Source organism: Phyllostomus hastatus, unplaced genomic scaffold (genome assembly GCF_019186645.2).
Source record: "Phyllostomus hastatus isolate PE091 unplaced genomic scaffold, TTU_PhHast_1.1 phas_contig_16, whole genome shotgun sequence".
Lineage (NCBI taxonomy): Eukaryota > Metazoa > Chordata > Mammalia > Chiroptera > Phyllostomidae > Phyllostomus > Phyllostomus hastatus.
Window position 1 is genome coordinate 9,515,303 of NW_025333643.1, and position 243,793 is coordinate 9,759,095.

At 48.0% G+C, this 243,793-nt stretch overlaps 7 protein-coding genes and 1 pseudogene across 16 annotated transcripts; 4 read left to right on the forward strand and 4 right to left on the reverse strand.

Annotated features, from left to right (window-relative positions):
* The first annotated feature begins 25,363 nt into the window (after positions 1–25,363).
* On the forward strand, positions 25,364–30,189 carry PPM1M (protein phosphatase, Mg2+/Mn2+ dependent 1M). 2 transcript variants are annotated; one of them, XM_045832554.1, is made up of 10 exons: positions 25,364–25,668; positions 26,467–26,584; positions 26,713–26,967; positions 27,443–27,555; positions 27,881–27,965; positions 28,058–28,176; positions 28,343–28,406; positions 28,617–28,724; positions 28,834–28,982; positions 29,330–30,189. In XM_045832554.1, the coding sequence occupies exons 1-10, from the start codon at positions 25,445–25,447 to the stop codon at positions 29,472–29,474; spliced, it is 1,380 nt and encodes a 459-aa protein (XP_045688510.1). In that variant the 5' UTR covers positions 25,364–25,444; the 3' UTR covers positions 29,475–30,189. The 2 variants fall into 2 exon arrangements, with proteins under 2 accessions (XP_045688510.1, XP_045688511.1); XM_045832555.1 differs by lacking the exons at positions 28,058–28,176; positions 28,343–28,406.
* Positions 30,190–31,977: 1,788 nt separating this feature from the next.
* WDR82 (WD repeat domain 82) lies at positions 31,978–53,004 on the reverse strand. The gene is made up of 9 exons (XM_045832222.1): positions 52,527–53,004; positions 48,235–48,332; positions 45,673–45,739; positions 38,446–38,545; positions 37,842–37,958; positions 37,440–37,595; positions 36,944–37,013; positions 35,999–36,141; positions 31,978–35,023 (listed from the first exon to the last, which is right to left on the reverse strand). The coding sequence occupies exons 1-9, from the start codon at positions 52,685–52,687 to the stop codon at positions 34,994–34,996; spliced, it is 942 nt and encodes a 313-aa protein (XP_045688178.1). The 5' UTR covers positions 52,688–53,004; the 3' UTR covers positions 31,978–34,993.
* Positions 53,005–74,700: 21,696 nt separating this feature from the next.
* Positions 74,701–76,033, reverse strand: LOC123814541 (annotated as a pseudogene).
* A 1,008-nt stretch (positions 76,034–77,041) lies between these two features.
* GLYCTK (glycerate kinase) lies at positions 77,042–82,611 on the forward strand. 3 transcript variants are annotated; one of them, XM_045832528.1, is made up of 5 exons: positions 77,042–77,389; positions 79,527–79,942; positions 80,180–80,331; positions 80,927–81,102; positions 81,387–82,611. In XM_045832528.1, exons 2-5 carry the CDS (start codon positions 79,566–79,568, stop codon positions 82,251–82,253), a joined length of 1,572 nt encoding a protein of 523 aa, XP_045688484.1. In that variant the 5' UTR covers positions 77,042–77,389; positions 79,527–79,565; the 3' UTR covers positions 82,254–82,611. The 3 variants fall into 3 exon arrangements, with proteins under 3 accessions (XP_045688484.1, XP_045688485.1, XP_045688483.1); XM_045832527.1 differs by lacking the exon at positions 77,042–77,389 and having other exon boundaries at positions 79,286–79,942; XM_045832529.1 differs by lacking the exons at positions 77,042–77,389; positions 80,927–81,102 and having other exon boundaries at positions 79,277–79,942; positions 81,387–81,556.
* A 24,294-nt stretch (positions 82,612–106,905) lies between these two features.
* On the forward strand, positions 106,906–195,483 carry DNAH1 (dynein axonemal heavy chain 1). Its single transcript, XM_045832124.1, has 77 exons — positions 106,906–107,187; positions 108,227–108,299; positions 110,391–110,565; positions 111,227–111,383; positions 112,314–112,446; positions 116,569–116,730; positions 117,311–117,563; positions 144,489–144,646; positions 145,444–145,655; positions 146,296–146,594; positions 147,992–148,142; positions 148,917–149,112; positions 149,213–149,436; positions 150,005–150,124; positions 150,571–150,653; positions 151,701–151,842; positions 152,223–152,378; positions 152,784–152,982; positions 153,062–153,315; positions 153,888–154,100; positions 155,608–155,772; positions 156,295–156,416; positions 156,577–156,682; positions 157,294–157,473; positions 158,132–158,272; positions 158,829–158,992; positions 159,233–159,346; positions 160,079–160,267; positions 160,556–160,661; positions 161,342–161,455; positions 162,154–162,303; positions 163,791–163,877; positions 163,988–164,174; positions 166,224–166,315; positions 166,509–166,663; positions 167,770–167,947; positions 168,795–168,989; positions 169,078–169,197; positions 169,458–169,616; positions 169,770–169,874; positions 170,978–171,118; positions 171,238–171,398; positions 171,842–171,999; positions 172,351–172,524; positions 173,332–173,370; positions 175,972–176,150; positions 177,262–177,492; positions 178,186–178,382; positions 178,850–178,985; positions 179,886–180,094; positions 180,314–180,485; positions 181,459–181,650; positions 182,008–182,118; positions 182,849–183,034; positions 183,452–183,643; positions 184,854–185,021; positions 185,112–185,303; positions 185,487–185,618; positions 186,400–186,525; positions 187,147–187,266; positions 187,385–187,534; positions 187,661–187,821; positions 188,625–188,850; positions 188,972–189,167; positions 189,493–189,644; positions 190,070–190,266; positions 190,475–190,619; positions 190,831–190,989; positions 191,064–191,195; positions 191,538–191,708; positions 191,789–191,968; positions 192,037–192,213; positions 192,726–192,896; positions 193,045–193,175; positions 193,524–193,875; positions 194,188–194,422; positions 194,919–195,483. Exons 1-77 carry the CDS (start codon positions 106,906–106,908, stop codon positions 195,038–195,040), a joined length of 12,744 nt encoding a protein of 4,247 aa, XP_045688080.1. The 3' UTR covers positions 195,041–195,483.
* A 147-nt stretch (positions 195,484–195,630) lies between these two features.
* BAP1 (BRCA1 associated protein 1) lies at positions 195,631–204,420 on the reverse strand. 3 transcript variants are annotated; one of them, XM_045832126.1, is made up of 17 exons: positions 204,275–204,419; positions 204,149–204,178; positions 203,987–204,041; positions 202,893–203,025; positions 202,409–202,528; positions 201,874–201,935; positions 201,657–201,799; positions 201,308–201,386; positions 200,758–200,827; positions 200,328–200,475; positions 199,670–199,860; positions 199,053–199,186; positions 198,014–198,492; positions 197,735–197,895; positions 197,409–197,501; positions 197,208–197,280; positions 195,631–196,995 (listed from the first exon to the last, which is right to left on the reverse strand). In XM_045832126.1, exons 1-17 carry the CDS (start codon positions 204,309–204,311, stop codon positions 196,862–196,864), a joined length of 2,142 nt encoding a protein of 713 aa, XP_045688082.1. In that variant the 5' UTR covers positions 204,312–204,419; the 3' UTR covers positions 195,631–196,861. The 3 variants fall into 3 exon arrangements, with proteins under 3 accessions (XP_045688082.1, XP_045688081.1, XP_045688083.1); XM_045832125.1 differs by having other exon boundaries at positions 200,758–200,881; positions 204,275–204,418; XM_045832127.1 differs by lacking the exon at positions 202,409–202,528 and having other exon boundaries at positions 200,758–200,881; positions 204,275–204,420.
* A 157-nt stretch (positions 204,421–204,577) lies between these two features.
* PHF7 (PHD finger protein 7) lies at positions 204,578–216,618 on the forward strand. 2 transcript variants are annotated; one of them, XM_045832273.1, is made up of 11 exons: positions 204,578–205,353; positions 206,767–206,879; positions 207,592–207,644; positions 208,045–208,136; positions 212,883–212,984; positions 213,354–213,478; positions 213,948–214,107; positions 214,670–214,776; positions 215,204–215,320; positions 215,745–215,869; positions 216,080–216,618. In XM_045832273.1, the coding sequence occupies exons 2-11, from the start codon at positions 206,836–206,838 to the stop codon at positions 216,082–216,084; spliced, it is 930 nt and encodes a 309-aa protein (XP_045688229.1). In that variant the 5' UTR covers positions 204,578–205,353; positions 206,767–206,835; the 3' UTR covers positions 216,085–216,618. The 2 variants fall into 2 exon arrangements, with proteins under 2 accessions (XP_045688229.1, XP_045688230.1); XM_045832274.1 differs by lacking the exons at positions 206,767–206,879; positions 207,592–207,644.
* An 11,696-nt stretch (positions 216,619–228,314) lies between these two features.
* Positions 228,315–243,463, reverse strand: SEMA3G (semaphorin 3G). Of its 4 annotated transcripts, XM_045832315.1 has the most exons (18): positions 243,292–243,463; positions 241,452–241,612; positions 241,271–241,333; positions 240,915–241,034; positions 240,557–240,647; positions 240,335–240,451; positions 239,970–240,115; positions 239,645–239,759; positions 239,480–239,549; positions 239,038–239,182; positions 238,523–238,754; positions 238,337–238,428; positions 237,611–237,652; positions 236,636–236,864; positions 236,208–236,347; positions 234,738–234,875; positions 233,620–233,714; positions 228,315–229,670 (listed from the first exon to the last, which is right to left on the reverse strand). In XM_045832315.1, exons 1-17 carry the CDS (start codon positions 243,398–243,400, stop codon positions 233,667–233,669), a joined length of 2,058 nt encoding a protein of 685 aa, XP_045688271.1. In that variant the 5' UTR covers positions 243,401–243,463; the 3' UTR covers positions 228,315–229,670; positions 233,620–233,666. The 4 variants fall into 4 exon arrangements, with proteins under 4 accessions (XP_045688271.1, XP_045688272.1, XP_045688270.1 ...); XM_045832316.1 differs by lacking the exon at positions 233,620–233,714 and having other exon boundaries at positions 228,316–229,670; XM_045832314.1 differs by lacking the exon at positions 228,315–229,670 and having other exon boundaries at positions 231,924–233,714.
* Positions 243,464–243,793: the final 330 nt, after the last annotated feature.

Consider the following 243,793-nt stretch of genomic DNA (forward strand, 5'->3'; position numbering starts at 1 on the left):
CTTTTCTCTCCTGAGATACACCATAAAAATTAAAGTTATGCTGATCACCTTGCCCTACTTTTCCTTACTGAGAAAGGCTATGTAATGGTTTTTATATCTCCATCATTTTGAGCCATATATAGAATCCCAGGAATTAAAATTTCAGTAAGTGAACCACTAGGAGTACATTACAACACAGGTCAGCCCTGAAATTGCAGGTGTGTAATTTTAGGGCCACTGTATACTAACAGACAAGGCCTATTTGTTTTCCTTTTCCTGAAATATTGAGTTTTGAAATTGCTTCCTTGGTTCAAAAAGTTCTGATGTCATTTGTGTTGTATCAGTTGCAAAACAAACGCATGTAATCCTAAAGAGTCTAATAACGCCCTGGCTGGCATAGCTCAGTGGATTGAGCGCGGGCTGTGAACCAAAGTGCTGCAGGTTCAATTCCCAGTCAGAGTACATGCCCGGGTTGCAGGCCATGACCTTCAGCAACCTCACATTGATGTTTCTCTCTCTCTCTCTCTCCCTCTCTTCCCTCTCTAAAAATAAATAAATAAAATATTTAAATATATATATAGAGAGAGAGAGAGAGAGTCTAATAATTATGTGCCAACCAAAGATGAGGGCTGTGCTTTTTCATTCTATATCTAATGCATTTTTAATGAAACCATCTTACTTCTCAAGTTTGAAAACTATAGCCTAAGTGTTCCTTCCTATCACATTATTTTGTTTAAGGTAGTCATTTGCCTGCCTGTGCTGGCAACTCCAAGATACAGGGAAGAAAGAAATCAAGTACATAGACATGAACATTCAGGGTCATTCAGTATTGACTTGCCATCAGAGAAAACTTTCTTACCCTAAAGCATTGGATTCACACTTGGAACAATCCATTTGCTTTCCCTCCTAAAATATACAATTTCCCATCTGTTGCAGGAGTTGGCTCCCATCAATGTCTGGCATGGAATAAAAAGCTCAAAAAATCAAATGAAGCCTTGCCTCAGCAATCCTGTCAAATTCTCTAGCAGAACTTCTAAAATGGCCCACTTTTCAAAGTGACATAACAATCAATGAGCCATTTAGTGATTCAGCTAGAAATACAAAGCCCAAGCTGTGTATCCATAAACCTTTCCACAAGTTTAAAAAAAAAAAAAAACCTCAGCAAGAAAACACAAGAAAGGTAACTTTGTCTTATGAGCTACATCAGGGATGGCAAAAGGCTTCATCTCACATGACAACTCCAATCAGGTGGCAGTTCTGCCTGAAGCACAGTGTTGAAAACAATTTTGAGGTCATGTCTGAAGATGATGGGAAATGTGCAGTAATCAATTAGTAATGTCTGCTCAGTAGTACCATTAGGAGTGGCAGCCTGTGTGCCATCCTGCTTCATTCTTCCAAAAGTCACAGTTGTTTAAAAGTTTAATCATCTAGAGTTACCTACTATGTTTTATTATATATAGCCAATAAAAAGTTATCTTTTGATGCCCAGGATAACTGCTGGCATTAAAGAAATTATAGTCGATATTAGTGTCCTTCCACAATGGGCCACTAATCAGAAAAGTGATCTAGTATTTTTGTGTAAGAAACCTATAACATGCTTGCATATTTATTGCTCATATCCAAGTTCTATAAAATTGCCTTTACCCAATTTTATTTCTCTTTAAAAATGAATCATTGGGTCTACAGCCATACTACCCTGAACCCAATCTCATCTGATCTCAGAAGCTAAGCAGGGTCAGGCCTGGTTAGTATTTGGACAGGAGACTGCCTAGGAATACTGGGTCCTGTAGGCTTAAAACAAATATTGGGAAATTTCCATGCTTATGTGAATTAACTGTGCATACATATTAAAATTTTGATTTTTCTCCTGTTAAAAATAATAATAAATAGGGAACTTCCGGCAAGATGGAAGCATATGTGGACACACCGTACCTCCACGCACAACCAAAATTGGAACAACAATTTAGAGGCAGAATAACACCCAGAACTGACAGAAAATTTATATGAATGGAAGTCAGATAGCCAAGAAGTTGAAATAGAACCATTCATCCAGACCGGTAGGAGGGGTGGAGACAAGCAGCCGGGCGCAGGTCGCAGTGCAGAGAACAGGGGGAATTCGGCGCATAAGGCAACCAGGAGCGTGTAAGGCATCTGGGGCACGCAAGATTGCAGCGGGTGGACCCTGAGTATGCAAGCGGCAGCTAAGTACTCTAAGTGAGTACTTGCGCCTCTAAGTGAGGTGGCGATTGTGGAGCAGGGCAGAGCGCGCAACCAAGGATCCCAGGGAAGGGACTGAGGTCCCACAGAAAATGGAGCTACCGCCATCGTTCCCTCTCGACCCCGCCCTCACATACAATGTCACAATCTAGTGACTGGGGTGCCCAGACCTAGTGAACACCCAAGGCTCCGCCCCTCACCCTAACAGGCGCAACCAGACCAAAAAAAAAAAGAGAGAGAGAGAAAGAGAGGGCTCAAACAGAACAACAAATCAGTGCCCCAGAACTCATCCTTTTGAGCAACCAAGAGATAGCTAACCTATCAAATGCACAGTTCAAAACACTGGCAATCAAGAAGCTCACAGAATTGGTTGATTTTGGTCTCAAATTACATGAACAAATGCAGGTTACCATAAAAGAAATGAAGGAAAATGCACAGAGAACCAATAGTGATAGGAAGGAAATTGGGACTCAAAACAATAGAGTGGACCAAAAGGAAGAAAGAAACAACCAAACAGGAAAAAATAGAGAAATAAGAATTTAAAAAAAAAAAAAAAAAAAACAAGAAGAAGCTTAGGAACCTCCAGGACATCTTTAAATGTTCCAACATCCGAATTATAGGGGTACCAGAAGGGGAAGAGGTAGAGCAACAGATTGAAAACGTATTTGAACAAATAATAAAGGAGAACTTCCCCATTCTGGCAAAGGAAATAGACTTCCAGGAAGTCCAGGAAGCTCAGAGAATCCCAAAGAAGTTGGACCCAAGAAGAAGCACACCAAGGCACATCATCATTACATTAGCCAAGATGAAAATGAAGAAGAGAATCCTAGAAGCAGCAAGAGATAAGGGGACAGTAACTTACAAAGAAGTTCCCATCAGACTGTCAGTTGATTTCTCAAAAGAGACCTTACAGGCAAGAAGGGGCTGGAAAGAAATATCCCAAGTCATGAAAGGCAAGAACCTACATCCCAGACTACTCTATCCAGCAAAGCTTTCATTTAGAATGAAAGGGCAGATAAAATGCTTCTCAGATAGAGTCAAGTTAAAGGAGTTCATCATCCCCAAGCCCTTATTTTATGAAATGTTAAAGGGACTTATCTAAGAAAAGAAGATTTAAAAAAAAACATGTATAGTAAAAGGACAGCAAACTCACAATTATTAACAACCACACCTAAAGCAAAACCAAAAGAAACTAAGTAAACAAGTAGAACAGGAACAGAACCACAGAAATGGAGATCACATGGAGGGTTAGCAACAGGGGAGTGGGAGGAGGAGAGAGGGGGAAAAAGTACAGAGAATAAGCAGCATAGATTGTAGGTAGGAAATAGACAGGGGGAGGGTAAGAATAGTATGAGAAATGTAGAAACTGAAGAACTTATAAGTATGACACATGGACATGAACTAAAGTGGGGGAAATGGGTGGGAGAAGGTGTACAGGGTGGAGGGGAGTGAAGGGGGGAAATGGGACAACTGTAATAGCATAATCAATAAAATATATTTTTAAAAAAATAAAATAAAATTTTGAAAAAAATAATAATAAATAAGTAAATTATTGTGTTTTTCCTATTCTTTTCCCATAGTTTAGAAATTGAGTGCTACAAAATGACTATGTAACCATGTCTTTCTGCAGCCCAGAATCAAGGCAGTGTCTTTTCTCTGGGCACATGGCCAGACAACACCAACAGCCTTGTTCAGTAAAAGCATGACTCCAAGGACCACACAGGTTGCTAGGTAGAAATCCACTGTCTTTCTTGTCTGGTACCTCATTAAAGTTTAAAAATAATAGCTGTTCTGACTCATTAGCACTTATTGTACATCTTCCCTTTTTACCCTGAAGAACGTGGTAAAAGAGACAACCTTACTGACTGATGTCAGTGTTGACCTGGGAACTAAAGGTTGGAGGAGTACAGCTGCAATTCAAAGACAAAATATAAAAAATAAAGTAAAACAGCTGCTTTTTTCTCCTTTTCCTTATCCTTTGGTGCCACCTCAAGGATTTTCTAAGAACAGCTCAAATAAAGTCAAGACCTTCAACAAAAACATGGAGGTTCAGAATTCCAAGCACAAATTCACCCAATGCAAAGAGGGGAGCCACTGGGGCACAAGGTCCCTGCTGGCACCTAGCAGGGTTGTTGTCTTGGGTAGGCTTCTTTGGAGTCCATAGTTGCCACAATAAATGTGCATGAAAGAAATTTCAAACCTGAAGAAAGGTTTAAAAGTGTATTATGAGGCAGGGATTTGGGGGCTAGTCCCCGAAACAAAATCTCAAAGAATTGAGATAACATTCTGGGGAATAGCAGTTTTGCAGGGTTTTTTATACATTAATATCAAAGGAGAAGATGTAAAACAAGTTACATGAAATCCATTGGTGGCAGATTAAGGATGTGGGAGAAAACAAAGTGGGAAAAGTAAAATAGAAATACATGTTTCTTTCATATTGGTGGATGCAGGAGAGTTAACATCTAACACACATACTTTACAGGGCTGTGCGGGTAAAAGATAACAATGAGGAACGCTGGAGTTGTCTTGCCTTATTATTTTTGGAGGTCTGAAGAAGAGATCATTCAGCATTGTAAGTATGTTATTCTAGATGCACACAAATAATGAACGGGAACTTCTGGTCAAGATGACAGCTAGGTAAACACAGCTCACCCCCTCACACAACCACACCAAAATTACAACTAAACTACCAAACAACCATCATTCAGAACCATCAGAAATCAAACGGAATGGAAGTCCTACAACTACAGATTAAAATGGAAACCACATTGAGGTTGGAAGATGGCGGCAAGGTAGGTGGAAGCTGAACTCACTTGCTCATGCACCCAGCTGGGACACCTAGCTGATCTTCTGAAGAACAGAGTGAACAGCAAATGGAATTCCAGGTTATATGAAGTTTGGAAGTCAAAGATTGCAGAGGACAATAAAAATGGACAGTAAGGAAATTTTGTAGGCAGACGGGAAGGTCACCAGGCCCTGTGCCTGGGGCCACAGCACAGCAGCTGCAGCCCTAGTCCCTGCTGCAGGAGGACCTTTGGAGGAGAGCCAGGGCAGCGATTCTAACTTCACAGCTCCCTCCCCTCCCAGAGCAGAGAAGCCAGTCCTGCCTAGGAGAGATCTGGATGCTTGAAGTTGTTGGGGGGATAAAGATGCAGTGGGAGACACACAGCAGGAGGCATTCCCCACCTTGGACTGTGGTGGCTGACTGGGACAGTACCAGAGAAATCAGGGAGCAGGGAGACACCTGAAGATGGGAGAAAAGTTGGGCTGTGACTGACAGTGACCCAGAAAGTCTTGGGGCTGGTCAGAGTCAGGCTGTGTAAAAAGCCAAGCCCTTGTTAAGAAAGGCAGCCTGCAACCAAGGGAAATTCACAACCCCTGCCCCCCCAAGAAAAGTGCACAGCCATTGTACAAGGACCTCTACCACAAAGTAGCCAGGCCAGCAAAAAGGGAGGGGCCGAGGGGTGCCCCACAGACTGATTAGAAGAGGGCAGCAGGGGTTCAGAGAGATAGCAGTCCCCAGAGAGACTTAATTTAATAGGGGAAGAGACTTTGAGAGTCCACAGCACCCAGGCCAGCAAAGAGGGAGAAGGAGGGGTGCGAGTTGCTCCTAATCAGTGTACCTCACACGCAGCACAATTTGCTGGATTAAAGGTGCTGGCCTAGCTCAGATGGACAGTGTGGGCAGCGCTGTGCTCTGAGGGCTTGGGCTGGAAGCCGAGCACCTGTGAATATTGCAGCCCAGACTAGCCAAAACCACAGGAAAGGAAAAAAGCAAAGCCCAGCCCCCCTCTGCCTGCAGCATCCAGGAAGACCAACTGAACTCACTTGGCAGGTTTAAAGTCAGCAGGTGGGTTTTTTTTTCTCCCAAACATGAAACAATAAGACCCAGAGCTGTGAAAGGACCAAAGACTGATCCAGAGATCAGAAACCTAATGCCAACTGAGAAACTAAGACAAATTTCACTTTTCATAAGTTGCATTTTATTTTTTATTTTTATTATTATTTCTTTCATCATTTTTATTTCTTTTGTTTTATTATTTTTTTATTTCTCTTCTTTGTTTAGTTTTCTTTGTTTTGTTGGTTTGTTTGATTACATTGTTTGACTGGTCTTTGTTCTCCCTTTCACATTACATTTTAATTTTTCTTCTCTCACAATAACACACTACTCTTGGTCTTTTACTTTCCATTCTTTTTATTCAGATCATATATTTCTTGTGATATTATTGTTGTCCCAGTATTGTTATAAATAATTGTTGTTCCATATTATTATAAATACTACACAGCACCCCTTCCTGTTCTTAGCCCATTTCACTATCTTCCTGAGCTTTATTACTGTTGTAGTTAACTCTATTCTCTCGCACACTACGCCTAGTTTCTGTCCCACACTGTCACTATATCTCACCATCTAACCTTGCACAAGCCCTATGTTTTCTGGATGCAGCTCACATTCTTTCTCCTCTCTAATAAGAGTCTTACCTCTTTTTCACCTTTTATAAAAAGTGGATAGTTGGGTGATAGTTATGTCAGGGTTATCACTATACTTCTCCAAAGGATCTCCCACCTGTTCTCTACTTGTTGGTACTATAAATCCCATAGAATACTCTCCCGCTGTCTTATTCCATTTTGCCTTTATCCTGTCACAGATCACATACAAGATGAGAGTGGTAAACACCAGCAAACCCACTGGAAGAGAGAACCCACCAACAAAGGAACCACCAACAGGTAAAGCCCAAGTACAAGAGAGCCCACACAAATGGAAAAAAGGGCAACCCTGGAGCATCCATATAAGGAGATCAAAGAGACCACACCACTGAATCCCATAGAATTTCTACCATAGAAGTTCACCCTACAAAGACAGCTAGCAAAGAAAAGCATCAGGAAATGCAGAAACAAAAAGACAAAAATCACAAGATTAGATGTGGGAAAAGCATTTAATAAGGTACAGCACCCATTTATGATAAAAACACTCAGCAAAGTGGGAGTAGAGGGAGCATTCCTAAATATAATAAAGGCCATAAATGAGAAACCTACAGACAACACCATACTCAGTGGGCAAAAACTAAAAGTTTTCCCACTAAGATCAGGAACAAGAAAAGGATGTCTGCTTTCACCACTTCTTTCAATATAGTTTTGGAAGTCTTAGCCACAACAAGAAATAAAAGGCATCCAAATTGGAAAGGAGTAAGCAAAACTGTCACTGTTTGCAGATAATTTGACAGTATACATAGAAAACTCTGTAGACTCCACCAAAAAACTACTCAACCTAATAATTGAATTTGGCAAAACAGTGGGGTTCAAAATCAATATTGAGAAATCAAAGGCATTTTTATACACCAACAATGAAAGATCAGAATCAGAAATCAGAAAAAAATCCCATTTGCTATAGCAACAAGAAAAATAAAGTACCTAGGAATAAACTTTACTAAGTAGGTGAAAGACCTGTACTCACAAAACTACACAACACTGAAGAAAGAAATTAAAGAAGACACAGATAAATGGAAGTATCCACCATGTTCATGGATTGGAAGAATTAACATTATCAAAATGTCCATATTACCCAAAGCAATTTATAGATTCAACGCAATCCCTATTAAAATACCAATAACATATTTCACAGATATAGAACAAACATTTCAAAAATTTATATGGAACCACAAACAACCTCAAACAGCCACAGCAATTTTGAGAAAGAAGAGCAAAGTAAGGGGGATCACAATACCTGTTATTGAACTGTATTACAAGGCCACTGTAATCAAAACAGTCTGGTTCTGGCATAAGAACAGACATACGGACCAATGGAACAGAATAGAGAGCCCAGAAATAAACCCAAGTCTCTATGGTCAATTAATATTCAACAAAGGGGGGCATAAGCATAAAACGGAGTAAAAATAGCCTCTTCAACAAATTGGGAGATCTGGAGAGCTACATGCAAAAAAATGAAACTTAATCACCAACTCACACCATACACAAAAATAAATTCAAGGTGGATAAAAGACTTAAATATAAGTTGTGACACCATCAAACTCCTAGAAGAGAACACAGACAGGAAAATATTAGATATTCCACACAGCAATATCTTTACCAATATGTCCCCCAGATCAATGGACATAAAGGAAAGAATAAACAAATGGGACTTCATCCAAATAAAAAGCTTCTACACTGCTGAAGAAAAAAGCATTAAAATGAAAAGAGACCAAATGTATTGGGAAACATTTGCAAATCGTACCTCAGACAAGGGTTTGATCTCCAAAATATATAAAGAACTCACATGATTCCACTCCAGGAAGACAAACAACCCAATTTAAAAAATGGTTAAAGGACCTGAACAGACACTTCTCCAAGGAGGACATACAGAGGGTCCAGAGACATATGAAAAGATGCTCAGCATTACTGGCCATCAGAGAGATGCAAATTAAAACCACAATGAGATACCACTTCACACCAGTCAGAATGGCCATCATAACCAAATCAACAAACAATGAGTGCTGGCAAAGTTGTAGAGAAAAGGGAAGCCTAGAGCACTGTTTGTGGGAACACAACTGGTACAGCCACTGTGAAAAACAGTATGGAATTACCTCAGAAAACTAAAAATGGAATGCCTTTTGGCCCAGCAATTCCACTGCTGGGATTATTCCCTAAGAATCCTGAAACACCAGTTCAAAAGAGCCTATGTACCCCAATGTTCATAGCAGCACAATTTACGATATCCAAGTTCTGGAAACAACCTAAGTGCCCATCAGTAAATGAGTGGGTAAAAAATACTGTGGTACATTTGCACAATGGGATGCTATGCAGCAGAGAGAAAGAAGGCGTTCCTATCCTTCATGACAACATGGATGGAACTGGAGAGTATTATGCTAGTGAAATAAGCCCGGCAGTGAAAAAAGACAAATACCATATGATCCACCTATAAGTGGAACCTAATCAACAAAACAAACAAACAAGGAAAATATAACCACAGACATTGAAATAAAGAACAAGCTGGCAGTAACCAGAGAGGAGGTGTGAGAGGGATAATGGGGGATAATAGGGGAAGAACCATCAAGGAACATGTATAGAGGATACATGGACAAAGCCCAAGGGGTTAGGTTCGAGGGTGGGAGGCAGGGATGGGTGGGGGGGGGGGGAGCATGGTGTGATGAAAATAAAGACAGCTGTACTTGAGCAACAATAGAAGAAGAAGAGGGAGGAGGAGGAAGAGGAAGAGGAGGAAGGGGGGAGGAGGAGGAGGAAGAGGAGGGAGGGGGGAAGAAAAGGGAAGGGGGGAGGGGAGGAGAAGGAGGAGGAGGAGAGGAAGAAAGAAGGAGGAGGAGGAGGAGGAGGAGGAGGAAAAGAAGAAACCACATCGAGACTGCTAGGAGGGGTGAAGATTCAGATAGGGCTGGTCCCATACCCATGTGTGGCAAATAAAAAATCAGAAGGGATATTTCAGGAATAAAGAGTCCCAGTCCCACACCAGCACCCCCAGCCCAGGGTTCCAGTGCCAGAAAAAGAAGTTGCCATACCTTCTGGCTATAAAAATCAACAGGGATAGAGGCTGTGGAAGACAGGAACTCCTTGGCAGTTAAAGGGCCACACACAGACTTAAACTCAGAATCACTCCCTCTGAGCTCCAGTGTTGGGGAGCAGATTAAAAGGCACCAGACATATAGGGAGGAACTGAGTTGTCTGGCATCAGAGTGAGAGCTGGGGGGTCAGCTTTCTCCCAGACAGAAGTGCTGGCAGAGGCCACTGTTCCTATTCTCAGCCCTTCCCCACAGAGCCACAGAGCCACAGAGCCAGCAGGTGGGCGCCATATCTGAGACTACATCTCACATTGAGTGCTCAACCCGACTCACACTGTGTGCCCTGCCTTGGTGATTCCCTGAGGCCCAGCCCCACCAAACTTTCAGGTCCACTCAAGCTGTTTCCAGTGGCTTTTCCATACAAATGGTTTGTCTTGGCTCATGCTCCAGATTTTTCTAAATTCTTTCAAAAAGCAGCATCTGGCTTCAGCAAGCCCCATACTTCTCAATAAGAGTCCCCAGGCCTAAAACTAGCAGCAGTCAGCCTAGGTTCACAGTTTGGCCTCACCTGAGCACCTCCAAGCCCAGCACAAGTAGTAGCCATCTGCAGATTACTTTGTAGCTTATGCTGTGTGGCCCCAGACAAAACACAGGTGGTGGCTGACCTTGGATGTGCCAACAGCAGTCAAGTCTCAACTACAGAAGGAAAGTGTACACAGCCCACACAGTAAATGCACCTCAAGTACCCAGCTTGGGTGTAGGAGAGGCTGTGCCACTGGACCCTGTAGGACACCTACTACATTAGGCCATACTACTAAGCTTGGGAAACATAGCAGCTCTACCTATACATAGAAACAAACACAGGAGGCAGCCAAAATAAGTAGACATAGAAACATGGTCCAAATGAAAGAACAGATCAAAACTCCAGAAAAAGAACTAAAGAAAATGGAGACAAGCAAGCTACTAGATGCAGAGTTCAAAACACTGGTTATAAGGATGCTCAAAGAACTTAGTGAGAATCTCAACAGCATAAAAAATGATCCAATCAGAAATGAAAAATACCCTAATTAAAATAAAGAACAATTACAGGGAATGAGCAGTAGAGTGAATGAAGCCAAGAATCAAATCAGCAATCTGGAATGTAAGGAAGTAAAAACAATCAATCAGAACAGCAAGAATAAAAAAGAATCCAAAACAATAAGGATAGAGTAAGGAGCCTCTGGGACAACTTCAAGCACACCAACATTTGCATCATGGTGGTGCCAGAAGAAGGAGAGAGAGAGCAAGAAATGGGAAACCTATTTGAGAAAATAATGGCAAAACTTCCCTAACTTGGTGAAAAGAATATACATGCAAGTCCAAGAAGCACAGAGAGTTCCAAACAAGTTGGGCCCAGAGGCCCAACTCTAAGACATATCATAAGTAAAATGCCAAAGGTTAAAGACAAAGAGAGAATCTTAAAAGCAGCAAGAGAAAAGAAGCTAGTTACTTACAGGTGAATTCCCATAATACTGTCAGGTGATTTCTCAAAAGAAACTTTGTAGGCCACAAGAGATAGGCAAGAAATACTCAAATTGATGAAAAACAAGGGCGTACAACCAAGATTACTCTACCCAGCAAAGCTATCATTTAGAATAGAAGGATAGATAAAGAGCTTCCCAGTCAAGCAAAAGCTAAAGGAGTTCATCACCACCAAACCATTATTATATGAAATGTTACAGGGCCTTCCATAAAAAGAAGATCAAAAATATGAACAACAAAATAGCAATAAATATATATCTATCAATAATGGAATCTAAAAAACAAAATAAACAAACAAGCAGACCAGAAACAGAATCATAGATACAGAGGATGTTTTGATGGTTGCTAGATGGGAGGGGGGTCAGAAGAATGAGCAAAAAAGGTGAAGAAATAAGAACTACAAATTGGTAGTTACAGAAGAGTCATGGGGATGTAAAGTACAGCATAGAAAACAGAGTAGCCAAAGAACATATATGCATGACTCATTGAGAGGGGGCTCTGCCCACAGGGCCCCCCCGGCCACCATGGATGAAAATAAGTCTACCAAGACATGATATGCTTGGGGAAGAAAGGTGGCCAATCTATCAAAGGAGAAGAGCCAAGAGCCTTTTCATCAATGAGCTTTTATTGAGTTCGTTTTGCACAGGAATACAGGTAAAAGCTCATTAATCATTGTCAGGCAGTAAGGATCAAACAACAGATAATATACAAAGAACTCTGAGGGCCTATTTTGAGTCAGAGTCAGATAGCTAAAGGGCTACAAAACTTTGGGGGACAAACTCATTTTCTGCTCAGACCTTTATCATTTAATTGACAGCATTCTAAACAAAGCAGGTTTCACAGGATTTTACATATTCTTTCTTAGTCCTGATCACCCTAGGGAACCCACCCTTTCCAGCACAGGGCTGCATCGCCCTCTGTCATTATTTCAGGCATTAGTCAGGCAGGGGAAGTAAGGCAGCCAAGAGATTAGGAGACTTCTTACAGACAGAATGAGGACTTAGGCTATGTCAAAGCCAAGGGGTGAGGGTCCATCACCCCCTTTTGCTATAGCCCCCCAAGTCCCTCCCTGGGGCCTCTCCATGATCATGCCTGTCTTAGGTCGTTCCTCCCTTGAGGAATCTTACCCATCATTGGCTAACCGATCAAGCATTGGGGGCCAGGCAGGGTGAAGTAAAAGGAGCAGAGGCTGTGCTCCTGCCAGGGAGATAAGCTTTGTCTCCTTAGTGGCTTATGGTCCAAAGGTCGCTCACTTAGCCTTAGCCATGGGGAGGTTACAGCTTCTGAAACCAGGCAGGGTGTTTCCCAACAAACCATGGACATGGACAACGGTGTGGGGATTGCCTAAGGGAGTAGGGGGGTTGGGTGGATGAAGGGAAAGGGGGAAAAATCAGGACAACTGTAATAGGATAATCAATAAAATTTAATTAAAAAAAATAATAATAATGTGCCACGCCCTCTTCCAACCATGTTTTTTGACAAGGTCTGAACATGGAAAGAGGTCATTCAAGGAATCCATCTTCCTGGAAGAGAGCATGGCATACAAAGGGGGGCGGTAATTTTTCTGGGGATTGCTTTTAATAATTTCCTTGCTAATATTAACATGGTCTTACTTTGTACCCTGATTCCCATAAGAACAGGACATGAGAAGAAAGAGGCTCAAAAAGAGTTAATGATTGATTTTGAGGGAAATTCTGAAGGGACAACTAGTTCTCCCTAGATTATTGAATCATGCCCAAATTGTTTTAAACAAGGAGTTTATAAACCTGAGTAAAAAATTATCCCCGATTGTTCCCATAAAAGAATTCATAAATCAGTTACAATAGGTTGAATTATTGGCGGACTTTCCCATGCCTGTTCCTTACCCATAGATACAAAGAGTCTTTCTAGAAAACAAGAAAAAAACTATATAGACCCTTACCCACAGCCCAGGGATACCCCTGGGTAGCATATTAGATTATTGGCAAATTATGGTATCCCCCAAAAGGAGCTAATGGTCTCCAGAGGGTTCCAGATCTCCCATTGCCTTATACAGGGGCATATAATGAGGGTGGCATTAGAATGGTCAATAAGGATGAAGTTCAAGTGCCTTATAATAGTCTAAATTTCATGGAAAGGCTAGCTCAAAGCAGACCTCCCTGGTGTTTATTAACTAAGAAATAAAAAGAGTTTACTGTAGCTGAATTTCCTGTTTATCTCTCCTTACCTGTTTGTTTTGGAGATTAAAAGGTGGTGGGATTGTTAAATATCTGTATCTCAGGTTTATTGATTTGCATAATTCCTATGAAGTTGTATAAAATAATTTCTTGACCAAAGAATAAAATCCCCTCTAATGAAATAGCCCCTGAGTGTCTAAAAGTTGTTGGAGTAACAGCCCCGCCTTTACCTTGAATAGGAATATATATCAAGTAGAATTAGACAGGCAAAGAAATAAGAAAAGCTGGTTTACTATTATAAATTAAGCACGCAGAAACAGTTACCAGGGAGTTAAAGTCCATGGTACATAGAGAAATATTTTAGACAGAAAAGGTAAATAGGTAAGTTAAACATCACAAAGGCCTTATAAATTTCCTATAACTTCTTTTCAATTTAGCGTATCCTTTTGCCCCATGACAAATTCTGAGAATTTTAATAAACAATAAGACATTCAAACTCTGTATGTACAGCTATTTCTAATTGTCTGATTTATGGCTCTCCTGGTTAAAATAATCTTTCTTTATTATAATTGAATCTATGGGAATTTTTGTATTTTTCCTGGTTACCTTTGTATTAATTTTTTTCTGCTTTACCTAATCGCAAATGTCAATCACTGCTAAAAATGAAAGTATAAAAACCTGCTTGTACTTGCAATAAACGGAACAGAGCATCACTGTCCTCTGAGGCGTGTTGTCGTCTGTCTCCCATCGCCGACGCCTTACCCACCTTTCAGGAAACCCTGGACCTAGCTGCTGCTGGACCGCGGCAGGTGGCGCCCGAACACAGGGACCTGAAGGTAAGTCCCCCAAATATATTTTCAGTAAGGATAAGGCTCTCGCCGTCTGGGTGCTGCAGACCCCTTAGCAGGACAGGCTAAGTACGAAAAGGGCGAGTAATCATGGGACATACGGAGTCCAAGGAAAGAGGATTATTTATTGATATTACTAAGCATATGCTCCATAAAAGAGGCATTAATATATCAGGAAAGCAACTTAAGGAATTTTTTTATTTTGTACAAGAATGTGCCCCGTGGTTCCCGGAGGAAGGAACTTTAAATTTTGACACCTGGCAACGGCTAGGGAAAGATATGAAGACCTATTATACACTACATGGACCAGAGAAGGTCCCAATAAATGCATTCTCTCTGGAATGTTTTAAAAGACAGCTTTAACCCCACCCATGAAGCTGTTTGTTTAGCAAAACAAGTTACAGAGGAATCTATGCTTCCGCTCCTCCACAGACAGCGGAGAACAAAGAGGATTCTGAGGAATCCGAGGAGGAGAAAAAAGAGGATAAAAAGAATGATGTTCTGCCTCCTGACTATCAGGCTGAACTAGATGAGGTGGCGGCACAATATCATAATGATGATTTTAGTCCTTTTAACTTTGCTGTAAGAGCTTCCGCCCCACTAAGGAAAGATAGTAGAAGAAAGATTAGAAGAGTACCAATTAAAGTAGGTTTTCTAGGAGCCATAAAGCAGGCTAGAGAACAGGGAGAAAATTTAGGATGTTTCCCAGTGATTTGGGGATCCTCTTCTAAGGAAGCTCCTGTATGGGAACCACTGCCATTCAAGTTAGTGAAGGAATTGAAAATGGCTGTCAAAGACTTTGGCCCTACCTCTCCTTACACCATACAATTAGTAGATTCTATTGCTAGTGAATGGATGACACCTTTTGATTGGAAGCAAACAGCTAAATCATGTTTATCCACTGGCCATTATTTATTATGGAAAGCTGATTATGAAGATAAAGCCAAACAGGTCGCACAAAGAGATTTATTTAATAAATCACAAGACAAAATAACATTTTATATGCTGACAGACTCTGATGAATTTTACTCACCACAGGCTCAGCTACACCTGCCAAGAGTGGCCTTAGAAGAGGTTTCAAAATTAGCAGTTACGGCTTGGCGGCAGCTTCCGGCTTCAGATATCAAAACAACTTTCTTAAGCAACGTAAAGCAAGGCCCAGAAGAGCCTTATGAGGAATTTTTAGCTAAATTAGAGGACAATGTATCTAAAGCCATTACTAACCCTGAGGCTGCTGAATTAATTTTAAAACAATTAGCCTTTGAAAATGCTAACCCTACATGCCAAGCCTTATTGAGGCCTGTTAGAAGAACTGGTACTATTGGAGAATTTATAAAAACCTGCTTAGAGGCCTCGCCAGACTACATACAGGAAATAGCCATAGCAGCTGCTTTAAAAAGAAAATCCTATACCCAGTTTCTCAAAGAAATGAACAACTCTAACAATAAGGGACAGAAACCAGGAAATGCCTGTTTCGGTTGCAGCCAAACAGGACACTTTAGACGAGAATGCCCCAACGGCCAACAGGGAAATAACCCAGTGCAGATGCCGAGTCTGTTCCAGCCTGGTCAGAATCAACAACTTAGTCAGCCCAGGCCAAAATCCATTTGCCCCAGATGCCAGAAAGGATTTCATTGGGCCAATGACTGTAGATCAAAATACCACAAAAATGGTCAGTTTATAGGGCAAAACCAAGGATGGCCTCAACAAGTTTCCCCACAACCGGTCCCTCCACAACAAATTTTCCCTCAACAAGGACAAGGGCCTAACCCAGGACAAGGAGAGCCACCAAAAAATGGCTACTGGGGGCAGCCCCAGGCCCCAACCATCAACTGGGGCCCCCAGTTCTCCAACGGTCCACAATCCATGATTTGGCCAGAGCCTCCCCAGGGAGTGCAGGATTAGATTTACCAGCCTCTGGTCACGTAATTATTACTCCTGAGGCTGAGGTCACTCTCGTGCCCACCGACCGGGGTCCATGGGCCCCTACCCCAGGGGTATACTGGTCTAATCATAGGAAGAAGTTCTAGCTCCAGGGCTGGAATACAGGTTTTACCAGGAGTAGTAGATGCAGATTATACTGGGGAAATAAAAATTATGATCCATTCTCCTAAGAAAACAGTCCAGATATACCCAGGCCAAAGAATTGCAGAATTATTATTATTGCCTTATCTTACCCTGCCTAATAATATTTTAAAAGAAAAACGAGGAAATGAAGGTTTTGCCTCCACTGACATAGTAGCTTGGGTACAGAAAATCAGGAAAGTGAGGCCAATGAAAAAGCTAAAAGTAGAAGGCACAGAAATTGAAGGTCTAATAGACACAGGTGCTGATGTTTCCTGCATAGCAGGGAGAGATTGGCCTAATGCATGGCCCACCTCTAGAAGCTCTACTACCTTGATTGGATTAGGCTTAGCATCTAATATAGCAAAAAGTACCAGTATTCTACACTGGGCAGACACCAATTTAGAAGGGACCTTCCAACCATATGTAATTCCTTCCCTTCCATTTTCCCTTTGGGGACATGATATACTTTCCCAAATGGGCATGACAATAGAGATTCCTGAACCAGTGGAGCCTGATTTTTTATAGCAACGGCCACTGTTGTACGCCATGCAGATCCAATCCAATGGCACTCTGAGGAGCCTGTATGGGTAGAGCAGTGGCCTTTAACTAAAGAAAAAATAGAAGCAGCTACGCAGCTAGTTGAAGAACAACTCAGTAAAGGACATATTGAACCCTCTAATAGCCCTTGGAATACTCCTATTTTTGTCATAAAAAAGAAACTGATTGAACTCCAGTGCATTTCAAAGAAGAGCCATGTTCAAATTACAGATTTCAGTTAATGAGATTTATGAAAAATTAACAGAAGCCAACTGGCTAATATTTCTCATACCTAGCCACCCCTGCCCCTACCCACCAAGTTCAAATGAGCAGCATCTGATAAATTGAGTGCAGATAACAAAAGAAAGACAATAATGAACAACTTACCATCTCTTCACTACTGATGCTGTCTTAAAAATCTAGCTTTTAGTATTTTGTATAGTACCATTCATCTTGTTGCCTTTTTAAAAATTTTATAATGTACTTCAATTACAAAACCTTCCTAAGAAAGTCTGCAAGATGAATTGCCCTAAGATTTATCATCTGACTGTTAATTTCCCAGGAAAGTGACTTGGTTCTCAGAAAGCTTAGTGCTTATATAATTTGGGCCTTTCAAAATTTTATTTATTTGTAACAGCTTTGTTGAGATATAATTCACATGCCATACAATTCACCCAAAGTATATAATTCAATGGTTTTTACTATATTCACAGAGTTAACTTTCTTATAAGTAACCACAATTGTGTTGTTTTGAATTGGTCTTTTTGAAGGGTAAGCCATGGAGAAAAATCTACAAGAACTTCTAACCTCAAGAACTTTGAACTCAAAGAATCAAAGGCTACTTTTCTTCCACCCCATGGTTGCTTTCTCCATAAATTTTTATTTTTACTCTTGGAAGAATTCATTTCACCAATTACAACTCCCAGTGTCATTAGGCAAAAGCTGCATGTTCCCTCCTCCCACCCTTCCTGTCTGCCTGTCTGTCTCACACACCCCTCTACTCTACATTCATACAGGGCGACCATATTGCTAAAAATCCCCATAGGTAAAGACAGTTCTGAGTCACTATCTTTTTTCACCTTTCTATATCGCCAGCTTGAATTTTATAACACATATGCATTACATTTGAAGTTAGAAGTTTAAAAACTGTTCAGAAATATTTTAAATGCGTATTTAGTCCTGCTAAGCCATCAGCATTCCTGGCAATGTACCTCTCGTCACCAAATTCATGAGAGCATCATGTTTCTTGAAAAAAGTGGGAGCTTTAGAAAAGGAAAGAACATGGGTCCAGTGAACAGGGCACTTAGGAATGGACCCTGGCGAAGGCAACCAGGAGGGCCCTAGGCATGAGAACTCCTAAATGCTTTGATTTTTTTTTAATGGTAAAACTAATTACAACCAATAAGTTACTAGGACTGCTACATTTCATTGTGCAATATGTGCCCTGAAAAAGGGACTCATCCAAGCAGGGAGGGGCTGCCTTCTGCTTGCCACTCCCTCATACCCACAGGGCATCTATATCTAACTTATATAAAAGTCCTCCACATGCTACAACTGCCTCAGAGGGTTGGCATTTAGGGGGAAAATGTTACATGCTAACAAGTATGCCACATGACTTAAGACTCAAAACTACCTGTGGAGAGCTCCCTGTGACAGAAAGAACACCACTCCAGGAAATTCAGAGCACTGGCAGATGTCATGGGCACTTGTCTAGTGCATAGCCTGGAAGCTGGCACCCCTTCTTTAGCTTGGCCTTTCTCACACTGAACTCCTGAGAGAGGCAGAGTACTGTGTTTGCCAAAAATGTCTGCCATAGGCTCTACTACTACATGATTCTCCAACCTAGAAACCAGGCAGGGTTGCAGGTGCTTCAGCCAGTTGGAAGGGCAGAGTTGATGCAAATGGCTTTGGAGGCTGGGTTATAACAGGTGAGGCAGCTTCTACCTCAAGTCTAACTACCCCAAGGTGGCCCTGCTGTGGGGTAACCCTGCTGAATGGAAAGGCCAAATGACTCTGGGTCTTCGTAGTCCAGGTACCAGATATGTGTAGGAATAAACCTTCAAGAGATTCCAGCTCCCTGCTATTGCATCACCACCAAACTTTGAGTCTTCCCACTTGAGACCCTGACATCCTAGAACACTGACATGCAATCCCCACTATGCTCTGATTGATTTCCTTACCCACAGAATCCATGGGCATAACTCATTCTGTGTTACAGTAATTTGTGACACGGCCATTATACCTGGAACAAGAGAACAGAATGCCACCTGACCTATGAAACTGGTGAGAGCCCAATAATTTCTGTCAAGGCCTGGAGAATGAAATGGTGTAAACAAGGCCAACTGCACTGTCCTGAAATCAACCAGACTTGGGCTGCTTCTCTCTCTGGTCTAAACAGTAATTCAACCCCATCTGATCACACCAAGACAGAAATTGCAGACACAAAGAACCAGCAACCAGCAAAAATGACTTTCCTCCCTCATTATGGCCTACTAGCACCCATGCTAAGCCATATCCAGGTTTTCCCACACTGCTTCTATCCTCTGGGAAAGTCTTGTTTCTTCAATAGTCTGAACATCCCTGGGTCTCGGAAAAATTGGGCCATTATTCCCCAAAAAGAAGGGTAGGCTAATTCCTTGTAGTGCTTTCTCCCAGAAAGAAATTGAGAGGCTGTGGTGCTATCCTAAACCCTGTTTTCTTGGGTCATTTTTGAAATACAAAATAAAAGCCTCTGCCCCGCTAATATGAATGAGAGCATGTCTAAGAATAAGCATAACAAGAAAGGGTAATTTTTAAATGAAGGAGTGTTCAGCAGAGGGTTTGAAAACACTAAAAATTCTCTTACTTTAAGCAAATAGATAAGGAGTCCATTTTGAAAAAAAGACTCAGAAAACTTACAGGACCCCACAAAATGAATAATAGAAACTAGCTACAGTTCATTATTTTGATCAATTGCCCAATAAATGAAAAATCCATTACACAGTGTTTTCAGGAGTCTTGTGGTCTAGGTAAGGGACTTTTCTGAGGGGCTTCTACAACACTTGCATATATTAATAGTTTAAATAAGCATCTGCAACAATTTTATTAGGTCCAAGAGGATGTCCCAAAACACCTCTGTGCCTTCATGGAACTCACAATTTAAGACACTCCTTATCACCAAGAAGGAGAATAGCCAGGATCCATGGAAAAGTTTTGGATCAATTGAAGAGTTTGTGCACTGTTATTTAGAAACAAAAACAATGGTGCTCCTTTTCCATAGTGACACTAGCAAGGACAACAAAGACCTCTCACCTGGAGCCTCTGTTGGTGATGACCATGAACCAAACAGACCTAGGGGCATGTTCCTGAGACTTGGCTTCAGCCAGTGCTACTTATTACACACTAAATAGTCTGCCCGGAAGGGACAGCATTAACCCAGGATCTCTTGTGAAAGGAAGACCTGCAAGGTACTCCCAGTTCCCCAGTAAGTGACCTGATATAGAGGCCCAAGCACTGGCCTCAGACAAGTTTGAATCCCAGCCTAACCACCTTCCTACAAGACCTTGAGAAAGTTATGCTAACCTCTTTGGGACTCATTTCTTGTCACCTACAAAATGAAGAGTTTGGACCAGCATTGTATTTCCCAAAGTGTTTCCTAGAATACTAATTTTGCAAGACATTTCATACATTAAAAAAGAAAAAGGAAAAATATCCTGTGATCAAATAAGTTTGAAACACATACTATATTAAATGACCCTTTTGGAGAATCACAAAATATACTGTCATACAGAGAAGTCCTGCATTAAAGAAGCTTGTTTAAACCCAGCATTTCCAAAGCATGGTTGACCATGAAACCCTTTTAACCCACAATTTCTGCTAACACTTGGAGAAGGGTTCCATGGAGCCTATTTTAGGGAATACCAGGCTATGTTCATTTATTCATTCACTAACACACGTTCTCTTGATTTCCCCAAGTTCCAGAACTCCTTCATTCCACTTCAGTCAGTTCATCTGTCTGAGGAAGACACCTGCGAAGTGGTGTACAAGAAGGCCAATGAAGCCAGAGCCAGATCTGAGACACAATGTGCTTCTGTCCAATTTGGCTCAGGGGCAGCCCCAGGTCTCATCAGTCGGACCAAAAAAAAAAGCCTGATATATGCGCTGAAAAATATTTTCATTATCGTGCTGAGGGTTCCTATTATCACTGTGATGCTACATCTACCATCTAGCCACTGCCACATTGACTAGGTAAACCATTTCTCCTTAACAGCCCCAAAATAGCAAGAATGTTCTCCTTTTTCCCAGAAGTAGACAGCTCTGAACAATTTTCTATGGCTGTTCTGAGAACTGAGCTGTATCTTGCTCCACTTCAGATAGAATGCCTGTCCCTAATCCAAGGATAGCAACTAGGTTTATAACCTATTCTCTCCTTGACTTGGCCTACTGGGCAGAGAAGAATCCTAAGGCCACATCTGGAGTTGCAGGAGAGAGTTCGGTAACTGATGACGGCATCTGCAAGGGAGAAGGTGAAAACTGGTGCACAGACTTGCTGTCCCGGCTCTGGACTTGGGCGAGGTGGAAGCCACTATCTGAAACAACAGGACTGGAGTCACCACAAAAATAACAAATTAGCAGGAGAAATGTGAACAAGTGTTTGTTTTATAAAAAAAAAATTTGTAGTGGAAAAATTATGAAAAATGAGTCCATTTTATTACACTCTCAGGTCCTGCTCCTAATTCTAGTGGGATTCAAGCCAATAAACCTCTGATATGGAAGACTGAGTTGTAGTTGCTGCAATCCCCACTTTACTTCATTACAGATAATATATACTCACCAAAAGTGACTATTATTCTTCTGGTATCTAATTCAGAAATGTGTGATTCTGGCTATGAAGTGTCCATGCTGTGGGCCAATATTTTCAGAAGCCGGGTGAGTCCCTGAGTGTCCCATGCAGTCGCACATGGAGAAGGGTCTGCATTTGGTCCCTGAGTCTCCAGGCAGTCCTGGTAGCCCTGTGATCAAATTCACATGAACACATTAGTGACGGCTGCTTTCTACTTCTCAGTCACTACCTTGTATTGCAATAAAGGGGCAGGAATAATTCTGCTGCTCTGGACTCAGCTCTTTTTTAAGGACTGGGGAGCACCTAGAGGTCAAGCACAATCTAGAGCTGCTGACCTCAGCCCTGAAACACTCAGAGACTCCAAACTGAGCAGGGAATCTGCCTGAGCCTTAGGAAGGAACTTCAGGAGACCCAGATTCTAAGTGAGTGCTGTCCAACTGCACTTTCTGTGACAGTGGAAATGTTACATAATCAGCCTGCTCAATAAGGTAGCTATAGGTGCCTACTGAGCACTCGTAATGTGGCTGATGCCAGTGGAAAGCGAAATGTTTAATTTTATGTCATTTTAATAAATATAAATTTAAGCAGTCACTATATGACTTTGGTCAAATTAGTTAATTTCTCCAGCCCTCAGTTTCACTTCCTACAGCCCTCCCAAATCCAGCCATTTCTTCCCATCTCTCTGCTAGCACTCTAATCCCCTTACTTTTTTCAGGAATCTCCATCCTGCTTTCCACAGTGATTGCACTGATTTACAATCCCATCAACAGTGCACAACAGTTTCCACAACAGTGCACAACTCCACATCCTCGCCAGCACTTGTTATTTCTTGTCTTATGTGTAATGCAATTTTTTACTTGAATTTCCACAGAATACCCCGACATCTCTAAGATGGAGATGTCCCTCCATCTCAGTGGAACCCTATCCACAAGAAAGTAGTAATATTGGATGCCTCCAGGGAGGGAAACTGGGTGGCCAGGGGATGGGGTTGTGAAGGACTGTTGTTAAATACACTATTACACCCTTTTCATTTGGAATTTCATGAAAGTATTAAATTTTAAAAATTAAATTTTGTTAAGGACAGATGTGGGACTCAACAAAAGCCATTTTCATTGAGTGAAAAAAAATGTAGCATAAAAACTTTCCTCTTTTTTTCTAAGCGTATTCCTCTCCCACCCTCCATCCTTCACATTGCTGGCTGTTAGCTGAGAAGAGGCCTCCTACCAGGAGAGGGCGCACTTGATTTGAGTTCATTCAAGCAGTTGGAAAGGGGTGTGACTGGGGAGTGCTGAATTGAATGACCTGGAGGGAGAGCCAGCCCAGGAATGAGACAGACCCACCCCCTCACCTACAGTTTCAGACACCAGAGACAGGAGAACCAGGAAGTTTCTGAAGAGAGAAAAAGGAAATGACAAGCCAATCCAAAGGCCTGGAAATAAGATGGTCACTGGATTTCAGCAGCAGCAGCAGCAGCAGCAGAAGTTAATAAACAGAGCAGTCAGAATTCTGAGCCAAAATATCAATCCAGAGCAAAGGCACAGCCCTGACCTGGTAGCTCAATTTGTTAAGCATTGTCACATGCACCAAAACGTTGTGGGCTAGATGCCTGGTCAGAGCACACACTTGGGCTGCAGGTTCAAGCCTCAGTAGTGGCACATACAAGAAGCAACTGATCAATGTTTCTTTCTCACATCAATGTGTGTGTGTGTGTCTTTCTCTCCCTCCCTCTCTGTCTAAAATCAGTAAGCATGTCCTCGGGTGAGGATTTTAAAAAAAGAAGAAGAAGCAAAGGCAGAATACAAACTTTTTCAGACTTGCAAGGACCCAGGAAATTATCCTCCAGTCATCCTTTCTTGGAAAGTTGTTAGAGGATGTGCTTCATCAAAATGAGGGAATAAACCAAGAGAGCCAGGCTTGGGATCCAAGCAAGAATAGGAGCCTAGGGTTCCAGAGGATCCTGCGTATCACTGAAGGAACACTCAGGACACGTTGGAACAGGGAGAATGGGGTTGTCGTAGGGCTCCACATGCCTTTGAAGACTTAAAATGTCTTAGCTGGTCAACAAACCACCTGTGACATCTGGCCAACTTCTCTGAATACACCTTAAAGAATAGGAGCTTCAACCCACCAAGGAGAGTCCAGACAGTGGGCTGGAGGAATAAACTGTGTCTGTGTTATTTCCTCTAATTTTAGACTTTAAAAATCTCTGGGCCATTGGCTGGTTGGGGATGAGGTAACCCCAAAGACTGAATTAGGTCTGCCCAACTCTGGGTCCCTGGTCCAATTCTGTCCAATGACAGGCTCAGATATCCTTTGGGAAGCTTTCTCCTACCACTACCCCTTGCCAGCTGCAACAAGCACCATCCACCAGGACTTCACCAACACTGCAGGGGACCTCCTGTCCTCTAATGCCATCTACACTCCTGCACCCAGCTTGGGGCCTAGTGTACACAGTGGGTCAGTAAATTAGCTCCTAGGCTCTCTGGAACTGAATCATCAGAGGAAGGAGGTATTGGGCACAGCTCCCTGCCCCAAGAATCTTCCTTTTGGGGTAGGAGGAGCTCCCAATGGGGCAGGGCTGGCCAACCTGGAGGAAGTAAGACCTAGTGAGTATGTGCTGGGTTTAGGAGCAGAAGTAGAGACTCTTCCTGTAGTCCTGCCTGGAGGCCCTGGGCTGTGGGCCTCACAGCTTTCAGTTCGCTAGCCTGCCTTCCTGGAGGAGGAAAGAGGAAGAGAAATCCCCTGGGGAGTGGGTTTTTAGTCAATCGCACTGTCATAATGGAAACAGCACAGCATTGGACATCAGGATACTTCCTCTGCATAGGCCTCAGAGTTCCCCTTATGAGATGGAAATAACAGACCTGCACAGGGAGTTGAGCTTAAGTGACAGAGGGTGACAAAGCACTCTGTTAACATGCAGATGTGAACAGGGATACTGTCACAGACCCTACAATGACAGCTAGCCAGGGGCTCAGACTGCAACATCTTGCCTCCAACCCAGATGAAATTCTTTCACTTACTTTAGTCCCAGGCCTGAACTCTAACCAGTTGGAGCTTTTTGGGGACCATGGATTCCTACTGCCTGTCAGCCACTCACACTCTAGTGAGGATCCTGCTTTCTGCCAAGAGAGGAGAGACTGGCCTAAGGATAGGAGCGGCGTGTCAGGATGAATAAAGCCATCCTAAGGTGGAGGATTGCCGGGCTGAATGGGTGAGGAATTGAGGCCACCTGAGGGGAACACGGGGCTCTGAGACTCTTACTCAATGGCCAGTCCCACAACTCTAAGAACATCCTGTTTCCATCTTACCCTTGCGTAAGGTCCGGGCCCAGCGGGAGAGGGCCTGATGCTCTGCTGTAGACACTGACCCATCCAGGAGGCCCAGGGTGTGCTCTGACCCCTACTGGGCCTCCTTGGGTGGGGAGGGGGGACATTTCCCTCTCAGAGGCTAGTGCCCCACACATGTGGGTGAACGATCAGCCTGCTCAGGATACTGAGTGACACGGGCAGGCGACTTCCCTCTCTAGGCTACAATTTTCTGGCCTGTAAAGTGGGACTGGTAACAGCGTTTGCTTCTTACGGTTGTTATGAGGCTGGACAAGCCCGACGGCACCAGGCCGCGCGTGCGCACATACACTCAGCAGAGAGGCTGGGGTTTCGGGGAGCCATCGCCCCGCCCCTGTCCGCCCCGCCCCTGTCCGCCCCGCCCCGTGGCTCGCTTCCTGCCCGGGGTCTAGCGGTCTGGCGGTGTACGGTCCAGCTCTCCCACCCAGCCCCTTGCGACCGCACCATGTCCGCCGGCTGGTTCCGGCGCCGCTTCCTGCCAGGAGGTCCACTCCCCGCACCGCGGCCCCCCAGGCCGCGCGCCAGCCCCGTGCCCTACCGGCGGCCCCGCTTCCTGCGCGGCTCGGTCTCCTGCCCTGGCACAACCGACACCCCACGCCGCCCGGAAGCCCGACCCGTGCGCTGCCCAGCACGGGGCCGTGAGCTGCCCTGGAACGCAGGCTACGCAGAGTGAGTGTCCGCCCCCCACCCCCCACCCCCCACAGCGACCCTCATCCAACACTCCCCACTCCCGCGACCCTTGTACCGGGACTCCAGACCCCGGACCCTTGTGGATCCAGCCTGGGGAACTGCGCTGAGCTAGAAAACGGGTTAAACTGAGTGAGTGACCACTGCCCCCAACCTCGTGGATAACTCTTTGTTGTCAACTCTGAATTCTTGACCGAGTTCCCCTATCCCACCTCTGACTTTTCTTTGGGACTTAAGCCTCCCTTAGAGAGAATTGCAAGTTGGGAAGGACCTACACCCCAAGAGCTTCCAGCGTGAGACCGAGACAATGGGTAGAGTGCCAGATAACACCACATCCCCCACTCCACTACCCACCCCCCACGCCACCATACACACACATACACACACTCCACCCGTTTTCCCTCTCCGTGTGGCAATGCCTATGCAGTATAGGATAGCGATTCTTGAGGAACAGGCAAGGCAGCCTCAGATCTCCCCAGGCAGCCCCACCCTTACTTCCCAGTCCAAGTCAGCAGGCAGGCTCCAGAGGGGCTGAGCCCTGAGTTTTGCCATGAGAGAAAGGCAAAAATAGGAAATAACAGATCCCACTGCTTCAAGGCCCAGAAAGCCAGGAGGTCACTGATCAGTTAAGAAACTTCACCATCTTTGTCCAGGTATAAGGAGTGTGGAGGCTATTGCTCCAGAAGGAGGGCTCCTCCTTCTGTGTACCAGCTCTGGTCTCTGTGCCCACAGGGACATGGGTGTGTCCCTGAAGGGTCACTGATCACTTCCTGGCCTCAGGATCATCAATGCAGAAAAATCTGAGTTCAATGAGGATCAGGCTGCCTGTGGGAAGCTGTGCATCCGTCGATGTGAGACTGAAGAGGACCAGGAGTGGGTGACCTTGTGCCCAGAAGAGGTGAGTGCAACTGGGTCTCAGCCACTCTTACAGGCCAGAACTGGAGCCAGGACTTCAGTGCCCCATGCTGAGCCAGTGGTCAACTGGGGAAGCCAGGACTAAACTGACGCCAACCCTTTCCTGTACAGTTCCTGACAGGTCATTATTGGGCACTGTTCGATGGGCACGGTGGTCCAGCTGCAGCCATCCTAGCTGCCAACACCCTGCACTCCTGCCTGCGGCGGCAGTTGGAGGCCATAGCAGAGGGCTTGGTGGCCACTCAGCCCCCCATGCACCTCAGTGGCCACTGTGTCTGTCCCAGTGATCCCCAATTTGTGGAGGAAAAGGGCATTAGGACAGAAGACTTGGTGATTGGGGCTCTGGAGAGCGCCTTCCAGGAATGTGTAAGTTAAGTGTGGCCTTTGACTGGGGAAGGAGTGAAGGGTTATGTCCCCAGGGACCTGAGGGACTCCGGGCTATGGGGCATTCCGGTACACAGTGGTGGTCACCCTTGATGTTTGAAATGGCAAAACAAGATTGGGTTGGTTCGTTCTTTACTAACAACCATCATTGTCATCATAAACCCTCTCATTCAGTGCCTACTATGTGCTATGTGCTTTTACCTGCATTATGTCATTGCACACCCTATTGTTCCTTGGTGCAGGGGCTGGTTCCCCTTCCTCACTGTTTTGAAAAGGACTTCCCTCCCTCCTAAGGGATACATCCAGATCTGACCATTGGGTCCTGGAGTCATAACTAGACTTTGGGCTGGGACTGCCAGGCTTGTTGGTGGGGAAATGAACTACAGGGTGGGGATCAGGGATAGAGTGATATTGTGGCAGCAAAAGCAGCTGCTAAAGTGACCTCGGTTTGCCCCAGGATGAGATGATCGGGCGGGAGCTGGAGGCCTCAGGCCAGGTGGGCGGCTGCACAGCCCTGGTGGCTGTGTCCCTGCAGGGAAAGCTGTATGTGGCCAATGCCGGAGATAGCAGGTGAGTGAGCTTTGGAGAGTGGGGCAGGTGGGCAGGCAGGCACCAGAGGCAGTGGGGACATTGAAAGGGGCTATAAGTGGAAGGATGGAAATGGGGAGGCTTGACTGGCTGAGTTATTTGTATACCTGGCGTGTATGGAGTATGAGTGGACAGCAGATGCCAGGGAGGGCACAAGCTGAAGGGACTGAGCCTTTACCCTGCAGACAATAATGGAGGGTTTTGAACAAGGGATTGGTATGGGCAGAGCTAGCACCTGGTGGTTGGAGGCGGGGCCAGTAGGAGGCCACACCACAGACCTCTCCCTCCCCTCCGCAATTCCATCCAGGGCCATCTTGGTGCAGAGAGATGAGGTACGGCCTCTAAGCTCTGAGTTCACCCCAGAGACTGAGCGACAGCGGATCCAGCAGCTGGTAAGTGCCCTTGGCAGAGGCTGTGGAGCCCCAACTCCTTGGTCCAGAGCTACCAGAGAGAACCTGATCTGAGTATGGCATCCCTACCCCAGGCCTTTGTCTACCCTGAGCTTCTGGGTGGTGAATTCACCCGACTGGAGTTCCCTCGGCGACTGAAGGGGGATGACTTGGGGCAGAAGGTTTTGTTCAGGGATCACCACATGAGCGGCTGGTGAGCAAGGTGGGGGTGGAGGGATACAGTGGGGAGAACCATGGGGCACAAGCCCATCCGTGTGGCCCAGGACAGTCCCCTTCCACCGGAGCAGGGTGGGCCCTGTGTTGAGGGGAAATGAGGTGGGAAGTAGGGCCTGAGTTGATGCTGCGTCTGCTTGTGGTAGGAGCTACAAGTGTGTGGAGAAGTCGGATCTCAAGTACCCCCTGATCCATGGACAGGGCAGGCAGGTCAGTGAGTGGCCCCCCTTTGAGAATCTCTCTTCACTCTTCAGTTGCCCCCTGCAGAGGTAGGAGCTCCTTTGTGTCTTGCGGCTATGGCTGGCGTCCTGGGGACTGCTCCAAGGCCCAGAGTGCTTGAGGGCCACAGTCCGCCTCTATGCTTTACTTGTCCATTTGCTGGGTTTTTTTGCTGTCACCTCACATCTCCCTTGTCCCCAGGCTCGGTTATTGGGAACACTGGCCGTCTCCCGGGGCCTGGGAGACCATCAGCTCAGAGTCTTGGACACAAACATTCAGCTCAAGCCCTTCTTGCTCTCTGTCCCACAGGTGAGAGGGCAACAGCCCACCCCAGCTTCCATCTGCCCAGAAAGGCAGACAGTGAGGCTGGTGGGAGCTGGGAAGAGAACACTGAGGGATCCTCAAACTTAACTTGCAGGTGACAGTGCTGGATATGGACCAGTTGGAGCTGCAGGAGGAAGATGTGGTTGTCATGGCAACTGATGGGCTCTGGGATGTCTTGTCCAATGAGCAGGTGGCACGAATAGTGCGGAGCTTCCTCCCTGGCAATCGAGAGGATCCACATAGGTACTATAACTTCTGGGGACCTGTCTGGGCCTGGGTGCCAGCAGCAACACCAAGTCAATAGTTATGGCTGAGAAGACAGTGCTGACGATGAGCTCATCTAAGAGCAGGTGGTCAAGATTAGTGTGCTTTCAAGATTCCTAGGGTGGGCGTGATTATGGGTCCCATAAATCTCTGGGTCCAGACTCCTGTGATACACTCTGTGGCCCTCCCAGGCTTGCAGTTTGCCTGGCCCCAAGTTGAACTGCTTGGGTCCCCAAATGTCTAGCCCAGTGCTGAGTTCTCCCTGAGGGCTGGCCTTGCCTCTTTGCTTTGACCCTTGGAGTACATCTGCAGGATGGTCCCCACAGGTTCTCAGAGCTGGCCCGAATGCTGATACACAGCACACAAGGGAAGGACAACAGTCTCACAGCGGAAGGGCAGGTGTCCTACGACGACATTTCTGTGTTCGTGATTCCCCTGAACAGCCAGGGCCAAAGTAACAGTCGCCACTGAGGATTCTGACACCGCATCCCTGAACCACTCAGGACCAGGTGCAGTCTGGGCATCTCTCAACTGTGAACAACAGGTCTGCCTGCCCTACCGCCAGACATAGCCCAGAGCTCTTGTTCTCCCTCCCAACCCATTTCAAGGGGAACATTTATACCAGGCAGTCAGAGCTGACCAGTGCAGAGAACCCAGCTCCCCAGGTCCCTCCTCTGGCAGGCAGAGAAAGTGCTTATGTCAATGATAATGTCCCTCTGACAGGCAGTTTATAACTTAGAACACCCACAGGAGGCTCTTCAGAGAGAATCCTTAACAGTCCAGTATATTATTCCCAAGTGGGGACAGCCAGACTAAAGGAATTCGCCAAGAATGCTGGGAGGGTCAGATAGCCTACGTTTAGATCCAAGTCTCCATTCCATGAATGTCAGGGTATCTACTTAACAATGCCAAAACTCATCCAGGGAAACTTATGGGAAGTCATGGGCAGCCTCATCTGCTGAACAGCCATCCTGAAGCAGGCCCTGAGGCTAAAGTTGGAGAAAAGGGGCAAGAGGAGCCCCAGTTGGCTGAGTGGGGAATTCCCTCCAATTGGTACCCCTGCCTCTGGACTTGCATCCCAATTGCTCCCTCCAGGCCCTAGGCCCACCCTAGGTTGATGCCCTAATAATGCCTTTGTTCTATTGCTCCCCATCTCCTCCCCGATTAAATGTTTGTGTGCAGAAAAGCCCTTGTGAATTGTGAGTTGCTATATAGCTTGGCATTACAGTATACTTTCTGCTCTTCTCTGCCTTGCAAAGAATGTCTTAGTTCCACCTTGGAAGCTTATAGTCGGCACCATGTTTTTTCTCTGGGACCTCCCTAGTTCCTAGCTTGGGGTGAGCCCCAGTGAGAAGATTGTTGCCTGTCGAACAGAAAGGTCTCCACAGCCCTCTGTGAGTTCTGGGCTTGAGGTGTCCAAAGAACTGCCCTTTAACTTGTTTTTGAATGCAAAGCTCCAGGGCTTGCATTTTGATGAACAGCTCAGTTCCTCACCTTCTCCACAAGACTGTTTTACCATCTAGCACTTGCCAAGGCTCAAGTGCTTAGAAAGTGTTTATTCATTTACAAAGCAATCACTTTCATGACCTCAGCCTTACTCAACTTCTCCCTGATTCACTACTTTGGTTTATTTACAGTTGAGATAAGTTCTTACCAGGCAACCGACAGTCCTAGATTGCAGCTAGGAAGGACAAGGGCCAATAGGGCCCAGAATTGATGGTAAATTCATTGAGAAGACTCAGGTGTCCTTTCCTACCTTTAATTCATTTTATTCTGTACATTCTTTAGGAAGGAAATTGAAAAAAACTACAGTTTCTCCTTTTGCAGTCATATTCCACAGCCCAGCACTAGTGCACCTACACCTGTCCACAGCTGGGTCCTGACAAACTATGGTCAGCCCCAGCAGCCCTGGACAGCCTACACAGGACTCCTCTGGTTAGGCAACTGGCAAATGCAGTATGCTCAAGTAGCCTGCAGGAGTTTCACTTCCTCTTTCCTCAGCAGTCTCCCCGACCCTCCCCCAAAAGCATGGGCAGCATCCTGTACCTGCACCTCACCCACATTAACAGCTGAGCCAGTTCATCTCCAGAGAGTTTGCTCCTCATAACAGGCTGAAGCCCAGTGAGTGGGTGCAGTGGGTCTCTCAACTGCAAGCAAGCCAAGCTGGCAGGAATGACTGCAGCAGGGGTGGCTATACTCACCTATGTGTTCATGTCTTAGCAGAGCCAAGTGTTGTGGCAGCCCTGCCACCAGGCTGTGAGGTCTCTTCCTCCTTGAGCAATGTCTCAGAAGAGCCTATGCATGGTCTACCACTCACAAGCTGGCATGTTCCCTCTGCTGCCCTTCAGAGCCCTTGGCCAACCTCCAATGATAGTGGACAAAGTGATGGGCCCAAAGCCAGGAATGAGGCAGACATCAGGTCCTTGTAGCTTTGAAGACAGAGCTAGATCATAGGCTTTAGTAGTTATCAACTCACAAGCCAGGCAATGGGCAACCGAACAACTGGCTGGACCTTCTGCCAGAACTGGCATAGGAGCCTAAGAGAGGTACCACTATTCTTGCCCCCGCAGAAGCCAGGGCCTAGGACAACTCTTACTTATTCCAGCTAGAGGCTGCCAATCTGATCAAGGGCTGAGGTAACAGTGGGGATGAAATGCGGCCTGAAGTACATGCCAGGTGCCATCTTTGACAATCAAGGTTGGCTCAGGCTGGCCTTTCCCGGTCACTCATTTCTGACTATATGGTTGCTTATTAGAGGTCAGGGTTTGAGGCATGAGTCTAGATGTTTCTCCCACCAGCCCATAAGCCTTAGTCACCAGCCAGTCAGGAACAGTCCCAGGGATCCCAACATCCATCCACACAGCATTACAGCAAGTCCCAGGTTGAGCCATGAAACAACCCATCCTTCCCTCCAACTCCTGGAACCAAGAAACAATGCTACAGAAACTCAATGGAAGAGGCTGCAGCCATAAAATTCTGTTTAAGACAGATAACATGGAAAAAAATGTTTATGTTAAGTACAAAAGGAACATAAAATTGTATATACAGTAGAATAACAACTATGTAAACACACCAGAAATCTACACACAGAAGTGTCTAGAGGAACATTTAACACCAAAAGATTAACAGTGGTAGCATTTGGGTGGCAAACTGATTCTTTTTAAAATTCTCAAATTTTCTTTTAATAAGCATTAATTATAATTGCAACAGGGAAGTTTTTCCTTAAAAAAATAACCCACTGGCTGATGGCTGAGTAGTGCAGTGTTACTGTCACATACAAGTCGGTGGCTTTGGCCCTGACTGGAGTGGTGAGTTCCTTCCCACCGAGCACTCAAGCACCTCTGGCTCCCACTGAGAGCATCCTTGCAGCCCCAGCCCTCAGCCTCTCTGGCCCACAGCCTTTTTTCTCCCTTTATTCTGACATTCCCACCACACATCATCTCCAGTCACTTCCAGCTGCATCTTTTCCCTTTCCTTCCCAACTCTGCAGCCACGGGTCCCCATAAACAGAGGTCGTGCAGTGCACATTTTTAAAGGACGTGGTATCTCAGCTTTGGACAAACAGCTAAATACAAATCATTTTCTTGCTAACAGACAAGTCATGCTTGGTGGCTGCCCTCATTATAGATGTTAATTAAGCAGGTTTTCTTGTTAACTCAGTTCCAAGTACTCTAAACAGTTTTCCTACCATGAATTTTCTACCCTGGAAAGCCAGGAGTGCGAGTTAACAGCTCAGACTAGTTGGTTTCTACAAGTCCCCCTACTCTGAGATGGCAGAGCTATAAACAGTGGATATCACAGAAGCTACAGGTTCTAGTCATGTTGGGAAAGATGCATACATGCCCCTTGACCTTCAAGTTTGAGGAAGAAGTCAAAAAATAATGGCTGCCTTTGCCAGGTGGCTCAGTTGGTTGGAGCATCATCCCATACACCAAAAGGTTGTAGGTTCAATCCCTGGTCAGATTGTGGGTTTGATCCTCAGTCAGGGCACCTACAGGCAACAAATCAATGTTTCTCTTTCTCCTTTCCTCTCTCTAAAATCAATAAACATATCCTTGGATGAGGATTAAAAATAAAAAGTAATTACTAAAACAAAACAGTAATTGCTTGCAATCAATGGCCTATTCCTGCTGCTGAACAGAGGCAGTAATGGCTTGCTTTCCCCCTAGCAGCTATGCACTTGGGCAAGTCCTCTTAGACAAGTTATAACCTTGTTTAGGCTGTTTCTGGATGTGCAGGGAACCTGCTTAAACGTTTGGGAATTTAGTGAAAAGACATGCAATTCATCCTGCTCTAAGAAGGCCATGCAGGGGAGGAAAAAGCCATAAGCCAGCCATAGCTCAACTCAACCCTGATCAGGACCCACCCCTCTCCCAGGAGAAGGCAAAGAAAAGAAGAAAGCAGACATAAGAGGTAAACAGAAGTGACCTATAATTGGTAAAGAAGCCTCAGACAAACTGAAAATGGCCTGGTTCCAGCATTCTGTCCCCAAATACTGTAAGCCAGACACAGAAGGCATGCAAAAGTGACTGTCACACATATATAGGTGCAGACAGAGCATCACCAAGCAAAAGAGGGGCTAATACTGCACAGAGGGCCCCAAAGTGCGGCTTAAGGAACACGAGAGTCATCCCAAGACCCTCACTTAGCTGCCGTGGGATTAGCAAACACTTGAAGCTTTGCTTCATTCAGTCTCCTGAAGGAAAAAAAGAAATGTAATAGGGAAGACTTACTAACACTTGTGGCAAACACTATTAGCAAGAACACAGTCTTTCCCCCGGGCTGCAGAACTCCATGTCCTTCAGCTAATCTCTGAAAACAACAGGTATTTTATATATATATATATATATGCATATTATAAATGCATATATATATATATGTGCATACACACATATATATGTATGCACATACACAGATATATTTAAATGATGGCGTACACACTGTGCTAAAATACAAACAACAGAAATCCCAGGTCGTATATAAAAATACTAAACATAACATATAACACAGGCCTAGAGCCAGCTCATGGTTGGGGGCTGGGGAAGGGGGTGGTATCATCAGGGGACTATGTACACAATTTGTGGTGGGCAGGGAAGGCATCAGTGTAAACAACTCAGACTCACTCCACAATACTGGCCCACAGGAAAGTGTGATGTATCTTGTACAAAAATAGACTCCCACCTTGCTTTTGTACACCACCACACCGGGTAGGCACCCAGGACCACTATCGATTTGTCTTGATGAAAAGAGACCACACTAGGTTACTGCTAAACACCCCAGCCCTAGGAGCTCATCTGCTACCTGTCCCTCCCTTTCAAACTCTTGAGCCTTTTCCCACCCAAAACCCAGAGCCTGAGGCATGTCTAGATCACCCACACTCAAATGACTAACTTGCAAGGCTTCCTGGCAAGCAAGATCTTTCTGCATCTGTCCCTTTTTGACCCCAAGATACATGAAGACTTACTTCTGTAAATGTTTGGCACCTAAGTAACATGATGGTTGTGGGTTATACCACAATGACACAGAGAAACCCAAGAACAAGACATGCAGAGTAAGGGCAAGGGGCACTGAGCTGCTCTAGCATTTCAAAAACAGAACTGTGGCTTCCCATGCATTTACAGGGGTGGGAGAAGGGATGTGCAGAATTAATAACTTTACCGGCTCCTCAGCAGCAAATACATTCAAAACTGAAGGTGCCTTAAAGGCCTCACTATACCCTAATCATGAGTCTGGTCATTCCTCTGGAGGAGCTCGGTGCAGTTGACAACTAGAAAATCTGTCCCAATTAAAAATGCTGCACCAAGAATCCTTTTGAAGAAGCTTGGCAAAGTATTTTTTCTTTTGAGCAGAGGTACAGCACATCCATGGGAAGGCCATGTCGAAGGATGCTCTCCAGCCCAGTGAAATGATCCAACAGCACTATTATCTCAGTCTGGTTCTTTTCCTGCTGGCCACCCTCACTGTACAGGAACAGCAGAACAGCATCAGGGTCAGTCATCAATGGTGGGCAACCAGAAGGCCTGGAAAAAGAACAAGACAAGTCAATTTAGCCAAGCCTCTCTCTTAACTGCTGAGGGTTCTTTATTCCTTCCCACAACATCAAGTTGCCCAACCCCAATGGTAGAACAGTTATAGCTGGTGGCCCTCCCTGCCAACCAACCAACAGACTGACTGACTCAGGCAATCTATAGAGAAACACTGCTTCATGTAAAAGCAAACTAGTTCTGTTTTCCTCCAACACTGTCTACTTTCTACCATAGGGCCCAGTGGCAAGGGAAAAAAGGAGTGCTGTCCAGGAGATGGGGGTGTGGGCAACCTGGCCCCACTGGTAATACACCAGGAGACCTCAAACAGGCCCTCACCTTCCTAAGTCGTAAAAAGAATGGTTTTGCTGCATTTTTTTTTCTGACACTGTTTTCTTAGTTAAAGGTAGAAGGGGAAGGAGAGATGTGTTCTGGGTAGACTAGTTGTAAAGTGCCTCATCTCTAAATACCCATGCAGGTTTAGAAGATTCCAAGAGGAAATTGGAAGCTGAGACTCATGATGCTTTGTTCTCCTAGCGCTATCTGAAAGAGACCAGGCCTAGAGAAAATTCTAAGTGGTGAGTTATGATCAACTGTGAAAAATTCTGAGGAATTCAGCAGAAACTGACAAAATGGAAAACTGAAAGGTTGCAGCCACAAAAGGCCTATTCAAAGTATTTTAAGAAGCCAAAAAGCTGTCAACCATAGCCCATGTAGTTTGGGCATAAAACCAGAAGCTAGAGCTAAAATTGGCCTATGATCTCCCAGAAGCTCAGAGGTGATCTCAGATTTAAGAGTAAAAGTGAAAGGCCAGCCCAACCGGAGATGAGAGAGTAAGAGGTGAAACACTGAAGCAACCAGTTGAGAAACATGAACTTGGGTGCTTATAACGTACCTATTTAGAACATAGCTTGCTGTGCTCACTGAAACACCCACGACCCAAATGAAAGACATCTCCCATTGTTCACATACCATGTTGGAACATGCACTGGCGAAGGTCATGAACTTGGGGTTGAACTGTAAACAGGTAATGGGGCCTGTATGTTTGCCATCCAACACAGCTACTTTTATACCACTCTCTCCATTCCAGACATGGATCTTGCCATCCTCTGAACCTGAAGAGAATGATCAAGGAACACACAACAGCTCAAGGCACAATACAAAGACAAGAGGGAAAAAAACAAAGAAAAACTGACACCTGTAAAGAGGCTATGTTTCAGAACCCAGTCATTAGCAGAAATTGAGAGGAAGGAAAGAAAGGCAGTGAAAAAAAGACACTTTGGAGAATGATCTTGACCCTAGTTATTTGTTCCTGGGCAAGTCACCTCCCCTCTGACTCCAGTTTTCTCATTGAAAATGAGAACTGAATATCATTACACTACCAACATGCAGCCTTTAAGATGACTGAAAGCAGGATTATATCAGGAAGTTAGTATTAATAGTAAGATAGTGCTTACAGAGTTTTAACTCTAAAGCTAGTCCAGGAAAGACCAACATTAATGCCAGTTCCCAGTAAAGAACTGCAAAGTCAGAACAGTTTAGACACTATACTTTTAGCATATTGTGCTACACAGAAATCTAAGAACATCTAACAAAAGGATAGTAAATAATAGCTTGGTTAAAACTAACAAAAATAGACCCAGCTGGTGTGACTCAGTGGACTGAGTGCCGGCCTGCAATTCAAAAGGTTGCAGGTTCAATTCCCCATCTAGGGCACATGCCTGGGTTGCAGGCCAGGTCCCCAGTAGGGGGTGCACGGGATGCAACCACACACTAATGTTTCTCTCCCTCTCTTTCTCCCTCCATTCCCCTCTCTAAAAAATAAATAAATAATGGGGGGGGGGACCTAACAAAAATAATATAAATGAAATCTCAGTAGCAGAAAAATAACCCCCAAAGGAGATAAAGGACACTTACCGATCATAATAAACTGGGAGTCTGGCGTAAATGAGGCCTCCAATGTGACAGCTTTGCTGTTGGCATAACCCTAAAAAAATCAGAACAGTTCCCTGGTCAAAGTGTCATTAACAAAAAGTAACTGCCTAGAAACAGTGACCCAACAGACTCATCACCCCCATTTTGGTGAAGCCCTCTCCTCATGCACAGTGCTACCAAGGTTCTAGACTTTGCCACTACCCTATACAATTCACTGCACATCCCCAACTCCATATTCAAGAGGGCAAGAAAACATTTATGGTCAGGAATTATTTTACATCTAAAAACTTGGGTCACTGGGTAAGAAGTGAATGTCTTAGAATCCAAGAGAAATACATTCACGAGCAGGAAGAAAATGCAAGCCCATGTCTTGATCAGTGAGTCAAGGATAACACTGCTCATCTCCACTAACCAGCTAATGCAATTCTCAGCACATGAGGAACATGGGAACAGCCATGCTGAAAGGTTGTCAGCTCACCCCAAACGTGTGCATCACCACTCCCTTAAATGCATCGATGAGACGGATAAAGCTGCCGTTGGTGGAGATGAGGATGAGTTTGCCATCATTGCTGAATTTAAGTCCTGTCCACTCACAAGTCCGATCATACTGCATCTTAAACGTTGCAAATGGCCCCTGCAAAAGATAAACGTAGCAACCCCAGGCCCAAGGCACATCAATAATTCCTTCTACCAGAGCCAATTCTTATTCCATCCCTTTAGATTCCTTTTTTCACTAGAGAAAACAGAGGATTAATTACTGATAGGACCCTTTCCAATATCTACCACATATCTCTTCTACCATAGAAAAGGTTCTTAAATGTTCATCTTATCCTTCAAAACTTCCATAATACCAAGATAGCTTAAAAATTCAAAAATGTACCTTATCAAAAGAGCGAAGGTCATAAAGTTTGACCATTTCAGAATTGACACCTGCAGCAAAAATTAACCCTTCTGGATCAAAAGAACAAACTGGTTTGCCTTGTAAATGCATGAGGCCCTAAGAAAAAAGAAATAAGAAAAAAAGTTAATGAACCTAGGATCCTACACCTACAAAATTTACTTTTCCCAGAGAAAACTAAGGGACACAGACACCAGCCTACCTACAAGTCTGAAAAAGTAAAACTAAAATGAGGCTTTTGAAAAACATCTCCATACAACTGATTTCAGATCAACCCCAACTGTACAATTTTATAGATAATGAATTCTAAGTAAAAAATTCCTTGAGGCTAAAAGGCTCTTGGAAAACTTTTTTAAAGCAATAAGCCACAGAGCAAAATGAAATATGCAATGGATTAAGGGCATTTGCTTAATTACCAGCTACCTACCAGGAAATCTGATTTTCTCCAAAGTTTTAAAAGACTGGGATTCTACTGGTTGAGGCAGTGCTGGAAAGCAATGGAACCACTGCTTTCTCCCTTCCTTGAGAGGGACTTGATGATAGTGCCTATCATAGAAAACACTGTGTAACTGTGAAGTACCATTACCTGGCAGTTAGGAGATCGGAGATCCCAGAGTCGAATGGTCTTATCAAGAGACCCAGAAATGAAAGTGTCATCCACAGGTGACATGGACAAGGCCACCACCCTGAAATGCACAGAGATAAACACAAGTTGAAGCAAAATATTTGCAAAAACTGGATGTGGCCCTGGCCGGGTGGATCAGTTGGTTGGAGCACCGTCCCCTGCACCAAAAGGTTGCAGGTTTCACCTGCAGTCAGGGCACATACCTAGGACACGGATTCAATCCCTGGTTGGGGCACGCATGGGAGGCAACCGATTGATATTTCTCTATCTCCCTTTCCTCTCTCTCTAAAATCAATAAACAAATCCTCAGGCAAGGATTAAAGAAAAAATGATGCAAACTCTAAACCACTCTACCGACCTACCTATACCTGTCCTCCCCAAACTTCCACTTTAAGGAATACACTACATAAGCAATCTAGAATAATCAAAGGCAACTAGTGTATATAATGAAAAAAGCAACTTAAAGCTATAGCACAAAAATGTATGATTCCAATGCAAATCAAACCACAATGAGATACCACTTCACAACCACTAGCAAAGCTATAATCTAAAACCAGAGATGAGAAAGAGAGAGAGAGATGACAAGTGTTGGTAAGAATGTGGAAAAGTTGGAATCTTCACACACTGCTGATAGGAATGAAAAATGGCACAGTTCCTTTGGAACAGTTTTCTAGTTCCTCAAAAAATTAGGGTTGCTATATGACCCAGAAATTACAAGAAAAATTAAAATATGTGTCCACACAAAAAAACTACACATACACTAACAGCCACATTATTCATAATAGCCGAAAACTGGAAACCCAAATGTCCATCAACTAATGAATGGATGGGTATGCAAAATGTGGTGTATTACATACAATGCCATATCATTCAACATTAAAAAGTAAAGTACTGATTCACATTACAGTATGTATGAACCTTGGAAACGTAGTGACAAACGCAAAAGGCCAAACATTGTCTGATTCCATTTATACAAAATGCCTATAACAGGCAAAGCTATGGAGACAGAAAGTAGATTAGTGGTTGCAAGGGACTGGTAATTGACTGCTAATGGGTAAAAGGTTTCTCTTTGGGGTGATGAAAATGTTCTAGAATGAGACAATAGTGATGGTTGCCCAACTTTGTAAATAATAAAAACCACTGAACTATATACTTTAAAAGGGTACTTACCCTGTTGGTACTGACCTATTATGTCATTTTTTTTAAAAAGCATGATAACTTAACTACAGGTTTGTGGACTAAATATTCTAAACCTGAGTGGTATCAGCATCACCTGGAGGATGGGTTAAAACAAAAGATTACTGGGATCCTCTCCCAGAACTAATCCAATAGGGCACAGGTGGCAAACACAAGGCCCGAGGGCCACATCCAGCCCTCCACCTTGTTTTATCCAGCGCAGAGCCCAACTCTCACTTAACTGTCAAGGAGGAGTTGCATTTATACAGTCCTAAAATTACATTTGGCCCTTTGAAGGCAACCTCGAGGCTGATGTGGCCCCTAGTGAAAATGAGTTTGACATCCCTGCAATAGGGTCTGCATTTCTAACAAGCTCCTAGGTGATGGCAAAACTGCTGGTTTGGGCATTAAAATTACAAAACCACAGGCGTATGCTAACAGCAACTATATTTCTGACATGGGTCCCTTTCTATGGTTTTACCATTAAGAATCACTATAAAAACATTTCTTCCAAGTGCTCATCCTGAGCTATCTTGTCCCCTCTGCTGAAGTCCTCCCTCTGCCATGCCCTGCTCTGAAGATACCCTCCACTATTCCAGCATTTGGGCCTGGCCTACAGAGAAGGACCACAGAGCACACCATGGCCCTGACCATAGGGTCCTTGAAGAGCAAGGTACGACCTATATAGTGCCTGTGACTCCACAGTACCACCTATAGAGAAAGCCCTTGTGAAACGGACATTCAGATGGCTCTTCCTTCTGGGTGTTATGGACGAGTAGTTCCACGCTCTGGCTTGGTAGCAAAACATTTCATAAATATGACAGCTGGTATCGCAGATCAAGAGTATAGAGGAGCCCTGGCCAGGTAGCTCAGCTGGTTAGAGCTTCATCCCACAATGCCAAGGTTTCGAGTTCACTCTCCGTTCAGGGCACATATCAGAAGCAACCAATGAATGCATACACATAAATAAGTGGAACAACAAAATGTCTGTCTCTCTCTAAAAATAAATAATTTTTAAAAATAAGATTACAGAAGAAATGTGCGTGTTATACTATTTCACTTTGACAAAAAAAGTTTGAAGTAAAAAAAGTGACTAAATTACAAAACTCATTTGTGAATGGATTTCTTTTTTAAATATAGAAATAGAGGAAGTTCGAGTTTTGCAAGGTACTGAAAGGGGTTCAGGAGGTTTTGGTTCCACTAGAAAGAATTAAATCTATGCTGTGAATAGAGAATGAGAAAATTTACTTTTCTTCAAATTTACTTTATTTTTTTTAAAGAATCATTTCTCTTTCCAAAAATAACAATTCTTCCCATATAACTCAACTAATATTTACACTAGCTCCTCAACCTGAAAATTTAAAATATACTGTAAGCCAAATTTCCTGGGAATGCTGAGGTGATATTAAAACACAGTGAGCAAAATGCATATACACATGTAATTTTATACCATGGTATTCAGGTTAATAGCTCGGGGTAAGTCTATCTTTGCACAAGACTCTACGCTGAGAGGAACAGGGAACACAATTATTCCTCCACAAAGAGGAATAATACCTCAACTCTATGGAAGCTTAACTATCTAATCCAGACGACTCCAAGAGTGGCAGAGGAGGCTTTCTGGAAAAAAGCAAGTGCCTGTGGTAAACAGGGTTTCAATGGGAGATGCTTTTCCAGGAGGTTACAACTAGGGAGGCATGAGGCACATGTTCAGTTCACCTCAACTGGGAGATAATGCTGGAAAACAGGTCAGAACCAGATAGAGGAGAACCTGACTCCAAGGGAAAGGAGTAGGCAGATATGGAGAACCCAAGGCTTCCTAAGGGAGCTGTGAAGTGTTCAAAACTGTAATATAGGGTGCGGAAGCAGGAAGATGAGGCATGGGGAGGTAACTTAGGATGACAATAATTCACCCTGACAAGGCACACGCCAGGAAAAAAAGCAAAGAAGGGAGTTGGGAGGAGAGTGACACAGGAGATTAAAGCTCGGAAGAATCAATAGGATTTAATGTCTCACTGGATGTGAAGGGAGAAGAAAGGGAGTGAAGAGACAACAGAGGCTGTGAGTCCAGAGAATTGAAAGGCACACAGATGAAGAAATATCGGGTAGACAGGAGATGGCCCAAGAAATAGAACAATGATGGATAGCGTGTTAGACCTGTCAGGTGGGGGCATAGAAGACACATCTGTGTAGATGTGTATAAAACCTATAGGTGGAAGTCAAGTCTGGAAATTATGACAAACATGAGCTAAAAATACTGATTTGGGAAGCCACCGGAGTAGAAATTAATGAAATCAGTGGCATTATTTGCAAAAACACCAAAAAGAAGGAGAAAAGGTTAGAATAAAATCTTGTTTATTTCAGAGTCAAAAGGAGAGCAAGAAGCCAAGAATAGCAAGAACAGAACCAAGATGGGAAAAGTCAGGGGCCAAAGGAAAAAAAAGCAATGTTTTGCTGAGAGGATGAGCACCCCCTAAGAAAATGAAAAAGGGAAAGGGACGTAAAACAACTTGAAAAAAGCCCCAAAGATGACTTTGGGACTAGACTGAGAGCAATTTAAACAGTGAATAACTGTGAAAGGGTGAAGATGGGAGTATTCAGATTAACTTGAGTAAAACAAGAGCGGGTGATAGGCTCAAAAAATAGATTTAGGATGACAACAACCAAGTAAGTTTGTAGACAGCATGGAAAAGTTCAACTGACATGAAAGCAAACAGAAAGGTTGGTTTTGTCAAGGAAGTAAGGTTACTTCTTTCTCAAGAAAAGGGTTCCAAGGGAAAGAGAAACTTAGGTGGAAGAGAATTTGAAAAGAACTCATTTGGATGGCCTTAATTTTGTCAAAAAAAAAAAAAAAGCAAAAGCCCTGGCTGGTGTGGCTCAGTGGATTCGGCACCGGCCTGCAAACCAAAGGGTCACTGGTTTCATTCCCAGTCAGGGCACATGCCTGAGTTGCAGGCCAGGTCCCCAGTGTGGGGTGCACAAGAGGCAACCACACATTGATATTTCTCTCCCTCTTTCTCCCTCCCTTCCCCTCTCTATAAAATAAATAAATAAGACCTTAAAAAAAAAAAAAGAGGGGTAAAGTCATCTACTAAGAATCAGGAAGTCAAGAGGTTGGATAATTGGGAAGACTGGCAAGAATTCTGACTGTAGTCAACTCAAGTAGAGACAGTACATTTGTGAACATTAATTTAATTACAAACAAGCAAAAACATCTACCTGTCACATGCCATTCTTTGTCTGAAAATACAGTAACCAATCAATAGCTGCCACCTCTTACCTTTAGCAACATAAAAAGACCCTGACCAATCAGAAATACAGCCTGGCTCTCGGCCCACCTCCTGTCAGGGCTCTCTACCATCTCAAGCCTTACTCGGTTTCTGTACATTTGCAAATAAAAGCAGGAAGAAATACCCACCTCCCAGTAATTAAAATATCATCCAAGAGAAAATGTGTTTAACTTTCAAACAAAAGTTGAAAAACTACAGAGAAAAAATAATGTGGAAATTGGAGTAAGAGACAGAGAGAAGCAACCTACATACAAAATAGAGTAAGGAAACAAGCTTCTTGACTTTCAAAAGTCATAAAGGACAATTATTAGTTTTTTTCACATCATCATTATGATCCTCACATAGAATGTTTGTGCAGAGCAGGAACATGATGAAATGGGGGCCACCTATACCAGAAGACCTCACATATGTACAAGAGCCTTTCATTAAGAGATATCTGATATTTACGGTTCCTAAATGCTAACTGTATTTTTTACTACACAGGTTTCCATTGAATATCTCTTTAAATATACTTTACTGATCACACTATTACAGTTGGCCCATTTTCCCTTTACTCCCCTTCACCCTGCACACCCTCTCCCACCCACATTCCCCACCTTCAGTTCATGTCCATGTGTCATAAGTTCTTTAGCTTCTACATTTCCCATACTATTCTTACCTTTCCTCTATTTCCTACCTGCCATCTATGCTACTTATTCTCTGTACCTTTTCCCCCTCTCTCCTCCTCCCATTCCCATTGATAACCCTCCATGTGATCTCCATTTCTGTGGTTCTATTCCTGTTCCAGTTGTTTGCTTAGTTTTTTTTTTTATGTGTGGTTGTTAATAATTGTGAGTTTGCTGTCATTTTACTGTACTTGTTTATTATCTTTTTTTGTCTTAGATAAGTCCCTTTAACATTTCATAAAATAAGGGCTTGGGGATGATGAACTCCTTTAACTTTACCTTGCCTGAGAAGCACTTTATCTGCTCTTCCATTCTAAAAGATAGCCTTGCTGTATAGAATGATCTTGGATGTAGGTCCTTGCCTTTCATGACTTGGAATACTTCATTCCAGCCTCTTCTTGCCTGTAAGGTCTCTTTTGAAAAATCAGTTGACAGTCTGATGGGCACTACTTTGTAGGTAACTGTCTCCTTATCTCTTGCTGCCTCTAGGATTCTCTCCTTAATTTCAGTCTTGGCTAATGTAATGATGATGTGCTTTGGTGTGTTCCTCCTTGGGTCCAACTTCTTTGAGACTCTCTGAGCTTCCTGGACTTCTTGAAAATCTATTTCCTTTGCCAAAATGGGGAAGTTCTCCTTTATTATTTGTTCAAATAACCTTTCCACTTGTTGCTCTTCCTCTTCTCCTTCTGGTGCCCCTATTAATTCGGATGTTGGAACGTTTAAAGATGTCCTGAAGGTTCCTAAGCTTCTCCTCGCTTTTTTGAAATCTTGTTTCTTCATTCTTTTCTGTATGCTTGTTTCTTCCTTCCTTCTGGTCCACTCCATTAATCTGAGATCCCAGTTTCCTTCCCGTCACTATTGGTAGGAACATTTTCCTTTATTTCACTTAGCATAGCCTCCATTTTTTCATCTAATTTGCAACCAAATTCATTCAATTCTGTGAGCATCCTGATTACCAGTACTTTGAATTGTGCATCTAATAGGTCGGCTACCTCTTTGTCGCTTAGTTGTATTTTTCTGGAGCTTTGACCTGTTCTTTCATTTGGGCCATTTTTTTTGTCTTGTCACACCTGTTACATATGAGGGGTGGAACTTTAGGTGTTCGCTGAGGCGGGGCAACCCAGTCACTGGGTTGTGATGCTGTATGTGGGGGAGGGGTCCGAGAGGGACAATGGCACTTGCTCTGCTCCCTGCCAGATTTCAGTCACTCCCCCAACTTCCCCCAAGCAAACTGGACCCTTCTGGTGCTGATTCCTGGATGGGTGGGTTTGTGTACATTCTAGGACCCTGTGGGTCTCTCCAACAAACTCTCCTGTGAGACTGGGAGTCTCTCCCAGCACCTCAACACCCACAGGTGTTTTCAATCTGTGTTTTGAGGCTTTATTTCCTCGCACTGCAGCCCTGGGTTGAGCGGTCTGTCTCGCTCCCCAGTTTCGTCTGGTTGATCTGTGTGAGAATGTGGGACTGCCTGGTTCCACAAGCCACCGTACACGCCAAGCCACTCCATAATCCGTTGCCTTGCTGGATCCGCCCACTGCCGCCTTCATGCCCGGTTTCTGCTAGCCACTGCTCCCCCCCCGCCCGCCCACCCCGCCGTGAGCCCTCTGCCTGGCCGCCCCACTCCACCCCTCCTACCGGTCTAGATGAATGTGCCTACTTTAACTCCTTGGTTGTCAGACTTCCATACAGTTCAATTTTCTGTCAGTACTGGTTGTTATTTTGTTTCTAAATTTTTGTTGTTCTTATTTTGGTTGTGCGAGGAGGCATAGTGTGTCTACCTATGCCTCCATCTTGGCCAGAAGTCTCCACTGAATATCTTAAATTGACCTTTTGTCCTAATTATGTTTTAATTGTAGTTTCAGTTTATGTATGAAGTCCTACCCCTGCCTCCACAACTGGTTAATCAAGAGCTGATTGGGTGGGGGTTAACAAAAGACTAAGAGGAATTCCAAACAGCAGTGAAGAATACTTTAGTTCACTGATAAAATCTCTCCATTCCTCTATTGTCTGGAACCTCAGGGATAAAAGAACTATCAACTGCTGTAACACTTGGGTCTTACCTTTTGCTATGTCCAGGAAAATATCTGATGTATTTGTTGTCATGCAAAGACAGGTAACGAATAGTATCTGCAAGAAGACAAACAAGGCACAATGATACCCCACTATTTTTTAAGAAATTTACATTTTCATGAAAATGAAAAAATAAGGTCAAAGAATTCACTGTTGTCCATAACCCAAGCAAAGTATGAATAAATAGTAAATGATTCCTTCCACAGCTGAAGAGAGGGTACTACAAATCTGACATAATTCAACAGCAGAGTTCTTAAGTTGACAGCCTACAGACCAATGACCTCACCTGAATGTTAACTGGATATACAAATTACACTGAAACTAAACAAAATGGAAAGAGAATATTCTACTTCCTTTCTAACTAACCAACTACCCACTGGTCCCTTGTGCATCAGAGCAGTAAGTTAAAAATAATGTGGCCAAAAGAAGTGAGAAAACTTGGGTTTAAAAGATCTCAACAGGCCTGGCTGGAATGGCTCAGGGGAAGAACTAAAGGGTCACAGGTTCAATTCCCAGGGCACATGCCTGGGTTGTAGGCCAAGTCTCCAATAGGGGGCACATGAGAGGCAACCCACACATTGATGCTTCTCTCCCTCTCTTTCTCGTTCCCTTCCCCTCTCTCTAAACATAAATAAATAAAATCTTTTTAACAAAAACTCAAGAGGTTTCAAAACAAAACTCATGAACTATATCAACAGATCATAACAGTGAGGTTTTGACTATTTTGAGAAAAGGAATAATTGTAGAGATTTGTGCTTGGGTAAAATAAGACACTCTTAAAAACCAAATGATTCCATCTGAAAAAAATAAAAAATACTGGTGTGAAGAAAATGAAATGCCATAAAGAACAGACATGGAAAAATACAATGCCCCTAAAAACACTATGAACAAGGAACAATTGTTGAAAAAGGAGTAATAGGAAATGATGACAAAATACAAAAAGGAAAGCATAAAGAACATTCTGGAGGCAAAAAGAACATAAGAACAAAGAAACTGAAGCACCAAGTCACCCCAGTAGTTCACTTTCTAATAAGAGGGCATTTAACCTGGGAGAAGGTTGTTCCAAAACTAAACTCTACATGGTTTTCCTTGAATACATCTTCAGAGTTCTCGAATAACAACTACAAAATCTTTCTAGTTGTTCCATTGCTAGGAGCTACTCACCTGCCCTAAGCAGCAAAAAGGCTTCCTCCCCATTACCTGGTTTCCCAGAGATGAGCAGGGCGTCGCCATCCTCTCCGCCCCACTCGGTAGCTGGCGCGCTGTTCCTGGCAAGGCAGTGGCCTGTACAGTTATCTCCTGTACCGGGTGGTATCATAGACCCTCAAACTGTACAAACTACTACCTCAGCCTGGAATCAGGCAAAAGGAAACGAAGCGTTGGAAGAACTCTTCAGGATGCACTCGAGACAGGAAAGGCAACATCCTCACAGCAGAGGCCTGGCAGCAAAGCTGCAAGTGCCACACAATTGCCTCTTCTTGAACCATATTTGGACAATCCTCAATCACCCAATAAACACCCCAACAAAAGAAATATACCAGTCATGCAGATGCTCAAACAGATATGGTTCCTCAGGAACCTAGTGTTTTATGTTCTTGTCCAAAAGCATCAAATGCATGGTAACTTAGAAAACTACTTCTGAAACAGAGGCATGAAAAGTGGAAATAATATACTTACTCAAAGTCAAGTGCAGGCAGAAAAGTCTCATTGAAAAAAAAAAAAAAATTCCTGCCCATCAGCTGAGCCAGGCATAGCCAAAATAGCAGTCTAAGCAATCTTTGTTGAATGACATTAGGAAAATCTTACCACATAAAAGTGAAACAATCAATAAATCAGTGAGATAAAGTTAAATTTTTTTAAAAGGAGTCCTAACATGAAAATAAGTGTGATTGTTTTATCCCAGGTGAAATGCAGGTTAAAAACAGAGACCATTTATTAGAGAAAGAAATTCACAAGTTTAATTTCTAAAAATAACTCTTTACTCTTCAAAGACATTAGCTTTACTTAAAAGGAAAAAGGATAAAATTCAGATTAAATGTCCCCATAATCAAAGATAACCAAGGTCAGTATACTGTCCTTTATGGCACAGATCATAAAAGACTGGCATATACCAAAACTCTTCTAACATCCCCTAAACTATTACAGCTTAAGTATTTGTGAAAACTTTTCTCAAACCTCAGTATTTTGAACAGGAGATACTATTGTTTACCTCTTGCTGTGCATCAAGTATTCTTTCCTTTTATTTGTTCTAAAAATATTGTTTTAAGTTTCAAGAAGTACAAACCATAAATACATATTTGTTGCTTCCTATTTCCACTTTCCACTCTAAACTGAAGAAGACCTTTTATACTCAGTTTCGCATCCTTCAAAGGCACTAGTGGCTTGCCTCCAGCATCTTTTCAGTCATAACAATGTTAGCATTGCTAACATCATAGGAAAATATTTAACTTAAAGTAACTATAACCAAAACAGAAGTAGTCACAAAGATTCTGTGAACTATTATTCAATGAAGGAAACCATGACTGTAACTCCTAAAAAGAGGGATTGCTTACCGTCTATTTTGTTAGAGCTGTAAACGACTGTGTTTGCTGCATGAGTGTATCTGATGAGGTCCACGCCATATTTCTTACTGTACAGGGTTCTCTTTGGTCTAATAAGGAAATGGACAGAGAAAGAAAACCATCAAAATCCTCCATCAGAAAAATCTGGGATTTTCATAAAGAGAAAAGCATTTGAATGATGTGGCAAGGGTGAGGATTCTTGGTAAGCTCTAACACTGGGGGAAAAAAAAAAAAAAACCACACATACACAGAATTTCTTCCAAAAGGGAAGAAAACAAATGGAATCAATCAAGTGCAACAGCCTTTAACCTCTGAACACCAAATGCCATGGTTAGGATGTAGAGTAAATCTGAGGGCTCAATTCAGTCTTTACTACAATGTTCAAACGTCAGCTTTGAGAAAAAGTACATCTATTTGAGAAGAAAGGCACACAAAACAACATAAGTCATCCTGATGACCAAGAGCGATATGGAAATACATCAAACCAGTGAGACCAAAACTTACTGATTACCATTCCTAATATAACCTGCTGTTGCAGAAGCTATCCATTCTCCCCATCCTGCAGGTCAAAAGCAATTACTGAGCAATTTTTGAAAGGCAAGCCTAACTCTCCCTAGCAAAACTAGTCATTGGGTGTTTTCTTTTTACTTTAATGTAAAATCACATAGTTCCAAGGTAGAGGACATCAATCCATTCATTAAAGTTCCTTAAATGTCTTCCTCTATAGAAGCTTGAAGACCAAGCTCAAACCTAACTCAGCAAAATCATTAACCAAAAACTTCATAATGTTCTACAACGGAGGTGTCAAACTCATTTTCACGGGGGGGGCGGGGGCGGCGGCCACATCAGCCTCGAGGCAGTCTTCAAAGGGTCAAATGTAATTTCAACTCATTAATAGTTAAGGAATTACATTTATACAGTCCCAAAATTGTTTCCGCCCTTTGAAGCAACTGCATGGCTGATGTGGCCCCCCGGTGAAAATGAGTTTGACACCCCTGTTCTACACTTAGATGTAGGTGGATTTCATAAATTCTTTACCAGTATTTGCCAAGAGTTCCAATTTATGAAGTTACACTGCGTCATCAATGCAAAATCATCTTGGCGCATAGATGCTAAACAGTCAGATGACTCTGGTAGCTTTAAGAATTCAAATATTTGCATTTTCAATATTTGTTAATGTCAGTGAGGTTAAGGGTTTTCCTACATAAAAACTATTTCCAAACAAGACTTCTCATTCCAAATGCACTGGATTTTCTACATTCCTACCATTACTACTAAACAGTTCAGCTCAGAGGCTACCTAGCAGTCTTCTGACCAGGGTTGTGCATTGGGTTAGTTACCTACTGTATAGTGGTAACCAGTGAGTAAGTAAATGAGTATGAGTGTGTGTATATGCTTGCTCTCAAATTAACTTTGCCTCTACCAGTTAAAGGAGAAGCTTACCTATACCAGTATTTCAGTCTATCTACAACAGAAAAGCCTCAAGAGCCAATGTTAAAGTGTGTGTGGTATAAGGAATATTTTCAGCTCCACTTAAATATAGCCTATTTCCTCAAATTTATCAGTAACACTAACCTGGGTTTTTGTTAATAAAAGCAATCTGTTACCACATATCATTTCCTGGTTTGAAAGCAACTTTCTAATGTATTGCATCCATTTCAGAGGATCTTTGCAAAGCCCTAGAACATTTTTTCACAAGTATTTTAACAAGCTCCTTTCCACCAACTATGATTCTGGTAATCAAGTATGAATAAATAATATTAAAGCCTTTTCTTGGAATAATTTGCATCACCTACCACAGATAGTATATCCTTCATATTATCAAGTTGAAAAATCATTCAGTGGATTAACTCCATTATAATGAAAGTTTAAGTGAATAGTAAACTAGAAAACATTAAGAATATTATTTTAGCCATTTTCAAACTCCCAAATTCTATCATTAGCACCAGCTAATAAAGATACTATGCCTTACAAAAAAACGGCTTTTCTTCCAATATTGGTTTAACCAACACCAGTGGCAAATTTTTTCTTCACATTACCACTTAGGACCACGGACTCCTAGAGGATAGAGGTCACCTAATAACCAGAGAAGTGATCTGACCAATGTCACACACCTGGTCACAAAGCCAAACTAGAACCAAGGTCTCCTAACTATGAAACCACTCTTCTGCCACAGATCACAATAGAACAAGATCAAAATTATTTGATGAGAAAAAAATTTAAAGCATGCCCGACATTATTATATCAATATTAAATTTCCAACTTTGGATAACCATGCTCTGGTTATACTCATGTAAGAAAATGTTCTCATGTGTAAAAAACCATGTTGTAGGGATCTATGCTTAGGGATAAAGGGACCTGATATCTTCAACTTTTAGAAAAAATGTGTATGTTAAAAAAAAACAGAAAATGCGTATGTATAAATATGTACATAGAGAATAAGCAAATAGGGCAAAATGTAGCCAATTATTTAACCACATGGGAGTTCTTTGGATCACTAAACTTTTCTGTAAATTTATAATTACATAATGATGCTACATAAGTGAATAAATGACAGTATATCATAAAATTAACATTTTACTTTTAACAAGACAGGATTTAAAGTCACTGTCATCCCTCCCAACAAGTGGAAATTACAAGACAAACCAGGAAGAAATACTATCACAGCCTTTATTTCCTTTGAATGAGGCTATACACATCCATTCTCAAGTTCCAGGGAGAGGTTCTAATCCGTGCACAAGCACTGAACATTTCAAGTAAGCCAACCTCAAACTACTTCTAGTTCCAGGGCCCCCAAACTGACCCTCATCCAGAGCTTTATATGTCACTCTCTCTTCTAAGCTGATTAAAGTAGCCAGATGTGGAGAGCAAACCATACACTAAATGAATTAAATTGACTCAAGTAACTCAGCATTGATCCAACCAGCAAATTCTCTTCCCCCAGGACCACCACTACAGGCAACCCTCCCACATACTGCAGGCAGATCCAGAGCCAGTTACATAATACCCTTTCATAGCCCCAGTGGAAGAAAAAAAATGAGAACATTATGGCTCAGACCAAAACAGAATTACTTTAGATAACTAAACTCACAAACAAGGAGACAAGTTCCAAAAGAAAGTTTATAGAAGACATCGGCTTTTTTTAACGCAAAAAGGACAGTTGGAGCAGATAAAGGAAAAACCCAAAGATTCGAAAATAAGATCTGGAACTAGGCAATAAAATGAAATCTGACAAAACCTAACATCTGCAAGGCTGCTTGGAAAAGGTGGCTGGAGGGAAATCAAATTTAGCGTAAACCAGTTTCTGCTGTAAAGAAACTCACAATTTAGCAAGGATTTAAAGAAAGCAAGTCTACAGGAGTGAGGTGGAACTGACAAGGTCCCCAGGGGAAAAGGTGAAAAATGCTATGCTTACAAGATGTTGCAGAGATGCAGGTGTGGTGGGTCTCCAGAGGACTTGGGACAACGTAAAAATTTCACGATCAGACTACACTCGGAATTTTGATAATTCCAAGTAGACCAACAAGTGTAATTTTTTTAAGCATAAGAGGAAACACGAAATTGTTATACGCTGTTTTCTTTGTTCTAATGAGAGGTTCACATTCAGGTCGGGATGGGACAGCCAAATTCGTTTGTATGGCAAAAAGGAAAAGTTTCAGATGTTGCTAAAAAGTTCACTTATAAGCGGGGTCCTCGCGTCTTTAGGAGTAAGAACATGATTTGGAACAGAAACGAAAGGTCACGGGGCCCAAAGAAACACAACAAATAAATCCTAAGAATTGCAACCCACGCGGCCCTCCGGCAGAAAGGCCGCGGGAAGCTGAGGGACAGGGGATGGGCAGAATGCCAGGACTCAATCGAGGTCACCTACGAGAGGGCACAGAGAACTGTTGGATGAGGCAGGAGAGCAGCCTCGGCGGTTCAGCGACAAAGGCTCTGCCGACAGGTACCTCAGATAGAGTACGAGGGGCGGAAAAGCTACCTCCTGGGGAGGGGGTTGGGCAAACCCGACGCTTTAAAGGTCAAGGTCAAGGTGGGGTTTGGCAAGAGATGTACCAGCGCTCTTTGGAGAGACCGAAGACATACAAAACAATACTAACATTACTGTATTTTTAAAAAGAAAAGAAAAGATCTCCGGAACGGCTTCGGAGTGGAAGCGGCCTTGGCAGGAGCCAGTGCAAAAAAGGCGGGGGCAGGAGTCGAGGCGGGGAGTCGGCCGCGGGGCGAACCAAGAGAGGGAGGGAGGAACTCAGATCCGGGCCCAGGGCCACCGCCGCACTCACTTGCCCTCCTGGCAATCATAGAGCACGATGGAGTCGTCGTCGCTGCTTGAGATGACCGTCTCGCCGTTAGGGCTGAAGTCGAAGCAGTTAATCTTGTCCGAGTTCTCACGGAACACCTTGGCGACGCGGAAGCTCCGCAGCACGCCGTCTGTCAGCTTCATGGCGGCGGCTGCTGGAGGAGGCAGCAGCGGAGCAGGGCCGGGGCGGAGCCCCGCGACGAGCGGGCGAACGAGCGGGCGGGCTGCCGAGGGGCCGACCCAGAAGGAGCGGGTGCCGCACTAGCGGTGAACGGGAGGGCGGCCGACAGTCGGGCCGCCTTCTCCTCTCCCTCCTCCTGTTCGTGCAACGTTCTCCTGCCTAGACTGTGAAGGCCTTGCCGACCATTTCTCCTCACGGTAGGCTCACGGGCAACCGGCGCGATATCAGCTCATTGTGTCCGCCATCTTGGGGCGACGGGCTGAAGCCGAGGGCGAGGGACTTCACCGCGGTGCAAGCCGGGGGAAAGGGGCGGGGCGGGAACGGCGGCGCGAGGCCGGGAGGCGGGGCGGTGACGTCAGTACGGCCAACGAGGAGTGGAGTGGTAGGATGGCTCCAGGCCCTGATTTTCTGCCAGGTTGTGGGGCTGGAGAAGTGGGATTGCCAATGGCTTTATCCAGTGGGCTGGAAGACCCCTGATGCCTACAAGCTATGGGCCTTAGCTCAGGATCTTAAAACCGGCGGAGAGAGACGTAGGCGCCCAGACTGAAAGCCACGCAGAAGCACGTCCTGTGGGGATCTGCTGTGGTCCTGGAGCCTCTCTGGGGTCAGTGAACAGATGCGGCCCGCTTTGGCCGCTAGTCCCGGACAAAGCCAGCACAGAGTTTCATTTTATGTATTTTTCTTATTAAGATATAACATATGGAACACTGCACAAAATTTTAGTGGATGAGTATTTTTTAATTTGATTATACACTCTTGTGACCACTAGCCAGAACTTTAAGCCTTCTTTTAAAACTTAAGTGTATAATATAAAAGTGCACAAACTGAACTAATTTTAAGTGTACAGATCCACAAATTTTAATAAACACTCATCTAAGCTTTAAAAAGTACTTACTGCAGATGACATGATACTCTACAGAGAACTGTAAATATTCCACCAATAAACTACGAAAACTGAAAAATGAATTCTGTAAAGTAGTAGGATACAAAATAAATATCCTGTAATCAGTTGCATTTTTTAAACCAATTAATCATCAGAAAAGGAAGTTAAGAAAATAATCCCATTCATAATTGTGTCAAAATAAAAGTACCAAGTAATAAATTTAACCAAGGATGTAAAAGGCCTGTATTCACAAAATTATAAGACACTAAGGAAATAAACTGAAGAAAATACAAATAAGTGGAAGCATATACCATGTTCATGGACAGGAAAAATTAACATCATTAAAATGTCCATACTACCCAAAGCAATCTAAAGGGTCAACACAATACCTATCAAGATACCAATGGCATATTTCACAGAATTAGAATATTCCAGAAACATACATGAAACCACGAAAGGCCTGGGATAGCCTCAGCAATCTTGAGAAAAAAGAACAAAGTTGGAAAATCATACTATCTGATATCAAACTACACTGCAAGGCTGTAATAATCAAACAGCATGATACTGGCATAAAAATATACATTAATGGAACAGAATAGAGAGCCCAGAAACAAGCCCACACCTTTATAGTGAATTAATATTTGATAAAAGAAGCAAGAACATACAATGAGGTTAAAGCAGTACACTCAATAAATGGTGTGGGAAAATTGGACAGGTATGTACCAAAAAAACGAAACTAGACCACCTTCTTAAACCATACACAAGAATAAACTCAAAATTGATAAAAGACTTAAATGTTACACTCGAAACCATAAAAAAAATCCAAAAAGAAAATATAGGCAGTAAAATTTCAGACATATCTTTTTTTTAAAGTTTGTTTTAAAATTTATTTTTAGAGAGAGAGGAAGAGAAGGAGAAAGAGAGGGAGAAAAACATCAATGTGTGGTTGCCTCTTGCGCTCCCCTCACTGAGTAGGTAGACTGCAACCCAGGCATGTGCCCTGACTGGAAATCAAACTGGCTACCCTTTTGTTCCCAGTCTGGCACTCAATCCACTGATCCATACCAGCCAGAGCTCAGACATATCTTATAGTAATATTTTTTCTGATATATCTCCTCAGGCAAGGGAAACAAAGGGAAAAAAATTTTAAATGGGACTACATTAAAGTAAAAAGGTTGTACACAGCAAAGGAAACCATCAACAAAATGGAAAAATACCCCAGTGAATGAGAGAACATATTCGTCAATGATACATCTGATAAGAAGTTAATATCCCAAATTTATAAAGAACTTAAACAAGTCAACACCAAAAAAACAAACAATTCAACTTAAAAGTGGGCAAAGGACCTCAACAAACACTTCTCCAAAGAGGACATACAGATAGCCAGTAGACATATGAAAAGATGCTCAATGTCACTAGTTGTCAGATACATGCAAATTAAAACCACAATGAAATATCACCTCATACCTATAAGAATGGCTATCATCAATAAATCAATAAACAAGTGTTGTGAGGATATGCAGAAAAAGGAACCCTCAGGTACTGTCGGTAGAGATGCAAATTAGTGCAGCCACTGTGGAAAGCAATTACCTCCAAAAATTAAAAATGGAACTGCATTTTGACCCAGCAATCCCATTTCTGGGAATATATCCTAAGAAAACTGAAACACTAAAAATGCTAAAGGATATATGCACCCCTGTGTTTATTGCAGCATTGTTTACAATAGCCAAGATTTGGAAACAGTCCAAGTGCCCATCAGAAAATGAGTGGGTAAAAAAGCTATGGTACATTTACACAATGGAATGCTACTTGGGCATAAAAAGGAAGGAAATCTTAGCTTTTGAGACTGCATGGATGGCCCTGGATCATATTACGCCAAGGGAAATACACCATTCAGAGAAAGACAAGTATCATATGATTTCACTTATAGGAGCCTAAGGAACAAAATAAACTAACAAAATAGAAACACTCATAGACAAAGAGAACAGATTGACAACTGTCAGAGGAGTGGGAGTTGGGGGGCTAGGTGAAAAAAGTGAAGGGAATAAGTGAAAAAAGAAAAAGGAAAGAAAAACCTCATAGACATAGACAAGAGTGTGGTGATTACTGGAGGAAAAGGGTGGCAGGAGGTAGAAGAGGGTAGTGGGGATAAATGGTGATGGAAGGAATCTTGACATGGGGTGGTGAACACACAATACAATATACAGATGATGTATTTAGAATTGTACACCTGAAATCTATATAAAATTTTATTAACCAATGTCACTCCCATAAATTCAATAAAATTTTTAAAAAGAAGTGTGTAGAAAAATAAAAATAAAAAACAAAACATATTTACAGCTCCAAAACTCATAGCATCAATTAGAGAAATTTTTAAAAGGGAAAATTATCTCCTCATTCAACAAAATGCAGTTTTAAATTCTCCTAATTTTCTCCTCATTATTTATATATATGTATAAGCTTTATAGATGCAACCATTTTTTCCCTGCTTTAGTATTTTATTGTACATGTTTTTCATGTAACTAAACCAATTGTTGTTGATATTATTAATCAAGGTATAATTTATGTACAGTAAAAATCAAGCTTTTTCATTGATAGTTTTAACACCCATATACAGTTGTGCAACCACCACCACATTAAAGATACTGAACAATAATAGAATTACCCTCTTTATAGTCAACAGGATTGTTTCAATGGTTCCTAAATGGGATTCTTTGCCTTAAAAGGATAGAAAGTTGACCCTTAACAAAGGAAAGCATATCTAATCACAAAATAGGTACCACCAACTCTGGTTTTAATTTTCTGTGCAAGGGATTAAACTTGGTACACCCTGTGAGGGTTCATAGATGTTTAACTTATGCTCAGCTTCTCAAATGGTTAATTGTCTGGGGTCTCCAACAATGGAGATGGAGCCGATTTATTCCACTGTATTTTGCTGAATGTAATGAGCACTTTTCTGTCCAAATTTCTGAAGGAAAAATAAGGATGTACATTATACATAGGTAGTACTACTTCCCTAGCTATATAAATGTTTTTAATTCTTTTATTTATGCTTATGCATTAAAAGTGTAACTCTAGAAAGCAAACATGATATCTGTATGTAAAATAATACCTTGGAATACAATAATCAGCTTTGTTTCTAAATGTAAATAAATAAAATATTGAACTAAAAAATCAAAAGGTTTTTTTCCTGAAAGTTTGGGCCAAAAACGTGGATGTGCATTATAGTTGGCAAAATACGGTCTTTTACTAAACTGCAGTGGCTGAAGAGGAAAGAAAGAAACATTGAAATCATTGAAATCACTGATATTAGGAAGATGTGATATCCAGGGATCCAGATATAGCCTGGACAACAGTAAAAACACTACAGAAACCCTGGGACAATTGGGGTCTTTCTGGACAGAACTTTGGGGCTGTATCCTATCCCCTAAGTAAAGAAGAGCCAGGATTCCTACACATAAAAGTTATTCTCTGAGGGGAGAAGGGAAGATTCTGGCTCAGTCTGGGCTACAATTTGCCTCCTTGACAAAGAGCAGAGCTTCTGGCTACATTTTGTTCTGGGGTCTGGAAAAAGCCTGTTTGAGTGAAACATGAATGGATGGCAACTTTCCAAACTGCAAAGCAATGGAAGAAAAGCCCTGCGTGGCCCAGAGCACTCACTTCCCTATAATCCCTGCTTCTTTATTCCACAGGCTAGAAAGGCTGATGTAGAGTTGACTTTGAATTGTTAGATGGCAACAAGGACAAATCTGGTGCCATGTCCCATAAATGTTGGGAAATGAACACACGCACTGAGATAAGTTTTTTTGGTTCCTCTTAACCTACAAAAATAACCACAGACACAGCCGTAATCTACTGAATGTTGTCAGCCAAAAGAAATCTTTGCAGGGTATCTTTTAAGTGTTGTATTTCCTATACCTTTCACAGATTTCATTGTTAGGACTGAAGCTTTCTTCCAAGACTTGACTTCCTGAATTATTTCTGGAATGATAAAGGTCATTTTTGCATGTTTTAAGAGTGTCTTGAAATGGTTCAGCCTGTTTTACATTCCTAGCTTAGCTCCCAGCCCTATTAGAGTTTAGCTCTCCTGGCTTCCAGTCCAACGGTGCCTCAAAGCAGAGGTCCCCAACCTCAGGGCAGCTGACCGGTAGGTACCCTTGGGGACCTGGCTGCACAGCACAAGGTAAGCTTGTATGTAATGCACTTGAATCACCCCAAAACCATCCCCTGCACCACACCCCTCCCCAGGTCTTCCACAAAACTGGTCCCTGGTGCCGAAAAGGTTGGGGACTGCTGTCTTAAAGGCTGGGTTTTATAAGCTGACTCAGAAAGGCCAGCTCTTTGTGTGTGGGGGGCGGGGCGGGGGGTATAAAGAGGAAAGCTTGCAGTCAGAAGTGAACCAGATTGCCTTAAAGAGCATCAGACTTAATTTTTTTCCTCTTTGTTTAAATCACTATTTCATTTATTTACTTAGTTTTGATGCAAGGAAACATACATCCATTCCAGAAAACTTAAAAAAATACAAATAAGTAATTTTTAAAAATAGGATCCAGAAGTAGCTACTGTTACAGTTGTTTTTATTATGATAAAATATATATAACATAATTTTTAGCATTTTGATGTGGAGCTTTTCAGATTTTTCTCCTAAAATACTTCTAATGGTTTCATAATATAATATTATTTATAACCTACCCTTTTCATATAATACTATGAACATCTTCCAGGTCAATCAATAATACAGAGCTATATAATCATTTAGAATGAAATGTATTCATAAATTTATGAATCTAAAGAATGCAAATTGCTTATTTTTAGTTGTCACTAAAATTAAGATTTTAAGGGTTAAAAATTATAGCTAATATAGAAGAAATTAATATGTTTTTAATAAAGATGGTATAAGGTATGGAGATATGTTTTCCTTAAGGGAAATAAAAATAATTTTGTCTTGGTAATTTCAGAATGGGAAGACAGGATGAGAAAATACTATTTCTTATAATTAAGCTGGCTAACACTAAGTTATTATTATGAGGATTTTTAAAAATTAATCAATCTTTACTATCAATGATGTGTTTATGTAAAGCTAAAACTTAAGTTCTTTCATCTACTGAAAGGACAGTTTTCTTATATCATTGGTCTGTTCCTGATAAGATTTTATAAAGTTTGTTGCATAAAAAATAAAGGTCTGTATTTTAATGTAATCAGGTCCTTAAGAAAACAGAATCTTCTCAATAATAAGAACTAAAATGTTGTTTACAATTTTAATCTATTTGTCTTTAAAATCTTTTATTATCATTTGGTTAAGAGGATAATTAAATATTATTTCCTAATGATCTGTGATCTTTTTGATCAAGTATTTTTAAACATTTAATATTTTTAACAAACTTCCCAAAATCAGATTTTAAATAAAGTCTTAATGACCTAAGAATAACTTTGGGGTATTCCAGAGGGCCCTGAAACACCTCAAAGGATTTGTTCTTCCTCTTTATAAAAGAAAAATATTAACATAGTTAGAAGTATTTGGTATTTTAAATTACATGGGAAGCATTATCAAATAAATATCAAACCCTTGATTATATTTATATAGATTATTAATATTAATATAATTTTTCTAGAAGTTATATAAAGTTCCTAAAATTCTGACAAGTCCTGGTAACATGCTAAAAAACTTAACATTTTTTTCTCTATTTATCAAAGTTGTAAATCTTATCATGCCTTTAAAATGTAAACATACAGGAACTAACCAAAACATTGTTCATAGAAACTGAGTGGGGGAAAAAAGAGGCCTTTTTAAAACACAGAACTATGGGAGTTTTTTTGTAAATCTACTAGAAAATAATAAGGATAAAACAAAATGACTAGATATGAAAAGTAAGATATATGTTTTCAATTTAAAAAGATATAAAGCATAGAGATACACTTTTATTAAAGAAAAACAAAATATATATTTTTTGGATAAGGAAAGTTATAAAGGACATTAGTTTATTTGTTTGCTTGGTTAGGGGTTTTGGAAGGGTGGTTTTTTGGGGGTTTTTTTGGTTAAAAAAAAAAATTTGTCCTAAAAATTATTTCAAAATTAGAAAGAAAAAGATAGGAAAAAAGCTGAAAAATGTACAAGTGTTACAAAATGATTATGGATGTTGTAAATAGTTTATAGAAATTATAGAAGATTCATGGTAAAGGGGTCTTAAGAATTTCATACAGGGTGGGGCAAAAGTAGGTTTACAGTTGTCAGTATGCAAAGCACAAAATTTATTCTTGTGATATCACTTATTAATTATTGTACTATTTTTATAAGAGCAACTGTGAAATTACTTTTTCCCCATCCTGAATATGGTCAAGCTAACTAGATTGGAATGGATAGCTAAGTCAATTGTATTATTTAATATGTGTATATATGTAAACTCTCACCAGATTTTTAACCATGGCCATTTTTAAGTCTGTTATCATTTATAGACAATTATTATTTTATTCTGATGCTTTGGGAAAAAATGTTTTTATAAACATGTTTTATCTTCAAAGAAATTCTTTAAAAATACCTGACAACTACTCTAAACTACAGGTTTCTAATAGCTTTAAAAACATAACATTGAACTTGCAGATAAAGAGCTTCCCAGACAAAAATAACTAAAGGAGTTCTTCATCACCAAACCATTATTATATGAAATGTTAAAGGAACTTATTTAAGAAAAAGAAGATCAAAACTATGAACAACAAAATGGCAAAAGAAATACAAATCTATCAACAATTGAATCTAAAAACCAAACTAAGCAAACAAGAAGGACACAGACAGAATCATGGATACAGAGAGAGTTTTGATAGTTGCCAGATGGGAGTGGGTATGGGGGAATGGGAGAAGAGGTGAGGGGATTAAGAAGTACGAATAGGTAGTTGTAGAACAGCCATGGGAATATAAAGTACAGCATAGGAAACAGCATAGTCAAAACACTTTTACATATGACTCATGGACACGAATGAAGGTGTGAGGATTGCCTGAGGGATTGAGGTGTGTTCAGTGGAGGCAGGGGGCAAAGGGGGAAAGTTGGAACAACTGTAATAGCATAATCAATAAAATATAATTAAAAAAAAACATTTTTCTCCTAAGCTACCTATGACCTATACCAATTCAGTAAGTTATACTTTTATAAACAAAATTAAAACATATCTTTTCTCCCCTACCTCACCTCTCCAAAATTTCAGGTACTCTTAACTAATTCATGTATGGCTAAATTTATAGGTGTTGACTCTTGAATTCATGTTTTCCAATTTATTTATTTGTTTTTAGAGAGAAAGAGAGGGAGAAAAACATCAGTGTGTGGTTGCTCCTCACGTGCCCCCAGCTGGGACGGGGCCCGCAAGCCAGGCATATGCCCCAAATGGGAATCAAACCCGTTGACGCTTTCGTTCACAAGCCCATGCTCAGTCCACTGAGCTACCTCAGCTAGGGCCATGTTTTCCAATTTAAAGAAAGTTCTTACACCTAACTGAACTGCTTGACCAACAGAAGATTTAAAATTTAAAATTGCTAGGAAATAAAGCAGACAATATCTGTTATGGACAACTAACCCAAGACTCTGGACCAGGCCTGTATAATCCATACCTTTATTTTTCCTAATTTCAGTTTCTTCCCACCTCACAAATAATACAAGAGGCCAAGCACTCTCTACAATAGTTACTGTTAACTTTCTTCCCCCTGAATTTCTGACTGGAAAGATAACTCAACATCAGAGATCATTAAACCTATTTCTTTAATCCTCACCAGGGGCTATGTTTATTAATTTTAGATAGAGAGGAAGGAGGGAAGAGAGAGAGGAGAGAGAGAAATATCAGTTTGAGAGAGAAACATGGATCGGTTGTCTCCCATATGCTTCCAGATCAGAGAAGAATGCGGCCTTTTGATATACAGGACAACACTCCAACCAACTGAGCCACCCCGCCAGGGCTAAACCTATCTCATAGGTCAAAACATGCAGCTGGTTACATAGATTATCTAGGATGTTTAATGCCTGGACATATCAACCCCAGTAAATTTACCAGATTTAAAAGAATAGTTTTCCCTTGGGCAGGTATTACAATGACCATCACTGCAACAGCCAATCAGGAAAAGTCTTTTAATTCCCTTGCACAAGTTATATTATACAACAGAATTGCTCTTGACCACATCCCAGCTGAAAAATGTGAGGTTTGATCTGTTCTTAAGACCTCTTATTATACTTAGATAAAACAGTTCTAATAAAATAAAAATGGTCAGGTGACATGTTACTATATATAGAAAATCCTAAGAAGTCCATCAAAAAACTACCAGAACTGATAAATGAATTCACTAAAGTAGCAGGATACAAAATTACTATTCAGAAATCAACTGTATTTTTATACACCAATAACAAATTATAAAAAAGAGAAATTAAGCCCTGGCTGGGTAACTCAGTTGGTTAGAATGTCATCTGTATATGGCAAGGTTGTGAGTTCAACCCCCAGTCAAGGAACATACAGGAATCAACCAATGAATCCATAAATAAGTGGAAGAACAAGTCCATATTTCTCTCTCTCTTCCTCTCTCTCTCTCTAAAAATCAGTAAGTACAAAAAAGAAAGAGAAATTAAGGAAACAATCCTATTTGCAATTGCATCAAATACCTAGGAATAAATTTAACCAAGGAGGCAAAGGATCTGTGCTAAGAAAATTATAAGATACTGAAGAAAACACAAATAAATTGAAGCATATACCATGCTCATGTATAGGAAGAATTAGCATCATTAAAATGTCCATACTACCCAAAGCAATCTAAAGATTCAGTGCAATCCCTATGAAAATACAAATGGCATTTTTCACAGAACTAGAACAAATAACCCTAAAACATATATGAAACCACAAAAGACCCAGATCAGCCTCAGCAACTTGACAAAGAAGAACAAAGTTGGAGATGTCATGCTACCTGATACCAAACTATACTACAAGGCTCTAGTAATCAAAATAGCATAGTACTGGCATAAAAACAGCCACATAGATCAATGGAAGAGAATAGCCCAGAAATAAACGCACACGTACATGATCAATAAATCCATGACAAAGGAGACAAAAATATACAATGTGGTAAGGATGGTCTCTTCAATAAGTAGTGTTGGAAAAATTGGACCAACACATGCAAAAAAAAAATGGAACTAGACCACTTACTCCATATACAAGAATAAACTCAAAATGAATTAAAGACTTAAACGTAAGACTCCAAACCATAAAACTCCTAGAAGAAAACATAGGAAGTAAATTCTCTGACTTTACTCTTAGTAACATTTGGGGGTATATATCTCCACCAGCAAAGGAAACCATCAACAAAATGATAAGTGAGAAGAAATCTGCTGCAGGAGGAGGTCTTAGAAACATCTCTTTGCTTCTGAAAGAGATACAAGGAAGAGATGATCCCTCTGATGAATGTGATGCCTGGGACTTCTGTAGCTGGGTTTTACCATAAAGAGAGCAGCCTAAAGGCAAGCCAGAGGTTGAGAATAGGAAAGCAGAAAGATGGAAAGGGTCTGTTGTGGGTTAAATTATGTCCTCCCAAAAGATATATCAACACCCTCACCTCTAGTACCCCAGAATGTGATATTTAGAAAAAGGGTGGTTGCAGATATAGTTAGATAAGGAGTGGGTGGGCCCTAAATCCAATATGACTGGTATCCTCATAAGAAGAGAGACGCACAGAAAGATGGTCATGTGACGATGGAGGCAGAGATTGTGCTGTCTCTCCTACAGATTTCAGAAGGAGTGTGGCCCTGCTTGATTTTGGACCACTAGCCTCCAGAAACTGTGAGACAATAAAATCCTGTTGTTTTACGCCACCCAGTCTGTGTGTGACTTTCTTACAGCACCCTTAGGAAAGTGACACAGAATCCTCCAGATCTATGCACCTGCCCTGTAGCCCTCTTATCTTGAGATTACTTGTTATGTTAAAAACACATTTTTTCTTATTTAAGCTAGTTGGGTAGGGTTGTTTTTTTGTTGTTTCTCCAGATTTATTGTAATATAATTGATACATAACATTATGTAAGTTTAAGGTGTTGACAAGGAGAAAATTTTGTGGTTTCCTAAATTAAATTAACAGCTGGCCAGAGGGTGGGAGGAAGAAACAAAGGGAGGTTAATTAGTTAACAGCTACATGTCAAAAACCAGCAAGACTGCTAACATTCCTGAATGTATGTTGAAATTTCTAATTGACTTCCAGGTGGTTATTTTCATGATTATCTGGAAAAGAGCTGACCACCAGATACCACAGCTTTCTACTTATGTATGAGCTTTCTGGACTCTTGCCCACTACCAATCCAAAAGAACAGACACTTCTTCCTTACCAATTATGCACCTGTCCCAGAACCAGCACCACTTCACCTTACCCCACCCCTTTATCCATAGCCAATGTAAATTCTTTTAAAACCATGTACATCTTTCTCTTCCAAACTCTGTCAGCTCCAGGATAACAGGCATGTTTTTCTTCCCCATTTAGCAGTGCTACTGGTGGTTTAGATTGCATGTCCTGGGACCTGGTTTTTTGGGGGGCTATCATATGGCTCAGTAAACACTAACTTTCAGAAAAGCTTTTAGCCACAAAGTTTTGTTTTGTTTAACAGTGAACAATGTGATAATTTGATATACTTACATATTGTGAAATGATTACAATAGGGTTAGGACTGGACCACTCATTAAGTTTTTATATTTCATCATACACAGTTGAAAGTGGAATCTGTCCTAAACCATATACCTTCTTTCCAAAACTGATGGCTCCTTATGAATAACAATTCTTTGAGATAAATTTCAGTTAGAGTGCCCACTGGGACTTCTCTGGAACTTGACTAAATTTGTTTGCCAGGAAAAGTTTTTCCTTCTTAACTTCTAGATTAGTTGGGTGATCTAACAATTAAATTGATGTAAGACAGATTACCAGGATAAAAACAAATTTAATTATGTACATACGTGGTGGGGCAAAAGTAGGTTTATAGTTTGTATAACAAGTACAATAATTAATAAAATAACAATAGAAGAATGAGCTCTGTGTTTCACATACTCACAACTGTAAGCCCACTTTTGGCCCACCCTGCAGGTACAGGAGCACCACAAAGACAGACTCCAGGGCAGTCAGGCCGTTGAGGCTTTTATCCCATCCTGAGCTAAAGAAACCAGGGTACTAGCCTGGAGTTTCAAAGGGGAGGAAGACAATTCACAGGATGAGAAAAGCAAAACTTTGGTAAACAAATGTTTGCCACACCTGCAGGTAAGTGTTTCTGATACACAAACTTATCTCTGATAACAGCTCTCTTCTTGGTATAGGCCCCTTATCTAAGTTCTTTTAGGCAGTTAATGGAGAAAAGGCTTTTCCCAAGTCTGCTAGCCCTTAATTTTTGCCTCAAGGCAAAGCAATCCACAAGACAAAGTGGCACATTTTGGGGTGGCTTATGCTCCCCCTCAACTGTTTACACACGCCTTCACAATAACTAGATTCAGGTAACTCTCTGGGGAGGCTCTGTGTGTATATGTGAGTGTGCGTGTAAGCTTAATTGTTAAAGAAAAAAGACAGAATGTTGGAACACAATTGCAGCCCATGGTAATTTTTGAATAGTATGTTTCAGTTGTCACACACAGTCACATATAACTGCTTCTTACCTGACAAATTGCTTGATTTGCTAAAAGAATACATCATTTCACTTACCACCAAGAGGAAATAAATGTTCTATGATGACCATGAGTGCAGGTAACATTTTATACAAAATGAAAATTACAGACCTCTTTTGTGGAGTCCAAGGCAACCTCAGCAATGGTTTTTAAAAGCATTTTAAAAGATTAGAACTTATTTTTTTGGCAAGGAAACTGTGGCTGACTTCATATAATTCATATAGCTTGCACCACTCCTGAGTTACAAGCTGTGCTTAGTTTTCCCAAGGAATCAGCCTGTGGGAGACTCAGTGTGGCCTTCAGCTACTGAGTGAGCCAAGTCTAGGGTTTCTAGCCCTCTTGTTTAAAGATCTCTTCTAGGCCAGTGGCCAGGACATGCTTGTCATAGCTGGGGAGATCAGATTTGGTCCTTACAGCCTCAGTACTGCCAGGGAGACACAATGCCACATCTGTCTCACCCAGGCACTCCTAACGTGTACCCACTAATGACTTCCTCAGACAAGTCCTGGAGACTCCAGGACTAGGGCCTATATGAAAGGAGGTCATCTCCTCCTGGTGATAGGACCGACTACATAATTTGCAGGCCCTGGCACAAAATAAAAATATGAGTTCCTCCTTAAAAAAAAAAAAACTGTTAAGAATTGCAAGACACAAACAGCAGAATATTAAACTGAGTGTGGGACCCTTCAGGCTTTGGTTCCCTGTGTACTGCACACTGACCCAGCTCAGAAACAGTACAGCCACAACTTTGAGCCTTTCTATATGCACTCTAAACACATTATTTAATGTTCTTAACACCTGGGGTTTTGTGAGGTTAAGTAACTTTCCCAAGGTCACACAGCCAGTAAGCCCTGGAGTCTGAATTCACACTCTGCTTCTGGACTGGAACTCTCCAGCCCTGTGTCAGGGACATAGGGTAGGTAATTGTTCACATTTAACAGAGTCCATTGTAGCTAAACAATGCCTTCTTGTTATGGAAGGAAGGGACAGGATCTTCCCAGATAAGTGTCCCTAGACAGCCCAAAGCCTGAAAGAGCTGCCTAGAGCCCCAGAACCTCTTGTCTCTAAAAGTATACAACTGTTTCAAAAGGCTTTTAACTACCCTTTCTGACAACCCAGCCCAGACTGCTTTAGCAGTCCCTCCTTATCAGTTACTCACCAGTCCTAGTTGAGCAATTTGTATTCTCCCCTACCCCTCCTTTCAAGAAAAATAGCTTTAAGGGGTTTTACATCCTTACTTAAAATAGCTCTATTCTATCCTGCCTCCAGCACTACCTGACCCTCTCCCTCCCACTGAACAACGCTTCACAATGCCACCCTAGAGCTACAGCTTTGGGTCAGCCTTAGACCACAGTGTCCAGCAGTGCAGAGCCCTAGGTGGGGGTGGCAGAGGGAGATCCTGAAAGTTCACTGCAGAGCTTTTCTAGCCCTTGGTGCAGACTCTTGTGAGGCATTTGGAGTTGAATGCTTAGGAACGGGGCTGAACCTCAAGGTTGTCCAGGATGTCAAGGACAAGTGGAGGGAGGCTGTGAAGACCAGGAATGCTACCCTAAGAAGGCAGCTGCCTCCAGTTTAGAGTTGATGACTGACACCCTCTAATTTATCTCAGGTTTTGCATACATTTAAAAAAATGTATCACTGCATCACTGCTGCCCTGGCCAGCATGGCTCAGTTGGTTGAGCATCGTCCCATACATCGAAAAGATTAAGGGTTCGATCCCTGGTCAGGACCCATACCTAAGTTGTAGGTTTGATCCCTGGTTGGGGAGTGTAGGGGAAGCAACTGATCGATGTTTCTCTCTCACATGAATGTTTCTCTGTCTCCCTCCTTCCTATCCCCCTGTCTTTCTTAAATCAATAAACATATCCTCAGGTGATATTTTTACAGTGGATTTTAAGGTGACAAAACTTTTTACAGGTTCTGTATGGATGCACTATAATAATTCACAATACTTTTCAGGGCTGAAGTAACTAAAATGAGTCACCTCATTGGAGAAAAGACTGAACACATTTGTATTCACTGTTTTTATTTCTGGTTCTGAATCAATTCTACATTTCCTGCTGCTTCTGAATTCTCGTGATCATTTATCTCTGTCCAGTCACAATTAAAGTGCAATTAAAGGAGGTGGACAGAAGCTACATGAACTAATGGAATAAAAATCTGTGCTGTCACAGGAACCTATGACTGATGAAAAGAATTTTTCTTTGTGGAAGCTCCTTTCTGCTTTGTGCCCCTACTTCATGGTATCAGTCACACTCCTAAGGCACCTGCTGCTCTATGGACATTCATCCTGTTGTCCTCTGAAGTCCAGGTCTCTCCCCTTCCAGCACTTCCTGGCACCCTCGTAGCTGAGTGCAGTTAGTTGAATAGCTCTGGCCAATGAGTTGTGAGTGGAAGTGATATGGGTCATTTCTGGGCATTTAACTGACTGTGGTATTAGTGCACAAGACTCTTCCAAGTTTGAGTAGACACAGCAAAATGTTCTTGATCTCTTCATTGTTGTTATATGCCTCATGGCAAAGTGTGCAAGCATGGACAGTGGGTGACCTGAAGCATGTCGGTGCCTCTGGCAATGCCAATGAAAACCAATATTTTATGGATGATCTGACGTCAACAAGACTAGATCCATCTTCTAAGATGCAGGACTTCATTTCTGAAATTAAGTTTCAACAAAATAAAGTGAGCATATGAACCAGGATGGGCTAGGTTATGGTGCAATTACACAAACCCCCACATCTTAGAGTTAAACATCAAATGTTTATTTTCTGCTTTCAGTACATGTCCACTATGGATTGGCAAGAGGCTCTTCCTAGCAGAGTCACTCAAGGTCTCAGGTTGGCAGAGAAGCCATATCTTGAATGTTGCCAGTTTCCAGATCCAAAGGAAAAAATGCTCAGAAAAGTCTCACAGTCAGTTAAATGCCCAGAAGTGACCCCCATCACTTCTACTCACAACTCATTGGCCAGAACTAGTCGACTGATTGCACTCAACCACAAGGGGGCCAGGAAGTGCTAGAGACCTGGACTTCAGAGGACAACCAGATACATGTCCATAGAGCAGCGGGTTCTTTAAGAGTATGACTGCTGGCTCTGCTGTGGTAAAACCCAAAATGACATCTCAAACCTCCTCAGGAATCTGAAATCTCGAATGGCTCTACATCGTCTGTGATCAGCTTCTTCAACAGGCAGGATTTATTTACAGCAAAGCTCCAGGTCCGAAAGCCCAGGGCTGAGCACCATTCACTACCTCAATGACCCCCTTGAACTAAAAGGGTGGGTGGATTTCAGATTTACAGGGACCAAGGACTTTATCCACAGTGAATCCCTGAGGTCCAGCACTGTTAGTGGAAATAGGTGCCACTATTGCCACCTTCCCCTGGTCACTGACTATGCAACATCACCCAGGAGCAACCTCTTCCTTTGCTCTAAAAGGAAACATTTCAATTAGTTCAGTAAACCCTCTGCCAAAGGTCTTAAACCAAAGGATATGTGTAATTCAGCTTGCTTGAATGGGGAAAGCTTATAATCTACTTAAATGGCCTTTAGTCATAAAATAGCATCTCAAAAAGTAACATGAATGAAAAAATGCCACATATGTAGCCTTAATATTAGAATTACATTATTACTTAGAAAAACTATAAACTTATCTGTATAAATTCTCATATCAGTGAATATTTAAATTGCTTTATACTCAGAAAATCTCTGGGATATCTCTACACATCCACTGAAGGGGATCAGAGTATGCCACCCAAAATAAGCCACTCTGGCAAAAGGATTATTTTAAGCTGAAGGCATCTGAGAAACAGCAGACACACAAAGGGCTCCCTGCCCTTCTCCTTTCTACCTAAAAGCAGAACATGAATTTTCCATGAGAAAGTTTCCCATCCTGGTACCAGAAGACAGGGAACCAATGCCAGGGTGAATATGTGCAAACAAATCTTAATACAACAACACTAATCTTCCTTTAGTTTTCCCCCACATATTTATTTTCCCACAATTTGCTGTCCCTAGATGCTCTAACACCCTCTGTCTTGTCCTGTCTCCATAATTTATTGCCCCTTGTTAAAAATGGTATATAAGCTTTCAGGCCTAATGGCTTCTTAGGAGTTCTAACTTCATTTCTGTGAGCCCTCCCCCCATATGCATGTACAATAAATCTTTTTTAGACTTCCAGTCAAGATGGAGGCATAGGTAGACACACTTCACCTCCTTGCACAACCATGGAAAGAATTACAACCAGATCTCAAAACATATAACACACAGAACCATCAGAATATTGAGCTGTATGGAAGTCTGACAACCAAGGATTTAAAGAAGCCACATTCATCCAGACAGGTAGGAGGGGAAGAGTCACAGAGATGTGGAGTGGCAGGGAGAGGTGGTGGCAGAACAGATGATCCCACATTCACATACGGGAGATGAAAACCGGGCGGTATCCCATGTGAGTGAGCAATCCTAGCCCCAGGCCAGACTACACAGCCCGGCAAGATAAATACCCATAACTACTCTCTGTAAAGCCAGTAGAGGCTAGGGCAGCAGAGGAAACTGTTAGATTTTCAGGAGACTCTGCTTAAAGGGCCCGCATGGACTTAGAATGTAAGCAAACCCACCCACTCTGGGACCCATCACCAGGGCAAGAGCTGGAAGGGCACCAGTCACAAACAGGAAGTGGGTGAAGTGACTGGAAACGGGGCAAGTGCCAAGCAAACATCCAGGAGCCAGGCAGTGGCATTGTCCCCTCTCTGAGCCCTCCCACCACAGAGAGCCAAAAAGCAGTGATGCAGGTTGCCCCACTCTGGCAATTACCTAAGGCCCTGCCCCACACAACTTATAAGTACCTTTTCTACAATAGGCCAAGCTACTAAGACAGGCAGTCAAAGCAGCTCTACCTAATACACAGAAGTAAACACTGGGAGACTGTCAAATCGAGGCGACAAAGAAATATGGCCCAAATGAAAGAACAGAACAATACCCCAGAAAAAGAACTAAATGAAACGGAGATAGCCAACCTATCAGATGCAGAGTTCAAAACACTGGTGATCAGGATGCTCAAAGAACTCATTGAGTACAGCAACAACATAAAGGGAGAAATGAAGGTTACACTAAGTGAAATGAAGAAAAATCTATAGGGAACTACCAGTGGAGGGGATGAAGCCAGGATTCAAATAAACTATTTGGAACAAAAGTAAGAAATAAGCATTCAACCAGAACAGCAAGAAGAAACAAGAACTCAAAAAACAAGGATAATATTAAGGAGCCTCTGGGACATCTCCAAACATACCAACATCCAAATCATAGGGATGCCAGAAGAAGAGGAAAAGCAAGAAATTGAAAACTTATTTGAAAAAATAATGAAAGAAAACTTCCCTAATTTGGTGAAGGAAATAGACCTATAAGTCCAGGAAACACAGAGTTCCAAACAAGTTGGACTCAAAGAGGTCCACACCAAGACACATCATAATTAAAATGCCAAACTTTAAAGATAGAGAATCTTAAAATCAGCAAGAGAAAAGCAAATAGTTATCTAGAAAGGAGTTCCCATAAGACTGTTAGATGATTTCTCAAAGGAAACTTTGCAGGCAAGAAGAGCCCGACAAGAAGTATTCCAAGTGATTAAAAGCAAGGATCTATAGCCTAGATTACTCTATCCAGCAAAGCTTTCATTTAGAATGCAAGGGCAGATAAAGTGCTTCCCAACAAGGTCAAGTTAAAGGAGTACATCATCACAAAGTCATTATAACATGAAATGTTAAAATGACTTATTTAAGAAAAAGAAGATCAAAACTATGAACATTAAAATGACAACCAATGCACAACTATCAAAAATTGAATCTAAAAAACCAAACTAAGCAAACAACCAAAACAGAAACAGAATCATAGATATTGAGACCATTTGGAGGGTTATCAGCTGGGAAAGGAAGGGGGAGAATGGGGTAAAAAGTGCAGGGATTAAAAAGCATAATTGGTAGGTACAAAATAGACAGGGGAGTGTTAAGGATAGTATAGGAAATGGAGAAGCCAAAGAACCTATATGCGCGACCCATGAACATGAACTAAGCGGGGACTGCTGGAGGAAGGGGGGTACTATGCCAAGGAGCAAAACTTGGGACAACTGTAATAGCGTAATCAATAAAATATATTTTAAAAACAAAAATAATAAAAAAATAAACCATTTCCTCCTGTTAATCTGTTTTCTCTCAGTTTAATTTGTAGGGCCTCAACCACTGAGCCTGACACTGTAAAGGAAAAAGCTTTCCCTCTCCTACACCATCTTTGTCCACATGTCCAATTATTTCCCTGGACCAAAATTCCATGTCACATTCTTGGTGTTGATATTTATTGCTAAAGTACTCTTTAAAAGACTGTATGTATATTCATACCCACTGTCCGTTTATTTGTTATCATCCTGATGAACTCCATTGTTTTCTTAGACCTGAATCCCACCACTTCATGAAGCCTTCTACCTCTACTCACACCATCTCTTTTCCTTTTGTGAAATCCTCTCCACCTAGGGTCTGCAGCAGTTTGTAGATAAGCACTTCACTGTTGTTTTAATTCATTAGAAGAAGACAATGATGAAGAAGAGGAAGAAGAGGAGGGGGAGGAGAAAGAGGAGGAAGAGGAAGAGGGGGAGGAGAAGTAGAGCCCTGGCCAGTGGGCTCAGTTCATTGGGGCATCATCCCATAAACTGAAAGGGCACAGATTTGATTCCCAGTCAGAGCACATGCCTAGGTTGTGGGTTCTGTCCCCTGTGGTTGGGGCACGTATGAGAGGCAACTAATCAATTGATGTTCCTCTTCTCTCTCTCTCCCTTCCCCTCTCTCTAAAATCAATAAGTATGTCCTCAGGTGAGGATTAAAAAATAAAATAAAGAAGAAGAAAGAAAATTCCAGTTTCTATTTTTTCCTGGCCCTATAGAAAGCAGTACAAGTACAAATATGAATTAGGCCAACTCATCACATTCCAGAAGCTCACAGTCCAATGGGCATCTAAACTTTGCTTTTGTTAAATGCATCTTGTGAGTAGCTGTGGGGTGTGGTGGGAGGTTAAAAAAAAATGGGTACAATTAGTCCCCTTCTTACAGTTTGACAGAACAGCACTGACACAGTAAATGGTATCTGTTTATGAGTCTCTGGCACTACATAATTAGAGAAGTGCTCAAGTTTACACTCCTCTCAGCATGTGGGAATGAAATTACAAAAGCAGAGTAAGTTTCCCATCAGAAAGAACCACTTCTTACTCATCACAACAGCTACAGCATTTGGCCCACATAGAAGACACTCAGGAAATGTCTGTTAACTGATGGAGAAATGAATGAATGCATGGATGGATGAAGACAGCTTACTGTAAGCAAAGGACAAACTGAAATTTTAAGTATTTACAATTTCCCCACATCAAAAGAAGACAAGTCCAGGGATGTAAACTACAGCATAGGGAATATAGTCAATAATATTGTAATAGCTATGTATGGTGTCAGGTGGATACTGGAAATATCAGGGGAACAGTTTGTAAAGTATGATTGTGTAACCACTATTCTGTACACCTGAAACTAATACAAAATAATATGGAATATAAACTGTAATTGGAAAATAAAAAACAGGTATATATGTTCTTTTTTGCCACTCAACCCAACTCAAGTCTGTTTATTGAAAGGACCCGAACATAGTAATAAAGCTTTCAACAACTTTTAATAAATTTAAAGAATATTAGCAATGTGAAACATTAAGAATTTACTTCAAAAAAATTCAAAGCTTTCTCGACCACCCCACCACCATGCTGCTTCAGGCTTGGGTTAACACTTGCTTTTCTGTCTAAATAGGTGATCCAATTTAAATGCCGAACTTCTGCACCTAAAGCCAGGGTTTTTGGTTTGGCTCCCTCAGCCTGCAGGTGGCTGGCCCACCTGGTGGGTGCACAGGTCTCAGTGAAAGCCCACCTCCATGTCCAGCACCAGGCCAAGTGCCAGGCACCACTGAGGTCCAGACACTGAAGTGCCTCAACAGGGACAAGAGTGGGGAGACAGCATGGGATCAACACATGTCAACACACATGTGGACAGCGGGGACAGTGCTCAGGCCTCAGAGCCAGCTCTTTAGTGACCCAACTGAGGGTGGCCATGCATGTAGCCCTGGACATCTTCTTACAAGCACAAGATTGGAGTGTGTGTCCCTCCAAGTAAGCAAGGCACAGCCCACCTATCACTCTAGATTTGATTGATCGGGAGATAGGGAAGGCACTCAGCCCTTCCCTATCACCCCAATCTAGCAGATGAACACGCCACTCAAAGAGACATCAGTTACTGGAAACAGGCCTGGATTTAGGATACCTGCTGGGTGAGGGGGCCAAGGCCACATGTAAACTGAGCCTCAGCTCCCATCTTGGGATGTACACCAGCTCTGGTCCTATGTAGCAAACACGTGTGCACATGCTTGCACATGTCCCAGCTGGCTGGTTAAGCAGGGGCAACAGCTGGAACAACTGGTTGTCCTTGTACCCAGGACCAACATAAAACACCGCCACCCTCCTCTCTTCATTAACTGGTTTGTCCCAACCTTCTTGTGACAGTTGTGAAGCCACATGGCTTCCTAACCGAGATCCCATGGCTACCACTCCGGACTGGACAGATGGTCCCATACACATCACACAGAACATACAAACACAGAACAAGTCTCCATCCATTTCATGCTCGTACAAGCCCTTCCCTCTGAAAGCGTTTTCCAAGTATACAGGACAGAATGTAGACTTAGCACTACAGAGAGTTTGAGAGAATCTCTAAAAAGTACACACAGGATTGAAAATGCCTTCCAGTCTGTAGTGGGTAAAGCTCTGATTTGTGAGGAGTGTGTGTGAGCTGACCTCTCACCTAGCCACCACCAGGCTCATGGGCCACTGTGTGACACTCTGCAGCACCTGTCACACCAAAGCAGGGATAGGAGACAAGGCCTGGGGACCACAGGGGAGGGAGGAGACCCATCCATCTGCTAGCCTGCAATCACTTTCCACATGTTCCCTTAGAAAGGATTTAGGAGAAGGTGCAGGATTAGGGAAAGCTTGTGGCTGAAGGAAGACTTTTGACTGTGAGACATTTATTTGAACACCAAAGGATAGATCATCCACTCTGATCCCCTCTCAAAGTAATTGACTGATGTATGGAAGTTTCCTGACAAAGAATTATGAAGAGCCAGGGCAGCTCAAGGTCCCTGGCAATGGGCTCTGGTGGATAACGTGTGTGCAGTATTGCTTTCAGAGCTCTGGTTGTTGCTTACTCGGCTTTTAGAAATGCAAAATAAGGTCAGATATAAAATATTAAAAACAGCTAATCTGGCTGGGGAAAGGCAGATTCTGGGCTCCTTCTCTGGCTACTGATAGAAGTGATATGACATCTGATGCCTGCATGGGTGCGTGACCATGGACAACAGTGAGTGCAACAGGCACGCAGCTATCCCTCCTCCTCCTGGTCAGTGAAGTGTCCCTGCTGCTTGCACACATTCCAGTGCAGACACTGGGCCAGGCTCTCAGATCAGCTGCTCATAGGGTCTTGGACACAGATAGAGGGGAGTGGGTAACACAAGGTAGTGATGCTGATGCTGTCTTTGTGGCAGATCTGCCTCTTTCTGCCATCCAGGGACACCCAGGTGGTGTTCCTTGCTTCCAATGACAGCAAGATCTTGAGCTCGACTCCTGCAGGGACTACAATGGGCCAGAAGGACAGAGACTGAGGGAAGATGGGCATGATCATGATAGCCAGCACATTGGGGTGGATCATGGAGGCCCCTGACACTGCGCATTCACTGTGCTGCCCATCGGGGTGGAGACAATCACACCTGAGGTACAGGTGCCACCCTGCACCATAGTGGTGAGGTGCCTGTCCAGGTAGATGTCCACTTTGGACAAGTAGGAGAAAGAACCTCTGTCAATCACCACCTCATTCAAGACCTGGTACTGCATGATCTGCTTTCCAACCTGGGTGTCTCAGTCTGAAGCCAGCACACCATTCTCACTGACTCTGCTGGGAGTGGCAATCTTCTTCCCTCTGGGCTCATTCATGACCTGGACTTTCAGCCAGCTCTTGAGAACAACAGCTGCATTCCCCTGTACCACCTACATAACTTGTGTCTGAAATTTCTCAAAGTTGAAGGGGGTCAGGAAGCCCACGGAGCCCAGATGGAATGCCATGACTGGAGGTACAATGCCCTGGAAGAGCAAGGAGGCCTAAAGCAGGGTCCCAACTCCTGCCCCCCAGGCAGATGATGAAATCAATCTGGTTGGAAATAGCATCATAGTCTTCTCTGAAGGTGCAGAACTTCTTCACTGGCCCAAAGCTGTCATAACCCACAATGGTGGGGTCTTCTAGAACTTTCTTCTCCACATATGATCATGTTCTTCTCCATCAGGTACACGCACAGCTCCTTGAAGGGCTACAGCAGGCTGGTGTCCTGGATCTTGATAACGAACACTCTTTGGGGACTTGCTCCATGTCAACCGCTGGCTGGCAAGGTCCTGGATGTGCATGATAACCTGAGGGTTCTGCAGCACTCAGGCCTTTGGTCCAAAAGTAGTCACTGGGCATGGCCCCTATAGAGAGCAGGTCCTTCGGAATTCCTTTGTGCTTGCCTGGGCAGGCATGGCAGACAGACTGTGGGACTTGGGCCTACTGCAGATGGGGTGGCCCAGCACCATGTTCTCATCCTTACAACACATGCAGTGCAGTGGTAGGATATGTCTGCATTCAGCCCTTTCCTCACATTGACCTTCTCTGGCTCCATCTTCATCATCAGTGAACAAGGGCTTCGGTCAGAACACTGATCCCATTAGCTACTACAGGCCCCTGGAGGGCCACCTGCTCCTGGGGTCTAGCCATCAGACTGCTACCCCACCCCTATGGCCAAAGGGACCATGGCACCCACCCATGGAGCAGCACTCAAAAAAAAAAACAACACATTTTTACCCTCACCTGAGAACATACCCATTTATCTTAAAGAGGGAGGAGACAGAAAGGAAAGAAACATCAGTGTGAGAGAAACATGGATTGGTTGCCTCTCCCATGTACCCTGACCAGGACCAAACCCACACCCAGGCATGTGCCCTAACTGGAATCAAACTCACAACCATTTGGTTTATGGGATGATGCTCCAACCAACACAGCCACAATCACCAGGGCTGAAAATAAAATTTAAAAATAATAAAGAAGGCAGATCTTCTGAAGGTGCCTTTGTTTAAATGATGGGGTGGAGAAGCATTTAGGAGCAATCGATAAGGAACAAAAGGCCTCTAGTATAAAGGAAAAGAAAAATCCAGGGAGACAGCTAGGAAGTGGGAAGGAGTGCATGACAAAAGCAGAGCATGGTTTGGAGACTTACAGAGAGGTGTGGCAGTTGCTATAGGGAATGGGTGTGAGAAATATGTTTTAAGATTTTAGGAGCTCTGTTCTGTAATTTGTCATGTAACTGCCTCCCCCCCAAAAAACATAAGTAAAAACAGTGTACTCTTTTGTATCTTTTGAATGTGTAAAACATCCAGCCCTGCTCAATGTGAACACAAGACGAAAGTAGGGGCTGTGAGGGGGGCTCAGGGTCGTTCGTCTTTACACGCAGCTTGCACGTTTGAGGATCACGGAAGTGAACTGTTGCTGAGTCAGAGCCCTTATTTGGTTGCCCAAGGGTAAGAGGAAGGGGACACCAATAAATGACGTGGGACTACAGAGGTGGGGAGACAGGGATGACTTCATCTGGCTCCAGAGGGCTGGGTTGTGGGGAAGTAGTGATTCTCAACCCGTTTGCTCATTCCAGTGCCTGTCACCTAAATGGAGCTTGGAATAGACAACTGATCATAGAAGATAAAGGAGGGTACAGATGATTGCAATCAGTGAGGCGAGAATTACTACCTCCATTGTACAGATGAAGAAACCAAGACATGGAGTGACTCCCTACATGTTTCTCGGCAGTTTGAATGGAGCCAAACCAAAGCTTCAGTACTCGCTCTGGCTAACCCAGCGCCTCGACTAATGCAATTCGCATCCGGTACCCCAACTCCGCCCCATCCATTCCACACCTCCGGGTTCTACTCCGCCCACTCGCGAGTACTTCCGGTCTACAGCGCAGCAAGCCGCAGCCGGGAGCTGTGGGGCGGTAAGTCTGCACTGTGAGAGCCTGCAGGAGCAGTCCTTTGGCAGGACCACAACAGGTCTAGGCGGCAGCAGGTCCTTATTTCACGTGTCACTACCGACCATTGTGCTGCAGCCGTTCCCCTCGCAGAGGCCTGAGGCAACAGCCAAGAATGACGTCACTTCCGGGGCCTGTGCAAGCAGGCGATGGCCGAGGTGGCTCCAGCTCCATCTGGCGGTGGGGAGGAGCCAAGGTGGATCTTCTCGGAATCTCCAGGTTTTAGGCTGTAGTGCGTCAAAGTTTGAGAGAAGTATCCTGACTGGAGTTGTTGGGTTTAGCGAAAAAAAAAAAAAAAAATACAGGACGTCAGGTTAAATTAGAATCTCAGTTAAATATAGGTATGTCCCAAATATTCTATGGAACATACCTATTTAAAGCAATTCCTGATCACTGTTGTACACCTAAAACTAATACAACATTGTTAAATGTTTGTTAAGAAAAAATTCCATGTTTATGTGAAATGCAAATTTAACTGGACATCCTGTATTTTCTCTAGCAATCTTAACCTTGAGCGTTCTTCTGCCCTGGGCTCTGGTATCCAGCAGCAGGGCTGGGATCCTCTAGGCCTGCGCCCATCTGGGAAATAAGTACAGCGTTCACCCAGGCTGTCAAAATCAGCTATTGCTAGATGCTGAGATACTTTTAGCTCCCAGCCTAATAGGTCCTAGCCCCAGGAATCCCCTGGCAAAAGTTGGGCCTATTTTCAGAGTCCCCATGGTGGTGGTCTCAGTGTTCCCTTTCACAATTGGGTTGGAACAGGGTTGATCTCTTATGGGATAGCTGAAAAACAGGAGGCTAAGTGGCCAGTGGCTAGAAGTAGCCAGGTTTTTTGAGTGTGGGATAATTTGGTATTTAGGGTCCAGGTTTTCTGTGTTAACAGTGGGCAGCTTCAGGGAGTCCGGAGCTGTCAAGGAAAAACATTAGTTTAATCTCATCCCACTTCTCATTTTGCAAACGAGGCCCGGTGAGAAAAATGGAGCCTTCACAGATACTCAGAAAAGCCTGTGGTATAACTGGAGCCTGATTCCCAGCCTCCTGCTTTTGCTCTGGCCACACTGGCTGCTGCAATAAACTGGCAGCATTATAGCGGGCATTTATTAAAATAGATGCCTTTTTAAAGATGTTTTTGGGAGCTTTTTGTCCCTAAACATCTTTACAGGGTAATGACCTTCACCTCAAGGCTTTTTTAGCCTTTACCTTGCCCAGTGGAGAAAATGATTATTTGAGCCCTCCTGTGGGAGCCTGGCCTTTGCCTGCACTAGCCACTTGGCTCTCACCCCTGTGGGTGGTGTGACCCAAGACTTGTCTTGCTATGTGGGAGCCAAAAGACATGATATTGGCAAGGGTGGGTCTGGCCCACCATGTAGGTGGAAGGGTGTCTTTTTCAGTCCTACAGATTGAGTCCCCTGATACAAGGCCTCCTGTGGCATCTAGGGACTTCTCTGAGGTTCCACCATGAGCCAGACTTTGCTGCCACTTCTGATTTGAAATTTAACCTCTTGTTAGACTAGCCCTGAGTGCTGGAATTCTTCAGGCTGTGTGACTTGAGGAGGATATGTTCTGGGCCTATCAGTGCCCTGACAAGCCTGCAGTCTCCCAACACAAACCCATAAGCTAATAAAATAGAGGTGGAGGTCAACGGACTTGAGTCAGTTGGTAGGACAGCCAGCAGCCTCCTGACAACAGAAGGGGCAAGGAAGTAGCGCCAGAAAGGGGTGCTGCCCCTGGGTGAGGGCTGAGTGTGCAGGGGTGGTGAAGGGGTGGGACTGGAACCACTGACAGGAATTGCTCACTCTGTGAATGATTAACTCTCAGCTAAAGTGGGTGACTTTGGAGGAGGGCTCAGCTACCAGGACCTTTGGACTCCAGGCACAGTCTCCAGAGGACCAGCGTGTGGCCTGCATAAGAGACGGACATGTCTGGGTGGCAAGCCTGGGCTCCAAGGACTGGAGTGAGATCTGGCAGCTGTGGGCCTCAGGAAGTCTCCTGGGACTTGCAGATGGTCCATTCTTGCAGCAGCTGTGGGGTCCACTGGCCCTAAGCCCTCAGGTGCTCGTGTCTCTGTCCTTGTGACGCCTCACTAGTGCTTTCTTTCCCCCAGGTGGCTATGGATGCCAGGCGAAGCTGAAAGCAGTGGGGCATGGCTGCAGCCCTGCAGGTCCTGCCCTGCTTGGCCCGAGCCCCATTACGCCTACTCCTCTGGGGGCGCCCAGGGGCACGGCTGGCCAGTGGCATGGCCTTGGCAGAGCATGCTCAGAAGCTCTTTGAGAGCACTATTGCTGCTGTCCTGCCAGGCCCCATGATGCACCGGGCCTTGTCCTTGGACCCTGGCAGCGGACAGCTGAAGGTTCGGGATCGGAGCTTTCAGCTGCGGCAAAACCTCTACCTGGTGGGCTTCGGCAAGGCTGTGCTGGGCATGGCAGCTGCAGCTGAGAAGCTACTGGGGAAGCATCTGGTGCAGGGAGTGATCAGCGTTCCCAAAGGGATCCGTGCTGCCATGGAGTACACTGGCAAGCAGTAAGGAGTTTGGGGGGCTGCTCCCCACTGTCCATGTGGATGGGAACCTGGGCCTGGACTCAGACTGGATCAGGCCTCCCTTCCTCACCAGCTTCCCTTTTCTCCTAGGTCTGGCCTGGTTCCAGGATGGATGTCAGCAGGCATCCTTGTTCATGCCCATCACCTGTACAGCTGGGACATTAGATGGGAGGAGAAGAACCCATGCCATCTCTTATTCTCTGTTCTCTCTACCCCCAGGGAGATGCTACTGAAGTCACACAGCCGTGTCCAGGTCTTTGAGGGTGCAGAGGACAACCTGCCAGACCGTGATGCACTGCGGGCTGCATTAGCTATTCGGCAGCTGGCTGAAGGTCTGACAGCTGATGACCTGCTGCTCGTGCTCATCTCAGGTGTGGGTGCCAGGTTGGCTCAGGACAGTTGGGTGGGGGAATATCAGGTCTGTGAGAAACCACTGGTCTAAGCCCCCAGAGTAGCAGGGCAACTGAGGCAATGAGGAAGCTGGATGACTGACTCCTAGACGGCCCTGTGCCAGTTATCTGGCCTCCCCTGAGCTGTGGGGTCCTCCCTTCAACTAACCTGTTGGCAGACCCATGAGAGGGCAAACAGCACCTGACTCGGAGTCTTTCAAGGGAAATGTCACTGCTGTTGCTGCTGTCTGGTATCACCTAGGGCTAGAACCCAAGTCTCCAGCCCCCAGTACCCTCTCTTTGGTCCTCCACCGTCCACGCTTCCATCTGCCTCCTATTTCAAGCTCTTAAGGAATAGTTTTCCCAGTACATGCTGGGACCTGGGCTACCCCAAGACCTCTGGTGCCCAGGTTATGGCGACTGTTCATACATTCAATGCATGTCCATATAGGGGCACCCTAACCCCACCTTTCCCACCCCCAACTCCTTCCCTAATGTGTGCAGTGCCCCACTGTGTGCCTGGGTGGGGAAGGTTTTTGGTTGTCCCCCCTGCCTGAAGTCATCACTGTCTCTACAGGTGGGGGCTCAGCCCTTCTTCCCGCCCCCATCCCACCCGTCACACTGGAGGAGAAACAGACACTCACCAAGCTGCTGGCAGCCCGAGGAGCCACCATCCAGGAACTGAACACCATCCGGAAGGCTCTCTCCCAGCTCAAGGGTGGGGGGCTGGCTCAGGCTGCCTACCCTGCCCAGGTGTGTGAGTCACCTCTTACCCAGACCCACATGTGCCAGGCAGATGAAACCCTAAAACAGCATGCAGACTGTCAGGGGCCTGGTACAGGAGGTCACAGGGCTATCAGAGAGGGTAAGGGTGCGGGGGGGTCTACATGTCCACCTGAGAAGGGTTACAGATGGGTGAGGAAATGTACCAGAAATGTAGGGTGTGTGGATACATAGGATTAGGGTGCAGTTTGTCCTCGTAGCTCTGGGATGAGGATCAGGAAGGACTGAGCCTTGCACCTTTGACCCCTTTGCAGGTGATAAGCCTCATTCTATCAGATGTGGTGGGAGACCCCGTGGATGTGATTGCCAGTGGCCCCACTGTGGCCAGCGTCCACAACGTACAAGATTGCCTGCATATCCTCAATCGCTATGGCCTCCGTGCTGCCCTGCCACGTTCTGTGAAAACTGTGCTGGCTCAGGCTGACTCTGACCCTCATGGGCCACACACCTGTGGTCATGTCCTCAATGTGATTATTGGCTCCAATGCACTTGCACTGGCTGAGGCCCAGCGGCAGGCTGAGGCACTGGGATACCGGGCTGTGGTGCTGAGTACAGCCATGCAGGGCAACGTAAAAAGTGTGGCCCAGTTCTACGGGCTGCTGGCCCAAGTAGCTGGAGCCCACCTCACTCTGCCCAGCACTGGAGCCCCCATGGAGGAGGGTGAACAACTCCATGAGCTCGCGGCTGAGCTCCAGCTCCCAGACCTGCAGCTAAAGGAGGCCCTGGAGGTTGTGGCAGGGGCTGAGGGCCCCGTCTGCGTGCTGGCTGGTGGCGAGCCCACAGTGCAATTGCAGGGCTCCGGCAAGGGTGGCCGGAACCAGGAACTGGCCCTGCGTGTCGCAGCAGAGCTGGGACAGCGGCCACTGGGGCCTGTTGATGTGCTGTTTTTGAGTGGTGGCACTGATGGGAGGGATGGGCCCACAGAGGCAGCCGGGGCCTGGATTATGCCTGAGCTTGCCCACCAGGCCACTGCTGAGGGCCTGGATGTGGCCACCTTTCTAGCCCACAATGACTCACATACCTTCTTCCACCGCTTCCAAGGTGGGGCCCATCTGCTGTACACAGGGCTGACAGGAACCAATGTCATGGACGTCCACTTCCTATTCCTGAAGCCACGGTGATGACAGGTCATGTTTTGGGAGTCCAGAGGAAGCCTACAGGGTAGGGTCCTGGGGCAGACCAGGATTGGTCCCCAGGGTCTCACCAGGCCTTAGAGCCCCTCCTTGGCCCTGGCTGCATGGTTGGCTCTTACACCTCCCACCCAGGGTCTCTGCTTTATGTCTGTTCCTCAGATCAGACTGGCAAGATGATGTATCTCTTCCACCTCTACTTTTAGCCATGGCAGCAAGTACCTCTGAGGACCAGGACAAATCTCTTGGCCAGTTCACTATTCCCCTAGGCAGCGTCACTACTGAGCTTCTGAGACTGTTTTTTTTCTGTGGGGTAAAGCAAGGACTGGAAATAAAAAGGACCACTTTATGGGGTCTCAGTGCATCCTCCTTCAGAGCAAGGACCTGCAGGGAGCTGCTGGGGAGGGAGAGGGTGAGGCTGCACCACAGCACCTGGACCCAGTAGGAGTTCCCCACACCCTCTCTCCACAGCACACTTGGCACTTGTTTCATTTCAGCAGGAGCATGGGGTGGTTGAGCCTGGCTCCCCACACACTCAGTGAAGGTGAGCGGAGAGCCCAGGAAGGACAGGCGTAAGGACTGCTCTCTGTAGGGTCTGGGAGGGCCTGGACACCCATCCAACAGTGACTCCCCAGTGGCATCCCTGCCCTGGTCTTCAGCCTCTGCCATATGACTCACTAGGTGCCTGCTTACTACCTCCCACCAGGGACATCCCTCCTGCCTTGGATAGCCCTTAGCCATAGACACACCTTCTTTGGCTAGACTGCCCTCTATCTAGGGGCCACCCCAGCCACATAGGACACTGGACCTTGTTTCCTTGTGCCAGCTCTTTTCCCAGTCTGAATACCCCCAGATCCTTCAGCCACTACTCAGGATACCATTGTGTTCCTGGTACCAGCCTTGCCATGGGCGTCTCCACTGCTGTGATGGTGGGCCAGAGCAGTGACGGGGTCCAGCAGCCACCTGCCTCTCCCTATTACAGATGGCAGGGAAAGGGCCAGTGAGGAGAAAAGCAACAGAGGAGGCCAGCAGCCTGTGCTGAGACAGGGATATGCCACTGTCCCTGCCCTCTGTGGGCCCCCGTGCTCAGTTTCCAAGCCCTCCGCTGGCCGCCCCCGCCGTGCGCCACGGCTCCAATCCCTATATGAGTGAGCAGTAGAATCACATAGGAATAAAAAGCCATAGAGAACAGCGAGGCCTGGGGCTGCTTGTGCTGGCCACCCCAGCCATCTCCTACTTTATGAAGGTGTAAGAGGCTCTGGGCCAGAGCTGTTATGCCCTCCCTCTAGGAACAGACTCCCTCCCCACTTGGGCTCTGGTAGCCCAGCTTGCAGGTGGTTCATGAACTGGAGATGTCACATCAGTCAGGCTGGGGATTGAGAGGGAGGTGAACAAGGTGAGCTGATCTCTGAGGCCAAGGACATTTAGGGAATAGAGGAGTTTACACCCCTCTGAGGCACCAGTTCCTTCTGTTCTGCATATAGTTAATGCTGACTGGGGTTGGGGGTCATAGTGTTAGGGGATATTGTCCCCACAGGCAGTGCCGGCATACTGGTGCTCCTCGGGCAACATCTAGATATTCCCTGTGCCTGCTTCAGTCCTTACTCTCAGAAGCACACGTATTAGCACTGGGGGTTAAGTTCCAGACAAGAGCAGGACAGGAGGGCCAGGGCTGTGGCAGAGGACCTGGCTGCCATGTCCCCAGCATGTGCATGTGTGTGCATGTTGGTGCAGGCATACCTTGATGGGGGGGTGGGGGCGGTGCACGTTTGTGTACACATAGGTACTCCACACAGGAGATAAGCTGTCGCTTGGGCACAGGACTGTTTACACACCTGCTGAGGGATTGGGTGGGGGTGGGGTCTTGCCAGAGGCTCCCCCTGTGCCACCTTGGCCCCTGCCCTGTGTCTGTTTGTGGGGGCTGGGAGGCCAGGGACTGGATTGAGCATAACCCATTAGAATTTCTCATTTGTACCCCGAAGATAACAGAAAATATATTTGGCCTCAATCTAGATGAAAATATGACATAAAACCCACGTGGTGAGTGTTCAATAGGACTCATTTGCTCTGTAAATGTCAAGTATGGGTCATAATAATTGCTCCCATCTCATGACTCTTGGCTTCTCTCTCTCTCCTGACTCAGATTCTTGCTGCCCACCTCAGCTCCCTTTCCTGACTCTTACTGGCCCAACTGGATCTTTTGTAGGGTGCCTGGCACCCTTGACTGCTGCTGCTGCTCTCACAAGCCCTTCCATTCTCTGAAACTGGCATGAACTGAGAGCAGCTGAACAGTGAGCCTGGATAGCCCTTAGGTGTCAGCTAATCCTTTGTTTTATAGCTGGAGAAACAGAGGGAAGATGGTTGGTCTGAGGCTACCAGCAAGTCTGCCACAGAACCAGACTTAGAACCCAGTTGGGGCCTATTTGACCATCCTCTGCCCACCTGCTGGGGCTGAGTGAGGGCTTAGCCAGAACCAGGGATCCACTCCTGTCTCCCTCTGCTCCTCACAGGCTTGAGGATGGTGACATGACCACACTTGGTGTCTCTAGGGATCCATAAATCAGGTTTGTCAGACCCTTCTCGGCTCAGACTTCACAGCTCCATTGTGCATGTGATTTGGTGGGAAGCCACATGCAGGTGGGTGGTGGGCTTTTATATAAATGTGTGTCTGCATCTGTGTGGGCATGGGGACATGTGCAGGCCTGTGTCCAGTGGAACTCAAACCCAGATGCGAGCCAGCCTCTCCGCTGTGCTCTGCTCCATCCCAGGACAGGGACACAGTTTGGTGTGGTTAGACTGTTGGGGACAAGGTGAAGCAAGTTGAGCCAGGAGCACAACTTGCTCCTGGCTCATAAAGGCCCATAAAGGCCCATAAAGGTTGGCAGAGGCCACTTAGCAAAGGGCCTTGTGTGTCTGGCCAAGGAGATAGGACTTCACGTTGACAGTGGTGACAGGCCTCTTGAGAGTTTTTAGCAAGGCATGATGCCAGGAGGCTATTTTAGGACTTTGATGCCAAGGGCCTCCTTACTGCAGGAATAGGGGATAGGGCATGCAAGGAGGTGAAGTAGGTGTCACAGGTGGGAAAGAGGTACATCACCAGGTTCAGGAAACCCGTCCCACCACCCCTCTGCCTGCCGCTCTGCAGCTTCATCCTAGCAGTCTTCAGCCAGCCTAGGCAAGACTTTAAATGCTCACTCTGGAAGCAAAGCTGGAAGCTCTGGCTCAACACCCCCACTTCAGAGTAACCTAGCCCCTCTGTCCCTGCAAATGCAGTTAGAGTCTTGAGGATTTGGGGGCAGAGAAGCTGGGCAACTGGTGGACACTTTTGTGAGCATAGGTACCTTGTCCTCATCTAGTCACTCATCAGGGTGTCAGTTATAAGTTCTAGGTCTTTTAGGACTGGCCTTATCCTGGCCTTAGTTTTCTCTTCTGTCTAATGGGAATAACATCCTTGTCCTGCTTACCTCTCTGGGGAGGTGTCCACAGCCAGTAAATCTGGGTAAGAAACCTGTGCCAGTAAGGCACTCAGGAAGGGATGAAATGAAGGGAGAGGGACTGACCTCTTCCAAGGAGAAGCTCAGGGAGCTCTCAGCTCAGGGAAGCCTCCTTCGTCCAGGAAAGGCCAAGCTTAGAGCCAGTGAGGCCTGATGCTATTGACTGAGGCCAAGCAAGTGACCACTGCCCTTCCATACTGGACTGGCACTAGCAGAGGGTAGTATTTGAGTCTGTAATGGCTTCTGGGGTCACAGCACCCTGGGAGGTCACAGAGCCAATGGGGGTCAGTTGGAACTAGATTAAGTTGACCCAGTCTGGGAGAGAGCCCCCATCGTGCTTCAGAAAAATAGGGCAATGTGATCCCTCTGAATATGGGTCATGAGAGGGACATGACCCAGGTAGGGAGACCTGGCTTGACCCCAGGCCAGAAATCTTGGGGTGGAGGGAGCAAGAGGATTTGGGGTGTGCTCGGAAAAAAACAGGGATTGTGTAGGGGTGGGGGGATGCTGACACACCTTGAGTGGTGGGGAAGCCAATAGCTTAGGCAGGCTGCTACATGAGAGAGAGGGATGGACCACCTTGGCCCTTGAAACTTGATGCCCACAGCTCTGATTCTTCCTCTATCTGGGAGGGGTTGCTGCCTGCTCAGAGGAGAAGGCTCTGGCCAGGGAAGAAGGCGAGGAAGAGTTAGGCCCCAAGTCCTAGGGGAGCAAATGCCCTTAGCAGCTCCACCTTGTGGGATCACTACCTACTATGATCTTGTCCACTGCTGACTCCCTGAGGGTTGGGGAATTGTGGGACCTAGTTCTTCCCTGAAAGATAGCTAGGGGCTAGCCCCCCAAGATGCACCCATTGGGAGGTTATCTCCTGTCCAACCCCATACCCTGGCTTTTCTCTGGCAGCCAGTAGAGCCATCCTGTTCACCTCTCTGAGGAAAGGTGAGTAACACACTCTGTCCTCATCTAGCTCCACTGCTCCATTCCCAGAGGAGGGCGGGGCTCCTGGCAGTGTCTGCAGCCCCTTCCCACCCACCTGTCCCAGCTTCCATGTCTCCGGCTCTCCTCCCAGTCCTGGGATATCTCCAACAATTACACTTGTGGCCTCACTCAAGAGCCAGGGCTCTGTCTCCACCTGTCCCCCAGCCTACAACCATTCCAGCCTATCCAGTTCAGTTCACCCCAGCAAAATGACTTCCAGAATACTCAGGCTCTGGCCTGAACCCTACTGTTTCACAATCTGGGTAAAGCTGTCCTAGGGATCCTGTCTGGGGAAGCTGATCAGAGACCCCTAGGGGAGGGAGAAGTTCCCCTCCCCTCATGTGGCTCTGTGAGTCTGGTGGACAGTAGCTTGAGGTGAAAGCAGCCAGCCTGTGGCAGGGGCAGATCTCTCTTCTGCCTACACCGACCACCTGGGCAGCGGGAGCAGCCCAGCACATCCCTGTTCAGCAACAAAAACCTCCACGAGGGACAAGCACCTGTAGGGGTACAGCCCCGCTGACAGTGCCACAGCCCAGCCAGAGGCAGCCTTCAGAGCTCCAGGCTCTAGAACAGGGCATACACTCAAACCTGGAGGAATAGCTGTTCCTGGCAGCCCAGCCCCCGCCCACCCCATCAGTTCCCTCTGAGGTTTCCCTCAGCCCAGGACCACCCACAGAAGCCAGGCACCAGGGCAGGGACAGAGCCTGTTAGCTCCCCAGGAGCTCTGCCCACCCACCAGCCCCCCACCCCAGGCCAACTGGCTGCCCCTCTGCCCTCCTCTCCTACTGACCACTGGGGCATCTGCAGCTGGCACTCTGACTGCAGCTCCCATTGCTCTGGGCAGAGAAGTGTCTCAGCTGGACTGCCCACTCTCCCCACCTGCCTGCCCCCCAGAGCTCCGGCTACCCCGCCTGGTGGTCCCCGATCCCCCATCCCCCGGCTCACCTCGGTGGCGCTCTCTCCTCACCAGAGGCACTGCGGTGTGGGAAGTGTCCCGAGGAGCTGGTTCTCAGCTGAAACAAAGAGGTGGGGGAGAAAGAGGGGGGCAGCGGGAGAGGGAGAGGGTGAGTGAGCAGGCGAAGGAGTGGAGGCTGGAGGGGGAGAGACAGGAGAGGATGAGAGAGAAGAGGGAGGGGCGGAGAACGTGTGCAAGAGATAAAGCCTGACTCCCAGGGACAGAAGGGCCAAGAGCGGAGGGATGAGGCAATTGGGAGAGAGGAGAGGAGGTGAGGGGCCAGACCCAGAGAGGAGAGATTGTTAGAGGGGCAGACCCAGGGCAAGTGAGGGGGCGTGGGCAAGAGAGGGAGGGGTGAGAGGCAGGGCTGCAGGGGGCAGGCAGTTGGGCTGGGGGCTGGGCTGGGCTGGGCTGGTTGGGCAGAGCCACCCCACCACTGTCCCATGCCAGGCTCTGGCACTTGAGTGGACAAAAGACCACGAAGGGGAATGGTAGAGAGAGGTGAGCAGCCAGGCTATCAGTAAGGCACTGGGCTGGTGGGTTGGCTGGAAGGACAGGGTCCAGGGACAAAGGCAGGAGAACAACAAAGGTGTCTGAATGAAGGAATCAGCCTCTGCTGGCCTCTGCTGACCTCTGAGTGCCGCAGCCTGGAGCATCCTAGACAGTCTCCTGAATGGAGGGCAGGTCCACTCTGGGGCAGTGCAGGCTCTGAAGTGGCAGCCTGAGGTCAAGGGGACAAGGGCTGGGCTGTGAGAGGGGCAGGGATCTCCTTCATTCTGTGAGAGCTGAGAACACATCATGAATTACTACACATCAGGATGCTGGTGTCACTGTCTTCTTGGGGGAGGGGTTGGTTGATGGGGTCTGAAGCTGGACTGAGAACTGGATATGGGAAATCCCCTTTTAGGGAAGAGCATTTGATGCCCCAAGGGAGTAGGGAAGGCTGGTGAGTGCCATGGGCAATGAGAAAATGAAAGGAGTGGGGAATCAGGGCACAGGGAGAGGATGTGGTGGAAAGGAGGCTGCAAGGGGTGGACCCAGAGCTGCAGCCCCTTAACAAGCCCATCTAAAGCAAAACCCTGAAACACACACCACATAATTCTTGGGCTGCCTAATGCAGACCTAATGAAGAATGGGATAATGAACCCCTTCCCCACAGCTGCCCTCCTGCTTCTGGGCACTGCTGTGACAGGCAAAGGCACCGGGTCAGTCAGCCTGAGCAGCTGAGCACAGGTCTGTGTTAGCGCTGGTGGGGGCAGAGGAGGTAAGGTGGCCTTGCTTGTAGCTGCCTCATCCCTTTCTACTCCAGGACACAGTGCCCTGAGCTAGTCCAGCCTCCTCTCATGCTCAGAGGCACAGGAGGACTTCCTAAGCCTCTGACTAAGACAAGTTCTCTTGTTGCCCCACTGGAGACTCCTCATAGAAATTCCAGAGTACCTATAGTCTCCAGAGAGCAGGAGAAGGGGAGTGAGCCATGGTGGAACCTGGAGCTGTGACAGGGAGAGGGGGAGAAAGTCAGGCCCTATCCCACCCTGCTATATTCTCCCTGGACTCTGCCTAGGCCAACTCCCTACTGCCTCCTCAGGGAAGCCCTCCAGGCCTACCAAGCAGAGACACATCAACCCAGCTGCCACAGGGCCAGCTGCCTCCTGTAGCCTGGAAACCTATGAAAGCAAAGGACTTTCCTCCCTTCTTTCCTCACTCCCTTCTTCTACTTTCTATTTAGAAATACATTTTAAACTTACAGGAAAGTTGTCAGCATAAGAATAGTATGACACCCAATATACCTGTTAGCCATATTCAACTATCAATATTTTCCCTCACTTGCTTTCTCTCTCTCTCTGCAAACACACACACATTTACTCTGTGGTGTGTGTGTACAGCCGTACATGATTTTTTTCCTGAGCCATTTGAGAGTAAGTTGCAGACATCACAGCTGAAGACAATTTCTTATCTGTTTCCATGTCCTAGAGCCAGCCTACGGGAGCCCAGACCACATGGTATGGAATGAATGAAGGCCTGGGACAGGCAATGAATGAGTGCATATCATCTATTGGGAGCCTGAGGCCTGGGAACTGGAGGGGCTTGGCCAAGGCCACCTAGGAAGTTGGGCCAGTTCAGATCTAGGTCCCACATCCGTCGTTTGTCTTCCTCTCCCCCAGCCTGGAAGGCAGGGAGCTGGTGCCCACCTAAGTGAGCATGTGGTGTTTGCCGGGTGTGGAGCTGCAGCATATGTCTGCAGAGATGGCAGCAGATGGAGCTGAGAGAGCAGGAATGCCTACACGGTGGCCCCTGGGCACACTCGGGAGACCAGGCACCGCCTGGCCCTGAGTGGGCATCAGAAGACCCAGTTCCTGGAGTCCCCAGTCACAGTGCCAAGGGCTTGACCTCTTATGTTTGGGACCCTCCCCACAAACCAGTGAGGGACAGGGCAGGGATGGGAGGTGCTGCTTGACAGCTGGTCCATGCCGATCAGCTTAGAGAGGGCAGGATGGAGGTGCTAGTTATACTGCAGCTTATATAATATTTCCTGACACCGGGCTGGCATTCCTCTGTGTCCTCCAGTTCCCCAAAATGGATTGGAGTCCCATGTGAATTCTGAGGACAGAAGGCAACTCCCTTATCCCTTCTGACCCCCACCTGAAGATGATGGTTAAGAAGTTTTTTGTTTAAAAATCACACCTGGAATGATGACCTGAGCTCTGAAGCCCTGATCTCCTCTTTCCCTGTAGGTGAAGTCTCCTGCTTCCGGAAGTCCTCCAGACTTCCTCTGATCATCCCACCTCACATGGCTTCTGGGGGGTGCCAGCCCTGCTTGTTTCTTTTGCTGCTTCACATTGATGTTGCCCCCAGGCCTTAGGACTTTGCTCGGGTCATCAGCCTTTTCCCCTCCTTCCCCCCTCCTTCCCCCCTGAGCGGGATATATAACCAATGTTGCATAGATGAATGACAGTGGCTCAATTATTCCTGCCAGAATACTGAGTCCCTCTGATGCTGCTGTGCCCAGTATGTCTGAGAGTCCATAGGCTCTGGGCTGGCTGAGGTGGGGGAAAGAGGGTGAGCAAGGGGACCCACTTGAGGGAGAAAAGGCTTGTTCAAGACCACAAGTCTGTCAGGGCAAAGGCAGGCCTCCAACTTGGGTGTCTGACCACCTGTTCAGCACCTTAGCTGCTTCCTCCCCTGTCCAGGGCAGTGGCCAAGGGTACTCACTTGGGTGACCACAGGACCTGCTGAACTAAGGGAGAAGTCCTGCCTAATCCTTCTTCATCCTCCCTCCCTCTATTACCCCAACCCATCCCTGTGACAACCCAGGGGACACTGGCCTCCTTTTCCCCTGCCCATCCCCCTGAACAGATTTCTGCCAATTAGCACATACGGTATTTACTTGATTAGGGTAATGACATAATTAGTGTAACGTGGGCTCCATCACACGGCTTCAACATGCAATTAGGAGCCATCAGTGGGAGGCAACATTGTGAAAATGCTCATTCAATTTTGGTTCCAGCATGGAGGCTGCAGCAGCTGCCTCTGTTAGGAGGGAGGCAGGAGCAGCCGCTGTGTGTATGTATAAGTGGGGTGACTGCTGGCAGCTGACAGCCAGTCTAGGACAGGAGAATCATTGGGGACAGAAAGATAGTTTCCAGGACTGATGGAGTCCCTGACAAAGCCTCTCCCATCACATATGGGCTTTGCCACCCCCCACAACCCCAGGGCAGGGCAGAGGCCCTGGCTTAGCTAGAGTGGCTGAGGCTGGGGGCCTGAGTTCTCTAGGTCCTCTGCCCCTATTAGCAGGCTGTCTCTTCAGGGCTTTGCTGCTCACAGGAGTCACTGACCCTTCATGGTGGCCCTACGAGGCCACAGACTGGAAGGTTTGACATGACTACTTATTGAACTAATGGGGAAACTGAGGCTCTGAGCAAGAAAAGTCATAGAATGGTAGTGCTGGCCCTAAAAGTCAGCCCAATGTGGCAAGAGATACCTCAAACCCAGGCAAGTCACCCTCAACTTTAGGGAAGTCTTCTGTCCCCATGGAGGGAGCAGAACTGCCTTTGGAATCACTGTGGGGAAAAGGCGAGGTGGTCTCGAGATTCCTGCTCACTCAGCCTTCTCTACCCTTCTTCTTACCAGCTTCAACAAAACTGAAAGGTAGGGCCCTGACGCTTGGAGACCATCCACAGCCTTCCTGTCAGTGAACCTCACAGCTTTGAGGGAAACGGGTGCAGAGATTGAAAGAAGATGGGAGTCACCATTGTACAGGTGGGGAAACTGAGGCACCAAGGCCTCTAAGAAGTGTGTTAAAACTGGTATCAACCCTCAGCAACACTGTTCCCTGCCTGGCTGGGTCACCAGGGCAGATCCTTTCCCCCAGGCCTCAGTTTCCTATGTGAAAAGAGAGTCTATGATCCATAGTCCCCGATGTCCTGGGTCTGTCCACAGCCCGTGAGGAATGGGACCCAAAGAACTGGACATCTACCTTCCCTGCCTCCAAATTATATTATCATAGCTATCCAGCCTTTTAAAAAAATTTATTATCCTCACCCAAGGACATGCTTATTGATTTTAAAGAGAGGGGAAGGCAGGGAGGGGGAGAGGAAGAGAAACATCGATCAGCTGCCTCTCGCACACGCCCCAACCAGGCCCCAACCAGGCCCCAACCAGGCCCCAACCAGAGACTGAACTGGCAACCGAGGTATGTGCCTTGACCAGGAATAGGACCTTTTAGCTTTCAGTTTATGGGATGATGCTCCAACCAAGTGAACCACACTGGCCAGGGCTATCCATCACTTTTGTGTCTCACTTGTGCTCTCCCTGGGGGTTAGGGGAAGATAGCTCTGACTGGCAATTCTGTGTGCCCCAGTCTGGGTCCCTTGCTCTTCTGAACTGGGTAACACTTGTCTCCTGTCTGGGAGGCCTGGGCTCTGACCTTCCCACTCAGTAGTGCTCCATCTTATACTCCATACCCCCAGCTAGCTGGACCTCATTCTATCTGAGCCCTTCCCCAGGTCTAGAGCCACGTGGTCAGAATAGGCTGACTTGTTTGCTAATCACTGACTATGGGCCAGCCACCTTGGGCCTGGCTGCTGGATGAGGGATGGAGAGTGATAGGCAAGTAGAGATGAGGGTCACTGCCTTCAGGGGCCTATGGCCTCAGGGCCCAGACAGACTTGTGCCCAAGGAGTCTCCTCCAAAGGATAGGCAGAGATAAGTGCCAGGAAGAGCCAAGGCCAACAGCCAAGCCGAGCACACAAGTTCAAATAGGCAGTGGCCCCCACCCTCTCTCTCACTGGTCAGAATCAAACCACAGGGCCTAGAGAGGCAGGGGTTTCAGCCCACAGCTGATGGGGAAAGGAGAACTTCAGGTGGTAGGACAATGTGAACAGAAGTCGGGAGGCCAGAGAAGGATGTGGGGATACCACACTCAAATGTGAGGTGTTTGAGTGGGCCCTGGGGAACTCAAGGAAGGGGGCAGGGACTCTGGCTGTTTGAAGGAAGGTCAAGGCATTCCCTCGATATCCATTCAACAAAAAGTTCCTAATGTGTGTCAGGCATATGGTGTCCTAGGCTAGGGATTCAGTAGCAACCATGACAGATGAACCTGTGGCTCGATGTTGCCTCTTCTGTAGACATGGGAGACAGGAAAACAAGAACAATGTCATGCAGGTGCCATGCAGAAGGTCTTCACAGGGTGACATGCAAGGAGACTAAGCTGTGGGGCCCAAGAAGTCTGCAGTGACATTTAAGCCAAGATCTGAGGGAGTTAGAGGTCGGGGGGAGAGCATACGAGGCAGAAGGAGCAAGTACAAAATCTCTGAAGCCTTAGGGACACTGAAGAGCAGCCATGTGACTGGGACAAGAGAAGAGAAAGGAGGGGATGAGACCAGAGAGGCAGGTAGGCACTATAGGTCAGGCAAGGCCCTATTCTGTATGGGGCAGGAAGACATTGGAAGATTTTGAGCTGGGAGTGGTTTTTAAAAACCATTGTGGCAGCTGTGTGGAGACTGGATTGTGGAGGCTGGCAGACCAGGGCAGGGCTGTCTGAATAGGAGATGATGGTGGCCAAAACTGGAGTGCTTGCTGAGAGGTGGTGGGAGGTTGGGGAGCATCTGGGGATGCTGTTTGGAAGCAGGACCATCAGGACTCATGCAGGTTGGCTATGGGGTGTAAGAGAGGGTTGTTGAGGGTGGCTCTTCAGTTCCTGGCTTAAGCATATCAGTGAATGGTGAGGCTATTTTCAGAAGAGGAGAATGCTGGGGATGGCTGGCTAGTGAGAAGGAAACCGAGGGCCAGCGTGGGCTGAAGGAAACAGTTGTCAGATTTAAGCCTGGAGTTTCAGAGAGAGGGCAGCTCCATCTTTAAAATACACACAAGAGCCAAAGTGCCCCTTCAGCCCCAGGAACACAGAGATCAAAGGAGCCAAATCACCTAAAGGCCCCCAGCAGCTGGGGGGGTTGGAGTATAAGGGCATTAACTGGTAATGGGAAAAAAAAACACAATAGAGATTAAATCAAATAAATAAATAAAGACACCCCCCCAGCAGGGCCAAGGCAAGAGCCAATCGGAAAAGACCCTGTCACAATGCCTCCTGCATACCTGCTGAGTGAGCCAAGACCACCTTACCCTGACCCAAAGCTAGAAAGTTGATTAGACAAACTTGGCTTTTCCCAGCCAAGGCCCAACTAGGAGTGGAATGTGTTGTCATGGTAATCCTGGAGGCCAGCTGTCCAGGTGATCCTGTGCCAGCCCTAACCCAGCCCAGTGGTGGAAAGGGCTAGATCCCATCCTGACAGGACCTATCGGCTTAAAAGTCTCCTCTATAGGGTCTGAGGACCTCCATCATCACAAATTAGCTGTGTGTTCTCAGGCAAGCCCCTTACTTCTCTGAACCTGACTTCCCATCAGAGACAGTTGGAGGTATAATTCTCTGAGCCTGGTCCTCCCCTGTGAGAGGTCTGGGAATGCAAAACCAGCCTGCCACACTCTCAGCACGGCAGCCAGAATGATGGGGCTGGCTGGGGTTGGGGGATGCTGTTCCCACAGGTATGGCCCTGGCTCTGGCCTCAACCCCCACTCCAAGGCCCTCAGCTCTTTGGGGCCTACTCACTCCTTCCTGGCAGACAGGCATCACTCCTGGGGATCCTTTCTACAGGGAGAGGAGTTGGCTGCCAGGGCCACCACCAAGGCCATCCTCCAGGACCCACGCTCCTCCATGCAAGCACATTAGGGGATAATTAAGTAAAAATAGGCCTTCTAACCAGTGTAGCTCATTAAGACCTAATTAAGTTAATTAGTTCCAGGTGTGAATGGCGAGGCTCAAGCGAGGCAGCGGCTGTTTGCTGTAATTGCATTTTCACAGAAGCCGTGGTGGCAGAGACAGTAATGGTGGTGGCAAAGGCAGTGGCTTCCCCCGAGGTCTGGAAACCGGCCAGGGAGTTCAGGAGACTGCCACTCAGCTGGGAAGGGTATGTAGCAGCCAAGCAGGCCAGGGACCACCCATGGAGAGTGAACAGTAGCTGGAGGTTCAAGGTCAGGCCCAGGAAAACCTGCACACTCAAATGTGTTCCCTCTCTGTTCAGGTGTCAGGAGCAGGAGTGTGGGATTGTACAAAGCCACCAATAGGCATCTTTCCCCTTTGGCTGAGCAGGGTGGGCATACCATGGCTGGAACTTCAGATTCCCTCTCATCCCATGGCAGTCCTCAGAAAGACTGTAAAAGGGCTTCACTGAAAGGAAATAGGTGACTTAGAGGCAGTGGGTGAGTTGAGACCTCACATGTCTGGGGCCTCTGCAGAGGACCTGCTGGCCCAGTCAGTCTCTTGCCCCAGACATCTCCCCAAACCCACTTCCTATCCCAGCTTCTGCACGCAACTAACCTCAGGGTGTGGGACAGTCCTCCCAGCCTTGGTGACACTCCCATTCATTCATCCATTCATCCATTCAGCTGTCACTCACTGAGCATCTCCTCCGTGCCAGGCCAGGACCAGGGCTGGGGACACAAGGGTGAGTGAAACAGGTTGGACCCTACCACATGGTGCCTTTGGTCTCTCTGAGGAGGCAGGCACACAGTTTTGTCGCGGCTATAGGAGCACAGGGGTGCTTAACCCAGACCTGAGAGGAAAGATGTCTCTGGGCTGCAGGGAATACGATCTCAGCAGGAGGGACAGGCCCCTGGTATGTAACAGGAGTTAAGTGGACCTCCCTCTGGCCAGAGGACAACATGAGGTGCCAAGTGGGGGAAGTGAGGAGCCAAATCAGGCAGGACTGAGGGGCCAGGAGGAATCTAAGCCGGGCTGCTGGGTAGAAAAGTGTACTGGTGACTGGCAAGTAAGGGGCCAGGGCCGAGGCTGTGGATCTGGAGAGGAGTGGCTGAGTGTGAGGGATGGGCAGCAGAGCTGACGTCAGCCCCCTAGGGAGGGGCCTTGAGAGTGTGGTTGGGCTCTGAGACACTCCTCCAGGGCTGAGACCAGGGTGAGGGGAGTGAAGTGCCTAGGATGCAGAATTTGGGGTGCTTACTCCCAGCCTTGTGTTCCCATCTGTGCTCTGTCCCCGTTTCTCAGATTTGTCACTAAGAGAGACATCTCAGAAAGTGAAAGCCATCCCTGGAGACGGGGTAATAGGGTGATAGTTCTGGGCAGAGTGTCCCTACTCTGTCCTTCAGCCCCTTCCTGAAGGGTAGAGGGTGCCGCCTTCTCTGTACCCTCCAGGACTGAAGGGGGGCTGGGACCGATACCTTAGGGTCTTACATGCTCTGGACAGGTACTCAATTTCCATTCGGGGGCTTGAATGACAGGCACCACAGCGAGCTCACATGTCTCTTATAACAGGGAGTTCCCTGCCACCTATGAAGCCTTCACTTGGGTCTTTATAAAAAGTTTTCCCCTCAGCTCAAATCCCCTGAGCCTACCAGTGGTCTCAGCTCTGCTTCCCACCCTTTCCCACCCCTCAGGTGGGTCTGCTGATCTCTTTTCCCAAGACAGCTTAACCTGTCTGGGCTGGTGGGATGATTAAATGACATGATGTGTATAAACCTCATGAACGCAGGCTAACTCCTCAGTAATGGGTTATTCACCCATAACAAGAATGAATAACTACAGAGGTGGACACTGTCCTTCTCCTGGCATGAGCTGCCCAGTGGTGCAGCCTCAGCCCAGGCCCTGCATCAATCTGTTGGCCTCAAGTACCAGAACCCACTGCTTCCCCCTCTGACATCCAGCGCAGGTCCAGCACTAATCCCAGAGGGAGATGTTTGTGAGGAAGAGGAAGTGACATTTTCTTGAGATGGCCGAGCTGTGTTTCAATGTGAGGCCTGCCCTGTTGTTTAAATTGGTTCTCAGCTCACCATTCCCTCCAGGTGCAGCCCCAGACCCTTCCCTGTGGCCCCCTGCTCCTCAGATCTCATGCAAGGGGACCAGTCGTGGCCGAGAAGGGGGATGCAGACCCACCCCCGACTGAACTGTCTGTCTGGAGGCACCTCTAAGGCATGTCACCAGAGCCCGTCATGTCTGTGGTCTGTCCATGAGGTAGGAGTCTGCCTGAGCCTGAGGGACCTGCAGAGACCCAGATCCCATGGATGGTAGGTAGCAGACCCTGCTGAAGCTCACTCGGAACAGGCTAGGTTCCTCCCAATGCGGGTGTCAGAAGGAGAGATGACCTTGGGGCTCGATTTGCATTTGCTTTGACGGTCTGATGCCTTGAGGTCCTGGGTCCCCTGCAGGCCTGGCTCTGCTACTTGTTTACTGTGGTGTACCCCCAGCCATGGCCCAGCTTTGCTCTGTGCCTCAGTTTCCCCTGCTGTACAGGAGAGTTATCAAACTCCAGTTTGGCCCATGCTCTTTCACGTCCCAGAGCCACAGGGCACCATGGGAGAGGGGCTGTCCACAGCTCTACTCACAGGAGGATAAATGAGATTCAGAAAGGACAGGAGGGCCTGGGCCCCAGGCCACTCTCAGGCCTACAGACCCAGCCCTGAGGCTGTGGTCAGCCACTGGAAGAGGAGGCTGCAGGGGTCAGTGGACAGCAAAGCCTAGCCTTTTTGGTCTCCAGTTTTCTTTCACCTGCCCTCTGGCCCCCTCTGCTGCAGCTCACAGCTCCACCCCAGCTGTGTCCTGAGGCAAGGCCCCCTTCTCCACACCCCCAACTATGTCTGGTCCACAAAAGCTGGACCGTGACCAGACAAAGGGACAGGGATGAAAGTGCTTGTTGTCATGACAACTTGGCGGTTGCTGGGACCCAGGGGAGGGGCTTGGCTGCATGCCTGAGCCCAGGCATCTGGACGACCTCTGAGCATCAGCCAGGGTGGCCCAGTGGCTCACAGGGGTCCCCCTCCAGAGCTGGGCATACAATGACAACCTCACCCCCTCCACGGCAGCACCTGCTCCCTGGGCCTCCCTGGTGGTCCCCTTATCCTGCACCTGCTATCCCCCCACACACCACACCTGCTCCCCAGCCTGGGCGCCCTCCCCAAGGCAATCCCTGCTCATCCTCAGGCCCAGCTGCCTGATTTGAAGGCCAGCCAAGAGGGGCTGTGGAACCAGGAGAGGTAGCTGGGGAGGACCCCAGTCCAGAGCAGAGGGTCCAGCTGCCAAGCCAGCTCTGCCTGGCCAGGAGTGTGTGTGCCCCTTGACAAGGTCTGCACTTCAGGGCCTCAGTCTCCTGACCTGTAAGATGGAAGCAGCCATTCCCTCCCTTGGGGCCTCCAAGACTACGTTTCCCTTTGCTTGGGATGTCCCCAGAGCTGGTTCATGGTGGGCAGGTAGGTTGTGAAGAGAAGAGGGAAGGGGTTGTCTCAGGCCCACCTCTTTTAGACCACCTGGAGACCTGATGCCCTCCTGCACAATTAAATGTCACAGCTTGGAGGTAGAGATGACATTTTCTACAGGCCCCTTCAGGGTATAGAGGAATAGTACAGGGGACCCATCAGTGCCAGGTTCTTGAGGGAAGCTATGGGGGAAAGAAGAGGACACTAGGGCAAGGACACCGCCCACCCTTCCAAGGGAGAGTGAATGCTGTGAAAGGGTAGCCTGGAGGGATCTCTGGTGATCTGACAGTCCGGTTCAGGTGGGGAAACTGATCTAGGAACTATCAGTGTCTGGCTCTCTGACACCGCCCACCAGATGGGGAAGAAACACAGGGGCAGGAGAAATGGGAGGCCCTGGCAGACGCCATCCTCCTAGAATGGGAAGGAGATGCCAGTGGCAACTGGTCTCTGTCTCATGGTCCACATTCAAGCTGCTTCCTAAACCCTGCAGAACAGCCCCACGTTCCCATACTACTCTGCTGCAGCCTTGGTGAGCTCCCTCCATTTTTGCCACCTCAGTTTGCTGACCTGGAGTGTGGGAGCAAATTGTCAAGCAGACCAACAGCTCCAGCTGCCACCCTAGCGGTTGGAATGCCCCTGCTTAATGCATGTGGGCCACTGCAGCTGCCTTACCTCTGATAATGAGGAATTCCTGCTCTTGAACAGACCATACTCCATCACAGAGATCTGGCGAGGGCAATGCTTTTGCCAGATATGGAGGTATTGGGGTCAGGGTAACAGTCCTGGTGTCCTCAGGTCACTCTGTCTGTACAGGTGGCCCCAGTACAGGGCTGGGCAAGGTTTGTATTCCCCACTGTGCAGTTGGGAAAACTGAGGCCTAGCAAGAGACTTGCCCAGTGAGTTGGCAGCAGGACCCATGCCTTCTGCCCTGTCATGGACCTGTCTAGGGGTGGACAAAAGGTCAGAATGGCAGTTTGGCCCCCAGACCCAGTTAATTTAGGATCCCTGGAGTGCAAGGGTGGGGGCACTTCATGGGGCGCAGGGCTGAGATGATGAGGCCACTCACTACCCAGAGACCACTCAGCCAGTGCTCCCCAAGCTCCTTGGGGTCGAAGGGAAATCAAAGGCACTTAGAGCCTAATTATGATGAGCAGCTCTCTGTGCAGCTCTTAGAGTCCCATGGAAATGTGCTTCAGAAGACATCACCTGTCACCTGGAGCTTTGGCCCAAGTAGGCAGGGGCTGGTGGAAAACCTTTCCTGGTAGCTGCTTCTGGAGAGCACAGCCTCAGCATCCTGGACCCTGTCCCCTGGCATGGTCTAGAATTACAGGTCAGAGGGAGGTGGACTGGAGAAGAGGGGCTATATGCAGCAGACACCATTAGACACCATCTCCAGACACACACCATCAGCAGACACCATCTCCAGGCAGTGGCTGCAATGTGGGTGCTCTGCCTCCTAGCCATTTCCTCAGGGTCTTTCTAGGACTGATGGATTGGCAGGGCTGCTGGGGAAAGCAGTAACCCCTGGTCCTGTTGCTCAAGTCCACCCTCCAGCTCGAGGGCACAACAGTGACCACTGTATGGTTGCCTACCAAGTGCTAATAACCATGGTCCTCTGGGACCCCTGAGGAGAATGTGAATGTGTCCTATGGGCTGAGGGAGGGCTTCCTGAAGACATGTAGCCTGAGATGGGATGGAAAGTTGTAGAAAAACTGAAAGAACGAGGAGATTCCAGCTGGGAAGCTCCACATGAGTACAGATGGGAATAGGCTTTGGCTGGGGACTAGGATTCTCATGCCCACTGGACATCCATGGGCCAGTGGTTCTCAATCCTCCTCCTCCTCCTTGTGATCTGGGCTGTCAAGCAAGCCACGTGGATCAAAGGAAAATTTGTCTCCATTTTTATTCATCAAAAAAAAAATTCTGGTCAGAGCTGCTGAGGCCAGTTGGCCAATGGCAGAGCAGGGGAGGGTCAGGGGAGGCAGGGGGAGAGAGTGAATTCCAGACCTCACTCCGCCCTCTCTGACACCCCTCATGCCTATGACTTGGTTTCACTTGGTGGCAGCTCAGAGCCCCTGGCCTAGCAGCCCAGAGAGAGATCCTGGATGCCCAAGAAGCTGGCTGGGGGCAGGCAGAGAGCAGGTAGCTCCAGCCACCCCACCTGGATGTCTGTTGCTCTCTGTTCCAGTTGGCCTGCCATGTGAAGGGTCTGTCCTGTCCCCCATTCACATGGGGCCTTTCATCTCTGCAACCAGCGAAGCAGTGCTCCTGCCTCAGCACTGCCAGGAAGAAGGCACAGGGAAGGGGAGCACAGGTCTGTGATGCCCTCACACCCCTTGCCTGAAAGGCATGGTCTGGGACAGGGTACCCTAAGCAGTCTGTCTGCCAAAGCCCTGAGTTTCCAGGCCACCAGAGATAGGCAGAGAACTGCCCTCCTACAAGCACTGGCAGAAACCTGGTCCCCTCATTTCAACAAGAGCAAATCTGACCTCCTTCCCAGCCCATACAGGGCAAGAGACTGCCCTCCCATCACAGGAGGGGCAAGGAGCTCAGGGTGGTCTCATGGCTCAGCCCCTTGTTCCTCTTCTAGGGAATTAGGAGATCCCTGCCCTGGTGGCCTCCAGGGCAGGGCAAGGATACCAGAGCCTGATCCCATGCCCAACCATTGAAGAAGATGGGGGCTTTAGAGGGTAGGCACCTGAGACCCAGACTGAGCCATAGTCTCCTGCCAGGGAGAGAGGGATGCAGTCACATCCACTGTCCACACATGTGGAGGTACAAGGTGGAGCTGCTAGGGCTGCTGGGAAAAGCAGCCCTTCCCTGGTCCCCACCACTCAAGTCCACCTGCCAGCTCAGGGGTATAACAGTGACGATTGCACAATAAAGGGAGAATGACCCTGTGAGCTGAACCTCCTGAGAGTGGATCCTCTCTACAGTGGCCTGTTTATGTGTCTAACAGCCATGGCCCCCATGATGTCACTAACCCACTGTGTTGCTTGGCAACTTTTCAGGATCAGCACTCTGCCCCTGTCATCATCCCTGACGTCCCACCATGGGCTGATGTTGCCCTGGCAACTGGATGGGTACTGCAGCTTTTTGGACAGCTGTACCCAGTATGGGAAGTGTCAGGCAAAAGCAGGGAAGCAAGTGCCTCTCCACAGGTTGAGTGGCGTATACAGCCTATCCCTAGATCCACAGAGGAGTCAGGCTGCCCAAAACAGGGCTCTGGGGGTCTCTGTGCCCTGGAAGAGCTATAGTCACCCTTGCTTCCAATCCTCTTCACCCTCCTTCTTTCCTCCCACAGTGTGCACTAAGTACCTACCATGCAAATGCCACAAAAAAAGCAAATAAAACCACGGTTGGGGCCCAGGAAAGATTGCACCAGCATAGGGTCTTGAAGGATGGAAAGGAGTTGGCCAGGAGTAGGAGCTGGTGGAGAGAGACGCTCTGGATGGAGGAAGCAGAAGCCTGTGCAAAGGCTGAATCACCATCTCCCTCTGAGTTCCTGAGGCCTGGCCTCTCTGGCTCTCCAACTGAACAGACATTTTATGGTGGGGACAGGGTCCAGTTCAAATCTGGATACCTAGTGCCCAGCACAGGCCTGGCACCAAGCCAGCATTACTAAAATGTCAAATAAAGTAGGACATTTATGTAAAGAGTGAGATCCTACTACCTCCTCTAATACCAACCTGTCTTACCAAGCCTCAGTTTCCCCACCTATAAAATGGTGGGGAAACCATTTCTGAGAATGTTCTGGGCAGGGGGTCTCAGGTTAAGGTGGGGTGATTTTTAAATTTTCTTTTGGTTTGTAACCCACCTCTTTTCCTTACAGAGAAATTGAAAGACTGGTAGGGGGGACATCTCTGAACCTTCAGATGCCCTAATTGTTAGCATTGGACCACTTTTGCTTTATCTCCTAACTATACTTTTTAAAAATTTTTATTGATTTGAGAGAGAGAGAGATACACTGATTTATTGTTCCACTTTATGCATTCATTGATTAATTCTTGTATGTGCCCTGACCAAGAAGGGATCAAACCTCCAACCTTGGCATATCTGGATGATGCTGTCACCAAGTGAGTTACCTGGCCAGGACCTACCTATACTTACCTATATATCAATTTTACAGAATGAACTGCTTGAAAGGGAAGTCGCAGCAGAAGACATCGTGACATTTGTCCTGAAAATTTTCAGTTCTCATCAGCTGAGACAAGGACAGTCTCCTGTATAACCACAATACCATTATCACATCTAAGAAAATTAAATATAATTTAATATCCAGGACAGGCAGGAGGATAAAAGCCTGAACTTATGCGAGGTCACTGGAGCAATGGGATGCCTGAAACTAGGGAGGGGGACCAGGTGCACCCACCGCCCACTTTGAGGAGGTGCAGGAGGAGGAGTTGCCACCGGTGGCAGTTCTGCTGAGCCCCTGGAGAGAACCAGAAGCAACCCTTTCAGCAATAACCTGACCACTGGTCCTGCAGCTGTGCCTTAAACGCAAACTTCCAGTTCATAAATTTCCCCCTATTATTCTCCCCAAATTATTTACATAGCTTAAAAAAAAAACAGGATTCACTCAAACTTCTCTCACTGCATTTGGCTGTATTGTCTCTTATTATAAAAGAGTCTGGGAGGGAAGAGGGACTGTGGGACCTGGATCTGAGAGCCTAGAGGGCTGACACTTTCCCACCGCTCAGTGGCGGCCCAGGTCCAGGAAGAGGAAGCAACAAGTCAGGGAAGGAGGAACCAAGTCGGGGGGGGCGGAGTTCCGACGGAAGCTCCTGCCCCACGAAGACAGATGGTCCGGCCCCTTAGCAACGGGCCCAACCTCCCTCCCTAGAGACAGGCCGCTGGACGACGCGACGTTTGGTGCAGCGGGTAGGTCTGTGGGGCAGAGGTTTGGCAGGGCAAGCACAGGCAGGGGGACCCCATAAGGCGCAGAGGGCAAATAGACACGACAGTAAGGAGGACGTCCTCCCAGTGCAGGGTCCACATCCCTGCCCCTGAATCTGAGCACAGTTTCCTGAGCCTTGGCAAGTGAGAAAGGAGTGGGCGCATTTTCAAACAGCCTTGGAGATAAAGTACTCACCAGACCGGTTTTGGGGACCCTGCTCCTCGCCCCGCTCCTCGCCGAGATTCTGGTCCTCATTAGCCAGCCACCCGCTCCCTCTCCTGATCCTGACCACATCCAGTCTCCTTAGTCCTCGATGTTTCCATCTCTAAATTGGCAGAGTATTATGGTACCTATCTCACAAGTTGTTACAGAGATCAACCACCTCCCTTTACTCACTTCATTCATTCAATAATTAGGCAAACACTTTCCAGGCACCTACTCTACATGTATGAAGGCTGTGTCAGTTCCGTGCTTAGTACAAAGGTTCTAAAGACCAATGTTACTGGAAAATTTCTGCATTTTCAGCCCTCATGCTGAGCAGGTAGGTGAGACAGATGTTTGCATTTATAATAAGGGGAGATGTTCACCGGAGGGAGGAGCCTCAGACAGCTGTGGGAACACAGATCAGGTCACATCAGGTGAGTGCTCCAAAAAGGTGGAGAGAGCCCAACTCTGTGGGGTTATTAGCATCCACAGTATCATGTGCCAGGTGACCCCACAAGGACAGAGACTTTCAAAAACCCTTAAGCCACAGATTCACTTGTCAAATGAAATCCTACACAGGACCCTGGTACATGAAACATGAAGGAACAGGGTCCATGTTGAATAAGGGGTGGGTGGCTTAGAGGCCCTCCTGCTTAGGCCCTTCTCCCCACAGGTTCACACTTTGCAGAACCTCAGGGTTCCTTGGTACACAGTTCAAGAACCACTGTATAGTGGTGGTAGGGACATGGACCTTTATGTCAGCCAGAGAGGAAAACTTCTGTTTCCATACTGGTTGTGTGTCCTTTGTAAGTTTTACTTCTCTAAACCTTAGTTTCCTTGCTTGTGGACTGGTGATAAAAAAAATACCTGTTGTGAGGATCAAATACCCTTGTTCATCGTGTCCATCCAGTGCAGTTCCTGGCAGGTGGTTGGCAACATGGGGTTGAATGTCAGTGAATCCAACCTAAAACTTCCTCTAGCTCCAGACAATAGGCCTCCCAGTTGATCTGACTGGTGGAAAAAATAACTTGGTTTCAAATTCCAACTGTGCCTCCTGCTGGTTGTGTGACCCTGCATAGGTTACTTAACCTCTCTGAGCCTTGTTTTTCCCACCTCTGAGCAATGAAGACAGTCTCAGTTTCTACCTCAGAGGTTTAAATGAGATGATGCATGAACTACATCCAAGCCTCTTAATAACATTTACCATTCCCAACACTGGATCACCCATGGCATCTTACTGGCCAGCTCCCTCACACAAATGGTCTGGATAGGAACCCTCTTGCCAGCCACACTCATTCCCATGCAGAAGCTGCCATCACCCATGGGGCTGTGACAGAAGAGAGAGGTGTTTCTGTCTGTCTACCTGTCTGTGTGCCACAGGTCCTGTGCACACTGACAATGTACAAGTGCCCAGAGCTGGGGGAGGGGGACTAGAAGGCAGCTGTCGATCCTTGTGAAGGACTGAGGGACAGAGAGGAAACAGGACTCTGGGTTTGCAGCTGACACTTCCACTTTCCTTCTTGGGACCTGCCTGGACACTGCCCAGCTGCTCAGAGGGAAATGTTTCAAAGGGGCAGCACATCCCCACCCCCCCATCACAGACTCCTTTTGCCATCACTGACACTGGTTTCTTGGACATTTCTGCATCTATGTCAATCCTTGTAACATACCAGTGAAGCAGCTGAGCATATTCAAGCTTATTTGGGAGCTGGGGAAACGGAAATGGAACACTTTTCTGTGGAGCTGGGACCCTCGTCTCTCCAAGGCCTGCTCTATTTGTTCAAAGATGAGGCAGACATCTGTAGGTTTGCAGCCATGATGGGGCTGATCCCCAGGGGCTCCTCTGTTCTTCAGGGTGCTCTGGGAAGGGCTAGTGATTGTCAGACAGGTGGACCAAACTTAGCATTGTTTTCAGCACCTGCCTTAGGAAGCAGCTGACCACCAGGGAGTGAATTAAGAGAGCAGAGTTCTGGTGGGATATGGCTGACTGGATAGAAGCCAGAGCCCCATCTGCCCTTCACAGTCCCTCAAGTGGTCTTGCCAACTCACCACCCCCTTCTTAGAAATGGACTCAACAGCTGCAGGCTGCTTCAGCATTGCTGGGGAGCTTGCTCCAGACATTCCCAGCTGCCCACCCACTTTTCAGGTCAGTCCAGGGAAAACACCCCTGCCATGACCCAACAGGAGACCTACACCAGCCAGTCCTAATGATAGCTAAAATGGACGTGACAGAGCATGGAACACCAAGCCCAGAGAGCAGCCTGTACTGCAAGCTCCTGGATTTCTCCTCCTCATATGCAGGGGGTGGGAAATGGAATGGGAGAGGAGGGGGTGTTACTTGGACCAGGTCCCTATTTCTTTTTGTTAATATGCTCCCCTTATTTAGTTGAAATTTTTATTGAGATAATTGTTGACTCACCCACTTTTGTTTTTGCATCAGTATTATATGAAAACCTCTCCTCCCCCATACCCTTGTCCCATTTCTTGTAATGCTCCTCTGACCAGGGAGTTCCCCCCGTGATGCATTTTGAAGTAGCCGAAAGCAACAGAGGCTTGGCAAGGGCTTGTTCACCCCACATGAAAACTCTGCACACCTTGACCTTAGGATGGTGGATGATTATGTAACCCAGTGGTACATTTGCTACTCCTTTTGGGGAGAGAGGAGGGTATATGCTTCCTAAATGGACCTGACCCTGAGCAAAGTTTCTGGCAGTGGGATCTGTAGCCCATGGAGGGTCAGGGTCCCTCTGTGGAGGCTATTTAGTACTCTAGATCCTGGGGTATGATTGGGGGGCAGAATGGTTGGGGGAGGGAGGACATGGCCCCATCCCCATGTGGGGAGAGGCAGGGCAACCAGCAGGGCTGGGCTGAGGACACTGGGGCTGCTATGGGTAAAAGTCATCTGGGGAAAAACCAAACAGGGCCCTTCTTTGAGTGAGTAAGCTCTGGGCTGTCCTTTTTGTGCCCCCTTGTGAGAAGCCAGGCCTTGCTCTGTAACATGGGGGAAAGGGGGTGGGCAAGTGCAGAAGGATGCACTGGGGTAAGGACATTTGCAGGGCTTCCCAGACTCTCCTCACTCAGCCCTGACTGCAACTCATTTCTCACATGAATCGTGCAGGGAAGGCCTGTCTCCTGGTGGGAACTTCCCTGTACTGTGTGCCTTTCCAGACCAGGCAGAGACCACTCCTTCCATGCTCCCTCTTCTCTTTCCATGCATAAGAGGATGGGCTTGATTCAGGTGGCAAGCAAGGCATCCTGTGTTGTGATGTGCCTAGGGATTGACAAAAGGCTAGCAAAGGCCCAATGATGCCAATATGTTCTCTTAGGAACTCTGGCTGGGCCATCGCCCTGAGAAACAGCATGGAACAGCCTAACATAGGAGGCTGCAGCCCTGGAAGGACCCCTCAGGACCCAGAATGCAGCAGTATTCCTGACAGCCAAAAGTATAGTCCGAGGAGGAATGATGCAGGCCTAGAACATAACCCGGCACCAGATTCTGGGTCGGAGAAACCTCCTCCAAGCCCTTACTCCAATACCCCAGCTTTACCCTCCCTGAAAAGCACTGAAAAGAAGTATCCACTGATGAAGCAGCGTGGATTCTACTCTGACATCCTCAGCCCTGGAACCTTGGATCAACTTGGGGTGAGTGTGGCAACTGTCCCCTACCAAGCCTGAGTCCCCCCTTATGGGCTCCATTTGCCCATCCTTTCATCCATCCATCCACCCATCTATTCATCAGTTCATTTGTTCATTTATCTATCCATTCATCTATCTATCCATCTGTCAATTTGTCCATCATCTACCCACCCACCCACCCATCCACCACCCTTTCATTCATCCTTCTGTTCATCTATCCATCTGTTCACTCATTCAACAATTCATTACTGAGCACCTACTGTGTGACAGGCCCTGAACTGAGCACTGGAGACAGTGAAGATGAGATATCCATGTCTCTATTGTCATGGGGCAATGGCTTTAGTGAGGAGTTACCTTCCCCACCCAGCTCTGGTTTGGGAGGGGTCCTTGCATGAGGTGGCATACTGCTGAGATCTAAGAGAGGGTAAGAAAGCAGCTGGGAGGTAGTGTCCAGGCAGAAGGTATAGAAGGTACAAAGGCTTGGGGTCCCTGACAGAGCCAATGGCCATGTGGGGGAGGAGGGTATACTGTAAGGGGAGAGATAGAGGCTTGAGGCAGGGACAGAACAGAGATGGGGTGGCTAGAGAAGAGTTCATGGAGCCCCACAGGCATCAGACAGCGTTAGGCAGGTTTTAGGCAGGGGAGAGGGACTAAGAGAGATAGGATAAGGACCCACTGATACCAACACTGCCTGGGGTGCCAGAGTAGCCCTTGAGAGGTAAGGTTCACACAGAGACCCCTGCTGGCCATCCAGTACCTCTGTCCTATGACTCAGTTCCTGAACACACACCAATAGTGTTCTCAGAGCGCATAGTACAGGACCAGAACAAGGTAGGGCCAGGGGTGTCCCAGGTAGTGACAGCTTGTGGTCCACTGTAGCGTCTGAATGAGGAATTGTACAAACTCACTGTTTCTGCCCTACCCTCATACCCCCATGGTGCTCCCCAATGGACTTGGGGAAGACAGCTGGCCTTGGGGTGCCTCCCAGGTCCCGCCTGTCCCCAGGACGCTCATTCCCCCTTGGGGTTCTGGGGTTTGGTTCTAGGAAGTATGCCGTGGCCCCTGCATGAACCAGAACCTCCTACGGCAAGCCGACCTTGACAAGTTCTCCCCAAGAGGTCAGTGCCCTGGAGAGCTGGGTGAGGAGGTACACTTAGAAGCAGGGCTTCTAGCCTCAGGCTGAAAGTCTCAGTTTCCTCAAATGTAAAATGAGGATGACTAGAGATGAGGTGCTTTGCAAGGGCCCAGCTCACTGAACTGGGAGCTCAATGAGTGCTTTCCTCTTAGCAGAGCTGTGACAAGGGCCCTGGGGAACTGGGGTTGCTGAGGGCCATGGCTCCAGTTCCCTCCACCCAGCTGGGGGTGGGGGTAGGGCATTTACATGTATATTTTCTGCCTCCCCTGGAATGGGTCTTGGAGAAGGCCAAGACTGTGTCTGAGCTGTTCCCTGCTAGGGCCTCAGCCTCTAGAAGAGGGCCTGACACAGGAATGTGTCCTGGAGATGTTTCCTGGAGGAAAAAAGGACTCTTCTGTCCCTGTGATGAATTTTGTAAGGACTGGGACAGGTCTGCCAGGAGTGGGGAGTGGCAGTCCCCCTTGGCAAAGGGAGGAGTAGGGTGGATCCAGGAGAGACAACAAGCAAGGTTGGGCTCTGAGTGACAGTCAGGAGTTAGGTGGGGCCCTCCCACCTGGCTGGCAGACAGGATGCCTGCCCCCTTAGATCAGGCACAGATGCCCCATGGTCCCAGCTGTCTGCCAGTCCTCTCCAACCCTAGCAGAGGCCTAGCTCCTTCCTGGCGCTACCCAGATTAGTGCTGTCGGGGCCCATGGGCCTCATGGGGTTTGTGACCCCCCCAAAGTGGCACAGGAGACGTCACATGCATGAGCATTCGTGCTGTGATCTGAGGATCCAGTCTCACAAGTGTATGTGGCCCAGAAAATTATTACAAACCACAGATGTAAGAGCTGCAGGGTTACTGGGAATAGGGAATGTTGCTTCTACCATCCATGGCAGGGGTAAGGTGGGGGTGATCAGCAGCTCTGCGACCCCAACCATGTAATGAAAAGGGGAATGTTGAAGAAGGCTGCCTCAGGCTCATGGATGCAGCAGGGGCCAGAGGCCACGCTTTGTTCTCCTCACCCTGGATCCTTCTTGGCCCCTGAGATTCAGGGCCAGGAGCCGATGGTTCTGGGAGTGGAATGGTCTCATAGACCCACAGGCTCAAGAGCAGGTGGTTGGGGGTCTGAAAACAGCCCTCTTGACCAGGACTTTTTGGTGCTGTGAGGCAGTGAGGTTTCCCCGAGTACTTGACAGCTCTGGTGAAAAATGGACTTCAGCTGAAGGCAGGTGACCTCTGCTGAGCCTCAAAAATGATAAGGCCCAAGGAGGGTCACGAGGGCCTCCCAAGAGAGTGGAGGGGAGTCATCACCTAGCTGTCCTGGACCCAACCAGCTCCTAGAGAAGGTGGCTTATCTCCTGAAGCATATTCCCATACCTCATTTCCCATCTCCATAGTCTCAGTTTTTCTGGAACTTTCTGCTTAACAGCCTGAATCCTGAATAACACCTCAGTCCCAGGCTAACTGGAATGCTCACCCTATTAGTAGGCCTGTGTCCACCAGCTCCCTCCCCTGAGGCCTAGAATGAAAGCCTCTGCCTATCCTGGTTGTCTAAGTAGGGGTGTCCACTTTGTGACTTGAAGGTCCTCCAGGGCCCAGGTGGAGGTGCCCCTACTCTGTACTATCCAGGATGCCCGGAGTCAACAAATGGTCCCAGGGAGTGAGTGGTGTTCAGACTCATATGCTTTGGGGGGCCTCTAGGGCAGGGGTAGCAGGAACAGATCCCAAATATGCAGGCCTTAGCCTATTAGCCTTCCTGTCTAGTTGTAATCCTCATCTGTGGTTTGATTTAGCATCTGGCTTGAGCAGTGGCAACTAGTGCTGGGGTCATGGGCAGCATGATGGCTCTGAGCTTAGAACAGGACCTAACAGACCTTCTGGAGGCCCTTGTCCCTCAGGCTTGCACTCCCTTGGGTGCCTGGTGCTATGTCTGGCTTCTCCCCTTCACTGCCCAACCACAGGCTAGCTCTGAGACTTCCATGCCCCAAAGTAGTGTGTATGCCTAATCCCTGCCTAGTACTTTGTCTTAGAGCAGGGGTATTGGGCCCTAGTCTGAGTCTCTGTAGCTCATGCCCCTTCCTCTGCCTATAGTCAGAACCTTTGAGGTTCCTGAGGACTTCGAGGAGCGCCTGGAGCAGCAGCGTATCGGGCCCACCACCCAGTTGCTCACACAGGCTGACTTCCCACTGCAGGCCTATGAGCCCAAGGTGCAGGTGCCCTTCCTGGTGCTGCCGGGCCAGTGCCCCCGCAAGACTGAGATTGAGAGGTATGGCTGGGTGGGCTGGGGGAGGGCCTGTCCTCAGGAGGCTGTGTCTGCCCAACTCAGGGCAAGGGATAGCAGGCAATTCAGTGACCATTCCCACACCAGAGGCCACTAAAATGAGCCTGTGTGCAAGTGTTCAAATCAAACCCCCTAGTCCTTTGGTCTCTTGATATGAACAAATTGCTTTTCATGCTGTGGAATTGGGGAGGGTGATATTTGGGTCAATGTGGTAGAACTGCCAGGCAGGACAGAAGGGCAGTTGGAATACCAGTCCCAACCATCCAGCCATACCAGTTCGGCTGAGGGACCAAACCAGAAAGGGGACCCCATGGCAATCACAAGTGCTTACTTGCCAGATAGAGCAACTGCATAATTGGAGCCCTATAGGGGTCTCAAACATCTTAGCCTGAGACAGAGAGGCCCCAGGACCCATAGGATGCTGATTCTCCACTGCTTCCCTGGGAACCTTGGTAGCCTATATGCTCCTTCCCCCACCAGTTCCAGCCATCACACCACTCCCTGATGAGTCCCAGAGTCACAAGTTGCCCTGAAGGGGTCCCTGGGCCACATCCTTACCATTTCAACCCCATGGGCTTTTGCTAACACCCACTGAGCCAGCCGCCTCACACAAGCAGTCACAAGATTCCCTGTCTTCCTCCACCAGGAGGAAGCGGCTGTACCTGAGCCTGGACATTGAGCAGCTGCTGGCCAGAGAGGGCATCGACTCCGACAAGCTCATGCCCAGGCACCCAGACCCCCACCAGCCCCAGACCATCGAGCAGGGCAATGACCCACTCTTCCCCATTTATCTCCCACTGAAGGTGAGCACAGCTTCCACAGAGGGGTGGTGGTCAGGGGGGTACATGATCTCGGCTGAGGGACCAAACCAGAAAGGGGACCCCATGGCAATCACAAGTGCTTACTTGCCAGATAGAGCAACTGCATAATTGGAGCCCTATAGGGGTCTCAAACATCTTAGCCTGAGACAGAGAGGCCCCAGGACCCATAGGATGCTGATTCTCCACTGCTTCCCTGGGAACCTTGGTAGCCTATATGCTCCTTCCCCCACCTAACCCACGTACCAAGGTACCACCTAACAAGGTACCAAGAAGCAGCCCAGTTGGACTGTGGAATATGTGCAGGCCTCCCTGATCACTGCTCTGGGCTCACCAAGATAGAGAGACCAGGAGTGGAGGAAGGCATCATTGCAGCCCCTTTTGGGTACTGACAGGCACATTGAATCCTGGGAGAAGGAAGGAGGAGGATAGCCTGCTCTGGGTTTCATGCCGCATTTGTGGCCTTGAGTGTGTCTTGCAGGGAGGCAGAACTGAATCCAGATGCACATCAGCCTGCTGAAGGTGGTCTCCTGACAACCCTGAATCTCCATCATTTCCAAGTCTGGGTGGGGTGTTCGGGAAAATCCAAGGGTCATCTCTTACCTTGGACCTGAGCTGGATGACTTGGGGCAGTGGGAAAGAGAGCTCATATCCCACTATGTGTCCCCAGGTACCCTTCTGACTGAACCTTAGGGTGGCTTGGCTGGACAAGGATCCTGGGTTTCATAGATCCAGAACTCACGGGCACCTGTGAGCAGCAGAGGAGGCGCTCAGCTCTCTGGTTCCCAGTCTGTAGCACCTGCACCTGGGGAGGAGCCTATGTAGGCACCTCCAGTAGTCTGGGCTAGCGTGCCCAGACTACTCAGGCCCCACTGGGTTGGTCTGCCTCCCCTGATGGCTGCTGCTTTCTTGCAGGTGTTCGACAATGAGGAGTTTGACTGCCGAACTCCCAGTGAATGGCTCAACATGGGTTTGGAGCCAGGGTCTCAGGACAGGAAACCAGTCCCAGGAAAAGCCCTCCTGCCCACCAATGACTTCCTGGGGCATGGTGAGCAGGACCAGCCTGGTTAGGGGGCCGGGATGCTGGTCTGTACCCTTCCATCCTGGCAGTAGCTTTGCCAGGGATTCCTGGGCTGCCCTGGGGCTTAGCAGCCCTGGGAGATGAGGGCCCCACCTTTTAAAACATCCCAGCTAGGATCCTGGCCAAGGGGCTGGTCATGCAGAGGCAAGAAATGCAGGGGCCAGGGATGACATTAGTGGGAGGGCTGGGGAAGGGACAGCTGGATGGTGTCTAGTGTTAAAAACAATGCAAAACAACTTTGACTTATTGGTAATAAAAAACATACACATGCCTAAGGGGCACAGTTCAAGCCCTTCCATCTCACCACTGAGAAAGCACTATTGCCCCAGCTCTAACTGGGGCCTACCACCTCTCTGTGGCAACACACACACTCGCAAACACACAGAGACACACCATCACACATGTTCACAAGCATGCTCACTGTTACATACCCCATCCCACACACTCACAAACACATGCAGGCACATTCATATGCACATTTTTACCAACTCACCTACCATCATCCATTTGCATCCACTATCAAACCCACACACACATACCCACACTGGTGCCCAGGTTTGCTCTACCTTGTGTGTATTGGCCCCTCCATTGGCCCTAGGTCTGCCTTGTGGGCAGTGGTGGCTCTCTCCAGCTGGCTGCTATTGGAAACAGTGCCAGGGTAAGCTTCCACAGCCTCTGCCCTGGCCTGTGTGGCTGGTTCTCTGCAGGCATCCTGGAAAGACATGGGTCATGGGCTTGGAAGTTGGAGGTAGTCATGCCCATGTGCAGGGCTGAGGGCTGCTCTGCTTCCTGCCAATGGGTAGACAAGCCACTATAGAGCAAAGAGTGGGCCTGGTGCCAGGTAAGAGTATAAGAGCCATGTTGGTTTTAAGACTGCTCAGCATCCAGGAGGCCCTCAATGAGTCCATTGAGCATGCTGTTAACTTTATGTTTTGATTTAAAATCAGGTTAATGCTGGAATCAATTTCTCTGAACTAGACAAGAAGCCCAGAATGTTCCCTTCATTTTTACTTAATTACAAAAATAATTTAACTCAATTGTACCCAGATCACCATTTCCTGGTGATAAAACTAGAATGTTTGGGGCTCCATTAACCTTAAAGCACCTAGTACCCACTTCCCCAGAGTGCTTCTGTTTGCACCCCTTCACATGGTTCCTGGCCTTTGAAGCAAGACGAGGGGCTCGCAGGGAGCAATTCTGCAGAGAACTCTTGTTTTCTGCTGAGGGTTTCTTATGACATTTTTTCCTTTAAGCTGAGCCAAGACAAAGTCAGTATTTTCAAAAAGGAAACTTACTAGGAAGGGAAGGGAAAGCAAAAACAGAACCAAAGCCAGTGAGGTATACCACAGCAACCTCCTTTACTCATCTATCCGGCATCAACCTCCAGGGAGTGTTTTCTGGGAATTCAGCCCTTCTTCCTTCCTTGGTTCACTCTGTATTGCCCACATTTACTTTTTAATTATATTTTATTGACTATGCTATTACAGTTGTCCCAATTCTTCTCCCTATGTCCTTCTCCACCCAGCACTCCCCACTCTCTCAGGCAATTCCCACACCATTGTTCATGTCCATGGGTCATGCATAGTTTCTTTGGCTACCCCATTCGTTTCCTATACTGTACTTTACATCCCCATAGCTATTCTATAACTACCTATTTGTACTTCTTTATCCTCTCACCTCTTCATCCATTCCCCTACACCTCCCTCCCTTCCGGCAGCCATCAAGACACACTCCATATCCATGATTCTGCTTGTTGTTGTTTGCTAAGTTTGTTTTTTAGAGTCAATTGTTGATAGATTTGTATTTATTGCCATTTTATTGTTCATAGTTTTGATCTTCTTCTTTTTCTTAAGTAAGTCCCTTTAGCACTTCATATAATAATGGCTCGGTGATGATGAACCCCTTTAGTGTTTTCTTGTCTGGGAAGCTCTTTATATGTCCTTTGATTCTAAATGATCACTTTGCTGGGTAGAGCAATCTTGGCTGTAGGTCCCTGCTTTTCATGGCTTTGAATATTTTTGCCAGTCCCTTCTAGCCTGTAAAGTTTCTGTTGAGAAATCAGCCAACAGTCTTATGGGAATTCCCCTGTAGGTGCTTTTCTCTTGCTGTTTTTAAGATTCTCTCTTTAACCTGTGGCATTTTAATTATGATGTGCCTTGGAGTGGGCCTCTTTGCACCCATATTGTTTGGGACTCTCTCTTCTTCCTGGACTTACATGTCTGTTTCCTTCACCAAATCAGGGAAGTCATTTTTCATTATTTTTTCAAATAGATTTCCAATTTCTTGCTCTTTCTCTTCTCCTTCTGGCACTGCTATGATGTGAATTTTGGACCTCTTGAAGTTGTCCCAGAAGCTATTTACACTATCCTCATTTTTTGGATTCTTCTTTCTTCTTGTTGTTCTAATTGGGGTTTGTTTGTTTGTTTGTCTGTTTGTTTGTTTTGCTTCCTTATGTCCCATATCACAGATTTGATTCTCAGCTTCATCCACTCTATTGTTGTTTCCTGTAAATGATTCTTTATTTCAGTTAGTGTATCCTTCGTTTCTGACTGGATGTTTTTGATGCCGTTGAGGTCCTCACTTAGTTCTTTGAGCATCCTTATAACCAGTGTTTTGAGCTCTGCGTCTGACAGATTGCTTATCTCCATTTTGTTTGGTTCTTTCTCTGGAGTTTTGGTCTGTTATTTCATTTGATCCAAGTTTCTTTGTCTCCTCCTGGTGGCAGCCTCCCTGTGTTTGTTTCTATGTATAAGGTAGAACTGCTATGACTCCATGTCTTGGTAGTGTGGTCTAATGTAGTAGGTGTTCTGTAGGGTCCAGTGACACCGGCTCCTCTATCACCCAAGTTAGGTAATCAAGGTGCGCCCTTCCTGTGAGTTGAGTGTACCCTCTTTTTGTAGTTGAGCCTTGGTTGTTGTTGGCAGGTCAGTGGGAGGGGTTTACCTAGGCCAGTCAGCTGCAAGGACTGGCTGTGATCACTGACCACCAACCTCAGCCCTCTGTGGAGGATCAGCTGTGTGAGGGCCGGGTGCCCACATTTGTTTTAAGCCACTACGTATTGAGGCTTCTCTGCCTGGCACTGTGCCATATGTATCTAACATCTACAAAAGTTTATTGAGCACCTACTACACATACCAGTTTGCATTCTAGGGACAGGGATGCATCTGTGGTCAAGATGGGACAAAGTCACTCCTGCCCTTGGGAAGCTGACATTAGCGGGAGAAGGCTGACCAGGACCAGGAGAGGATACATACACAATATGACTTAAGCTCTTTGAGGGACACAAGCAGGGTAATGGGTCAGAGAGTACCTGGAGCAAAGATACTACTTTAGGCAGAGGTTATTCTCCATTGAGAAAGCACTTGAGCAGGGAACAAACAATTAATGAGGTAACTTGAGTGAAGACTATTCCAGGCAGGGGGCACAGCCAAAGCAAATGCAAAAGCAAGCTCCAAAGTCTCAAGAATAGCCAGATATCCAGTATAGCTGGAGAGAAATAGTGTGGGGTGCAGTGGCAGTAGGTGAGCTGAAGAAGTAGATTTTCAGTGGTGGGAGGCCCATCCAAACAAACAGGCACTGAGGCCCCCTTGGAGGTCATTGCAGGACAGCAGTCTTCTTCCCTGCCCTAACCTGCCCTGATAAGAGGGGCCAAGGGGCTCAACTGCCACAGACAGCCTGTGGGAAGGGTATAATTCACCCTGGACTTGGTCAATTTGAAGGGGTCTAGCTCAGACACGATGATCTTTACAACTCGATAGGTCTCTGCTTGCTTGGGGCTTTCCTGCCTCCTCTCCCAGTCCTGCTACCTTCTCTCCCCCCCTCCCCCGCCCCATGGGGTCATGCAGAGTACAAGGGCAGAGAGGGCTACTCCTTGTGACTCCTCCTGCTGCCAGGGCCTCCCCAGAGTCCAGCTCAGAGTCCTAGGAGAAAGCAGGGCCCCCATTCTGCTGGAGCCGGAGGTTGCCCTCCTGGTGGGAGTAAGGCTAGACTAATGACCTCTGAGACCCATTCCCAGCACCTGCTGCCCACATTGAGAGGCCCCACTCACCCCATGACAGGGAATATTGGTGGGTTTCCCTCCTGTTTCAGAGGACCCCAAAAGCCGGGAGCTGAAGTATCAATGGTTCAATGTTGGTGTCCTGGACTACGACGAGGAGAAGAAGCTATACCTGGTACACAAGACAGACAAGAAAGGCTTGGTGCGAGATGACATGGGGAAGCCCATCCTGAATGGAGGGGTCACTGCTGAAGGTACAAGCTTTCTGCCCCCAATTCAGGCAGACCCCCAGCTCAGGCTGGACCTGGTCTGTAACTGAAGCCAACCCCTCACTTAGGGCACAGCTTGCTCATTTGGAATTTTTCCTTGCTCTGTTTGTCCTGTGGCTACCTGTCCCTAACCAGTGAGAACCAGAGGACCCACCCCAGAGACCTCAGAGTCATTATTTGATATACCAACTCTGAGCAGCTGGTATTGGTATACCAACCCAGCATGATGGTGAGAAGGAGCCTGAGGCCCATTAATTAGGGATGTCCACTTTGGTGTGGCACCAAGGAATGGGAATGTAAACAGCCACCCCTGTATAGCTCCTTGTTTGTGCAAAGCTCTTAACAGTTTTCAGAGCACTCTCACATCTATCCATGACAACCTGTGAGGTGGGCAGGGCAGGGAATACAAACATACCCATTTCACAGATGTGATGGGGGTCAGAAAAGGGAAATCCCTTGCTCAGGGCTACCATGAATCAGCAGCAGAGCCAGGCTGCAACCCAGTGCTCCAACCCAGAGAGCCCAACTGACTATTCCCTTCTCTCTCGCACTTGCCTGGCACCAGGAAGGCCACCCCTCCTGATCTGCCAATACTGGGTGCCACGGATCCGGCTTCTCTTCTGTGCTGAGGACCCACGTGTGTTCACACAGCGTGTGGTCCAGGCCAATGCCCTACGCAAGAACACAGAGGCACTGCTGCTGTACAACCTCTATGTGGACTGCATGCCCTCTGAGGGCCAGCGGCTCCTCAATGAGCAAAGCCTAAGCAAAATCAAGCAGTGGGCCATGAGCACGCCCCGGATGCGCAAAGGGCCCTTGTGAGTACCTGCCAGACCTTTCCCCATGCCCAAACATTACAACTTCCAGGAAGCACTCCCATGAGGAAGTAGTGCTGCCCAGGAGTAGAGCTACCTTTATGCTTGTCTGTTTGTGGCTGTCTTGCCTATTGCACTATGGACTTCTTGGACTTCAAATAATTTCTTGTTCACCTCTAGATCTTTCATTATCGATATGGACTGATGGGTTCTTACTTTATTCAAAGGGCTATAATCTGTTGCTACCATTTTTTATTTTGGTGTTCAAATTGTCCCAGATTTGGCCAGTGGGACCCCCTTCAAGGTGGTTCCTCTGTCCTTCTGATGTGTTCCTATTGTTCTTTGAGCATGTTTTTACTTCCTGGCACAGCAAGAAATTCTGGGCTCTTCTTGTACTTTCCCAGACCTAGCCCTGAAATCAGCTATTTCTCCAAGGAGCCCTGGTTCCATTTAGTGGGCAATAGTATCTAGAAGCCAAGATCTAGGCATTAGATATGCTCATTGCTATTGGGAAATCATTGTTTTGAGGCACTTAAACCAGAAAAATCTGGGAAATATATATGTATATTATCACATTATTACATTTCATTACATTATATATATATAGTCTCCACACACATTTCTGTCTTTATATCCATCTATTGCTCTGTTAAAAACCATGGAATTCTTCCATGGATTGGAAGAATTAACATTATCAAAATGTCCATATTACCCAAAGCAATTTATAGATTCAACGCAATCCCTATTAAAATACCAATAACATATTTCACAGATATAGAACAAACATTTCAAAAATTTATATGGAACCACAAACAACCTCAAACAGCCACAGCAATTTTGAGAAAGAAGAGCAAAGTAAGGGGGATCACAATACCTGTTATTGAACTGTATTACAAGGCCACTGTAATCAAAACAGTCTGGTTCTGGCATAAGAACAGACATACGGACCAATGGAACAGAATAGAGAGCCCAGAAATAAACCCAAGTCTCTATGGTCAATTAATATTCAACAAAGGGGGGGGCATAAGCATAAAACGGAGTAAAAATAGCCTCTTCAACAAATTGGGAGATCTGGAGAGCTACATGCAAAAAAATGAAACTTAATCACCAACTCACACCATACACAAAAATAAATTCAAGGTGGATAAAAGACTTAAATATAAGTTGTGACACCATCAAACTCCTAGAAGAGAACACAGACAGGAAAATATTAGATATTCCACACAGCAACATCTTTACCAATATGTCCCCCAGATCAATGGACATAAAGGAAAGAATAAACAAATGGGACTTCATCCAAATAAAAAGCTTCTACACTGCTGAAGAAAAAAGCATTAAAATGAAAAGAGACCAAATGTATTGGGAAACATTTGCAAATCGTACCTCAGACAAGGGTTTGATCTCCAAAATATATAAAGAACTCACATGATTCCACTCCAGGAAGACAAACAACCCAATTTAAAAAATGGTTAAAGGACCTGAACAGACACTTCTCCAAGGAGGACATACAGAGGGTCCAGAGACATATGAAAAGATGCTCAGCATTACTGGCCATCAGAGAGATGCAAATTAAAACCACAATGAGATACCACTTCACACCAGTCAGAATGGCCATCATAACCAAATCAACAAACAATGAGTGCTGGCAAAGTTGTAGAGAAAAGGGAAGCCTAGAGCACTGTTTGTGGGAACACAACTGGTACAGCCACTGTGAAAAACAGTATGGAATTACCTCAGAAAACTAAAAATGGAATGCCTTTTGGCCCAGCAATTCCACTGCTGGGATTATTCCCTAAGAATCCTGAAACACCAGTTCAAAAGAGCCTATGTACCCCAATGTTCATAGCAGCACAATTTACGATATCCAAGTTCTGGAAACAACCTAAGTGCCCATCAGTAAATGAGTGGGTAAAAATACTGTGGTACATTTGCACAATGGGATGCTATGCAGCAGAGAGAAAGAAGGCGTTCCTATCCTTCATGACAACATGGATGGAACTGGAGAGTATTATGCTAGTGAAATAAGCCCGGCAGTGAAAAAGACAAATACCATATGATCCACCTATAAGTGGAACTTAATCAACAAAACAAACAAACAAGGAAAATATAACCACAGACATTGAAATAAAGAACAAGCTGGCAGTAACCAGAGAGGAGGTGTGAGAGGGATAATGGGGGATAATAGGGGAAGAACCATCAAGGAACATGTATAGAGGATACATGGACAAAGCCCAAGGGGTTAGGTTCGAGGGTGGGAGGCAGGGATGGGTGGGGTGGGGGAGCATGGTGTGATGAAAATAAAGACAGCTGTACTTGAGCAACAATAGAAGAAGAAGAGGGAGGAGGAGGAAGAGGAAGAGGAGGAAGGGGGAGGAGGAGGAGGAAGAGGAGGGAGGGGGAAGAAAAGGGAAGGGGGGAGGGGGAGGAGAAGGAGGAGGAGGAGAGGAAGAAAGAAGAAGGAGGAGGAGGAGGAGGAGGAGGAAAAGAAGAAACCACATCGAGACTGCTAGGAGGGGTGAAGATTCAGATAGGGCTGGTCCCATACCCATGTGTGGCAAATAAAAATCAGAAGGGATATTTCAGGAATAAAGAGTCCCAGTCCCACACCAGCACCCCCAGCCCAGGGTTCCAGTGCCAGAAAAAGAAGTTGCCATACCTTCTGGCTATAAAAATCAACAGGGATAGAGGCTGTGGAAGACAGGAACTCCTTGGCAGTTAAAGGGCCACACACAGACTTAAACTCAGAATCACTCCCTCTGAGCTCCAGTGTTGGGGAGCAGATTAAAAGGCACCAGACATATAGGGAGGAACTGAGTTGTCTGGCATCAGAGTGAGAGCTGGGGGGCAGCTTTCTCCCAGACAGAAGTGCTGGCAGAGGCCACTGTTCCTATTCTCAGCCCATATACGGAACCGTAAACAACCCCAAATAGCTGCAGGAATTCTGAGAGAGAAGAACAAAGCAGGAAGGATCACAATACCTGATATCAAAATGTATTACAAAGCCACTGTAATCAAAACAACCTGGTACTGGCATAAAAACAGGCACATAGACCAATGGAACAGAACAGAGAACCCAGAAATAAACCCAAGTCTCTATGGTCAATTAATATTTGACAAAGGGGGCAGAACATAAAATGGAGCAAAAATAGCCTCTTCAACAAATGGTGTTGGGAGATCTGGACAGCTACGTGCAAAAAAATGAAACTCAATCACCAACTTACACCATACACAAAGATAAATTCAAGGTGGATAAAAGCCTTAAATATAAGTCATAAAACCATAAAAGTCCTAGAGGCAAACATTGGCAGGAAAATCTCAGACATTCCACACAGCAACATCTTCACAGATATGTCCCCTAAAGCAAGGGACATAAAGGAAAGAATAAACAAATGGGACCTCATCAAATTAAAAAGCTTCTGCATGGCTAAAGAAAACAGCATTAAAATGAAAAGAGAGCCAACCGTATGGGAAAACATATTTGCCAATGACACCTCGGACCAGGGCTTGATCTCCAAAATATATAAAGAACTCACACGACTCCACTCCAGGAAAACAAAAAACCCAATTAAAAATGGGCAAAAGACTTGGACACTTCTTCAAGGAGGACATACAGAGGGCCCAGAGGCACATGAAAAGATGCTCAGCCATCACTAGCCATCAGAGAGATGCAAATTACAATCACAATCAGATACCACCTCACACAAAATCAACAAACAAGTGTTGGAGAGGATGCAGAGAAAAGGGAACCCAAGTGCACTGTTGGTGGGAATGCAGTCTGGTGCAGCCACTGTGGAAAACAGTATGGAATTTCCTCAGAAAACTAAAAATGGAACTGCCTTTTGACCTGGCAATTCCGCTGCTGGGATTATACCCAAAAGCCCTGAAACACTAATCCAAAAGAACCTATGCACTCCAGTGTTCATAGCAGCAAAATTTACAACAGCCAAGTCCTAGAAGCAACCTAAGTGCCCATCAGTAAAATCAGTGGATTAAAAAACTATGGTACATTTACACAATGGAATTCTACGCAACAGAGAGAAAGTAGGAGCTTATACCCTTTGTGACAGTGTGGATGGAACTGGAGAGCATTATGCTAAGTGAAATAAGCCAGGCAGTGAGGGACAAATACCATATGAGCTCACCTTTAACTGAAACATAATCAACAAGAGAAAAAAACAAACAAAGTATGACCAGAGTCATTGAAATTAAGAACAATCTAACAATAGCCAGAGGAGAAGGGTGAGGGGACAGTGGGGAGAAGCGTTTTAAGGAACTATTATAAAGAACACATGGACAGCTTCCTCCTCCTCTGCTGAGACTGAATCTAGAGGTGAGTGAATCTAGAGGTTCTTCAAGGGTGTCTTTACGTGTTTCATTAGGACCCTAAAGACTCACCCCTGAGGATGGGGATTAGGGAGTGTGTGGGGGAGACAAAAGGAAGAGAAGGAGTTCAATACTAGCCCTCAGAAACTCTTCTAAAGATCCTCAGTCACAGGCTGTCAGAGCTAGTGGGACTTCTGCCTTCATCCAATCCAAACTTCCAAACTACTTTACCGCTGAGGAAATCGAGGTCCCAAGGGAAGCCAGCTACCTCAGGTTGCCCAGCCTGTGACAATGATCCACTTCCATACCACAGTTCCCCCGTCTGTGCGATGGGGATAATATCTGTCTACCTTAAGGAGTTGTGAGGATATAAATAACACAGTAAGAACTCTGTAAATAGAGAGAGGAAGATGGCGGCCTTACTGTAGGCAGCGTTTTTCTCAGCTTCTGTGAAGAGGGGGGAAACTCGCGGATCGGTGGAGAGGCAGAGCAAGTGGGCTGGGTTGCCGAATCACTTTTGAAAGCAGGACATCAGAAATTATTGCACTCACTGGAAAACCAGATGGTAAGAAGACAGATACAGGACAAAAAGGGCCCAAGAATCAGCGTGGGGTCTGGGGTGCGCAGACCCCAGGCCCGCCCGGTACTCCGGGCTCTGCCCCCAGGGATCCCGGGAGAGGGAAATTGCTGCTCCCTCCCTCCCCCGAATACGGGGGTGAGCAACTCCAGGGGAGAACGGGTTGCTAGAAGGAACAGATTGGCCAGTTGGACTGAGAAAAAATCGCCCAGGGAATATGAAATCCCGCCCAGAGGCTGAGAAGTGAGAGCCTCTAGCCAACAGGACCAGGGGCATCTTTAGCCCGGTGGAAGTGCAGAGCGGTAGCGAGCACAAGCCGGCCGCGCTCGGCTCGCGCCCCATAGGGAGGCAGGAATCGCGCGCTGCGATCCCAGGAGGGACGAGGGGCTGGGCGCGTTCCTTCAGTGGTGGCTCAGAGATTTCCAGCCAGCCCAACCGGAGAGCCGGGAAAGGCGCCAACATTCCGTCGGAGAGCCGTTTGGCGGGGAACACGGAGCTGGAAACGGCTGGGCTCCCGCACCTTCATCGGGAAGACACTCTCTCGCACCAGTGTGTCTTGGAGCGCCCCGGGTACCTGACAGACTTGCTGAGATCTGGTTGTGAGAGAGAGAAGCATTTCAAAGGCCCCTCAGCCAGCTGAAGCTAGCAAGATCAGAAAAACTGGTCTGGCCAGTTAGAAACCAACAAGAGGTTTTTTGTTTGTTTGTTGTTTGTTTGTTGGTTGGTTGGTTTTCTTTGGTTTTTATTGGTTTCTCTGGCTGTTGTTGGTTGACTGATTTTATCTTGTGTTTTATGTGACTTTTTTTTCAATTCTCATTATTTTTATATCGCAATCCCTTATGTTTCTCTTCCATTCAACCTAATATTATTCTTTCCACTCCAAATTTAGCTCTCCTGCACCACATCTTCTGCTTTTTCTTTCCTTTTGTTTTAATCTTGCAAGTTACTGTAAATTTGTATTATCTTTTTTCTCACTTTTATGACATTTTTTTATTTTAATAATATTTTGGTACTCTTTTTCTTTCTGTATAATCTTCTTTGTTTGGCTGGTTATACTGTCATTTGATAGGTTCCCCCTGGTATCTCAGGCACAAGATGTTGATAAGTTACTATCCTTCATCTGCGTTCCATTAATACACTTCTCAAGGTTCTATACTCTTTATTCTTGTTATCTAGACCTCATCGATTCTGCCACAAGACTGTCACTTTACTATTACTGCTAGTAAGACCTAGTCTATACAATTGTAAATGCTTCTCAATACCCCCTACCTGATCTCAGCCCACTTTGCAATTTTCTGAACTATACTATTGTGGGGGTTGTCTCTATTCTTTTACTCACTACTCCTATATACTAATCTTTAGTCCAACCCTACCTTAGAAGCTGACCTCCCACAGCCTCACAGCTTTCTAGATCCAACTAACAATCCTCTCGTCCCCAATAAGAGTCTTACCTTCTTTCCATCCTTTCTAAAACGTGGATAGGGGGGTAGAGGATCACGGCTACACTATAAGGAGCCAAAGGATAACCCATCTCTTCTCTACTGGCTGCTAAAGTAAATATCATAGTATACTATCTTGCTGTTTTAAACCCTTTTTGCCTTACTCCTCCAACTGATCCCAAAAAAGAGTAGGGGGAAGCTGTGACCACCAGGATACACGAAGGAGATTGCACCACTGAAACACACAAAAATTCTACCACAGAAGTTCACACCATAAATACAGGGAACCAGAACAGTTCAAATTAACAAACAAGAAGAACAAAGAAGAAACCCACGAACAATGAGAAAACAAAGAAACAACCCCCCAACTGAAGGGAAACGAGGAAGCCTCAGGAAAAATGCTAAATGAAATAGAGGCAACCCAACTATCAGATAGTGAGTTCAAAACAATGATTACCAGGAAGTTCAATGAACTCACAATGAGCTTTCAGAAATTAGAGGGAAACTACATCAATCTCACTGCAAACTATATAAACATGAAAAAGGAAATAGAAACTCTCAACAAAGGTCAAGAGGAAATGAAGAATACAATTTCTGAACTGAAGAACACAGTAGAAGGAATGAAAAGCAGGATCGATGAAGCAGAAGATCGGATTAGCGAGCTGGAGGACAAAGTAGAAAACAGCATCCAGAAAGAGCAAGAAAAGGAAAAGAGGCTCAGAAAGAATGAGGAGGGATTAAGAGAAATGCAAGACAATATGAAACGTAATAATATCCGTATAATAGGGATACCAGAAGGTGAAGAAGAAGAGCAAGGGATCGAAAACCTAGTTGAACAAGTAATGAAGGAGAACTTCCCTAATTTGACGAGAGAAAAAGTCACACAAATCCAGGAAACACAGAGAGTCCCAATCAAGAGGAACCCAAAGAGACCCACCCCAAGGCACATCATAATTAAAATGACAAAATTTCAAGACAAAGAGAGAATCTTAAAGGCAGCAAGGGAGAAGAAGGAAATAACATACAAGGGAGCCCCAATAAGGCTAACAGCTGACTTCTCAATGGAAACACTTCAAGCCAGAAGAGAATGGCAAGAAATACTTCAGGTAATGAGAACCAGAGGTCTGCAACCAAGGCTACTATATCCAGCAAGGCTCTCGATCAAGATTGAAGGCCAAATAAGAAGCTTCCCAGACAAAAAGAAAGTCTAAAAGAATACACCTCGACCAAACCAGCTCTGCAAGAGATTCTAAAAGGACTGCTTTAAGGAGGAGAGAAGAAAGAGAGAGAGAGAGAGAGAGAGAGAGAGAGAGAGAGGAACACACATACATAAAAGACAATGAATAAGTACCTATCAATAATAACCTTAAACGTAAATGGATTAAATGCTCCAATCAAAAGACATAGAATAGCTGATTGGATAAGAAAAAAATGACCCACATATCTGCTGTCTACAAGAGACCCACCTCAGGATAAAAAGACCTACACAGGCTGAAAGTGAAGGGCTGGAAACAAATCTTCCAAGCAAATGGTCAGGAAAAAAAAGCTGGGGTAGCAATACTCATATCAGACAAAATAGACTTCCAAAAAAGGTCCATAAAGAGAGACCCAGAAGGTCACTTCATAATACTCAAGGGAAGAATCCATCAAGAAGACATAAATATTGTAAATATATATGCACCCAACATAGGAGCACCCGAAATACATAAAGAAAATCTTAGAGGACTTCAAGAAAGATATGGACAGCAACAGAATTATAGTGGGAGATTTTAACACCCCACTATCAAAAATGGACAGATCTTCTAAACAAAATATCAACAAAGATATTGTGGCATTGAACAATACCCTTGATGAAATGGATTTTACTGATATATACCGAGCCCTCCATCCAAAAGAAGCTAAATATACATTCTTTTCAAATGTGCATGGAACATTCTCAAAGATAGACCACATGATAGGACACAAAACAAAGCCTCAAGAATTTCAAGAAAATTGAAATCATACCAAGCATTTTCTCAGACCACAAGGGACTGAAGCTAGAAACCAACCCGAAGGAAAAAAACCAAAAACACTCAAAATCATGGAGATTAAATAGCATGCTATTAAACAATGAATGGGTCAAGAATGATATTAGGGAAGAAATCAAAAGGTTTCTGGAAACAAATGAAAACGAACTCACTACAACCCAAAACTTATGGGACACAGCCAAGGCAGTCCTGAGAGGGAAGTTCATAGCGATACAGGCCCACCTAAAAAGGTTAGAAACTTTCCAAACAAACAACCTAACCCTACGTCTACAAGAACTCGAGGAACAACAACAAAGACAGCCCAGAGCAAGCAGAAGGAAGGAAATAACCAAGATCAGAGCAGAATTAAATGATATAGAGACTAAAAGCACAATTCTAAGGATCAATGAATCCAAGAGCTGGTTCTTTGAAAAGATAAACAAAATAGACAAGCCTTTAAGCAGACTCATCAAGAAAAAAAAGAGAAGACCCAAATAAACACAATCAGAAATGAAAGAGGAGAGATTACAACAGATACCACAGAAATACAAAGGATTGTAAGAAATTACTACGAAGAACTGTATGCCAAAAAATTTGAAAACCTAGATGAAATGGACAACTTTCTAGAAAAAATATAATCTTCCAAAACTCAATGAAAAAGAAGCAGAAAGTCTGAACAGACCAATAACAACAAAAGAAATTGAAGCAGTAATCAAAAAACTCCCAACACACAAAAGCCCGGGACCAGATGGTTTCACAGGAGAATTCTACAAAGCATTTAAGGAAGAGCTAACCCCTATCCTTCACAGACTATTCCAAAAAATCCAAAAAGATTGGGAGTCTCCCAAACTCTTTTTTATGAGGCCAACATCATCCTAATTCCAAAACCAAATAAAGACACAACAAAGAAAGAAAACTTCAGGCCAATATCACTGATGAACATTGACGCTAAAATCCTCAACAAAATACTGGCAAACCGCATCCAACAATACATTAAAAAGATTATACACCATGACCAAGTGGGATTCATTCCAGGGATGCAAGGATGGTTCAATATTCGCAAGTCAGTAAATGTAATACATCACATAAACAAAAGCAAAGACAAAAACCACATGATCATATCAATTGATGCAGAAAAAGCATTTGATAAGGTACAGCACCCATTCATGATAAAAACACTCGGCAAAGTGGGAATAGAGGGAGCATTCCTCAACATAATAAAGGCCATATATGAGAGACCTTCAGCCAACATCATTCTCAATGGGCAAAAATTAAAACCTTTTCCATTAAGATCAGGAACAAGACAAGGCTGTCCACTTTCACCACTTCTATTCAATATAGTACTGGAAGTTTTAGCCACAGCAATCAGACAAGAAAAAAGAAATAAAAGGCATCCAAATAGGAAAGGAGGAAACAAAACTATCACTGTTTGCAGACGACATGATAGTATACATAGAAAATCCTATTGACTCTACCAAAAAAACTGCTTGACCTAATAAATGAATTTGGCAAAACAGCGGGATACAAAGTCAATATCCAGAAATCAAAGGCATTTCTGTACACCAACAATGAAACAGCAGAAGCAGAGATCAAGGAAAAAAATCCCATTTGAAATAGCAAAAAGAAAAATAAAATATCTAGGAATAAACCTAACCAAAGAGGTAAAAGACCTGTATTCAGAAAACTACACAACACTGAAGAAAGAAATCAAGGAAGACACAAACAAATGGAAACATATACCGTGTTCATGGATTGGAAGAATTAATATCATCAAAATGTCCATACTACCCAAAGCAATTTACACATTCAATGCAATTCCTATTAAAGTACCAATGGCATATTTCACAGACATAGAACAAACACTTCAAAAATTTATATGGAATTATAAACGACCCCGAATAGCTGCTGCAATATTGAGAAAGAAGAGTAAAGTAGGAGGGATCACAATACCCGACACTAAACTATATTACAAGGCTACTGTAATCAAAACAGCCTGGTACTGGCATAAAAACAGGCACATAGACCAATGGAACAGAACAGAGAGCCCAGAAATAAGCCCAAGTCTCTATGGTCAATTAATATTTGACAAAGGAGGCAGCAACATAAAATGGAATAAAAATAGCCTCTTCAACAAATGGTGTTGGGAGAACTGGACAGCCACATGCAAAAAAAATGAAACTTGAGCACCAACTTACACCATATACAAAAAATAAATTCAAGGTGGATAAAAGACTTAAATATAAAACATGACACCATTAAAGTCCTAGAGGAGAACGTAGGTAAGAAAATCTCAGATATTTCACGAAGAGACTTTTTTAATGACGTGTCCCCTAGAGCAAGGGACATAAAGGAAAGAATAAACAAATGGGACCTCATCAAAATTAAAAGCTTCTGCACAGCTAAAGAAAACAGTATGAAAATTAAAAGAGAACCAACTGTATGGGAAAACATATTTGCCAATGACACCTCAGACAAGGGTCTAATCTCCAAAATATATAGAGAACTTACACGACTGTACTCTAAGAAGACAAGGAATCCAATTAAAAAGTGGGCAAAGGACTTGAACAGACACTTCTCCAAGGAGGACATACAGAGGATCTAAAGACACATGAAACGATGTTCAATATCGCTAGCTATCAGAGAGATGCAAATTAAAACCACAATGAGATACCACTTCACACCAGACAGAATGGCCATCATAAACAAAGCAACAAACAACAAGTGTTGGAGAGGTTGTGGAGAAAAGGGGACCCTAGTGCACTGTTGGTGGGACTGCAGACTGGTACAACCACTATGGAGAGCAATATGGAACTTCCTCAGAAAACTAAAAATGGATCTGCCTTTTGACCCTGCAATTCCACTGCTGGGACTCTATCCTAAGAATACTGAAACACCAATTGAAAAGAACCTATGCATCCCAATGTTCATAGCAGCACAATTTACAATAGCTAGATGCTGGAAGCAACCTAGATGCCCATCAGTAAATGAATGGATAAAAAAAAGCTATGGTACATTTACACGATGGAATTCTATGCAGCAGAAAGAAAGAAGGAGCTCCTACCCTATGCAACAGCGTGGATGGAGCTGGAAAACATTATGCTAAGCGAAACAAGCCAGGCAGTGAAAGACAAATACCATATGATCTCACCTTTAACAGGAACCTAAATAACAAAACAAAGAAACAAGCAAAATGTAACCAAAGACACTGAAATAGAGGACAGGCTGATGGTGACCGGAGGGGAGAGAAGAGGGAATTTAAGGGGGACAGTGGGAAGGGTTCACAGGAACAAACTTAAAGGACACATGGTCATAGACTAAGGGGAGGGTGGTAATGGGAGGGAAGGGGGGCGGGTGGGAGGGGGAACTGGATTGGGAGTAAAAAGGAGAAAACTGTATATGAACAATGATTAATAAAAAATAAATAAATAAAATATAAAAAATAAAAAATAAAAAAAAAGAACACATGGACAAAACTGAGGGAAGGGTGGAAGCAAAGGAAGGAGGTGGGTTTGGAGGGGTGGGGAGAAAATACAGACAAATGCAATTGAACAATAAAATAATTTAAATGAAAAATAAAAATAAATTTTAAAAAACCATGAGTTCATACTGATACCTTAAAATTCACTCCAGTACCACAGGGCTCATTCTCATTTGTACATATCTATTACTTATTTCTTCTGGAGAAAAATGGCTCCTTTTTTTCATAATGTATTTCCTTATTTGCACAGTCCTAGAATACACACAAAGTGTTTTCAAATTGCTAATCCGTATCCTTTAGAAGAAAACCCCTACTAAGTCGACTTTGAAGTTTATTCAGTGTTTTTCTCTTTAGCCTGGGAGCATATAGTATAAATACTTTGTTCAAAAGTTACTTGGTTAAGTTCTTCCCACTCCCTTTAGTAGGATTTGTTCCTGTAATGAAATATAGCTTGGTCCATTGTGTGTATGTATATACACACATATACACCATATATCCAGATATGTGCACATATATAGTGGGAGAATATTTTTTTTCATTTTATTTTAGTTATTGTTCAAGTACAATTTTCTATCTTTTACTCCCATCCCAGCCCACCCACCCAGCCCTCCCCACCTCCCTCCCTATATTCTATATAATGCATATATTTTAGTATATACCTCTGTGTGTGTATATATAGATGTGTGTGTATGTGTGTGTGTGTGTGTGTATAAAGGTACACTCAGAGATTTGTCACTCTCCACCCCTATTCATTATATCCTATTCACATCTTTATTTTCCACCCTGTTCCCACCACATGTTCATAGGTAATGATATCACTATTTTCTGATTTATCCTTTCTGTATTTCTTTTTGCACAAATGAGCAGACATGTATATTTTCTTATACCCCCTTTCTTCTTACATGAAGAGTAGCACACTATAGATGTTCTTTTACACCTTGCCTTTTTCACTTACAGTATATCCTAGGAATCAATCCTTATCAGTTCATTGAGATGTCTTTCATTCTTTTTTACAGTTGCTTAGTAATCTATTGTGCATATGTACCATGTGCCATGGTTTATTCATCCACTCTCTAGTATACAGGCATTTAGATAATTTCCAGTATTTTGCAATTACAAACAATACTCCAATGAATAACCTTGTACATTTGTACATTAATATCGATGTGATGTGTGCTGTAGGGTAAACTGTGAGAAGTGGGATTGCTAGGTCAAGAGATAAGTATCGATACATAGGTAGTTTTGTTAGATATCACCAAACTTCCCTCCATAATGGTTGTGCCATTTTGCATGCCAACTAGCAATGTGTGAGAGTGCCTGTTTCTCCAGAGCTTTGCTGAAAGTATATTGTTATGATATTTAACTTTTTGCCAGTCCGAAGGAAAGGTAAATAAGTCTGTAAGTATTAGAAGTGAGGTTGAACATCTTTTCCATGATTGTCATATGATTAAGGGTAATTTTTATATAGTTTTGTGACTCTTTTATTCATATCTTTTGCCATTTCTTTTTCTCATAAGTTTTTGGGCTTTTTTTCTCCCCTTTAATATTAAGACTTCTGTGTATATTATGGATATTGAACCTTTATCTGTGGTATAGTTATAAATATTTTCTCTTGCTTTTTCAGTGGTATTTTGACTTTGCTTATGGTAATTTTTGCAATATGACTTTAAAATACTCATGTAAACAGTTTCATTAATAATTTCTTCTGTTGCATCAGATTTTGAGTCATACTTAGAAAGCTTTTCCCTATATTGAGGTTTTCTCCTAATACTTATATGGTTTTATGCCTTTGCTTTTTAATTCCTTGATTCATCCTTATGTATGGTGTGTGGTATGGATCTAATGTTATTTTTTTCCCAAAGGAGTAACTAGCATTCATTAAATGCTGATCAGCATTTATTGAAACCTCCATCTTTGATGCAGTGACCTAAGATGTCACCTTTATCATATGCTAATTTCCATATTTACTTGGGTCTATTTCTAGACTTTCTATTCTATTCTATTGTTCTGTTTGTCTGTTTATGTACTTTACTTAGGTTTTTTCCTTTTCTGTTAAATTTATTGAGGTGACAATGGTTGATAAAATTATATAGGTTTCAAGTATGTTACATTTTTGCCCCCCTCCAGACAACAACCTCCACTCCCTCAGGCAATTCCCACACCATTGTTCATGTCCATGGGTCATGCATAGTTTCTTTGGCTACTTCATTTCCTGTACTGTACTTTACATCCCCATGGCTATTCTATAACTACCTATTTTTACCTCTTCATCCCCTCACCTCTGCACCCATTCCCCCACACTCCCTCTCCCATCTGGTAACCATCAAAAAGTTCTCTATATCTATGATTCTGTCTCTGTTCTTGTTTGCTTAGTTTATTTTTTAGAGTCAGTTGTTGATAGATTTGTATTTATTGCCATTTTATTGTTCATAGTTTTGATCTTCTTCTTTTTCTTAAGTAAGTCCCTTTAGCACTTCATATAATAATGGCTCGGTGATGATGAACCCCTTTAGTGTTTTCTTGTCTGGGAAGCTCTTTATATGTCCTTTGATTCTAAATGATCACTTTGCTGGGTAGAGCAATCTTGGCTGTAGTTCCCTGCTTTTCATGGCTTTGAATATTTTTGCCAGTCCCTTCTAGCCTGTAAAGTTTCTGTTGAGAAATCAGCCAACAGTCTTATGGGAATTCCCCTGTAGGTGCTTTTCTCTTGCTGTTTTTAAGATTTTCTCTTTAACCTGTGGCATTTTAATTATGATGTGCCTTGGAGTGGGCCTCTTTGCACCCATATTGTTTGGGACTCTCTCTTCTTCCTGGACTTACATGTCTGTTTCCTTCACCAAATCAGGGAAGTCATTTTTCATTATTTTTTCAAATAGATTTCCAATTTCTTGCTCTTTCTCTTCTCCTTCTGGCACTGCTATGATGTGAATTTTGGACCTCTTGAAGTTGTCCCAGAAGCTACTTACACTATCCTCATTTTTTGGATTCTTCTTTCTTCTTGTTGTTCTAATTGGGGTTTGTTTGTTTGTTTGTCTGTTTGTTTGTTTTGCTTCCTTATGTCCCATATCACAGATTTGATTCTCAGCTTCATCCACTCTATTGTTGTTTCCTGTAAATGATTCTTTATTTCAGTTAGTGTATCCTTCGTTTCTGACTGGATGTTTTTGATGCCGTTGAGGTCCTCACTTAGTTCTTTGAGCATCCTTATAACCAGTGTTTTGAGCTCTGCGTCTGACAGATTGCTTATCTCCATTTTGTTTGGTTCTTTCTCTGGAGTTTTGGTCTGTTATTTCATTTGATCCAAGTTTCTTTGTCTCCTCCTGGTGGCAGCCTCCCTGTGTTTGTTTCTATGTATAAGGTAGAACTGCTATGACTCCATGTCTTGGTAGTGTGGTCTAATGTAGTAGGTGTTCTGTAGGGTCCAGTGACACCGGCTCCTCTATCACCCAAGTTAGGTAATCAAGGTGCGCCCTTCCTGTGAGTTGAGTGTACCCTCTTTTTGTAGTTGAGCCTTGGTTGTTGTTGGCAGGTCAGTGGGAGGGGTTTACCTAGGCCAGTCAGCTGCAAGGACTGGCTGTGATCACTGACCACCAACCTCAGCCCTCTGTGGAGGATCAGCTCTGCAGGGCCAGGGTGGTGGTTCTCTGGTGTAATTTGTAGCTGTCCACTGAGTACACTGACCCTGTGGTCTGCCTAATGGTGCAGGCCAAGGTCAGCCCCCACTCTGTGTTTTGCCTTGGACCACCCTCTCTGAGCTATAAAGCAACTGAGATGGCTGCTACCTGTCCTGGGCTTGGAGATTCTCAGGGGAAGCCAAGCTGTGAATGTAGCCTGACTGCTGCTAGTGCTGGGCCTGGGGCTCACTGAGGCCACCAGCTGGTGCTTCTTTGAGAGGATTAAGAAAGTCGAAGCATGAACCAAACCAACCATTCACATGGAAAAGCAGCTTAGATGAGCCATAGGTTATGTGGTGAGTAGACTCTAGAGATCTCTAAGGGCAGTCACACAATGTTAGCCAGGTTGATAGAGTCTTAGATATGGCACCAACTTGCCAGCTCTGTCGGGGGAGCTTTTAGGAAAGGGACAATGGCCTCTGTTGGCCTTAATTCCAGACCCCTCAGTTTCTCCCTGTATATCACTAGTGCCTTTCAAGCTGCTACACTGATGCCAGAGCTCAGAGGGAGTGAGTCTGAGTAGATGAGTCCATATGTGTATTCTTTAAGAGGAGCTGCTTGGGACTCCAGAAGTTTCTTGCCTGACTCAATCTCTGCTGGGTTTTACAGCCAGAGTTGTGAGAACTTATCTTCCTGGCACTTGAACCCTGAGCTGTGGGGCCTGGTGTGGGGTGGGGACTCCTCACTCCCAAGATATCCCTCTCTTTTGATCCACCACATGTAGGTTAGGGACCAGCCCATTTTGTGTCTGCGCCTATCCTATGAGTGTGGGTGGATGTGATTTCTTTAATTCCATAATTGTTAGACTCCTATTCAACTTGATTTTTGACAGTCCTGAGTGATGGTTGTTCTATATTTTAGTTGTAACTTTGACATGGTTGTGCAAAGAGGAGAGCCATGTCTGCCTATGCTGCCACCTTGACTATTTATTACAGTTTTAATTATAGATATTTTATAATATGTTCTAATTTCTTATAGGACCAGTCCTCCTTTGTAGCTTTTCCCTTTCAGTTAAAGCTAAATGTAGCTTTAACTTCATTGCTTTAATTTTTTATTTTTTTAAATTGTGGTAAAATATACATAACATAAAACTTACCATTTTAATCATTTTTAAATGTATATCTCACTGGTAGTAAATGCATTCACATTGTTGTGTGCCATCACCAGCATCCATCCACAGAACTTTGTTCATCCTACAAAGTATAACTCAGTATCAGTTATATAATAACTCCCCATTCCCTTCTCCTTCCAGCCCTTGGCAAACACTATTCTACTTTCTTTGTCTGTGAATTTGACTGCTCTTAACACCCTATGTGAGTAGAATCATACAGTTTTGTCCTTTTGTGGCTGGCTTATTTCGCTTAGCATAGTATCTTCCAGCATGTGTCAAAATTTCCTTCTTTTTTAAGGCTGACTAATATTCCAATGTATATATAGACCACATTTTGTTTATTCACTTATCTGTCAATGGGCACTTGAGTTGCTTCTATCTTCTGGCGATTTTGCATAATGCTGCTGTGAACATGGGTGTACAAATGTCTCTTCCTATTACTGCTTTCTATTCTTTTGGCTATGTATAAACCCAGAAGTGGAACTGCTAGATCACATGATAATTGTATTTGTTGTTTATTGAGTTTTATTATTATCATAAAGTTAATTGTGCTGTCCAGCTAGTCTTAGAGGGGGATATAGAAAATGTGGAGCTGAAAGAATGGCAGCAAGAGCACAAGTATTGGGTTGGCCAAAAAATCCATTATGTTTTTTTCTGTATGATGGCTGTAGTAGTCTTTAGTTGTCTTTAACTTCATTTGAAACAATTTTTTTAGTTGTATTGTGACAGCTGTCACAGCATGCATTTAAAAAAAGCTTATCAAAATTGGTGAATTTTTTTTCCCTGGCTGGTGTAGCTCAGTGGACTGAGTGTGGAACTGCAAACTAAAGCGTAACCAGTTCAATTCCCACATAGGGCACATGCCTGGGTTGCAGTCCTGGTCCCCCAGTGGGGGATGATGGATGAGAGGCAACCACACATTGATGTTTCTCTTCTTCTCTTTTTCCCTCCCTTCCCTTCTCTCTAAAAATAAATAAATAACATCTTTTAAAAAAATGGTGAATTTTAGTGCAGCCATTTTAATATTGAAGATGGAAGAAAATACACAGCATTTTCAATATATTATGCTTTATTTCAAGAAAACTAAAAATGTAACTGAAACATATCAAAAAGACTTGTGCAGTGTATGGAGAAGGTGCTATGACTGATTGAACATGTTGAAAGTTTTTTGTGAAGTTTCTTGGCACTATTCACATTTTGGCCAAATAATTCTTTGCTGTGGGGCTGTGTTATGCACTGGAAGATGTTTAGCAGCACCCCTGGCCTCTACCCACTAGGAGCCAATAGCAGGAAATACCCCGCCATACTCAAAATGTCCAAAACAATAAAGTTATTGATGAACATGGAAAATATGTCTATCATTTTATGGAAAAAACACAACAGATTTATGCCAACCCAATATTATAGGCTATTATAAGCAGATGGGAAAAGAAATGCTCTGGTGGTTAAGAAAATTCATTGGGAGTTCTGACCAAGATGGAGGCATAGGTAGAAACCATTGGCTTCCTCTAACAACCAAAAGGAGGATAACAACCAATCTAAAATCAATAAACAACCGGAAGTGCCAGAAAATCAAACTGCATGGAACTCCAGCAACCATGGAATTAAAGAAACAGTCAAACAGAACAACCAGACTGGTAAGGTGGTGAACGGAGAGAACCCGAGGCAAGGCCTTGGGCTGTGTGGGCAAGGCTGACTGAAAGGGAAACGGAGACTCAGAGCTGGCTGTGGACTACAGCGGTGGCTGCCATGGGAGAAACTCCCAGTCTCACATGAGAGTCCGAGAGTTTGTTGGAAAGTGGGCTAAAGGTGAGCAGGGGAGCTACATTGTTCCTTCTCTGGCCCCTCCTCCACAAGCAGTGCCCAAGCACAGCAAGGAGTGTTGCCCTGCACAGGTGAATACCTAAGGCCCTGCCCCCTTATAACTTAACAAGTGCCCCAAACAAAGAAATAGGGCCAAAATGAAAGAATAGAGCAAAACTTCAGAAAGAGAGCTAAGCAATGAGGAGATAGCCAACCTATCTGATGGAGAATTTAAAACCCTGGTAATCAAAATGCTCACAGAACTGATTGACCTTGGTCAAAAAATGAAAGATATCCAAAATGAAATAAAGCAAAATATTCAGGGAACCAACAGTGACAGGAAGGAAACCAGGACTCAAATCAATGATTTGAAACAAAAGAAAGAAATAAACACCCAACTGGAACAGAATGAAGAAACAAGAATTCAAAAAATGAAGAAAGGCTGAGGAACTTCAGGGACAACTTGAAACATTCCAATATCCAAATTATAGGGATGCCAGAAGGAGAAGAACAGCAGCAAGAAATTGAAAACTTATTTGAACAAATAATGAAGGAAAAACTTCCCCAGTCTGGCAAAGGAAATAGACTTCCAGGTAGTCCAGGAAGCCCAGAGAGTCCTAAAGAAGTTGGACCCAAAGAGGAACACAGAAAGGCACATCACCATTAAGTTACCCAAGGTTAAGTATAAAGAGAGAATCCTAAAAGAAGCAAGAAGAAAGAAAAGAGTTATCTACAAAGGAATGCCCATAAGGCTATCAGCTGATTTCTCAAAAGAAACTTTATAGGCAAGAAGGGGCTGGAAAGAAGTATTCCAAGTCATGAAAGGCAAGGACCTACATCCAAGATTGCTCTATCTAGCAAAGCTATCATTTAGAATGGAAGGGCAGATAAGGGCTTCCCAGATAAGGTCAGGTTAAAGGAGTTCATCATCACCAAGTCCTTATTATTTAAAATGCTATAGGGATTTATCTAAGAAAAAGAAGATGATCAAAAATATGAACAGTAAAATGACAACAAACTCATAACTATCAACAATTGAACCTAAAAACAAAAACAAACTAAGCAAACAACTAGAACAGGAACAGAACCACAGAAATGGAAATCACAGGGAGGGTTTCAGAGGGAAGGGGAAGGGGGGGGAAATGGGGGAAAAAGTACAGGGAATAAGAAGCATAAATGGTAGGTACAAAATAGACAGGAGTAGGTTAAGAATAGTATAGGAAATGGAGAAGCCAAAGAACTTATATTTACGACCCATGGACACGAACTGAGAAGGGGGGGATGCTAGTGGGAGGGGTTTTGCAGGGCAGAGGGGAATAAAGGAGAGAGAAAAATGGGACAACTACAATGGCATAATCAATAAAATATACTTAAAAAATAAAGGTTTCATATATACATATGTTCCATAAAATTTACCTTACTGATTATATTATTTATATCTTCTATATCCTCATTTTTGTCCAGTCAGAATAGTGTTGGAATTGCAGATTTTAGCATTAAAAAGTGTCCTTGATGAAGTCTAATGCTTTTTACTTGAATTTTACTTTGTTTGTTATCAGAATTATAACCTAGCTTTTTTGTTGTTTCCATCTTCCTGATGCTTCTTTGGCCATCCTCTATTTTCAGTCTTTCTGAATTACTTTGTTTTAAATAGGTTTCTTGTTATCAGCATATTGTGTCTTTGTGAGTCAAATTGAAAATCTTTTTGTAGTAAGTAATAGAGCTGATACATTTGATCTCAATTTTGTTATATTGTTTCATGTTATAATTAATAATTATAATTAATACATGTTATAATAATACAATGCAGTGTTTCTCTACATGATGTATTCTATTTGTTCTTTTACTTTTTAAATTTAACGTGGTATTTAGGAAGGCTTGTGCCTTTATCTTAGTTGTTTCTTTTGTGTTTACCCCTTTATAATGCTCATAATTCTCTGCTTTCCTATTTAAGCTTTTAACATCTGATTTGTCAGTTTTTAATGAATCTTCTAACTCCCTTTTATTTCCTATGCAATGACCCTCAATTTCATATTTTTCTCATTCCTTTGTCCTCCCATTTTTAGTTGCTTTTTTTCTACTTAGTAGTTTAACATGATGTATTTTGAAACTATTTTATTTGTTTATTTATTTTTAGGGAGTGGGGAAGGGAAGGAGAAAAAGAGGAAACGAAATACCAACATGAGAGAGAAACATCAATCGGTTACCTGTCACATGTGCCCAGACCTGGGACCAGGCCTGCAACCCAGGCATGTGCCTTGACCCAGAATCAAACCAGCCTCTCACTTTGTGGGACAACAGCCAGGGATAACATGATATTTTTTCACTCTCATCTCTATCTTTGTTTTAGCATTAAATCTACAATTAAATAAATATATTAGTCTCTTTTTTCCTGAAGTTTTTCTGAAGTATCTCTATAATCTTGTAGGGGAGGAACAAAGTCATTTTTCCTTTTGCCCTTCTGGGTTCTTGACAGAAGCTCTGTGATAAGAGACAGTTTAACAAGAGAAGAGCATATAAATTTATTTAATATGTTTTAGTTCACATGGTACCCTTCATAAGGAAATGAAAGCCTGAGGAGGTTAAACCTGAGCATTTTTGTGCTAGATTTGTTGAGGAGGGGAAAGATGTAGGAAAATGTAATAAAACAAGCAGATAGGATCTAAGGGTAGTAAACTGGGGAAAACTTATCAAAGCCTGTTCCTTTAAATTCCTCTTGGTGTAGCCCCAATCTTGGAGCTAAGGATGCCCATTTCCTCCAAGGTATAGGGAGAGCACCTCTCACAAGAGGGTCTTGTGACCTGGTTCAAGGAAAGGTCAGAGGGTCCTTCTTGCAGCTGCCATTTCTCAAGTGCTCTTCAGCTCAAGTAATTCAATATGCCAACATGCCATATTTTGGTGTAATGTGTCTGGAACCCCCATCAGTCTCTTGCTTGGATGAAGCTCCTCTTCTAGTATGTTCCCTATAAAAGGCTCAAGGGTATAGTGTTCCTAGAGTTCTTGTACATTCAAAACTTAAAAGGCAACTTGCCTGGATATAAAATTCTTGGTTCACACTTTTATTCCCAGAGGCCAGAGGGTTGTTTTGTTGTTGTTGTTGTTTGTTTTTGATGCTACTCTTGTTGCCTTGCTTTGCATGTTGCTTTTGAAGAATCATGCCAATCTGCCTAGCTGGTGTAGTTCAGTGGCTTGAGCACGGGCTGTGAACAAAAAGATCGCTGGTTCAGTTCCTAGTCAGGGCACATGCCTGGGTTTCAGGCCAGGTCCCCAGTAGGGGGCACATGAGAGGCAACCACACACTGATGTTTCTCTCCCTCTCTTTCTCCTTCCCTTCTCTCTCTAAAAAATAAATAAATAAAATCTTTAAAAAAAAATCATGCCAATCCAATGCTCTGTCCCTTGTAAATTGTTTGATTTTTTTGTTTGTTTGTTTTGAGTCATTGGGGATTTTTTTTTAATCTTTAAAGACCAATCATTTTACTAAAGTATGCCTCAGAGTTTGTCATTCCGGGTCAGTTTTCCCAAATATACAATTGGCCTTCTCAATATAGAGATTCATGTATTCTTTCATTTCTGGAAGTTTTTTAATTATAGTTTTTTTTTCAGAGCAGGAAGCTTTTTCTTTATACCTTTTAAACAAAGAATACATTTGTGAAGGCTAGAGAGACAGGGAATAGGGGTGGGTAGTCCATGGTGAAGAAGTAACTGGGAAGATAGGGGCTAGTTTGACAAGGTTTGTTGGTATGTCTGGACAGATGACTCACTAGCCCCCAATTCTCTAGCTGCCTGCCCACTGTATACTCCTTTCCCCTGATTTATAGTTTTAAATATTAGTTCTGTTCCATGGTTTTATTTTTCTTCATCAGAGATTCCATTATATATCTATATCTATTTCTCTGTCTGTCTATCTATCTTGCTTCTCCCTTGCCAGTTTCTAATTCAACCACTTTATGACCCTTTTTAGTTCTTTATTTTTATCATCATTCTCTTGGTTATATTCCTGTCTTTCTTCAATGTACTTTATTACATTTTTTATTTGACTCTATTCTTGCTTGGGCACCTTGTAATTTAGCCTTCCTTCCTGAGATAATTTTGTTTTTTTCCATTTTTTTCTGAGTTCAATCAAATATCTTTTCTTCCTATTTTCCTATTTCTGTGTTTTATTTTTGATTTTCTGATTCAAGGTGTTTTTTTTCCATATGTCCAATTACTTATTTGAAGATGTTTAGTTTCATTTGAAGTATGTTAGTTTTCTCCTGTTTTGTCTTTCTTTTTGAGGGATAGATGAAACTTTTCATCAGTTAAAGTGTTCTCTCTCTTTTTCTTATAGTAGCTTTATATAAATATATTTACTTCCACCTATTCATTTCATGGATTTGGGTTTTTTTAATATATATATATATATTTTATTGATTATGCTATTACAGTTGTCCCATTTCCCCCCCCTTCACTCCCCTCCACCCTGCACACCCTCTCCCACCCACATTCCCCCCTTTAGTTCATGTCCATGTGTCATAAGTTCTTTAGTTTCTACATTTCCCATACTACTCTTGCCCTCCCCCTGTTTATTTCCTACCTACCATCTATGCTACTTATTCTCTGTACCTTTTCCCTCTCTCTCCTCCTCCCACTCCCCTGTTGCTAACCCTCCATGTGATCTCCATTTCTGTGGTTCTGTTCCTGTTCTAGTTGATTGCTTAGTTTGTTTTTGGTTTTGTTTTAGATATGGTTGTCAATAGTTGTGAGTTTGCTGTCATTTTATTATACATGTTTTTTATCTTCTTTTTCTTAGATAAGTCCCTTTAACATTTCATAAGATAAGGGCTTGGTGATGCTGAACTCCTCTAACTTGACCTTATCTGAGAAGCACTTTATCTGCCCTTCCATTCTAAATGAAAGCTTTGCTGGATAGAACAATCTTGGATGTAGGTCCTTGCCTTTCATGACTTGGAATACTTCATTCCAGCCCCTTCTTGCCTGCAAGATCTCTTTTGAGAAGTCAGCTGACAGTCTGATGGGAACTCCTTTGTAGGTAACTCTCTCCTTTTCTCTTGCTGCTTTTAAGATTCTCTCCTTCTCTTTAATCTTGGATAATGTAATGATGATGTGCCTTGGTGTGTTTCTTCTTGGGTCCAACTTCTTTGGGACTCTCTGAGCTTCCTGGACTTCCTGAAAGTCTATTTCCTTTGCCAGAATGGGGAAGTTCTCCTTTATTATTTGTTCAAATATCTTTTTCACTTGTTACTCTTCCTCTTCTCCTTCTGGTACCCCTATAATTCAGATGTTGGAACATTTAAGATGTCCTGGAGGTTCCTAAGCCTCCCCTCATTTTTTTGAAATCTTGTTTCTTCATTCTTTTCTGGTTGGGTGTTTCTTTTTTCCTTCTGGTCCACTCCATTGATTTCAGTCCCAGTTTCCTTCCCATCACTATTGATTCCCTGTACATTTTCCTTTATTTCACTTAGCATAGCCTCCATTTGTTCATCTAATTTGCAACCAAATTCATCCGGTTCTGTGAGCATCCTGATTACCAGTGCTTTGAACTGTGCATCTGATAGGTTGGCTGTCTCTTCATTACTTAGTTGTATTTTTTTCTGGAGCTTCGATCTGTTATTTCATTTGGGCCACTTTTTTTGTCTTGACGCACTTGTTACATATGAGGAGTGGAGCCTTAGGTGTTCACCAGGGCGGGGCAACCCAGTCGCTGGGTTGTGATCCTGTCTGTGGGCCAGGGGTCTGAGAGGAAACAATGGTGCTTGTTCTGCTCTCTGCTGGATTTCAGTCATTTCCCCAGCTTCCCTCAAGCAAATTGGGCCCTTCTGGTGCTGATTTCTGTGTGGGGGGCTTGTGTATGTTTTGGGACCCTGTGGGTCTCTCCATTGAACTCTACTGTGAGGCTGGGGGTTTCTCCCGGCACCTCAACCCCCACAGGTGTTTTCAGTTGGTGTTTAGAGGCTTTATTTCCCTGTGCTGGAACCCTGGGCTGTGCAGTCTGTCTCTCTCCCCAGTTTCACCTGGTTTATCTGCAAGCGAATGTGGGACCGTGTGGTCCAATAGCCACCTTGTGCGCCACACCCCTCCACAATCCGCCACTTCACTGAGTCCACCAGCTGCTGCCTTGTATGCCCGGGGTCTGCCAGCCACCACTTTACTGTGACCCCTCTCTGCCTGGCTGCCCAACTCTACCCCTCCAACTGGTCTGGATGAATGTGTCTACTTTAACTCTTTAGTTAGACTTCTGTACAGTTCAGTTTTCTGTCATTACAGCTGTTATTTGTTTCTAAATTTTTGTTGTCCTTATTTTGGTTGTGCAAGGAGGCACAGTGTGTCTACCTATGCCTCCATCTTGGCCAGGAGTTTTGTTTTGTTTTTTTTACAAGATTCCTAGTTCACAGGGTGCCCTCCTCTGTTAGTGTAACAAACTAGTTTTGTTTTGTTTTGTTTTGTTTTGTTTTTTAATGGATGACTCTGTGTGTGTGTGTGTGTGTGTGTGTGTGTGTGTGTTCACAAAAAGAATTGTGTCCTCTGAGGTTTTTTTCTCTTATCTTTTAGGACTCTCATTTTCCCTTTTACTTCTTTTCCAATCACCTTCTAATCTCCAAATGACTTCTTTTTCCTGTTACCTTTCCCCTCATAAGTCATACCTTTCAAAGAAGCTACTTTGACTGTGTGCACATTGGTTTCTCCCTTATAGTCAGTGCTCTGATTTGCCAGCACTCTTGTTCGATGTTTCTGCAGGTGGGATAGACTTGTTCTTTCTGGCAGGACTTTAGATCAGTCTTAGAGCTACCGCCCTTCCCTCTTTGCACAGTTTTTCTCAGTCTTCCCTTGTTGTCTATGAAGGCTTGCAGCAGGAGTGTGAGCACTACCTCACTGGGGTTTGATATTTATTTTTCTACTTAAAGATAATGTAAAGTTTGAGCATTCTTTCTATTCTAGTTGTGCTAAAGGTGCTTTTTATACTTGTATGTATGTATGTGTGTATGTATTTTTGAGAGTGTGCTAGGAGAATTGAATTGGTGTAGCCACCATTACCTTGGTTAACCAGAGTTCCATTTCTTGAGTGTTAGATTTTTTGGAACACTTTTGGCTTCACATAGCTAACTTTCTGGGCTCAGATTGGCTTAGACATCAGGGAAATATGCACTACTTTATGTGTAACAAGAAATCTGATGCAGGATGGCTTCAGGATTGGTATGTTGGGGCCCAGTGTGTCTCCAGTGTATGCTGGCTTCATCTTCAGACAGGGTGGCAGCAGCAGTTTCAGAAGCACAGGTTCAGGGTTCATAAGTCAGATTCCCTAGAAGCAAAGTATGATTTGGGGATTCTTGTATAAGTGATTGATTTATTGATGAAGTCCTCTCAGGAGAAATCTGTAATGGAGAGAAAGAGGCAAGATATGGTAGAGGAAGCAACTAGGCAAAGATGTGGATTTAGAAGGAGTCTAGCCTCCGATTCCTTGGGGAATTCTGGAGAACAGATGACACCACAGAATTTATCCTGAGGGAGACAGGACAAGGATGCTTGATTTTATATGTTTGCATCAGTTATTGATCATTGGAGGAAGCAGCACTTGAGCTTAGCCTGCTGGGTTGGGAAGCAGAGAAGCACAGAGAGCTTCAGGCCAGGGACTAGGTGAAGGATGTCCCTGAACAAGAGGAGGGTTCCTGGATGTCATGGGCCACCTCCCACCTGAGCCTTTACTGCATGTGACATGGGGCTCTGAGCCATACACATGCTTTCATTCATTTCTTTATGTGTGTACTCAACACCTGTATACTAAGAACCCTGAGAATGTCAGGCCCCATTCAAGGCTCTGCAGAAATGACCATGAGCTCGATATAGCCCCATGCATATACTGTCCTTCACCCTCTTCTCACTGTCCAAAGGGAATCAGGAGTGTCAAGATAGGGGATGTGCTTTGGGAGCATAAATGGGTCCAGCCCTAATACAGAGAGGGCAAATATACTCATGATAGAAACCCTAAGGGAGAAGGAAAGCTGGTCAGGCAGAGTTGGGGCTGAGTTGATCAGGCTTGGCTGCCAGAGGGAACTGTGTACAGAGGCTCTGAGGTGCAGGAGAGCTCGATGCCTCCAGGAACTCAGAGGGACTGCCTGTGGCTGGACTGGGTAGGAACAAAGAAAGTGTCTTGAAAGAAAGTGGGGACAGAGCTAGCTAGAAGGGCCTCTTAAGTTCCAGAAAGAGGTTTGGCCTTATCCTAGGATCCAGGGGACCTAGGGATGGATTTTAAGTAATGTGATCAGATTTAATTTTTGTGGGGAGTAGACTGGAATGTGCATGGGGTGGGAATGAGGCAGCCAGGCAGGGAGGGTGGTCTTCACTGGATGACATTGAGAAGTAAGAAGCAAAATGGGCAGAGTCAGGGCCTGATATGGGGGGAGGGTGGCATGAAAGAGGCAGCTGACAAGGCTGATGGAGGTCAGTGGCCCAGGGTCCAGGCAGGAGTAACAGGGTGTGGAGCCCCCTGACTCCCGTCTCTCTGGCCCCCGTGCGCAGGGTTCTGGAGCAGCTCAGCACTCTCTCCAGAGAAGTGAATCTAGACTATGAGCGAAGCATGAACAAGATCAACTTTGACCATATTGTCTCCTCCAAGCCTGACACGTTCTCCTACGTGACCCTGCCTAAGAAGGAGGAGGAGAAAGTCCCCAAACAAGGTGAGGGTGTTGGGTAAAAGTGGGCTACCCACTCAGCCAGAGCCCCTCCTACCCCTCCCTCTAGGATCTCTAGAAACCCAACACTCACAGGCACTTATCCTGTCCCCAGCATTCATCTCCCTCCTCTTCCTAACTGCCTGGAGAGTTGAGGGTGTTTTTAAAATAGTAGTCTGAATAGTGCAGAAATAGCAAGGTGAATGTGTACTAGGAAAACAATCATTCAGAAGTGGATAAAAAGGGCTGTGATGTTCTGATCTAGGGACATATGTCCCTTTCTTCCTCCAGTAGCAAGAGTAGGTTAGCATTGCTGGGGCCCCACTGGACAGGTGGCAGACTGAGTCAAAGAGTAGGATGCCAGATGCCCCTAAGCCCTCCTTGCTTTGAACTTTCCAATCCCTGCTCATTTCTTTTCTTGGACCCAGCTTCTGCATGTGTAAAGTACTCAGGAAGCTGGGTCAGGCGTGGACAGGGGGCATTCTGAGGGTCCCAGATGATCATCAGGGACTGTTTGCAGAATGAGCAGGAATGGATAGGGAGAGGGTTTGCAGTTCTCACCCACTTCAAAGGGGCCTGTGACCTAGAGGGGCCTGAAGGAAATTCATTTACTCACCTCAGAGCAGGCACCTCACTGTGGGGCCTTAGGGCCACTCTGACAGGCTGTGAAAAAAGAGGTTTTGGGACATGTGTGTCTGTTCCAGAGAGGAAGCAGGAGAGAAGCTATGTCCCTCTCAGTCCATCTTGACCCCTGGTATGTCCTAGGCCCATCTGACACTGGCCCTTGGCCCCCAACCCCACAGGACTGGTGAGTGTCCCCAAGTACCCTTTCCGGGAGCAGAAGGAGGACTTCACCTTCGTGTCCCTGCTCACACGGCCAGAGGTCATCACAGCCCTCAGCAAGGTACGGGCTGAGTGCAACAAGGTGACCACCATGTCCCTGTTCCACTCGAGCCTCTCTAAGTACAGCCGCCTGGAAGAGTTCGAGCAGATCCAGTCACAGACCTTCTCCCAGGTACGTGGGCACAGAGTGGTGGCATGCAGGCGCAGACCAGGGGCTCCCAGAGAAGCCTGGGATTGATGGATCAGTGGTGAGGCTATGAGCCCCTGCTCTCCTTAAAACCAGGCCTCACCTCTTCCTAGACCTGTGGGAGGCTGGGGTGTGGCTCACTTTGGAGAGAAAAGGAAAACCCGTCACTTTCTATCCCAACCCTGGTGGCCTCTGAAGCAGAAGCAGGAACCCTATGTACCCCTGTATCTCCCTGAGGTTTGGGTATAAGAGAGAAGGGGTTCAGCCTCATGGGAGACAGCTGCCAGATGGCCTAGGAGAAAAGCTCCCCCTCTCTGCCTCTCTCTGCTCCATTCTGTGTCTCTTTCTGCCTCATTCCTAGTATCTCTCTCCCTTGGCTATAAGGAAAACCCTGCTGTGTTTCCCCTTTCTCCCTCCTTCCCCCAGAGCAGCCCTGGTTCCTGGGGTCACAGGAGGGTGTTGGTTGGCAGAGATTAACAGTAAGTTGGGGTTGGGGGAGATTCCTCTATAGTCATCTGAGTCCTAAAGCTGCCCAAGCACCCTAGTGCCTATAGTCTCTGAGTATGGCAGCTGTGGACAGCGATTCCCGGAGGTGGCTGAGTGATGCTGTCTGTGGCCACTCCAGGTGCAGATGTTCCTCAAGGACAGCTGGATCAGTACGCTCAAGGTGGCCATGCGCAGCAGCCTGCGGGACATGAGCAAGGGCTGGTACAATCTGTACGAGACCAACTGGGAGGTGTATCTCATGTCAAAGCTGCGCAAGCTGATGGAGCTGATCAAGTATATGCTGCAGGACACACTGCGCTTCCTGGTGCAGGACTCACTGGCCAGCTTCTCACAGTTCATCAGTGACGCCTGCTGCAGTGTGATCGACTGCACTGATGACATGGTCTGGGGCGAAGACCTCATAAACAGCCCCTACAGGTGGGGCCTGGCTGGGCTGAGGCACCTGTTGACACCAGAACTCTTCCTTGCCAGGCCCCAGTGGCTATGGTGGTGCAGGGTGGGGGGACCAGAGTGACCAGGGTCAGGGTACCCATCACTGCTAGGTCCTGGACAGCAGGAAGAGCCTGGCTCCCACCTTGGTTTCTAGAGAACATCCCCCCAGCCTTGGTTTGCATTTCTTCTGTGACTTTCATTCTCTCAGCCAGTTACTGAGTTACTCATTTGAGAAATATTCTTTGAGCCATGAACCAGGCAGGGCTTTGGGGGAACAAAAGAGGCATGGCCTTGTTCTCACAAGGGGCACAGACAACAGGAAAATTAATAGACATAGTCATTGCCAATCTTGGCAGGGACTGTGATGGACCCTGGGGAGAAAGGGGCTTTGCCAGGGGGTCAGGTAGGAAGTTATAACTGTACCGAGACTTGAGGCTGTGAGGAGCCATCTCTGAGATGTGGGGCAGATAGAGGGACCAACACATGCAGAAGCACAGAGGGGAGAAAGAACTTGGACAGTCAAGGAAAGAAGGGCCAGCAGCTATGGCTGGTATGGGGAAGGCAGAGAAGGCTAGTCCGGTGGCAAGGACCAGGCCAGACCACACAGAGCCTCCTGGGGTCATGGTCAGGGGCTGGGTTTATTCTAAGTGTGGTCAGCAGCTATCAGAGAGGAAAAATGATCTGATTTACATTCCAAAATGATGCTCTGGACTTGTGGGGACAACTGAGACAGAAAGAGAAGTCATACCAAGGCTTTTGCCATTGTCTAGACAAGGGGTGACAGAGCTAGGCCTTGGTGGGACCGATTTGGGGCAGTGAGTGCCTGGGCAGCAGTGTTGTGGGCCTGGCTGCAGCAGGATGCGCAGGGGGAGAAAGTGGGGAGGAGACAAGGCTAACTCTTGGGTTTACCCCTAGGACCAAACCCTGGGGGTAACTGGTAGGAGTCAGGGGACACAGGATGTTTGAGATGGCATTAGAGACCCAGGTGGGTGGGTGACAATCCAGAGTGCAGAGGGGAGGCCCGGCTAGGATCCAGGTCTGAGGGCTGTTGTCATGTAGTGGGTATCTGAAGCGAAGGATAGTGAGCTCCCAGGGATAGTGGGGAGTCAAAAGTTCCCAGGGTCTGGCAACCTGTCCTGATGACTTCAAGACCACATGGTAGGGGAGTCTCCCTTTCCCTGGTGCCCAAGGAACTCTGGGCAAGTGGCAGGAATAGCAGAGCTTGTTTGGCTGGCCTGGGTCTTTCCCTCTAGTAACTTGGAGGTTTCTGGGAGGAGCATGGAGGGAAGTCTCAAACATGGAAAGCTCAAGACCCATCATGATAGCAGTAGGGACAGAGAGCTGGGCCACTGCCCATGATCAGCCTAGTCATTGTCCCACAGGCCCCGGAAGAATCCCCTATTCATTATGGACCTGGTGCTGGACAGCTCAGGGGTGCATTACAGCACACCACTGGAGCAGTTCGAGACATCTCTGCTCAATCTCTTCGACAAGGGCATCCTGGCCACTCATGCAGTGCCCCAGCTAGAGAAGGTATCCACAACCCACAACTCAAGGCCCAGGACACCTGTTGCCCTGCTGCTAGGGGCTACCATAGCCTTAGGGTGCGGCCCTGAGTATTAGAGCAGTTCAACTTTATCTTGAACCTCCCACTTGGCTGAAGTATGCTCACCCTTTAATTCTTGAGTAGCTCATTTCATCCTCACCATAGGCTGAATTGGGAACCATCAGTATCCACATTTTGTCATGAGACTCAGAGAAGTTTAGCCTCAGGTCATGTAGCTGCTAAATATCAGACCCAAGATGCCAGCTGGGCTTACTCATCCACTCCTGCCACAGCCATGCCTGACCCAGATCCCACTCTCTTGATCCCACCCAGCTCCTGACCTCTGTCTTCAGCTAAGACATGGACACAGACCGACCTCCACACTCAAGTCAAAAGTCCCCATTTCATTACCAGATCTTTGCAGAGCCCACACCCTTGGTCTAACATCCTCTGTAACTCCGGTCCCCTCTTGTCTTCCTTGCTGGTCGGTCAGAGCCATCAGTGACCTGGTTTTCCCATCTGTTTCTTTCCATGGCAATGAGCTGAGTCAGGCACAGACAGAAGAAGACACTGCCCCTTGATGGATCCCATAGGCTTCTAGTCTTATATTGGTCCACAGCCCCAACCCTGCCCCCACCCCCACCATGCTGTCTGTGCTAGGCCGTACTGCTGCCCACTCAATCTTTGGATCACATTTCCAACTCCTCTGCCTACCTGCCTCATTGCTCATCCAGTTCTATGCCCCTCCCCCTACTCCACAGCTGGTGATGGAGGACATCTTTATCAGCGGTGATCCCCTGCTAGAGTCCGTGGGGCTTCATGAGCCCCTGGTGGAGGAGCTGAGGGCCACCATGGTCAACGCTGTGCAGAAGGCCATGATCCCATTGCAGGCCTATGCCAAGGAGTATAGAAAGTACCTGGAGCTGAACAACAGTGACGTCGCTACATTCCTCAAGTGTGTTTGTGTGTCTAAGTCTGTCTGTGTGTCTGTGTGATTGACACCCACACCCTCACCACCTTTTGCCCGCCTCCCACCCCGTGCCTGCCATCCACAGAGCCTACCAGGAGCACTGCCCATCAGCTGAGGAGGTACGGAAGGTGGTGCTTACCCACCTACAAGAGAAAGAGATTCTGGACAACTCACTGCCCAGCAGCATCATCATTGGGCCCTTCTACATCAACGTGGACAATGTCAAGCAGAGCCTGTCCAAGAAGCGCAAGGCTCTGGCCACTTCCATGCTGGATATCCTGGCCAAGAACCTTCACAAGGAGGTGAACAATGTAAGTGCCCACCCGCCCAGCCCCAGTGACCACAGTAGCACATGTATCCTTGTGTAGATAGTAAACTCCCACAAGCAAGATGTCCCCAGGCAAGGTCAGGGGTGTCTACAGACACCCAGGCCAGTGAAAAGATCTAAAAGTAATCCTGCCTTGACCCTGCCTGTCTGCAGGGAGCTGTCCCATATGGAGGGGTCCCAGGAAAGGGCTGCTGCTATCTCCTTCTCTAGACTTGTAGAGGCCTGGAAACCCCTCATAAGGACATTCTGAGGTGGGCCATTTCACAGGGCTGAGGGTGTGCAGGTTCAGGCCTCAGAAATGCTGTGTGTGTGTGTGTGTGCATGTGTGTGCATATGTGTGTTTTGGCACAGGAGGCTAAGGAAGGTGAAATGTGCTCGGTGACACCCTTGTCCCACCACAAGGCCTGAGCTCCCCAGGGAACCAACTGCAGGATGTGGTAGGGTGGGGGCAATTACCTGCCTGTAGACATGGGATCAAGAAGGAGGTGCAGGTCCTGCAGAAGGCAAGGGAGAGGCACTTGGCCTCCCTGGTGTCCTTCTCCCACTGCCAGATCTGTGAGGAGTTTCGCAGCATCAGCCGCAAGATCTATGAGAAGCCCAACAGCATAGAGGAGCTGGCTGAGCTTCGCGAGTGGATGAAGGGCATCCCTGAAAAGCTGGTGGGGCTGGAGGTGAGGTGCATGAATGGGAGCCAGGGAGTGGGGGCTGGTGTCCTGGATCAGGATCCTAGAAGTCAGGTGGCACCCTAGGCACTGGGGACCTGGGAGGTCAGGAACCAGGAGGCCAGAGGCAAGGTAGATACAAAGGATGGGTGGGGCCCAGGGGAGCTGTGAGGTTGGGTGCACAATGGAGGTTCAGAGCTATGCCGTCTGGGAGGTCAGAAGGATGAAATATATGGGTCAGGGGCTGAAGGTTGGAGGTATGGTGGCCATGGCCCTTGAAGCTCTTATCTCAATGCTAGTCTTGCACCCCACACCTCCTTCCCTACCCCGGGCCTCCCCTCTCTGGAAGAGAGCAGTCTCTCCCCAGCACCTAACCACCTTGGGGAGCCCTCTTTCACCAGTGGCAACCCCCCAACCAGGCACACATGCATTCTCACCACCACCTGTCACTGCAGGAGCGGATTGTGAAGGTCATGGATGACTACCAGATTATGGATGAATTCCTTTACAACCTCAGCACAGATGACTTCAATGACAAGTGAGTGGGAGCTTGGTCCCCACCCTAGGTAGGTGGTAGACAGAAAGAGATAGGGGAGGAGGTGCCAAACTGCAGTGGCTCTCAAATATCCTGTGGCCACAGCTGTGCAGTCACACCACAAATGCCCTGCTGAGATGCCAGAGGCCATGGCTCCACATGGTCTGGGACCAGGGCCAGGGTCAGGTGGTCAATGGGGCAGAAGGAAATCATTTGAGCCTCTTGGCCTAGGGACTGTGCTGCCCCCAACCCTGTCTCCATTCTCTATCCCGTCAGAAGAGCCTCTTGTTTACAGTTGGAGCCCTTTGGGTTCTTGAGGAAAGGAGGCTAAACCCTTTTCCCAGGGGTTTTCCCAAGGTGGGCATTCCTTGGGGAAGAGCACTTGTCCCCACCCAGCTCATGGGAAATGGCCTCAGGCTGGAACTTCCTTACTGAGGTCCCTAGAGACCCCTTGACCACCCTGCCTCACAGACTGGGGGTCCCTCCAGGACCTTGGGGGTTAGGGGAGATTGACATTCTCTCCTGGGAGCCCTGCCCAGGAGCTTCAAGACTCCAACTTTATAGGACATCCTGGTGCACAGGATGGGCCTCCCCAGGGTCAACACCTCTAGACCAGCTGCAGGCAGAGTCCCTGAATCCCATGTCAGGCAGGCAAAGAGAGTTGGTCTAATATGAAGGAAGCTGGCCTGGTGGCTCTGGTTGGTCACCAAGGAAATGCAGGCTAGAGGCTGTTACTTTGACACTATTCCCACCCCCTTGCCCCATCATTGCACTGGGTACATTGGATCTGCTTCTCCCTGGATGCTGACCACAGCTTCCAGACCACAGTCCCAGGGCAAGGACTGCTTCCCTTGCCTGGCAGATGCATACCCCACAAAATGGCTGCCTCCCACCTCACTTCTACTTCCCAGTTGTGCAGCCCTGTCTAGCTTCAACTGCCACCTGGATCCCCCATTCTCCCCTTCACCCTGGGTGCCCCTGCCTGGCCTGCCCACCCCATCATTTCAGCTGTGACACCCCCCCCCCAATCTCTACCCCTGCCCCATCCAGATGGGCTGCCAACAACTGGCCTTCTAAGATTCTCGGACAGATAGAGATAGTGCGGCAGCAGCACATTGAAGATGAAGAGAAGTTCCACAAAATCCAGGTTATGGATCAGAACAACTTCCAGGAGAAGCTGGAAGGGCTGCAGGTAGGGCTTGGCTGAGGCTCTGCTGGGACTGGCTCTGAACACACACACACATACCTTCTCCAGGGCCAGGCCAAATGAACTGAAAAGCCAGAGGGGTGCCTGGGCAGCAAGCTCCAGAAGAATTCAGGGTAGCAAAGAGCCCCTACTCCTCTGTTTTGTCCCAGTGGGCAGTGCTCAGGGCACTGGGTTCTTCTCTGATTTTGCTATGTTACCACAGGGTGGTCAGCTGCCTGTAATGGGCCAGGAATCTGCTTACTCCCAGAGAAGAAAGTGCCCTCAGAACTGGGAGATGCTGATGCCTGAAGACCTTGGGCTCCCTGGATGCATGTGGGCATGGTGGGGCCACAGAGACCTCTGATTCCTTGCTCCTTGGCCCACAGCTGGTGGTAGCTGGCTTCTCCACCCATGTGGAGATTGCACGAGCACATGAGATTGCCAATGAGGTGCGGCGGGTCAAGAAGCAGCTGAAGGACTGCCAGCAGCTGGCCATGCTCTACAACAACCGCGAACGCATCTTTGGCTTGCCCATCACCAACGTAGGCCTCCTGCAGCCACCCCATCCCTTAATCCCCAGGGTTTGAGGAAGAGCCATGGTGTTTGTGGCCTAATCAGAACCCAGCTGCCAGCTGGCAGGGCCTGGCATTTGGAGGGCAGGACCAAGCAGGCTGCAGAAAGGAGATAATCCACCCCTGGCCCTCAGGGCAAGGAGACTGGCTAGAACCAGGCAAGAGGCCTGAGGGTCAGTGCAGGCCTTGCTCAGCTGCTCAGAGCCCAGAGCTTTAGGGGGACAGGAAATAGGGAGGACAGGGCCAAGTCCACAGGGACGGGATTAGGATGGCAGCCAGGAGCAAATATGGGAAGAAGACCTGGCCCAAGAATGAGCAGAATGGAGAGAGACTTAGAAGCACCCCAAGGCAGGCCCGGTTCTTCTGCCCCTACAGTATGACAAACTGTCCAGGATGGTGAAGGATTTCCAGCCCTATCTGGACCTCTGGACCACAGCCTCTGACTGGCTGCGCTGGTCCGAGAGCTGGATGAATGACCCCCTGTCAGCCATTGATGCTGAGCAACTGGAGAAGAATGTCATTGAGTCCTTTAAGACCATGCACAAGTGTGTGAAGCAGTTCAAGGACATCCCAGGTAGGTGACCAAGCCAGCCCATCTACTGCTTCCTTGCCTGTGCTGACTGCTTCTCACACCCATCTTCCCTGCCTGGCAGCCTGCCAGGAGGTGGCCTTGGACATCCGGACCCGCATCGAGGAGTTCAAACCATACATCCCATTGATCCAGGGGCTGCGAAACCCTGGCATGAGGCCCCGGCACTGGGAGGTGCTGTCCAATGAGATCAACATTAATGTCAGGCCCAAGGCCAACCTGACCTTTGCCCGCTGCCTTGAGATGAACCTACAGGACCACATCGAGAGCATCAGCAAGGTGGCTGAGGTGGCCGGCAAGGAGTACGCCATTGAGCAGGTGGGCAGCCAGCAGGCTCACCCTGCCCCACCCAAGGTCCTGCCCAATGGTGTAGGAGGATGACAGTACTGGGCCCCATCCCTGGGCTCCTTCACCAGGCCCAGGGGTTGAGGTGTATTCCATTAAGTGAGTTAATAATGTATGTGAAGAACTTGGCACAGGGTCCACCATCCTGGTTATTGCTCAGTTGATCTTCTCAAGTTACTTCCTCTCCCAGGATTGAGTTGATAGCATTACCCTCAGTTAACAGATGGATAAATTAGGACTCGGAGAGTTTCAGCAAGTGGTTAGGGTGACATAGCCAGTAAGGGCTATAACTGGGACCAGAACTCCTAACTAGCACCTTAACTGTCTCTCGACATGCATGTACATGCATATTGTACACATATAACACATGTATGAGAGCCAGTTGGCCTTGAATTCTGATGAGGGCCCCTGGGGAATTTGGTGACCAGGGGGGCCTAAGTGAAGGTCATGGTCGGGCGGATCCTGCTCTTCCCTGCCCAGTGCTGGTCACAGAGAATGTGGGCCAGGTCCTTCCTAGGACTCAGCCTGACTTGTACCCACCCCAGGCACTGGACAAGATGGAGAAGGAGTGGTCAACCATCCTGTTCAACGTGATGCCCTACAAGGAAACAGATACCTACATTCTCAAGAGTCCAGATGAGGCATCACAGCTCCTCGACGACCATATTGTAATGACTCAGAGCATGTCCTTCTCACCCTACAAGAAGCCCTTCGAGCAACGCATCAACTCCTGGGAGACCAAGTTGAAGCTGACTCAGGTGGGCCTTCCATGACCTTCCTTTATTCATCCCCTACCCTCACAGCCCCCTGTCTCTTAAGTGGCTCACTATGGTGTCTGGGTGGGGTTTGAAGCAGTGAGGAGCCTTGCCCAGGTTTGCTCAGCCCCTGGCTCTCTGACAGGACCCTCATGCAGAGGAGAGTAACTACAATGGGGCTCTCCATCTCTGAGGTGCATCTGCTGAAGAAGACAATTCAGGATATAGGAGTGGGCCACAGGAGCTGTGGCTGGGTAGGGCATGACAGCTGCCAGCAGAGCTCTGAAGGACTGCCTGGGCTTGGGGCAGCTAGGACCTCCAGTCTTGGAACTTTCTGGACTGGACACCATGAGGCCCTGAGGTTCCTCAGTGACCTCTCTCACTCCATCTTAAGCCTCCTATTCCTGTCTCATTTGGAGCTTGGTTGGGTTGAGGTCATGAGGGCACTGGGGAGTGTCCCTCTTCAGACCTTTCAGGCCAGAGGCAGGAGCTGTCTACAAAGCCCTGGAGGACTGTCCTGAGGTCAGTTCTACCTGTGTGATTCTGAAAGTCCCTTCCCTGGAGCCTCCTGGAAGCTGTTCAGAAACCTCCAGTGAAGGCCAGAATCTAAGAGAGGAGGGATTATCTGTGTACTCCTTGAACTATCCAGAGATTCCTGAGGTGGTCATCATAATCCCTAGGTCTCCCCTACACCTGGAGTTCCATCCCTACCATCCATCTCCAAGGCAGCCCTCACTGATTCCCCCACACCTGCCTGCAAGGTGTTCCCACCACAGCATTGGTCAATACCTGTTAGAGACCATCATTCATGCCAGTCTCTTGGGGACTCAAAGACAGAACTGCCTGTTTAGTGGACTGTGGGCTCCTTGAGGGCAGGGACCACATCCTGTTCCTGTGTGTCTTCTGGTGCCCTCATGGGCCTCGCACAGAGCTGTCCATAGCACACATCTCAAGAGGAAGATAATGAATGAAAAAATGGGTGAATGAAATGAATGAGTTTGCATTGATAGAAAAAGACAAGAGATAAATCGTGAAAGGGAAATTTGGAGGCAGAATTTGGAGAAAAGTAGCCTGTTTGGAAGAAATCTCATTCTTGGACTGATGTTTCAGAGTATTTTAGAGATTTTAGGTTCAAGTCCCAATATACCTCAGAGAATTCTGGATTCTTGGACCCTGGGTCTGACCAGGCAAGGAGGCTGGTTTGGACTTTCACACCCTGGGGCTTTTTACTGTGTTACTTCAGCGTTTGCTGGTTTGGAAGTAGTTCCCTTCTTGGGAAGGGTGGCTCACCAGCTCTGTTAGAAGTGTGGGCATCCTGTGGGGGACTTGGGGTTTCTCTGGAGGGCAGGCATAGTACTGTGGCTGACAGCACCATCTAGAAATTTCCCCACAGACAATGGCTCTGATGTCCCACCTCTGCCCAGCACTCTGGTATGGAGAAAATATCTAGGTCATGGGGACAGAACCCCTAACTTGGACGCTGGGTTCTAACAGTCTATGCCTTGCCTAGGAAGTACTGGAGGAGTGGCTGAACTGTCAGCGGTCCTGGCTCTACCTGGAGCCCATCTTTACCTCTGAGGATATCAACCGGCAGTTGCCCGTGGAGAGCAAGCGCTACCAGACAATGGAACGGATCTGGAGGAAGATCATGAAGAATGCCTATGAGAACCGGGAGGCAAGCTCACACAGGGATGCGATGGGGAAGCAGGGACCACCAATGGCCCTAGTCACATTGTTGGGAGTCTCATGGTCACATTGTTGGGAGTCTCATGGTCTCCTGGTCTCATCTCTCTCTGAACAAGAAAGCTTATAGAGCAAGTTCAAGGCTTTGGTCTGTGCCTGTGTTCCAAAGTGAGCTCTCCAATCATAAGAGACACTCCTTGGAAACACAAGAGTTGATGATTTTCTTTGCAGAAATTTGCGGTTTACATTAGCATTTTAAAGGCTCTGATAAGTCCTGCAGCAAATCAAACACCCTGGCTTTGTTTAACCCTAATTTTTTTGACCATGGATTTTTTTGGGGGGACTGACAGGAATGATGGTTGCAACCCTTAGCTCAGGGCCATTTTCCTGCCCCTGTTCCTTCCCAGGCCCCACTGAGAGTCTCTTTCCCAGGTGGGTGCTCTTTGAACCCACCTTGTTCCCTCCCAATTGGACCATGCTCACTTCCAGTTTCTCTCTGGCATGGGCCATGCAGGTGATCAATGTGTGCTCTGACCAGAGGCTGCTAGATAGCCTGCGAGATTGTAACAAGCTGCTAGACACGGTCCAAAAGGGCCTCAGTGAGTACTTGGAGACCAAGAGGAGCGCCTTCCCCAGGTAGGCACCACCTGATCTGTGCCCACTCTGTCAGTGCCTGCCCATGAGGCTGGGGCACCTAGGACCCCACCCAGGCTGGGTGCAGGAGTGTCAGTGGTACTGGGGTGGCTGGACCCCAAGGGATCTCTGACCCACTCCTTTACCCTTGTTACCTTGGCAGATTCTATTTCCTGTCAGATGATGAACTACTTGAGATCTTGTCCCAGACAAAGGACCCCACTGCGGTGCAGCCCCATCTGCGCAAGTGCTTCGAGAACATTGCCCGGGTGGGTGACTGGGCCTGGGGTACAGGGACTGGGGCTCAAGACTAGGAGCACTGGGGATCCTTCCATAAGAGAACAGCTTTTCTCTAGCCCCAAGTCCTTCTAGAAGGAAATGAGGTAGCAAGTAAGATTCCTGGCCCTTAGAGAAGCACCTGAAGCCTGTGGGAGGAAGGTCAGCTGAAAACCCCCCAGCTCAGGGACTGGCAGTGGGAGGCTGTCTCTCAGTTCATCCAGGGGGAGCCCTGTTCCCACAATACACTGAGGTGCTGGCTGGGTTGAGAAACCCATGAGGCCAAGGGCTCCTGACTCTCCTTGTCCTTATTCTTGCCTAAAAGGTAGGCTGCACAGGCCTGTACAGAATAGAGAGTCACAAACAGAGTTAGCCTCTTTTACCCAGTGGGTTGGCTGGGCCACAGCCAGGGACAAGGCAGACCCATCCTGCCTAAATACACAGTCAGAGAAGTCCCAGCCAGATAGATGTTCAGGTGATGCTCCATGATGCAGAGCTCTCTTCTGAAGGTGAAGAGCGCAGGTGGGTCATCCCTGGGGCTGTGGAGGGTGGAGCCTCTGGGCACACTTAGTATAACCCCCACTCTTGCCCACCCTGCCCACAGCTGCTATTCCAAGAGGACCTGGAGATCACACACATGTACTCGGCAGAGGGTGAGGAGGTACAATTGTCCTTCTCCATCTACCCATCCAGCAACGTGGAGGACTGGCTGCGGGAGGTGGAACGCAGCATGAAGACAAGCATACGAGACATCATCGAGAGGGCCATCAAGGCCTACCCCACCGTGAGTCATGCCTCCCACCCCGGCATAGCCTCCCAGCCCAGTCCTCCTTCCGTTTGCTCCTTTCTCAGTGCTCTTTGCCCGAGCATGGTAGCTGGGATGCCTGCCTGCCTCATCTTCAAGCTCCAGCCTTGACTGATGCTGCTCTCAGTCAACAAGGGGATCTCCAGGGACAAGGGGTCCTTGAGGCCTGCCCAGGGAGGAATCTGAAAATACGCTGCAGAAAACGAGACTTACTCCTAATAATAGTCACTGTTATGATTCAAGTGCTCAGTGTGTACCAGGACTGAGCTGGGACTTCACCCACATTACCCCTCCCAGACCCACAGTCAATAGTGGGGCTGGAGGTTAACCCTCATCCTACACAGTCAGTTCAGAGATATTTTATACCCATAGGCATGAGCCATGGTTTGAACCCAAAGCTGTATATCTCTGATCCTGGGCTCCCAACCCTCTGCTTCAAGATCTTGTCTGAGGAAGTGATGACTCTGCCCACTCCAGAGAGGCCCAGAGCTTAATGGCTTCTCTGCTTTTGAGGCAGCATTAACAACTTGAGCCCAGAGTTCAAAAGGCCAAAGCACAGACCATGTTTAATGGAAAAAGTATGCAGGGTCAGGGCTGGCAGCTGCCTGGGTCAGCCCAGCCTGTGTGATCTTCCCAGATGCCCAGGACCCAGTGGGTCCTGAGCTGGCCTGGCCAGGTGACTATTGCTGGGTGCCAGACCTACTGGACTATGGAAGTGGAGGAAGCCCTGGAGGCCAGCAACGTCAGGAGCAAGCTGTTCCCCCAGCTTGCCCAGCAGGTGAGAGTCCAGGGGTTGTCTTTACTCCACACACACCCCCACCACACCCAGGAAAGCCCAGTTTCTGCGGGAGCTTTTCCCTGTATTTCCCTGAAAGAGGCCTTGGTTGGATCCAAAGAGCAGAAGGTCAGACATCCCAGAAATGAGTGTTTCATGACCAGCCACCAGTAGGAGGAGAGCCTGGGGCCAGACAGGTGCCCCTCTCCTGCTAGTCACTGAGGGAGCCACATCCTGCACCATCCCAGCCCTGTGTACTGGCTCCTCACCACACTCCTTCCTGGAGCTCCTCACCAGGCTCCACCACCTGGCCACTGAAGGCTCAGGTGACACTGTACACTGCAGGAAGACAGATGTCATGTGCATACATCCATTCTTATTTACTTCCCTGCCAGACTTCTCATGTGACCAGTGCCCTCCCTATGCCCCTCTCATCCAGGACTATCAGAAGCACCCAGGATAGAGGGGTTGTACCTGGCCAAAGCCCACCCTCTGTGCAAAGGAGAAAGAGCTTACCCCTAGCATGACTGTGCCTGACAATGTCCCCCAACTTCTGCAGCTCAGTGACCTGGTGGCTCTGGTTCGGGGGAAGCTGTCCCGTATGCAGCGGACAGTGCTCTCAGCACTAATCGTCATTGAGGTCCATGCCAAGGATGTGGTGGCCAAGCTGATCCAGGAGAACGTGGTCAGTGTGAATGACTTTGAATGGATCTCACAGCTGAGGTGAGGAGACAGGGCCCCTGGCCCAGCCACCCTCAGGGTCAGAGCAGCTGCAGGCTGAGGTCAGGAGCAGGTAGAGAGTCCATCAATAATTGCTATTCCTGGCCCTCAAGGCCCTGGGACAAACTGGGCAGAGGTACCTGATGCCCTTTCTCACCAAAAGACTCACTTCTCCTCAGCCGCATACCCTGCCTGGGGGCTTATGGTCCCCTGGGCCAGGAACCCATCACCCTGCAATTCCAGGTACTACTGGACGAATAACAACCTGTACATTCGAGCTGTAAATGCCGAGTTCATCTATGGCTACGAGTACCTAGGCAACAGCGGGAGGCTGGTGATCACACCCCTCACCGACAGGTAAGAGTCCCCTTTCTCACATGTCCACCACCACTGGGACTCTTCCTCCAGCTCTGGCTAGCCCAGAAGAGCAAGGACCAAAGGCAGAGCCAGTCTATCAGAGCACACGGGGTTTAGAAGATAGGCTTCAGGTTTAAAACCAGCTCTGACTGTCACAAGCTGAGTGACCTTGGACAGGTGCCTCAACCCCTCTATGCCTTAGTTTTCTCTGTGCCTTCCTCAGGGTGGTTATGAGAATTTCATGAGTTCAAACATAAAGCTCATAGCTCAGGAAATATTAATGGGTGTGAGCTTTATAAATTTTTTTCAGTCAAATCCTCCTTTCAATGTGCCAGAAGAATTGATCTTAAGAAAAATAATGGGCGAGTTCCTTTATAAAATGAACAATTCTCTTCTAAAGCAATCAGTCATTTCCTCTTGCCAACTATATTTACTAGCAGATTTTCAAGTTGGGTTTTGAGTAAGGAAATTGAAGTGTGGCCACAGATCAGGCTTCGCAATGGGTTTCTGAGGAGGGCTCTGCATGGCCACAGGGTGGGGTAGGGAAGCACTGGGCAAAGGCTGCAATTTTGACCCCAGTAGCCAGGACTGAGACTACCTGGAGCCCTGAGAGGAAGGAGGAACAAGAGCCGCTCTTCACTGGAAACAAGATGGGGAGGCTCTCTGTCCTGGTGCCTGTGGGAATCCTGAAGAAGTTGCATGGCCCATGCATACTTCCTCTCACTCCTGCAGGTGCTATCTGACCCTGACTGGTGCCTTGCATCTCAAGTTTGGGGGCGCACCAGCTGGCCCAGCTGGCACAGGGAAAACAGAAACTACCAAAGACCTGGGCAAGGCCTTGGCCATCCAGACTGTTGTGTTCAACTGCTCTGATCAGCTCGACTTCATGGCCATGGGCAAGTTCTTCAAGGGCCTGGCCAGGTGAGGCAGGGTATGAGGGTGGCACAGGACAGGGCAGGAAGGCTGAGCTCTCCTGGGAACACTGCATGAGAGGAGCCTCACAGGATGGTGGAAGGGGCAGGAGGGGATAATGGGAGTCAAAGGCTGTGTCCCTGTGGGCAGTGGGGAGGGGTGGTGGGCAGCTGGGGTTGTGACTGAGTTGGTAGAGATTACTATTGACTGCTTCCTCCCTAGGGAAGTCAGAGAGGCCCCTGGAGGTGCCAGCTGGGCTCTGAACTCACATCCACCTTGTATTCTCACCCCATTTAGTTCTGGGGCCTGGGCCTGCTTTGACGAGTTCAATCGCATCGACATTGAGGTGCTGTCTGTGGTGGCGCAGCAGATCACCACCATCCAGAAGGCTCAGCAACAGCGGGTGATCCATCCCCCTCCATGCTTCCCCAAGTCACCACCTCATCTCTTCATCTATACCCACCATACCCATGCCTTCATGTGACTCCACACCCTGCAGGGTGAACAGCCAGGCACTGAGCCTGCCCTGAGGCCAACCTCTCTCATCTTACAGGGGACTTGGCACTTCTTCCTCCCCCATTTAGGAGCTCCCCTGGGGGCTTTTGTAGCCAGTCAGGGAGCCCCACACCCCTATTACACTCTGGGGCTGGCTCCCAGCCCAAGCTACACTGGATGAAGGGGTCCCTCCCACAGAAAGGACATCTGTCCTTCTTTTAGCCTCATTCAGAGTGGCCAACAGTCTCTGGGAACAAGAGCTGGGAGGTTGGCAAGTGCCCCAAAGCCACATAAGTAGGGGGCCCTGGTCCCAGACAAAGCCAAGTTTGCTCAAGTTTAAAGAGAATCAGTATAAGGAACTGGGCATGGGAGATAGCAGATTCATAAAGACTTCAGGCAGCCAGGACATAGGAGGCCATGGGTAGCCACTGGGACCAAAAGCCTTAGGCCAGATCCTGAGAGAGGAGCCAGATCATGATCAGGGATCCATTCTGGGCTGACTGGCTATAGTCAGGATAGGGGCATCAGCAGGGGATGAGGGACCCATCCAGAGGAGGGGCAGGTGAGTCAACCCCTGCCACCCTGTAGGTGGAACGCTTCATGTTTGAGGGTGTTGAGATCCCACTCGTGCCATCCTGTGCGGTGTTCATCACTATGAACCCAGGATACGCTGGCCGCACCGAGCTGCCTGACAACCTGAAGGTGAGTTCAGGCCTGGAAGGCCACCCAGGGCACTGGGAGACACTGGAGCATGTAGCCTGGGCTCAGAGATGCTAAAGAACTCACGCAAGGTACCCTGGCTGGTGTGGCTCAGTTGGTTGGAGCATCCTCCTGTAAATCAAAAGGTCTTGGGTTCATTTCCTGGTCAGGGCACATGCCTAGGCTACAGATTTGGTCCCTGGCTGGGACATGAGCAAGAGGCAACTGATCAATGTTTCTCTCGTACATTGATCTCTCTCTCTCTCTCTCTCTCTCTCTCTCTCCCTCCGCCCCCTTCCCCAGTCTAAACATGTCCTTGGGTGGATAAAAATTTAAAAAAAAAGAACTCATTCAAGGCACACAGCTGCTGGTCATCAGGGGATGTGATTCCCTATGGCATCCTTCCTGCCCAAGGGTCATGAGGTCCATCCCCAGCCATGGAAAGGAGGCCCCAGTCCTGTCCCCAAGCTTGTGGGCAGGTTCAGGTCAACACAAAAGACCAGTTTCTAATAGGTAGAGTGGTCCAGTCACAGGGAAATATAAGACAGCTATGGCGGGCATGCAACAGAGAGAGATCCAAGAATCCGAGAGGGAAAAAGGCAGTGAAGCTGCCTCCTAAGGACTAGACAGCTCAATAAAGGGGATAGTGCTCTATGGGCGGAGGTCTGCCTCTCAGTTCACATGTGCACCATGGACCCCAGGCACTCTTCCGGCCTGTGGCCATGATGGTTCCAGATTACGCCATGATTGCTGAGATCTCCCTCTACTCCTTTGGCTTCAATGAGGCCAGTGTACTGGCCAAGAAGATCACAACCACCTTTAAGCTGTCCTCTGAGCAGCTCAGCTCCCAGGTAAGGGCCTGCCCCAACCAGGTTCCACGGTCTAAGGACCACTGCTGCCCCCAGAATTCCTATCTCATGTAATCCCATGAGATAGAAATTACATCCCCATTTCTCATCTGAGGACACTGAGACCCTAAGCAACTAATTGGCCTGGTTCATGGCAGTACACAGGGGAGCTGGAGCAGGAGCCAGGAACAGATGCCCAGTCCAGCTAGTTCAGATGCAGAGGAGGGTCAACCATTAGGAGGTCAAGAACTACAAAACCCAAGTCTGTAGACCAAGTGTACTTGGGTCTTATGCAGACAGTATAGCATAGCCAGCCCCCCACCTGAGCCTCCCAGCCATGGGAGCATACTGAGCCCAGGTTCCAGCCTTGGTCCAGGCACCAACACTGGTAGACAAGCTTTCCTGTTTGACTTCATTCTCAGTCAGCCCTGCCATCCCCACCCCCTAGCCCTTTGCAGTGGCAGAGATGAGCCTCAGCTCTGTCTGGGCCCCCATGCTAGCAACTTAGTTTCCCTTTCCTAATAGTTCCAGATAATTCCCCTGGTATCACCCTAATGGGCACTCTCTGGGTGGCCTATTCATGCATGAACACTAATCACTATGGCTAAGGGGAAGCCATACTGCCTTTGGTCAGGTGGAACCCAAAAAACCCATGGGCTAGAGGAGATGCAGTCTGTTACTGGGAAAAAAAAAACTGCCCACCACAGTGCATTTTGGGTGCCCACACCTCCACATACCCTTCCTTCTAACCACTCACTTTCAAAAGTGCTTTCCTTTTTATTAGAGCAGCTATTCCCACATGGTTCTGTAAATAACCTCACCCCTTCTCAAATGACAGTGACCCAAAGTCAATCCCAATCTTTTCACTCAAGTCCAAAATTTCTGGGAAATGCACTGCTCTCTGGGTCCAGGTGTATTTTCAGGGTCTGGCATCATGGGGAAGTCTGATAAATTTATTCCCAATACCTGCTCTACAATAGAGAAACAGGACCAGTGGGGAAAGCCATGATGGTGTGACTGAACAGGTAGGTCTGGAGCGATGTTACAAGAGAATCTCAGGAGAAAGCTCAAAGGCCATGAGGCCAGCTCATCCATTACACATGTGGGAAACTCCTTCGTTCACTCTGTGAATCAAACTTGAGTGCCTCCCTGCCTTTGGCACCATGCTGGGACTGCAGGAATTTAGCTGCAACCAAGGCAGAGTCCTTACCCTCAGGGCCAAGAGTCAAGCAGGGCACACCTAATAAGTAACCTGGTAAAAGAAGAGGGCCGCTGGGATGATGAAGTAGAAGGTGGCAGAAGGGCCCAGTGGAGGGCACCTGGCCCAGACTGGGGTGTGCAGGTGGTCATAGATGACCTGCAGGGGTAGTGACATTTTAGCTACCATCTGGGCAATAGGCCAGGTACGAGGTGGGAGACAGAGTGTTCCAGACAGAAGCCCCAAAAAGAATAGATGCCCACACACCCTTCCTCCTGTTTGGCGGCAACAGGATCACTATGACTTTGGGATGAGAGCTGTGAAAACTGTGATCTCAGCGGCTGGGAACCTCAAGCGAGAGAACCCCAGCATGAACGAGGTAAGTGCCATCCAGAGGGGTGCCTGGGTGAGGGCTCTGGGAGGGCTCCAGAGAGGCCAGAGGGGTATCTGGCCTGGGCTACCCTAAAGGCTCCTCGGCCTCTGCTACAGGAGCTGATCTGCCTCCGGGCCATCCGTGACGTGAATGTGCCGAAGTTCCTGCAGGAGGACCTCAAGCTCTTCTCTGGAATTGTGTCTGATCTGTTCCCAACCATCAAGGAGGAGGACACTGACTATGGCATCCTGGACATGGCTATCCGCGGGGCCTGTGAGAAGGAGAACCTCAAGGATGTGGATGGTGAGCCCCTGGCCCCTGGGTGTCTGAAGAAGTGTTGGCTCCAGCCTCCCTGGGATCCCAAGTTGGGGAACAGAGACAGGCAGTCAGCCTCAGGCTCCCTCACACCTGACCAAGTGTGCTGTGGGCTGGGGCTCTCTGTCAAGCAGTCCATGGGGCAGGGCAGGGCCCCTAGCCCTGGCTCTGCTGGACCCTTCAGGCGATGGCTATCTAGAAAAAAAACGCTTCACTCTCACACTATACTTCTGATACCAGATGTGTGGGATTTTCCTACACCAACCAATTCCGACACCAGCTAGATATCTTAAAATTCAATTCTGACACTCATCAGAGTTAGCATAGGCTCCGCAGGTTAAGGTCTCAGCTCCCAAGACTGTCCCCACTTCAGGTACCACTTGCATGTAGTGGGCCCCCAAATTGCCCAAGTCTGTCTGACTTGGCTACAAATCAGAGGTTCCCATGACCCTTCCTCAAGTTTGATCATTGGCTAGAACAGCTCATAGAACTCAGGGAAACACTTACTCAAGTTTACTGGTTCATTATATAATAAAGGATATGATAAAGGATATGGATGAGGAAATACTTAGGGTGAGATCTGACCCCACAGAGTTGGGGTGTGTCACCTTCAGCATGTGGGTGTGTTCACTAACCTGGAACTCCCCAAACCCTGTATTTTAGGGATTTTTAGGGAGACTTCATCATGTAGTCATGATCAATTATTAACTCCATTTCCAGCTTCTCTCCCCTTTCTGGAGAATGGGGGTGGGCACGTAAGTCCCAAGTTTCTAATCAAGGCTTGGTTGTTCTGGTGACCAGCCCCCTCCCAGGAGCTTGGCACTGAGTCGCCTCGTTTGACCATGAGTTCCCAGTACTCAGGAAATGGCAAAGGTCTAGGAGCTCTATGTCAGGAACCAGGGTCAAAGACTAACCATTATAAAAGAAGATTCCTAGAAAAGGACTCCTTCCACGAGCAAAGCATGTTGCTCCTACCTGCGGGACTCACTCGCTTTCATTGTGGAACTACAGCCCTGGTGTCATAGGAGCACTTGGGCGCTTCTGAACTGGCTTGTTACAAAGGCCACAATGCAGCTGGAAGGGCTGGGGGGCATGCCACTTCGGTTAGACTTCCTGTGACCCAAACACCCTTCCCTGATAGAAACTGGGGGCCTCAGCCCTGCTAGCATGTGGGCATACAGCTCTTGTCCCCACAGCTCCAAACTTGGAAGCCCTCTTCTCCTCACAGACCCTCCCAGAAAGAATGATGCTCCTCCAGGAAATCACACCGGCCACCATGAGCATGTGCGACCCTCCTGTATGGCCTGATATGCTCATGTAACCCTCCTGCCCTCCATTGTTCCTTCCACAGGTGGCTCTGACACCTCCTGCTCTCCAGGCCCCAGCAGGCTCCTTGAATGAATGAAGCCTTAAACTCTTCTCTCTGTGATGGTCTTGGGTCAGCTTTGCCATCACTGAATAATGAGCCCTTGTCCTTTTGGCGAGGATGCCCAACCTGCAGTGCCACAGCTCTCCCCACATACCCACTCTTGGGCCCAAGCGATGCTCTCATTTCCTACCTGAGTGTGTCTGGCCTTCCATCTACAGTCGGCAGCTATTTCTATAGCCCTGAGTTTGTCAGTTAAAGCTCCCAACTGACCCTGGGATTTTGCCTTGTATTGGCCAAGGCTTACTCTGGGCAATGCTCTCAGCAGGCCAACTGGGCAGTAGTTCTGGGGTTGGAACTGATTGTGGGCCTGTGACAGCTGACACTGGACAGGCTCACGTGGTCTGCCCCCTGACCAGTGGATGTTAGGGAGCAATAGTTTCAGTGGAAAACATGACTGGCTTCGAGCAGAGAGTTCCTGCTCTCTGCCAGTCTCATGCTTAGGGCTTTACCACCCTTGCCCATGAGAACTATGGGACCTCATTTTACAGATGAGAAAACTGAGGCTCAGGGAGTGAGGTGACCATCTGAGGGCACACAGAAAGCTATCGGCAGAGACAGGACCTAAGCCTATTCTCTGACCCCTGGGTTCCTCTTCCATATCCCTGCAGGCTTCTTGACCAAGTGCATCCAACTCTATGAGACCACAGTGGTGCGGCACGGCCTCATGCTCGTTGGGCCCACAGGCTCCGGCAAGAGTCAAGTAAGTACAGCAAAGCCAGGCAACCCAGTGCCCAGACAATGGGCCTGAGGGCAGTGCAACCTCAACAGGATCTTGGTCCCCATTTACACGTCTTGGTTTTTAGAATACCTCCTGTCCCCTGGGGTCTGCAGCCCACTCCAGCCATGCTCTCCGGGGGACCAAGAGGCTCACTCTTGGGTGCTTGTCTTCCCAGTGTTACAGAATCCTAGCAGCTGCCATGACATCGCTGAAAGGGCAGCCATCCATCAGTGGGGGTGTATATGAGGCTGTCAATTATTATGTGCTCAACCCCAAGTCCATCACGATGGGCCAGCTGTATGGGGAGTTTGACCTGCTCACCCATGAGTGGTGAGTGACTCCTGACCCCCGCTCCAGTGACAGCCCTGCTCCCAGATCTCTGGAGGCTGTGGGCAATGGGCCCTCTTCTTCCCCTAGTCCAGTGGAAGGTCTGTAGCTCAGACCTGGGACTCTACCCACCACTGCACTTCCTGGCTGAGTGACTTTCCTGGCCTCCTGGGCCTTGGTGTCCTCACCTGCAAAGTGGAGGTAAAAATGGCACCATTATTGTGGTAAGGAGAAAATGAGTTTTAACACATAAAAGACGACCGGATGTTGTGGCATACACCAGGTGCTCAGTAAATGTTGACTTCTATCCTTGCCCCAAGGGAGGCTGGGGTCTCTCCCAGGCAGAGGTGTGCATTTTAGGGGAAGTGTGCTGAGCTGGGGAAAGGGCAACTGGGCTGAGATCCTCCAAACATCAGCTCCTAAGGGTCTTTTCTCTGGGGTAATTCTGTATCTCCACAGAAGCCTCCAATCTCCTGCTGAGGGTATTGCCTGGCTCCAGTGCTATGGGAATGCAGTGGGGGTTGGGCACTGGAGAGGGAGTCACCTGTCTTTCTGAATACAGACCTGTCCTACTTCCCTTATTTCCAGTGAAGGGTCTCATCCACACCCGCTCCAGGCTCCTGTGTGGGTGGATAGGGGGCCTGGGGAATCAGACCAGAAAATGTCCCCCTAAACCCCTCCCAGGGCACCTGGTGCCTCTGCCCTGAGCCTTCCTTGTTCTAAGATACATCTCACAACCCATCACCTGCTTTCTCTGCTTAGTCATTCCCCCTTCCCTATCTCTTTCCACCCTCCAGAACTGTGTGGGCCTCCATTTCTGCTGTTGCCTCTCTCTTACTTCCTTTTTCTTTTATGGATATCATCTTTAATCTTCCTTTAATACAACTTTAGTGGGGATTCAGCAGAAGGAATATAAGCACACATTTTTGTTACACCAAAAAGTCCTATTTTCCCTAATAAATTTTTTAAATGAATGAAGATATTGAAGAATGAAAACAAAAGACCAGCAGAGCAGGGTCAGCCTAGCAGCCAGGTTGCCTTGGGAGCCAGCTGTGCTTTTGGCCTTGCCTCCTTGGCACCTACAACCCTCCCCTCCCTGGTGGCTGCAGGACAGATGGGATTTTCTCCTCCCTAATCCGGGTGGGGGCCACTGCCTCCAACACCAACAAGAAGTGGTACATGTTTGACGGGCCAGTGGATGCTGTCTGGATTGAGAACATGAACACGGTGCTAGATGACAACAAAAAGCTGTGCCTCAGCTCTGGGGAGATCATCAAGCTCACAGAGGTGTGTCCACCATCCCCTCACCTGCTCTCCTCTGCAGCTGGGTGGGCCTGGAGGCCATACTATGCTGGCCAAACTTTGTCCCCCCTACCCCTCCCTCTCGGGCTACCGCTGCACCTCAGGCAATCACCACAACCCACCTAGGCCTCAGCTCCTCTCACCCTCCCAGTCCCTGAGCTCCCGCCCCTCAGCCATGTCCTGCACAGCTGCTCAGTGCTGCCCTTTCAACAGACCCACCTTCTGTGATGCTCTGAGCCCAGGGCCAGGACAGCCACACACCACTCCCAGCTGCTGCTGCCTTATGCCTCCCAGGCCTGCTTTCAACCATATTGGCCAAATCCAGGTCACCATTCTAGCAGCATGTCCAGAGGCTGGGGTACAGACCTGACCATAGGGATACCCCCTGGTATATGAGGTGCATCACCTAGGAGTAAAAGTAGTTCACTATATCTACACTGAAGAGCCAATCTTTGAGCCCTTCTGAAAACACTTAGAGTTCAGTGTGAATGCATGTCTATGTACACAGGTGTAGGCTCTGTAGCAGAGCACACGACTCCTATTAGATTTCCTCAGGGCTCCAAGGATCCCCAAATGCCCTGACCCCAAGCTTCCCAGAGAGTTCCCAGGAAAGGCCTCATGTTCCTCCTCAGGGCTCAAGGGGGAGAGAGCCACATTATCAGCTGAGGACCAAGGAGTTCCTGCAGCAGCTCCAGCCCCAGAACTGTTCCTGGCCCAAAGCTGGCCCCATGCCACAGCTACAGGATGAGCACCCCTCCCCATGGTCCTGCAGCCCTTTCCTGGCCCTGGGGACTGGCACCTGGCCCACTCACACAGATCATCTTTGTTCCAGGAGATGACCATGATGTTTGAGGTGCAGGACCTGGCAGTGGCTTCACCAGCCACAGTGTCCCGCTGTGGCATGGTGTACCTGGAGCCCAGCATCCTGGGGCTCATGCCCTATGTCGAGTGCTGGATGAAGAAGCTCCCTCCCTTATTCAAGCCCTACCAGGAGCACTTCAAGGCCCTCTTTGTTGGCTTCCTGGAGGTAGGTGAGGCCACAGTGTGCCAGGCCCAGGTGTGGCAGGAGGGCACAGTGTCCACCAGCCACAAGAGCTAGGTGTCATCCCCTGCAGGATACCATCACTTTTGTCCGGTCTTCAGTGAAGGAGGTGATCACCTCAACCAATGGCAACCTAACCACAAGCCTCCTCAAGCTGCTGGACTGCTTCTTCAAGCCCTTTGTGCCTAAAGAGGTGTGGCTGTGAGCAGCGGGCTGCATGCCTGCTTGCCAGGACCCTGTCCTTTTCACCTGAGCTGTCTGAGGGCCCTGATTCCCAAGTCCAGCTTCCTGGAGGAGAAAACTGGATTGGCTCTCCTGGGTCATGGGAATGCCCAGTCCATTCTGCTGTAGACACGAAACTGTGCAGTGGAGACCAAGGGATGTCCCCCACCCTTCCTCAGGTCACTCAGTACTGTTTCTGTTGTAGCCTGATGCTGTTCCCTCTGTCCCCAGGGCCTCAAGAAAATACCCCCTGAAAAGCTGAGTCGCATCCCAGAGCTGATCGAGCCATGGTTCATCTTCTCCCTGGTCTGGAGTGTGGGTGCCACAGGGGACAGTGTCAGCCGCAGCAACTTCAGCCACTGGTTCAGGATCAAGATGACAGTAGAAAACGTAAGACGTGGCAGCCCCCAGGATGGGCTCCCAGGTGTGGGACACATGTGCTGAATGCTGGGTGTTCTGGGGCTGTCCCCCAGGCCTAGGCCCCCAGTGACAAGTAGCCACACAAACTACTAGGCCTCACAGGTTTTCCTCCTGGTTCCACAGCTTACCATGCACTTTCCAGAGGAGGGGCTGGTGTTCGATTACAGGCTGGATGATGCTGGCATCAGCAATATCAATGATGAGGATGAAGAGGAGGAGAGCAAGCAGGTGACTGCAGGCCTTCCCTGAGGGAACAGGACAGGGAGGGTCCCGTTGGGTGGGTGGCTATGCCCCCGGATAAATAATGAGTAGAGAGAGCAGACCGTGTTGACAGCCATAGGTCTCACGCTGGAGATAGGTATACATCATCTCAGACCCATGGTGTAGTTATTTCCCAAACAAGAAGGCTAAGGCTCAGAACAGTCATACCCAGCTAGTTTTTGCAGAGGTGGACTTCAATCTGGATCTAGAAGAGGTTAGAGCACCTCCCTTCTCAACCATACACACTGTCTCCTCCATGTTGATGTTGAGCCTAGAGACTGGCTGCTTCCATTTTACTTAAAAGCCCCATTTGTCCAGGGCCTGGGCTCCCTAAGAGAGGGAAAGCACTGTCCCCATGGCCTGCCTCAGTGTTCCCATCCCTCCTATAAACCAGTGAGGACTCAGTGAGCCTTCTTACCTCATTCCAGCATTAGGACCCCAGCTCAGAGGGAGAAAGGGCACAGAGGCATCTGTAGAGATGATCACAGGGCAGAGTCCTACTGGGAACCTCACAGGGCACATTTGGATCTAACAGTCAGAACTGTCCCCAGTGTGACGTATTGGTTTGACCATAGCAAACACACCCATCAAGGGAGGTCTGCAAGCTGGGTCAGTGCTGTGGGTGAAGGGATTAACGCAGGTGAGGGTGGTGGAGGAGACTGGGTCAGGTGACCTCTGAGTGTTCAGGCGATGTCAGAGCCCATGGTTCTGGCCCCATACTCTTGGAAAGGCTGAAACTAAATAGCAAAGACCTTTTCATTCTGGGTTGTCCAATTCCCAGAGTACCTCCTTCATGTAGAGACCTAAGAACTAGCAGTCCCCAGGGAACCTACCACTGGAGGCAGCTATATGCAGAGCCCCCACCCCTGATATTCCTGGTGATTAGTTCTGAAAGTCCCCTACCTAGGCAGAGATGGCGCATGGGGCTTCCAATTTCTGTGAGAAGCAGCCCCTCACTAGGCCTTCTTGCCAAGGCCCTTCAGTATAGCTCCTGGCCCTCCTGGTGCTCTTGGCTAGGGGTGAGGTAGGGAGGAGTTCGAGGCCCACCCCTGAGCCACCTGTGGTTCCAGGTTGCCTGGGTGAAGTGGATGGACTCTTCAGCTCCATTCACCATGATGCCAGACACCAACTACTGCAACATCATTGTGCCTACCATGGACACCATGCAGATGTCCTACTTGCTAGGCATGCTACTCACCAACCACAAGCCCGTGAGTGCCCTGTCATACCCTGCCTCACCCCACACCAAGGCCCAGGTCAGGGTGGCTGGCTCCTCCTGTGCACTGGGCCCTATGAGAGAGCTCTGTGTAAATGACCCCCACTCTCCCAGGTGTTGTGCATTGGACCAACAGGCACGGGAAAGACCCTCACCATAGCCGACAAGCTCCTGAAGAACCTGCCACTGGAGTATATCAGCCACTTCCTCACCTTCTCAGCCCGCACCTCAGCCAACCAAACTCAGGACCTCATTGACAGCAAGCTGGACAAGAGGTGGGCACCCATCAGTCCTTTCTAGGCTCCAGTGCCCCCCTTAGTCTGGCTGAACCAACCTCCCCACCAAATAATGCTTCTGGGTTTGCCAGAAACCTTCCCCAGGGGTGGGCAGGTGTGGGCTGGGCTCCCTTGAAGACTGTTCTGGAGCTTTCTTCCATCAGGAATTCCTACTGAGCCCTTCCATGGGTGCTTGCCCTGGGCTGGGTACTTGGGCAAGGCCTGTTATCCACATGTCTGGGAGGCAAGACATCCTGAGGGGGACCAGACTTAGCATAGCCAGTGTGATGACCTAGGACACTCGGGATGGGACAAGGGACTGCTCAAGAGGTCCAGCAACCTAGATGAGGCCGGAGTTAGTGAGGGCTTCCCAGAGGCTGCCCCTGGATTCCCAGAGGACCTGGTGCCCATGGGTTCTGGGCTCACATAGCCCCTCCATATAGGCGGAAGGGTGTGTTTGGACCGCCCCTGGGGCGTAACTTCATCTTCTTCATCGATGACCTGAACATGCCAGCCTTGGAAACATATGGTGCCCAGCCGCCTATCGAGCTATTGCGCCAGTGGATGGACCATGGTGGCTGGTATGACCGCAAGATCATCGGTGCGTGCTAGTCAGCTAGGGTGGCAGGGCACGAGCAGGGCGTGCTGGGCAGGGCAGTCCTCCACTGGGCAGTGTAGGCACAGGGCCTAGGGCCCATGACACGATACTTTTAGAGGTCCTAAGAAATGTTTTAATTTATTTTAAAACCAGGGGGGAAATGACCTTTTAGCTCAAAGAAAAATTTAATGTATATTAATATGTCTATCTTTATACTGATACTGTTGTAAATTATAATTTTAAATATTTTCTAATGGAAGGGGAAGCCCATAAAGATAAAAATTCCCAGGGCCCACAGAAGTCATACTGCAGCCCTGGGCAGGGCCCCCTCTTGACTTCCTGCCCCCACTCCAGGAGCCTTCAAGAAACTGGTGGACATCAACTTTGTCTGTGCCATGGGCCCCCCAGGCGGAGGCAGGAATGCCATCACTCCTCGGCTAACACGCCACTTCAATTACTTGTCCTTTGTTGAGATGGATGAGGTCAGCAAGAAGCGCATCTTCTCCACCATCCTGAGAAGTTGGATGGGTGAGCATTGGGCAGCAGTGGGGGAGCACATGGCAAAGGCAGAAACCCAGCCCAGGTAAGCTACACCAAGGACATCTGGGCAGCCACTGGAAAGGGTGGAGTGCTGAACCACTGACCTGGCTCCACCCCTTACCTGGCTGTGTTACCTTTGTAAAATTCATGAACCTCTCTGAGCCTCAGTTTCTTCTTCTATAAAATGGGCGATAATATTAGTGCCCACCACCCCAAGTCCTGAAGGTTAAGTAATACATTGCATGTAGAGCATCTAACATGAAGCCTGGCCAGTGGTGACTGCTGAATATAATATATATATTATAATAATATATATAATATATACATATATACACATATGCATTTACCTGTATAAGTACCCACGTATCTATTAGTACTTGCCCAGAAACTCTGGTGGAAGGATGTTATCTTTGGAACTGAGGAAAAGCCATGAAGATAGAATAAACAAAATTGCCCTGATCCTTCATGGGGCTTGGGGAAAGTCCACCCCAGGATGGAATTTTCCCCCACCATCCCCTCTTCCACCTAACACATACTCTGACCTGTGAATTCTACTTGGCTCTGTGCCAGGTTATGCAGATGGGAGTCAAGACTTCCTCAGGCCTTCCCTCCAATGGCCTTGCCTATTCTGCACCCAGGTGCTATAGGCCAGATGTGCCGACATGCCCAGCTTAGAGATGGGGACCATATTGCTTGGACTGGGGGTTGGTGAGCTACTCTGGGAACAATTAGCCAGGGTGGGTAGCAAGGGGGTCACCTAACTCTGAGCCCCATATCTCTCCTTCAACCCTCCAGATGGACTCCTCGGAGAAAAAAGTTACCGGGATCCCATGCGTAAGTACAGGCCTAGATGGGAAGGGGCTCTGATTCCAGGGTAGCCCTAGGTTCCAGTTGGCTGTGGCTGAGGCTGGGGACAAGGGGCCACAGTGAACCATCCTCAGGACTATGTGGGAACCTTGGGCCTTGCTGGAGGAAAGATTAGCACCATAGCCGACTGCCTTCCTAAGCTCATTCATCCCTTCGTCTACCCATCAGTCCTTCAGTGCCTGACACTGGGTTAGCATCTAGCCCATAGTAGAAGCCAAGTAAATGAGAGTTGAATGAATGAATAAAGAAATCCAACAATCTTCCACCCTGTGTGAAGAAGACAAGGCTCTGAAGAGAGCTGGCTTCTCCAAGGAGCCAGCATGACCTTGAGAGCCAGGGGTGATCTGCAGCTGGAATCTGGCAGCCCTCATGAGGTAGCCTCACACAGGGCAGGTCTGTTGGTCATTGCAGCATGGCCATGGACACTCCAGAACTCTGTCCCCATCTCATGTCCCGCCTCTTCACCCCCCTCAGCTAAAATAGGGCTTCTGCCATCAGAAGACAGAGCCCTTTCTAGTCCTCCACATCCACTGCTTACCTGCACCCAGGTTTCCCTTGGTATCCTCTCCTGCATTCTCACCTGCTCTATAGAATGTACTTCCCTGCTTTCCATTGAGGGCAAGCCCTCCTCTTAGGCCTGAATCTCATCCCCTGTCATCTGCTTGAGGATGTGGCCCCACCCCCACCCCAACACCAGCAGTCCCTCAGGCAAGCATGTCTCAATTTCTCCCATCTTAACAACAAAACACAAATCACCTCCCTTGGCCCCTTCCCACCTACCGTGGGCCATCAATACTCCATTCCTCTGCTCGCCTTGACTACAAAACTCCTGAAAAGCGTCTCCTCCTGCTGGCACTAGACCTCTCCTCCTACCTCACTTTAGCCCCACCACTCCCCCAAGGAGTGCTCTTGTCTCCAGGAGCTTCGTGTGGCCACCTCTCAGTCCTCACCTACCCTGGTAGCCAACAGTGTTGACCAAACATGTCCCACCCATCTCTCAGTCCCCCTTCTCACACCTACCCCTTCCTAGATTGACTGGGTCTGACTCCCCAGCCTCTCCCTCTAACCACAGTCTCCCTGGGCAATCTCAGCCTGCCCCAGCAAGAAAGCCCATCCGAGTGCTGAGGACACCCAAGTGTGCATCTTCAGTCCAAACCTCACTCCCGAACCCCTGAGCCCACATCTTCTCTCACATACCCACTGGGCATTTTTAAGTTATGGCAGCTCTGTCCTTTCAGTCATTCAGGAAAAGAGCCTTAGCACCATCCAGACTCCTCTCTCTAACACACACATCTGTCAGGGGGTCCTGCCGAGTCTCCCTCCAGAAGCACCCCCTAGCCACTGCCCATCCTCACTCACCCAGCCCTAGCAGCAGCCCCACCCTGGTGTCCCTGCTCCTGCCTTCACACCCTGCATCCATTCATCTGTCTTCTATCTGTCCATCCTCCATTGGCAGCCAGAGGGACCTATTCAAACATTAAATCAGATCACATTCTCCTCTCCCGTCTCCCCCTACCCCCATGCAGGCAAGCCCCAAGCCCCAACAGCAGCAGGCAAAGCTGCCCCAATTGGCCCCTGTGCGCTCACCTCCTCCTGTGGGTCCTTAACACCCCAGCTGTGCCCACCTCAGGGCCCCCACCCTGGCAGTCCTGTCTCTGGAACACTCTCTGGGCCTGTCTCCAGTTCTGGGCCTGCCTACACCTCACTTCTTCACGTTTCTGCTCGAGTGCCCTCCTCATTGAGGCCTTATGTCAGAATCCCCAACCCTGGCTCTCCCTAACCTCTCTCCTGTTACCAGTCTCTCCCCAGCACGTTCTGTCACCTGTTTCCTGTCCACGTTGCTTGTGGGTGTCGTAGTCTCTCGCCCCACAAGCATGTTCTCTTGTTGAGGTGAGGAGTGTCTATGCCCAGGACCAGGAACAACACCTGCATGTGTGGAAGAGCCACCTTCGGAGCTCAGGAGCCCTCCTGCCCTTCTTGACATTTTCCCACTTCTAGGCCCTCCCTCTGCCCCAGGGTCCTGCTGACTGAATTGTGGTTCCCAGCAAAGAATTACATAGTTTTCAAAAAACAACCAAATACATTGTTAGTAGTGAAGAGGCAGGCTGGGGCGGTACAGCAGCTCCAAGGTGAGCCTGAGGGTCCGGCTGAGCTTCAACCCCACTACATTCACTGTGAAGTCCTGAGTCCATGGGGACCATGCGACCCTCCCCGTGCATGCCTCAGAGCTGGCATCTTCCAAGTCTGGGACATAGCCCCATAAAGCGAGAGAGTAATGGCCTATGCAGCACAGGATGTGTCCCAGTGCCCCATGCATGAACAGCCTATGTCAATAATAAGGATGTAAAAGGGGGAAGCTCGGAGCAGGAGATTCCTCACTCTGAGGTGGGGGCATCAGGAAGTCCTGGGGGAGGACAGGGGCTGAAGGGTAGGTAGAACCCAAGCATGCTGCCTGGAGAAGGGGTGTCTGGGGGAGAACACAGCACCAGCGGGGACAGGGGCTAGGATCTTCAGAGGCTGCACAGGAACTCCTGCCTGTGTGACCCAGGCTCCCTCCTATTTCCATAGCCGGGGCCCCCAACATTGCCCACTTCACGGATCCCCTCGTGGAAGCTACCATCATGGTGTACTCCATCATCACCTCCCAGCTGCTGCCCACCCCAGCCAAGTCCCACTACACCTTCAATCTGAGGGACCTCTCCAAGGTCTTCCAGGGCATGCTCATGGCTGACCCAGCCAAGGTTGAGGTGAGAATCTGGCAGACCCCTCCCCAGTGTCCAGTAGAGAAGTGCCCACTCTGCCCTCACTATCCTCCCTGGCCCCCAGTTTCAGGTCTCCCTGCCCCAACTCCCCAGTCTTGATGTGGCCAGGCCTAGAGGGAGCTGGGGACATGGTGAGTGCCAGGCCCCCTGGAGCCCTGCCTTCCTGCAGCTGAGCTCCATCTCACAAGTGAAGCCCATGCCTAGAATGGCAGCTATGATGGGGCCACACAGAAGAGGGAGCCAGAGCAAGGCCAGGGAGAAACAGGGCTCCTGGTAGAGGCCCTGGGTGTGAGAAGATTTGTGGGGAGAGTGAGAGGAATGCCTTCCAGGAATTAAAGGCATCTAGGTGGAGGGAGCAGGAAGTACAGTGGGGAGCCGGGTGTCATGTGTGCTGGGCAGGCTCAGGCACACCTTGTGAGCTGCCAGGAGGAACAGCGTCCCAAAGGAGATGGGGAGCCAGGGGGTGGGTAGGAATCTGCATATGGAGAATTGACTGGTCAGTGTGTGTGGACCAGAATTGACTGGTCAAGAGAGAAAGTGAACAAGACAGAAGCTGCCCTGACCTTGCCAAGCTACAACCAAAGCTGTTGAGAGAAGAGGCTAGGGACTCCCTGAGGGTGGTCTAGTCACCCAGAGGGAGGTGGGGAAGCAGGGATAGAAGTGGCAGCAGTGATGGAGATGGGGGCAGAACCAGAGGGGTTTTGAGGGTCACATCAGTGAAATGTGCTGAGTGGTTAGATGCGGGGTACTGAGGTGTAAAAAGAATCAGGCATTCCTCCCAGGCTTAGAGTTGGGGGAGCCATGGGAGCCATTAGAGGGGAGAAGCAATGATCAGCTAATGGTACTTGGCGCCCAGCAGGCACTGGGCACCCAGCAGGCACTTGGCCAGCTGGGCCTGGAGCTGGGAGTGGAGATGCCCAAGCAGTAAGTACACTGCAGGGCTCAGTCCTCAGTTAGCAGATGCGCCTCCAAGCAGCTCCTGGAAATGGCCGGGCCAGAGAGCTGTGGCTCCCACTCACCCTCCGACTCCTGGTAGTTTGAAAGGTGGCTGAGGGCCCAGGGCTGAGGGTGGGCACTGATGCTGGGATGGACACAGGACAAAGTGCAGCTCCTGCGACTGTGGTACCATGAGAACTGCCGTGTGTTCCGTGACCGCCTGGTGAATGAGGAGGACCGCAGCTGGTTCGACAAGCTTCTAGAAAGCCACATGGAGAAATGGGAGATAGCCTTCAGTGAGGTCTGCCCCTTCCAGCCCATCCTTTATGGAGACTTCATGTCACCAGGCTCTGATGTCAAGTCCTACGAGCTCATCACCAGCGAAAAGAAGGTAAAGGGGCCCGGCTGGTGCCCTGTCCCCGGTGAGGGCCTCTTCACTCTCCACCCTGGGGACCTGAGCCCTCTGCAGCCACTGATAACAGACTGAGCATCAAGATACTGGGTTAGAAGGTCAGCTCTGGGACTGCAGGCCCACATTTACTTCTCCGAGTCCCATTTCCTCACCTGTCAAATAGGTACAGCTGCCCCTACTTGACCCATCTCTGAGAACAAGTCTTTGTGGTTCAGCCGAGACAGGCTCTGTGAATAGGGACATGCTCTCCCTGTTTTGAAGGCTCTCGTCCCACTCACAGAGGGCCAACAGAACCCCAAGGTCACAAGTCTGAGTCAGGACCCCAGGGAGAGAGAAGAGGCCTGGGTCAGGGTCATGGAGCTGTGTGGCTGGAGAGAGCCTCCTGATGGTTTCTCTCCACACATCTCTCCTTGCTCTCAGGAGCTCCCACCAGGGCCCCAGGTCAGTACATCCTGGTGAGCCCCAGAGGAAGAAGGCAGGGCTCTGACTCTAACCCTCAGGACTCAACATTTCCAACAGGTCAAGTCTCATTCAGGCAGACCTGGCTTCTTAAAGCCCAGCACCCTTCCAAGCACAGAGGAGCAGGGCAGGCCATGGGCAGGGGTGTGCCTCCCATTAGGGGTCCAGGTGTACAGGGACAGAGGGTAGACCCAGTTCTCCCCCTCCCCCCAGATGATGAGGGTGATCGAGGAGTACATGGAGGACTACAACCAGATCAACACAGCCAAGCTAAAGCTGGTCCTCTTCATGGACGCTCTGAGCCACATTTGCCGCATCAGCCGCACCCTGCGCCAGGCACTGGGCAACGCACTCCTGCTGGGCGTCGGTGGCAGTGGCCGCAGCTCCCTCACACGGCTCACCTCGCACATGTGAGGGCCCCAGGCATGGTGGGCAGGGGGTAGTTGGTGGCATCCATGTTGCTTCCATCCATGTTATTCCACAGTGCTGGGAACATAGAGCAGCTCTGAGCCAGACCCTCCCAGCCCACAAGCTTCTGGGAACAGGACCTGGGGTCTAAGAAGAGGCAGCAACAGTGCCCTGTACTGCTGTGGAAAGGGGGTGTACATGCAGTCATCCAGCAGGGATTCCTAGAGGTGGTGGCCATGGGCTTGCTCTCAGAACCAGAGCTGGGAGGATGGAAGGGAAGGGCATTTGGGTCAAGGGAATAGCTCATACAAAGGTCTGGAGGTCAGAGAGCAGGCCGGGGCCTAGAGAGTCTGCAGACGTGTCCAGGATGGGAGCAAGATTCTAAATGGCCAGGGTGGGGTGTGGGTACCTATGAGCACCTCAGCATCAGCCCCAAGTGTTGTCACACCTCTTCTCAACTCATCTCCAGGGCTGAGTACGAATGCTTCCAGATTGAGCTCTCCAAGAACTATGGCATGACTGAGTGGCGAGAAGATATTAAGAAAGTCTTGTTCAAGGCTGGCCTGCACAGCCTGCCCATCACCTTCCTGTTCTCGGACACCCAGGTGCCACCACCATGGGCAGTGGGCAGGGTCCAGGGTGGGCTGGATATAACCCCATTCAGTATGGCATCCTGAAAGGTGGTCAGTCCTTCATGCCCAGGTCACTGTCAGTGGGGTAGATCCTAGGAGGGACAGTCGGGACATGGGGGGAGCTGCCAATGGGTAGGTCAGGAGCATGAGGCATAAATCGTTATTGTGCCCCAAGTATGCAGAGGCTGACCACAAGCAGCACACACTCACTGGCCAACACTTCCCACCTCAAGGACCACTCAACTTGTGCCCAAGTCACTGTGCCCCTGGCTGCCCTCTTGGGGGCTGCTCCTTCCGGAACTCCCTGTGTGTGAGGCCTCTCCCATGACTCTGAGAGAAGGTGAGGTTGTTGTTTTGGGGCCTCAAGGCAAATGGAGCAGAGATTAAATCTGGCTGGTGGTCAAGGTTGGGCCGTGGCTGCAGGCCCAGGATGTGACCCAACCTGGCAAGGGCCCCTCTGCTCCTACCCCTGGGCTCTATGCACAGAGCCAGCCAAGGGAGAGTGTGCTCTGGCACTGGCCAGGCCCTGACCATATGAGTTGAGCAAGGACCCATTTCTACCTGTATCCTGGTTTCTTCCTGTAAGTAAACAGAGGCATGGAGAGGCCAGAAAAGTAAAGAGAAAGCTGCCATAACTCCCACCCAGGATTCAGGGCCCTTCCACCACACACTGGTGATGTTCAGGGTCTCTGCCATAGGGCAGGCCTGGATACCAGTCCTAAACCATGACTTGTGACTCTGGGCTTCTCTGAGACTTGGTGCCATGGCCTGTAAAATGGGGCTACTATGAAGGTCCAGTGAGACCACAACTGTGGAGTCTAACATCCAGGAGCCATCTCCAAGGCTCAGCCCCTTCACCCCATCCCTCCCCAGATCAAGAACGAGTCCTTCCTGGAGGACATTAACAACGTCCTGAACTCAGGTGACATTCCCAACCTCTATGCCCCGGATGAGCAGGACCAGATTATCACCACCATGCGGCCCTATGTCCAGGAGCAGGGTCTTCAGCCCACCAAGGCCAACCTCATGGCTGCCTATACTGGGCGCGTGCGCAACAACATCCACATGGTGCTATGTATGAGGTACAGGGAGTCATCACAGCCACACAGGGACAGCAGGGCTGGGTGGGGGTGCACTTGGGCCAACTGTGAGGAGAAATGGCCTGGGCCTTGCCACCATGCCATTGGGTCCAGACTATTGTGTGTTGCATCCTAGCTGCCATGCCGTAGGACTATGCCAGGGCCCTGGGTTCCTGGGAATGTCAGTGTCTTAGGACCTCATTTGGACTCCTGGCCCTCCAGCCCCATTGGAGAGGTCTTCCGAGCTCGTCTGAGGCAGTTCCCTTCCCTGGTCAACTGCTGTACCATTGACTGGTTTAACGAGTGGCCGGAAGAGGCCCTGGAGTCTGTGGCCACCATATTCCTGAATGAAATCCCAGAACTGGAAGCTGCCCCTGAAGTAATTGAAGGACTGGTAAGTGTCTTGGTTAGAAACAATCAGGGGGAACTGTTTAGGTTTGGGCTTAGGGTCATCGAAGCCTGGATAAGAGTCCCAGGCCCACCACTGATGGTAAACCTTTAGGTAAACAGCTTTACCTGCCTAAGCCTCAGTTTCTTCATCTCTATAATGGGAGTGCCACAAAGTCATCACAATGATGTAGGAGGTTGAGCACACAGTTATAGTTACTGTTTATCTTATTCCCTGAGGGCTTTGTGGCAGTTTTCTTCAAAGAACTCTCTGTCGCAACCCAGAGGCCACAGATGGGGGACTAGAATTGTCTGGTCCAACCTGAAAAAGTAATGGCCACCTGAGGGTCAAGACCTAGGATGAGGCCATTTCCCATTTCCCCTCAGCCTTGGGCCCTCCCTTAGCTCAGCTCTAACTTAAAGTGGTGGGGCCTCACCTCAGGGCCCTTAAAGAAAGGCACGCAGGTCATGGGGCCTATGGCTGGGCCAAGAGCTGGGAGATGCCTGGGTCCACATTCAAAGCCAGCTCTGCTTTCACAGCTCTGCTTTGAACAAGCCTCTTAACTTCTCTGAGTCATGGGTTTTTCATCTGCAGAATAAATGACCTTGTCCTTGAAGCTGTGAGGTCATAGAAGAGAGTGAGTGTGAGGGGCATCGAGGTTCCTGCACATGGGTTCCTTCTGGGGACCAGGCTATAGCAGCAGCATCCAACCTTTGCGGTCTCTGGGCCACACTGGAAGAGGAAGGATTGTGTTGGGCCGCACATTAAATACCTTGTGACACATAATCACAAAAAAATTTCACAATGTTTTAAGTAAATTTACTATTTTGTGTTGGGCCTCATTCATAGCCATCTTGAGCTGCATGCGGCCCACAGGCAGCAAGTTGGACACCCCTGAGAGTGGTTTTGAGGGCACCCTGGTACCCTCTCTTTGCTGGGGGCTCTACAAGGCTGCCATCAGTGGTCTCCCATCCCACAGATCCAGGTTTGTGTGCATATCCACCAGTCGGTGGCCAGGAAGTGTGTTGAGTACCTGGCCGAGCTGTCCCGCCACAACTACGTGACACCTAAGAGCTACCTGGAGCTGCTCAATATTTTCTCCATACTCATTGGACAGAAGAAACAGGAGCTTAAAACAGCCAAGAACCGCATGAAGAGTGGCCTCGACAAGGTGAGCTGGGGTGGGGCATGGTTCTGCCTGCTCTCCCCCTAGCCCTGATCCTGGTAGCCCAGCCTAGCCTTTCAGTCAGCAGCCCACAGCGTTTAAATGGGCAGTTTCCTCTCTCATCAAAAGAGCAAGAGCTGCCAGACAAAAGGCAAGGCCAAAGCAGATTACTCCACAGATTCTCAGGGGACGGCTTCCTTCTTCTGAGTCCACTGGGTAACCTGGGGGCCACTGAAGCTGCTGGCCACAGCCTCTCACTCATAGTGAGGGCAGCCCTGCAAGGCCCTCTCGCCAGCCCACTGCAGGCTTTCTGTCTGGCCACCCGTCACACCTGTTTTCCTCTTTGTGCACCCCCATCCCCAGCTGCTCCGAACTTCTGAGGATGTGGCCAGGATGCAGGAGGAGCTGGAGAGTATGCGCCCTCTTCTGGAGGAGGCTGCCAAGGACACCGTGCTCACCATGGAGCAGATCAAGGTGCAGGACCTGTTCTCAGTCAGTCCCTGATTGATATCTGACCACATCTTAGTATGCTCAGTATCCCCATGAAACCACAAGATCACTAGAAGTCAGGACTTCTTCAGCTTGATTAACTTGTCTGTGCCATTTCCTCGTTCAGTAGTCAGGCACTGCCCTGGGCAGGGGATACAATGAAGAGCAAGACAAACAAGTCTGAACCCCAATAAACACAACATGGAGTAAGTGGCAGAGCTGCCACAGGCAGCTGTGCAGAATCTCCCTAGTCTGTCTCTGAGAGCCTCTGAGCCCCACCTCCTGCAGGCATCACAGATTTGCATTTTCATTATGACAGCATCCTGGCAGAAGTAGTTCTGCTCTACAAAGTCAGTGTATTAAAACTTTTTCCAGCAGATGGAAAGACAGGGAATTTGGGGAAGAGCACCTTTCTCTGTCTTATGTGGAGGTGCCCTGTGGGCTTAGGGGACCCTGCCCAATAGGGCGATTATGCTTAAGTGCATAAAGCAAGAGCCCCATGCCAAGCCTATAGTGAGCACTCAGGAGTGGAAGGGGCTCTTAGCATTCCAGATCTCCATGGTTTATCACAGCCAAGAGGGCTCCTGGAGAAAAAGGCATTCCAACCCTCATTTCCTTCCACCTGAGGAGACTGAGAGACAAAGAGAGAAGGGGGGAGGGCACACCTATCCCTCACGCTGGCCACCAGCTGGGCCCTCCCGACTCCGGTCCCCAGGTGGACACAAACATTGCCGAGGAGACCCGGAAATCAGTGCAGGCAGAGGAGATCAAGGCCAACGAGAAGGCCAGGAAGGCACAAATTATCGCCGATGATGCCCAGAAGGATCTGGATGAGGCACTGCCTGCCTTGGATGCAGCCCTGGCCAGCCTGCGCAATCTCAACAAAAATGACGTGACTGAGGTGGGTGGCCAGGCATCTCCCAGAGCTCCCCCTGGCCTTTCTTTCTGGTTGCTCGGGTCCTGGCACCCAGGCTCTCCCTCTACACATCCCTTGGGGATCCTGTGCCAAAAGGTAAGGGTAGAAATAGGGCTTGAATCCAGCTACCTGCCCTTAACTCCTTGTACCAGCCCCAGGGCCCAGGCAAGTACAAGAGAGGGCTCTGGGACCCCGAGAGGTGAGCATCCAGGACTTTGTGGCTAGGCCTGGGTACACGGGGGAGCAGTGGGCTGAGACCTTGCTCGAGGTCTCTGGGCATGCCCTTTGTCTATGGTGGTGGAGACTTAGTTGGTGGGTCCCACCCAGTCTGGCAGCTGTCCCTACCCAGAGGTGCCCACGCAGTGATGGATTTCCCTTTTTCACTCTTGACCTGGCGCATAGGTACGCGCTATGCAACGGCCGCCTCCAGGCGTGAAGCTGGTCATAGAAGCTGTGTGTATCCTGAAGGGAATCAAGCCCAAGAAGGTTCCTGGAGAGAAGCCTGGCACCAAGGTGGATGACTACTGGGAGCCTGGCAAGGGGCTGCTGCAGGACCCCGGCCGCTTCCTCGAGAGCCTCTTCAAGTTTGACAAGGTGAGCATGCCAGGCACCTGGCCAGCCAGTGAGTGAGGACCACCTAGCTGGACAGGGAAGTGGGAGAGGAGTCCGCCCCAGCATAGCACTGGAATCTCTGTCCTGTCTCCCTCCACCTGCAGACACACAGTCCTGTGGCCACAGACCTGACAGGAACCAGATCCTGGCCTGGAAGGACTCTTTGACTGGGTGGGGTGACAGACATACTCACCAACAGATGGGTATTAAGGAAATCAGGATGCAGACAGTCTCCTGTGCCCATAGGATGTCACCCTCAGTTACTCCAAGGCTCTGCAGCCTGGAGATTCTCATGCCCTTTCCACCCTGTGATTCCCATGGCCATGGCCCAGACTTTCACCATTGGCTTAACCATTGCCTCTCCCTCAGCCTCAGCACCTGAGATTAAGCTTCCCCTGTTTATCTTTGCGTTTCTCTCCCTGTCTATCTGGGCCTCTCATTGTCTATGGGCATATGCTCTCTTAGGAGCTATTTCAAGGTTAAGTCAGCCTAGAGCCCACAGCCCTTCTGGAGGGCCCCTCTTCAGCCTAGAATTTGGCTAGGGGGCAACTGTCTGTCCCATGAGGGCCACCCACTACCAGCTTGTGTTGATGTTGGGACTGCAGGCACTTTCCCAGGCTGCACTGGAAGGTAGCTGGACCCCCTGTGAGCTCCCCATCTCTCCTCCTCCTTTCCTATCAGACTGGAAACCAGAGGCCCCACAGGCCTAATTAAGCCCCAGTGAGGAGTGCTCAGGGCCAGTGCTCAGGCTCCCCTGGTCCCAAGCTCTGAGTTCTGGGAGCTTGTGAACAATGCATCTTCCTGGGCCTATCCAGAACGACAGGATTGGAGTCTCCCAGGGGTGTGGTCAGCTCTTGGGGTGGGGATTATTATCCTTAATATGATTTGTCTCCACACCTGCGAGGAAGCAGCCCTTATCTCTAAGTGAACTTTAAATGGAGCCTATGTATTATCAGATCTTGGGGCTACATCATTTCTCAAGAAATCTCCAATCACGTTATCTGAAATCCTGGAACACAGAAGTTTCTCTTCTGGCCAGTCTTTTTGGGTCATGTTTATTCCCTAAGGAGGTCACCTCTGCTGAGGTCTGCACAGAGCATGGGACATAGAATAGAATCACGGTATCCCTTATCCCCACTACCCTATCTTCCCTGAGAAGTAGCCCCTTGAACCCCATTGTTCCCATGTCTAGGACAACATTGGGGAGGCAGTGATCAAAGCCATTCAGCCGTACATTGACAATGAAGAGTTCCAGCCAGCCGCCATTGCCAAGGTGTCCAAAGCCTGCACCTCCATCTGCCAGTGGGTGCGCGCCATGCACAAGTACCACTTCGTGGCCAAGGCCGTGGAGCCCAAGCGGGTGAGGGCTGGGTATAGCTGAAGGGCGAGGGAGAGGGGCGAGGGCTCCCCAAGGCACTCAACAAGCTGGCCCTGCCTCCTTTGCCTGCAGCAAGCCCTGCGGGAGGCCCAGGATGACCTGGAGGTGACACAGAAGATCCTGGATGAGGCAAAGCAGCGCCTGCAGGAGGTGGAGGATGGCATTGCTGTGATGCAGGCCAGGTACCGAGAATGCATTGCCAAGAAGGAGGAGCTGGAGCTGAAGTGTGAGCAGTGTGAGCATCGGCTGGGCCGAGCTGACAAGGTACACACACCCCTCCGGGGAGGCCCTGTGGGCATGGCCTGCCCCAGACAGGGGCTAGAAGGGTCTGGGTGGTGGTGGGATCCTGGGATGGCTATCTACAACCCATCCCTGGGAGCCTGGGGACTGCACCAGGCAGGGACACCCAGGCATCCCAGAGCCCACCCCACAGGGCTTCCTCTGCAGCTCATCAGTGGTCTGTCAGATGAGAGGGTGCGTTGGCAGGAGACAGTGGAGAACCTGGAGCACATGCTTGAAAACATCTCTGGTGATGTGCTGGTGGCTGCTGGCTTCGTGGCCTACCTGGGTCCCTTCACGGTAAGGAGCCCCCAGCCCTGTCTGGGACAACCTCACTTCACAAAGGGGCCCTGCCTTAAGCCCTCACCTCCTGAGAAGCAGCCTGTGGGGTGGCTCTTCCCTCACTCATTCATTTAACAAGCACTTAAAAGGGCTGGCCAGTGTGTCTGGGTTGGTGGAGTGGCATCCTGTACACTGAAAAGTTGTGGGTTCAATTCCCAGTCAAGGCACTATCAGGGCACTACGTAGGTTTCGGATTCAATCCCTGGTTGGGGTGCGTACAGGAGGCAACCGACTGGTTTCTTTCCCACATTGACATTTTTCCCCTTCTCCCTCTCTCTCCCCTCCTCTCTCTCTAAAAGCAATAAAAAAAATATGCTAGGGTGAGGAACCAAATAAATAAAATAACAAGCACTTACCAGGCACCCTGTCTGAGCCAGGTGCTGTCCAAGGCACAGGGGTGCGGCAGTGCATCAAACAGTCAGAAAACCCACCCTGGTGGGCTGGCTGCCTAGTGGGAAATGTGACCTCACACTTCCAGGCTTGCTGTGTGCACGTCATTCAGTTCTCACAGATGCCCTGACAGGTGGACATTGTTATGATTACCCCTGTTTCACAGGTGAGGCACTGAGGTTTACGAAAGCCAAGGAAGTCACCCAAAGTGGGACGAGAGCACAGGTGTCCAGCTCCATGTCTGAGCTCTAACCTCTGTGTACAACCACCAAGTGATGGGGTTCAGAGGGAGGTGGGAGGGTGTCACAGGTGTTGTGTTGGGGTGGACCTGAGTCTGGCATCTCCCCAGGGACAGTACCGCACAGTGCTCTACAGCCACTGGGTCAAGCAGCTCATGATCCACCACGTCCCACATACCTCCGAGCCCACACTAATCGGGACGCTGGGGAACCCCGTGAAGATCCGCTCTTGGCAGGTGCCTACCCTGGGGGGTTGGAACAACTGGCCTGGGCCTGTGGCATCATGCAAGCTGCACCAAGATCCCCCTCTCTCCCACCCTCTTTCCTGCATGTGCTCAGTGATGTCTCCCCTGAACCCACCCAGACCCAGCAAGAGAGTTGTGGGTAGGAGGAGAAAGCTGAGCACAGTGTGGCTCAGACATTAACTAACTGTGGGCAGAGAATTCAAGGGGTGCTTGAAGAGTGGGGGTGAAGCTGGGGAAGCAGTGTTCAGAGAGGGAAGGTTAAGAAAGGTTCCTAAAAGAAGTTGTGCTTCAGCTAGATCCTGAAGGACAGGTGGAGTTGATACAAGAAGAGAACCAAGAGGCAGTAGGCAGAAGTGAAAGGTGCACAGTCTGGGAGGGCTGATGGACTGTGGGCCCTGTGGAGATGGTCTAACTGAGTGAGGACTCAGTAGGCCAAAGGACAGAGAAGCCCAGTGAAGGGGAGTGTTGAGAGCTAGCCCATGAGCACACTGTAGCTTGTCCCCTAACTCCAAGAGGACACAACAGAGAGAGGAAAGACACAGCCAAAGCATGAGGTCGGGAGTAACTGATGCCACAGCTAACACTGTTCATGTGGTGTCTGGTGCCCCACAGATCGCTGGCCTCCCCAATGACACACTGTCAGTGGAGAATGGGGTCATCAACCAGTTCTCCCAGCGCTGGACCCACTTCATTGACCCTCAGGGCCAGGCCAACAAATGGATCAAGAACATGGTAAGCCCACCTGCCAGGTGCCACCACCCCACCCAGCAGGCTTAGGAGGCACAAGAGGAGTACCTGAGTCTCAGGGTGGCTCTCAGCCCCCACCCCATATCTGCCCCTACTCCCACAGGAGAAGGAAAATGGGCTGGATGTGCTCAAGCTGAGTGATCGTGACTTCCTGCGCAGCATGGAGAATGCCATCCGCTTTGGCAAGCCCTGTCTTCTGGAAAATGTGGGTGAGGAGCTGGATCCAGCTCTGGAGCCCGTGCTGCTCAAGCAGGTAAGCCTGCAGCCATGGATGTATGGGGAGTGGACTGTCGGCCTGGACAGGGAAAAGGAGAGCCTCTCTCCCTTGCCACACTGGAGAAACCCAGGCCACAGTGCTTGACCATCCCACCCACCACAGACATACAAGCAGCAGGGGAACACAGTGCTGAAGCTAGGGGACACAGTGATCCCCTACCACGAGGACTTCAGGATGTATATAACTACCAAGCTGCCCAACCCACACTACACACCCGAGGTCTCCACCAAACTCACACTCATCAACTTCACCCTGTCACCCAGGTAAGCCCCTAACCCCCAGCCCCCAGGATTCCAAGTATCAGCTCTGCCTTGGCCTGTCCAGCTGCCCCTCTCCTACCCCCAGGCCAGGACTCATGGGTCTTCCCCCAACTCAGAGGCTCTGCCAGCTTCCTCCCACTCATATTGCCACCTTCTGGCCCTTCCACCAGCTTCCCATTACTTGCACTATTTCCACCTAAAACCCCTATCCCCAACTCATCTCGATCCCTGGTCAAATCCCCTCCCCTGCCCCAGCCTCCCTTGAGAGCATTAGTCCCACCTTGTCCCTTCCCCTGCAGCTTGGCCCTTTCCAAGCCCTCGTGCACTCACCCTCAGAGCTGTCCTGGAGCCCTGAGTCGGGTGCACTCTGGGGCACTGCTCCCCAGCCCTGTTTCCCACCCTTGCTGCTGTGAACCCAGGCTTTCGCTGACCATCCACAGATTCCAGAGGCCTGCTCCATGCCAGTGGCCACTATGAACCTCTCCACAGAACAGGGGGTGGATCATCCTTAAGGCCTGTCCCTCCCTGTCACCCACAGCTCCCTCTTGCTGAGAGGGAGTTTTTCAGAGACCCCAGAAGCTCACACATCCAACTGCCTGTCCCTAACTGGGATTCCAGGCTGCTACCCAAGGTCTCACTGAGAAGCAATCACTCTGAAAGCAGGCTCTGCATTACCCCTGCAGCTTGAGATAGGCTAGGCCTCCCAGGCCGATACCCACAGGAGCCCCAGGAGGACAGATAATTGGAGGTGCTGGCCCTTGGGGCCCACCAGGTATTACAGACAGGGTGTTCCCTACCCCTGGCAGTGGCCTAGAGGACCAGCTGCTAGGCCAGGTAGTGGCTGAGGAACGGCCTGACCTGGAGGAAGCCAAAAACCAGCTGATTGTCAGTAATGCTAAGATGCGCCAGGAGCTAAAGGACATTGAAGACCAGATCCTGTACCGGCTCAGCTCCTCCGAGGGCAACCCTGTGGATGACATGGAACTCATCAAAGTGCTGGAGGCTTCCAAAATGAAGGCTGCGGAGATCCAGGTCAGCAACTTCCTGCCTCTCCCCACCTACCCCAGGCCTGCTCCCTGCCCCACCCATTTCTACCTGCTGCTCTTTGCCAGCCTACCTAGGCCTGACCACTTCCCCTCCACTGCACCCCCAGGCCAAGGTCAGGATTGCAGAGCAAACGGAGAAGGACATTGACCTCACGCGCATGGAGTACATACCTGTGGCCGTCCGTACCCAGATCCTATTCTTCTGTGTGTCAGACCTGGCCAACGTGGACCCCATGTACCAGTACTCTCTCGAGTGGTTTCTCAACATCTTCCTCTCAGGCATCACCAACTCAGAGAGGGCAGGTAGTCCTGGCACACATGCACATGTGGGCACAAATGCCAGGCTCCCAGCCTGGCACAGATGGGACAAGTGAACATGTTTTCATGTGGGCACGTGCACGAACTGACACCCATAGTCACTTGCACATGCTCTCATCACAGATACACTCTACATAAGAACACACACACCCTTCCCTATCTTCCTCAGAGTCCTTTTACTGGGAACTCCAGATGCCCCACGGGGAGGTCCAGCCCTCCTGTGGCTGCTGAGGGGACTGGCTGGGCTGGACCCCAGGGCTCTTGCTTTCTCCCCCTCTCCCCATGTGCTGCATCACCTCTCTGCCTGCAGACAATCTGAAGAAGCGCATCGCCAACATCAATCGCTACCTGACCTACAGCCTTTACAGTAACGTCTGCCGCAGCCTCTTTGAGAAGCACAAGCTGATGTTCGCCTTCCTGCTGTGTGCCCGCATCATGATGAATGAGGACAAGATCAACCAGGTGCATGAATAGAGAGGCAGCCAGGTGGGACAGTGGTCCAAGACAGACTGCCAGAGGAGTTGTCCTGTTGCAGGGCCTGGGAGAACAGGGTGGAAGGAAAGGCCAGGCAAGAAGACACAGCAAGAGCAAAAGGGCAGAGGCCTAAGAAAACACAGTTCCTTGCTTAAAAACAGCCAGGAGACCCTGGGTTAGCAGTGACCCAAGCAGTCCTATGAGTACAGGCCTTCTCAGAAGCTTGAGTGTGTTGGTGAGCACAGAGGCTGGACTGAGCCTCCCAGCTCACATTCTCATGAGCCCCAGCTATTTCATAGTGTGTTGGAAAGCACTGCCAAGGTAGCGAGAGTGACAGCCACCACCTCACTGTATACTGGGTGGGCTCGCAGGTACATAGGGCCTGGCACTAGCCTCCTTCTATCCCCCACTAGAGCGAGTGGCGCTACCTCCTGTCTGGGGGCTCCATCCAGGTGATAACTGAGAACCCTGCAGTGGACTGGCTGTCAGACCGGGCCTGGCGAGACATCCTGGCACTCTCAAACCTGCCAGCCTTCTACTCCTTCGCTACTGACTTTGTGAAACACCTCTCAGAATTCCGGGCTATCTTTGACAGTCCCGAGCCCCACCGGTGAGCTGGGCCCCAAGGCATGTCAGAGTGGGTACATTGAGGGGGTGAAGCCCAGACACAGGAGCCTTCTGAGAGGCCAAATCTCTTCCATGTCCCCAGCCACACATCTCCAGACACCCCACTCTCCTTTGTCATCCAGCCAGCAGAGTCCCTGTGGCCAGTGCCTTCCCATAAGTCAGCTTTCAGGGAGACATGGGCACTATTACAGGGAACCCTTGCCTGGCATCTGGGATCAGTACCTGGACCAGTTCCAGAAGCTGCTGGTCCTGCGCTGCCTACGTGGAGACAAGGTTACCAATGCCATGCAAGACTTTGTGGCCGCCAACCTGGAGCCACGCTTCATTGAACCCCAGGCAAGTGCTGCTAGCCAGTGCCACCTGCTAATCCCTATGTGGGTGCCAAGGGCCTGACTGCACCTGGACAGACCACTTTGCAGCTTTCATCAGGCCAGGACTCCTAGCCCACCCCTCAAAGGCTCTGGGAACCCCCAGATTGCTGCCCTTTGCCCAGGTCCCTGTGCCTCCTCAGCCCCACATGGCCCTGGCATGTCTCTCTGCCCTGCAGACAGCCAACTTGTCAGTGGTGTTTAAAGACTCCAACTCCACGACACCTCTCATCTTTGTGCTGTCGCCGGGCACTGACCCCGCTGCTGACCTGTACAAGTTTGCTGAAGAGATGAAGTTCTCCAAGAAGCTCTCTGCCATTTCCCTGGGCCAGGGACAGGTAAGGGTGGGGCCAGGAGGGTGATGGCCAGCCAGACCAGCTGGTCCCACCACTCCACACTTGCACCCCCACAGGGCCCACGGGCAGAAGCCATGATGCGCAGCTCCATAGAGAGGGGCAAGTGGGTCTTCTTCCAGAACTGCCACCTGGCCCCAAGCTGGATGCCAGCCCTAGAGCACCTCATTGAGCACATCAATCCCGACAAGGTGAACCACCTTCCTCTGCCAAGGGGAGTACTAATGTGTCCACCCAGGACTATGAGCTAAACAAGATGGTCCTGCAAAGTGCCTAGCCCAGCCCAGCACACAGGGAGTGCTCAGGAACTTGCCTTGACTACATTAATCTTCTCAGTGCACCCAAGTTACATTACCACACCAGTCAGAGTGCAAAGCTCATATCCTTAATCAGTGGTCCATGCAGCCTGGTTGGGGCCCCCCAGGGATAGAGTCAGGCTGAGGGTGGCCCAGGGTCCCTGGGTAGGAGGGAGCCTGGTGATGGGGAGGCCACCAGGTATGGGTCCTGATGCTCACATGGAACATGGCCACCAGGTGCACCGGGACTTCCGCCTGTGGCTCACCAGCCTGCCCAGCAACAAGTTCCCAGTGTCCATCCTGCAGAATGGCTCCAAGATGACCATTGAGCCACCACGTGGTGTCAAGGCCAACCTACTCAAGTCCTACAGCAGCCTCAGCGATGACTTCCTCAACTCCTGTCGCAAGGTGAGGTACACTTGGTAGTACCCTGCCCCACCTGCCCCCCGTCCTTGCCCCTCATGTCTCCTGTCCTTCACCCCTCACAGGTGACGGAGTTCAAGTCCCTGCTGCTGTCTCTGTGCCTGTTCCATGGGAATGCACTGGAGCGCCGAAAGTTTGGGCCCCTGGGATTCAACATCCCCTATGAGTTCACAGATGGGGACCTGCGCATCTGTATCAGCCAGCTCAAGATGTTCCTGGATGAGTACGATGACATCCCCTACAAGGTGGGCTAGGGACAGGCTGAGGGTGGGGAGCTGGGCACTTGTGGGGCCCTTACCCACCCACCACATAGGTCCTCAAGTACACGGCAGGCGAGATCAACTACGGGGGCCGTGTCACTGATGACTGGGACCGCCGCTGCATCATGAACATCCTGGAGGACTTCTACAGCCCCGAAGTGCTCTTCCCTGAGCACAGCTACAGCACTTCAGGCATCTACCACCAGATCCAACCCACCTATGATCTCAATGTGAGCACAGCCTGGGTTCTGGAGTACTGAGCACCACTCGGGTACTGGGTGAAAGGAGATGTAGCCCCTGCCCTGCAGTAGCTCCTTCTCATTGATTAATCCACCCCACAAAGACAATCACTGCTGCCTGAGGGCACTCAGTGAGGCAGGGGTAAGTAAGGCAGGAGCAACCAAACCCAGCCCACAGTCAGGGGTCCTCCCTGAAGAAGCTCTGCTTCAGCTAAGATGTGTGAGGAGCAGTGAGGGGCTAGGTCAGGCATTCCAGAGTGTGGAAACAAGGGAGTGTGGCAGGTTTGAGCAGCCCAATGATGGAGCAGGGAGCTGGATGGCAGCGAGAAGGGGGCTGGGAGGGAGGCAGAAGCCACCCCCTTCATGCCTCAGAGGCCAGGGAGTCCCAAGAACAATTGGGTTACAACTAGGGTGATGGGTGGGGGATGTGCTCAGGTGGAAGGCCACCCACAGGCTGGGGGAAGAGCCAGGCAGAGGCTTCAGCTGTGCCTCCCTACCCACAGGGCTACCTCTCCTACATCAAGGGCCTCCCACTCAACGACATGCCTGAGATCTTTGGTTTGCACGACAACGCCAACATCACCTTCGCCCAGAATGAGACTTACACTCTGTTCAATGCTATAATACAGCTGCAACCGAAATCGTCCTCTGTGGGCGGCCAGAGCAGGGAGGAGGTGGGGCGCAACAGGGGGAAGGGTTGGTCAGGGCTGATCTCCCACCCACTATCCTGCCTGCTCCCTTGTAGGAAGAAACTCTGTGCATGAGATCCTATGAGGGTTGTTGGGGCCAGCCCTGACCCCCAGTATCCCTTTGCGCCTACAGATAGTGGAAAATGTGGCCCACAACATTCTGCTCCAGGTACCTGAGCCCGTCAACTTGCAGGTGGTGATGAGCAAGTACCCCGTGCTATATGAGGAGTCAATGAACACAGTGCTCGTACAGGAGGTCATACGGTAATCCCCCTACCCCAGACACCCCTCACCACCACCAGCCCGGTCAACAAACCAGAGCTGTAGAGAAATGATAGCAAAAGGTACTATGGTCCAGGTGCCATGCCAGGTGCTAAAATCCATCCTCTAAATTCAGGCACATTTTTATTATTCCCATTTTACAGATGGGTAAACCAGGGCCCAAAAAGATTAAGTGAACTAAGGTCACACATTTGCTAAGAGCCAGAGCTGGGATTGGTGCCCAGGCTGTCCAAGCAGCTCTATGTTCTGGCCCCTGTTAGACCACTGTTTTCTTGTCTGTGGCCTACAACCGCAGAGTGTAGGTACCGCTACACAGCCCTGGCCCCACAGGTACAACCGGCTGCTGCAGGTGATCACACAGATGCTGCGAGACCTGCTCAAGGCGCTCAAGGGGCTGGTGGTGATGTCCTCACAGTTGGAGCTGATGGCTGCCAGCCTGTACAACAACGCTGTGCCTGAGCTCTGGAACGCCAAGGCCTACCCATCGCTTAAGCCACTGTCCTCATGGGTCATGGATCTGCTGCAACGCCTGAACTTCGTGCAGACCTGGATCAAAGAGGGCATCCCAGCTGTTTTCTGGATCAGTGGATTCTTCTTCCCCCAGGCTTTCCTGACAGGCACCCTGCAGAACTTTGCCCGCAAGTCTGTCATCTCCATTGACACCATCTCCTTTGATTTCAAGGTCTGGGCACAGCCAGGGGCAGGTCAGGTGACAGGCTGGGGTACAGCCTGATCACTTATTTCTGAGGCCACACCTGTCTGGCAGTCAGGGGACCCTTGAGCAGGGGTGGGGGAAAAGGAGAGCCAGGCCAGAAGAGGCCATGAGCCTCATGGAAATCCCGAGGGCAGGACATAGACCGCAGGCTACCAGCTAAAATAATGAGTGATGGGCAGGCAGGCAGAACTCTCAGAAGGGAGTTTGTGCTTCAGAACCAAAACTCTAACCCAGATTCTGGGTACTGACACGTGTGGGGCATGTCTGTGCCCACCACAGGTGATGAACCAGTCAGTGTCGGAGCTCAAGAAAAGGCCTGAAGAGGGGTGCTACATCCACGGGCTGTTCCTGGAAGGTGCCCGCTGGGACCCCATGGCCTTCCAGCTGGCCGAGTCTCGGCCCAAGGAGCTTTACACAGAAATGGCTGTTATCTGGCTCCTGCCAACACCAAACCGCAGGATTCAGGACCAGGCCTTCTACCTGTGTCCCATCTATAAGACGCTGACCCGCTCTGGTATGACGCCCAGGGTAGGGAGCCTACACCACAGATGGGGGCCCAGGACTGGGCCAGCCCAGGCCAGATAGGCCTGAACAAGATGGCCAACAGAGGTCGGTCAGCAGTTCTTGGACAGATCTTGGCAGCAGCAGCCAGGACTTGTCTGTGGAGTGGTCCCTGAACTCACCACCTTGCTGCCCACCTCGGCAGATCTACCTTGGGTCCTAGGAGCCCCAGCCTGATAATGCTCACAGGGGTGACTGAGGCCAAGAGACGGGGTGGGCCTGGCCTGGGTCCAACAGGAAATGAGTGGTGCAACTCTCCCATTGCTGCCTGTCCTCAGTCAGTGCATTAACCTTGGGCAGGCCTGAGCCTTGGCCAGACCCATTCACCAAGCGGGCTTCCCCTTTGGTCAAGACTCCCTCCTTGTCCCCAAGTCTGCCAAATCCATTGCCTTTACACTGTCCTCTAGTTGTGGCAACTTAACCCTCTCTCCCTTTGTTGCTTGTTCCAGGGACACTATCAACCACAGGACACTCCACCAACTACGTCATTGCTGTGGAGATCCCCTCTGACCAGCCCCAGCGACACTGGATAAAGCGTGGTGTGGCCCTCATCTGTGCCCTGGACTACTAGACTTGGACAGAAAGGATGGAGCCATTAAAGTTGAGTTTTCTAAGCAGTCCAGCTGAGCCTTACCTGCTTACATAAAGCTGCTTCCATACAATGCACTGCCAGGAAACAGTGAGAGTGAGGGGCTACAGTGGTCCCAAGAGAAAATGTGGCTAGTGAGGGGGAAGAGGTGACAGGTAGCAGCTTTAACCTGCTGGACCTGTGCAGATGCAAGAGGAGAGGTGAACCCTCCAAGGTCCCAGTGCCCCTCGAGGGAAAGGATACCAAGCAGGACTAGAGGCAGCCCTGCCTCAACACAGAGCCTCAGCATTGCTCCAGGTTGCAAAGCTATCAAATCTGATGAAAGCCATGGCCCTCTCCTCCCAAACTGCACCTTGCACACAACTCTTCAGAATCCACAGCCCACCTAAAGCCCCTCAGCTCAGGTCTAAATCCCAGGCTTAGGGTCCCAAGAATCTCTTCCCCAGAAGGCTGAATACTCAAGAATGCATACTTCTCATTTCTGGTCACTGGGCCTTGGGCCCAGGCCTGATTAGGTCCTCACTCCCATCTCAGCCTAGAGTATAAACCTCAGGCCAGCAACAACAGGAGGGTTCATTTTTTTAGGAGAGTTTTATTCACTTATCGATCCAATATTTACAGGGGGTCGAGGAGTCAGGCTGTGCTCCGTGTAGAGGCAACTGCCATGCCTGCCAGCTGTCCCCCAAACCCCTCCCAGGTCACTATGTACAGATAAGGGGCCTCCTTGGATCTCCTTCGAAGCCATCTGGCAGAGGCCATAGGGCTATATTTGGGGGCTGAGCTCCAAAGGCAGTGCTAGGCCCATTACTCCTTGGCATCAGGCCCTCTGGGAACATGGGGTCTCCCACTGGTCATCTTGGTCCTGCTGTCCCCCACCCTGAGTGCCTTGCAGAGGCTGAGGAAGCTGGCGTGGCAGGGAGAGCTGAGTGGTGCCAGTTTCCTACAAGCAGCCCTGTCTCTGCTACCCCTAAGGGAAGGGAGACATGGTAATACTGAGGGGATGGGCAGAGACTCCTCTGAGTCCCAGGCTCCAGGGACAGAGTCCAGGAGCCCAAGGCAAGCCCACTGCCAGGGCCACAACACTGAAGGCAAAGAGCCCCAGAGCCTTGCTCAAGGGGAAAGCAGGCTTGACAAGCCCAACTGGAGTCAGCAAGGGAGTTTACAAGCCAACAAGCAGCTCAAACACTCCTCTCTGCTCAAGCCTGGGACTATAGCAGGTCGCTCACCCCACCCTCACTGGGAACCCCCATTCCCAACCCAGCCCAGAATCCAGGTCCCTGAGTTTGGAGCTCTCCCAGGAGGAACAAAGAGTAGACCTGGCTTCCTCACAACAGAGACAATGGTGGCTGGGGCTACAGCAACAGGCCCATGACCACCCAGGTCCCACCAGAACAACAACTGTTAAAGAGAGAACGCATAGTCAGGAAACCGGCTATGTCAACACAGTGGTGGCAAGATGGGCCAGAGCCCAGAAAAATAGATGTCTCTGTAGGTAAAATATATATTCTGCTACCCAGGCAGAAAGGCCAAGTCCTGCAGATCCACAGCCAGCTGTGGAGGAAGCTGCAGCACCTTACTGTGCCCCAGCTCCAGCTGCTGCTTCCTGAGCACTATGGGCTTGACCTGCCCTACCAGACCCCGGGGGCAAAGCGCAGGAAATCCTGGTCTGGCTTCCGTTTCCAGGGTCTGAGCTCTCTGGCTAGAACTATTCGGTAATACTGGGAAGTGGGGAGTAGGGCAGGGAAGGGGCCCTGGTGAGGGCCACAAGGCAAGAGCAGGCTGCAGAATCAGGGCCAGTAGTCCTCACTGACGCTTGGCCTTGTAGGGGCGTGAGCGTTTCCGCCGATCAGGCTTCCGCTGCTTGTGGAGCCGGCCAATGCTGACCCCTTGGCGCCGCCGCACTGAGATGTTCTGCTCCACCAGGTTGGCCAGCATGCCTGCAGAGAGGCAGCGGCCCTTGAGCAGGTAGCTGGATGCCAGCAGCCACCTGCTCAATAGGCCACAGACTCAGGCCAAGAACTGAGGGTCTCCCGGTCCTCCCTGAGCTCCACAATCTGTTCAATCCCTAGCAGAGGCCTGACAGAGCAGGAACCTGAGGAGCATGGCCCTCAGGCAGGTATGCTAGGTAACACGCAGTGAGTACTCTCACCTTCCTGAGCCAGCATGGAGATAAACGTGCAGATGAACTCATCATAGTTGTGGGTCCTTCTCTGATCATCAATCTGTGGAAAAAATGGATGAGGGCACTGCAGCCGATCTCCAGAGAGCTGCTACCAGCTGACCTCAAGAGGTCGCACCTCTGGGATGGCAGTCATGGGCAGAGAACCAGGCAGTGGGAGAGATAACCCACCTTGAATTTCTTCCTCTTCTCCACCTCTTCCTTGAGGCAGGCCTCATAGTTTGCAATCTCAGCCTCCACACACTTCAATAGTGCCAAAAGCTCCTGCCAAAACCCAGTGTTGTACCCATGAGGGGGACCGGCCAGCACCAAAGCCATACTACCAGGAAGCAGCGAGAGGCAAAGATAAGCAACCAGAGTGCCTGGAGCTTACTGAGGCCTCTTCCACTACCCAAGCCAGACAGGCTTCACAGTCACCAACCTTCCCACCAAAATTCCAATCAAGAACCCAGTCCTTCCCCCTGCTAGGATGAGACAAGAAACCCACAGGAGCTCACCTTGGGTGAGTACTTCTCCCCATTCAAGGGCTCACTGGGCCTGACCAGCCCAGACTTCTCTCTGCCATCTACAGCTTCCACCACTTCCTTCTCCTCTGGGCTGCCAGCCCCCTGGCTGCCCAGGCTTGGTCTGATTGAGGGCGAGGAACCCTTCCCACCCTCTGGGAAAAGAAGGCAGGAGAAGACCCATCAGAGTGCAGGACACTTGGTGGTCACTTGGTTACCTCCCTCCTCCATCCTTGGTATACCAAGTGGCCAGTGAGCCAGCCCAAGGCCCACCTGTCAGTGCCAGGGGACTCAGCACACCATCCTCAGCCAAGTGCAGCAGGCCTGTGCTGATGACAGGACCCAGGTCACGTACAGCACGATTGTAGCGTATACAGTCAACACGTAGCAGGCTTTCATCCTCTCCAAAAAGCACCTTGGAGATGTGGGAGGTGACAGGGCTGGAGGGCCGTGTGGGGTTGGCTGAGCGGATGGGTGAGCGCAGTGGTGAGTTGAAAGCGCTGCCAATCTCAGAGGCTGTGTCTGTGCTCTCATTGCTGGGGGTAGGCGAGGGCTGCGAGTGTGTTGGTACTGCCACTGCCGGACTCCCAGCACCACTGCTAGTCTTGATGGACAGGGGAATCGAGAGGTCTTTCTGGGACTCTTTGAGCTTCTCAGCCAAGACGTTGATAGTGTTGGGCTGCAGCACCGACAGCTTCCCATCCCCAGAGCCACTCAATGGCACTGGCTTCCCTGGCCCCTTTCGCTTGTACCTGTGGGCCCAAGGAGAGGTGAGCCAAAGGAATGGGCGAGATGACCACACACCCAGCAATGCCTAGAACTGTCTAAACACACCCTGACATCCAGGGACGGACCCTGCAGCTCCTCTCTCAGTCCAGCAGCCTGACCCAGCCATGCCAAGCCTGGCACCCTAAGCTCTGACAGCTACAGACAGGTGTCCTCAAAAGACACCTCTATTCCAGCTGCTAGCCTTTTGCCAATGCCATGTCTTCTAGCAAAGTACCCCTGCCCTATCTCCTCCTTCCCTGTTTCATCCAATTCTTACAAGGCCTAGCCAAAAGGCAACCTCCCAACAGGACATGTTTTAATGTCTGGTTAAATGTACTCAGTCCCCTCCCCACCCACCCCAGCCCTCTAAAAGTTTCTTGGGACCTGGAGTCAGCTTCCTTCATGCCAGCCTCCCCCAGGGCCCTGTGCTCAGCAGGTGCTCAGCACTGTCTATCTGCTGAAGGGTACTCTCAGACACAAGTTGGAATATTCAAGATAGGGTCCATAGCACTCAGAGCTTCCAGCCTTACAGAGCTAGGCTGACCTGATGGCAGAGTTGGTGTTCTGCACATCGTCTTCCTCGTCATCCTCATAGTCGTCCTCATCGTCTGAGTACTGCTGGGGTGGCCGGACTGGAACTCGGCTGCGGCCCACACCTGCTGCCAAGTCTTCTTCCTCCTGGGGCAGAAACCCAGGGCAGTCAGTCCATCAGCAGGGGTCAGTCAGCCCAGGCTGGACAAAGCAATCACAGCCAGACAGGAAGCCAACACAGCTCTCAGGTCAAGTCCACAGAACCCTCTAGGTATTCCAGAGCCCACCCTTGGCTCATAGAAAAGCTACTGCCTACTCACACCACCGGCCTACACAGGGCTTCTGAGAGAAACAGAGGGCCCTGAAACATGTGCCTTCATTTGGCAAGCAGAATCCAACCCATAGAGTTGTACCAAGGAGCACAACCTCAACATTTAGGCCCATAGCCATGTAGCTGGACTTAAAGTCAAAGGAGCTCTCTCTGCCTCCCTAAGCCCCCTGCCTTGTCAGGTGCTTCTGACTATCAGAGGAACCAGGATGATGAACGTCAAGAACCACCTGAGGAAAATGCCTGTGGCAGCCTTTCAAGAGAATTCTGGAGGGAATCCTGTGGGGGCACTCCCAGCTCACCTGCATGGGGGACTTAGCATAGTTGTGATTGTCCAGAAAAGCAGGCAGCCGCTGGACGATGGGAGTGGGGTTGGGGGGAACACCATTGAGGCTGTTCCCTGAAGATTTCACCACCAGCTTGGGTTTGCTGGGAGGACTGTGGGTCAGAGCTTGTGGGCATGTACCTCCTCCAGCCACCTCCTCCACACCATCTGAGAGAAGGAGCACAAGCAGGACTTTCAGCCAGCTCCTCAAGAAAAGCTGTCCCCAGCCCACTGTCTCCCCACTCCTGTGACACTGTACTGCTCCCCCTCCCTTCCCAGGGGATAGCCAAGCAAGCTGGTAGAATGGAAGTCATTCATGGATCCACAGCAAGACAGAAGAGTAAACTGGAAAAAGAGAGGGAAGCAGAAAGAAAAAAAAAGCCTCTAAGAAAACCAGAAAGGGATATGCATTACAGAAAAGGCTCAGGGGCCTTTGGTAATGGCAGCCCTTTACAGTTGCATTTCTTTAGGGAAAAACTGCTCTCCCTCCATGTTTGGAAGGGAGAGGTATACAAGCATTGAGGCTTTAAGCCTCCTGTAGTATGCCCAAGTGCCTCCATAGGAAAAGACTTGCTCCGTTTGGGTCTCCCAGGTCAAGCGATAAGGCACACAAGAGGCCCTAAGACCCTGAGTACCTGTATGGGTGCCCTCAGTGGCCACTGGGGCCCTGCTTGCCTCCAGGGCCACAGGGGACTTGCCACTGACTGGTTTGGTCTCCTCAGGCAGCTGTGACTCTTGTGACTTGTGAGTCTGAATCAACTCTGGTTGTGTGACCCTGATCAACTGAAAACAGAATCCAAGGCTCAGAGGAGAGAAGGCAGCCCCAGCCTCTACCTCAGACAGCTAAGAGCCTTGGTTCTACCCACTCCCTTGCAAAGAAATAGAACAGTGAAACCCAAACCTCCTTTAGGAAATGACTTTCCCTCCCCATCCCAAGTCCCACCTTTCCCAAAAATGGTACAAAAGTAGTGGTTGGTTAAAGCCCAGATCCACAAAGGTGATTTGGAGAAACAGAGGCCCTGGTGAGAAGATGGCTGGGAAGGGACCAGGCAGGAGGGTACCCACCTGCTGCAGAGCCTCCAGTACTGTCTGACGATTCACCTTCAGTACATGCAGCCTAGCCTCATACTTGATCCTGCGGTCAGGCACCACCGCCATCAGGTTGAAGCGGATATCATGGTAGGGCTCCCTGCAGTCACAGCTGCAGCTGTGAGAGCAGCTCCCGCCCAAGCCCCACCATCAGGTTGAGGCAGATATCCTGTCAGGGCTTCCTGAAGTCACTCCTACAGCCATATAGGCACAGGACCCATGACAGCTAACCATGCACACCAGCCTCCTGAGCTGGTAACTTCCAGTGAACTGTGTAAGGGGCCTGGCAAGAAGTGAACCAGCATACCTGGACCACCCAGGGCTCCACCAAGATTTCCCCCTCCCCAAAGCAGGCCACAGGCAGCCAGGGCAATGAGTTGGGAGCCAAGATCTAAGTCTGACCTTTTCAGATTAGCCACATGGCCTTGCACAAGTCACCTGGCTTTTCTCTGCCTTGGTTCTCTTTTCTATATCCCTCCCAGTGGGGACCCAGGTCCAGAGGATAGGGGAGGCACAGAGCCCTTACCCTGCAGTAGCAAGGCCAATGCGCTCCATGATGACCCGCCGGGCCTTGTCTGTCCACTCCTCATCCTCCCCCCAGGGCCCTAAGGAACACCAAGATGAGGAGTCAGCAAGTGGGACGCTCTGAGTTTGAACAAGCCAAGAGTGGGCATGGGGATGGAGAGTAGTTGAGCCAGGGAATCAGAGACTAGTCAGGCAATGCAGTGCAGGGTGCCATCTGGCCAAAGCCAGATATCCTAAACACCCACCACCCACCCCCGACCACTGAGTCCCAAGCACCTGAGGACACTGGACCTCAGCTCTTTAGGAGTTAAACAGAGAAACCCAAAGGGCCCCCAGCTCACAGTGCCTACCATGGTCAATGGGGTAGACCTTGAGCCCATCCAGCTCAAAAAGCCGGCCTGTGATAGGCACATAGCTGACAAAGTGGAATGCTTCCATGGTCCGCACTGCACTAAGGCCATTCTGCTTCTCCGGAAGGTGGCGTGGCTCGGGCCTGGGGAAGGACAGAGTCAGGACCCAGAATGCGACAGCCCTTCCTTACCCCCACCCCCATCAGCTCCCACACACCTGGCATGGCTATTATGTGCCTTGGCCAACTCGGGGGCATTGCCAATCGCATATCCTTTGCTCTAGAGGGAAGAAAATAAGCCAGATCAGAACAACTTCTCAGGTGAGCCTCTGGGTGAGAAACAAAGCTCAGGAGAGCAGGCCTGGAGGTGTTCCAGGAACCTACAGAAGCACAGGTAGACTCTCCTAAGGGTAGAAGAGAGCTCTGGAGCCCCAAATAAATGAGCTATAATGTCCTTGCAGTAATCAGCGGACACGGGGAGCAATGTGGCCTGTAAACTGCTAACAAAGTCCTAAAATGATATCGATTAAGTAATGTTCCTTCCTTCCCTAGGTTTGTCTCTTTTCCTTAAAATTGGGTCTAGAACCAATTGCCTTACACAATTTAAGTGTCAATGTAATGTAACGTAATATAAATGTTTGCATGAAAAATGAAAAGCCTCATAGTGCCAAATGTCATATGGCAGCATCAGTGGCCCTGGAGGCCAGATCCACCCAGCCAGCTATGACCCAGGATCAAGGCACTGTGGCCTACCTCAGGGCTGAAGCCTTTGGTGAAGTCCTTCATACGACTCAGGGTGGGCCCCAGGTCCACATTGCTGCAGTTCAGGAGCACACTCAGCAAGGCATGAGTGGCGCAAGAGTTGGGTATCAGCTGTGAAACCAAGAACAATCACCCATACACAGCATCCTCAACTGAGGCCCACATTCACCAGGAATGGGGACACAGAGAGAAACAGTCGTATCTGGACAACCACCCTCATCTTTGCCCAATATTTGTTCATTTAACTAAATATCCAATGTCTGGGGACATGGAAAGTGGATTCAGACCCCACACTGCTCTAAAGAGTCTCCCTTTTTCAATGAATAAAAGCTCAATTCCTTCTGCCAAGGGACTTCTACAACCACCATCCTTGGTATCTGCCTATCTCCTCTTCCTGCCTTCTCCCACTTCCACTTCCCAAGCAAAGAAAATGGCAGCACCCCACCCTCCAGACAGAACACAAAGCCCAGCAGACCTGGTGGGCAAAGAACATATTATTCACAATATCGTCATCAATCACAGATGTATCATCCACCAAGGTAGAGACCTTGCGACGGGACCGGCGCTCTTCGATCCATTTGAACAGGAAAATGAATCCATACACGGGGCTGAGGAAAGCAAGAAACAGAGCTAAACCAGCCAAGTTGGGGAAGGCAACCAGTATTCCCTTTTTTTCCTCCCCCTATTCCTCTGTACCGAGTTACCACTCAGGTGCTCTTCCTGTAATCCCAGCTCTCCCCTGGTTTCTGCCCAACACTGGCCAAAGCGGCCCTGAGCCCTGACAACCTGAAGCCTGCCACAAGCTGTCTAAACATCAGCTTCTGGGCGTGGTTCTCCAGGCGTCCGCCCAGTATCCTTATGAAGTACATGGTTCTGGGATAAGAGAAGAAAATCTGAAACCAATGGCCCAGGACAAGGTAGGAAGAGAGGGTAAGGTGAGAACAAAAAAAATCTGATGAGGAATTTAAACACCAATTCTCACTTGGGGACCCCAAAGCCTAAGCCCCAATGCAGCCAAGGAAGAAAATTGAATACCCATATCAGCCCCTTCTTTCCTGGGAAATAAAAGGAGACTCTCAGTTCAGTCACTGCAGCAGTTCTCCACACCTCTATTCTGCAGGACCACCAAAGCAAGACCCTGCGGTTGGGCGTCCAGGAGGGGCCTTGTAGATGCTACACACAAACCAATCAATACAAGACCCTTGCGTAGACATTAAAGGCACTTGCGCAGCGGCACATTAAAGGCACCGTGTGGTCTGCATATAGAGAAGAGCCTGGCTTCCTGCTCGAAGACCAGAAAAAGCAGCTGAACTGTATTCCAAAGGATGGTTAGAATTTGTGTGGGGGGTGGGGTGGGGGGGTGCTACTACATAAATAGAAGTGCTGAGGGAAGACTGGGAGAAAACAAAGTAATTTCATCAGGAAAACACCCAAAGAGGAGGGATGCTTCCTTACATAAGCTTTTACAACTTAGGGCTCCTGATACTATCCCCCTTGAAAGGAACTCTTCCCCAGACCCTTCCCGAGCCCTCGAGGTGTAAAGGGAGGTCCTGCCGCCAAGCCACTCACCCCTGGCACTTGCTCTGAAGGTCATAGATCTCCTCCACTTGCACCCCTTTGACACCTGCGATCAGGGAAGGAAAGAAGTCGGGAAAGGCAGCTCCTGGCCGTGCGGCGAGGGCGCAGGCGTGGGCCCCCACAGCCCGGGTCCAGCGGGTAGCAGAGACTTACCGAAATCTTCCACCAGGAGGGTGAAGAGGCCTGGTGGGGCGACAAGAGGATCAGGTAGTGGTCAGGGAGGCGCCTCCCGGGCCCACCCGGCCTCCCCAGAGCCCGGCCAGCCGGCCCTCTCCTCACCAGGGTCGCTCTCCAACTCCAGCCAGCCCTTATTCATCTTCCCACGGGGCGGCCCCTCAGCGCCATGTCCAGGCCCTCCCCACCCACCGCCGCCCCCGCCGGGAGCCCCCGACGCCCCCGGGGCCCTTAGCCCCACACACAGACAACGGGCCCCTTTCCGTCACCCGCCAGCGCCGGTGGCACACGTCACAACAGAGCGACGGGCTCCGCCCCGCCTCTGGGTTCGTCTTCGCGGGTTTGACTCCACCAGCCAGCGCGCAGGTCCGAAGCGAGTAGGGGGCGTGGCCAGAGGAAGGGCGGGACGAGCAGTGTCAACGCCCTTGGCGCGAGGGAAGGTAGAGAAGTGTAACAGAGGGGCAGGTGCGCGGTCGTTAGCGCTCGGCCGTTAGCGGTTCCGCTCTGGCAACGGTCCGCGTAGCCTTAGTCCTCGGGGCCGCAATCTCCCTGGGTCGTTGTCCGCATGACCCGGCCCCCGTTTGCGCGCTCGCCCCCTTCGCCGGCGCAGTCACCGCGCGGGGCGGCCGCCCGTGAAGCAGATACAACGAATAAAGCTCCGGGACAGAGGCGCCCTCGACCACGACTGAGCTGGCGGCCCCGGCCGGGAGCGGCAGCCCGTGTGGTTCCGTGAGGAGTGAGCGGCGGAGGCGACCTCCGGCCCGGCCCCGCACCAGCCTCCCCGCAGGCGCGACATGATCCTGGTCTGGCCTCCGCGGGATGCTCCTTGAGCCCTTTCGCCGGCTGTTACCTCCTGGGGACTGTTGTGGCCACACCGACACGTATTTTCCAAACCAATCATTGTTTATTATTGTGGCGGCGGGGCCGAACACGCTTATCTATTTTTAATTTTCTCAACAAGCTCTTACCCAGCCCTTAACCAGCGGAAACAACTCGGTAACCGTTTCAAAGAAGCATCGGGCAGATAGGAAATCTCGGACTGAGCCGCTTGTGTAAACGCCTCCTTGCAACGACCCTTCTTCCGTGCTTTGAAGATTGTTGCGTCTTCCCGTAACTACCAGTGTGCACAGAACCCCATTCCAGAAACGTCTTGGTCCAGTGATGCAAAGAACTGAAGTTTCAAGGTTTTGTTTCTATTCCTAGACAATCGGGGTCTCTCCCCACAACTCGGAACCGTTCAGTAGTCACCTTACGTGGATCCCCTAGTGCACGCCCTTCTCTCCTCTTCCAGCCTGTCCAAGTCCTTTTGTTGAGTAAAAAGCCATCCAAAATTATTGCTTCTGCAGGTGCAACTCATGGGTTAGAAGAGGAGATGGAGCAAACCCAAAGAGAGGAAAGGCGGTGTAGCCTTAGTAGTTGCCTTACTGGTTGTATTCTACAGGCAGTTGAGTCCTTGAAGATGTTCACGGCTCCCCAGCTGTGCAGTGAGGACGTGGGTGCTGGAGTATGTGTCCCTGGAGTGACTTGATTTACTCAGTTCTCCTAGGAAATGCGGTCCTCTTCTCCCCTGACTAAATAGGTCTTCCTTCATAGGAGTGGATTTTACTTATTTTGTCCCCCTTCCCCTTCAGGGATTCCCCCTGGCTAATGAAAACTCAATTTGCAGTCGGTTGACATTGGTGGGGGGAATAGTGGCAGGTGTCTTCTCCACAGTTAGGCATTTTACTCTTGGCTCAGAGGTGGACAAAGGTTGAGAACAGGCCAAATCTCAATGGCCATCTGAGCCTGGTGAAAAGTGTCAGGAGCCAAAGGGTAGTTTGTCAGTGCAATCTCTGGTCTCTCACTAGAGGGAGTTGTCGCTTTAGGCAGATGAAATCCCACAAGCTCCTCCTGGGAAAGAACTAGCTAATCTATCTTTTACTGGGCAAAATTAAGGCATCCATACTTGGGGACAAATGGAGCCTTTTTTTCCTGCATGCTACCTCATGGATTTAGTTGGCACAAAGAAAACAACCATTTAGCCAGTTCAAGCAGTGGTTCCAAGTTCATATGCTGCTGTGTGAGGGCAGTACCTCTGACCACAGGCAAGTAAGTGCCTCTGTGACCTCTGTGCTTCAGTCTCCTCATCTTGAAAATGGGGATAATAATGGCACCTGTCGCATGGGAGTTTTGTGAGTTAACACATGTAAAATGTCTGGAACATCCCTCACTAGCGTGGCTCAGTGGGTTGAGCATCTTCCCACAAAGTGAAAGTTTGCCAGTTTGATTCCTGGTAGGGCACATGCCTGGGCTGTGGGCCAGGTTCCAGGTTAGGAGAGGGGTGTGAGAGGCAACCCATCAAGAGCACATTGATGTTTCTTTCCCTCTCTTTCTCCTTCCCATCCTCTGTTTCTAGAAATAAATTCTTTTTAAAATGTCTAGAACAGTTCTTGGCACAATTTAATAATTATTGGCTATTACTAGCATTGACACTGGGTGAGTTCCTTATATTCTGTTGTGTAGGTTGGGAGGTGAAGTGCACTGTTGCTTTGACCCTGTGGATCTTGATAACCAACTGTAGCATAAAATTGCTGACCAAGCACTGTTTATTTTTATAGCTAGAAGAACCTGTATTGTCCTCATAATAATATAGAAGAATTTAAGATAGGAGAGAGAGGCTGCAGCGAATGAAGACTATAAAAGAAAAGAAGAAGGAATGTCAAAGATTGAGGTAGAGTAGGTGACATAGGGGAGTTTGGGATAAATTATTCAATGGCCTGTGGTATATGCTATACTTTTTCCCTCCTTTGCATGGTGTTGGGGGCTAGGGTTGGATAGTGTGCAAGCACACACCACTGATAGTCTGGAAGCTCCCCAGTAACCTATCCTCCCAGGACTTTCCCTAGTAGCAAAGTGCTGGCTCTTGAGCCCTACTTCCTAGGTTCATATCCTGGTGTAACATTTGCTAACAAGTGACCTGTGAAAGGTCACTTCATTTCTTTATGCTTCTGTTTCCTCATCTGGAAAATATGCATAATAATAGCACCCACTTTTTAAAACATTCTGTAGATTCACTGAGCTAACACATGTAAAGAGCCAAGAATAATGTCTATCAATATGAAGTTCTTAATTTTAGTATCATTTTATTATGCTTTGTGAATGTGATAGCACCAGAGATTCAGAGCAGATGACAGGAGAAATAGTAAAAAGATGTTTGCTCCTGCATTCATTCAGTCAACACAGGCACCAGGAACAGAAAGATGGTTACTATCTTACATAATTCAAACAATTCAGTAGGTATGCTTTGTACTTTCAAAAATATAAAATAGAAAAACTGATATGTTAGCCTTTAAACGTTCTGGTACTTCATCCGACCCATGGATGGCATTTGGAGGGAAATGTTACAAGGGCTGTTGACAGGATCCTTCTTCCTTCCCATATAGAAAATCTGCCAAGACAAGGGGGGTGACCCAGAGGAAGCCATCTTCAGGGCCTGGTAAGAAAGATTGGAGGTTTTGTTCAGCTTCTGCCTCCCAACCACAGCGAAGATGACCTGCATAGGGCAGCAAACATGCTTCTCTCACTGCCAGTTCTACTTCCCAGATTCTCTAAGATTCTGAAGAACTCAGGATCTATAATTTTTTTAATGTCACATCCAAAGTTCAAGAAACAAGTTAATTAAGTCCACTTAAGACAAAAAAAAAATATGAAGTGAGTAGTTGTAGCCAACTCTTTCAAAGGTGGCCAAAATTAAACAAAGATCTAACTGATACCAAATAACACTTCAACCCAACCTTCCTCATCAAAATGACCCTGTTTCCAGTACTCTACTCCTCCTGGTAGTTAAGAGAGATGGTTACATTCCAAAAGTGAATTCTTAACATTCTCTATTCCAGTATGCCTGCTATGCCTTCAAGAACCTGGGGATCCTGAAAAATTAGGGGAATTTCTTCAAAAAGACAATCTCAGCATGCACTATTTCTGTCTTGTGAGTACAAGTTCCCCTTTGAATGTCTCATGGCTTTTGCTCTACAGTCTGTTCTCTGTTTTTGCATCTAGCCTCAGATCTATAACCCTGTTTGTTTTCCTTAATAGCTTTTTTCTTTTAAAATCTAATTTTTAAATAGCAATAGACATACCAGGTATAAAACCCTAACAGTATAAAGTATATACAATTAAAAGTCTCATCCCAAAGCAGTATGTCTCATTTTTCTCACTCTTGCCAGAAGCAAATGCTAGCAACAGTCCTTTAAGTGATTTTTTCCCAAATTTTTTCATTAGATATAACTTACATACTATAGAAAGCACTCATGTTATATATAATGTATATCTCCATGTAAATACTGTCTGAATGAAAATAAATATTCCCATCACCCTAGACAGTTCCCTCCTGCCCTCTTCCAGTCAGTCCCCTCAGAGATGATCACTGATCTATTGATTACTTTTGCCTATTCATATACTTCATATAAATGGGATCATACAGTTTGTACTCTTTTATGTCTCACTTCTTTTAGTCTATGCAGTGAAGAGTTTTGGAGATTGATTCAGGTTGTTAAATGCATTAGTAGCTTGTGCCTTTTCATTCCCAGGTAATGTTCTGCGATATGCATATATTTCAATTTGCTTATTCACCTGTTGAGGAACATTTGCATTGTTTCCATTTGGGGACTATTATCAATAAGCTGCTGTGAACATCCATGCACAAGTCTTTCTGTGAACACATTTTCACTTTTCTTGGGCAAATACCTAGGAGTGGAATTGCTGATTATATGCCAACTATTTGTTTAACATTTTGTGAAGTTGCCAAATCACTTTCCAAAGTGATACCAGTTTACACTCTACCAGGTATATACCAGTTATACCTCTGGCAATTTATGAAGTCCCAGTTGCACAATATTTTTGCTAGAACTTCATATTGTCAGTCTTTTTTGTTTTGTTTTGTTTTTAAGATTTTATTTATTTCTAGGGAGAGGGGAAGAGAGGGGCAAAGAGAGGAGAGAAACAGCAATATGTGGTTGCCTCTCTCTCGCCCCCAATTGGGGACCTGATGGGCGACCCAGGCACGTGCCCTGATTGGGAATTGAACTGGCAACCCTTTGGTTCACAGGTGGGCACTCAATCCACTGACCACACCAGCCGGGGCATATTTTCAGTCTTTTTAATTTTAGCCATTCTATTAGGTGTATAGTGGTATTGCACTGTAGTTTTAAATTGCATTTCTCTGATGTCTTAAGATGCTGAGCTTCTTTTCGTGTGCCTATTGGCCATTTACATATTTTCTTTTATGAAGTGTCTGTTTCTCTTTTTAATTTTACTTACTTATTTTTAGAGAGGGGGAAAGTAAGGAGAAAGAGAGAGAGACATTGATGTGTGAGATAAACATCAATCAGTTGCCTCCTGCAGGTCCCCAACCAGGGACCTGGCCCACAACCCAAGCAGGTGCCCTGACCAGGAATCAAACCCACAACCTTCAGGTCCACAGAGCGATGCCCAGCCTACCAACCCACACCAGTCAGGGTGGTTTGTCCATTTTAAAAGCTGGGTTCTTTTGACTGAATTAATTGTAAGAGTTCTTTGTGTATATTCTGTATACAAATCTCTTTTCAGATATGTATATTGTGACTATTTTCTCCCTGTTGGGTTGTCTTTTCATTTTTTTAATGATGTCTTTCAAAGAAAAAAGTTTTCAATATTGAAGTCCAGTTTATCAATTTTTTCTTTTATCATTAGTTTTTTTGGTGTTTCCCAAGAAATCTTTACCTACCCATTGAATTATCTCAGTGCCTTTTTCAAAATTAATTGACCATACATATATCTGTTCATCTAAATTACCTATTTTATGTTATTGATCTATCACTCCTTATACCAGTACAACACTGTCTTGATTTTTGTGGCATTATAGTGTCTTCAAATTAAGGATTTTGTAAGTTTTGCGGTATTTTCCAAGATTGCTTTGACGCTTAGGTCCTTTTCTTTTCCATATGAATTTTATAGTTAACTTTTAATTTTTCTTTAAATTAAAAAGAAGAAAGGTTTTTGGGATTGTGGTGGAGGTTGAGATGGGGAATGCACTAAAGAGTGAACAAACAATATTGAGTCTCCCAATCCATGGACATGATACAGTTCAATGTTTATTTGGGCCCTTTAAAATGTATCTTAGCAATGTTTGTTTGTTTGTTTGTTTGTTTTTACTGAAGAACACTTGCACATCCTATAAATATATTCCTAAATATTTTGTGATTTTAAGCTATTTTAAAATTTCATTTTCAGGTTTGTTGTTGGTATATAGAAATGGAGTTTGTTTGTACATTGATTTTATATCCTGCAGTCTCGTTAAATTCACATACTAATTCAGTAGTTTTTTTGTGTTTTTCTTTTGTAAATGCCTTAGGGTTCCCTGTGTACACAACTATGTTACGTGTGAATAAAGACAGTTCTACTACTCCCTTTCCAACCTTTATGTCTTTTCTTTTTTTAATATGCTAGTGTATTGTTTTCTACTCTTTCTTTTCTTTTCTTTTTTTTTTTTAGATTTATTTATTTTTAGAGAGGGAAGGGAGGGAGAAAGAGAGAGAGAGAGAAACATCAATGTGCGGTTGCTGGGGGCCATGGCCTGCAACCCAGGCATGTGCCCTGACTGGGAATCCAACCTGCAATGCTTTGGTTCGCAGCCCACGCTCAATCCACTGAGCTACGCCAGCCAGAGCATGTCTTTTATTTCTTGTTGACTTTCTGTACTAGCTAGGATGTTCAGTCTAGTGCTCAGCAGAAGTTATATGATGAATGTCCTTGTCTTGTGTTCAACATCAGAGGGCAGTATCCAATTTTTCACCATTAAAGTATGTTAACTGTAGGTTTTTCATGGGTTCTTTTCATTAGATTTGAGAGGTTCCCTTTTATATTTAGTTTGCTGGAAGGTATTATGAATGTATATTGAATTTTGTCAAATACTTTTTCTGCATCTGTTGAGATGATCATTTTTTCCCTTAATTTGTTAATGTAACTTGTTACATCAATTGAATTCTTTAATGTTAAACTAACTTTGCATTTGTGGTATAAACTCTGCTTGGTCATGATGTTTTATCCCTTTTATATGGTGCTGAATTCAATTTATTAATATTTTGTTTCATTTTTACATCTATGCTCATGAGAAAGATTGGTCTGTGATTTTCCTCTCTTGTAAGTCCTGTCTGGTTTTGGTGTCAGGACTTGATTAATTTCAATGCATGTATAAGCATATACATTTTCAACTTAAAAATAAACACACTATACACAGTGTTTTTATTTGTATATTGCTTTTTTAATGGCCATTTCATATACAACATATCAATCTATTTTTTTCTCTTTTTTTTAAGATTTTATTTATTTATTTCTAGAGAGGGAAGGCAGGAAGATAGAGAGAGAGAGAGAGAGAGAGAGAGAGTAACATCAATGTGCGGTCACTGGGGGTCATGGCCTGCAACCCAGGCATGTACCCTGACTGGGAATCAAACCTGCAACACTTTGGTTCTCAGCCCGCACTCAATCCACTGAGCTACACCAGCCAGGGCTTAGTTTTTTCTTTTTAATAGCTAATTGGTATTTCATGGTATGGATATACCAAAAAGTATTAAAACAAATCCCTTTTAAAGGACATTTAGATTGTTGCTAATCTTTCACTATTAATTTTTCTGTGTATAGAAATAATATATGCTCACTGTAGAAAACAATAATACTTAAAAATTTAAATAAAAGAGAAATCCTCATGTAGTCCTAAAGCCCTGAGATAATTAGTTTTAAAATAAATTAGAGTTTTAACCCTAATTAGGAACATATGTTTATAATCCAAGTGCCCTCAAGTTACTGAACCTTGCAGGGTCACCTTCTCTATCATGTTAAAATAAAATAACCTGAGTCCCCTTTCACATTACATGTAATTACTGCAGGAAGTTGAGCACTCTCCCCAATATTTTTGGAAGATTCCTGGAGTGGGGCTGGGGTGCTGACATTCTTCCAACTGCGTTAGGGTGGTCAGAGCTAAAACGTGTTTTTAAAAAGTTCGGTTTCTCTCCTTTCACTATAAGGCAGAATGTCTACAGTGAACATATTTTAGAGCCTTGTTTCCCTTCCTGTAGAGAACACACTCTGAGAAGAGTATTTATTCTATGCCACGGGGGCAGTCCAGCAGAAGGGGTAAGAGTGCGGGTTCCGGGGGCCTGTGAATGTGCCTGTGACTGTGCCTGTGAGCTCTGCTGCCTCCTTGCTGTGTGACCCCAGCCATGCTTACCGTGCTGCAGTTCAGTGGCCTCCTCTGTAAGATGAGGATCACAGTAGCATCTGTATCACAAGGTCATGGTGAACATAAAATGAGGTCACACACAGGGAGTGTTTCCCCAAACTGCTCAAAAGTAGTCCTCAGTAAATGAGAGGCAGCAGAGCACAAAGGCGGTTAAGAGCTGAGGTTCTGCATTTCTGCAGGCTTGAGCAGGTCACATAATGTCTCCTACAAAATGGGGATGATGATAGTACCTATATCTTAAGGTTGTTATGAGGATTAAATGAGTTCATATTTGAAAAGAACTTAGAGCATCCATCATACAGTTAATTCTATGTAAGCCTTTGTTAAGTAAATTACCATATAAATGCATATATATTCCAACAAGCTCTATTTCTACCCTGTCCTCTCCACCCCACTGCATTTTTACACCCATCATCAATGTTGACAGCCTGGTTCTGTGCACACCCCTCCCCCCAGATTCTGTCCAGCAAGCTGCCTCAGCGGGGCCAGTCTAACAGAGGTTTCCATGGATTCCTGCCTGAAGACATCAAAAAGGAGGCAGCCCGGGCTTCTAGGAAGGTTAGAATCCCCCTGGAATGGGGGCCTCTGGTGAGGCTTCCTTTCATACTTCCCTGGTCGTCCCTGCTTCCGTTCTTTTCCCTAGTTGCTAATTTAGAAGTCAAAGGACTCCTGGATTTGCCAGCTGCTCCTTCTCTTAAGTTCCATGCTTCTCTAAGGTGTAGGTAGTATTCTAAGTGAGGAGAGGGAATAACATCCTGGGAAAACAAAAAAGAATTAAGTGCTTCTTGAAGCCACAGAGCTTTCAGGTCCACTGAGCAAAGGGAAAGGCTGTTGCTTCACAACATTTCCATTCTACAGAACGATGTGCCACAGAATGCTGTTTGTCTTTTCGAGGGTCCTAAGCACTGCCTGGGATCTCATTTGCAGATCTGCTTTGTGTGCAAGAAAAAGGGAGCCACCATCAACTGCCAGAAGGATCATTGCGTCAGAAACTTCCACCTTCCTTGTGGCCAAGAAAGGGGTTGCCTTTCACAATTTTTTGGAGAGTACAAGTGGGTGATGAAGGGAAAAAGTCGGGTTGCCCTTTTGTAACTTGCTATTAATTAGCCATTAGTCAAATCAGAGTTCAGCTCCCACTGGCCTGTTTTGATTCACCAGCAAATCTGTCCCTTCGGTCAATAATGAGTGTCTTGACTTGGCAGTTTCACGAGGGCTACTTCTTGCTTCCTGTCCCCTTCTTAAATTACAAACAGCTGAGGTTCTTAGACAGCTGCTCAGAACGAAATGGGGCTTTCAGGAAGGAGAAAGGCTGTCGAGATAGTCCCAGGAGCTTTGCTGAGTGGGAGAGCAGCTGTGAGAAAGCTGTTTTTCACCCTTCTCCTCCCCCTCCCCTCCTCCCACCCCCACAGCACTGAGGTTCGCTGGGCACCAGCCTGGGCAGTTGATTTCCCTCCCTAGGCCAGGCAGCTGGAAAATTCCATCAATGATAAATCAAAACCAAGTCTATTTACTCTGTCACAGATCATTTTGTGAAAAACATCGCCCAACACAGGACATCCAATGGGGGAATGTTGGGGAGGAAGGCTGCGTCCTGTGTTGTGAAGACTTATCCCACGCAAGTGTTGAAAACATCCAGAGTCCATGTTGTAGTCAAACTATCTACCACCGCAAGTGCATACAGGTGGGGCTCCCTTGGCTGTGGGGACCTTCCACAATTGCCCTAGTTCGAGCACCCTGGGAATGCTCGGGCAATCTTGACTGGAGGCCTGTATGCAGGGCTGGTCCCAGGGAGTCAGAGAAAAGTCAGCCCAGTCCCAGGTCACCCTTGACCTGTAGGACCTTATTGACAGATAAGACTTAGACTGTGCAAAATCCTCAGGATAGCTAGAGCAAATGAGCTCATCCTAGAATAAGTTAAGTAGCCTCCTAATCAGCATTGCTTCCTTGGATGGAAGGAAAGGGAAACATGTATCCAGGTACCAGAGTCTTACTGGGTCAGCAATGCCAAGCCCCATGGCCAGAGGTGACAACTAAGGTATTTCTGGGAACTCTCTTGAGCTTTTGGTCCCTGGTCTGGCATGGGAATTTGCAGCCCTCACCTTAACCCACCCAAACTCCTTTTCCTGGAAGCCCTAGTCAAGCTTTCTTAGCAACATCCTCTTTGTGAGATGAAGGTGAAGTGGAAATGAGGTGATCAAAGAGTATTTTTACAAACAGAAAGTTTTTCCATGTTTCTCTTACAGAAATATGCCCACACATCAGCAAAGCATTTCTTCAAATGTCCGCATTGTAACAATCGAGAAGAGTTTCCTCAAGAAATGCTAAGAATGGGAATTCATATTCCAGACAGGTAGGGGAAATTCTAAAGCAAGAATTAAGCCAGAAGTGGTTGCCTAGATTTCCAGAGGAAGTGAGTACATGGTGAAGAGGGAAGGGGTGGAAGGAGAGCTTTCCAAGTATTAAAAGAAAAGGAGGGGGGCAGTGAGGGTTGGGGGATAGGCGTGTCTCTGAAAAGGGTGCTTTAGACATCAGAATTCCATGAGTCGGGGGGTAGGTTCTTGAATTCCACTATGAAACTAAGGAGCCCCATGTTCCAGTCATCCTGCTTCATCCCTCTCCCGCTGCCAGGCCACCGCCCAGCCTTGCTGAAATTATTCAGGCAGCCTGTTGAACTCTTGCTGTGCTAGTTTGAGTTCTTCCTGGTTCCTCCCAGGTGGACAATAGTTTCACCCACCAGTTTACGTGTCCCTTACTCACTGTTTCTTCTCTCACTGCAGAGATGCTGCCTGGGAACTCGAGCCAGGGGCTTTCTCAGACTTGTATCAGCGCTATCAGCACTGTGATGCCCCCATCTGTTTGTATGAACAAGGCAGAGACATCTTTGAAGATGAAGGGTAGGGAAAGGTTTCTGGCTTGAAAGACCTCTCATTAGTGCCATCTCAGAGTTAGACCTTGGCACAGTTATTAAGAGCAAAAAACCCATTTTTGTCTGCAGACCTCAGGATGAACACAACTGCTAAGTCCCATTCTTGAGCAGCCTAGGACTCACTCACACACATGTGAACAGGTCTCTCTGCAGGATCTGCTTCTCCCTGTACCCAGTGGAGAGGCACTGAGGGCCAGTTCCTCTCCAAATGCACCCTTCAAATGTCTGTGCCTAACTGCAGCTTCCTGCATCAGCGCACAGCCACATGTCCATCGTGGGTACAATAAAAAATGCCTGGGAATCCTCAGCAAAGGCCTGGCTTCTGGTGAACATCCCAAGAGTGGTAGTTAGTGTTGTGTGTGTGCCCACAACCCTTCCTTGTCTTCCTGTAGGAGGTGGAGCCTCGTTCTGTGTGCTACGTGTGGATCCCAGGGAACCCATAGGGATTGCTCCTCTCTTAGATCCAACAGTAAGAAATGGGAGTGTGAGGAGTGTGCACCTTCCCCTGAAGTCACAGGTGAGACTGAGGGATGGTCTGGTCTAAGAACTGGGGATGGGGTGGAGGAACCATGGTGCCTGGGAAAGGAGGAGGGTGCACCACCAGATGGGGACTTCACAGTGGTACCTCCAGTTTGGGCTATTAAAGTGGCTATGGTGGAGCTTAAGAACCAGTGCCGGGGAGAGACAGAGGGTTGAGTTGTCCTCTCCCATTTTTTTTTCACCACAGACTGAAAACTCAGGTGACATCCCCTGCTGCCACAGCACTTTCTACTCTGGTGGGGGGGGTGGGGGGCATTACTACAGAGACATCAACCTGGAAGAGAATCTGGGCCCTTCTTGGACTAATTGTCCAGGACCTTCATTATTAAAGAAATCAGAGTCCTCTGGCAGCAGGAGGGGCCACTTCTGGTGGGTGTCAAAATAACTAAAAGCTGCAAAAAGTACAAATAGTGGCTTCTAAGTAGTTGCTACCAAGCACATTTGGGTACAAAACTGTTCCTCCAACAAGTTTGGGGAGGGACCACTTTAGGACTGTGAGGCCAGGAAACTACGGACCAAGGAAAGAGAAGTCCCAGAAGCGTGAGGACTGCGCAGTCCCGAGGCCAGCCATGGAGTGTGTATGTGGCTATAACGGCTGGCACCTCTGCTCTTTCAGCCCAATTCCCAGAGGGCCCTTTTTCTCTTCTTCCCCCCAAGGTTCTTCCACTCTAACATGGTTCTCATGTGCCTCTTCTTACATCACCCATGTTTGTAATCCAAATAAAGGCTTTCTCTCCATCAATGTCTCCTTAGAAATTCACTCTGGACTTTATCTAGCACAGTAAGGAATCTGGAGGGTGGAGTGAAGGAACAGAAAAACTATAAAATTCAGTGACTTAAATGTAGAACTTCCCATTTAGAATATAGATATATTGCTTTGGAGGGAAGCAGTTTGCAGGGAAGTCAACTTTACAGGGACAGAGATTTCATTATTGTGCAAATAAACACCAGTTCTCATTAGGGAGGTGAGCCAACAGAGAAGTCCACAATGGACTAAGAAGAGGCCACTGTTGCAAGGCTTGGGGCCCCAGACTCAAACAAGCCAGGGACTGCCATGATCACGAGAAGTGGAAGGGACTCCACTAACCTCCATAGCATGAGTGAAGACACACCTCCACACAAACCCTCTCAGCCTAGTGGCTCAGGCATTTCTGGCAGGTAAGGAGGTCCAGCCAGGGCAGTTACCTTAAGTAAGGCAGTTAGGATGAGAATCAGCTGAAGACCTTGGGAGAAATTGAATACAACCTATCTCACATGTGGGGGTTTTTCCACCATGATTTTGTGGGACTTGGATTAGTGGGACAAACTCAGGACTATTGCCAGAAACTGAGTTCTCAGGGTCTCACTGGGTCATGACCACTAATGGCAGAGGACAGGGTTCTTGGTTCAAATATTACTGACCCCTGGAGACTTATATCAACTTGTGTGTGACGCTTGCCTTCAGACTTGACTGGTGTCACTTAGAATCACACAGCAGGAGTGAGGGGTTATAAATAGTGTCTTTTTGTATTAAAGTACATAGGCAAAGTGATACAGACTTTTAAAAAATCTTAAGCACTGAAAGGATTATAATGAAAAAGTCTCTTAACTTACCCCTCCTTACTCCCAGTCCTACTCCTTAAAGACAAAAACTTGTCCCTTTCTTTAAGCCATGTCTTGATTTATTAATCTTAAACATTATTGACTTCCTATAAATAAAGATTAGGGAACACTTTTAAGCCTTCTCATTTTCTCTTTTAAAAATTACATCACAATTTTTAAGCCAGGCAGCATACCACAAATATTTTTTCTCTCTTGTACATCTTTAAATATATTTTATTGATTAAGGTATTACAGTTAGCTTAATACAGTTAGCCAATTTCCCCCTTTGCCCCCCTCTGCCTGGTACCCCCCTTCCCTCCAGCAATCCCCCCTTAATTCATGCCCATTGGTCATGCATATAAGTTCTTTGGCTACTCCATTTCCTGTACTGTTCTTAATATCCCCCTGTCTATTTTGTACCTACCAATTAGTACTTCTTAATTCCTGAAACTTTCCCCCCATTCTCCCCCTTACCCCTCAAAGCTGATAAACCTCCAAATTATCTCCATATCTATTATTCTGTCCCTGTTCTGCTTGTTTGATTCATTTGTTTTTTAGATTCAGTTGCTGATAGTTGTGTATTTGTTGCCATTTTAATGTTCATAATTTTGATCTTCTTTTTCTTATATAATTCTGTTTAACATTTCATATAATAATGGCTTGGTGATGATGACTCCTTTAGTTTTATCTTGTCTGAGAATAACTTTATCTGCCCTTCCATTCTAAATGATAGTTTTGCTGGATAGAGTAATCGAGGTTGTAGGTTCTTGCTTTTCATCACTTTGAATACTTCTTGCCAATCCCTTCTTGCCTGCAAAGTACTCTTGAGAAATCAGCTGACAGTCTTATGGGACTCCCCTATAGGTAACTCCTACTTTTCTCTTTCTGCTTTTAAGATTCTCTCTTTATCTTTAATCTTTGGCATTTTCATTATGATGTGTCTTGATTTGTTCCTCCTTGTGTCCAACTTGTTGGGGATTCTCTGTGCTTCCTGGACTTGTATGTCTATTTCCTTCACCAAATTAGGAAAGTTTTCTTTCATTATTTTTTCAAATAAGTTTTCAATTTCTCGCTCTTTCTCTTCTACTTCTGGCACCTCTATGATTTGGATGTTGGTATGTTTGGAGATGTCCCAGAGGCTCCTTATTCTATTCTTTTTTTTTCCATTCTTTTTTCTTCTTGTTGTTCTGATTGAATGCTTATTTCTTCCTTATCCTCCAAATCATTGATCTGAATCTTGGCTTCATCTCCTCTACTCTAGGTTCCCTATGGATTTTTCTTTATTTCACTTAATGCAACCTTCATTTCTGCCTGGGTCTTTTTTATGCTGTTGCAATACCCAATGATTTCTTTGAGCATCCTGATAACCAGTGTTTTGAACTCTGCATCTGATAGGTTGTTTATCTCCATTCATTTAGTTCTTTTCCTGAAGTTTTGTTCTGTTTTTATTTGGGCCATATTTTCTTGTCTCTTCAATATTTGGCAGCCTCCCTGTGTTTCTTTAGGTAGTGCTGGTTTGACTCCCAGTCTTAGTAGCATGGCCTATTATAGAAAAGGTACCTATAAATTGTGTGGGGCAGAGCCTTAGGTAGTCGCCAGAGTGGGGCAACCCATATCACCACTTTGTGGCTCTGTGTGGAGGAAGGTTCAGAGAAGGGACAAGGCTGCTGCCTAGCCTCTGGAGATTGCCAGAGAGGAAGCTGTCTCCCTGGCACTCGCCCCCTTGCCAATCACTTTACTTTCTCCCCTCTCCCTGTATGCCACTTGTGCCCTTCCAACTGTTGCCCTGGTGCTAAATCCAAGTGGTGGATGGGTCTACATGAGTCCTAAGTCTGTTGAGGGCCCTTTAAGGGAGAGAATCCTGCAGTTTCTTCTGCCTCCCTAACCCTGCATACTGGTGTATGCAGCCAGAAGTATAGGGGGACTATCTTCCTGGAGCTGGAAACTAGGGCTGCATGGGTGATCTGGGATCCCTCACTCCTGAAATCCAGGCATGTGCCCTGAATGGGAATTGAACTGGTGACCCTTTGGTTCATAGGCCAGCACTAAACCCACTAAGCCACAGTGGGCTATCCCTCCTGATTTTTATCTACCATACTTGAATGTGGCATCACCTATTCCACCTCCTCTCCACTCCTCTCTGTGCCTCTGCCTCTGCCCCTCCTACCCATCTGGATAAATGTGGCTTCTTTAAATCCTTGGTTGTCAGACTTCCATACAGCTTGATTTTCTGACAAATCTGGGTGTAATTTTTGCTGTGGTTGTGTGCAGAGGTGAAGCATGTTTACCTATTGCTCCATCTTGGCTGGAAGTCTCTCCTGTACAATATTTTAAGTGAAATGAATACTTGCTGTTTTTTAATTGCTATATAACAGGGGTATCAAACTCATTTTCACTGCAGGCCACATCAGCCTCATAGTTGCCTTCAAAGGGCCAAAATAATTTTATGACTGTATAAATGTAACCATTCCCTAACTAATAAGGAGTTGAAATTACATTCGGCCCTTTGAAGGCAACCTGAGGCTGATGTGGCCTCCGGTGAAAACAAGTTTGACACCCCTGCTATATAACAATGAATAATTCTTCCCAAATGTTCCACATGATCAATTCCTTCAAAGTACAAGCATCAATCAGATCACCATCATCTCTACTTCTTTCCTGGAAGATCTACCTCCAAGAGCTTACTCCTCCTGAGCTGGCTGCTTCCTGGGCCTACCACACAAATATCATCCTAGGCATCCCCATGATTATGCCTTTGTTCTTTTTTTTTAAATATATTTTATTGATTATGCTATTATAGTTGTCCCATTTTCCCCCTTCACTCCCCTCCACCCTGCACACCCTCTCCCACCCACATTCCCCCCTTTAGTTCATGTCCATGTGTCATAAGTTCTTTAGCTTCTCCATTTCCCATACTACTCTTGCCCTCCCCCTGTCTATTTTCTACCTACAATCTATGCTACTTATTCTCTGTACCTTTTCCCTCTCTCTCCTCTTCCCACTCCCCTGTTGCTAACCCTCCATGTGATCTCCATTTCTGTGGTTCTGTTCCTGTTCTAGTTGATTGCTTAGTTTGTTTTTGTTTTTGTTTTATGTGTGGTTGTTAATAGTTGTGAGTTTGCTGTCATTTTACTGTACATGTTTTTTATCTTCTTTTTCTTAGATAAGTCCCTTTAACATTTCATAAAATAAGGGCTTGGTGATGCTGAACTCCTTTAACTTGACCTTATCTGAGAAGCACTTTATTTGCCCTTCCATTCTAAATGAAAGCTTTGCTGGATAGAGCAATCTTGGATGTAGGTCCTTGCCTTTCATGACTTGGAATACTTCTTTCTAGCCCCTTCTTGCCTCTAAGGTCTCTTTTGAGAAGTCAGCTGACAGTCTTATGGGAACTCCTTTGTAGGTAACTGTCTCCTTATCTCTTGACGCTTCTAGGATTCTCTCCTTCATTTTCTTGGTTAATGTAATTATGATGTGCCTTGGTGTGTTTCTTCTTGGGTCCAACTTCTTTGCGACTCTGAGCTTCCTGAAAGTCTATTTCCTTTGCCAGAATGGGGAAGTTCTCCTTTATTATTTGTTCAAATAACTTTTCCACTTGTTGCTCTTCCTCTTCTCCTTCTGGTACCCCTATAGTTCAGATGTTGGAACGTTGAAAGATGTCCTGGAGGTTTCTAAGCCTCTCCTCATTTTTTTTGAATTCTTGTTTCTTCATTCTTTTCTGTTTGGTTGATTCCTTCTTCCTTCTGGTCCACTCTATTGTTTTGTGTCCCAGTTTCCTTCCCATCACTATTGGTTCCCTATGCATTTTCCTTCATTTCTCTTATGGTAGCCTTCATTTGTTCATCTAATTTGCAACCAAATTCAACCAATTCTGTGAGCATCCTGATCACCAGTGCTTTGAACTGTGCATCTGATAGGTTAGCTATCTCTAGGTCGCTTAAAAGTATTGGCTCTGTAGTTTTGATTTGTACTTCTGTTTGAGCCATTTTTGGGGAAGGGTCTGGTCATGCCTGTTACGTAGTAAAGGGCAGAGCCTTAGGTTTTCTCCAGGGCAGGGCAACCCAGTTGCTGGGTTGTGACATTGTATGTGGGGGTGGTGTCCGAGAGGAAACAATGGTGCTTGCTCCTCTCTCCATGGAATTTCAGTCCCTTCCGCCACTTCCCCCAAGCAAACTGGGCCTTTCTGGTGCTAATTCCCCTATGGGTGGGCTTGTGTATGTTCTAGGACCCCATGGGTCTCTCCAACACACTCTCCTGTGAGGCTGGGAGTCTCTTCCTGCACCTCAACTCCCACAGGTGTTTTTAATCAGTGCCCTGAGGTTCTATTTCTTGCGCTGAGACCCTGGGTTGCTCAGTCTGTCTCACTGCCCAATTTTGCATGGTTTATCTGCATGCAAATGTGACCCAGACAGCCAGGAGCCTTGCATGCAGTGCCTCGCTTCACAGTCCCTGCCTCGCTGGGTCTGCCAGCCACCTGTGTGCCCAGGGTCCACCCGCTGCAGTCTTGCATTTGGGATACCTTACGCACCTGGGATGCGTTACTCATCTGGTGCCACCACTTTTTGTGCCGTGACCCCTCTCCACCCGGCTGCCTGAGTCCACCCCTCCTACCATTCTGGATGAATGTGTATATTTTAACTCCTTGGTTGTCAGACTTCTATACAGTTCAATTTTCTGTCAAATCTCGTTGTTATCTTGTTTCTAAATTGTTGCTGACCTTATTTTGGTTGTGCGAGGAGGCACAGTGTGTCTACCTACACCTCCATCTTGACCGGAAGTCTGACCCCTTTGTTCTTAATATTCTCTCTCTTGAGTTTGATGACTCAGTGCTATGCTTCCTAACCTGGGGCATCCAAGGACACTTTGTCAAAGTTCTGCAAGTGATGATGGCTTTTTTCTACAGTTTTTTTAAAAGTATATTTTATTGATTATGCTATTACAGTTGTTCCAATTTTTTCTCCCCTTTATCCCCCTCCTCCCAGAACCCCCCACCCTCTCACATTCCCCCCTCCCTCACACTTCCTTCATGACCATGGGTCGTACATATAAGTTCTTTGGCTTCTACATTTTCTGTACTATTCTTAACCTCCCCCTGTCTGTTTTGTACCTACCATTTATGCTTCTTATTCCCTGTACCTTTTCCACCCATTCTCCCCTTCCCCCGCCCCATAACCCTCCATGTGATCTCTATTTCTGTGATTCTGTTCCTGTTCTAGTTGTTTGCTAAGGTTTTGTTTTTGTTTTTTAGGTTCAGTTGTTGATAATTATGAATTTGTTGTCATTTTACTGTTTGTATTTTTGATCTTCTTCTTTTTCTTAGATAAGTCCCTTTAATGTTTCATATAATAAGGGCTTGGTGATGATGAACTCCTTTAACTTGACCTTATCTGGAAAGCACTTTATCTGCCCTTCCATTCTAAATGAAAGCTTTGCTGGATTGAGTAATCTCGGATGTAGGTCCTTGCCTTTCATGACTTCAAATACTTCTTTACAGCCCCTTCTTGCCCTCTAAGGTTCCTTTTGAGAAATCAGCTGACAGTCTTATGGGCAATCCTTTGTAGGTAACTGTCTCCTTTTCTCTTGCTGCTTTCAAGATTCTGTCCTTATCTTTAATCTTGGGTAATTTAATTATGATGTGCCTTGGTGTTTTCCTCATTGGATCCAATTTCTTAGGGACTCTCTAGGCTTCCTGGATTTCCTGGAAGTCTGTTTCCTTTGCCAGACTGGGGAAGTTCTCTTTCATTATGTTTTCAATTTTTTGCTCTTCTTCTCCTTCTGGCACTCCTATGATTCAGATGTTGGAAAGTTTAAAGTTCTCCCAGAGGTTCTTAAGCTTCTCTTCATTTTTTTTTTTTTTGGCTTCTTGTTTCTTCATTCTATTCTGGTTGAATGTTTATTTCTTCCTTTCATTCCACATTGTTGATCTGAGTCCTGGTTTCCTTCCTTTCACCATTGGTTCTCTATGCATTTCCCTTTATTTCATTTTTTTCCTTCACCTTTTCCTTCATTTTGTAACCCAGCTCAACCATTTCTGTGAGCATCCTGATTACCAGTGTTTTGAACTCTGTATCTGATAGGTAGTCTATCCCCTCATCCCTTAGTTCTTTTTCTAGAGCAAAGGTGTCAACCTCATTTTCACTGGGGGCCACATCGACCTTGCAGTTACCTTCAAAGGATCAAATGTAATTTTAGGACTCTTTAAATGCAACTACTCTTCAACTAGGGGCAAGGAGCTCAGCACTGCCACCAGATAGAAACAAGGTGCTGGGTCAGATAAAACAAGGTGAAGGGCTGGATTTTGCCTGCAGGCCTTGTGTTTGCCACCTGTGTTCTAGACTTTTGATCTATTCTTTCAATTGGGCCATATTTCTTTGTCTTGGCACACCTGTTAGATTGTAAGGGGCAGAACCTTAGGTATTCACTAGAGCGGGGCAATCCATGTGGCTGTGTTGTGATACTGTCTATGGAATAGGGGTCAGAGAGGGAAAATGCTGCTTGCTCGGGTCTCACCCTGCTTTCTGTCATTTCCCCTGCTTTCCACAAGTGGATTGTGTCCTTTCAGGTGCTGATTCCCAGGTGGGTGGGTTTGTGTACGTTCTAGGATTCTGTGGATCTCTCCAATGGACTCTCTGGTGAGGACTGGGAGTTTTTCCTACTGCTGCAACCCCTACAGATATTTATAGCCAGAAGTTTTGAATCTTTAGTTCTCCACTCTGGAACCCTGGGTTTTGCACTCTGTCTCACTCCCCATTTGTTCTTCCCAGCTTACCTGTGCATGAATGTGGGAATATCCAGTCTGCCTCCTTGCCTTGCTTTGTGTCCTGACTCCATCTCCGCCCCTCCTACCAGTCTGGGTAAATGTTTCTTTAACTCCTTGGTTGTTAGACTCCCTTTGATTTTCTGGCAGTTCTGGGTTTTGGGGTTTTTTTTTAAGATTTTATTTATTTATTTTTATAGAGGGAAGGGAGGGAGACAGAGAGAGAGAGAGAGGGAAAGAGAGAGAGAGAAACATCAATGTGCAGTTGCTGGGGGTTATGGCCTGCAACCCAGGCATGTACCCTGGCTGGGAATTGAACCTGGGATGCTTTGGTTCACAGCCTGCACTCAATCCACTGAGCTATGCCAGCCAGTGCTCTGTTTTTTGTTTTTAAATTCATTGTTATCCTTCTTTTGGTTGTGCAAGGAAGCAAAGTGTTTCTACCTACGCCTCCATCTTGGCCAGAACTCTGATAGGGTTTTTTAAAAGATTTTATTTATTTATTTTCAGAGAGAGGGGAAGGGAGGGAGAAAAAGAGGGAAAGAAATATCAATGTGCAAGAGATACATCAATTGGTTGCCTCTCACACACACCCCACTGGGGACCTGGTCCACCACTCAGGCATGTGCCCTGATTAGGAATGTAATTAGTGACCTTTGGGTTCACAGGCTGACACTCAGTCCATTGAGCCACACCTGCCAGGGCTGATAGTTTTTAATTGTGGATTTTCATTTCACAAACTGTATTTTGTTTATCCTAAAGAAACAACTGTTGTAGTAATCATTTACAACTGAAAGACATTTTTAATATTAAGGCTTTACTTTTTTTAATTTTTTAAAAGATTTTATTTATTTATTTTTAGAGAGAAGGGAAGGGAGGGAAAGATCAATGTGTGGTTGCCTCTCATGCACCCCCTACTGGAGACGTGGCCTGCAACCCAGGCATGTGCCCTGACTGGGAATCGAACCAGCAACCCTTTGATTCGCAGGCCGGCATTCAATCCACTGAGTCACACCAGGCAGGGCAGGCTTTAGTTTCTTAATTTAGAGTTTCTATAACTTGGGTCTCCAGGCATATTCTCAGACATCTGGGGCAGTATCTTTTCCTTTTAAAAGAGTTTTTGGGTATATTAAAGTGTGAGAAATATCATCTTAACTGAAAGTGATAGTCTCCTAGCAGTTTGTTCTGGACCCCAGCTGCAGTGGGTAGGAGATGGAGTTTGCTGCAGGAGTACTGGGGATAAGAGATGCTTTTTGTCACCCAGACATGTAGCTGACCAACCTCCATGCGCATTTGATTCACATATACACCTGCACACACCTACTAACTACAGGGTCCAGCACAAATAATGCCCTCTTTTATTACAAAATCTTTTATTACAAAATCATAAGCATGTAATTCTGTAGTATAACAATATCACACTAAAGCACACCACATGACATTTTAGGTGAAATGTTCAAATTAAAACTATAAATTATTACACCTATATTATTACCCTACCAACCACACTCAAGCAGGCATTACTTCTGCCAGACCCTGGTATTTCTTAATCTAACACCATTACTCTCCATTGATGTTAATGGCCAACCTCATTTTTATAGGCTGGAAAATCCAACTTTGAAATGCTCTGTTCTTCATCTAGGTCTAAGTATAACCAATCATTCTCTATTAAATCCTTGGGCTTTTTTTTCTGAAAAAACTTTTAATTTGGGATAGTTTTAGATTTACAGAAAAAAATGTGAAAATAGTACAGTGGATCCCTATATATCCCAAGCCCAGTTTCCCCTATTAATAACATCTTATATTAGTGTGGGACATTTGTCACAATCAATGACTAATATTGATACATTGTTTTTAACTAAAGCCCATATTTTATTCAGATTTCCTCAGTTTTTACCCAATGTCCTTCTTCTGTTCTAGTATCCCATCCAGGACACCACACCGAGTTCAGCTGTTATATCTCCTTAGGTTCCTCTTGGCTCTAACAGTCTGTCAGATTTTCCTGGGTTTCGATGACCTTGACAGTTACGAGGGGTACCGGTCAGCTATTTTGTAAAGTGCCTCTCAGTTGGATTTGTCTGATGTTTTTGTTATGATTAGTCTCAGGTAATGGTTTTGGGGAGGAAGACCACACAGTAAAGTGCCGTTTTCATCACAACATATTGAAATTACACGCTAGCAATGTGACTTGTGGTCATTGATGCTGATCTTGATCATCTGGCCGGAACAGTGTTTGTGAGGTTTCCCCCCATGATGTTGCTCCGCTCCCCACTTCCATACTGTGCCTTTTGGGAGCAAGCTACTCTACGTAGCCCACAATGAATGAATTCCCCTTCCTTCCTCAAGGGCAGAGTATCTACATAAATTATTTGGAATTCTTCTGCATAAGAGATTTACCTAGTCTCTCCCAGTTATTTATTTTTTAATCATTTGTTTATATCAGTATGGACTCATGGATGTGTATAACATACTTTGAGTTATAATTCAATACTACTTTTTTTTATTTTATTGCTCAAATTGTTCTAGCATTGACCATTGGGAGTTCATATGTCCTTTCCACATATTCTCATTATTATGCATTTGGTTTTGTTTTTTGAGTACTTCTTTACTTTTTTGGCACTTCAGGGTGCCCCAGGCTCATCTTGTATATTTTAAATACCTGTTTTAACAAATGATGTACCTATTAGAATGAATTACTGTTTTCTAGCTTAAGACCTAAAACAAATAGTTCACTTGGGGAAGGAAATAGATGTTAATAAAAATTTTCTGAAGTACCTGTTCTTCTTTCTCTAATTCTTACCTTTGTAGGAACCATAAACTAGGGCCAGAAACCTCAGAATCTCTTTCTGCTTCCTTTTATGCTCAGCCACCCTTTTTCTTGTCAATTTGACTGTTTTTCAAATGTCTGCCTGCTTCTCCATTCCATTGCCAGTGCTCAGCTCAGATGCCTGCGCCTCATAGGACGGCAGCAAAGGCCTTCTGTCTGCATGGTTGGCTGCCTATGTCCACTTGTGTTGCTGACACACCCACCCCTTTCCCTTATGCTAATTGTCATAAAACATCTGTTAGCGCTTCACTTAGGATGGCCCCTGCTGAGATTGGCATCCAAGGCCTTCCACAGATGTGGTTCCATACAGCTGCATCTCCCAGGACACCCCACCCCTGGGCACTCTGCCCTGGCTACCCGGGAGTACAGGGCCCTCAGCATGGGGTGCACAGTCTGAAGAGCCCTAACTTCTGTCCTCAGCCTTCTGAACCCACCATAAGGTCCACTTTTTCATTCCTAGGTATTCTCACTGGACTCTGCTTACAGTCCATTCTCCATCTGGTCCTACAGTTGTGGATACGTCTCTCCCATTGATTGGAAGCCCCTTATGGGCAGGGCTCTGTTTGTCTTATTAAACTTCCTTCCCCTCATGGTGTCTGGCTCAGGACACCACATTCATAGGCAGTTTGACATCTGCGGACTTGTCAGGTGTGTTTGTACCCAGTGTATTCATATGCCTGTTGTTTTCCTCTCAAACACCAGAGGGCACTGTTAGCATGTTGAGGAGGAAGATTATAATCCCTTAGACCTGGAAGGTTGAGAACTGCTAATGAAAAGCTTGCTTCTATTTTGAGATGCACAGGATTTACTGCTCTTCATTTGTTCTAAACACATCTGATTGAGTTTATTCATGAGTTGTGCTCCTGTTGGGTTTAGAGATTAGTATGAGATTTACTAATGACACTTCCATCGCAGGTCAGATCCTCAGACAGGATTGCCTTCATGGTCTCTCCATACCCAAAGCAGCCCTCCCAACCCCAGTTGCCCTCCTCCTACCCCAAAACTGGGACCGCCAGTCCCAAGGGGTATGGGCGATATGGTGCCATTGCTCTTCTGCCCAGCCCTCCTACCACAAACACACACACACACACACACACTAACACTGCTGCCACTGGGGGATGGGTTGTTTGTTTGTTGGTTTAGCGAGAGAGAGGGAAAAACTCATTGATTTGTTGTTCCACTCATTTATGCATTCATTGGTTGATTCTTGTAGGTGCCCAAACCAGGGATCAAACCTACAACCTTGGCATTTCGAGACAACACCAGGGCTGGGTGGTAGTTTAAAAGCTTTAATGGTCTGTGAGCAGGATGGGAGGCTGTTAAGAGAAACAGCACCTACATTAGCCCCAGGGCCACTGCAGCAGCTCCCTGTGTGTTCCCAGGCTGGCTGAAGGTGAGTTGCAACACCATGGGCCCCCAAGGTGTGAGAAGGGTTCATAAACCAGGGAGCTCCATTCCAGAGAAGTTAGTCAGCTATTTGCAAATGTCTCGTGCCTTGTACATCTTTTTTTTTTTTTTTTTTCCCAAAAAGCAACGTGGAAATTTGAAGTCATAAAGCAAAGACTTGATGTTTTCAAGAAATTAAAAAAACTTGCCCTCCCTTTTCCCTAGCAAACCTCCCTCCAGCCTTGGGGTCCCTGAGCAATGGGACAGCATGAGGCCCAGATGGACGGAGTAAGGCCCCAGAACTCCTCCCCTTATCTGTGGTAAAACATGTGCCTTGATCCTGCCCTGTATGTCTGCCTGACAAACAGGAAGGCATCGCGCCATCGGCATCCATCCCTCTCAGAGCATCTGAGACATATCTGGGCCATCAAAGCCATCCCCAGCTTCCAGAAGCATTCTGAAGGGGACTCCAGCCTCACCAAAAACAATTCCCCATTGTGTTTCCCTCTTGGAAATCATGGATTTGTAAACAGTCCCTTACATTTAGATAGGTCCTGCCCTGGCTTTGTGCTGGTGTGTTATTTTTTTTCTTTCTTGAACAATGTCCTTTCCAGTAGGGCCAGCGGTTCACACAATTGTCTGAGACCCTTGGACTACAGGAAACAGCACCAGATTCTTATCAGCTGGTGGAGGGGGGTGGTGGGCAAGCAGATTGAACAGATGAGGTCATGTCCATAAAGCAAGCTGCTGGTCTGCCATGTCATTCTACTATACCTTTATCTGTGAGAGCAGAGCTCGTCCCCCTTGTCCTCCTAACAGGACAGTCTGGGCTTTGAGTGGCCTTAGCATGGTCCCCTCCATTTGATGGAAGAGACCTGGACTCCACTTCACTTTGGAATCCTCACCAGCCCACAGATGTCCCCTTGCCCTGGTCTTCTCTCTGCCCAATGGGATATCCACTCATCACAGTGAATCATACCTTGCTGGTATAGATTAGGGTACACTGTAGTCATCTTCCTCCTCAGGGGAAAGAAGTCCAGATTAGTCAGTCACCGGAGTGCCCTCACCAGCAGAGTCCTGCGTACAAGCTGCTGGCTGCTGCTCCTGGCCTGGCGTGAGGACGGGGACAGCCGTTTCTTGAGGGCCCCCTCCCTGGAGACTGCAGTGTTTCCCATCCTCAGTGGAAAATGATTTTTTTTAAGACTGTGTTGAAGAACCAGGAGTTTCCTTAATGAAAATACAACATGGAAAGTGAAAGACCTCATTAGGACATAATCTCTAAGGGACAGGGGCCCAGCAGTGATACCCGTGGCAAAGGTAGCAGGGGCCCGGAGTGGGAAGTGGGCACAGGGCCACAGCAGCTATGGCCTCCTCATCTGTGCCAGGGGTGTAGGTGAGTCCGGAAGAGGAGCCAGGGCGGGGGCCCAACAATCCCCGAGCCCTTATCAGGTATTATATCCGAACCTAGCCCCACCCATTCATTCTCTCCCTGTGCCAGGGCCAAGTCTCAGAAAACCCTGGGGATCTGATCTCAGTGTGTGCTGAACTTTCTCCTTGCAGGAGCCCCTGCAGACCAGGACTTGGGTAAGGCTGGGGTGGATCCTTAACTCAGATGGAAATTGGAGTATTTCCTAGTTCTAAAAAGGAGATTTGGCTGGCTGAAAAAGCTTCAATTTGCTGGGCTAGCAGAAGCATGCAAGCAAGTTTTCCAGGGTCCACCCAGCTCTCACTACATCTGGGGCCTCTGCCATCTGGAGAGGACAGCCTGGCAGGGGGCAGGCCAGGCTCCTAATGGCTGCTGCCCACCCGCTCCTCCAACTGGGAGATTCTAAGTCCGGACCTGAACTGGGCTTAGCCAAGTGAAAGGGAAGCACAGAAGCCCTTTGAGAGAGAGAAAAGGGCTGTTTCCCTCCGTTACTCTGCCTTCTGCATGCCCCCCACCCTTTCTCAGAAACTAGTCTGTGGACTGCAGGACAGTCACAGGTGTGGGGTGAACCCCGGCCCTCCACAGAGAGCCATGTCAGACACAGGGGGAGCAGGCAGTGAGCTGCGGAGGCAGGTCAGGGGTGGAGGGCACTGTCCAGGCCCAAGGCTCAGCAGCCTGGCAGCCTGGCAGCTTGGCCCTGAGTGGCAGGTCCTATTGTGGTGTAGGCCGTGGGAAGCCAAGTCGTGACTGTTCATGTGGGAGGCCAGGCCCTCCAGAGTTCACAGGCTTCGAAGGCAGAGGCCAATAATCTTACATTTTAAGGGGAAGAATCTCAGCAGCAATTTCCCAAAGTACACTCTTCAAAACAGTAGAAACGTGACATGGTAGCTGCCCCGTGGGGAAAAAGGAGGGGGGACCAAATGTTTTGGAGAACTGTATAGCACACAGTAGGCAGGCAAATTAAAAAGAGATCATCGTGGGCTTCTTGGGGATGTCACAAGGCAGGCAAGCAGGCAGTGCACAGCCCCGTGCGGCTAAAGAGGCAGAAATCCCTGGATTTGTTGGACCGTTTTTGCAGGATAATTGTTCCACGGGACACCATTTTGAAAAACACTTGACTAATGCCTCTAACAAAGACCTTTCCAGCTCTAAATGTGTTTGGGAAATCATAAAACAGGGACCCAAAGACCAGGGGAAGTATGAGACTTAGAGGAAAAAGCTGGCAGAGGAAGATACAGTGAAATCCCTGAGGCAGGAAATAAGGCTGAAGATGGGAGGAGGGAGGAGGGGGGGCCAGGGAGAAGCATATCCCCAAGGGGTCTTCAAGGCAGGGCGCAGTGACGGTGGGAGCATAGGCGTTGTGTGCCCCAGGAAGAGCCGCGTGAGGGACAAAGGGGGCTGTGGTGGTCACATTAGAACAACCCTCCCAGCCCAGCACTGTGCCAAGTGAGCACGCCCATGACTCGTGTGTCGGTGGTGATGGTGGCTTGGAGTGGGGCGATTGAGTTACAGGTCTAGTCCGGTCTGAGTGTTTGTGCAGAGACTAGGGGACAAATCTAGGGGCCCCAGGCTGCAAGATGGGACTGATGACTGACCTATTAAGCCCCCCTAGTCTATCACATGGATTGAGGGGCCCATCCAAGCAAGAGGCTAGTCTCTCTGCTGAGGCAGGGCAATGTCCGGCCCACCTTTTCTCACCTCCCTCCACCACCAGTGCAGGCCGCTCTTTGGGCAGCAGCATAATGTCACAAAGGAGTGGGAGCCTTCTGCAGCACACCCAGTGGGCCAGACTATGGGGGCCTCCCCTCCTTCCCAGAAACCGCAGCCCCCACAGCACAGCCTGGCCCCCGAGCGCAGTGACCTTAATAAACGCTGGTATGTGGTTTGGGATGAAGACAGGCACCAGGCCAAGGGCTGCTGTCACAAATGTCAAGTGTTATTGTGAAAAAGAAGCAGAGCTGCCTACGTGCCCAGCTGCCCTTTGCCAGCAAGTTTTTTTCTGGCTCGAGATCTTCCTGAAGTTCCCAGAAAGTCAATCTCAGAAGCCCAAGGCACAGGATCTTCCTAATTTAATAAGCGACCTCAGCGTCATAGACAATGCCCTCTGACTCCTTCCTTCCCTTAATGCCCACCCTCCCTTCTGGAAAATACCACCCAGGGAGGCCTTCTCCCTTGTGGAACGGATGGGGAAGGCTCTTCATTTCCAGTTCACACAGACGGTATCAGTCAATTTAGTACAGAAATATGCAGATACAATACATAATTATGTGATGTAAATATTAACTTCATTCCCTTCCTTGTAGGTTCTGTGCGGTAGACCACTGTGCTACCCTCACTGGAGCTCAGGGGTGGTCATGACAAAGTAACAATAGTAATTAGAGGAAGTATGTTCTGAAGACAGAGAATCCACAAAGCCCATCTCAGTATACAAATACAAAAATAGAATTCACACATAGAGGCATCTCCAGGGGTTATACACATAGTACCATGGGGGTTGGGAGTTGGTAGAATCTGTCCATAATTTTCCAAGTGCAGGTATTAGCTGTTCAGGATTTTGAGCTCCTCCCTCCGTCTTCCAGAGCAGCTTCCCCGAAGACCCTACCTGGAGCCAGCCATGCCTGAGTCCATACTACAGACCCCTGAGGGCCTGGCTGCTTCTTCCTGCCTTCCCTGGGCAGAGGGGCAGAGCTGGCTGCAGCTTTGACACCATTCCTGGGGCTCTGCGCACTCGCTCTGCCCCTCCTCCGTGGCCTCTATCACCCCCTCCCTTCTTCTCCAGCACCCTTGCCCACAGTCCTCCTCTTCTCTTTTACCCGCTCACAGCCCAGCCATAGCAACCCAGGCCACAGCTTCCCAAAGTGTTGTCAGGTTCATCTCAGCTCTTCTGGCTCACTGACTGTGCGAAGGGTGGAAGGAGGGCCCATTTCAGATTCCAGCTGGGGGTGAGGGGGCTGGCCCAGGTGGAATCCAAGGCAGCACAGTCTGGGTTTGAGTTCAGTGGGACAGGAAGCCCTGTCTTTCCTTCTATTGACTTTTCCCTCCTATTCATCTTGGTTTTTCAGTGGAGGGACTCTGGAACCTGAAGCTCCTGTCTCCCTCCTGTCAGTTTTGTGCATCACTAACATGTTCTCAGGGAGGCTGAGAACAACTTTTCATTTAGTCCTCCCCCCCTTGCTGTGCTCCCCAGCTCAGAAAGGCATTACCACTGATGGCGATACACCTGCCTACACTCACAGACAGAGTGCCTCTGTCCTGGCCACCTGAGCCACAGCCCCAACAACCAGCACAACCTAGAGTTCTTAGCAACTTTTTCCACTTAAAAGAAAAAAAAAATAAAAAAGAAGGCTTCATACATGAACCATCTGCAACCAACCCTTATTTAGCAAAAACCAACAACTGCAGGATGGAAAACATCTGGCCTTCCCGGGGGCTCCTGAGCTAATTGATGCCATCTTGAGTCTTTAAGCATGCTTGCTTCTGGGCCCCACAGCCCAGCCTAGGGTCTCCCACCCTCTCCCCATCTCGAATGCCTCTCAATCCTCTGTGTCCCTGGGTGTAGCCCTACCCCACCCCTCCCGGGTCCTGCCCACCAGCTGCAGCTTGCTCTCAGGGCTGCCACATTCCCACCCTCCTAAGCTGTGGGTGTGCTTGCATTGCCCTGGGAAAGACAGCCCACTCCTCCCCAGCTCCCCTCTCCCCATCTCTAGTCCACAGAGATGGAGCTGACATTCTCCTAGAACCCATCCTTACCCTGCTCATCAGCATGGAGACCCCGATGGTGGGGAAGGGAGATACTATCAGGAGGGGTAGGCATCCCAGGAAACGTGGCCTGACAGCTCAGGGGCCTGGGGAAGGGGAGTCAGGCTGTGAGGCCCCTCTGGTTTATGACATAGGGCCCGAGACCCAGCTCGCCCCCAGGTTGCAGGGAACTCTAGCAGTCTATGCTTCTGTGATTCCAAGATGAAGAACAGGCAGTGGACAGTGGCAGGTGACCACCAAGATATCAGGGCACAAAGTGGGTGGGGGTAAGGGGTCTACCTTCTCAGAACTTCCTCTTTCCCTCCCCAGCTCAGTCAGTGAAGGTCTTTTCCACTGGTGCTGGCTAGCTCAGAGGCAACTCCACCCTCCTCTGGCTGTCTAAGGGCCCGTGCCACTGCCTCCTCGGAGGCAACCGCAAGCCCACTCTAAGGGTCACTCAGAATGGCCATTGTTCTGCAGCTGGGGAAGAACTTCCCAGTCCTCTTGCCTCTGGGCACAACCAGAAATGTGCTCTGGGAACCACCTCTGAGAACACACAGCAGGCCCACTGATATCGCCAGTGGCCAGAGGGTGCTGGCTCCATCTGGAACTAAGAGCAGAAAGGTGCAGGGAACAGGAATGGGGTCCCTGCATCAGGCCCCTAGCCTTTTCTTAAGTGGCCTGGTAGGGGTTTAGAGGCAGAGACTCCCATCTCTAAGAGGTGATCAAGCCTGCTGGCCCCCTCTGCCTTAGTTGGGTGGGTGGGAGACACTAGGAGCTGATACTAGGGCCACTTGGCCCATCCCAACCACCCCCTCCTTCGCCTTCTATGTGGCCTCCACCTCCCGGGGTGTCCGATTTCGCTCGGCCTGCACCTGGCTCTTCACCTTCTTGCCCAGCTCCAGCCCTGCCCAGCTCTTGCCCTTGGCCTGTTTGCCCCTGCTCCGAGAGGAGCACCACATGCGCTCACAGTACTCATCTACCCGGGGCAAGTTGGCGAAGCCAATAAGCTGCAGGATGTCCTTGTACCAGGCCTTGGGTGGGGTGGAGGCCAGGCTTCCCCGGGCAGGGGGCTCCCCTGGCCTCTGCTCCCTATGGAGCAGGCTCTTGAGCTGTGCAGCCACAATCACCTCCAGGGCCAGGCGGGCCACGGTCTGGGAGAAGCCGTGCTCCAGCGTAGTGCAGATGTAGGTGCCCTCATCCAGGCGGCTGAGCTTGCGGAACAGCAGCCCCTGCTCCGTTTGCTGGATTCGCTCATCTGTCTTCACCTGCCGGATACCAGGAGGGCATGAGGGGCAGCTGGAGCAAGGCACACACCATCAACTTCTCTGCACCCTGCTTTTCCAAATGTGCATCTCAGGGCCCAGTACTCAGGCACTTCCCCTGCCCATTCTCCCCCTCCCAGGAAGGGACCAGCAGCCTGGTAGGCTTAGCCTCCTTGAGACGAAGCTAATTTCAGGCAGGGCTTCACTTTCCCATCACCCAGGACATGGCCTGCAAAGGGGACTTTTCAAAAGTTTTACTGGTTTCTCCCCTAGCCACAGCTCTGGGACACCTGTCTTGGCTTTGGGGAGCCCCGGCACACATCCCACTGAACACAGCGGGTAAGAGGGTATTTATGGGCTTTTACTCAGGGGGATCTGTAACCCCAGCCCCAGGACTAGAATTCCCCTCACTCTACATGGTCTACATTGTTCACTTCCCCCACAGCAAGGGGCCCGCAGCCCCAGCTGGGGGTGGGCTGAGTGCCCGTCACAGTGTGGGAGGTAAGAGTGCTGTTCTGACTCTGGCCCAGTCGCTGTCTGGGCTTTAGTCTACACGTCTGCATGCTGAAGCTGGCCTGCTAGGGCAGTGAGTGCAGTGTAATTTCATCTCATTGCTTCCCCTGCCCCTGGCCCCAGGGGGAGTCTCTCAGTGCCTAGCCCAACAGCTGGCCCAAGGCTGGCCTCCCCCAGTTCCCAAGCAGAAAGGAGAGCCCCTCCTGTAATCAACCCACTCCCTCCCTCCCCAGCCTGTGGGAGCTCTTGAGAATGGTTTCTCACCCTGCCCCACCCACGCCCATCTTCAGGCCCCAGACAGAAGCCATCCCTGGGGCTGACAGACCTTTCCAGATAGGGTAGGAAGGCCTGGGCATACAGTGGGACTCCAGGGAGGAAGTGTGATACCGGACACTGAGGGGTTGGGAGGTGATGGCCCCTGGCCAGCAACACAAGCCTGAGGCAGAGGAATACTGAGAACCCCTGGGGAAAAGGTCCCTGCAAAGGTGGGCCATGTGTGTAGGCACAGGGGCTCCCTGAGGGCGCAGACCCCCTTCCTTCTCTTCCGTGTCTGCCACCTACCTCCCAGAGCTCCACTCAGGCCCTGGGGAGTTGGTGGGCTACCTGTCACTGGGGGAGTTCCAAGCACGTCTGGCCGGGACATGCCCAGATAGCAGGAGTGGGGCACCTCCTTCCAGGCACCCAAGGGGCCTAATGCACAGTTTTCTTCCATTGAACTTGGCAGCTTCCCCTCAGAGACCCTTTCTGGGACTCAGGACTTAGGGTCCAGGGAAGGATATGACCTTAGGGCCAGTACAAACTAGAGGCAGTGTCCTCACTCACCTGGTCGGGCCCCTGGTCCCCCGGCCTCTGCAAGAACCAACGTACAGTCGCCTGGGGAGACTTGGGCAGACACTCCAGGAAGGTGCTGTTGTGCTCCGTGCCATAGACCGTGGCAGTCGCCCGGAGTCCTGCAGCCTCCTCTGCAGGGGGGCAGAGGTGGGCTCAGCTCAGGAACTACATGTGGGACCCCTGACTCCCACAGTCCAGGAGCCCCCGGCAGTGTTTAGCGACCTCAGTGTCCATCAGTCCCTAAGCAAGTCACTCTGTCCAAAGACCGTACACCTATACACTGACAGAAGCCACACAGATAGGGAAACTGAGGACAAGTTCACAACAGGACAATTCTGAGGCCTCACCTCGAAAGGGTTGAGCCCAGGCCATGGGGTGACTGGGAACCTCGCAGCCGGTGCCCAGTGGCTGCCACTCACCTTCCTGGCTCTGGCCCAGGCACTGCAGGGCAGGGTTGCCATGACGGATGTCCTGCCGGCGAAACCGTCGCTTGCTGGTGCCAGGCCGGTAGCGGGTACAGGAAGCGCCATCCCAGGCACAGTACGGGTCCCGGGCCAGGCAGCACTCCGCACAGGCACTGCCGTAGGTCTCGCACTGGTGCAGCTGCAGCCGGGCCACACCCAGCCTCGAGCCCACATACAGCATTTGCTGGAGAGGGACCCAGGTAGAGCCCACAGTGAGCCTGGGCTTCTCCAGAAGCAGCCAGGCACTCAGCCTCCTTGGGTTTTCTGAGATCCCTGACACTTTTAAGCAGTCTTCCAGAGCCTCCTGGGTGCACTCACAGAAACAAAATGTTAACCGCCCACAGGCTGTACACCAGATCCTGTGCTAGGACATGTAGGGGATGGGGCAGGCCTGGGACTTTTCTCTGAGGGGCTTGGGCTCGCCCCAGGCTCACCCTGCTTCTGACCGTTGCCTTGCACCCCAATGGCCTTTATCCTGACTTGCCCCTGACCTTAGAGGTGCACTCTGCTTTAAGCAATCCCAGTACCAAAGTCAGGATTTACCCAAAGATAAACTGAGGCAGATAAACTTGGCAAGATGGTATTTGCCCCTTTCAAAAGGACACAGCAGACCTCTAAGAAGTGACTCCCTTGTTTGATTTCAAATGTGGATTTTGTTCTCCAGCACTTTGTTGCCTCCCCTAAGGAACAAGCCTGTCGTGGATCTTCCCACATCTGAATACAACCTCACTTACTCAGGCCTTCCCACTGCCCACCAGTTTCACGCACGGGAACCTCAGCTCCCAGCTGCACTCTCAGCCCTCTTTGCAGGGTCTAGTCAGGCAGCCCAGCACTGCTGCAGGGGCTTTCCAGCAGACACAGGCAGTGCTCAGGAGGCTTCGAGCCAGGGGAGGGAGGGAGGGGGCATGAAGAGGGTGCGGCTGCTCTTACCCTTTTCACGGAGATCTCCATCTCAGTGATGGCTGTTGGCACCTGGGAAGGAGCAGGGTATCAGGAGAGGGGTGTTGGAAAGGTCTCCACTGCACCCCCTGCTTTCAGCCTCCTTTAATCTCCCAGTGGGGGCCACCTAGCTCCCAGCCTGGGTCAGTGCAACTATGGCTGGACAGTCTTTCCCAGAGGTCAGGTTACAAGAAAGGTCCCCTTACCCTGGCTGGCCTCCAAGCAGGAAGCTTGGCTAGAAGCACAAATCTCCGGTGTCCCCCACACACAGCCCTGTTCCCCAGCAATGAAGCAGCTGTCACGAATCGCCCATCCCAGGTTGAGAGGTGTGACAGTCCCCCAGACACATCACCTGTCTGACTCTATAGAGGGGCCCTTAGAACCCCTTGGGCACTTGGGCTCTCAGCCACCCCCTCAGAGGGAGTTGTGCCTATCAGGCCCTTGTCCAGGGGGTGCACGCCTTGGCCATCCCCTCTGGGTCCCCCCAACTTTCAGCTCACAGACTTCCCTGAAGGCCCCTCAGTCATTTAGAGATATCAGCAAGCCCTCTGCAGCGGGGAATGTGGTCACTTTCATCCCCCACTGGCTGCAAGTTTGGGAAAGACAGGCCCCTCCTGTCTTTGCTCTTGTGCTTTGCTCCTGCCTCCCTATAGCCAGGGCTAGACCCAGGGGTGAGGCTTGAGGGGACCCCTCCCATCAGCCCCCCTCCTCACTCACCTTAAACACCTGGAGCTCCTCCAGAACTACCTCCTCAGGCTCAGCCGAGCCTGAAGATTGAAGGGCCATGACCTTGAGCACTGAACCTGAGTCTGAGGCAGGGAAGAAGGGGTCAATAGGAGAGGAAAGGGCAGCCTGGGGACGAGCACACCTCCCCATTCCAGCCACCTTACTCAGCCCACCCACCGGTCCCCAGGAAGATGACGTCATAGGTCCCGTCCTCTGCCTCCACACGGTCCACCACGATCTGGCGCAGCTGCTGGGCCAGGTGGGTTTTGACGAGGACAGGGCGGCCCTGCCGAGGCCGCACAGACTGAAACATGAGTGGGTGGGCTCGGGCAAACTGCAGCACCTCATCTGGGTAGTCCTTGGTGCTGCCGAAGGGCCGTCCGGGCTGCGCGGTCATCTTGCTGGGGCACTGTGGCAGCGGCAGAGGAAGCACCTGGAACTCTGGGGTCGCACATTCCCCGCCCCGGCCTGTTTCCACGCCCCACCATCTGGGCATGCCAGCCTCAGAGGGACTGCTCTCACTGTGTGAGAGGCTCCTCAGTGTGGTCAGAGCTCGGTGCAGTGCCTCGCTGCACCCTGACCCCCAGCTCAGAGCTGCTGTGGAGCTGCACGCAGCAGACACAATGATGTCCCAACGCACGGCCCTCCTGGCATCTGCTCCACCGTCCTCCTTGGCCGAGTCACATACTCACCACGCCAGGGCGGGGGAAGGGCACCTTGCCCCCATAGGGCCCCCACTGGTGCTGGGGACCATCTTGGTGGGCAAAGGGCCCCTTGAAGACCTCCCAGATGTCTGCCATGTGATACAAGCAAACTGCAAAACCCTGGAACACAGCACTGCAGAGGGCAGAGAGGACAGTCAGGCCCAGTGGCCAGCACAGGTGGGACGGGGGTGGGCTGGCTCTTTGGGCAGGGCAGAGGGCGACAGTGCCTGCTGTCAGCAGAAACAGAAAACAAAGACACCCAGGCAATGGTAAAGAGAGGGAGACAGAAAACATAGCCACAGAGTCACCGAGTCAGGACAGAGATAGGGACCCAGGGCCAGGCTGGGGTTTGAGGGCAGAGGCTCAATAGAGGGACCTGTGGTCCAGAGGCCTGGCCTGGGTCAGGGAGAGGGGAGGCCAGTGTGCCCACCTGACCGTGCTGAAAAGCGCGTACACCTCGAGATTCTTCCCTGCCTTGGGCCACAGCAGGAACACGTCCTCTGGGAGACAGAAGGCCACTGCCAATGTCCCCCACTCACTGGCCCAAAGCCCTCCTGACTCCCGCTCCCACACCTGCCCTTGACCCTGCGCTTACCCAGCTGGTCAAAGTGGGTCTCAACACCACCGGGACCAGGCACCGAGCAAACCAGCCTGGCCTTGAGAAAAGTGCTCCATTTGTTCACCAGCACCCTCTGGCCGCCAGCGTCATTCTGGGGGTTGAGGGACCAGGGACAGCCTTGGGTCCCAGAGGACAGGCAGGCCCCTCCTCTGGCACCCCCACCCTCACCCGTTGGTGGAGAGGCATGGACATTGGCTCTGCACCCTCACCTCCTCTTCCCTGCTGCTGAGGGCGGGGATGGGTTGCGGGAGAGGAGCACAACAAGGACGGAAGCCCCTCACTGCCCCTTCCCAGCTCTCACCACGCAGACACGGCCCACTCGGCTGACAATGACATGGCCTGGGCCACCGTCTGGTGAAGGGACAGTCTCCGAGAAGAAGAAGTACACCTTGTCATCATTCTGGTCAGTGTTGTCAGCGATCCGGGCGGCCATCACAAACCGGGGATCTGGGTGGGGGGAAGTGATAGGATGGAGCTGGTGGAGGAGCCTTCCAGGGGGGACAGGTGGCTGAACACAACGGGGATGGGGAAGAGGTACGGGGTCCCCCACTGGAGGCTGGAGTCCCAGGGGGTGGCGAGGGAATGGGCTGCCCCTCCTGCCTCCTGCCTCCAGCCATTGCATGCAGGCCCCAGCCAGCCTCACCCTCAGCAGGCCCCTGGTCTCACCGTGCAGGAGGTTCTGGTCAGAGTCAGAACGCAAGGCCGGCCGGGGACCCCCACTCCGGAAGATCATGGCCTCGCGCCCCAGGAAGTCGGCAGTGAGGCCGGTGTACAGCTCCCCACCTGGGAAGCAGAGTTAGGGGAGGAGGGCCCAGCCACCATCCTTCCCCCATGGCATCAGCCCGCTCCCACCCTCCCTGTGCCCACCCACACCTGGGCATCACCCACCTACATAGGTGCTGGCGAAAGGACGGCTGGGCTCATGAGGGCACCGCCCCCGCCCACTTTCAACACTGCTGGGCTCCAGGTGGAGCACATGCTGGGGGAGAGGGAGGGACGGTGTCACCTGGGAAAGTAGTGCCAGCACCCCCCAACAGGCAGTGGCCCTTGCGTGCAGCTGGAGAGTGGGGTGGGTGAAGGCACTCTTGACTCAGAGCCAGGCCAGTGGGGTCAGCTCTCTGGCACAAAGGCGCCTTTCAGGCCCCTGAAACCTCTGCCCTGACCCAGGCTCAATGGGGAGTGTTCAGGCAGCCTGGAGGAAATGTCACTGCTTCCCAGTCCATTCTGAGGCCTGCCCCAGTCTCACCTCCCCACGGTGCCCAACCACGATGAGGGTGCAAGTGGGATGGAAGGCCCCAGTGCCACAGGCCAGCAGGTGGGTTCGGTTGTGAGGCTGCAGCACCCGCACGAAGTTGGCACACTCCATCTGGCGGGGACAGGGGCAGGGGTGAGGGGTTGCTCACCGTCTCCTCGGGTTCTGAGGCTCAGCCCTGCCTGGCTGGTCAGCTCTGGGGGTTTAGGGTGACATTCCTCACGGACCTTCAAGAGCCCTCCGTGTCTGCTTCGAATGAGCCCAGTACAGGCAGCTGGAGGAATGGCCAGCCACAGGCTGTCCTGGGGTGCTGGGCAGGGTTGGGGACCGTCACTCCTGAGAGCACTCACCAAAGGATCTCTTCCCTTTTGAACACACTCCTCCCTCTGTCCTGGCTGCGGCGGCCACAGGACCTGAAACACAGTCTGGCTGACCCCTGACCTCACAGCCTCAGTTTTTCCATCCAGACCCCCACCCAGAGTTGCCCAGCTCTCAGACAGACCGACCCTCTCTCCAGTTATCCCAGCTCACCTCCCTGGGGTCTGTCCATGCTCGGTCCAGCTGCAGAGAGTAGATGGCATCCCGACCCCCCAGAAAGAGGTGGTCTCGGTACTCATCCAGGTACATAGTCCGAAGGTCCAGGGAGCCCCGGGGACCCAGAAAGATGGAAGAGCGGTTGGCAGACAGGAGGTCTGCGAGGGAGTGAGGGAGGGGGTTAGGGCCCCCCAGCCAAGGTGTAGAAGTGGGGGGTCCCAGCTGTGCATTCACCCCACACACACATCTAGAAAGTGTTTCCATTCACAGGGCTGCTAGAGGGCTTCTGGGAAATGGCTCCTGGGGGAGGGGGATAGGGGTTCTGAACCCCCACCCAGAATGGCCCACCCAGGGGCCAACTCTAATCCCCCAATTCCTTAGCCCTCGGTCTTTCAGTTCACATCTCCCAGTGGCCCATCTGTGTTCTACGCAACCCCCAGGGAAGATGGCTCCCCTGGCAGGATTTATGGCAGCAAGCTGGGGAAGGGTGGCTGAGTCTGAGTAGTGTGTAGGTAGGCAGGCAGGGGAGAGGGTTCCCTGCAGAGCGAACACCTGGAAAAGGCCTGGGTATGAGGGAGGCTAGGTATGTCCAGGCCAAGCTCCTGGCTCTGGTCCAAGAATGTGGCTAAAGGGAATTTTCTCCCCCGTAGACCCTCACCACCCAAGCCCTAGGGATGGATGGAGGCTGTCTGGGGGCGCTGGTTGTAGGAGTCAGGATCCTGAAATAAATCCTTGGTCGGGCTAGGGAGTTGGGGGGTGCTGGGTAGGTAAGGGGTCAGATAGCCATAAGGGTGGGAAGGGGCCTTGGCCACCCTTGGGAAGTCCAAGTATCCTGTGCCTGCCCAAGGGGTCATCCTCGGCTCAGCACCCACTCCATCTTGAAATTCATCAACAGTCTCTTCCAGGAAGTCCTCCATGACTGATAGTGCTTTAGAAGGGATTTGCCCTATTTAGGCTTTTTCTTATGGCCTGAGTTCCCTCCAAAACCAGAGCTCCAAGGGCAGGACTACATTCTCCCCCGTGCCAGATCCCATTTTCAGACTCTCCAGAGTGGAGCCCTGTCTCCCCCTTCATACTCCCCAGACCCTGGGTCTCCCCCTTACACTAGGGTTCCCAGGGAAAGGTGATCACCCCTCTGGGCTCCCTAAGAAGAATCTGTGGAAAGCCTGTCTCAGGGACTTTTCCTGTGTCCTGTCTCTACAGATTTAGAGCAGGCCTGTGCCCGCTGCAGCACAACACATCAGGTTAGATCTACGGAGGAACTCCTGGGCTGGGATGGAGAGGGAGAAGTAAGGCCAGCATTGGGAAGTGGGCTGCAAAGAGGCAGGTGTGTGGGAGGAGAAGGCTGTGGGACAGGCTGCGGGGCCCCATTGCAGAGTGAGGAGGTGGGGGGCGGGATCCTGCTCCCCAAATCTGCCCTGGGCAAGGAGCCCTCCCTGAGTGCAGACCGCTCCTTCAGACCTGCCCCGTCTGCCCATCCCCATCTCTCTGCCCATCTCTGCTGAGGAGGCTCAGAATCTCCATTGGTCTCTCTCCTTTTCTCAACAGTCCGTCAGGTCTTCCTCTGTGTGTCTCTGTCTCTGCCACCTCCACCCTGGCCATGCCTCCAGGAACTGTCCCTTGCCTCCTCCCCAGTGCGTGCCTCTGGCAGCAGCCAGAGGAACACCATCCCCTGAGAATGATGGGGAAATCCCTCCCATGGGCTGTGCAGGGAATGACTGCATCCCTCCAGCTGGCAAAACAGACTGCCCAGGTGGTGGGGGCCCCCACAGCTGAGGGTGCTGCAGGAACCCGGATTCCCGCGGACAAGCAAAGGAACAGGGCACATAGTCCCTACCTCGGTAGGAGAGCCGCAGGCGGGGCACGCTGGGGCCGGGACTGGATCTGCTCCCTTGAAGCAGGAGGACCCCAAAAAGGCAGCAGATGGCCCAGGCTGAGGGGCTCATGCTGGGGGACCGAGGGCACCACGCTGCCTGTGGAGCTACCCTCTGGTCCCACCGCTGGTTGAAGTTTGCTCTCTTGCCGCCAGCCCTGCCACTTATAAGGCAATGGCTCCGCCCCGTCCAGGGCCAGGAAGACGGAGGAGGAGGGAAGGGTGAGAGCCCGCTTTGCACCTGCACTGACTCTCTTCATCCTGACCAGCCTGGTTGACGCCTCTGATTGGCTGGTGCCCAGGTTCCTGGGTTCCCCATTGGGGAGACTCCCAGCTGCGGTGTGGGTAGTTTACACAGAAATATCCACAAACCCAAGTCTCCAGGCTCTAGCAAAATGTCAGGGGGAAGATAACCTGGAAGAGAGGTCAGGAGTCGGAGATCAGAGGTTACAGGGCTGGGTGAGGG

Bases quoted from the DNA above. Each gene is read 5' to 3' on its own strand.
- PPM1M (XM_045832554.1), top strand. From the start codon at position 25,445: ATGTCCGCCGGCTGGTTCCGGCGCCGCTTCCTGCCAGGAGGTCCACTC. The intron at 25,669-26,466 runs GTGAGTGTCCGC...TCCTGGCCTCAG, and splicing joins TGGAACGCAGGCTACGCAGA to GATCATCAATGCAGAAAAAT. The intron at 28,177-28,342 runs GTGAGCAAGGTG...TGCTTGTGGTAG, and splicing joins GATCACCACATGAGCGGCTG to GAGCTACAAGTGTGTGGAGA.
- WDR82 (XM_045832222.1), bottom strand. From the start codon at position 52,687: ATGAAGCTGACAGACGGCGTGCTGCGGAGCTTCCGCGTCGCCAAGGTG. The intron at 37,959-38,445 runs GTAATGGTACTT...CTTTTTTCTTAG, and splicing joins TCCGATCTCCTAACTGCCAG to GGCCTCATGCATTTACAAGG. The intron at 36,142-36,943 runs GTAAGTGTCCTT...CATTCTCTTCAG, and splicing joins CTCCCAGTTTATTATGATCG to GTTCAGAGGATGGCAAGATC.
- GLYCTK (XM_045832528.1), top strand. From the start codon at position 79,566: ATGGCTGCAGCCCTGCAGGTCCTGCCCTGCTTGGCCCGAGCCCCATTA. The intron at 79,943-80,179 runs GTAAGGAGTTTG...CTCTACCCCCAG, and splicing joins ATGGAGTACACTGGCAAGCA to GGAGATGCTACTGAAGTCAC. The intron at 80,332-80,926 runs GTGTGGGTGCCA...CTGTCTCTACAG, and splicing joins GCTGCTCGTGCTCATCTCAG to GTGGGGGCTCAGCCCTTCTT.
- DNAH1 (XM_045832124.1), top strand. From the start codon at position 106,906: ATGGAACAGCCTAACATAGGAGGCTGCAGCCCTGGAAGGACCCCTCAG. The intron at 150,654-151,700 runs GTGAGTGGGAGC...TGCCCCATCCAG, and splicing joins ACAGATGACTTCAATGACAA to ATGGGCTGCCAACAACTGGC. The intron at 192,897-193,044 runs GTGGGGCGCAAC...TTGCGCCTACAG, and splicing joins GCGGCCAGAGCAGGGAGGAG to ATAGTGGAAAATGTGGCCCA.
- BAP1 (XM_045832125.1), bottom strand. From the start codon at position 204,311: ATGAATAAGGGCTGGCTGGAGTTGGAGAGCGACCCTG. The intron at 201,800-201,873 runs GTGTGTGGGAGC...GTCCTTCCCCAG, and splicing joins GCACATAATAGCCATGCCAG to GCCCGAGCCACGCCACCTTC. The intron at 196,996-197,207 runs GTGAGAGTACTC...GCCTCTCTGCAG, and splicing joins CTCCATGCTGGCTCAGGAAG to GCATGCTGGCCAACCTGGTG.
- PHF7 (XM_045832273.1), top strand. From the start codon at position 206,836: ATGAAGACTATAAAAGAAAAGAAGAAGGAATGTCAAAGATTGAG. The intron at 207,645-208,044 runs GTAAGAAAGATT...TCTCTATTCCAG, and splicing joins GAAGCCATCTTCAGGGCCTG to TATGCCTGCTATGCCTTCAA. The intron at 212,985-213,353 runs GTTAGAATCCCC...TCTCATTTGCAG, and splicing joins CAGCCCGGGCTTCTAGGAAG to ATCTGCTTTGTGTGCAAGAA.
- SEMA3G (XM_045832313.1), bottom strand. From the start codon at position 243,400: ATGAGCCCCTCAGCCTGGGCCATCTGCTGCCTTTTTGGGGTCCTCCTG. The intron at 240,452-240,556 runs GTGGGTGATGCC...TCTGCTTCCCAG, and splicing joins TTTCGCCAGCACCTATGTAG to GTGGGGAGCTGTACACCGGC. The intron at 239,550-239,644 runs GTAAGCGCAGGG...TCTGTCTCCCAG, and splicing joins GACCCACTTTGACCAGCTGG to AGGACGTGTTCCTGCTGTGG.